Below are 288,358 nucleotides of genomic sequence, written 5' to 3' on the forward strand. Positions count from 1 at the left end.
ATGCCGGCTTAAGTGCAAGAAGAGTGAGACTTTTTAGAGTCTGTGCTTTGATCCTTTCCTGTGACACCAGTATTAGTTTCCGATACACCACTGCAGGTTCAATGTATTCCTTGGACCTTCACATTGCCGATGAAAAACAGAAATCGCATCGGAATTAAATACAAAAGGCACAATGCCCCCATAAGTACAAGAATAGAGACACTTCTTACAGTCGGTGTTTTGAGCACTCCCTGTGAGACCAGTATTAGTTTGCGATACACCACTGCAGGTTCAATGTATTCCTTGGAGATACACATTGACGATGAAACACTGAAATTAGATCGGAATTAAATAAAAAAGGCTCAATGCCACCTTAAGTGCAAGAAGAGTGAGACTTCATAGAGTCTGTGCTTTGATCCTTTCCTGTGAGACCAGTATTAGTTTCCGATACACCACTGCAGTTTCAATGTATTCCTTCGACCTTCACATTGACGATGAAACACAGAAATCGCGTCGGAATTAAATACAAAAGGCACAATGCCGACTTAAGTGCAAGAAGAGTGAGACTTTTTAGAGTCTGTGAATTGATCCTTTCCTGTGAGACCAGTATTAGTTTACTATACACCACTGCAGGTTCTATGTATTCCTTGGACCTTCACATTGACGATGAAACACAGAAATCGCATCGGAATTAAATACAAAAGGCACAATGCCTCCATAAGTACAAGAATAGAGACTCTTCTTACAGTCGGTGTTTTGAGCACTCCCTGTGAGACCAGTATTAGTTTGCGATACACCACTGCTGGTTCAATGTATTCCTTGGACATACACATTGCCGATGAAACACAGAAATCGCATCGGAATTAAATAGAAAAGCCTCAATGCCGCCCTAAGTGCAAGAAGAGTGTGACTTCTTAGAGTCTGTGTTTTGATCCTTTCCTGTGAGACCAGTATTAGTTTCCGATACACCACTGCAGGTTCAATACATTCCTTGGACCTTCACATTGACGATGAAACACAGAAATCGCATAGGCATTAAATACAAAAGGCACATTGCCTCCATAAGTACAAGAATAGGGACTCTTCTTACGGTCGGTGTTTTGAGCACTCCCTGTGAGACCAGTATTAGTTTGCGATACACCACTGCAGGTTCTATGTATTCCTTGGACCTACACATTGACGATGACACACAGAAATCGAATCGGAATTAAATACAAAAGGCACAATGCCGCCATAAGTACAAGAATAGAGACTCTTCTTACAGTCGGTGTTTTGAGCACTTCCTGTGAGACCAGTATTAGTTTGCGATACACCACTGCAGGCTCAATGTATTCCTTGGACATAAACATTGACGATGAAACACTGAAATTTGATCGGAATTAAATACAAAAGGCACAATGCCGACTTAAGTGCAAGAAGTGTGAGACTTTTTAGAGTCTGTGCATTGATCCTTTCCTGTGAGACCAGTAATAGTTTCCGATACACCACTGCAGGTTCTATGTACTCCTTGGACCTTCACATTGACGATGAAACACAGAAATCGCATCGGAGTTAAATACAAAAGGCACAATGCCGATTTAAGTGCAAGAAGAGTGAGACATTTTAGAGTCTGTCTTTGAACCTTTCCTGTGAGACCAGTATTGGTTTCCGATACACCACTGCAGGTTCAATGTATTCCTTGGACCTTCACATTGACGATGAAACACAGAAATCGCATCGGAATTAAATACAAAAGGCACAATGCCGACTTAAGTGCAAGAAGAGTGAGCCTTTTTAGAGTCTGTGCATTGATCCTTTCCTGTGAGACCAGTATTAGTTTCCGATACACCACTGCAGGTTCTATGTACTCCTTGGACCTTCACATTGACGATGAAACACAGAAATCGCATCGGAATTAAATACAAAAGGCACAATGCCTCCATAAGTACAAGAATAGAGACTCTTCTTACAGTCGGTGTTTTGAGCACTCCCGGTGAGGCCAGTATTAGTTTGCGATACACCACTGCAGGTTCAATGTATTCCTTGGACATACACATTGACGATGAAACACTGAAATTCGATCGGAATTAAATAAAATGGGCTCAATGCCGCCTTAAGTGCAAGAAGAGTGAGACTTCTTAGAGTCTGTGCTTTGATCCTTTCCTGTGAGACCAGTATTAGTTTCCGATACACCACTGCAGATTCAATGCATTCCTTGGACCTTCACATTGACGATGAAACACAGAAACCGCATCGGAATTAAATACAAAAGGCACAATGCCGACTTAAGTGCAAGAAGAGTGAGACTTTTTAGAGTCTGTGCTTTGATCCTTTCCTGTGACACCAGTATTAGTTTCCGATACACCACTGCAGGTTCAATGTATTCCTTGGACCTTCACATTGCCGATGTAACACAGAAATCGCATCGGAATTAAATACAAAAGGCACAATGCCCCCATAAGTACAAGAATAGAGACACTTCTTACAGTCGGTATTTTGAGCACTCCCTGTGAGACCAGTATTAGTTTGCGATACACCACTGCAGGTTCAATGTATTCCTTGGACATACACATTGACGATGAAACACTGAAATTAGATCGGAATTAAATAAAAAAGGCTCAATGCCACCTTAAGTGCAAGAAGAGTGAGACTTCTTAGAGTCTGTGCTTTGATCCTTTCCTGTGAGACCAGTATTAGTTTCCGATACACCACTGCAGTTTCAATGTATTCCTTCGACCTTCACATTGACGATGAAACAGAGAAATCGCGTCGGAATTAAATACAAAAGGCACAATGCCGACTTAAGTGCAAGAAGAGTGAGACTTTTTAGAGTCTGTGAATTGATCCTTTCCTGTGAGACCAGTATTAGTTTACTATACACCACTGCAGGTTCTATGTATTCCTTGGACCTTCACATTGACGATGAAACACAGAAATCGCATCGGAATTAAATACAAAAGGCACAATGCCTCCATATGTACAAGAATAGAGACTCTTCTTACAGTCGGTGTTTTGAGCACTCCCTGTGAGACCAGTATTAGTTTGCGATACACCACTGCTGGTTCAATGTATTCCTTGGACATACACATTGCCGATTAAACACAGAAATCGCATCGGAATTAAATAGAAAAGGCTCAATGCCGCCTTAAGTGCAAGAAGAGTGAGACTTCTTAGAGTCTGTGCTTTGATCCTTTCCTGTGAGACCAGTATTAGTTTCCGATACACCACTGCAGGTTCAATACATTCCTTGGACCTTCACATTGACGATGAAACACAGAAATCGCATAGGAATTAAATACAAAAGGCACATTACCTCCATAAGTACAAGAATAGAGACTCTTCTTACAGTCGGTGATTTGAGCACTCCCTGTGAGACCAGTATTAGTTTGCGATACACCACTGCAGGTTCTATGTATTCCTTAGACCTAAACATTGACGATGACACACAGAAATCGAATCGGAATTAAATACAAAAGGCACAATGCCTCCATAAGTACAAGAATAGAGACCCTTCTTACAGTCGGTGTTTTGAGCACTTCCTGTGAGACCAGTATTAGTTTGCGATACACCACTGCAGGCTCAATGTATTCCTTGGACATAAACATTGACGATGAAACACTGAAATTTGATCGGAATTAAATACAAAAGGCACAATGCCGACTTAAGTGCAAGAAGAGTGAGACTTTTTAGAGTCTGTGCATTGATCCTTTCCTGTGAGACCAGTAATAGTTTCCGATACACCACTGCAGGTTCTATGTACTCCTTGGACCTTCACATTGACGATGAAACACAGAAATCGCATCGGAGTTAAATACAAAAGGCACAATGCCGATTTAAGTGCAAGAAGTGTGAGACATTTTAGAGTCTGTCATTGAACCTTTCCTGTGAGACCAGTTTTGGTTTCCGATACACCTCTGCAGGTTCAATGTATTCCTTGGACCTTCACATTGACGATGAAACACAGAAATCGCATCGGAATTAAATACAAAAGGCACAATGCCGACTTAAGTGCAAGAAGAGTGAGACTTTTTAGAGTCTGTGGTTCAAAATGGCTCTGAGCACTATGGGACTCAACTGCTGTGGTTATAAGTCCCCTAGAACTTAGAACTACTTAAACCTAACTAACCTAAAGACAGCACACAACACCCAGCCATCACGAGGCAGAGAAAATCCCTGACCCCGCCGGGAATCGAACCCGGGAACCCGGGCGTGGGAAGCGAGAACGCTACCGCACGACCACGAGATGCGGGCTAGAGTCTGTGCATTGATCCTTTCCTGTGAGACCAGTATTAGTTTCCGATACACCACTGCAGGTTCTATGTACTCCTTGGACCTTCACATTGACGATGATACACAGAAATCGCATCGGAATTAAATACAAAAGGCACAATGCCTCCATAGGTACAAGAATAGAGACTCTTCTTACAGTCGGTGTTTTGAGCACTCCCTGTGAGGCCAGTATTAGTTTGCGATACACCACTGCAGGTTCAATGTATTCCTTGGACATACACATTGACGATGAAACACTGAAATTCGATCGGAATTAAATAAAATGGGCTCAATGCCGCCTTAAGTGCAAGAAGAGTGAGACTTCTTAGAGTCTGTGCTTTGATCCTTTTCTGTGAGACCAGTATTAGTTTCCGATACACCACTGCAGATTCAATGCATTCCTTGGACCTTCACATTGACGATGAAACACAGAAACCGCATCGGAATTAAATACAAAAGGCACAATGCCGACTTAAGTGCAAGAAGAGTGAGACTTTTTAGAGTCTGTGCTTTGATCCTTTCCTGTGACACCAGTATTAGTTTCCGATACACCACTGCAGGTTCAATGTATTCCTTGGACCTTCACATTGTCGATGAAACACAGAAATCGCATCGGAATTAAATACAAAAGGCACAATGCCCCCATAAGTACAAGAATAGAGACACTTCTTACAGTCGGTGTTTTGAGCACTCCCTGTGAGACCAGTATTAGTTTGCGATACACCACAGCAGGTTCAATGTATTCCTTGGACATACACATTGACGATGAAACACTGAAATTTGATTGGAATTAAATAAAAAAGGCTCAATGCCGCCTTAAGTGCAAGAAGAGTGAGACTTCTTAGAGTCTGTGCTTTGATCCTTTCCTGTGAGACCAGTATTGGTTTCCGATACACCACTGCAGGTTCAATGTATTCCTTGGACCTTCACATTTACGATGAAACACAGATATCACATCGGAGATAAATACAACAGGCACAATGCCGCCATAAGTGCCAGAAGAGTGGGACTTCTTAGAGTCTGTGCATTGATCCTTTCCTGTGAGACCAGTATTAGTTTCCGATACACAACTGCAGGTTCTATGTATTCCATGCACCTTCACATTGACGATGAAACACAGAAATCGCATCGGAATTAAATACAAAAGGCACAATGCCTCCATAAGTACAAGAATAGAGACTCTTCTTACAGTCGGTGTTTTGAGCACTCCCTGTGAGACCAGTATTAGTTTGCGATACACCACAGCAGGTTCAATGTATTCCTTGGACATACACATTGACGATGAAACACTGAAATTAGATCGGAATTAAATAAAAAAGGCTCAAAGCCGCCTTAAGTGCAAGAAGAGTGAGAATTCTTAGAGTCTGTGGTTTGATCCTTTCCTGTGAGATCAGTATTAGTTTCCGATACACCACTGCAGGTTCAATGTATTCCTTGGGCCTTCACATTGAAGATGAAACACAGAAATCGCATCGGAATTAAATACAAAAGGCACATTGCCTCCATAAGTACAAGAATAGAGACTCTTCTTACAGTCGGTGTTTTGAGCACTCCCTGTGAGACCAGTATAAGTTTGCGATACACCACTGCAGGTTCAATGTATTCCATGGACATACACATTGACGATGAAACACTGAAATTAGATCGGAGTTAAATAAAAAAGGCTCAATGCCGCCTTAGGTGCAAGAAGAGTGAGACTTCATAGAGTCTGTGCTTTGATCCTTTCCTGTGAGACCAGTATTAGTTTCCGATACACCACTGCAGGTTCAATGTATTCCTTGGACCTTCACATTGACGATGAAACACAGAAATCACATCGGAGATAAATACAACAGGCACAATGCCGCCATAAGTGCAAGAAGAGTGAGACTGCTTAGAGTCTGTGCATTGATCCTTTCCTGTGAGACCAGTATTAGTTTCCGATACACCACTGCAGGTTCTATGTATTCCTTGGACCTTCACATTGACGATGAAACACAAAAATCGCATCGGAATTAAATACTAAAGGCACAATGCATCCATAAGTACAAGAATAGATTCTCTTCTTACAATCGGTGTTTTGAGCACTCCCTGTGAGACCAGTATTAGTTTGTGATACACCACTGCAGGTTCAATGTATTCCTTGGACATACACATTGACGATGAAACACTGAAATTAGATCGGAATTAAATAAAAAGGGCTCAATGCCGCCTTAAGTGCAAGAAGAGTGAGACTTCTTAAAGTCTGTGTTTGATCCTTTCCTGTGAGACCAGTATTAGTTTCCGATACACCACTGCAGGTTCAATGTATTCCTTGGACCTTCAGATTGACGATCAAACACAGAAAACACATCGGAGATAAATACAACAGGCACAATGCCGCCATAAGTGCCATAAGAGTGAGACTTCTTAGAGTCTGTGCATTGATCCTTTCCTGTGAGACCAGTATTAGTTTCCGATATACCACTGCAGGTTCTATGTATTCCTTGGACCTTCACATTGAAGATGAAACACAGAAATCGCATCGGAATTAAATACAAAAGGCACATTGCCTCCATAAGTATAAGAATAGAGACTCTTCTTACAGTCGGTGTTTTGAGCACTCCCTGTGAGACCAGTATAAGTTTGCGATACACCACTTCAGGTTCAATGTATTCCTTGGACATACACATTGACGATGAAATACTGAAATTAGATCGGAGTTAAATAAAAAAGGCTCAATGCCGCCTTAAGTGCAAGAAGAGTGAGACTTCTTAGAGTCTGTGCTTTGATCCTTTCCTGTGAGACCAGTATTAGTTTCCGATACACCACTGCAGGTTCAATGTATTCCTTGGACCTTTACATTGACGATGAAACTCAGAAATCACATCGGAGATGAATACAACAGGCACAATGCCGCCATAAGTGCAAGAAGAGTGAGACTTCTTAGAGTCTGTGCATTGATCCTTTCCTGTGAGACCAGTATTAGTTTCCGATACACCACTGCAGGTTCTATGTATTCCTAGGACCTTCACATTGACGATGAAACACATAAATCGCATCGGAAATAAATACAAAAGGCACAATGCCCCCATAAGTACTAGAATAGAGACACTTCTTACAGTCGGTGTTTTGAGCACTCCCTGTGAGACCAGTATTAGTTTGCGATTCACCACTGCAGCTTCAATGTTTTCCTTGGACAAACACATTGACGATGAAACACTGAAATTGTGGTGTCACCGCCAGACACCACACTTGCTAGGTGGTAGCTTAAATCGGCCGCGGTCCATTTAGTACATGTCGGACCCGCATGTCGCCACTGTGTAATCGCAGACCTAGCGCCACCACCAAGGCAGGTCTCGTGATACGAGAGAGCACTCGCCCCAGTTGTACGAGAACCTAGCTACCGACCAGATGTACGAAGCCTTTCTCTCTCATTAGCCGAGAGACAGAATAGCCATCAGCTAAGTTAATGGCTACGAACTAGCAAGGCGCCATTAGCCCTACAGTGATTGTACTTAAAGTCTCCTGTGTATCGTCAAGATCGATGTACCACAATGATATTAAAGTTAAGTATTAAACCTGCTCCGTACTTTTCTTCCTAACTTTAATTTCGTATCCTGTTCCAGTACTTCACGCCGTCTGCTTTAGTCTAGCGTGCATTTTCAGCCATCTCAACTTCACGGTGTCGGCCCAGCTACCGACACAACATTGGCGACGATTTAAAGTGTTCTTTCTGATTGCTTACATTTAATTGTGTCATGGCTTCGCCACATTCTCCAGATGTACTGTCCGAATTTTATCGCTTGCAGAATCAGCAGACGCAGGCGTTACTGGATGCCCTTGGACAGCTCGTCCAGGGTCAACGTACCATTCAAACCGATGCGGCCGCCGCCGCTTCTTCGCTACCGCTGCCACTAAACGCTGTTGCACCTCCCTTTCGACCATACGTGGCAGCCGATGAGACCTGGCACGAGTGGTCTCGCCAGTTCAACTTTCATCTAGCAGCCTACAGAATTCAAGGTAAAGAGCGGCAGCCGTTTCTGCTTTCTTGTGTAGGTGTGTCCACATACCGTGTGATAGTGAAATTGTTTCCCCGACGCGACGTAGCAACTCTGTCCTACGAGGAAATTTTGTCTGCATTAGATGCCTATTTCAAAGAAACAGTTAATGTGGTTGCAAAACGGTATACGTTCTTTCGTACAAAACGTACGGCCGGTCAAACTAATAGGGAGTGGGTAGCAACATTGCAAGGACTTACTAGGGACTGTGCCTTTGAATGTGACTGTGGTCTTTCTTATTCAGATACAATGGTGCGTGATGCAATAGCACAGAACGTTTCTGATGTTCGCATACGGGAGCAAATTTTGAAACTAGTTAATCCCTCCCTTCAACAAGTGATAGACATATTGGATAGACAGGACACACTTGACTGTGCTCAGGTATCTTTTGAAACTTCGCCAGCCGTGTGTAACATTAACCGGCCCGCTGGACGCGCTGCGCGGCCCGGTAACCGGGCCTCGCGCACGTCCGCACAACTGCCATCGCACAAACAAACGCAGCTGCCGCCGCGTGCTAAGCCAGGTGTGCCGCGCCAGCCCACAAATGCAGTGAAATCATGCCCGCGGTGTGCTACTAGACATTCGCGTGAACATTGCCCGTCACGCCAAGCTATTTGCTTTTTCTGCAATAAGAAAGGACATGTTCAAAGTGTTTGCCAGAAAAAGCTCAGATCAGACAATCACAATCATTCCAGGCCCTTTGCTTCGCGCCGGAATCGAACCAAGGACACTCAGGCTCGTGGACCTTCGCCTATGGACATTCATGTCGTTAATTCCGCTTCGTCCAGTGACACTTTCTCTAACAGTAACTGTGTTCGTCCCACAAAAACTGTGCGTCGACGTCGCCGGAAATCACGTCAATTAGCAGGTGATTCTGTACCAGTGTCTGTTCAAATTGCACAAAACAGTCGCTCTTGTCGTCAGCAGGACAATAAACTTTTTGTGGACTTAGACTTTGAAGGCAAAGTGATACCACTCCAGCTCGATACCGGAGCTGCAGTTTCATTGCTCAATCATGCCACGTACAAACAACTGGGCAAACCTCCGTTGCGTTCCGCAAATGTTAAGCTAACTACATATTCCGGACAGACAATTCCTGTGTTAGGACAGTGCAGCCTTCTTGCAACATACAAGGGACAAACAAAACTTGTGTCATTTTACGTTCTTCGTTCTTCTTCTGCAGTGAACTTGTTTGGTCTAGATTTATTTCAGTTGTTTAACATGTCTATTGTAAATCAGGTCCTATCAGTGAATCAGACTGTGCCTACAGACAGTGTTTCTCGGCTGTGTGACGAATTTGCAGACATTTTTGCACCGGGCTTAGGTTGCGCTAAAAACTATGAAGCACATTTAGAACTGAAGGTAAACGCGCAACCGAAATTTTTCAGGGCGCGCAATGTTCCCCACGCATTGCGTGATGAGGTCGCAAGAACGTTACACGATCTCGAATCACAGGGTGTAATTGAACGTGCGCAAGCTTCTCTCTGGGCCTCACCCTTAGTAATTTTGCCAAAACCTTCCGGAAAATTGAGACTTTGCGTGGACTTCACGGCCACAGTGAATCCACAGCTAGTGACTGCTACTTTTCCTTTGCCCCGCCCGGAAGATCTTTTTGCTAAACTGTGCCCGGGAAAATATTTTTCAAAGTTGGACCTAGCCGATGCGTACTTGCAAATACCGGTGGACGACGAATCCCAGCGCGTATTGGTGGTTAACACGCATCTTGGATTGTACCGCTTCAAAAGACTGCCTTTCGGGTGTGCATCCGCCCCTGCCTTGTTTCAGCAATATTTACAAACTATTTGTGCGTCGGTCCCTACTGCAGCAAACTATCTGGACGATATAGTGATCTCCGGACAGACAGAAGAAGATCATCTTGCGAACTTACGAACATTATTTCAGGTCTTGCGGCAAAATGGTCTTCGCTTGAGGAAGGACAAATGTGTGTTTTTTGCTCGTGACTTACCATACCTGGGACATGTCATTAAAGCCCAAGGCATACATCCGAGTCCAGAGCACCTCCGTGCCATAGAAGAATTGCCTTCCCCTCAAAATGTGAAACAGCTACAGAGTGTGTTGGGTAAAATTAATTATTACAATAAATTTGTGCGCAATGCCTCTTCCCTTTCAGCTCCGCTTCATCGCTTACGCCGTAAAGGTGTTCCGTTCGTCTGGACGACGGAATGTGAACGCGCCTTTCGCCAGTTGAAATCGGCGTTGCTTTCTAATACTTGCCTTACGCCATTCGATCCCCAGAAACCCCTTTTGTTGATGGTAGATGCCTCGGATTTCGGGATCGGTGCTGTGCTTGCGCACAAAGTTGGCTCCCATGATCGCCCTATTGCCTTTGCGTCCAAATTGCTCTCGTTTGCGCAAAGAAATTATTCACAGATAGAGAAAGAAGCTTTGGCTCTCGTGTTTGGTGTTACTAAGTTCCATGATTTCTTGTATGGTCGTCACTTTACCATCATCACAGACCACAAACCTTTGACATCGCTTTTTCATCCGACCAAGCCTGTACCTCCACGTACAGCGCAGAAATTCATTCGCTGGTCTATTTTCCTCTCGCAGTACCGCTACGATATCTTGTATCGGTCCACTGCTAAGCACGGAAACGCCGATGCGTTGTCCCGTTTGCCTATTGCTGAGGATACAGCATTCGATTCTTCCGAACTTGCTTGCATGTTCATTGATTCGGAAACCGATGAAGTGGTCGAATCGTTTCCGATTGATTTTCGTCGTGTCGCTACAGCCACAGCTGCTGACCCTGTCCTTGCTACTGTTTTACGTTTTGTTGCTACGCAATGGCCTTTGTCAAAGTCTCGGATCGAGGATCCGTTGGTTCGCCGATTTTTTGCTCACAAGGAGAGACTTTTTGTTCGACGTGGTGTTTTGTTGTTGCGTTCTGATAATGATCAGTCCCGAGTCGTGGTCCCACGTTCGTTACAGTCCTCTGTTTTACGGCTTCTTCACCAAGGACATTGGGGTACAGTGCGAACGAAACAACTTGCTCGTCAGCACTGTACTTGGTTCGGAATCGATGCTGCGATTACGAATATGTGTTCTTCGTGCCCGGCGTGTGCCGAACAACAGTCCGCACCGCCGCGGAAAGTCTTTGCGTGGCCAAAAGCCACTTCCCCTTGGCAACGCTTGCACATTGATTTTGCTGGTCCATTCTGGAATGCTCGATGGTTGGTTCTGGTCGACGCCTTCAGTAATTTTCCTCTTGTTGTCCGGATGTCTTCCACGACGTCCTCCGCCACCATCCAAGCGTTGTCTGCTATCTTTTGCATTGAAGGTCTTCCGCAGACTATTGTTTCCGACAATGGCCCACAATTCATGTCCGCAGAATTTCAGTCATTCTGCCAGGCCAATGGTATTCACCATCTGACATCCGCGCCGTTTTCGCCTCAGTCCAACGGTGCCGCTGAACGATTGGTCCGGACTTTCAAGTCACAGATGTTGAAATTGAAAGAGTCGCATTCTCGGGAGGACGCATTGTTGCTCTTTTTGTCTTCGTATCGCTCTCAGCCCCGAGATGGTCGCTCGCCGGCTGAGTTGCTCCACGGTCGTCCTCATCGCACCTTGATGTCTTTGCTGCATCCGCCGCATCAGGTTCCTGTGCAGCGGCAGACTCCTGCTTTTGCTCCAGGCGACGTTGTATTTTATCGCAACTTTCGAGGTTCACCGCGTTGGCTCGCAGGGCGCATTCTTCGCTGCCTCGGCCGCGCGATGTATTTGGTTTTGGGGGCCTCTGGTGAGGTGCGTCGGCATCTCAAACAGCTGCGCCTCTGTCGTCGCTCGGGTTCTGCCGCTCCCCGTCTGCTTTCAGCGACGGTGCCGTCCAGTCAGCGCCCTTGGGGACCCATCTACTGGCTCGCCTCATCCCCAGGTGTTACCGACGATGCCTTCCATTTTGCCCCATGGCGACGCGCCGCCGCCGCCGCAGCAGCAGCAGCCGCCGCCGCCGCCGCCTGTTCTCCCGCCGGCGCCGCCCGCATTCGACGCTTCGTTGAAGCCGCCAAGCGCCTCCCAGGGTCACGCGCCGCCGATCGTTTCCCGTGACCAGCTGTCCTCCGCCATGGAACTCCCGCCCGCTCCGGACCACATGACGTCATCGCGCGTCGGCTACCCCGACGCAATGGAGGTTGATCCTTCGGTCCCTCCTGTCTCTTTACGGGCGCATACACCGCATGTTGACGTGCACCCTGGACTAGTTTTTCAGGCGTTTCCTAGCTCCCCTCGGACCGAATGGCCGGGTGCGGGTGGCACAGCCTCGCCTGTTGTTAGGCTCCCCACCTCATCGCATACGTCAACATGTGGTCCTCCCCACGGCGGGCGGAAGCCTTATCACACGACCGTTCGCCGATTTGCGGGGGAGGAATTTGGTGTCACCGCCAGACACCACACTTGCTAGGTGGTAGCTTAAATCGGCCGCGGTACATTTGGTACATGTCGGACCCGCGTGTCGCCACTGTGTAATCGCAGACCTAGCGCCACCACCAAGGCAGGTCTCCTGATACGAGAGAGCACTCGCCCCAGTTGTACGAGAACCTAGCTACCGACCAGATGTACGAAGCCTTTCTCTCTCATTAGCCGAGAGACAGAATAGCCATCAGCTAAGTTAATGGCTACGAACTAGCAAGGCGCCATTAGCCCTACAGTGATTGTACTTAAAGTCTCCTGTGTATCGTCAAGATCGATGTACCACAATGATATTAAAGTTAAGTATTAAACCTGCTCCGTACTTTAGTTCCTAACATTAATTTCGTATCCTGTTCCAGTACTTCACGCCGTCTGCTTTAGTCTAGCGTGCATTTTCAGCCATCTCAACTTCACGGTGTCGGCCCAGCTACCGACACAACAGAAATTATATCAGAATTAAATATAAAAGGCTCAATGCCGCCTTAAGTGCAAGAAGAGTGAGACTTCTTAGAGTCTGTTCTTTGATCCTTTCCTGTGAGACCAGTATTAGTTTCCGATACACCACTGCAGGTTCTATGTATTCCTTGGACCCTCACATTGACGATGAAACACAGAAATCGCATCGGAATTAAATACAAAAGGCACAATGCCTCCATAAGTACAAGAATAGAGACTCTTCCTACAGTCGGTGTTTTGAGCACTCCCTGTGAGACCAGTATTAGTTTGCGATACACCACTGCAGGTTCAATGTATTCCTTGGACATACACATTGACGATGAAACACTGAAATTAGATCGGAATTTAATAAAGAAGGCTCAATGCCGCCTTAAGTGCAAGAAAAGTGAGACTTCATAGAGTCTGTGCTGTGATCCTTTCCTGTGAGACCAGTATTAGTTTCCGATACACCACTGCAGTGTCTATGTATTCCTTGGAACTTCACATTGACAATGAAACACAGAAATCGCATCGGAATTAAATATAAAAGGCACAATGCCTCAATAAGTACAAGTAATGAGACTCTTCTTACAGTCGGTGTTTTGAGCACTCCCTGTGAGACCAGTATTAGTTTGCGATACACCACTGCAGGATCAATGGATTCCTTGGACATACACATTGACGATGAAACACTGAAATTAGATCGGAATTAAATAAAAAGGGCTCAATGCCGCCTTAAGTGCAAGAAGAGTGAGACTTCTTAGAGTCTGTGCTTAGATCCTTTCCTGTGAGACCAGTATTAGTTTCCGATACACCACTGCAGGTGCAATGTATTCCTTGGACCTTCACATTGACGATGAAACACAGAAATCACATCGGAGATAAATACAACAGGCACAATGCCGCCATAAGTGCAAGAAGAGTGAGACTTCTTCGAGTCTGTGCATTAATCCTTTCCTGTGAGACCAGTATTAGTTTCCGATACACCACTGCAGGTTCAATGTATTCCTTGGACCTTCACATTGACGATGAAACACTGAAATCGCATCGGAATTCAATTCAAAATGCACAATGATGCCTTAATTGCAAGAAGACTGAGACATCTTTGAGTCTGTGCTTTGATCCTTTCCTGTGAGACCAGTATTAGTTTCCGTTACACCACTGCAGGATCTATGTATTCCTTGTACCTTCACGTTGACGATGAAACATAGAAATCCCATCGGAATTAAGTACAAAAAGCTCAATGCCGCATTAAGTGCAAGAAGAGTGACACTTCTTAGAGTCTGTGATTTGATCCTTTCCTGTAAGAGCAGTATTATTTTCCGACGCACCACTGCAGGTTCAATGTATTCCTTGGCCCTTCACATTGACGATAAAACACAGAAATCACATCGGAATTAAATACAAAAGGCACAATGCCGCCTTAAGTGCAAGAGGAGTGAGACTTCTTAGAGTCTGTGCTCTGATCGTTTCCTGTGAGACCAGTATTAGTTTCCGATGCTCCACTGCAGGTTCAATGTGTTCCGTGTACCTTCAACATTGATGATGAGTCACAGAAATCGCATCGGAATTAAATACAAAAGGCACAATGCCACCTGAAGTACAAGAATAGAGACTCTTCTTACAGTTGGTGCTTTGAGCATTCCCTATGAGACCAGTATTAGTTTCCGACACACCACTGCAGTTTCAATGTATTCCTTATACCTTCGCATTTACGATTAAACTCAGAAATCGAGGCGGAATTAAATACAAAAGGCACAATGCAGCCTTAAGTCCAAGAATAGAGACTCTTCTTACAGTTGGTGTTTTAAGCATTCCCTGTGAGATCAGTATTAGTTTCCGATACACCACTGCAGGTTCAATGTATTAGTTGGACATACACATTGACGATGAAACACTGAAATTAGATCGGAATTAAGTACGAAAGGCACAATGCCACCATAAGTGCAAGAAGAGTGAGACTTCTTAGAGTCTGTGCTTTGATCCTTTCCTGTGTGTCAAATATTAGTTTCCGATACACCACTGCAGGTTCAATGTTTTCCTTGGACCTCCACATTGACGATGAAACACAGAAATCGCATCGGAATTAAATACAAAAGGCACAATGCTGCCTTAAGTGCAAGAAGAGTGAGACTTCTTACAGTCTGTGCATTGATCCTTTCCTGTGAGACCAGTATTAGTTTCCGATACACCACTGCAGGTTCAATGTATTCCTTGGACCTTCACATTGACGATGAAACACAGAAATCGCATCGGAATTAAATACAAAGGTCACAATGACGCCTTACATAAAAAAATAGAGACTCTTCTTACAGTCTGTGTTTTGAGCATTCCCTGTGATACCAGTATTAGTTTGCGATACACCACTGCAGTTTCAATGTATTCCTTGGACCTTCAAATTGACGACGAAACTCAGAAATCGCGTCGGAATTAAATACAAAAGGCACAATGCCACCATTAGTACAAGAACAGAGACTCTTCTTACAGTCGGTGTTTTGAGCATTCCCTGAGAGCCCAGCATTAGTTTCCGATACACAGCTGCCGGTTAAATGTATTCCTTGGACCTTCACATTGACGATGAAACTCAGAAATCGCTTCGGAATTAAATACAAAAGGCACAATGCAGCCTTAAGTACAAGAGTAGAGCCTCTTCTTGCAGTCGGTGTTTTGAGCATTCCCTGTGAGACCAGTATTAGTTTCCGATACACCACTGCAGGTTCAATGTATTCCTTGGTCATACACGTTGACGATGAAACACTGAAATTAGATCGGAATTAAATACAAAAGGCACAATGCCGCCTTAAGTGCAAGAAGGGTGAGACTTCTTAGAGTCTGTGGTTTGATCCGTCCCTGTGAGACCAGTATTAGTTTCCAATACACCACTGCCGGTTCAATGTGTTCCTTGGAACTTCACATTGACGATGAAACACAGAAATCGCATCGGAATGAAATACAAAAGGCACAATGCCGCCTTAAGTGTGAGAAGGGTGAGACTTCTTAGAGTCTGTGCATTGATCCTTTCCTGTGAGCCTGTGAGACCAGTTTTAGTTTCCGATACTCCACTGCAGGTTCAATGTATTCCTTGGACCTCCACATTGACGATGAAACACAGAAATCGCATCGGAATTAAATGCAAAATGCACAATGCCGCCTTAAGTGCAAGAGGAGTGAGACTTCTTAGAGTCTATGCTTTGATCCTTTCCTGTGAGACCAGTATTACTTTCCGATACACCACTGCAGGTTCAATGAATTCCTTGGACACTCACATTGACTTTGAAACACAGAAATCGCATCGGAATTAAATACAAAAGGCACAATGCCGCCTTAAGTGCAAGAAGAGTGTGACACCTTAGTGTCTGTGCTTTGATCCTTTCCTGTGAGACCAGTATTAGTTTCCGATATACCACTGCAGGTTCAATGTATTCCTTGGACCTTCACATTGACGATGAAACACAGAAATCGCATTGGAATTAAATACAAAAGGCACAATGCCTCCATAAGTACAAGAATAGAGACTCTTCTTACAGTCGGAGTTTTGAGCACTCCCTGTGAGACCAGTATTAGTTTGCGATACACCACTGCAGGTTCAATGTATTCCTTGGACATACACATTTACGATGAAACACTGAAATTTGATCGGAATTAATTAAAAAGGGCTCAATGCCGCCTTAAGTGCAAGAAGAGTGAGACTTCTTAGAGTCTGTGCTTTGATCCTTTCCTGTGAGACCAGTATTAGTTTCCGATACACCACTGCAGGTGCAATGTATTCCTTGGACCTTCAGATTGACGATGAAACACAGAAATCACATCGGAGATAAATACAACAGGCACAATGCCGCCATAAGTGCAAGAAGAGTGAGACTTCTTCGTGTCTGTGCATTGATCCTTTCCTGTGAGACCAGTATTAGTTTCCGATACACCACTGCAGGTTCAATGTATTACTTGGATATACACATTGACGATGAAACACTGGAATTAGATCGGAATTAAATACGAAAGGCACAATGCCGCCTTAAGTGCAAGAAGAGTGAGACTTCTTAGAGTCTGTGCTGTGATCCTTTCCTGTGTGACCAATATTACTTTGCGATACACCACTGCAGGTTCAATGTTTTCCTTGGACCGTCACATTGACGATGAAACACAGAAATCGCATCGGAATTAAATACAAAAGGCACAATGCTGCCTTAAGTGCAAGAAGAGTGAGACTTCTTCGAGTCTGTGCATTGATCCTTTCCTGTGAGACCAGTATTAGTTTCCGATACACCACAGCAGGTTCAATGTATTCCTTGGACCTTCACATTGACGATGAAACACAGAAATCGCATCGGAATTAAATACAAAAGGCACAATGCCGCCTTACGTACAAGAATAGAGACTCTTCTTACAGTCTGTGCTTTGAGCATTCCCTGTGATACCAGTATTAGTTTGCGATACTCCACTGCAGGTTCAATGTATTCCTTGGACATACCCATTGACGATGAAACACATATATCGCATCGGAATTAAATACAAAAGGCACAATGCCGCCTTACATACAAGAATAGAGACTCTTCTTACAGTCGGTGTTTTGAGCATTCCCTGTGAGACCAGTATTAGTTTGCGATACACCACTGCAGGTTCAATGTATTCCTTGGACCTTCAAATTGACGACGAAACTCTGAATTCGCTTCGGAATTAAATACAAAAGGCACAATGCCACCTTTAGTACAAGAACAGAGACTCTTCTTACTGACGGTGCTTTGAGCATTCCCTGAGAGCCCAGTATTAGTTTCCGACACAGCACTGCCGGTTAAATATATTCCTTGGGCCATCACATTGACGATGAAACTCATAAATGGCTTCGGAATTAAATACAAAAGGCACAATGCAGCCTTAAGTACAAGAGTAGAGCCTCTACTTGCAGTCGGTGTTTTGAGCATTCCCTGTGAGACCAGTATTAGTTTCCGATACACCACTGCAGGTTCAATGTATTCCTTGGTCATACACATTGACGGTGAAACACTGAAATTAGATCGGAATTAAATACAAATGGCACAATGCCGCCTTAAGTGCAAGAAGAGTGAGACTTCTTACAGTCTATGCTTTGATCCTTTCCTGTGAGACCAGTATTAGTTTTCGATACACCACTGCAGGTTCAATGCATTCCTTGGACACTCACATTGACGATGAAAAAGAGAAATCGCATCGGAATTACATACAAAAGGCACAATACCGCCTTAAGTGCAAGATGAGTGTGACTCCTTAGAGTCTGTGCTTTGATCCTTTCCTGTGAGACCAGTATTAGTTTCCGATATACCACTGCAGGTTCAATGTATTCCTTGGACCTTCACATTGTCGATGAAACACAGAAATCGCATCGGAATTAAATACAAAAGGCACAATGCCACCTGAAGTGCAAGAAGAGTGAGACCTCTTAGAGTCTGTGTATTGATCCAATCCTGTGAGACCAGAATTAGTTTCCGATACTCCACTTCAGGTTCAATGCATTCCTTGTACCTTCACATTGACCATGAAACACAGAAAACGCATCGGAATTAAATACACAAGGCACAATGCAACCTTAAGTACAAGAACATAGACTCTTCTTACAGTCGGTGCTTTGAACATTCCCTGTGAGACCAGTATTAGTTTCCGACACACCACTGCAGGTTCAATGTATGCTTGGACCTTCACATTGACGATGAATCTCAGAAATCGCGTCGGAATTAAATACTAAATGCACAATGCAGCCTTAAGTACAAGAATAGAGACCCTTCTTACAGTCGGTGTTTTGAGCATTCCCTGTGAGACCAGTATTAGTTTCCGATACACCACTGCTGGTTCAATGTATTCGATGGTCATACACTTTGACGATGAAACACTGAAATTAGATCGGAATTAAATACTAAAGGCACAATGCCGCCTTAAGTGCAACAAGAGTGAGACTTCTTAGAGGCAGTGCTTTGATCCCTTCCTGTGAGAGCAGTATTAGTTTCCGATACACCACTGCAGGTTCAATGTATTCCTTGGACCTTCACATTGACGATGGAACACAGAAATCGCATCGGAATTAAATTCAAAATACACAATGCCGCCTTAAGTGCAAGAAGAGTGAGACTTCTTAGAGTCTGTGCATTCATCCTTTCCTGTTAGACCAGTATTAGTTTCCGATACTCCACTTTAGATTCAATGTATTCCTTGGACCTTCACATTGACGATGAAACACAGAAATCGCATCGGAATTAAATACAAAAGGCATAATGCCGCCTTAAGTGCAACAAGAGTGAGACTTCTTAGAGTCTGTGTTTTGATCCTTTCCTGCGAGACCAGTATTAGTTTCCGATACACCACTGCAGGTTCATTGTATTCCTTGGACATTCACATTAGACATTCAAATTAGATCGGAATTAAATACGAAAGGCACAATGCCGCCTTAAGTGCAAGAAGAGTGAGACTTCTTAGAGTCTGTGCTTTGATCCTTTCCTGTGTGACCAATATTAGTTTCCGATACACCACTGCAGGTTCAATGTTTTCCTTGGACCTTCACATTGACGATGAAACACAGAAATCGCATCGGAATTAAATACAAAAGGCACAATGCCGCCTTAAGTGTGAGAAGGGTGAGACTTCTTAGAGTCTATGCTTTGATCCTTCCCTGTGAGACCAGTATTAGTTTCCGATACACCACTGCAGGTTCAATGTATTCCTTGGACTCTCACATTGACGATGTAACACAGAAATCGCATCGGAATTAAATACAAAAGGCACAATGCCGCCTTAAGTGCAAGAAAAGTGTGGCTCCTTAGAGTCTATGCTTTGATCCTTTCCTGTGAGACCAGTATTAGTTTCCGATATACCACTGCAGGTTCAAAGTATTCCTTGGACCTGCACATTGACGATGAAACACAGAAATCGCATCGGAATTAAATACAAAAGGCAAAATGCCTCCATAAGTACAAGAATAGAGACTCTTCTTACAGTCGGCGTTTTGAGCACTCCCTGTGAGACCAGTATTAGTTTGCGATAGACCACTGCCGGTTCAATGTATTCCTTGGACATACACATTGACGATGAAACACTGAAATTAGATCGGAATTAAATAAAAAAAGCTCAATGCCGCCTTAAGTGCAAGAAGAGTGAGACTTCTTAGAGTCTGTGCTTTAATCCTTTCCTGTGAGACCTGTATTAGTTTCCGATACACCACTGCAGGTGCAATGTATTCCTTGGACCTTCACATTGACGATGAATCACAGATATCACATCGGAGATAAATACAACAGGCACAATGCCGCCAAAAGTGCATGAAGAGTGAGACTTCTTCGAGTCTGTGCATTGATCCTTTCCTGTGAGACCAGTATTAGTTTCCGATACACCATTGCAGGTTCTATGTATTCCTTGGACCTTCACAATGACGATGAAACACAGAAATCGCATCGGAATTAAATAGAAAAGGCACAATGCCTCCATAAGTACAAGGATAGAGACTCTTCTTACAGTCGGTGTTTTGAGCACTCCCTGTGAGACCAGCATTAGTTTGCGATACACTACTGCTGGTTCAATGTATTCCTTGGACGTACACATTGACGATGAAACACTGAAATTAGATCGGAATTAAATAAAAAAGGCTCAATGCCGCCTTAGGTGCAAGAAGAGTGAGACTTCTTATAGCCTGTGCTTTGATCCTTTCCTGTGAGACCAGTATTAGATTCCGATACACCACTACAATTTCAATGCATTCCTTGGACCTTCACATTGACGATGAAACACAGAAATCGCATCGGAATTAAATACAAAAGGCTCAATGCCTCCATAAGTACAAGAATAGAGACTCTTCTTGCAGTCGGTGTTTTGAGCACTCCCTGTGAGACCAGTATTAGTGTGCGATACACCACTGCAAGTTCAATGCATTCCTTGCTCCTTCAGATTGACGATGAAACACAGAAATCGCATCGGAATTAAATACAAAGGGCTCAATGCCGACTTAAGTGCAAGAAGGGTGAGAGTTCTTATAGTCTGTGCTTTGATCCTTTCCTGTGGGACCAGTATTAGTTTCCGATACACCACTGCAGGTTCAATGAATTCCTTGGACCTTCACATTGACGATGAAACACTGAAATGGCATCGGAATTAAATTCAAAAGTCACAATGATGCCTTAAGTGCAAGAAGACTGAGACTTCTTAGACTCTGTGCTTTGATCCTTTCCTGTGAGACCAGTATTAGTTTCCGTTACACCACTGCAGGATCTATGTATTCCTTGTACCTTCACGTTGACGATGAAACATAGAAATCGCATCGGAATTAAGTACAAAAGGCACAATGCCGCCTTAAGTGCAAGAAGAGTGACACTTCTTAGAGTCTGAGATTTGATCCTTTCCTGTGAGACCAGTATTATTTTCCGATGCACCACTGCAGGTTCAATGTATTCCTTGGACCTTCACATTGACGATAAAACACAGAAATCGCATCGGAATTAAATACAAAAGGCACAATGCCGCCTTAAGTGCAAGAAGAGTGAGATTTCTTAGAGTCTGTGCTTTGATCCTTTCCTTTGGGACCAGTATTAGTTTCCGATACACCACTGCAGGTTCAATGTATTCCTTGGACCTTCACATTGACGATGAAACATAGAAAATGCATCGGAATTAAATACAAAAGGCACAATGCCACCTGAAGTACGAGAACAGAGACTCTTCTTACAGTCGGTGCTTTGAGCATTCCCTGTGAGACCAGTATTAGTTTCCGACACACCACTGCAGGTTCAATGTATTCCTTATACATTCGCATTTACAAGGAAACTCAAAAATCGTGTCGGAATTAAATAAAAAAGGTACAATGCAGCCTTAAGTACAAGAATAGAGACTCTTCTTACAGTCGATGTTTTGAGCATTCCCTGTGAGACCAGTATTAGTTTCCGATACACCACTGCAGGTTCAATGTATTACTTGGACATACACATTGACGATGAAACACTGAAATTAGATCGGAATTAAATACGAAAGGCACAATGCCGCCTTAAGTGCAAGAAGAGTGAGACTTCTTAGAGTCTGTGCTGTGATCCTATCCTGTGTGACCAATATTAGTTTGCGATACACCACTGCAGGTTCAATGTTTTCCTTGGACCTTCACATTGACGATGAAACACAGAAATCGCATCGGAATTAAATACACAAGGCACAATGCTGCCTTAAGTACAAAAATAGAGACTCTTCTTACAGTCTGTGCTTTGAGCATTCCCTGTGATACCAGTATTAGTTTGCGATACACCACTGCAGGTTCAATGTATTCCTTGGACATACCCATTGACGATGAAACACAGAATTCGCATCGGAATTAAATACAAAAGGCACAATGCCGCCTTACGTACAAGAATAGAGACTCTTCTTGCAGTCGGTGTTTTGAGCATTCCCTGTGAGACCAGTATTAGTTTGCTATACACCACTGCTGGTTCAATGTATTCCTTGGACCTTCAAATTGACGACGTCACTCAGAATTCGCGTCGGAATTAAATACAAATGTCACTATGCCACCTTTAGTACAAGACCAGAGACTCTTCTTACAGACGGTGCTTTGAACATTCCCTGTGATACCAGTATTAGTTTGCGATACACCACTGCAGGTTCAATGTATTCCTTGGACCTTCACATTGACGATGAAACACAGAAATCGCATCGGAATTAAATACAAAAGGCACAATGCCGCCTTAAGTGCAAGAAGGGCGAGACTTCTTAGAGTCTGTGCATTGATCCTTTCCTGTGAGCCTGTGAGACCAGTATTAGTTTCCGATACTCCACTGCAGGTTCAATGTATTCCTTGGACCTTCACATTAACGATGAAACACAGAAATCGCATCGGAATTAAATGCAAAATGCACAATGCCGCCTTAAGTGCAAGAAGAGTGAGACTTCTTAGAGTCTATGCTTTGATCCTTTCCTGTGAGACCAGTATTAGTTTCCGATACACCACTGCAGGTTCAATGTATTCCTTGGACACTCACATTGACGATGGAACATAGAAATCGCATCGGAATTAAATACAAAAAGCACAATGCCGCCTTAAGTGCAAGAAGAGTGTGACTCCTTAGAGTCTGTGCTTTGATCCTTTCCTGTGAGAAGTATTAGTTTCCGATATACCACTGCAGGTTCAATGTATTCCTTGGACCTTCACATTGACGATGAAACACAGAAATCGCATCGGAAAAAATACAAAAGGCACATTGCCGCCTTAAGTGCAAGAAAAGTGAGACTTCTTAGAGTCTGTGTATTGATCCTATCCTGTGAGACCAGTATTAGTTTCCGATACTCCACTGCAGGTTCAATTTATTCCTTGGACCTTCACATTGACGATGAAACACAGAAATCGCATCGGAATGAAATACAAAAGGCACAATGCCGCCTTAAGTGCAACAAGAGTGAGACTTCTTAGAGTCTGTGTTTTGATCCTTTCCTGCGAGACCAGTATTAGTTTCCGATACACCACTGCAGGTTCATTGTATTCCTTGGACATTCACATTGACGATGAAACACAGAAATCGCTTCGGGATTTATTACAAAAGCCAGAATGCGGCCTTAAGTGCACGAAGAGTGTGACTTCTTCGAGTCTGTGCATTGATCCTTTCCTGTGAGACCAGTATTAGTTTCCGATATACCACTGCAGGTTCCATGTATTCCTTGAAACTTCACATTGACGATGAAACACAGAAATCGCATCGGAATTAAATACAAACGGCACAATACCGCCTTAAGTGCAAGAAGAGTGAGACTTCTTAGAGTCTCTACATTGATCCTTTCCTGTGAGACCAGTATTAGTTTCCGATACACCACTGCAGGTTCTATGTATTCCTTGGACCTTCACATTGAAGATGAAACACAGAAATCGCATCGGAATTAAATACAAAAGGCACAATGCCTTCATAAGTACAAGAATAGAGACTCTTCTTACAGTCGGTGTTTTGAGCACTCCCTGTGAGACCAGTATTAGTTTGCGATACACCACTGCAGGTTCAATGTATTCCTTGGACCTTCACATTGACGATGAAACACAGAAATCACATCGGAGATAAATACAAAAGGCACAATGCCTCCATAAGTACAAGAATAGAGACTCTTCTTACAGTCGGTGTTTTGAGCACTCCCTGTGAGACCAGTATTAGTTTGCGATACACCACTGCAGGTTCAATGTATTCCTTGGACATACACATTGACGATGAAACACTGAAATTAGATCGGAATTAAATAAAAAAGGCTCAATGCCACCTTAAGTGCAAGAAGAGTGAGACTTCATAGAGTCTGTGCTTTGATCCTTTCCTGTGAGACCAGTATTAGTTTCCGATACACCACTGCAGAGTCTATGTATTCCTTGGACCTTCACATTGACAATGAAACACAGAAATCGCATTGGAATTAAATATAAAAGGCACAATGCCTCAATAAGTACAAGAATAGAGACTCTTCTTACAGTCGGTGTTTTGAGCACTCCCTGTGAGACCATTATTAGTTTGCGATACACCACTGCCGGTTCAATGTATTCCTTGGACATACACATTGACGATGAAACACTGAAATTAAATCGGAATGAAATAAAAAAGGCTCAATGCCGCCTTAAGTGCAAGAAGAGTGAGACTTCTTAGAGTCTGTGCTTTGATCCATTCCTGTGAGACCAGTATTAGTTTCCGATACACCACTGCAGGTGCAATGTATTCCTTGGACCTTCACACTGACGATGAAACACAGAAATCACATCGGAGATAAATACAACAGGCACAATGCCGCCATAAGTGCAAGAAGAGTGAGACTTCTTCGAGTCTGTGCATTGATCCTTTCCTGTGAGACAAGTATTAGTATCCGATACACCACTGCAGGTTCTATGTATTCCCTGGAGCTTCACATTGATGATGAAACACAGAAATCGCATTGGAATTAAATACAAAAGGCACAATGCCTCCATAAGTACAAGAATAGAGACTTTTCTTACAGTCGGTGTTTTGAGCACTCCCTGTGAGACCAGTATTAGTTTGCGATACACCACTGCAGGTTCAATGTATTCCTTGGACAAATACATTGACGATGAAAGACTGAAATTAGATCGGAATTAAATACAAAAGGCTCAATGCCGCCTTAAGTGCAAGAAGAGTGAGACTTCTTATAGTCTGTGCTTTGATCCTTTCCTGTTAGACCAGTATTTGTTTCCGATTAACCACTACAATTTCAATGTATTCCTTGGACCTTCACATTGACGATGAAACACAGAAATCGCATCGGAATTAAATACAAAAGGCACAATGCCTCCATAAGTTCAAGAATAGAGACTCTTCTTACAGTCGGTGTTTTGAGCACTCCCTGTGGGACCAGTATTAGTTTGCGATACACAACTGCAAGTTCAATGCATTCCTTGGACCTTCATATTGCCGATGAAACACAGAAATCGCATCGGAATTAAATACAAAAGGCTCAATGCCGACTTAAGTGCAAGAAGACTGAGACTTCTTAGAGTCTGTGATTTGATCCTTTCCTGTAAGACCAGTATTATTTTCCGATGCACCACTGCTGGTTCAATGTATTCCTTGGACCTTCACACTGACGATAAAACACAGAAATCGCATCGGAATTAAATACAAAAGGCACAATGCCGCCTTAAGTGCAAGAGGAGTGAGACTTCTTAGAGTCTATGCTTTGATCCTTTCCTGTGAGACCAGTATTAGTTTCCGATACTCCACTGCAGGTTCAATGTATTCCGTGTACCTTCATATTGACGATGAAACTCAGAAATCGCATCGGAATTAAGTACAAAAGGCACAATGCCGCCTGAAGTACAAGAACAGAGACTCTTCTTACAGTCGGTGCTTTGAGCATTCCCTGTGTGACCAGTATTAGTTTCCGACACACCACTGCAAATTCAATGTATTCCTTATACCTTCGCATTTCCGATGAAACTCAGAAAGCGCGTCGGAATTAAATACAAAAGGCACAATGCAGCCTTACGTACAAGAATAGAGACTCTTCTTACAGTCGGTGTTTTGAGCATTCCCAGTGAGACCAGTATTAGTTTCCGATACACCACTGCAGGTTCAATGTATTACTTGGACATACACATTGACGATGAAACACTGAAATTAGATCGGAATTAAATACGAAAGGCACAATGCCGCCTTAAGTGCAAGAAGAGTGAGACTTCTTACAGTCTGTGCTTTGATCCTTTCCTGTGTGACCAATATTAGTTTCCGATACACCACTGCAGGTTCAATGTTTTCCTTGGACCTTCACATTGACGATGAAACACAGATATCGCATCGGAATTAAATACAAAAGGCACAATGCTGCCTTAAGTGCAAGAAGAGTGAGACTTCTTAGAGTCTGTGCATTGATCCTTTCCTGTGAGACCAGTATTAGTTTCCGATACAACACTGCAGGTTCAATGTATTCCTTGGAACTTCACATTGACGATGAAACACAGAAATCGCATCGGAACTAAATACAAAAGGCACAATGCCGCCTTACGTACAAGAATAGAGACTCTTCTTACAGTCGGTGTTTTGAGCATTCCCTGTGAGACCAGTATTAGTTTGCGATACACCACTGCATGTTCAATGTATTCTTTGGACCTTCAAATTGACGACGTAACTCAGAAATCGCGTCGGAATTAAATACAAAAGGCACAATGCCACCTTTAGTACAAGAACAGAGACTCTTCTTACAGTCGGTGCTTTGAGCATTTCCTGAGAGCCCAGTATTAGTTTCCGACATTCCACTGCCGGTTAAATGTATTCTTTGGACCTTCACATTGACGATGAAACTCAGAAATCGCATCAGAATTAAGTACAAAAGGCACAATGCCGCCTTAAGTGTGAGAAGAGTGAGACTTCTTAGTGTCTGTGCATTGATCCTTTCCTGTGAGCCTGTGAGACCAGTATTAGTTTCCGATACTCCACTGCAGGTTCAATGTATTCCTTGGACCTTCACATTGACGATGAAACACAGAAATCGCATCGGAATTAAATACAAAAGGCTCAATGCCGACTTAAGTGCAAGAAGGGTGAGACTTCTTATAGTCTGTGCTTTGATCCTTTCCTGTGGGACCAGTATTAGTTTCCGATACACCACTGCAGGTTCAATGTATTCCTTGGACCTTCACAATGACGATGAAACACTGAAATCGCATTGTAATTAAATTCAAAAGGCACAATGATGCCTTAAGTGCAAGAAGACTGAGACTTCTTGGAGTCTGTGCTTTGATCCTTTCCTGTGAGACCAGTATTAGTTTCCGTTACACCACTGCAGGATCTATGTATTCCTTGTACCTTCACGTTGACGATGAAACATAGAAATCGCATCGGAATTAAGTACAAAAGGCACAATGCCGCCTTAAGTGCAAGAAGAGTGACACTTCTTAGAGGCTGTGATTTGATCCTTTCCTGTAAGACCAGTATTATTTTCTGATGCACCACTGCAGGTTCAATGTATTCCTTGGACCTTCACATTGACGATGAAACACAGAAATCACATCGGAGTTAAATACAACAGGCACAATGCCGCCATAAGTGCAAGAAGAGTGAGACTTCTTCGAGTCTGTGCATTGATCCTTTCCTGTGAGACCAGTATTAGTTTCCGATACACCACTGCAGGTTCTATGTATTCCTTGGACCTTCACATTGACGATGAAACACAGAAATCGCATCGGAATTAAATAGAAAAGGCACAATGCCTCCATAAGTACAAGAATAGAGACTCTTCTTACAGTCGGTGTTTTGAGCACTCCCTGTGAGACCAGTATTAGTTTGCGATACACCACTGCAAGTACAATGCATTCCTTGGACCTTCACATTGACGATGAAACACAGAAATCGCATCGGAATTAAATACAAAAGGCTCAATGCCCACTTAAGTGCAAGAAGGGTGAGACTTCTTATAGTCTGTGCTTTGATCCTTACCTGTGGGACCAGTATTAGTTTCCGATACACCACTGCAGGTTCAATGTATTCCTTGGACCTTCACATTGACGATGAAACACTGAAATCGCTTCGGAATTAAATTCAAAAGACACAATGATGCATTAAGTGCAAGAAGACTGAGACTTCTCAGAGTCTGTGCTTTGATCCTTTCCTGTGAGACCAGTATTAGTTTCCGTTACACCACTGCAGGGCCTATGTATTCCTTGTACCTTCACGTTGACGATGAAACATAGAAATCACATCGGAATTAAATACAAAAGTCACAATGCCGCCTTACGTACAAGAATAGACACTCTTCCTACAGTCTGTGCTTTGAGCATTCCCTGTGTTACCAGTATTAGTTTGCGATACACCACTGCAGGTTCAATGTATTCCTTGGACATACCCATGACGATGAAACACAGAAATCGCATCGGAATTAAATACAAAAGGCACAATGCCGCCTTACGTACAAGAATAGAGACTCTTCTTACAGTAGGTGTTTTGAGCACTCCCTGTGAGACCAGTATTAGTTTGCGATACACCACTGCAAGTACAATGCATTCCTTGGACCTTCACATTGACGATGAAACACAGAAATCGCATCGGAATTAAATACAAAAGGCACAATGCCGCCTTAAGTGCAAGAGGAGTGACACTTCTTAGAGTCTGTGATTTGATCCTTTCCTGTAAGACCAGTATTAGTTTCCGATACACCACTGCAGGTTCAATGTATTCCTTCGACCTTCACATTGACGATGAAACATACACTCCTGGAAATTGAAATAAGAACACCGTGAATTCATTGTCCCAGGAAGGGGAAACTTTATTGACACATTCATGGGGTCAGGTACATCACATGATCACACTGACAGAACCACAGGCACATAGACACAGGCAACAGAGCATGCACAATGTCGGCACTAGTACAGTGTATATCCACCTTTCGCAGCAATGCAGGCTGCTATTCTCCCATGGAGACGATTGTAGAGATGCTGGATGTAGTCCTGTGGAACGGCTTGCCATGCCATTTCCACCTGGCGCCTCAGTTGGACCAGCGTTCGTGCTGGACGTACAGACCGCGTGAGACGACGCTTCATCCAGTCCCAAACATGCTCAATGGGGGACAGATCCGGAGATCTTGCTGGCCAGGGTAGTTGACTTACACCTTCTAGAGCACGTTGGGTGGCACGGGATACATGCGGACGTGCATTGTCCTGTTGGAACAGCAAGTTCCCTTGCCGGTCTAGGAATGGTAGAACGATGGGTTCGATGACGGTTTGGATGTACCGTGCACTATTCAGTGTCCCCTCGACGATCACCAGTGGTGTACGGCCAGTGTAGGAGATCGCTCCCCACACCATGATGCCGGGTGTTGGCCCTGTGTGCCTCGGTCGTATGCAGTCTTGATTGTGGCGCTCACCTGCACGGCGCCAAACACGCATACGACCATCATTGGCACCAAGGCAGAAGCGACTCTCATCGCTGAAGACGACACGTCTCCATTCGTCCCTCCATTCACGCCTGTCGCGACACCACTGGAGGCGGGCTGCACGATGTTGGGGCGTGAGCGGAAGACGGCCTAACGGTGTGCGGGACCGTAGCCCAGCTTCATGGAGACGGTTGCGAATGGTCCTCGCCGATACCCCAGGAGCAACAGTGTCCCTAATTTGCTGGGAAGTGGCGGTGCGGTCCCCTACGGCACTGCGTAGGATCCTACGGTCTTGGCGTGCATCCGTGCGTCGCTGCGGTCCGGTCCCAGGTCTACGGGCACGTGCACCTTCCGCCGACCACTGGCGACAACATCGATGTACTGTGGAGACCTCACGCCCCACGTGTTGAGCAATTCGGCGGTACGTCCACCCGGCCTCCCGCGTGCCCACTATACGCCCTCGCTCAAAGTCCGTCAACTGCACATACGGTTCACGTCCACGCTGTCGCGGCATGCTACCAGTGTTGTAGACTGCGATGGAGCTCCGTATGCCACGGCAAACTGGCTGACACTGACGGCGGCGGTGCACAAATGCTGCGCAGCTAGCGCCATTCGACGGCCAACACCGCGGTTCCTGGTGTGTCCGCTGTGCCGTGCGTGTGATCATTGCTTGTACAGCCCTCTCGCAGTGTCCGGAGCAAGTATGGTGGGTCTGACACACCGGTGTCAATGTGTTCTTTTTTCCATTTCCAGGAGTGTAGAAATCGCATCGGAATTAAATACAAAAGTCACAATGCCGCCTTACGTACAAGAATAGACACTCTTCCTACAGTCTGTGCTTTGAGCATTCCCTGTGTTACCAGTATTAGTTTGCGATACACCACTGCAGGTTCAATGTATTCCTTGGACATACCCATGACGATGAAACACAGAAATCGCATCGGAATTAAATACAAAAGGCACAATGCCGCCTTACGTACAAGAATAGAGACTCTTCTTACAGTAGGTGTTTTGAGCACTCCCGGTGAGACCAGTATTAGTTTGCGATACACCACTGCAAGTACAATGCATTCCTTGGACCTTCACATAGACGATGAAACACAGAAATCGCATCGTAATTAAATTCAAAAGGCACAATGCCGCCTTAAGTGCAAGAAGGGTGAGACTTCTTAGAGTCTGTGCTTTGATCCGTCCCTGCTAGACCAGTATTAGTTACCGATACACAACTGCCGGTTCAATGTGTTCCTTGGAACTTCACATTGACGATGAAACACAGAAATCGCATCAGAATTAAATACAAAAGGCACAATGCCGCCTTAAGTGTGAGAAGGGTGAGTCTTCTTAGAGTCTGTGCATTGATCTTTTCCTGTGAACCTGTGAGGCCAGTATTAGTTTCCGATACTCCACTGCAGGTTCAATGTATTCCTTGGACCTTCACATTGACGATGAAACACAGAAATCGCATCCGAATTAAATGCAAAATGCACAATGCCGCCTTATGTGCAAGAAGAGTGAGACTTCTTATAGTCTATGCTTTGATCCCTTCCTGTGAGACCAGTATTAGTTTCCGATTCACCACTGCAGGTTCAATGTATTCCTTGGACACTCACATTGACGATGAAACACAGAAATCGCATCGGAATTAAATACAAAAGGCACAATGCCGCCTTAAGTGCAAAAGGAGTGTGACTCCTTAGAGTCTGTGCTTTGATCCTTTCCTGTGAGACCAGTATTAGTTTCCGATATACCACTGCAGGTTCAATGTATCCCTTGGACCTTCACATTGACGATGAAACACAGAAATCGCATCGGAATTAAATACAAAAAGCACAATGCCTCCATAAGTACAAGAATAGAGACTCTTCTTACAGTCGGTGTTTTGAGCACTCCGTGTGAGACCAGTATTAGTTTGCGATACACCACTGCAGGTTCAATGTATTCCTTGGACATACACATTGACGATGAAACACTGAAATTAGATCGGAATTAAATAAAAAAGGCTCAATGCCGCCTTAAGTGCAAGAAGAGTGCGACTTCTTAGAGGCTGTGCTTTGATCCTTTCCTGTGAGACCAGTATTAGTTTCCGATTCACCACTGCAGGTTCTATGTATTTCTTGGACCTTCACAATGACGATGAAACACAGAAATCGCATCGGAATTAAATAGAAAAGGCACAATGCCTCCATAAGTACAAGAATAGAGACTCTTCTTACAGTCGGTGTTTTGAGCACTCCCTGTGAGACCAGTATTAGTTTGCGATACACCACTGTAAGTTCAATGCATTCCTTGGACCTTCACATTGACGATGAAACACAGAAATCGCATCGGAATTAAATACAAAAGGCTCAATGCCGACTTAAGTGCAAGAAGGGTGAGACTTCTTATAGTCTGTGCTTTGATCCTTTCCTGTGGGACCAGTATTAGTTTCCGATACACCACTGCAGGTTCAATGTATTCCTTGGACCTTAACAATGACGATGAAACACTGAAATCGCATTGTAATTAAATTCAAATGGCACAATGATGCCTTAAGTGCAAGAAGACTGAGACTTCTTGGAGTCTGTGCTTTGATCCTTTCCTGTGAGACCAGTATTAGTTTCCGTTACACCACTGCAGGATCTATGTATTCCTTGTACCTTCACGTTGACGATGAAACATAGAAATCGCATCGGAATTAAGTACAAAAGGCACAATGCCGCCTTAAGTGCAAGAAGAGTGACACTTCTTAGAGTCTGTGATTTGATCCTTTCCTGTAAGACCAGTATTATTTTCCGATGCACCACTGCAGGTTCAATGTATTCCTTGGACCTTCACATTGACGATGAAACACAGAAATCACATCGGAGATAAATACAACAGGCACAATGCCGCCATAAGTGCAAGAAGAGTGAGACTTCTTCGAGTCTGTGCATTGATCCTTTCCTGTGAGACCAGTATTAGTTTCCGATACACCACTGCAGGTTCTATGTATTCCTTGGACCTTCACATTGACGATGAAACACAGAAATCGCATCGGAATTAAATAGAAAAGGCACAATGCCTCCATAAGTACAAGAATAGAGACTCTTCTTACAGTCGGTGTTTTGAGCACTCTCTGTGAGACCAGTATTAGTTTGCGATACACCACTGCAAGTACAATGCATTCCTTGGACCTTCACATTGACGATGAAACACAGAAATCGCATCGGAATTAAATACAAAAGGCTCAATGCCGACTTAAGTGCAAGAAGGGTGAGACTTCTTATAGTCTGTGCTTTGATCCTTTCCTGTGGGACCAGGATTAGTTTCCGATACACCACTGCAGGTTCAATGTATTCCTTGGACCTTCACATTGACGATGAAACACTGAAATCGCATCGGAATTAAATTCAAAAGGCACAATGATGCATTAAGTGCAAGAAGACTGAGACTTCTCAGAGACTGTGCTTTGATCCTTTCCTGTGAGACCAGTATTAGTTTCCGTTACACCATTGCAGGGTCTATGTATTCCTTGTACCTTCACGTTGACGATGAAACATAGAAATCACATCGGAATTAAATACAAAAGGCACAATGCCGCCTTACGTACAAGAATAGAGACTCTTCTTACAGTCGGTGTTTTGAGCATTCCCTGTGGGACCAGTATTAGTGTGCGATACACCACTGCAGGTTCAATGTATTCCCTGGACCTTCAAATTGACGATGAAACTCAGAATTCGCGTCGGAATCAAATACAAAAGGCACAATGTCACCTTTAGTACAAGAACAGAGACTCTTCTTACAGACGGTGCTTTGAGCGTTCTCTGAGAGCCCAGTATTAGTTTCCGACACACCTCTGCAGGTTAAATGTATTCCTTGGACCGTCACATTGACGATGAAACTTAGAAATCGCGTCGGAATTAAATACAAAAGGCACAATGCAGCCATAAGTACAAGAGTAGAGCCTCTTCTTGCAGTCGGTGATTTGAGCATTCCCTGTGAGACCAGTATTAGTTTCCGATACACCACTGCAGGTTGAATGTATTCCTTGGTCATACACATTGACGATGAAACACTGAAATTAGATCGGAATTAAATACAAAAGGCACAACGCCGCCATAAGTGCAAGAAGGGTGAGACTTCTTAGAGTCTGTGCTTTGATCCGTCCCTGTGAGACCAGTATTAGTTTCCGATACACCACTGTCGGTTCAATGTGCTCCTTGGAACTTCACACTGACGATGAAACACAGAAATCGCATCGGAATTAAATACAAAATGCACAATGCCGCCTTAAGTGTGAGAAGGGTGAGACTTCTTAGAGTCTGTGCATTGATCCTTTCCTGTGAGCCTGTGAGACCAGTATTAGTTTCCGATACTACACTTCAGGTTCAATGTATTCCTTGAACCTTCACATTGACGATGAAACACAGAAATCGCATCGGAATTAAATGCAAAATGCACAATGCCGCCTTAAGTGCAAGAAGAGTGAGACTTCTTAGAGTCTATGCTTTGATCCTTTCCTGTGAGACCAGTATTAGATTCCGATACACCACTGCAGGTTCAATGTATTCCTTGGACACTCACATAGACGATGAAACACAGAAATCGCATAGGAAATAAATACAAAAGGCACAATGCCGCCTTAAGTGCAAGAAGAGTGTGACTCCTTAGAGTCTGTGCTTTGTTCCTTTCCTGTGAGACCAGTATTAGTTTCCGATATACCACTGCAGGTTCAATGTATTCCTTGGACCTTCACATTGACGATGAAACACAGAAATCGCATTGGAATTAAATACAAAAGGCACAATGCCGCCTTAAGTGCAAGAAGAGTGAGACTTCTTAGAATCTGAGTATTGATCCTATCCTGTGAGACCAGTATTAGTTTCCGATACTCCACTGCAGGTTCAATGTATTCCTTGGACCTTCATATTGACGATGAAACACAGAAATCGAATCGGAATTAAATACAAAAGGCACAATGCCGCCTTAAGTGCAACAAGAGTGGGACTTCTTAGAGTCTGTGTTTTGGTCCTTTCCTGCGAGACCACTATTAGTTTCAGATACACCACTGCAGGTTCATTGTATTCCTTGAACATTCACATTGACGATGAAACACAGAAATCGCTTCGGAATTTATTACAAAAGCCAGAATGCCGCCTTAAGTGCAAGAAGAGTGTGACTTCTTCGAGTCTGTGCATTGATCCTTTCCTGTGAGACCAGTATTAGTTTCCGATATACCACTGCAGGTTCAATGTATTCCTTGGACCTTCACATTGACGATGAAACACAGAAATCGCATTGGAATTAAATACAAAAGGCACAATGCCGCCTTAGGGGCAAGAAGAGTGAGACTTCTTAGAGTCTCTGTATTGATCCTATCCTGTGAGACCAGTATTAGTTTCCGATACTCCACTTCAGGTTCAATGTATTCCTTGTACCTTCACATTGACCATGAAACATAGAAATCGCATCGGAATTAAATACACGAGGCACAATGCTACCTTAAGTTCAAGAACATAGACTCTTCTTACAGTCGGTGCTTTGAGCATTCCCTGTGAGACCAGTATTAGTTTCCGACACACCACTGCAGGTTCAATGTATCCTTGGACCTCCACATTGACGATGAAACTCAGAAATCGCGACGGAATTAAATACTAAAGGCACAATGCAGCCTTAAGTACAAGAATAGAGACTCTTCTTACAGTCGGTGTTTTGAGCGTTCCCTGTGAGACCAGTATCAGTTTCCGATACACCACTGGTGGTTCAATGTATTCCATGGACATACACTTTGACGATGAAACACTGAAATTAGATCGGAATTAAATAAAAAAGGCACAATGCCGCCTTAAGTGCAACAAGAGTGAGACTTCTTAGAGTCAGTGCTTTGATCCTTTCCTGTGAGAGCAGTATTAGTTTCCGATTCACCACTGCAGGTTCTATGTATTTCTTGGACCTTCACAATGACGATGAAACACAGAAATCGCATCGGAATTAAATAGAAAAGGCACAATGCCTCCATAAGTACAAGAATAGAGACTCTTCTTACAGTCGGTGTTTTGAGCACTCCCTGTGAGACCAGTATTAGTTTGCGATACACCACTGTAAGTTCAATGCATTCCTTGGACCTTCACATTGACGATGAAACACAGAAATCGCATCGGAATTAAATACAAAAGGCTCAATGCCGACTTAAGTGCAAGAAGGGTGAGACTTCTTATAGTCTGTGCTTTGATCCTTTCCTGTGGGACCAGTATTAGTGTCCGATACATCACTGCAGGTTCAATGTATTCCTTGGACCTTAACAATGACGATGAAGCACTGAAATCGCATTGTAATTAAATTCAAATGGCACAATGATGCCTTAAGTGCAAGAAGACTGAGACTTCTTGGAGTCTGTGCTTTGATCCTTTCCTGTGAGACCAGTATTAGTTTCCGTTACACCACTGCAGGATCTATGTATTCCTTGTACCTTCACGTTGACGATGAAACATAGAAATCGCATCGGAATTAAGTACAAAAGGCACAATGCCGCCTTAAGTGCAAGAAGAGTGACACTTCTTAGAGTCTGTGATTTGATCCTTTCCTGTAAGACCAGTATTATTTTCCGATGCACCACTGCAGGTTCAATGTATTCCTTGGACCTTCACATTGACGATGAAACACAGAAATCACATCGCAGATAAATACAACAGGCACAATGCCGCCATAAGTGCAAGAAGAGTGAGACTTCTTCGAGTCTGTGCATTGATCCTTTCCTGTGAGACCAGTATTAGATTCCGATACACCACTGTAGGTTCTATGTATTCCTTGGACCTTCACATTGACGATGAAACACAGAAATCGCATCGGAATTAAATAGAAAAGGCACAATGCCTCCATAAGTACAAGAATATAGACTCTTCTTACAGTCGGTGTTTTGAGCACTCCCTGTGAGACCAGTATTAGTTTGCGATACACCACTGCAAGTACAATGCATTCCTTGGACCTTCACATTGACGATGAAACACAGAAATCGCATCGGAATTAAATACAAAAGGCTCAATGCCGACTTAAGTGCAAGAAGGGTGAGACTTCTTATAGTCTGTGCTTTGATCCTTTCCTGTGGGACCAGTATTAGTTTCCGATACACCACTGCAGGTTCAATGTATTCCTTGGACCTTCACATTGACGATGAAACACTGAAATCGCATCGGAATTAAATTCAAAAGGCACAATGATGCATTAAGTGCAAGAAGACTGAGACTTCTCAGAGTCTGTGCTTTGATCCTTTCCTGTGAGACCAGTATTAGTTTCCGTTACACCACTGCAGGGTCTATGTATTCCTTGTACCTTCACGTTGACGATGAAACTCAGAAATCACATCGGAATTAAATACAAAAGGCACAATGCCGCCTTACGTACAAGAATAGAGACTCTTCTTACAGTCGGTGTTTTGAGCATTCCCTGTGGGACCAGTATTAGTGTGCGATACACCACTGCAGGTTCAATGTATTCCCTGGACCTTCAAATTGACGATGAAACTCAGAATTCGCGTCGGAATCAAATACAAAAGGCACAATGCCACCTTTAGTACAAGAACAGAGACTCTTCTTACAGACGGTGCTTTGAGCGTTCTCTGAGAGCCCAGTATTAGTTTCCGACACACCACTGCAGGTTAAATGTATTCCTTGGACCGTCACATTGACGATGAAACTCAGAAATCGCGTCGGAATTAAATACAAAAGGCACAATGCAGCCATAAGTACAAGAGTAGAGCCTCTTCTTGCAGTCGGTGATTTGAGCATTCCCTGTGAGACCAGTATTAGTTTCCGATACACCACTGCAGGTTGAATGTATTCCTTGGTCATACACATTGACGATGAAACACTGAAATTAGATCGGAATTAAATACAAAAGGCACAACGCCGCCTTAAGTGCAAGAAGGGTGAGACTTCTTAGAGTCTGTGCTTTGATCCGTCCCTGTGAGACCAGTATTAGTTTCCGATACACCACTGTCGGTTCAATGTGCTCCTTGGAACTTCACACTGACGATGAAACACAGAAATCGCATCGGAATTAAATACAAAATGCACAATGCTGCCTTAAGTGTGAGAAGGGTGAGACTTCTTAGAGTCTATGCTTTGATCCTTTCCTGTGAGACCAGTATTAGATTCCGATACACCACTGCAGGTTCAATGTATTCCTTGGACACTCACATTGACGATGAAACATAGAAATCGCATCGGAATTAAATACAAAAGGCACAATGCCGCCTTAAGTGCAAGAAGAGTGTGACTCCTTAGAGTCTGTGCTTTGTTCCTTTCCTGTGAGCCTGTGAGACCAGTATTAGTTTCCGATACTACACTTCAGGTTCAATGTATTCCTTGAACCTTCACATTGACGATGAAACACAGAAATCGCATCGGAATTAAATGCAAAATGCACAATGCCGCCTTAAGTGCAAGAAGAGTGAGACTTCTTAGAGTCTATGCTTTGATCCTTTCCTGTGAGACCAGTATTAGATTCCGATACACCACTGCAGGTTCAATGTATTCCTTGGACACTCTCATTGACGATGAAACATAGAAATCGCATCGGAATTAAATACAAAAGGCACAATGCCGCCTTAAGTGCAAGAAGAGTGTGACTCCTTAGAGTCTGTGCTTTGTTCCTTTCCTGTGAGACCAGTATTAGTTTCCGATATACCACTGCAGGTTCAATGTATTCCTTGGACCTTCACATTGACGATGAAACACAGAAATCGCATTGGAATTAAATACAAAAGGCACAATGCCGCCTTAAGTGCAAGAAGAGTGAGACTTCTTAGAGTCTGAGTACTGATCCTATCCTGTGAGACCAGTATTAGTTTCCGATACTCCACTGCAGGTTCAATGTATTCCTTGGACCTTCATATTGACGATGAAACACAGAAATCGAATCGGAATTAAATACAAAAGGCACAATGCCGCCTTAAGTGCAACAAGAGTGGGACTTCTTAGAGTCTGTGTTTTGGTCCTTTCCTGCGAGACCACTATTAGTTTCAGATACACCACTGCAGGTTCATTGTATTCCTTGAACATTCACATTGACGATGAAACACAGAAATCGCTTCGGAATTTATTACAAAAGCCAGAAAGCCGCCTTAAGTGCTAGAAGAGTGTGACTTCTTCGAGTCTGTGCATTGATCCTTTCCTGTGAGACCAGTATTAGTTTCCGATATACCACTGCAGGTTCAATGTATTCCTTGGACCTTCACATTGACGATGAAACACAGAAATCGCATTGGAATTAAATACAAAAGGCACAATGCCGCCTTAGGTGCAAGAAGAGTGAGACTTCTTAGAGTCTCTGTATTGATCCTATCCTGTGAGACCAGTATTAGTTTCCGATACTCCACTTCAGGTTCAATGTATTCCTTGTACCTTCACATTGACCATGAAACATAGCAATCGCATCGGAATTAAATACACGAGGCACAATGCTACCTTAAGTTCAAGAACATAGACTCTTCTTACAGTCGGTGCTTTGAGCATTCCCTGTGAGACCAGTATTAGTTTCCGACACACCACTGCAGGTTCAATGTATCCTTGGACCTCCACATTGACGATGAAACTCAGAAATCGCGACGGAATTAAATACTAAAGGCACAATGCAGCCTTAAGTACAAGAATAGAGACTCTTCTTACAGTCGGTGTTTTGAGCATTCCCTGTGAGACCAGTATCAGTTTCCGATACACCACTGCTGGTTCAATGTATTCCATGGACATACACTTTGACGATGAAACACTGAAATTAGATCGGAATTATATGCAAAAGGCACAATGCCGCCTTAAGTGCAACAAGAGTGAGACTTCTTAGAGTCAGTGCTTTGATCCTTTCCTGTGAGAGCAGTATTAGTTTCCGATACACCACTGCAGGTTCAATGTATTCCTTGGACCTTCACATTGACGATGGAACACAGAAATCGCATCGGAATTAAATACAAAATACACAATGCCGCCTTAAGTGCAAGAAGAATGAGACTTTTTAGAGTCTGTGCATTGATCCTTTCCTGTGAGACCAGTATTAGTTTCCGATACTCCACTGCAGGTTCAAGGTATTCCTTGGACCTTCACATTGACGATGAAACACAGAAATCGCATCGGAATTAAATACAAAAGGCACAATGCCGCCTTAAGTACAAGAATACAGACTCTTCTTACAGTAGGTGCTTTGAACTTTCCCTGTGAGACCAGTATTAGTTTCAGATACTCCACTGCAGGTTCAATGTATTCCTTGTACCTTCACATTGACGATGAAACACAGAAATCGCATCGGAATTAAATACAAAAGGCACAATGCCGCCTTAAGTGCAAGAAGAGTGAGACTTCTTAGAGTTTGTGTATTGATCCTATCCTGTGAGACCAGTATTAGTTTCCGATTCTCCACTGCAGGTTCAATGTATTCCTTGTACCTTCACATTGACGATGAAACACAGAAATCGCGTCGGAATTAAATACAAAAGGCACAATGCCGCCTTAAGTATAAGAATAGAGACTCTTCTTACAGTCGGTGTTTTGAGCATTCCCTATGAGACCAGTATTAGTTTCTGACACACCACTGCAGGTTCAATGTATTCCTTGGACATACACATTGACGATGAAACACTGAAATTAAATCGGAATTGAATACAAAACTCACAATGCCGCCTTAAGTGCAAGAAGAGTGAGACTTCTTAGAGTCTGTGCTTTGATTCTTTCCATTGAGACCAGTATTAGTTTCCGATACACCACTGCAGGTTCAATGTATTCCTTGGACATACACATTGACGATGAAACACAGAAATGGCATCGGAATTAAATACAAAAGCCACAATGCCGCCTTAAGTGCAAGATTAGTGAGACTTCTTAGAGTCTGTGTTTGTTCCTTTCCTGTGAGACAAGTATTAGTTTCCGATACACCACTGCAGGTCCAATGTATTCCTTGGACCTTCACATTGATGATGAAACACAGAAATCGCATCGCAATTAAATACAAAAGGCACAATGCCGCCATAAGTACAGGAATAGAGACTCTTCTTACAGTCGCTGCTTTGAGCATTCGCTGTGAGACCAGTATTAGTTTCCGATACACCACTACAGTTTCAATGTATTCCTTGGACATACACGTTGACGATGAAACACTGAAAGTAGATCGGAATTAAACACAAAAGGCACAATACGACTTAAGTGCAAGAAGAGTGAGACTTCTTAGAGTCTGTGCTTTGATCCTTTCCTGTGAGACCAGTATTAGTTTCCGATTCCCCACTGCAGGTTCAATGTATTCCTTAGACCTTCACACTGATGATGAAACACAGAAATCGCATCGCAATTAAATACAAAAGGCACAATGCCGCCTTAAGTACAGGAATAGAGACTCTTCTTACAGTCGCTGCTTTGAACATTCCCTGTGAGACCAGTATTAGTTTCCGATACACCACTACAGTTTCAATGTATTCCTTGGACATACACGTTGACGATGAAACATAGAAATCGCATCGGAATTAAATACAAAAGTCACAATGCCGCATTACGTACAAGAATAGACACTCTTCCTACAGTCGGTGTTTTGAGCACTCCCTGTGAGACCAGTATTAGTTTGCGATACACCACTGCAAGTTCAATGCATTCCTTGGACCTTCACATTGACCATGAAACACAGAAATCGCATCGGAATTAAATACAAAAGACTCAATGCCGACTTAAGTGCAAGAAGGGTGAGACTTCTTATAGTCTGTGCTTTGATCCATTCCTGTGGGACCAGTATTAGTTTCCGATACACCACTGCAGGTTCAATGTATTCCTTGGACCTTCACAATGACGATGAAACACTGAAATCGCATTGTAATTAAATTCAAAAGGCACAATGATGCCTTAAGTGCAAGAAGACTGAGACTTCTTGGAGGCTGTGCTTTGATCCTTTCCTGTGAGACCAGTATTAGTTTCCGTTACACCACTGCAGGATCTATGTATTCCTTGTACCTTCACGTTCACGATGAAACATAGAAATCGCATCGGAATTAAGTACAAAAGGCACAATGCCGCCTTAAGTGCAAGAAGAGTGACACTTCTTAGAGTCTGTGATTTGATCCTTTCCTGTAAGACCAGTATTATTTTCCGATGCACCACTGCAGGTTCAATGTATTCCTTGGACCTTCACATTGACGATGAAACACAGAAATCACATCGGAGATAAATACAACAGGCACAATGCCGCCGTAAGTGCAAGAAGAGTGAGACTTCTTCGAGTCTGTGCATTGATCCTTTCCTGTGAGACCAGTATTAGTTTCCGATACACCACTGCAGGTTCTATGTATTCCTTGGACCTTCACATTGACGATGAAACACAGAAATCGCATCGGAATTAAATAGAAAAGGCACAATGCCTCCATAAGTACAAGAATAGAGACTCTTCTTACAGTCGGTGTTTTGAGCACTCCCTGTGAGACCAGTATTAGTTTGCGATACACCACTGCAAGTACAATGCATTCCTTGGACCTTCACATTGACGATGAAACACAGAAATCGCATCGGAATTAAATACAAAAGGCTCAATGCCGACTTAAGTGCAAGAAGGGTGAGACTTCTTATAGTCTGTGCTTTGATCCTTTCCTGTGGGACCAGTATTAGTTTCCGATACACCACTGCAGGTTCAATGTATTCCTTGGACCTTCACATTGACGATGAAACACTGATATCGCATCGGAATTAAATTCAAAAGGCACAATGATGCATTAAGTGCAAGAAGACTGAGACTTCTCAGAGTCTGTGCTTTGATCCTTTCCTGTGAGACCAGTATTAGTTACCGTTACACCATTGCAGGGTCTATGTATTCCTTGTACCTTCACGTTGACGATGAAACATAGAAATCACATCGGAATTAAGTACAAAAGGCACAATATCGCCTTAAGTGCAAGAGGAGTGACACTTCTTAGAGTCTGTGATTTGATCCTTTCCTGTAAGACCAGTATTAGTTTCCGATACACCACCGCAGGTTCAATGTATTCCTTGGACCTTCACATTGACGATGAAACATAGAAATCGCATCGGAATTAAATACAAAAGTCACAATGCCGCCTTACGTACAAGAATAGACACTCTTCCTACAGTCTGTGCTTTGAGCATTCCCTGTGATACCAGTATTAGTTTGCGATACACCACTGCAGGTTCAATGTATTCCTTGGACATACCCATGACGATGAAACACAGAAATCGCATCGGAATTAAATACAAAAGGCACAATGCCGCCTTACGTACAAGAATAGAGACTCTTCTTACAGTCGGTGTTTTGAGCATTCCCTGTGAGACCAGTATTAGTGTGCGATACACCACTGCAGGTTCAATGTGTTCCTTGGACCTTCAAATTGACGATGAAACTCAGAATTCGCGTCGGAATCAAATACAAAAGGCACAATGCCACCTTTAGTACAAGAACAGAGACTCTTCTTACAGACGGTGCTTTGAGCGTTCCCTGAGAGCCCAGTATTAGTTTCCGACACACCACTGCAAGTTAAATGTATTCCTTGGACCGTCACATTGACGATAAAACTCAGAAATCGCGTCGGAATTAAATACAAAAGGCACAATGCAGCCATAAGTACAAGAGTAGAGCCTCTTCTTGCAGTCGGTGATTTGAGCATTCCCTGTGAGACCAGTATTAGTTTCCGATACACCACTGCAGGTTGAATGTATTCCTTGGTCATACACATTGACGATGAAACACTGAAATTAGATCGGAATTAAATACAAAAGGCACAACGCCGCCTTAAGTGCAAGAAGGGTGAGACTTCTTAGAGTCTGTGCTTTGATCCGTCCCTGTGAGACCAGTATTAGTTTCCGATACACCACTGTCGGTTCAATGTGCTCCTTGGAACTTCACATTGACGATGAAACACAGAAATCGCATCGGAATTAAATACAAAAGGCACAATGCCGCCTTAAGTGTGAGAAGGGTGAGACTACTTAGAGTCTGTGCATTGATCCTTTCCTGTGAGCCTGTGAGACCAGTATTAGTTTCCGATACTCCACTGCAGGTTCAATGTATTCCTTGAACCTTCACATTGACGATGAAACACAGAAATCGCATCGGAATTAAATGCAAAATGCACAATGCCGCCTTAAGTGCAAGAAGAGTGAGACTTCTTAGGGTCTATGCTTTGATCCTTTCCTGTGAGACCAGTATTAGTTTCCGATATACCACTACAGGTTCAATGTATTCCTTGGACCTTCACATTGACCATGAAACACAGAAATCGCATCGGAATTAAATACAAAAGACTCAATGCCGACTTAAGTGCAAGAAGGGTGAGACTTCTTATAGTCTGTGCTTTGATCCTTTCCTGTGGGACCAGTATTAGTTTCCGATACACCACTGCAGGTTCAATGTATTCCTTGGACCTTCACAATGACGATGAAACACTGAAATCGCATTGTAATTAAATTCAAAAGGCACAATGATGCCTTAAGTGCAAGAAGACTGAGACTTCTTGGAGTCTGTGCTTTGATCCTTTCCTGTGAGACCAGTATTTGTTTCCGTTACACCACTGCAGGATCTATGTATTCCTTGTACCTTCACGTTCACGATGAAACATAGAAATCGCATCGGAATTAAGTACAAAAGGCACAATGCCGCCTTAAGTGCAAGAAGAGTGACACTTCTTAGAGTCTGTGATTTGATCCTTTCCTGTATGACCAGTATTATTTTCCGATGCACCACTGCAGGTTCAATGTATTCCTTGGACCTTCACATTGACGATGAAACACAGAAATCACATCGGAGATAAATACAACAGGCACAATGCCGCCGTAAGTGCAAGAAGAGTGAGACTTCTTCGAGTCTGTGCATTGATCCTTTCCTGTGAGACCAGTATTAGTTTCCGATACACCACTTCAGGTTCAATGTATTCCTTGGACCTTCACATTGACGATGAAACACTGAAATCGCATCGGAATTAAATTCAAAAGGCACAATGATGCATTAAGTGCAAGAAGACTGAGACTTCTCAGAGTCTGTGCTTTGATCCTTTCCTGTGAGACCAGTATTAGTTTCCGTTACACCACTGCAGGGTCTATGTATTCCTTGTACCTTCACGTTGACGATGAAACATAGAAATCACATCGGAATTAAGTACAAAAGGCACAATATCGCCTTAAGTGCAAGAGGAGTGACACTTCTTAGAGTCTGTGATTTGATCCTTTCCTGTAAGACCAGTATTAGTTTCCGATACACCACTGCAGGTTCAATGTATTCCTTGGACCTTCACATTGACGATGAAACATAGAAATCGCATCGGAATTAAATACAAAAGTCACAATGCCGCCTTACGTACAAGAATAGACACTCTTCCTACAGTCTGTGCTTTGAGCATTCCCTGTGATACCAGTATTAGTTTGCGATACACCACTGCAGGTTCAATGTATTCCTTGTACATACCCATGATGATGAAACACAGAAATCGCATCGGAATTAAATACAAAAGGCACAATGCCGCCTTACGTACAAGAAAAGATACTCTTCTTACAGTCGGTGTTTTGAGCATTCCCTGTGAGACCAGTATTAGTGTGCGATACACCACTGCAGGTTCAATGTGTTCCTTGGACCTTCAAATTGACGATGAAACTCAGAATTCGCGTCGGAATCAAATACAAAAGGCACAATGCCACCTTTAGTACAAGAACAGAGACTCTTCTTACAGACGGTGCTTTGAGCGTTCCCTGAGAGCCCAGTATTAGTTTCCGACACACCACTGCAAGTTAAATGTATTCCTTGGACCGTCACATTGACGATGAAACTCAGAAATCGCGTCGGAATTAAATACAAAAGGCACAATGCAGCCATAAGTACAAGAGTAGAGCCTCTTCTTGCAGTCGGTGATTTGAGCATTCCCTGTGAGACCAGTATTAGTTTCCGATACACCACTGCAGGTTGAATGTATTCCTTGGTCATACACATTGACGATGAAACACTGAAATTAGATCGGAATTAAATACAAAAGGCACAACGCCGCCTTAAGTGCAAGAAGGGTGAGACTTCTTAGAGTCTGTGCTTTGATCCGTCCCTGTGAGACCAGTATTAGTTTCCGATACACCACTGTCGGTTCAATGTGCTCCTTGGAACTTCACATTGACGATGAAACACAGAAATCGCATCGGAATTAAATACAAAAGGCACAATGCCGCCTTAAGTGTGAGAAGGGTGAGACTTCTTAGAGTCTGTGCATTGATCCTTTCCTGTGAGCCTGTGAGAACAGTATTAGTTTCCGATACTCCACTGCAGGTTCAATGTATTCCTTGAACCTTCACATTGACGATGAAACACAGAAATCGCATCGGAATTAAATGCAAAATGCACAATGCCGCCTTAAGTGCAAGAAGAGTGAGACTTCTTAGAGTCTATGCTTTGATCCTTTCCTGTGAGACCAGTATTAGTTTCCGATATACCACTACAGGTTCAATGTATTCCTTGGACCTTCACATTGACCATGAAACACAGAAATCGCATCGGAATTAAATACAAAAGACTCAATGCCGACTTAAGTGCAAGAAGGGTGAGACTTCTTATAGTCTGTGCTTTGATCCTTTCCTGTGGGACCAGTATTAGTTTCCGATACACCACTGCAGGTTCAATGTATTCCTTGGACCTTCACAATGACGATGAAACACTGAAATCGCATTGTAATTAAATTCAAAAGGCACAATGATGCCTTAAGTGCAAGAAGACTGAGACTTCTTGGAGTCTGTGCTTTGATCCTTTCCTGTGAGACCAGTATTAGTTTCCGTTACACCACTGCAGGATCTATGTATTCCTTGTACCTTCACGTTCACGATGAAACATAGAAATCGCATCGGAATTAAGTACAAAAGGCACAATGCCGCCTTAAGTGCAAGAAGAGTGACACTTCTTAGAGTCTGTGATTTGATCCTTTCCTGTAAGACCAGTATTATTTTCCGATGCACCACTGCAGGTTCAATGTATTCCTTGGACCTTCACATTGACGATGAAACACAGAAATCACATCGGAGATAAATACAACAGGCACAATGCCGCCGTAAGTGCAAGAAGAGTGAGACTTCTTCGAGTCTGTGCATTGATCCTTTCCTGTGAGACCAGTATTAGTTTCCGATACACCACTGCAGGTTCTATGTATTCCTTGGACCTTCACATTGACGATGAAACACAGAAATCGCATCGGAATTAAATAGAAAAGGCACAATGCCTCCATAAGTACAAGAATAGAGACTCTTCTTACAGTCGGTGTTTTGAGCACTCCCTGTGAGACCAGTATTAGTTTGCGATACACCACTGCAAGTACAATGCATTCCTTGGACTTCACATTGACGATGAAACACAGAAATCGCATCGGAATTAAATACAAAAGGCTCAATGCCGACTTAAGTGCAAGAAGGGTGAGACTTCTTATAGTCTGTTCTTTGATCCTTTCCTGTGGGACCAGTATTAGTTTCCGATACACCACTGCAGGTTCAATGTATTCCTTGGACCTTCACATTGACGATGAAACACTGAAATCGCATCGGAATTAAATTCAAAAGGCACAATGATGCATTAAGTGCAAGAAGACTGAGACTTCTCAGAGTCTATGCTTTGATCCTTTCCTGTGAGACCAGTATTAGTTTCCGTTACACCACTGCAGGGTCTATGTATTCCTTGTACCTTCACGTTGACGATGAAACATAGAAATCACATCGGAATTAAGTACAAAAGGCACAATGCCGCCTTAAGTGCAAGAGGAGTGACACTTCTTAGAGTCTGTGATTTGATCCTTTCCTGTAAGACCAGTATTAGTTTCCGATACACCACTGCAGGTTCAATGTATTCCTTGGACCTTCACATTGACGATGAAACATAGAAATCGCATCGGAATTAAATACAAAAGTCACAATGCCGCCTTACGTACAAGAATAGACACTCTTCCTACAGTCTGTGCTTTGAGCATTCCCTGTGATACCAGTATTAGTTTGCGATACACCACTGCAGGTTCAATGTATTCCTTGGACATACCCATGACGATGAAACACAGAAATCGCATCGGAATTAAATACAAAAGGCACAATGCCGCCTTACGTACAAGAATAGAGACTCTTCTTACAGTCGGTATTTTGAGCATTCCCTGTGAGACCAGTATTAGTGTGCGATACACCACTGCAGGTTCAATGTATTCCTTGGACCTTCAAATTGACGATGAAACTCAGAATTCGCGTCGGAATCAAATACAAAAGGCACAATGCCACCTTTTGTACAAGAACAGAGACTCTTCTTACAGACGGTGCTTTGAGCGTTCCCTGAGAGCCCAGTATTAGTTTCCGACACACCACTGCAGGTTAAATGTATTCCTTGGACCGTCACATTGACGATGAAACTCAGAAATCGCGTCGGAATTAAATACAAAAGGCACAATGCAGCCATAAGTACAAGAGTAGAGCCTCTTCTTGCAGTCGGTGATTTGAGCATTCCCTGTGAGACCAGTATTAGTTTCCGATACACCACTGCAGGTTGAATGTATTCCTTGGTCATACACATTGACGATGAAACACTGAAATTAGATCGGAATTAAATACAAAAGGCACAACGCCGCCTTAAGTGCAAGAAGGGTGAGACTTCTTAGAGTCTGTGCTTTGATCCGTCCCTGTGAGACCAGTATTAGTTTCCGATACACCACTGTCGGTTCAATGTGCTCCTTGGAACTTCACATTGACGATGAAACACAGAAATCGCATCGGAATTAAATACAAAAGGCACAATGCCGCCTTAAGTGTGAGAAGGGTGAGACTTCTTAGAGTCTGTGCATTGATCCTTTCCTGTGAGCCTGTGAGACCAGTATTAGTTTCCGATACTCCACTGCAGGTTCAATGTATTCCTTGAACCTTCACATTGACGATGAAACACAGAAATCGCATCGGAATTAAATGCAAAATGCACAATGCCGCCTTAAGTGCAAGAAGAGTGTGACTTCTTAGAGTCTATGCTTTGATCCTTTCCTGTGAGACCAGTATTAGATTCCGATACACCACTGCAGGTTCAATGTATTCCTTGGACACTCAAATTGACGATGAAACACAGAAATCGCATCGGAATTAAATACAAAAGGCACAATGCCGCCTTAAGTGCAAGAAGAGTGTGACTCCTTAGAGTCTGTGCTTTGATCCTTTCCTGTGAGACCAGTATTAGTTTCCGATATACCACTGCAGGTTCAATGTATTCCTTGGACCTTCACATTGACGATGAAACACAGAAATCGCATTGGAATTAAATACAAAAGGCACAATGCCGCCTTAAGTGCAAGAAGAGTGAGACTTCTTAGAGTCTGAGTATTGATCCTATCCTGTGAGACCAGTATTAGTTTCCGATACTCCACTGCAGGTTCAATGTATTCCTTGGACCTTCATATTGACGATGAAACACAGAAATCGAATCGGAATTAAATACAAGAGGCACAATGCCGCCTTAAGTGCAACAAGAGTGGGACTTCTTAGAGTCTGTGTTTTGATCCTTTCCTGCGAGACCACTATTAGTTTCAGATACACCACTGCAGGTTCATTGTATTCCTTGAACATTCACATTGACGATGAAACACAGAAATCGCTTCGGAATTTATTACAAAAGCCAGAATGCCGCCTTAAGTGCAAGAAGAGTGTGACTTCTTCGAGTCTGTGCATTGATCCTTTCCTGAGAGACCAGTATTTGTTTCCGATATACAACTGCAGGTTCAAAGTATTCCTTGGACCTTCACATTGACGATGAAACACAGAAATCGCATTGGAATTAAATACAAAAGGCACAATGCCGCCTTAAGTGCAAGAAGAGTGAGACTTCTTAGAGTCTCTGTATTGATCCTATCCTGTGAGACCAGTATTAGTTTCCGATACTCCACTTCAGGTTCAATGTATTCCTTGTACCTTCACATTGACCATGAAACATAGAAATCGCATCGGAATTAAATACACGAGGCACAATGCTACCTTAAGTTCAAGAACATAGACTCTTCTTACAGTCGGTGCTTTGAGCTTTCCCTGTGAGACCAGTATTAGTTTCCGACACACCACTGCAGGTTCAATGTATCCTTGGACCTTCACATTGACGATGAAACTCAGAAATCGCGTCGGAATTAAATACTAAAGGCACAATGCAGCCTTAAGTACAAGAATAGAGACTCTTCTTACAGTCGGTGTTTTGAGCATTGCCTGTGAGACCAGTATCAGTTTCCGATACACCACTGCTGGTTCAATGTATTCCATGGACATACACTTTGACGATGAAACACTGAAATTAGATCGGAATTAAATACAAAAGGCACAATGCAGCCTTAAGTGCAACAAGAGTGAGACTTCTTAGAGTCAGTGCTTTGATCCTTTCCTGTGAGAGCAGTTTTAGTTTCCGATACACCACTGCAGGTTCAATGTATTCCTTGGACCTTCACATTGACGATGGAACACAGAAATCGCATCGGAATTAAATACAAAATACACAATGCCGCCTTAAGTGCAAGAAGAATGAGACTTTTTAGAGTCTGTGCATTGATCCTTTCCTGTGAGACCAGTATTAGTTTCCGATACTCCACTGCAGGTTCAAGGTATTCCTTGGACCTTCACATTGACGATGAAACACAGAAATCGCATCGGAATTAAATACAAAAGGCACAATGCCGCCTTAAGTGCAACAAGAGTGAGACTTCTTAGAGTCTGTGTTTTGATCCTTTCCTGCGAGACCAGTATTAGTTTCCGATACACCACAGCAGGTTCATTGTATTCCTTGGACATTCACATTGACGATGAAACACAGAAATCGCATCGGAATTATATACAAAAGGCACAATGCCGCCTTAAGTGCAAGAAGAGTGAGACTTCTTAGAGTTTGTGTATTGATCCTATCCTGTGAGACCAGTATTAGTTTCCGATACTCCACTGCAAGTTCAATGTATTCCTTGTACCTTCACATTGACGATGAAACACAGAAATGGCATCGAAATTAAATACAAAAGGCACAATGCTACCTTAAGTACAAGAACATAGACTCTTCTTACAGTCGGTGCTATGAGCATTCCCTGTGAGACCAGTATTAGTTTCCGACACACCACAGCAGGTTCAATGTATTCCTTTGACCTTCACATTGACGATGAAACTCAGAAATCGCGTCGGAATTAAATACAAAAGCCACAATGCCGCCTTAAGTATAAGAATAGAGACTCATCTTACAGTCGGTGTTTTGAGCATTCCCTGTGAGACCAGTATTAGTTTCTGACACACCACTGCAGGTTCAATGTATTCCTTGGACACACACATTGACGATGAAACACTGAAATTAAATCGGAATTGAATACAAAACACACAATGCCGCCTTAAGTGCAACAAGAGTGAGACTTCTTAGAGTCTGTGCTTTGATTCTTTCCTGTGAGAGCAGTATTAGTTTCCGATACACCACTGCAGGTTCAATGTATTCCTTGGACATTCACATTGACGATGAAACACAGAAATCGCATCGGAATTAAATACAAAAGGCACAATGCCGCCTTAAGTGCAAGAAGAGTGAGACTTCTTAGAGTCTGTGCATTGATCTTTTCCTGTGAGACCAGTATTAGTTTCCGATACTCCACTGCAGGTTCAATGTATTCCTTGGACCTTCACATTGACGATGAAACACAGAAATCGCATCGGAATTAAATACAAATGGCACAATGCCGCCTTAAGTGCAACAAGAGTGAGACTTCTTAGAGTCTGTGCTTTGATCCTTTACTGTGAGACCAGTATTAGTTTCCGATACTCCACTACAGGTTCAATGTATTCATTGGCCCTTCACATTGACGATGAAACACAGAAATCGCGTCGGAATTAAATACAAAAGGCACAATGCCGCCTTAAGTATAAGAATAGAGACTCTTCTTACAGTCGGTGTTTTGAGCATTCCCTGTGAGACCAGTATTAGTTTCTGACACACCACTGCAGGTTCAATGTATTCCTTGGACATACACATTGACGATGAAACACTGAAATTAAATCGGAATTGAATACAAAACTCACAATGCCGCCTTAAGTGCAAGAAGAGTGAGACTTCTTAGAGTCTGTGCTTTGATTCTTTCCATTGAGACCAGTATTAGTTTCCGATACACCACTGCAGGTTCAATGTATTCCTTGGACATACACATTGACGATGAAACACAGAAATGGCATCGGAATTAAATACAAAAGCCACAATGCCGCCTTAAGTGCAAGAATTGTGAGACTTCTTAGAGTCTGTGTTTGTTCCTTTCCTGTGAGACAAGTATTAGTTTCCGATACACCACTGCAGGTCCAATGTATTCCTTGGACCTTCACATTGATGATGAAACACAGAAATCGCATCGCAATTAAATACAAAAGGCACAATGCCGCCTTAAGTACAGGAATAGAGACTCTTCTTACAGTCGCTGCTTTGAGCATTCCCTGTGAGACCAGTATTAGTTTCCGATACACCACTACAGTTTCAATGTATTCCTTGGACATACACGTTGACGATGAATCACTGAAAGTAGATCGGAATTAAATACAAAAGGCACATTACGACTTAAGTGCAAGAAGAGTGAGACTTCTTAGAGTCTGTGCTTTGATCCTTTCCTGTGAGACCAGTATTAGAGTCCGATTCCCCACTGCAGGTTCAATGTATTCCTTAGACCTTCACACTGATGATGAAACACAGAAATCGCATCGCAATTAAATACAAAAGGCACAATGCCGCCTTAAGTACAGGAATAGAGACTCTTCTTACAGTCGCTGCTTTGAACATTCCCTGTGAGACCAGTATTAGTTTCCGATACACCACTACAGTTTCAATGTATTCCTTGGACATACACGTTGACGATGAAACACTGAAATTAGATCGGAATTAAATACAAAAGGCACAATACGACTTAAGTGCAAGAAGTGTGGGACTTCTTATAGTCAGTGCTTTGATCCTTTCCTGTGAACCAGTATTAGTTTCCGATGCACCACTGCAGGTTCAATGTATTCCTTGGACCTTCACATTGATGATGAAACACAGAAATCGCATCGCAATTAAATACAAAAGGCACAATGCCGCCTTAAGTACAGGAATAGAGACTCTTCTTACAGTCGCTGCTTTGAGCATTCCCTGTTAGACCAGTATTAGTTTCCGATACACCACTACAGTTTCAATGTATTCCTTGGACATACACGTTGACGATGAAACACTGAAATTAGATCGGAATTAAATACAAAAGGCACATTACGACTTAAGTGCAAGGAGAGTGAGACTTCTTAGAGTCTGTGCTTTGATCCTTTCCTGTGAGACCAGTATTAGTTTCCGATTCCCCACTGCAGGTTCAATGTATTCCTCGGACATACACGTTGACGATGAAACACTGAAATTAGATCTGAATTAAATACAAATGGCACAATGCGACTTAAGTGCAAGAAGAGTGAGACTTCTTAGAGTCTGTGCTTTGATCCGTTACTGTGAGACCAGTATTAGTTTCCGATACACCACTGCAGGTTCAATGTATTCCTTGGACATTCACATTGAGGATGAAACACAGAAATCGCATCGGTATTAAATACAAAAGGCACAATGCCGCCTTAAGTGCAAGATGAGTGTGACATCTTAGAGTCTGTGCTTTGATCCTTTTCAGTGAGACCAGTATTAGTTTCCGACACACCACTGCAGGTTCAATGTACTCCTTGGACCTTAACAATGACGATGAAACACAGAAATCGCATCGGAATTAAATACAAATGGCACAATGCCGCCTTAAGTGCAACAAGAGTGAGACTTCTTAGAGTCTGTGCTTTGATCCTTTACTGTGAGACCAGTATTAGTTTCCGATACTCCACTACAGGTTCAATGTATTCATTGGACCTTCACATTGACGATGAAACACAGAAATCACGTCGGAATTAAATACAAAAGGCACAATGCCGCCTTAAGTATAAGAATAGAGACTCTTCTTACAGTCGGTGTTTTGAGCATTCCCTGTGAGACCAGTATTAGTTTCTGACACACCACTGCAGGTTCAATGTATTCCTTGGACATACACATTGACGATGAAACACTGAAATTAAATCGGAATTGAATACAAAACTCACAATGCCGCCTTAAGTGCAAGAAGAGTGAGACTTCTTAGAGTCTGTGCTTTGATTCTTTCCATTGAGACCAGTATTAGTTTCCGATACACCACTGCAGGTTCAATGTATTCCTTGGACATACACATTGACGATGAAACACAGAAATGGCATCGGAATTAAATACAAAAGCCACAATGCCGCCTTAAGTGCAAGAATTGTGAGACTTCTTAGAGTCTGTGTTTGTTCCTTTCCTGTGAGACAAGTATTAGTTTCCGATACACCACTGCAGGTCCAATGTATTCCTTGGACCTTCACATTGATGATGAAACACAGAAATCGCATCGCAATTAAATACAAAAGGCACAATGCCGCCTTAAGTACAGGAATAGAGACTCTTCTTACAGTCGCTGCTTTGAGCATTCCCTGTGAGACCAGTATTAGTTTCCGATACACCACTACAGTTTCAATGTATTCCTTGGACATACACGTTGACGATGAATCACTGAAAGTAGATCGGAATTAAATACAAAAGGCACATTACGACTTAAGTGCAAGAAGAGTGAGACTTCTTAGAGTCTGTGCTTTGATCCTTTCCTGTGAGACCAGTATTAGAGTCCGATTCCCCACTGCAGGTTCAATGTATTCCTTAGACCTTCACACTGATGATGAAACACAGAAATCGCATCGCAATTAAATACAAAAGGCACAATGCCGCCTTAAGTACAGGAATAGAGACTCTTCTTACAGTCGCTGCTTTGAACATTCCCTGTGAGACCAGTATTAGTTTCCGATACACCACTACAGTTTCTATGTATTCCTTGGACATACACGTTGACGATGAAACACTGAAATTAGATCGGAATTAAATACAAAAGGCACAATACGACTTAAGTGCAAGAAGTGTGGGACTTCTTATAGTCAGTGCTTTGATCCTTTCCTGTGAACCAGTATTAGTTTCCGATGCACCACTGCAGGTTCAATGTATTCCTTGGACCTTCACATTGATGATGAAACACAGAAATCGCATCGGAATTAAATACAAAAGGCACAATGCCGCCTTAAGTATAAGAATAGAGACTCTTCTTACAGTCGGCGTTTTGAGCATTCCCTATGAGACCAGTATTAGTTTCTGACACACCACTGCAGGTTCAATGTATTCCTAGGACACACACATTGACGATAAACCACTGAAATTACATCGGAATTATATACAAAAAGCGCAGTGCCGCCTTAAGTGCAAGAAGAGTGGGAATTCTTAGAGTCTGTGCTTTGATCCATTCCTGTGAGACCAGTATTAGTTTCCGATACTCCACTGCAGGGTCAATGTATTCCTTAGACCTTCACATTGACGATGAAACACAGAAATCGCATCGTAATTAAATACAAAAGGCACAATGCCGCATTAAGTGCAAGAAGAGTGACACTTCTAAGAGTCTGTGCTTTGATCCTTTCCTGTGAGACCAGTATTAGTTTCCGATAAACCACTGCAGGTTCAATGTATTCCTTTGACCTTCATATTGGCGATGAAACACAGAAATCACATCGCAGATAAATCCAAAGGCACAATGCCGCCTTAAGTGCAAGAAGAGTGAGATTTCTTAGAGTCTGTGCTTTGATCCTTTCCTGTGAGACCAGTATTAGTTTCCGATACACCACTGCAGATTCAATGTATTCCTTGGACATACACATTGACGATGAAACACAGAAATTAAGTCGGAATTGAATACAAACCTTACAATGCCGCCTTAAGTGCAAGAAGAGTGAGACTTCTTAGAGTCTGTGCTTTGATTCTTTCCATTGAGACCAGTATTAGTTTCCGATACACCACTGCAGGTTCAATGTATTCCTAGGACACACACATTGACGATGAAACACTGAAATTAAATCGGAATTGAATACAAAACTGACAATGCCGCCTTAAGTGCAAGAAGAGAGAGACTTCTTAGAGTCTGTGATTTGATCCTTTCCTGTGAGACCAGTATTAGTTTCCGATACACCACTGCAGGTTCAATGTATTCCTTGGACCTTCACACTGACGATGAAACACAGAAATCGCATCGGAACTATATTCATAAGGCACAATGCCGCCATAAGTGCAAGAAGAGTGAGACTTCTAAGAGTCTGTGCATTGATCCTTTCCTGTGAGACCAGTATTAGTTACTGATACTCCACTGCAGGTTCAGTGTATTCATTGGACCTTCACATTGACGATGAAACACAGAAATCGCATCGGAATTAAATACAAAAAGTACAATGCTCCCTTAAGTACAAGAAAAGAGACGCTTCTTACACCCGGTGCTTTGAGCATTCCCTGTGAGACCAGTATTAGTTTCCGATACACCACTGCAGGTTCAATGTATTCCTTGGACCTTCACATTGACGATGAAACACAGAAATCGCATCGGAATTAAATACAAAAGGCACAATGCCTCCTTATGTACAAGAAGAGTGAGACTTCTTAGAGTCTGTGCTTTGATCGTTTCCTGTGAGACCGGTATTAGTTTCTGATACACCACTGCAGGTCCAATGTATTCCTTGGACCTTCACATTGACGATGAAACACAGAGATCGCTATCGGAATTAAATACAAAAGTCATAATAACGCCTTAAGTGCAAGAAGAGTGAGACTTCTTAGAGACTGTGCATTGATCCTCTTCTGTCAGACCAGTATTAGTTTCCGATACTCCACTGCAGGTTCAATGTATTCCTTATACCTTCGCATTGACGATGAAACACAGAAATCGCATCGGAATTAAATACAAAAGGCACAATGCCGCCTTAAGTGCAACAAGAGTGACACTTCTCAGAGTCTGTGCTATGATCCTTTCTTGCGAGACCAGTATTAGTTTGCGATACACCACTGAGGTACAATGTATTCCTTGGACATTCACATTGACGATGAAACACAGATATCGCATCGGAATTGAATACAAAAGGCAGAATGCCGCCTTAAGTGCAAGAAGAGTGTGACTTCTTCGAGTGTGTGCTTTGTTCCTTTCCTGTGAGACCAGCATTATATTCTGATATACCACTGCAGGTTCAATGTATTCCTTGAACCTTCACATTGACGATGAAACACAGAAATCGCAACGGAATGAAATACAAAATGCACAATGCCACCTTAAGTGCAAGAGGAGTGAGACTTCTTAGGGTCTGTGCTTTGATCCTTTCCTGTGAGACCAGTATTAGTTTCCGATACTCCACTGCAGGTTCAATGTATTCCTTGGACATTCACATTGAGGATGAAACACAGAAATCACATCGGTATTAAATACAAAAAGCACAATGCCGCCTTAAGTGCAAGATGAGTGTGACTTCTTAGAGTCTGTGCTTTGATCCTTTTCTGTGAGACCAGTATTAGTTTCCGACACACCACTGCAGGTTCAATGTAGTCCTTGGACCTTCACAATGACGATGAAACACAGAAATCGCGTCGGGATTTAATACAAAAGGCACAATGCCGCCTTAAGTATAAGAATAGAGACTCTTCTTACAGTCGGTGTTTTGAGCATTCCCTATGAGACCAGTATTAGTTTCTGATACACCACTGCAGGTTCAATGTATTCCTTGGACCTTCACATTGACGATGAAACACAGAGATCGCTATCGGAATTAAATACAAAAGGCATAATAACGCCTTAAGTGCAAGAAGAGTGAGACTACTTAGAGACTGTGCATTGATCCTTTACTGTGAGACCAGTATTAGTTTCCGATACTCCACTGCAGGTTCAATGTATTCCTTGGACCTTCGCATTGACGATGAAACACAGAAATCGCATCGGAATTAATTACAAAAGGCACAATGCCGCCTTTAGTATAAGAATAGAGACTCTTCTTACAGTCGGCGTTTTGAGCATTCCCTATGAGACCAGTATTAGTTTCTGACACACCACTGCAGGTTCAATGTATTCCTAGGACACACACATTGACGATAAACCACTGAAATTACATCGGAATTATATACAAAAAGCGCAGTGCCGCCTTAAGTGCAAGAAGAGTGGGAATTCTTAGAGTCTGTGCTTTGATCCATTCCTGTGAGACCAGTATTAGTTTCCGATACTCCACTGCAGGGTCAATGTATTCCTTAGACCTTCACATTGACGATGAAACACAGAAATCGCATCGTAATTAAATACAAAAGGCACAATGCCGCATTAAGTGCAAGAAGAGTGACACTTCTAAGAGTCTGTGCTTTGATCCTTTCCTGTGAGACCAGTATTAGTTTCCGATAAACCACTGCAGGTTCAATGTATTCCTTTGACCTTCATATTGGCGATGAAACACAGAAATCACATCGCAGATAAATCCAAAGGCACAATGCCGCCTTAAGTGCAAGAAGAGTGAGATTTCTTAGAGTCTGTGCTTTGATCCTTTCCTGTGAGACCAGTATTAGTTTCCGATACACCACTGCAGATTCAATGTATTCCTTGGACATACACATTGACGATGAAACACAGAAATTAAGTCGGAATTGAATACAAACCTTACAATGCCGCCTTAAGTGCAAGAAGAGTGAGACTTCTTAGAGTCTGTGCTTTGATTCTTTCCATTGAGACCAGTATTAGTTTCCGATACACCACTGCAGGTTCAATGTATTCCTAGGACACACACATTGACGATGAAACACTGAAATTAAATCGGAATTGAATACAAAACTGACAATGCCGCCTTAAGTGCAAGAAGAGAGAGACTTCTTAGAGTCTGTGATTTGATCCTTTCCTGTGAGACCAGTATTAGTTTCCGATACACCACTGCAGGTTCAATGTATTCCTTGGACCTTCACACTGACGATGAAACACAGAAATCGCATCGGAACTATATTCATAAGGCACAATGCCGCCATAAGTGCAAGAAGAGTGAGACTTCTAAGAGTCTGTGCATTGATCCTTTCCTGTGAGACCAGTATTAGTTACTGATACTCCACTGCAGGTTCAGTGTATTCATTGGACCTTCACATTGACGATGAAACACAGAAATCGCATCGGAATTAAATACAAAAAGTACAATGCTCCCTTAAGTACAAGAAAAGAGACGCTTCTTACACCCGGTGCTTTGAGCATTCCCTGTGAGACCAGTATTAGTTTCCGATACACCACTGCAGGTTCAATGTATTCCTTGGACCTTCACATTGACGATGAAACACAGAAATCGCATCGGAATTAAATACAAAAGGCACAATGCCTCCTTATGTACAAGAAGAGTGAGACTTCTTAGAGTCTGTGCTTTGATCGTTTCCTGTGAGACCGGTATTAGTTTCTGATACACCACTGCAGGTCCAATGTATTCCTTGGACCTTCACATTGACGATGAAACACAGAGATCGCTATCGGAATTAAATACAAAAGTCATAATAACGCCTTAAGTGCAAGAAGAGTGAGACTTCTTAGAGACTGTGCATTGATCCTCTTCTGTCAGACCAGTATTAGTTTCCGATACTCCACTGCAGGTTCAATGTATTCCTTATACCTTCGCATTGACGATGAAACACAGAAATCGCATCGGAATTAAATACAAAAGGCACAATGCCGCCTTAAGTGCAACAAGAGTGACACTTCTCAGAGTCTGTGCTATGATCCTTTCTTGCGAGACCAGTATTAGTTTGCGATACACCACTGAGGTACAATGTATTCCTTGGACATTCACATTGACGATGAAACACAGATATCGCATCGGAATTGAATACAAAAGGCAGAATGCCGCCTTAAGTGCAAGAAGAGTGTGACTTCTTCGAGTGTGTGCTTTGTTCCTTTCCTGTGAGACCAGCATTATATTCTGATATACCACTGCAGGTTCAATGTATTCCTTGAACCTTCACATTGACGATGAAACACAGAAATCGCAACGGAATGAAATACAAAATGCACAATGCCACCTTAAGTGCAAGAGGAGTGAGACTTCTTAGGGTTTGTGCTTTGATCCTTTCCTGTGAGACCAGTATTAGTTTCCGATACTCCACTGCAGGTTCAATGTATTCCTTGGACATTCACATTGAGGATGAAACACAGAAATCACATCGGTATTAAATACAAAAAGCACAATGCCGCCTTAAGTGCAAGATGAGTGTGACTTCTTAGAGTCTGTGCTTTGATCCTTTTCTGTGAGACCAGTATTAGTTTCCGACACACCACTGCAGGTTCAATGAAGTCCTTGGACCTTCACAATGACGATGAAACACAGAAATCGCGTCGGGATTTAATACAAAAGGCACAATGCCGCCTTAAGTATAAGAATAGAGACTCTTCTTACAGTCGGTGTTTTGAGCATTCCCTATGAGACCAGTATTAGTTTCTGATACACCACTGCAGGTTCAATGTATTCCTCGGACCTTCACATTGACGATGAAACACAGAGATCGCTATCGGAATTAAATACAAAAGGCATAATAACGCCTTAAGTGCAAGAAGAGTGAGACTACTTAGAGACTGTGCATTGATCCTTAACTGTGAGACCAGTATTAGTTTCCGATACTCCACTGCAGGTTCAATGTATTCCTTGGACCTTCGCATTGACGATGAAACACAGAAATCGCATCGGAATTAAATACAAAAGGCACAATGCCGCCTTTAGTATAAGAATAGAGACTCTTCTTACAGTCGGCGTTTTGAGCATTCCCTATGAGACCAGTATTAGTTTCTGACACACCACTGCCGGTTCAATGTATTCCTAGGACACACACATTGACGATAAACCACTGAAATTACATCGGAATTATATACAAAAGGCGCAGTGCCGCCATAAGTGCAAGAAGAGTATGAATTCTTAGAGTCTGTGCTTTGATCCTTTCCTGTGAGACCAGTATTAGTTTCCGATAAACACTGCAGGTTCATTGTATTCCTTGGACCTTCATATTGACGATGAAACACAGAAATTAAGTCGGAATTGAATACAAAACTTACAATGCCGCCTTAAGTGCAAGAAGAGTGAGACTTCTTAGAGTCTGTGCTTTGATTCTTTCCATTGAGACCAGTATTAGTTTCCGATACACCACTGCAGGTTCAATGTATTCCTAGGACACACACATTGACGATGAAACACTGAAATTAAATCGGAAGTGAATACAAAACTCACAATGCCGCCTTAAGTGCAAGAAGAGAGAGACTTCTTAGAGTCTGTGATTTGATCCTTTCCTGTGAGACCAGTATTAGTTTCCGATACACCACTGCAGGTTCAATGTATTCCTTGGACCTTCACACTGACGATGAAACACAGAAATCGCAACGGAACTATATTCATAAGGCACAATGCCGCCATAAGTGCAAGAAGAGTGAGACTTCTAAGAGTCTGTGCATTGATCCTTTCCTATGAGACCAGTATTAGTTTCCTATACTCCACTGCAGGTTCAGTGTATTCATTGGACCTTCACATTGACGCTGAAACACAGAAATCGCATCGGAATTAAATACAAAAAGTACAATGCCGCCTTAAGTACAAGAAAAGAGACGCTTCTTACACCCGGTGCTTTGAGCATTCCCTGTGAGACCAGTATTAGTTTCCGATACACCACTGCAGGTTCAATGTATTCCTTGGACCTTCACATTGACGATGAAACACAGAAATCGCATCGGAATTAAATACAAAAGGCACAATGCCTCCTTATGTACAAGAAGAGTGAGACTTCTTAGAGTCTGTGCTTTGATCCTTTCCTGTGAGACCGGTATTAGTTTCTGATACACCACTGCAGGTCCAATGTATTCCTTGGACCTTCACATTGACGATGAAACACAGATATCGCATCGGAATTAAATACAAAAGGCAGAATGCCGCCTTAAGTGCAAGAAGAGTGTGACTTCTTCGAGTGTGTGCTTTGTTCCTTTCCTGTGAGACCAGCATTAGATTCTGATATACCACTGCAGGTTCAATGTATTCCTTGAACCTTCACATTGACGATGAAACACAGAAATCGCATCGGAATGAAATACAAAAGGCACAATGCCACCTTAAGTGCAGGAGGAGTGAGACTTCTTAGGGTCTGTGCTTTGATCCTTTCCTGTGAGACCAGTATTAGTTTCCGATACTCCACTGCAGGTTCAATGTATTCCTTGGACATTCACATTGAGGATGAAACACAGAAATCACATCGGTATTAAAAACAAAAGGCACAATGCCGCCTTAAGTGCAACAAGAGTAAGACTTCTCAGAGTCTGTGCTATGATCCTTTCCTGCGAGACCAGTATTAGTTTGCGATACACAACTGAGGTTCAATGTATTCCTTGGACATTCACATTGAAGATGAAACACAGATATCGCATCGGAATTAAATACAAAAGGCAGAATGCCGCCTTAAGTGCAAGAAGAGTGTGACTTCATCGAGTGTGTGCTTTGTTCCTTTCCTGTGAGACCAGCATTAGTTTCTGATATACCACTGCAGGTTCAATGTATTCCTTGGACATACACGTTGACGATGAAACACTGAAATTAGATCGGAATTAATTACAAAAGGCACAATACGACTTAAGTGCAAGAAGAGTGAGACTTCTTAGAGTCTGTGCTTTGATCCTTTACTGTGAGACCAGTATTAGTTTCCGATACACCACTGCAGGTTCAATGTATGCCTTGGACATTCACATTGAGGATAAAACACAGAAATCGCATCGGTATTAAATATAAAAGGCACAATGCCGCCTTAAGTGCAAGAAGAGTGTGTCTTCTTAGAGTCTATGCTTTGATCCTTTTCTGTGAGACCAGTATTAGTTTCCGACACACCACTGCAGGTTCAATGTACTCCTTGGACCTTCACATTGACGATGAAACACAGAAATCGCGTCGCAATTAAATACAAAAGGCACAATGCCGCCTTAAGTATAAGAATAGAGACTCTTCTTACAGTCGGTGATTTGAGCATTCATTATGAGAGCAGTATTATTTTCTGACACACCACTGCAGGTTCAATGTGTTCCTTGGACATACACATTGACGATGAAACACTGAAATTAAATCGGAATTGAATACAAAATTCACAATGCCGCCTTAAGTGCAAGAAGAGTGAGACTTCTTAGAGCGTGTGCTTTGATTCTTTCCATTGAGACCAGTATTAGTTTCCGATACACCACTGCAGGTTCAATGTATTCCTAGGACACACACATTGACGATTAACCACTGAAATTACATCGGAATTAAATACAAAAGGCGCAGTGCCGCCTTAAGTGCAAGAAGAGTGGGACTTCTTAGACTCTGTGTTTTGATCCATTCCTGTGAGACCAGTATTAGTTTCCGATACTCCACTGCTAGGTCAATGTATTCGTTAGACCTTCACACTGACGATGAAACACAGAAATCGCATCGGAATTAAATACAAAAGGCACAATGCCGCATTAAGTGCAAGAAGGGTGACACTTCTTAGAGTCTGTGCTTTGATCCTTTCCTGTGAGCCCAGTATTAGTTTCCGATAAACCACTGCAGGTTCAATTTATTCCTTGGACCTTCATATTGACGATGAAACACAGAAATCACATCGCAGATAAATCCAAAGGCACAATGCCGCCTTAAGTGCAAGAAGAGTGAGACTGCTTAGAATCTGTGCTTTGATCCTTTCCTGTGAGACCAGTATTAGTTTCCGATACACCACTGCAGGTCCAATGCATTCCTTGGACCTTCACATTGACGATGAAACACAGAAATCGCATTGGAATTAAATACAAAAGGCACAATGCCGCCTTAAGTACAAGAATACAGACTCTTCTTACAGTCGGTGCTTTGAGCTTTCCCTGTGAGACCAGTATTAGTTTCCGATACACCACTGCAGGTTCAATGTATTCCTTGGACATACACACTGACGATGAACTACTGAAATTAGATCGGAATTAAATACAAAATGCAAAATGCCGCCTTAAGTGCAAGAAGAGTGAGACTTCTTAGAGTCTGTGCTTTGATCCTTTACTGTGAGACCAGTATTAGTTTCCGATACACCACTGCAGGTTCAATGTATTCCTTGGACATTCACATTGAGGATGAAACACAGAAATCGCATCGGTATTAAATACAAAAGGCACAATGCCGCCTTAAGTGCAAGAAGAGTGTGACTTCTTAGAGTCTGTGCTTTGATCCTTTTCTGTGAGACCAGTATTAGTTTCCGACACACCACTGCAGGTTCAATGTTTTCCTTGGACCTTCACATTGGCGATGAAACACAGAAATCGCGTCGGAATTAAATACAAAACGCACAATGCCGCTTTAAGTATAAGAATAGAGACTCTTCTTACAGTCGGTGTTTTGAGCATTCTCTATGAGACCAGTATTACTTTCCGACACACCACTGCAGGTTCAATGTTTTCCTTGGACCTTCACATTGACGATGAAACACAGAGATCGCTATCGGAATTAAATACAAAAGGCATAATAACGCCTTAAGTGCAAGAAGAGTGAGACTACTTAGAGACTGTGCATTGATCCTTTCCTGTGAGACCAGTATTAGTTACCGATACTCCACTGCAGGATCAATGTATTCCTTGGACCTTCGCATTGACGATGAAACACAGACATCGCATCGGAATTAAATACAAAAGGCACAATGCCGCCTTAAGTGCAACAAGAGTGAGACTTCTCAGAGTCTGTGCTATGATCCTTTCCTGCGAGACCAGTATTAGTTTGCGATACACCACTGAGGTTCAATGTATTCCTTGGACATTCACATTGACGATGAAACACAGATATCGCATCGGAATTAAATACAAAAGGCAGAATACCGCCTTAAGTGCAAGAAGAGTGTGACTTCTTCGAGTGTGTGCTTTGTTCCTTTCCTGTGAGACCAGCATTAGTTTCTGATATACCACTGCAGGTTCAATGTATTCCTTGAACCTTCACATTGACGATGAAACACAGAAATCGCATCGGAATGAAATACAAAAGGCACAATGCCGCCTTAAGTGCAAGAGGAGTGAGACTTCTTAGGGTCAGTGCTTTGATCCTTTCCTGTGAGACCAGTATTAGTTTCCGATACACCACTGCAGGTTCAATGTATTCCTTGGACATACACGTTGACGATGAAACACTGAAATTAGATCGGAATTAAATAAAAATGGCACAATGCGACTTAAGTGCAATAAGAGTCAGACTTCTTAGAGTCTGTGCTTTGATCCTTTACTGTGAGACCAGTATTACTTTCCGATACATCACTCAGGTTCAATGTATTCCTTGGACATTCGCATTGACGATGAAACACACATATCGCATCGGACTTAAATACAGAAGCCACAATGCCGCCTTAAGTGCAAGAAGAATATGACTTCTTAGAGTCTGTGCTTTGATCCTATCCTGTGAGACCAGTATTAGTTTCCGATACACCACTGCAGTTTCAATGTATTCCTTGGACCTTCACATTGACTATAAAACACAGAAATCGCATCGGAATTAAATACAACAGGCACACTCCGCCTTAAGTACAGGAATAGAGACTCTTCTTACAGTCGGTGCTTTGAGCATTCCCTGTTAGACCAGTATTAGTTTCCGATAAACCACTACAGGTTCAATGTATTCCTTGGACATACACGTTACGATGAAACACTGAAATTAGATCGGAATTAAATACAAAAGGCACAATACGACTTAAGTGCAAGAAGAGTGAGACTTCTTAGAGTCTGTTCTTTGATCCTTTACTGTGAGACCAGTATTAGTTTCCGATACACCACTGCAGGTTCAATGTATCCCTTGGACATTCACATTGAGGATAAAACACAGAAATCGCATCGGTATTAAATATAAAAGGCACAATGCGGCCTTAAGTGCAAGAAGAGTGTGACTTCTTAGAGTCTGTGCTTTGATCCTTTTCTGTGAGACCAGTATTAGTTTCCGACACACCACTGCAGGGTCAATGTACTCCTTGGACCTTCACATTGACGATGAAACTCAGAAATAGCGTCGGAATTAAATACAAAAGGCACAATGCCGCCTTAAGTATAAGAATAGAGACTCTTCTTACAGTCGGTGTTTTGAGCATTCATTATGAGACCAGTATTATTTTCTGACACACCACTGCAGGTTCAATGTGTTCCTTGGACATACACATTGACGATAAAACACTGAAATTAAATCGGAATTCAATACAAAACTCACAATGCCGCCTTAAGTGCAAGAAGAGTGAGACTTCTTAGAGCCTGTGCTTTGATTCTTTCCATTGAGACCAGTATTAGTTTCCGATACACCACTGCCGGTTCAATGTATTCCCTGGACATACACATGGACGATGAAACACAGAAATCGCATCGGAATTAAATACAAAAGCCACAATGCCGCCTTAAATGCAAGAAGAGTGAGACTTCTTAGAGTCTGTGTTTTTTCCTTTCCTGTGAGACCAGTATTAGTTTCCGATACACCACTGCAGGTCCAATGCATTCCTTGGACCTTCACATTGACGATGAAACACAGAAATCACATCGGAATTAAATACAAAAGGCACAATGCCGCCTTAAGTACAAGAATACAGACTCTTCTTACAGTCGATGCTTTGAGCTTTCCCTGTGAGACCAGTATTAGTTTCCGATACACCACTGCAGGTTCAATGTATTCCTTGGACATACACACTGACGATGAACTACTGAAATTAGATCGGAATTAAATACAAAAGGCAAAATGCCGCCTTAAGTGCAAGAAGAGTGGGACTTCTTATAGTCTGTGCTTTGATCCTTTCCTGTGAACCAGTATTAGTTTCCGACGCACCACTGCAGGTTCAATGTATTCCTGGCACCTTCACATTGATGATGAAACACAGAAATCGCATCGCAATTAAATACAAAAGGCACTATGTCGCCTTAAGTACAGGAATAGAGACTCTTCTTACAGTCGGTGCTTTGAGCATTGCCTGTGAGACCAGTATTAGTTTCCGATACACCACTACAGGTTCAATGTATTCCTTGGACATACACGTTGACGATGCAACACTGAAATTAGATCGGAATTAAATACAAAAGGCACCATACGACTTAAGTGCAAGAAGAGTGAGACTTCTTAGAGTCTGTGCTTTGATCCTTCCCTGTGAGACCAGTATTAGTTTCCGATTCCCCACTGCAGGTTCAATGTATTCCTCGGACATACACGTTGACGATGAAACACTGAAATTAGATCTGAATTAAATGCAAAAGGCACAATGCGCCTTAAGTGCAAGAAGAGTGAGACTTCTTAGAGTCTGTGCTTTGATCCTTTACTGTGAGACCAGTATTAGTTTCCGATACACCACTGCAGGTTCAATGTATTCCTTGGACATTCACATTGAGGATGAAACACAGAAATCGCATCGGTATTAAATACAAAAGGCACAATGCCGCCTTAAGTGCAAGAAGAGTGTGAATTCTTAGAGTCTGTGTTTTGATCCTATTCTGTGAGACCAGTATTAGTTTCCGACACACCACTGCAGGTTCAATGTTTTCCTTGGACCTTCACATTGACGATGAAACACAGAAATCGCGTCGGAATTAAATACAAAAGGCACAATGCCGCTTTAAGTATAAGAATACAGACTCTTCTTACAGTCGGTGATTTGAGCATTCTCTATGAGACCAGTACTAGTTACTGACACACCACTGCAGGTTCAATGTATTCCTTGGACATACACATTGACGATGAAACACTGAAATTAAATCGGAATTGAATACAAAATTCAGAATGCCGCCTTAAGTGCAAGAAGAGTGAGACTTCTTAGAGTCTGTGCTTTGATTCTTTCCATTGAGACCAGTATTAGTTTCCGATACACCACTGCAGGTTCAATGTATTCCTAGGACACACACATTGACGATGAAACACTGTAATTTAATCGGAATTGAATACAAAACTCACAATGCCGCCTTAAGTGCAAGAAGAGTGAGACTTTTTAGAGTCTGTGCTTTGATCCTTTCCTGTGAGACCAGTATTAGTTTCCGATACACCACTGCAGGTTCAATGTATGCCTTGGACATTCACATTGAGGATAAAACACAGAAATCGCATCGGTATTAAATATAAAAGGCACAATGCCGCCTTAAGTGCAAGAAGAGTGAGACTTCTTAGAGTCTGTGCTTTGATTCTTTCCATTGAGACCAGTATTAGTTTCCGATACACCACTGCAGGTTCAATGTATTCCTAGGACACACACATTGACGATGAAACACTGTAATTTAATCGGAATTGAATACAAAACTCACAATGCCGCCTTAAGTGCAAGAAGAGTGAGACTTCTTAGAGTCTGTGCTTTGATCCTTTCCTGTGAGACCAGTATTAGTTTCCGACACACCACTGCAGGTTCAATGTACTCCTTGGACCTTCACAGTGACGATGAAACAGAAAAATCGCGTCGGAATTAAATACATAAGGCACAATGCCGCCTTAAGTATAAGAATAGAGACTCTTCTTACAGTCGGTGTTTTGAGCATTCATTATGAGAGCAGTATTATTTTCTGACACACCACTGCAGGTTCAATGTGTTCCTTGGACATACACATTGACGATGAAACACTGAAATTAAATCGCAATTGAATACAAAACTCACAATGCCGCCTTAAGTGCGAGAAGAGTGAGACTTCTTAGAGCGTGTGCTTTGATTCTTTCCATTGAGACCAGTATTAGTTTCCGATTCCCCACTGCAGGTTCAATGTATTCCTCGGACATACACGTTGACGATGAAACACTGAAATTAGATCTGAATTAAATACAAAAGGCACAATGCGCCTTATGTGCAAGAAGAGGGAGACTTCTTAGAGTCTGTGCTTTGATCCTTCACTGTGAGACCAGTATTAGTTTCCGATACACCACTGCAGGTTCAATGTATTCCTTGGACATTCACATTGAGGATGAAACACAGAAATCGCATCGGTATTAAATACAAAAGGCACAATGCCGCCTTAAGTGCAAGAAGAGTGTGACTTCTTAGAGTCTGTGCTTTGATCCTTTTCTGTGAGACCAGTATTGGTTTCCGACACACCACTGCAGGTTCAATGTTTTCCTTGGACCTTCACACTGACGATGAAACACAGAAATCGCGTCGGAATTAAATACAAAAGGCACAATGCCGCTTTAAGTATAAGAATAGAGACTCTTCTTACAGTCGGTGTTTTGAGCATTCATTATGAGACCAGTATTATTTTCTGACACACCACTGCAGGTTCAATGTGTTCCTTGGACATACACATTGACGATAAAACACTGAAATTAAATCGGAATTCAATACAAAACTCACAATGCCGCCTTAAGTGCAAGAAGAGTGAGACTTCTTAGGGCCTGTGCTTTGATTCTTTCCATTGAGACCAGTTTTAGTTTCCGATACACCACTGCCGGTTCAATGTATTCCCTGGACATACACATGGACGATGAAACACAGAAATCGCATCGGAATTAAATACAAAAGCCACAATGCCGCCTTAAATGCAAGAAGAGTGAGACTTCTTAGAGTCTGTGTTTTTTCCTTTCCTGTGAGACCAGTATTAGTTTCCGATACACCACTGCAGGTCCAATGCATTCCTTGGACCTTCACATTGACGATGAAACACAGAAATCACATCGGAATTAAATACAAAAGGCACAATGCCGCCTTAAGTACAAGAATACAGACTCTTCTTACAGTCGATGCTTTGAGCTTTCCCTGTGAGACCAGTATTAGTTTCCGATACACCACTGCAGGTTCAATGTATTCCTTGGACATACACACTGACGATGAACTACTGAAATTAGATCGGAATTAAATACAAAAGGCAAAATGCCGCCTTAAGTGCAAGAAGAGTGGGACTTCTTATAGTCTGTGCTTTGATCCATTCCTGTGAACCAGTATTAGTTTCCGATGCACCACTGCAGGTTCAATGTATTCCTGGCACCTTCACATTGATGATGAAACACAGAAATCGCATCGCAATTAAATACAAAAGGCACTATGTCGCCTTAAGTACAGGAATAGAGACTCTTCTTACAGTCGGTGCTTTGAGCATTGCCTGTGAGACCAGTATTAGTTTCCGATACACCACTACAGGTTCAATGTATTCCTTGGACATACACGTTGACGATGCAACACTGAAATTAGATCGGAATTAAATACAAAAGGCACAATACGACTTAAGTGCAAGAAGAGTGAGACTTCTTAGAGTCTGTGCTTTGATCCTTCCCTGTGAGACCAGTATTAGTTTCCGATTCCCCACTGCAGGTTCAATGTATTCCTCGGACATACACGTTGACGATGAAACACTGAAATTAGATCTGAATTAAATGCAAAAGGCACAATGCGCCTTAAGTGCAAGAAGAGTGAGACTTCTTAGAGTCTGTGCTTTGATCCTTTACTGTGAGACCAGTATTAGTTTCCGATACACCACTGCAGGTTCAATGTATTCCTTGGACATTCACATTGAGGATGAAACACAGAAATCGCATCGGTATTAAATACAAAAGGCACAATGCCGCCTTAAGTGCAAGAAGAGTGTGAATTCTTAGAGTCTGTGTTTTGATCCTATTCTGTGAGACCAGTATTAGTTTCCGACACACCACTGCAGGTTCAATGTTTTCCTTGGACCTTCACATTGACGATGAAACACAGAAATCGCGTCGGAATTAAATACAAAAGGCACAATGCCGCTTTAAGTATAAGAATACAGACTCTTCTTACAGTCGGTGATTTGAGCATTCTCTATGAGACCAGTACTAGTTACTGACACACCACTGCAGGTTCAATGTATTCCTTGGACATACACATTGACGATGAAACACTGAAATTAAATCGGAATTGAATACAAAATTCAGAATGCCGCCTTAAGTGCAAGAAGAGTGAGACTTCTTAGAGTCTGTGCTTTGATTCTTTCCATTGAGACCAGTATTAGTTTCCGATACACCACTGCAGGTTCAATGTATTCCTAGGACACACACATTGACGATGAAACACTGTAATTTAATCGGAATTGAATACAATACTCACAATGCCGCCTTAAGTGCAAGAAGAGTGAGACTTCTTAGAGTCTGTGCTTTGATCCTTTCCTGTGAGACCAGTATTAGTTTCCGATACACCACTGCAGGTTCAATGTATGCCTTGGACATTCACATTGAGGATAAAACACAGATATCGCATCGGTATTAAATATAAAAGGCACAATGCCGCCTTAAGTGCAAGAATAGTGAGACTTCTTAGAGTCTGTGCTTTGATTCTTTCCATTGAGACCAGTATTAGTTTCCGATACACCACTGCAGGTTCAATGTATTCCTAGGACACACACATTGACGATGAAACACTGTAATTTAATCGGAATTGAATACAAAACTCACAATGCCGCCTTAAGTGCAAGAAGAGTGAGACTTCTTAGAGTCTGTGCTTTGATCCTTTCCTGTGAGACCAGTATTAGTTTCCGACACACCACTGCAGGTTCAATGTACTCCTTGGACCTTCACAGTGACGATGAAACAGAAAAATCGCGTCGGAATTAAATACAAAAGGCACAATGCCGCCTTAAGTATAAGAATAGAGACTCTTCTTACAGTCGGTGTTTTGAGCATTCATTATGAGAGCAGTATTATTTTCTGACACACCACTGCAGGTTCAATGTGTTCCTTGGACATACACATTGACGATGAAACACTGAAATTAAATCGCAATTGAATACAAAACTCACAATGCCGCCTTAAGTGCGAGAAGAGTGAGACTTCTTAGAGCGTGTGCTTTGATTCTTTCCATTGAGACCAGTATTAGTTTCCGATTCCCCACTGCAGGTTCAATGTATTCCTCGGACATACACGTTGACGATGAAACACTGAAATTAGATCTGAATTAAATACAAAAGGCACAATGCGCCTTATGTGCAAGAAGAGGGAGACTTCTTAGAGTCTGTGCTTTGATCCTTCACTGTGAGACCAGTATTAGTTTCCGATACACCACTGCAGGTTCAATGTATTCCTTGGACATTCACATTGAGGATAAAACACAGAAATCGCATCGGTATTAAATACAAAAGGCACAATGCCGCCTTAAGTGCAAGAAGAGTGTGACTTCTTAGAGTCTGTGCTTTGATCCTTTTCTGTGAGACCAGTATTGGTTTCCGACACACCACTGCAGGTTCAATGTTTTCCTTGGACCTTCACACTGACGATGAAACACAGAAATCGCGTCGGAATTAAATACAAAAGGCACAATGCCGCTTTAAGTATAAGAATAGAGACTCTTCTTACAGTCGGTGTTTTGAGCATTCTCTATGAGACCAGTATTAGTTTCCGATATACCACTGCAGGTTCAATGTTTTCCTTGGACCTTCACATTGACGATGAAACACAGAGATCGCTATCGGAATTAAATACCAAAGGCATAATAACGCCTTAAGTGCAAGAAGAGTGAGACTACTTAGAGACTGTGCATTGATCCTTTCCTGTGAGACCAGTATTAGTTACCGATACTCCACTGCAGGTTCAATGTTTTCCTTGGACCTTCGCATTGGCGATGAAACACAGACATCGCATCGGAATTAAATACAAAAGGCACAATGCCGCCTTAAGTGCAACAAGAGTGAGACTTCTCAGAGTCTGTGCTATGATCCTTTCCAGCGAGACCAGTATTAGTTTGCGATACACCACTGAGGTTCAATGTATTCCTTGGACATTCACATTGACGATGAAACACAGATATCGCATCGGAATTAAATACAAAAGGCAGAATGCCGCCTTAAGTGCAAGAAGAGTGTGACTTCTTCGAGTGTGTGCTTTGTTCCTTTCCTGTGAGACCAGCATTAGTTTCTGATATACCACTGCAGGTTCAATGTATTCCTTGAACCTTCACATTGACGATGAAACACAGAAATCGCATCGGAATGAAATACAAAAGGTACAATGCCGCCTTAAGTGCAAGAGGAGTGAGACTTCTTAGGGTCTGTGCTTTGATCCTTTCCTGTGAGACCAGTATTAGTTTCCGATACACCACTGCAGGTTCAATGTATTCCTTGGACATACACGTTGACGATGAAACACTGAAATTAGATCGGAATTAAATAAAAATGGCACAATGCGACTTAAGTGCAATAAGAGTCAGACTTCTTTGAGTCTGTGCTTTGATCCTTTACTGTGAGACCAGTATTACTTTCCGATACACCACTCAGGTTCAATGTATTCCTTGGACATTCACATTGACGATGAAACACACATATCGCATTGGAATTAAATACAACAGGCACACTCCGCCTTAAGTACAGGAATAGAGACTCTTCTTACAGTCGGTGCTTTGAGCATTCCCTGTTAGACCAGTATTAGTTTCCGATAAACCACTACAGGTTCAATGTATTCCTTGGACATACACGTTGACGATGAAACACTGAAATTAGATCGGAATTAAATACAAAAGGCACAATACGACTTAAGTGCAAGAAGAGTGAGACTTCTTAGAGTCTGTGCTTTGATCCTTTACTGTGAGACCAGTAATAGTTTCCGATACACCACTGCAGGTTCAATGTATTCCTTGGACATACACATTGACGATGGAACACTGAAATTAAATCGGAATTCAATACAAAACTCACAATGCCGCCTTAAGTGCAAGAACAGTGAGACTTCTTAGAGCCTGTGCTTTGATTCTTTCCATTGAGACCAGTATTAGTTTCCGATACACCACTGCAGGTTCAATGTATTCCTAGGACACACACATTGACGATTAACCACTGAAATTACATCGGAATTAAATACAAAACGCGCAGTGCCGCCTTAAGTGCAAGAAGAGTGAGACTTCTTAGAGTCTGTGTTTTGATCCATTCCTGTGAGACCAGTATTAGTTTCCGATACTCCACTGCTGGGTCAATGTATTCCTTAGACCTTCACACTGACGATGAAACACAGAAATCGCATCGGAATTAAATACAAAAGGCACAATGCCGCATTAAGTGCAAGAAGAGTGACACTTCTTAGAGTCTGTGCTTTGATCCTTTCCTGTGAGACCAGTATTAGTTTCCGATAAACCACTGCAGGTTCAATTTATGCCTTGGACCTTCATATTGACTATGAAACACAGAAATCACATCGAAGATAAATCCAAAGGCACAATGCCGCCTTAAGTGCAAGAAGAGTGAGACTTCTTAGAATCTGTGCTTTGATCCTTTCCTGTGAGACCAGTATTAGTTTCCGATACACCACTGCAGGTTCAATGTATTCCCTGGACATACACATAGACGATGAAACACAGAAATCGCATCGGAATTAAATACAAAAGCCACAATGCCGCCATAAATGCAAGAAGAGTGAGACTTCTTAGAGTCTGTGTTTTTTCCTTTCCTGTGAGACCAGTATTAGTTTCCGATACACCACTGCAGGTCCAATGCATTCCTTGGACCTTCACATTGACGATGAAACACAGAAATCACATCGGAATTAAATACAAAAGGCACAATGCCGCCTTAAGTACAAGAACACAGACTCTTCTTACAGTCGGTGGTTTGAGCTTTCCCTGTGAGACCAGTATTAGTTTCCGATACACCACTGCAGGTTCAATGTATTCCTTGGACATACACACTGACGATGAACTACTGAAATTAGATCGGAATTAAATACAAAAGGCAAAATGCCGCCTTAAGTGCAAGAAGAGTGGGACTTCTTATAGTCTGTGCTTTGATCCTTTCCTGTGAACCAGTATTAGTTTCCGATGCACCACTGCAGGTTCAATGTATTCCTGGGACCTTCACATTGATGATGAAACACAGAAATCGCATCGCAATTAAATACAAAAGGCACAATGTCGCCTTAAGTACAGGAATAGAAACTCTTCTTACAGTCGGTGCTTTGAGCATTCCCTGTGAGACCAGTATTAGTTTCCGATACACCACTACAGGTTCAATGTATTCCTAGGACACACACATTGACGATGAAACACTGAAATTAAATCGGAATTGAATACAAAATTCACAATGCCGCCTTAAGTGCAAGAAGAGTGAGACTTCTCAGAGTCTGTGCTTTGATTCTTTCCATTGAGACCAGTATTAGTTTCCGATACACCACTGCAGGTTCAATGTATTCCTAGGACACACACATTGACGATGAAACACTGTAATTTAATCGGAATTGAATACAAAACTCACAATGCCGCCTTAAGTGCAAGAAGAGTGAGACTTCTTAGAGTCTGTGCTTTGATCCTTTCCTGTGAGACCAGTATTAGTTTCCGATACACCACTGCAGGTTCAATGTATTCCTAGGACACACACATTGACGATGAAACACTGAAATTAAATCGGAATTGAATACAAAACTCACAATGCCGCCTTAAGTACAAGAATAGAGACTCTTCTTACAGTCGGTGATTGAGCTTTCCCTGTGAGACCAGTATTAGTTTCCGACACACCACTGCAGGTTCAATGTATTCCTTGGACATACACACTGACGACGAACTACTGAAATTAGATCGGAATTAAATACAAAAGGCACAATGCCCCCTTAAGTGCAAGAAGAGTGGGACTTCTTATAGTCTGTACTTTGATCCATTCCTGTGAATCAGTATTAGATTCCGATGCACCACTAAAGGTTCAATGTATTCCTTGGACCTTCACATTGATGGTGAAACTCAGAAATCGTATCGGATTTAAATACAAAAGGCACAATGCCGCCTTAAGTACAAGAACAGAGACGCTTCTTACACCCGGTGCTTTGAGCATTCCCAGTGAGACCAGTATTAGTTTCCGATACACCACTGCAGGTTCAATGTATTCCTTGGACCTTCGCATTGACGATGAAACACAGAAATGGCTTCGGAATTAAATACAAAAGACACATTGCCGCCTTAAGTACAAGACGGGTGAGACTTCTTAGAGTCTGTGCTTTAATCCTTTCCTGTGTGACCAGTATTAGTTTCCGATACACCACTGCAGGTTCAATGTATTCCTTGGACCTTCACATAGACGATGAAACACAGAAATCGCATCGGAATTAAATACAAAATGCACAATGCCGCCTTAAGTGAAACAAGAGTGAGACTTCTTAGAGTCTGTGCTTTGATCCTTTCCTGCGAGACCAGTATTAGTTTCCGATACACCACTATGGTTCAATGTATTCCTTGGACATTCACATTGACGATGAAACACAGATATCGCATCGGATTTAAATACAAAAGGCAGAATGCCGCCTTAAGTGCAATAAGAGTTTGACTTCTTCGAGTGTGTGCTTTGTTCCTTTCCTGTGAGACCAGCATTAGTTTCCGATATACCACTGCAGGTTCAATGTACTCCTTGAACATTCACATTGACGATGAAATACAGAAATCGCATTGGAATGAAATACAAATGGCACAATGCCGCCATAAGTGCAAGGAGAGTTAGGCTTCTTAGGGTCTGTGCTTTGATCCTTTCCTGTGAGACCAGTATTAGTTTCCGATACACAACTGCAGGTTCAATGTATTCCTTGGACATACACGTTGACGATGAAACACTGAAATAAGATCGGAATTAAATGCAAAAGGCACAATGCGACTTAAGTGCAAGAAGAGTCAGACTTCTTAGAGTCTGTGCTTTGATCCTTTACTGTGAGACCAGTATTAATTTCCGATACACCACTCAGGTTCAATGTAATCCTTGGACTTTCACATTGACGATGAAACACAGAAATCGCATCGGAATTAAATACAAAAGGCACAATGCCGCCTTAAGTACAAGAATAGAGACTCTTCTTACAATCGGTGATTGAGCTTTCCCTGTGAGACCAGTATTAGTTTCCGACACACCACTGCTGGTTCAATGTATTCCTTGGACATACACACTGACGACGAACTACTGAAATTAGATCGGAATTAAATACAAAAGGCACAATGCCCCCTTAAGTGCAAGAAGAGTGGGACTTCTTATAGTCTGTACTTTGATCCATTCCTGTGAATCAGTATTAGATTCCGATGCACCACTAAAGGTTCAGTGTATTCCTTGGACCTTCACATTGATGGTGAAACACAGAAATCGCATCGCAATTAAATACAAGATTCACAATGCCGCCTTAAGTACAGGAATAGAGTCTCTTCTTACAGTCGGTGCTTTGAGCATTCCCTGTGAGACCAGTATTAGTTTCCGATACACCAATGCAGGCTCAATGTATTCCTTGGAAATACACGTTGACGATGAAACACTGAAATTAGATCGGAATTAAATACTAAAAGCACAATACGACTTAAGTGCAAGAAGAGTGAGACTTCTTAGAGTCTGTGCTTTGATCTTTTCCTGTAGCCAGTATTAGTTTCCGATACACCACGCAGGTTCAATGTATTCCTTGGACATACACGTTGACGATGAAACACTGAAATTAGATCGGAATTAAATACAAAAGGCACAATGCGACTTAAGTGCAAGAAGAGTCAGACTTCTTAGAGTCTGTGCTTTGATCCTTTACTGTGAGACCAGTATTAGTTTCCGATACACCACTCAGGTTCAATGTATTCCTTGGACATTCACATTGACGATGAAACACAGATATCGCATCGGAATTAAATACAAAAGCCACAATGCCGCCATAAGTGCAAGAAGAATGAGACTTCTTAGAGTCTGTGCGTTGATCCTCTAATGTGAGACCAGTATTAGTTTCCGATACACCACTGTAGGTTTAATGTATTCCTTGGACCGTCACTTTGACGATAAAACACAGAAATCGCATCGGAATTAAATACAAAAAGCACAATGCCTCATTTAGTATAAGAATACTCTTCTTACAGTCGGTGTTTTGAGCATTCCCTGTGAGACCAGTATTAGTTTCTGACACACCACTGCAGGTTCAATGTATTCCTTAGACATTCACATTGACGATGAAACACTGAAATTAAATCGGAATTTAATACAAAACTCACAATGCCGCCTTAAGCGCAAGTAGAGTGAGACTTCTCAGAGTCTGTGATTTGATCCTTTCCAGTGAGACCAGTATTAGTTTCCGATACACAACTGCAGGTTCAATGTATTCCTTGGACCTTCACATTGACGATGAAACACAGATATCGCATCGGAATTAAATACAAAAGCCTCAATACCGCCTTACGTGCAAGAAGAATGAGACTTCTTAGAGTCTGTGCTTTGATCCTCTCCTGTGAGACCAGTATTAGTTTCCGATACACCACTACAGGTTCAATGTATTCCTTGGACCTTCACATTGACGATAAAACACAGAAATCGCATCGGTATTAAATACAATAGGCACAATGCCGCCTTAAGTGCAAGAAGAGTGTGACTTCTTACAGTCTGTGCTTTGATCCTTTCCTGTGAGACCAGTATTAGTTTCCGATACACCACTGCAGGTTCAATGGACTCCTTGGACCTTCACATTGACGATGAAACATAGAAATCGCGTCGGAATTAAATACAAAAGGCACAATGCCGCCTTAAGTATAAGAATAGAGACTCTTCTTACAGTCGGTGATTTGAGCATTCCCTGTGAGACCATTAATTGTTTCTGACACACCACTGCTGGTACAGTGTTCTCCTTGGACATACACATTGACGATGTAACACTGAAATCGCATCGGAATTAAACACAAAAGGCACATTGCCGCCTTAAGTGCAACAAGAGTGAGACTTCTTGGAGACTGTGCTTTGATCCTTTCCTGCGAGACCAGTATTAGTTTCCGATACACCACTGCAGGTTCAATGTATTTCTTGGACATTCACATTGACGATGAAACACAGAAATCGCATCGGAATTAAATACAAAAGGCACAATGCCGCCTTAAGTGCAAGAGGTGTGGGACTTCTTAGAATCTGTGCTTTGATCCTTTCCTGTGAGACGAGTATCAGTTTCCGACTTACCACTGCAGATTCAATGTATTCCTTGGACCTTCACATTGACGATGAAACACAGAAATCGCATCGGAATTAAATACAAAAGGCACAATGCCGCCTTAAGTGCAAGAGGTGTGGGACTTCTTAGAATCTGTGCTTTGATCCTTTCCTGTGAGACGAGTATCAGTTTCCGACTTACCACTGCAGATTCAATGTATTCCTTGGACCTTCACATTGACGATGAAACACAAAAATCGCATCGGAATTAAATGCAAAAGGCACAATGCCGCCTTAAGTGCAAAAAGAGTGAGTTTTCATAAAGTCTGTGCTTTGGTCCGATCCTGTGAGGCCAGTATTTTTTTCCATTACACCCCTGCAGGTTCAATGTATTCCTTGGACCTTCACTTTGACGATGAAACACAGAAATCGCATCGGAATTAAATGCAAAAGGCACAATGCAGCCTGAAGTACAGGAATAGAGACTCTTCTTAAAGTCGGTGCTTTGGTCCTTTACTGTGAGACCAGTATTAGCTTCCGACACACCACTGCAGGATCAATGTACACCTTGGACCTTCACATTGACGATGAAACACAGAAATCGCGTCGGAATTAAATACAAAAGCCACAATGCTGCCTTAAATATAAGAATAGAGACTCCTCTTACAGTCGGTGTTTTGAGCATTCCCTGTGAGACCAGTATTAGTTTCTGACACACCACTGCAAGTTCAATGTATTCCATGGACATACACATTGACGATGAAACACTGAAATTAGATCGGAATTACATACAAAAGGCACAATGCCGCCTTATATGCAAGAAGAGTGGGACTTCTTATAGTCTGTGCTTTGATCTTTTCCTATGAACCAGTATTAGTTTCCGATGCACCACTGCAGGTTCAATGTATTCCTTGGACCTTCACATTCACGATGAAACACAGAAATCGCATCGGAATTAAATACAAAAGGCACAATGCCGCATGAAGTACAAGGATACAGACTCTTCTTACAGTCGGTGCTTTGAGCTTTGCCTGTGAGACCAGTATTAGTTTCCGATACACCACTGCAGGTTCAATGAATTCCTTGGACATACACACTGACGATGAAACACTGAAATTAGATGGGAATTAAATACAAAAGGCACAATGCAGCCTTAAGTGCAAGATGAGTGAGCCTTCTTAGGGTCTGTGCTTTGATCCTTTCCTGTGTGACCAGTATTAGTTTCCGATGCACCACTGCAGGATCAATGTATGCCTTGGTCATACACATTGAAGATGAAGCAAAGAAATCGCGTCGGAATTATGCACAAAAGGCAAAATACAGCCTTAAGTACAAGAATAGAGACTCTTCTTACAGTCGGTGTTTTGAGCATTCCCCGTGAGACCAGTATTAGTTTCTGATACACCACTGCAGGTTCAATGTATTCCATGGACATACACATTGACGATGAAACACTGAAATTAGATCGGAATTAAATACAAAAGGCACAATGCCGCCTCAAATGCATGAAGAGTGAGACTTCTTAGAGTCAGTGCTTTGATCCTTTCCTGTGAGAGCAGTATTAGTTTCCGATACACCACTGCAGGTTCAATGTATTCCATGGACATACACATTGACGATGAAACACTGAAATTAGATCGGAATTAAATACAAAAGGCACAATGCCGCCTCAAGTGCATGAAGAGTGAGACTTCTTAGAGTCAGTGCTTTGATCCTTTCCTCTGAGAGCAGTATTAGTTTCCGATACACCACTGCAGGTTCAATGTATTCCTTGGATCTTCACATTGACGATGAAACACTGAAATTAGATCGGAATTAAATACAATAGGCACAATGCAACATGAGTGCAAGAAGAGTGAGACCTCTTAGAGTCTGTGCTTTGATCCTTTCCTGGGAGACCAGTATTAGTTTCCGATACACCACTGCGATATCAATGTATTCCTTGGACATTCCCATTGACGATGAAACACAGATATCGCATCGGTATTAAATACAAAAGGCACAATGCCGCCTTAAGTGCAAGAAGTGTGTGACATCTTAGAGTCCGTGCTTTGATCCTTTCCTGTGAGACCAGTATTACTTTCTGATACACCACTGCAGGTTCAATGTACTTTTTGGACCTTCACATTGACGATGAAACACAGAAATCGCGTCGGAATTAAATACAAAAGGCACAATGCCGCCTTAAGTATAAGAATAGAGACACTTCTTACAGTCGGTGTTTTGAGCATCCCTGTGAGACCAGTATAAGTTTCTGACACACCACTGCAGGTACAATGTACTCCTTGGACATACACATTGACGATGAAACACTGAAATTATATCGGAATTGAATACAAAATTCACAATGGCGCCTTAAGTGCAAGAAGAGTGAGGCTTCTTAGAGTCTGTGCATTGATCCTTTGCTGTGAGACCAGTATTAGTTTCCGATACTCCACTGCAGGTTCAATGAATTCCTTGGACCCTCACATTGACGATGAAACACAGAAATCGCATCGGAATTAAATACAAATGGCACAATGCTGCCTTAAGTGCAACAAGAGTGAGACATCATAGAGTCTGTGTTTTGATCCGTTCGTGCGATACCAGTATTAGTTTCCGATACACCACTGCAGGTTCAATGTATTCCTTGGACCTTCATATTGACGATGAAACACAGAAATCGCATCGGAATTAAATACAAAAGGCACAATGCCGCCTTAAGTGCGAGAAGAGTGAGACTACTTAGAGTCTGTGCCTTGATCCTTTCCTGTGAGGCCAGTATTAGTATCCGATACACCACTGCAGGTTCAGTGTATTCCTTGGACCTTCACATTGACGATGAATCACAGAAATTGCATCGGATTTAAATGCAAAAGGCACAATGCCGCCTTAAGTACAAGAATAGAGACTCTTCTTACAGTCGGTGTTTTGAGCATTCCCCGTGAGACCATTATTAGTTTCCGATACACCACTGCAGGTTCAATGAATTCCATGGACATGCACTTTGACGATGAAACACTGAAATTAGATCGGAATTAAATACAAAAGGCACAATGCCGCCTCAAGTGCATGAAGAGTGAGACTTCTTTGAGTCAGTGCTTTGATCCTTTCCTGTGAGAGCAGTATTAGTTTCCGATACACCACTGCCGGTTCAATGTATTCCATGGACATACACATTGACGATGAAACACTGAAATTAGATCGGAATTGAATACAAAATTCACAATGCCGCCTTAAGTGCAAGAAGAGTGAGGCTTCTTAGAGTCTGTGCATTGATCCTTTGCTGTGAGACCAGTATTAGTTTCCGATACTTCACTGCAGGTTCAATGTATTCCTTGGACCTTCACATTTACGATGAAACTCAGAAATCGCATCGGAATTAAATACAAAAGGCACAATGCTGCCTTAAGTGCAACATGAGTGAGACATCTTAGAGTCTGTGCTTTGATCCTTTCCTTGAGACCAGCATTAGTTTCCAATACACCACTGCAGGTTCAATGAATTCCTTGGACATACACATTGACGATGAAACACAGAAATCGCATCGGAATTAAATACAAAAGCCACAATGCCACCTTATGTGCAAGAAGAATGAGACATCTTAGAGTCTGTGCTTTGATCTTCTCCTGTGAGACCAGAAATAGTTTCCGATACACCACTGCAGGTTCAAAGTATTCCTTGGACCTTCACATTGACGATGAAACACAGAAATCGCATCGGAATTAAATACAAAAGGCACAATGCCGCGCTTAAGTACAAGAACAGAGACTTTTCTTACACCCGGTGCTTTGAGCATTCCCTGCGAGACCAATATTAGTTTCCGATACACCGCTGCAGGTTCAATGTATTCCTTGGACATGCACGTTGACGATGAAACACTGAAATTAGATCGGAATTAAATACAAAAGGCACAATGCGACATGAGTGCAAGAAGAGTGAGACTTCTTAGAGTCTGTGCTTTGATCCTTTCCTGTGAGACCAGTATTAGTTTCCGATACACCACTGCAAGTTCAATGTATTCCTTGGACATCCACATTGACGATGAAACACAGAAATCGCATCGGTATTAAATGCAAAAGGCACAATGCCGCCTTAAGTGCAAGAAGAGTGTGACTTCTTAGAGTCTGTGCTTTGATCCTTTCCTGTGAGACCAGTATTAGTTTCCGATACATCACTGCAGGTTAAATGTACTTCTTGGACCTTCACATTGACGATGAAACACAGAAATCGAGTCGGAATTAAACACAAAAGGCACAATGCCGCCTTAAGTATATGTATAGAGACTCTTCTTACAGTCGGTGTTTTGAGCATTCCCTGTGAGACCAGTATTAGTTTCTGACACACCACTGCAGGTACAATGTACTCCTTGGACATACACATTGACGATGAAACACTGAAATTAGATCGGAATTGAATACAAAACTCACAATGCCGCCTTACGTGCAAGAAAAGTGAGGCTTCTTAGAGTCTGTGCATTGATCCTTTCCTGTGAGATCAGTATTAGTTGCCGATACTCCACTGCAGGTTCAATGTATTCCTTGGACCTTTACTTTGACGATGAAACACAGAAATCGCATCGGAATTCAATACAAAACGCACAATGCCGACTTAAGTGCAACAAGAGTTAGGCTTCTTAGGGTCTGTGCTTTGATCCTTTCCTGTGAGACCAGTATTAGTTTCCGATACACCACTGCAGGTTCAATGTATTCCTAGGACATACACATTGACGATAAACCACTGAAATTACATCGGAATTAAATACAAAAGGCGCAGTGCCACCTTAAGAGCAAGAAGAGTGAGACTTCTTAGAGTCTGTGCTTTGTTCCTTTCCTGTGAGACCAGTATTAGTTTCCGATACTCCACTGCAGGGTCAATGTATTCCTTGGACCTTCACATTGACGATGAAACACAGAAATCGCATCGGAATTAAATACAAAAGGCACAATGCCTCATTAAGTGCAAGAAGAATGACACTTCATAGAGTCTGTGCTTTGATCCTTTCCTGTGTGACCAGTATTAGTTTCCGATACACCACAGCAGGTTCAATGTATTCCTTGGACATACACGTTGACGATGAATCACTGAAATTAGATCGGAATTAAATACAAAAGGCACAATGCGACTTAAGTGCAAGAAGAGTGAGACTTCTTAGAGTCCTTGCTTTTAACCTTTCCTGTGAGACCAGTTTTAGTTTCCGATACACCACTGCAGGTTCAATGTATTCCTTCGACATTATCATTGACGATGAAACACAGATATCTCATCGGTATTAAATACGAAAGGCACAATGCCGCTTTAAGTGCAAGAAGAGTGTGACTTCTTAGAGTCTGTGCTTTGGTCCTTTCCTGTGAGACCAGTATTAGTTTCCGACACACCACTGCAGGTTCAATGTACTCCTAGGACCTTCACATTGACGATGAAACACAGAGTTCGCGTCGGAATTAAATACAAAAGGCACAATGCCCCCTTAAATATAAGAATAGAGACTCCTCTTTCAGTCGGTGTTTTGAGTAATCCCTGTGAGACCAGTATTAGTTTCTGACACACCACTGCAGGTTCAATGTATTCCTTGGACATATTAATTGACGATGAAACACTGAAATTAAATCGGAATTGAATACAAAACACACAATGCAACCATAAGTGCAAGAAGAGTGAGACTTCTGAGAGTCTGTGCTTTGATCCTTTCCTGTGAGACCAGTATTAGTTTCCGATACACCACTGCAGGTTCAATGTATTCCTAGGACATACACATTGACGATAAACCACTGAAATTACATAGGAATTAAATACAAAAGGCGCAGTGCCACCTTAAGTGCAGGAAGAGTGAGAACTCTAAGAGTCTGTGATTTGATCCTCTCCTGTGAGACCAGTATCAGTTTCCGATATACCACTGCAGATTCAATGTATTCCTTGGACCCTCACATTGTCGATGAATCACAGAAATCGCATCGGAATTAAATACAAAAGGCACAATGCCGCATTAAGTGCGAGAAGGGTGAGACTTCTTAGAGTCTGTGCTTTGATCCTTTCCTGTGAGGCCAGTATTAGTTTCCGATACACCACTGCAGGTTCAATGTATTCCTTGGACCTTCACATTGACGATGAGACACAGAAATCGCATCGGAACTTAATGCAAAAGGCACAATGCCGCCTTACATATAAGAATAGAGACTCCTCTTACAGTCGGTGTTTTGAGCATTCCCTGTGAGACCAGTATTAGTTTCTGACACACCACTGCAGGTTCAATGTATTCCTTGGACAAACACATTGACAATGAAACACTGAAATTAAATCGGAATTGAATACAAAACTCACAATGCCGCCTTAAGTGCAAGAAGAGTGAGACTTCTTAGAGTCTGTGCTTTGATCCTTTCCTGTGAGACCAGTATTTGTTTCCGATACACCACTGCAGGTTCAATGTATTCCTAGGACATACACATTGACGATAAAACACTGAAATTACATCGGAATTAAATACAAAAGGCGCAGTGCCACCTTAAGTGCAAGAAGAGTGAGACTTCTTAGAGTCTGTGCTTTGATCCTTTCCTGTGAGACCAGTATTAGTTTCCGATACAACACTGCAGGTTCAATGTATTCCTTATACCTTCACATAGACGATGTAACACAGAAATCGCATCGGAATTAAAACAAAAGGCACAATGCCGCCTTAACTGCCAGAAGAGTGAGACTTCTTAGAGTCTGTACATTGATCCTTTCCTGTGAGACCAGTATTAGTTTCCGATACTCCACTGCAGGTTCAATGTATTCCTTGGACCTTCACATTGACGATGAAACACAGAAATCGCTTCGGAATTAAATACAAAAGGCACAATGCCGCCTTAAGTGCAAGAAGAGTGAGTCTTCTTAGAGTCTGTGCTTTTGATCGTCTCCTGTGAGACCAGAATTAGTTTCCGATACACCTCTGCAAGTTCAATGTATTCCTTGGACCTTCACATTGATGATGAAACACAGAAATCGCATCGCAATAAAATACAAAAGGCACAATGCCGTCTTAAGTACAAGAATAGACACTCTTCTTACAGACGGTGTTTTGAGCATTCTCTGTGAGACCAGTATTAGCTTCCGATACACCACTGCAGGTTCCATGTATTCCTTGGACGTACACCTTAATGATGAGACACTGAAATTAGATCGGAATTAAATACAAAAGGCACAATGCCGCCTTATGTACAAGAATAGAGACTCTTCTTACAGCCGGTGCTTTGAGTATTCCCTGTGAGACAAGTCTTAGTTTCCGATACACCACTGAAGGTTCAATGTATTCCTAGGACATACACGTTGCCGATGAACCACTGAAATTACATCGGAATTAAATACAAAAGGTGAAATGCCCCCTTAAATGCAAGAAGAGTGGGACTTCTTAGAGTCTGTGCTTTGATCCTTTCCTGTGAGACCAGTATTAGTTTCCGATACACCACTGCAGGGTCAATGTGTGCCTTGGACCTTCACATTGACGATGAAACTAAGATATCGCATCGCAATTAAATAGAAAAGGCACAATGCCGCCTTAAGTACAAGAATAGAGACTCTTCTTACAGACGGTGTTTTGAGCAGTCTCTGTGAGACCAGTATTAGCTTCCGATACACCATTGCAGGTTCCATGTATTCCTTGGACGTACACGTTAATGATGAAACACTGAAATTAGATTGGAATTAAATACAAAAGGCACAATGCCGACTTAAGTGCAAGAAGAATGAGACTTCTTAGAGTCTGTGCTTTGATCTTTCCCTGTGAGACCAGTATTAGTTTCCGATACACCACTGCAGGTTTAATGTATTCCTTGGACCTTCACATTGACGATGAAACATAGAAATCGCATCGGAATTAAATACAAAAGGCACAATGCGACTTAAGTGCAAGAAGTGTGAGACTTCTTAGAGTCTGTGCTTTGATCCTTTCCTGTGAGACCAATATCAGTTTCCGATACACCACTGCAGGTTCAATGTATTCCTTGGACACTAACATTGACGATGAAACACAGATATCTCATCGGTATTAAATACAAAAGGCACAATGCCGCTTTAAGTGCAAGAAGAGTGTGACCTCTTAGAGTCTGTGCTTTGGTCCTTTCCTGTGAGACCAGTATTAGTTTCCGACACACCACTGCAGGTTCAATGTACTCCTTGGACCTTCACATTGACGATAAACCATTGAAGTTACATCGGAATTAAATACAAAAGGCGCAGTGCCACCTTAAGAGCAAGAAGAGTGAGACTTCTTAGAGTCTGTGCTTTGTTCCTTTCCTGTGAGACCAGTATTAGTTTCCGATACTTCACTGCAGGGTCAATGTATTCCTTGGACCTTCACATTGACGATGAAACACAGAAATCGCATCGGAATTAAATACAAAAGGCACAATGCCTCATTAAGTACAAGAAGAGTGACACTTCATAGAGTCTGTGCTTTGATCCTTTCCTGTGAGACCAGTATTAGTTTCCGATAAACCACTGCAGGTTCAATGTATTCCGTGGACCTTCACATTGAAGATGAAACACAGAAATCACATCGGAGATAAATCCAATGGCACAATGCCGCCTTAAGTGCAAGAAGAGTGAGACTTCTTAGAGTCTGTGCTTTGATCCTTCCCTGTGACACCAGTATTAGTTTCCGATACTCCACTGCTGGTTCAATCTATTCCTTTTACCTACACATTGACAATGAAACACAGAAATCGCATAGGAATGAAATACAAAAGGCACAATGCCGCACTAAGTGCAAGAAGAGTGAGACTTCTTAGAGTCTGTGCATTGATCATTTCCTCTGAGACCAGTATTAGTTTCCGATGCTCCACTGCAGGTTCAATGTATTCCTTGGACCTTTACATCGACGATGAAACACTGAAATCGCATCGGAATGAAATACAAAAGGCACAATGCCGCCTTAAGTGCAAGAAGAGTGAGACTTCTTAGAGTCTGTGCTTTGATCCTCTCCTGTGAGACCAGTATTAGTTTCCGATACACCACTGCAGGTTCAATGTATTCCTTGGACCTTCACATAGATGATGAGACATAGAAATCGCATCGTAATTAAATACAAAAGGCACAATGCCGCCTTAAGTACAAGAATAGAGACTCTTCTTACAGTCGGTGTTTGAGCATTCCCTGTGAGACAAGTATTAGTTTCCTATACACCACTGCAGGTTCAATGTATTCCTTGGACACACACGTTGACGATGAAACACTGGAATTAGATAGGAATTAAATACAAAAGGCACAATGCAACTTAAGTGCAAGAAGAATGAGACTTCTTAGAGTCTGTGCTTTGATCCTTTCCTCTGAACCAGTATTAGTTTCCGATACACCACTGCAGGTTCAATGTATTCATTGGACCTTCACATTGATGATGAAACACAGAAATCGCATCGCAATTAAATACAAAAGGCACAATGCCGCCTTAAGTACAAGAATAGAGACTCTTCTTACAGTCGGTGCTTTGATCCTTTCCTATGAGACCAATATTAGTTTCCGATACATCACTGCAGGTTCAATGTATTCCTTTGACCTTCACATTGACGATGAAACACAGAAATCGCATCGGAAATAATAACAAAAGTCAAAATGCCGCCTTAAGTACAACAATAGAGACTCTTCTTAAAGTTGGTGCTTTGAGTATTCCCTGTGAGACCAGTCTTAGTTTCAAATCCACCACTGCAGGTTCAATGTATTCCTAGGACATACACGTTGCCGAGGAACCACTGAAATTACATTGGAATTAAATACAAAAGGCACAATGCCGCCTTAAGTGCAAGAAGAGTGAGACTTCTTGGAGTCTGTGCTTTGATCCTTTCCTGTGAGACCAGTATTAGTTTCCGATACACCACTGCAGGTTCAATGTACTCCTAGGACATACACATTGACGTTAAACCACTGAAATTACATCGGAATTAAATACAAAAGGCGCAGTGCCACCTTAAGTGCAAGAAGAGTGAAACTTCTTAGAGGCTGTGCTTTGATCCTTTAGTGTGAGACCAGTATTAGTTTCCGATACTCCACTGCAGGGTCAATGTATTCCTTGGACCCTCACATTGACGATGAAACACAGAAATCTCAACGGAATTAAATACAAAAGGCACAATGCCGCATTAAGTGCAAGAAGAGTGACACTTCTTAGAGTCTGTGCTTTGATCCTTACCTGTGAGACCAGAGTTAATTTTCGATAAACCAATGCAGGTTCAATGTATTCCTTGGACCTTCACATTGCCGATGAAACACAGAAATCGCATCAGAATTAAATACAAAAGGCACAATGCCGCATTAAGTGCAAGAAGAGTGACACTCCTTAGAGTCTGTGCTTTGATCCATTCCTGTGAGACCAGTATTAGTTTCCGATAAACCACTGCAGGTTCATTGTATTCCTTGGACCTTCACATTGACGATGAAACACAGAAATCACATCGGAGGTAAATCCAAAGGCACAATGCCGCCTTAAGTGCAAGAAGAGTGAGACTTCTTAGAGTCTGTGCTTTGATCCTTTCCTGTGAGACCAGTATTAGTTTCCGATACTCATTAGCAATTTCAATGTATTCCTTGGACCTTCACATTGACGATGAAACACAGAAATCGCATCGGAATTAAATACAAAAGGCACATTGCCGCCTTAAGTGCAAGAAGAGTGAGACTTCTTAGAGTCTGTGTTTTGATCCTTTCCTGTGAGACCAGTATTAGTTTCCAATACACCACTGCAGGTTCAATGAATTCCTTGGACGTACACGTTGATGATGAAACACTGAAATTAGATCGGAATTAAATACAAAAGGCACAATGCCGCCTTAAGTGCAAGAAGAATGAGACTTCTTAGAGTCTGTGCTTTGATCCTTTCCTGTGAGACCAGTATTAGTTTCCGATACACCACTGCAGGTTCAATGTATTCCTTGGACCTTCACATTGTCGATGAAACATAGAAATCGCATCGGAATTAAATACAAAAGGCACAATGCGACTTAAGTGCAAGAAGAGTGAGACTTCTTAGAGTCTGTGCTTTGTACCTTTCCTGTGAGACCAGTATTAGTGTCCGATACACCACTGCAGGTTCAATGTATTCCGTGGACATTAACATTGACGATGAAACACAGATATCTCATCGGTATTAAATACAAAAGGCACAATGCCGCTTTAAGTGCAAGAAGAGTGTGACTTCTTAGAGTCTGTGCTTTGATCCTTTCCTGTGAGACCAGTATTAGTTTCCGATACACCACTGCTGGTTCAATGTATTCCTTGGACATACACATTGACGATGAAACACTGAAATTAAATCGGAATCGAATAGAAAACTCACAATGCCGCCTTAAGTGCAAGAAGAGTGAGACTTCTTAGGGTCTGTGCTTTGATCCTTTCCTGTGAGACCGGTATTAGATTCCGATACACCACTGCAGGTTCAATGAATTCCTAGGACATACACATTGACGATAAACCACTGAAATTACATCGTAATTAAATACAAAAGGCGCAGTGCCACCATAAGTGCAAGAAGAGTGAGACTTCTTAGAGTCTGTGCTTTGATCCTTTCCTGTGAGACCAGTATTAGTCTCCGATACTCCACTGCAGGGTCAATGTATTCCTTGGACCTTCACATTGACGATGAAACATAGAAATCGCATCGGATTTAAATACAAAAGGCACAATGCCTCATTAAGTGCAAGAAGAGTGACACTTCATAGAGTCTGTGCTTTGATCCTTTCCTGTGAGACCAGTATTAGTTTCCGATAAACCACTGCAGGTTCAATGTATTCCGTGGACCTTCACATTGACGATGAAACACAGAAATCACATCGGATATAAATCCAAAGGCACAATGCCGCCTTAAGTGCACGAAGAGTGAGACGTCTTAGAATCTGTGCTTTGATCCTTTTCTGTGACACCAGTATTAGTTTCCGATACACCACTGCTGGTTCAATCTATTCCTTTTACCTTCACATTGACGAAGAAACACAGAAATCGCATCGTAATTAAATACAAAAGGCACTATGCAGCCTTAAGTACAAAAATAGAGACTCTTCTTACAGTCGGTGATTTGAGGATTCCCTGTGAGACCAGTATTAGTTTCCGATACACCACTGCAGGTTCAATGTATTCCTTGGACAAATACACTGACGATGAACTACTGTAAGTAGATCGGAATTAAATACAAAAGGCACAATGCCGCCTTAAGTACACGAATAGAGACTCTTCTTACAGTCGGTGTTTTGAGCATTCCCTGTGAGACCAGTATTAGTTTCCGATACACCACTGCAGGTTCAATCTATTCCTTGGACAAACACATTGACGATGAAACACAGAAGTCGATTCGGAATTAAATACGAAAGGCACAATCCCGCCTAAAGTGCAAGAAGAGTGTGACTTCTTAGAGTCTGTGCTTTGATCCTCTCCTGTGAGACCAGTACTAGTTTCCGATACACCACTGCAAGTTCAATGTATTCCTTGGACCTTCACATTGATGATGAAACACAGAAATCGCATCGCAATAAAATACAAAAGGCACAATGCCGCCGTAAGTACAAGAATAGAGACTCTTCTTACAGACGGTGTTTTGAGCATTCTCTGTGAGACCAGTATTAGCTTCCGATACACCACTGCAGGTTCCATGTATTCCTTGGACGTACACGTTAATGATGAAACACTGAAATTAGATCGGAATTAAATACAAAAGGCACAATGCCGCCTTAAGTACAAGAATAGAGACTCTTCTTACAGTCGGTGCTTTGAGCATTCCCTGTGAGACAAGTCTTAGTTTCCGATACACCACTGAAGGTTCAATGTATTCCTAGGACATACACGTTGCCGATGAACCACTGAAATTACATCGGAATTAAATACAAAAGGCGAAATGCCCCCTTAAATGCAAGAAGAGTGGGACTTCTTAGAGTCTGTGCTTTGATCCTTTCCTGTGAGACCAGTATTAGTTTCCGATACACCACTGCAGGGTCAATGTGTGCCTTGGACCTTCACATTGACGATGAAACAAAGATATCGCATCGCAATTAAATACAAAAGGCACAATGCCACCTTAAGTACAAGAATAGAGACTCTTCTTACAGACGGTGTTTTGAGCATTCTCTGTGAGACCAGTATTAGCTTCCGATACACCACTGCAGGTTCCATGTATTCCTTGGACGTACACGTTAATGATGAAACACTGAAATTAGATCGAAATTAAATACAAAAGGCACAATGCCGCCTTAAGTGCAAGAAGAATGAGACTTCTTAGAGTCTGTGCTTTGATCTTTCCCTGTGAGACCAGTATTAATTTCCGATACACCACTGCAGGTTCAATGTATTCCTTGGACCTTCACATTGACGATGAAACATAGAAATCGCATCGGAATTAAATACAAAAGGCACAATGCGACTTAAGTGCAAGAAGTGTGAGACTTCTTAGAGTCTGTGCTTTGATCCTTTCCTGTGAGACCAATATCAGTTTCCGATACACCACTGCAGGTTCAATGTATTCCTTGGACACTAACATTGACGATGAAACACAGATATCTCATCGGTATTAAATACAAAAGGCACAATGCCGCTTTAAGTGCAAGAAGAGTGTGACCTCTTAGAGTCTGTGCTTTGGTCCTTTCCTGTGAGACCAGTATTAGTTTCCGACACACCACTGCAGGTTCAATGTACTCCTTGGACCTTCACATTGACAATGAAACACAGATATCGCGTCGGAATTAAATACAAAATGCACAATGCCGCCTTAAATATAAGAATAGAGACTCCTCGTACAGTCGTTATTTTGAGCATTCCCTGTGAGACCAGTATTAGTTTCTGACACACCACTGCAGGTTCAATGTATTCCTTGGCCATACACATTGACGATGAAACACTGAAATTAAATCGGAATCGAATAGAAAACTCACAATGCCGCCTTAAGTGCAAGAAGAGTGAGACTTCTTAGGGTCTGTGCTTTGATCCTTTCCTGTGAGACCAGTATTAGTTTCCGATACACCACTGCAGGTTCAATGTATTCCTAGGACATACACATTGACGATAAACCATTGAAATTACATCGGAATTAAATACAAAAGGCGCAGTGCCACCTTAAGAGCAAGAAGAGTGAGACTTCTTAGAGTCTGTGCTTTGTTCCTTTCCTGTGAGACCAGTATTAGTTTCCGATACTTCACTGCAGGGTCAATGTATTCCTTGGACCTTCACATTGACGATGAAACACAGATATCGCATCGGAATTAAATACAAAAGGCACAATGCCTCATTAAGTACAAGAAGAGTGACACTTCATAGAGTCTGTGCTTTGATCCTTTCCTGTGAGACCAGTATTAGTTTCCGATAAACCACTGCAGGTTCAATGTATTCCGTGGACCTTCACATTGAAGATGAAACACAGAAATCACTTCGGAGATAAAGCCAAAGGCACTATGCCGCCTTAAGTGCAAGAAGAGTGAGACTTCTTAGAGTCTGTGCTTTGATCCTTCCCTGTGACACCAGTATTTGTTTCCAATACTCCACTGCTGGTTAAATCTATTCCTTTTACCTACACATTGACGATGAAACACAGAAATCGCATAGGAATGAAATACAAAAGGCACAATGCCGCCTTAAGTGCAAGAAGAGTGAGACTTCTTAGAGTCTGTGCATTGATCATTTCCTCTGAGACCAGTATTAGTTTCCGATGCTTCACTGCAGGTTCAATGTATTCCTTGGACCTTCACATCGACGATGAAACACTGAAATCGCATCGGAATGTAATACAAAAGGCACAATGCCGCCTTAAGTGCAAGAAGAGTGAGACTTCTTAGAGTCTGTGCTTTGATCCTCTCCTGTGAGACCAGTATTAGTTTCCGATACACCACTGCAGGTTCAATGTATTCATTGGACCTTCACATTGATGATGAAACACAGAAATCGCATCGCAATTAAATACAAAAGGCACAATGCCGCCTTAAGTACAAGAATAGAGACTCTTCTTACAGTCGGTGCTTTGATCCTTTCCTATGAGACCAATATTAGTTTCCGATACATCACTGCAGGTTCAATGTATTCCTTCGACCTTCACATTTACGATGAAACACAGAAATCGCATCGGAATTAAATACAAAAGTCAAAATGCCGCCTTAAGTACAAGAATAGAGACTCTTCTTAAAGTCGGTGCTTTGAGTATTCCCTGTGAGACCAGTCTTAGTTTCAAATCCACCACTGCAGGTTCAATGTATTCCTAGGACATAGACGTAGCCGAGGAACCACTGAAATTACATCGGAATTAAATACAAAAGGCACAATGCCGCCTTAAGTGCAAGAAAAGTGAGGCTTCTTAGAGTCTGTGCTTTGATCCTTTCCTGTGAGACCAGTATTAGTTTCCGATACACCACTGCAGGTTCAATGTACTCCTAGGACATACACACTGACGTTAAAGCACTGAAATTACATCGTAATTAAATACAAAGGGCGCAGTGCCACCTTAAGTGCAAGAAGAGTGAAACTTCTTAGAGTCTGTGATTTGATCCTTTAGTGTGAGACCAGTATTAGTTTCCGATACTCCACTGGAGGGTCAATGTATTCCTTGGACCCTCACATTGACGATGAAACACAGAAATCTCATCGGAATTAAATACAAAAGGCACAATGCCGCATTAAGTGCAAGAAGAGTGACACTTCTTAGAGTCTGTGCTTTGATCCTTACCTGTGCGACCAGAGTTAATTTCCGATAAACCAATGCAGGTTCAATGTATTCCTTGGACCTTCGCATTGCCGATGAAACACAGAAATCGCACCGGAATTAAATACAAAAAGCACAATGCCGCATTAAGTGCAATAAGAGTGACACTCCTTAGAGTCTGTGCTTTGATCCTTTCCTGTGAGACCAGTATTAGTTTCCGATAAACCACTGCAGGTTCATTGTATTCCTTGGACCCTCACATTGACGATGAAACACAGAAATCACATCGGAGGTAAATCCAAAGGCACAATGCCGCCTTAAGTGCAAGAAGAGTGAGACTTCTTAGAGTCTGTGCTTTAATCCTTTCCTGTGAGACCAGTATTAGTTTCCGATACTCATTAGCAATTTCAATGTATTCCTTGGACCTTCACATTGACGATGAAACACAGAAATCGCATCGGAATTAAATACAAAAGGCACAATGCCGTCTTAAGTGCAAGAAGAGTGAGACTTCTTAGAGTCTGTGTTTTGATCCTTTCCTGTGAGACCAGTATTAGTTTCCGATACACCACTGCAGGTTCCATGTATTCCTTGGACGTACACGTTGATGATGAAACACTGAAATTAGATCGGAATTAAATACAAAAGGCACAATGCCGCCTTAAGTGCAAGAAGAATGAGACTTCTTAGAGTCTGTGCTTTGATCCTTTCCTGTGAGACTAGTATTAGTTTCCGATACACCACTGCAGGTTCAATGTATTCCTTGGACCTTCACATTGTCGATGAAACATAGAAATCGCATCGGAATTAAATACAAAAGGCACAATGCGACTTAAGTGCAGGAAGAGTGAGACTTCTTAGAGTCTGTGCTTTGATCCATTCCTGTGAGACCAGTATTAGTGTCCGATACACCACTGCAGGTTCAATGTATTCCTTGGACATTAACATTGACGATGAAACACAGATATCTCATCGGTATTAAATACAAAAGGCACAATGCCGCTTTAAGTGCAAGAAGAGTGTGACTTCTTAGAGTCTGTGCTATGGTCCTTTCCTGTGAGACCAGTATTAGTTTCCGACACACCACTGCAGGTTCGATGTACTCCTTGGACCTTCACATTGACGATGAAACACAGAAATCGCTTCGGAATTAAATACAAAATGCACAATGCCACCTTAAATATAAGAATAGAGACTCCTCTTACAGTCGCTGTTTTGAGCATTCGCTGTGGGACCAGTATTAGTTTCTGACACACCACTGCAGGTTCAATGTATTCCTTGGACATACACATTGACGATGAAACACTGAAATTAAATCGGAATCGAATACAAAACTCACAATGCCGCCTTAAGTGCAAGAAGAGTGAGACTTCTTAGGGTCTGTGCTTTGATCCTTTCCTGTGAGACTGGTATTAGATTCCGATACACCACTGCAGGTTCAATGTATTCCTAGGACATACACATTGACGATAAACCACTGAAATTACATCGGAATGAAATACAAAAGGCGCAGTGCCACCTTAAGTGCAAGAAGAGTGAGACTTCTTAGAGTCTGTGCTTTGATCCTTTCCTGTGAGACCAGTATTAGTCTCCGATACTCCACTGCAGGGTCAATGTATTCCTTTGACCTTCACATTGACGATGAAACATAGAAATCGCATCGGATTTAAATACAAAAGGCACAATGCCTCATTAAGTGCAAGAAGAGTGACACTTCATAGAGTCTGTGCTTTGATCCTTTCCTGTGAGACCAGTATTAGTTTCCGATAAACCACTGCAGGTTCAGTGTATTCCGTGGACCTTCATATTGACGATGAAACACAGAAATCACATCGGAGATAAATCCAAAGGCACAATGCCGCCTTAAGTGCAAGAAGAGTGAGACATCTTAGAATCTGTGCTTTGATCCTTTCCTGTGACACCAGTATTAGTTTCCGATACACCACTGCTGGTTCAATCTATTCCTTTTACCTTCACATTGACGAAGAAACACAGAAATCGCATCGTAATTAAATACAAAAGGCACAATGCAGCCTTAAGTACAAAAATAGAGACTCTTCTTACAGTCGGTGCTTTGAGGATTCCCTGTGAGACCAGTATTAGCTTCCGATACACCACTGCAGGTTCAATGTATTCCTTGGACAAATACACTGACGATGAACTACTGTAAGTAGATCGGAATTAAATACGAAAGGCACAATGCCGCTTTAAGTACACGAATAGAGACTCTTCTTACAGTCGGTGTTTTGAGCAATCCCTGTGAGGCCAGTATTAGTTTCCGATACACCACTGCAGGTTCAATGTATTCCTTGGACAAACACATTGACGATGAAACACAGAAGTCGATTCGGAATTAAATACGAAAGGCAAAATCCCGCCTAAAGTGCAAGAAGAGTGTGACTTCTTAGAGTCTGTGCTTTGATCCTTTCCTGTGAGACGAGTATTAGTTTCCGATACACCACTGCAGGTTCAATGTATTCCTTGGACCTTCACATTGACGATGAAACACAGAAATCGCATCGGAATTAAATACAAAAGGCACAATGCTGCCTTAAGTGCAAGAAGAGTGAGACTTCTTAGGGTCTGTACTTTGATCCATTCTTGTGAGACCAGTATTAGTTTCCGATACACCACTGCAGGTTCAATGTATTCCTTGGACTTTCAAATTGAAGATGAAACTCCGAATTCGTATCGGAATTAAATACAAAAGGCACAATGTCGCCTTAAGTACTAGAATAGAGACTCTTCTTACAGTCGGTGCTTTGAGCTTTCCCTGTGAGACCAGTATTAGTTTCCGATACACCACTGCAGGTTCAATGTATTCCTTGGACAAACACACTGACGATGAACTACTGTAAGTAGATCGAATTAAATACAAAAGGCACAATGCTGCCTTAAGTGCAAGAAGAGTGGGACTTCTTATAGTCTGTGGTTTGATCCTTTCCTGTGAACCAGTATTAGTTTTCGATACACCACTGCAGGTTCAATGTATTCCTTGGACCTTCACATTGATGATGAAACACAGAAATCGCATCGCAATGAAATACAAAAGGCAAAATGCCGCCTTAAGTACACGAATAGAGACTATTCTTACAGTCGGTGCTTTGAGCATTCCCTGTGAGACCAGTATTAGTTTACGATACACCACTGCAGGTTCAATGTATTCCTTGGACACAATCGTTGACGATGAAACACTGAAATTAGATCGGAATTAAATACAAAAGGCACAATGTAACTTAAGTGCAAGAAGAGTGAGACTTCTAAGAGGCTGTGCTTTGATCCTTTCCTGTGAGGCCAGTATTAGTTTCCGATACACCACTGCAGGTTCAATGTATTCCTTGGACCTTCACAATGACGATGAAACACAGAAATCGCATCGGAATTAAATACAAAAGGCACAATGCCGCCCTAAGTACAAGAATAGATACTCTTCTTACAGTCGGTGATTTGAGCTTTCCCTGTGAGACCAGTATTAGTTTCCGATACACCACTGCAGGTTCAATGTATTCCTTGGACATTCCCATTGACGATGAAACACAGATATCGCAACGGAATTAAATACAAAAAGGCAAAATGCCGCTTTAAGTACAAGAATAGAGACTCTTCTTACAGTCGGTGCTTTGACCGTTCCCTGTGAGACCAGTATTAGTTTCCGATACACCACTGCTGGTTCAATGTATTCCTTTGGCATACACATTGACGATGAACCACTGAAATTACATCGGAATTTAATATAAAAGCCACAATGCCGCCTTAAGTGCAAGAAGAGTGAGACTTCTTAGAGTCTGTCATTTGATCCTTTCCTGTGTGACCAGTATTAGTTTCCGATTAACCACTGCCGGTTCAATGTATTCCTTGGACATACACATTGACGATGAAACACTGAAATTACATCGAAATTAAATACAAAAGGCACAATGCCGCCTTAAGTACATGAATAGAGACTCTTCTTACAGTCGGTGCTTTGAGCATTCCCTGTGAGACCGGTATTAGTTTCCGATACACCACTGCAGGTTCAATGTATTCCTTGGCCCTTAACATTGACGATGATACATAGAAATCGCATCGGAATTAAATACAAAAGGCACAAGGCCGTCTTAAGTACAAGAACAGAGACTCTTCTTACAGTTGGTGCTTTTAGCATTCCCTGTGAGTCCAGTATTAGTTTCCGATACACCACTGCAGATTCAATGTATTCCTTGGACCTTCACATTGACGATGAAACACAGAAATCGCATCGGAATTAAATTCAAAAATCTCAATGCAACCTGAAGTGCAAGAAGAGTGAGACGTCTTAGAGTCTGGGCTTTGATTAATTCCTGTGAGAGCAGTATTAGTTTCCGATGCACCACTGCAGGTTCAATGTATTCCTTGGACATACACATTGACGATGAAACACAGAAATCGCATCGTAATTAAATACAAAAGGCACAATGCCGCCTTAGGTGCAAGAAGAGTGAGACTTCTTAGAGTCTGTGATTTGATACTTTCCTGTGAGACCAGTATTAGTTTCCGATACACCACTGCAGGTTCAATGTATACCTTGGACCATCACATTGACGATGAAACACAGAAATCGCATCGGAATTAAATACCAAAGGCACAATGCCGCCTTAAGTACAAGAATAGAGACTCTTCTAACAGTCGGTGCTTTGAGCATTCCCTGTGAGACCTGTATTAGTTTCCGATTCACCAGAGCCGGTTCAATGTATTCCTTGGACCTTCACATTGACGATGATACATAGGAATCGCATCGGAATTAAATACAAAAGGCACAATGCCGCCTTAAGTACAAGAATAGAGACTCTTCTTACAGTCGGTGTTTTGAGCATTCCGTGTGAGACCAGTATTAGGTTACGATGCACCACTGCAGGTTCAATGAATTCCTTGGACATACACATTGACGATGAAACACAGATATCGCATCGGAATTAAATACAAAAGGCACAATGCCGCCCTAAGTACAAGAATAGAGACTCTTCTTACAGTCGGTGCTTTGAGCATTCCCTGTGAGACCAGTATTAGTTTCCGATACACCTCTGCAGATTCAATGTATTCCTTCGACCTTCACATTGACGATGAAACACAGAAATCGCATCGGAATTACATACAAAAGGCACAATGCCGCCTTAAGTACAAGAATAGAGACTCTTCTTACAGTCGGTGCTTTGAGCATTCCCTGTGAGACAAGTATTAGTTTCCTATGCACCACTGCTGGTTCAATGTATTCCTTGGACACACACGTTGACGATGAAACACTGGAATTAGATAGGAATTAAATACAAAAGGCACAATGCAACTTAAGTGCAAGAAGAGTGAGACTTCTTAGAGTCTGTGCTTTGATCCTTTCCTGTGAACCAGTATTAGTTTCCGATACACCACTGCAGGTTCAATGTATTCATTGGACCTTCACATTGATGATGAAACACAGAAATCGCATCGCAATTAAATACAAAAGGCACAATGCCGCCTTAAGTACAAGAATAGAGACTCTTCTTCCAGTCGGTGCTTTGAGCATTCCCTGTGAGACCAGTATTAGTTTCCGATAAACCACTGCAGGTTCAGTGTATTCCGTGGACCTTCACATTGAAGATGAAACACAGGAATCACATCGGAGATAAAGCCAAAGGCACAATGCCGCCTTAAGTGCAAGAAGAGTGAGACTTCTTAGAGTCTGTGCTTTGATCCTTCCCTGTGACACCAGTATTAGTTTCCGATACTCCACTGCTGGTTCAATCTATTCCTTTTACCTACACATTGACGATGAAACACAGAAATCGCATAGGAATGAATTACAAAAGGCACAATGCCGCCTTAAGTGCAAGAAGGGTGAGACTTCTTAGAGTCTGTGCATTGATCATTTCCTCTGAGACCAGTATTAGTTTCCGATGCTCCACTGCAGGTTCAATGTATTCCTTGGACCTTCACATCGACGATGAAACACTGAAATCGCATCGGAATGAAATACAAAAGGCACAATGCCGCCTTAAGTGCAAGAAGAGTGAAACTTCTTAGAGTCTGTGCTTTGATCCTCTCCTGTGAGACCAGTATTAGTTTCCGATACACCACTGCAGGTTCAATGTATTCCTTGGACCCTCACATAGATGATGAGACATAGAAATCGCATCGTAATTAAATACAAAAGGCACAATGCCGCCTTAAGTACAAGAATAGAGACTCTTCTTACAGTCGGTGCTTTGAGCATTCCCTGTGAGACAAGTATTAGTTTCCTATACACCACTGCAGGTTCAATGTATTCCTTGGACACACACGTTGACGATGAAACACTGGAATTAGATAGGAATTAAATACAAAAGGCACAATGCAACTTATGTGCAAGAAGAGTGAGACTTCTTAGAGTCTGTGCTTTGATCCTTTCCTGTGAACCAGTATTAGTTTCCGATACACCACTGCAGGTTCAATGTATTCATTGGACCTTCACATTGATGATGAAACACAGAAATCGCATCGCAATTAAATACAAAAGGCACAATGCCGCCTTAAGTACAAGAATAGAGACTCTTCTTACAGTCGGTGCTTTGATCCTTTCCTATGAGACCAATATTAGTTTCCGATACATCACTGCTGGTTCAATGTATTCCTTCGACCTTCACATTGACGATGAAACACAGAAATCGCATCGGAATTAAATACAAAAGTCAAAATGCCGCCTTAAGTACAAGAATAGAGACTCTTCTTAAAGTCGGTGCTTTGAGTTTTCCCTGTGAGGCCAGTCTTAGTTTCAAATCCACCACTGCAGGTTCAATGTATCCTAGGACTTAGACGTAGCCGAGGAACCACTGAAATTACATCAGAATTAAATACAAAAGGCACAATGCCGCCTTAAGTGCAAGAAGAGTGAGGCTTCTTAGAGTCTGTGCTTTGATCCTTTCCTGTGAGACCAGTATTAGTTTCCGATACACCACTGCAGGTTCAATGTACTCCTAGGACATACACACTGACGTTAAACCACTGAAATTACATCGGAATTAAATACAAAAGGCGCAGTGCCACCTTAAGTGCAAGAAGAGTGAAACTTCTTAGAGTCTGTGCTTTGATCCTTTAGTGTGAGACCAGTATTAGTTTCCGATACTCCACTGGAGGGTCAATGTATTCCTTGGACCCTCACATTGACGATGAAACACAGAAATCTCATCGGAATTAAATACAAAAGGCACAATGCCGCATTAAGTGCAAGAAGAGCGACACTTCTTAGAGTCTGTGCTTTGATCCTTGCCTGTGAGACCAGAGTTAATTTCCGATAAACCAATGCAGGTTCAATGTATTCCTTGGACCTTCACATTGCCGATGAAACACAGAAATCGCATCGGAATTAAATACAAAAGGCACAATGCCGCATTAAGTGCAAGAAGAGTGTCACTCCTTAGAGTCTGTGCTTTGATCCTTTCCTGTGAGACCAGTATTAGTTTCCGATAAACCACTGCAGGTTCATTGTATTCCTTGGACCTTCACATTGACGATGAAACACAGAAATCACATCGGAGGTAAATCCAAAGGCACAATGCCGCCTTAAGTGCAAGAAGAGTGAGACTTCTTAGAGTCTGTGCTTTGATCCTTTCCTGTGAGACCAGTATTAGTTTCCGATACTCATTAGCAATTTCAATGTATTCCTTGGACATTCACATTGACGATGAAACACAGAAATCGCATCGGAATTAAATACAAAAGGCACAATGCCGCCTTAAGTGCAAGAAGAGTGAGACTTCTTAGAGTCTGTGTTTTGATCCTTTCCTGTGAGGCCAGTATTAGTTTCCGATACACCACTGCAGGTTCCATGTATTCCTTGGACGTACACGTTGATGATGAGACACTGAAATTAGATCGGAATTAAATACAAAAGGGACAATGCCGCCTTAAGTGCAAGAAGAATGAGACTTCTTAGAGTCTGTGCTTTGATCCTTTCCTGTGAGACCAGTATTAGTTTCCGATACACCACTGCAGGTTCAATGTATTCCTTGGACCTTCACATTGTCGATGAAACATAGAAATCGCATCGGAATTAAATACAAAAGGCACAATGCGACTTAAGTCCAAGAAGAGTGAGACTTCTTAGAGTCTGTGCTTTGATCCTTTCCTGTGAGACCAGTATTAGTGTCCGATACACCACTGCAGGTTCAATGTATTCCTTGGACATTAACATTGACGATGAAACACAGATATCTCATCGGTATTATATACAAAAGGCACAATGCCGCTTTAAGTGCAAGAAGAGTGTGACTTCTTAGAGTCTGTGCTATGGTCCTTTCCTGTGAGACCAGTATTAGTTTCCGACACACCACTGCAGGTTCGATGTACTCCTAGGACCTTCACATTGACGATGAAACACAGAAATCGCGTCGGAATTAAATACAAAATGCACAATGCCGCCTTAAATATAAGAATAAAGACTCCTCTTACAGGCGCTGTTTTGAGCATTCGCTGTGGGACCAGTATTAGTTTCTGACACACCACTGCAGGTTCAATGTATTCCTTGGACATACACATTGACGATGAAACACTGAAATTAAATCGGAATCGAAACAAAACTCACAATGCCGCCTTAAGTGCAAGAAGAGTGAGACTTCTTAGGGTCTGTGCTTTGATCCTTTCCTGTGAGACCGGTATTAGATTCCGATACACCACTGCTGGTTCAATGTATTCCTAGGACATACACATTGACGATAAACCACTGAAATTACATCGGAATTAAATACAAAAGGCGCAGTGCCACCTTAAGTGCAAGAAGAGTGAGACTTCTTAGAGTCTGTGCTTTGATCCTTTCCTGTGAGACCAGTATTAGTCTCCGATACTCCACTGCAGGGTCAATGTATTCCTTGGACCTTCACATTGACGATGAAACATAGAAATCGCATCGGATATAAATACAAAAGGCACAATGCCTCATTAAGTGCAAGAAGAGTGACACTTCATAGAGTCTGTGCTTTGATCCTTTCCTGTGAGACCAGTATTAGTTTCCGATAAACCACTGCAGGTTCAATGTATTCCGTGGACCTTCACATTGACGATGAAACACAGAAATCACATCGGAGATAAATCCAAAGGCACAATGCCGCCTTAAGTGCAAGAAGAGTGAGACATCTTAGAATCTGTGCTTTGATCCTTTCCTGTGACACCAGTATTAGTTTCCGATACACCACTGCTGGTTCAATCTATTCCTTTTACCTTCACATTGACGAAGAAACACAGTAATCGCATCGTAATTAAATACAAAAGGCACAATGCAGCCTTAAGTACAAAAATAGAGACTCTTCTTACAGTCGCTGCTTTGAGGATTCCCTGTGAGACCAGTATTAGTTTCCGATACACCACTGCAGGTTCAATGTATTCCTTGGACTTTCAAATTGAAGATGAAACTCCGAATTCGCATCGGAATTAAATACAAAAGGCACAATGTCGCCTTAAGTACAAGAATACAGACTCTTCTTACAGTCGGTGCTTTGAGCTTTCCCTGTGAGACCAGTATTAGTTTCCGATCCACCACTGCAGGTTCAATGTATTCCTTGGACAAACACACTGACGATGAACTACTGTAAGTAGATCGAATTAAATACAAAAGGCACAATGCCGCCTTAAGTGCAAGAAGAGTGGGACTTCTTATAGTCTGTGGTTTGATCCTTTCCTGTGAACCAGTATTAGTTTTCGATACACCACTGCAGGTTCAATGTATTCCTTGGACCTTCACATTGATGATGAAACACAGAAATCGCATCGCAGTTAAATACAAAAGGCACAATGCCGCCTTAAGTACACGAATAGAGACTATTCTTACAGTCGGTGCTTTGAGCATTCCCTGTGCGACCAGTATTAGTTTCCGATACACCACTGCAGGTTCAATGTATTCCTTGGACACAATCGTTGACGATGAAACACTGAAATTAGATCGGAATTAAATACAAAAGGCACAATGTAACTTAAGTGCAAGAAGAGTGAGACTTCTAAGAGGCTGTGCTTTGATCCTTTCCTGTGAGGCCGGTATTAGTTTCCGATACACCACTGCAGGTTCAATGTATTCCTTGGACATTCACACTGACGATGAAACACAGATATCGCAACGGAATTAAATACAAAAAGGCTAAATGCCGCTTTAAGTACAAGAATTGAGACTCTTCTTACAGCCGGTGCTTTGTCCGTTCCCTGTGAGACCAGTATTAGTTTCCGATACACCACTGCAGGTTCAATGTATTCCTTGGACGTACAAGTTGGTGATGAAAAACTGAAATTAGGTCGGAATTAAATAAAAAAGGCACAATGCCGCCTTAAGTGCAAGAAGAGTAAGACTTCTGAGAGTCCGTGATTTGATCCTTTCCTGTGAGACAAGTACTAGTTTCCGATACATCACTGTAGGTTCAATGAATTCCTTGGACCTTCACATTGACGATGAAACACAGAAATCGCATCGTAATTAAATACAAAAGGCACAATGCCGCCTTAGGTGCAAGAAGAGTGAGACTTCTTAGAGTCTGTGCTTTGATACTTTCCTGTGAGACCAGTATTAGTTTCCGATACACCACTGCAGGTTCAATGTATACCTTGGACCTTCACATTGACGATGAAACACAGAAATCGCATCGGAATTAAATACCAAAGGCACAATGCCGCCTTAAGTACAAGAATAGAGACTCTTCTAACAGTCGGTGCTTTGAGCATTCCCTGTGAGACCTGTATTAGTTTCCGATTCAACAGTGCCGGTTCAATGTATTCCTTGGACCTTCACATTGACGATGATACATAGGAATCGCATCGGAATTAAATACAAAAGGCACAATGCCGCCTTAAGTACAAGAATAGAGACTCTTCTTTCAGTCGGTGTTTTGAGCATTCCGTGTGAGACCAGTATTAGGTTACGATGCACCACTGCAGGTTCAATAAAATCCTTGGACATACACATTGACGATGAAACACAGATATCGCTTCGGAATTAAATACAAAAGGCACAATGCCGCCCTAAGTACAAGAATAGAGACTCTTCTTACAGTCGGTGCTTTGAGCATTCCCTGTGAGACCAGTATTAGTTTCCGATACACCTCTGCAGATTCAATGTATTCCTTCGACCTTCACATTGACGATGAAACACAGAAATCGCATCGGAATTAAATACAAAAGGCACAATGCCGCCTTAAGTACAAGAATAGAGACTCTTCTTACAGTCGGTGTTTTGAGCATTCCCTGTGAGACCAGTATTAGTTTCCGATACACCACTGCAGGTTCAATGTATTCCGTGGACCTACACATTGACGAAGAAACACAGATATCGCTTCGGAATAAAATACAAAATTCTCAATGCAACCTGAAGTGCAAGAAGAGTGAGACGTCTTAGAGTCTGGGCTTTGAGCCTTTCCTGTGAGACCAGTATTTGATTCCGATGCACCACTGCAGGTTCAATGTATTCCTTGGCCCTTCACATTGACGATGATACATAGAAATCGCATCGGAATTAAATACAAAATGCACAATGCCGCATTAAGTGCAAGAAGAGTGAGACTTCTTAGAGTCTGTGTTTTGATCCTTTCCTGTGAGACCAGTATTAGTTTCCGATACACCACTGCAGGTTCCATGTATTCCTTGGACGTACACGTTGATGATGAAACACTGAAATTAGATCGGAATTAAATACAAAAGGCACAATGCCGCCTTAAGTGCAAGAAGAATGAGACTTCTTAGAGTCTGTGCTTTGATCCTTTCTTGTGAGACCAGTATTAGTTTCCGATACACCACTGCAGGTTCAATGTATTCCTTGGACATTAACATTGACGATGAAACACAGATATCTCATCGGTATTAAATACAAAAGGCACAATGCCGCTTTAAGTGCAAGAAGAGTGTGACTTCTTACAGTCTGTGCTTTGGTCCTTTCCTGTGAGACCAGTATTAGTTTCCGACACACCACTGCAGGTTCGATGTACTCCTTGGACCTTCACATTGACGATGAAACACAGAAATCGCGTCGGAATTAAATACAAAATGCACAATGCCGCCTTAAATATAAGAATAGAGACTCCTCTTACAGTCGCTGTTTTGAGCATTCGCTGTGGGACCAGTAATAGTTTCTGACACACCACTGCAGGTTCAATGTATTCCTTGGACATACACATTGACGATGAAACACTGAAATTAAATCGGAATCGGATACAAAACTCACAATGCCGCCTTAAGTGCAAGAAGAGTGAGACTTCTTAGAGTCTGTGCTTTGATCCTTTCCCGTGAGACCAGTATTAGTCTCCGATACTCCACTGCAGGGTCAATGTATTCCTTTGACCTTCACATTGACGATGAAGCATAGAAATCGCATCGGATTTAAATACAAAAGGCACAATGCCTCATTAAGTGCAAGAAGAGTGACACTTCATAGAGTCTGTGCTTTGATCCTTTCCTGTGTGACCAGTATTAGTTTCCGATTAACCACTGCAGGTTCAATGTATTCCGTGGACCTTCACATTGACGATGAAACACAGAATTCACATCGGAGATAAATCCAAAGGCACAATGCCGCCTTAAGTGCAAGAAGAGTGAGACATCTTAGAGTCTGTGCTTTGATCCTTTCCTGTAACACCAGTATTAGTTTCCGATACACCACTGCTGGTTCAATCTATTCCTTTTACCTTCACATTGACGAAGAAACACAGAAATGGCATCGTAATTCAATACAAAAGGCACAATGCAGCCTTAAGTACAAAAATAGAGACTCTTCTTCCAGTCGGTGCTTTGAGGATTCCCTGTGAGACCAGTATTAGTTTCCGATACTCCACTGCAGGTTCAATGTATTCCTTGGACAAATACGCCGACGATGAACTACTGTAAGTAGATCGGAATTAAATACAAAAGGCACAATGCCGCCTTAAGTACACGAATAGAGACTCTTCTTACAGTCGGTGTTTTGAGCATTCCCTGTGAGACCAGTATTAGTTTCCGATACACCACTGCAGGTTCAATGTATTCCTTGGACAAACACATTGACGATGAAACACAGAATTCGATTCGGAATTAAATACGAAAGGCACAATCCCGCCTAAAGTGCAAGAAGAGTGTGACTTCCTAGAGTCTGTGCTTTGATCCTTTCCTGTGAGACGAGTATTAGTTTCCGATACACCACTGCAGGTTCAATGTATTCCTTGGACCTTCACATTGACGGTGAAACACAGAAATCGCATCGGAATTAAATACAAAAGGCACAATGCTGCCTTAAGTGCAAGAAGAGTGAGACTTCTTAGAGTCTGTGCTTTGATCCATTCCTGTGAGACCAGTATTAGTTTCCGATACACCACTGCCGGTTCAATGTATTCCTTGGACTTTCAAATTGACGATGAAACTCAGAATTCGCATCGGAATTAAATACAATAGGCACAATGTCGCCTTAAGTACAAGAATAGAGACTCTTCTTACAGTCGTTGCTTGAGCTTTCCCTGTGAGACCAGTATTAGTTTCCGATACACCACTGCAGGTTCAATGTATTCCTTGGACAAACACACTGACGATGAACTACTGTAAGTAGATCGAAATTAAATACAAAAGGCACAATGCCGCCTTAAGTGCAAGAAGAGTGGGACTTCTTATAGTCTGTGGTTTGATCCTTTCCTGTGAACCAGTATTAGTTTTCGATACACCACTGCAGTTTCAATGTATTCCTTGGACCTTCACATTGATGATGAAACACAGAAATCGCATCGCAATTAAATACAAAAGGCACAATGCCGCCTTATGTACACGAATAGAGACTATCCTTACAGTCGGTGCTTTGAGCATTCCCTGTGAGACCAGTATTTGTTTCCGATACACCACTGCAGGTTCAATGTATTCCTTGGCCACAATCGCTGACGATGAAACACTGAAATTAGATCGGAATTAAATACAAAAGGCACAATGTAACTTAAGTGCAAGAAGAGTGAGACTTCTAAGAGGCTGTGCTTTGATCCTTTCCTGTGAACCAGTATTAGTTTCCGATACATCACTGCAGGTTCAATGTATTCCTTGGAGCTTCACATTGACGATGAAACACAGAAATCGCATCGTAATTAAATACAAAAGGCACAATGCTGCCTTAAGTGCAAGATAAGTGAGACTTCATAGAGTCTGTGCTTTGATCCTTTCCTGTGAGGCCGGTATTAGTTTCCGATACACCACTGCAGGTTCAATGAATTCCTTGGACCATCACAATGACGATGAAACACAGAAATCGCATCGGAATTAAATACAAAAGGCACAATGCCGCCCTAAGTACAAGAAGAGATACTCTTCTTACAGTCGGTGATTTGAGCTTTCCCTGTGAGACCAGTATTAGTTTCCGATACACCACTGCAGGTTCAATGTATTCCTTGGACATTCACTTTAACGATGATACATAGAAATCGCATCGGAATTAAATACAAAAGGCACAATGCCGCCTTAAGTACAAGAATAGAGACTCTTCTTACAGTTGGTGCTTTTAGCATTCCCTGTGAGTCCAGTATTAGTTTCCGATACACCACTGCAGATTCAATGTATTCCTTGGACCTTCACATTGACGATGAAACACAGAAATCGCATGGGAATTAAATACAAAAATCTCAATGCAACCTGAAGTGCAAGAAGAGTGAGACATCTTAGAGTCTGGTCTTTGATCCATTCCTGTGAGAGCAGTATTAGTTTCCGATGCACCACTGCAGGTTCAATGTATTCCTTGGACATACACATTGACGATGAAACACAGAAATCGCATCAGAATTAAATACAAAAGGCACAATGCCGTCTTAAGGACAAGAATAGAGACTCTTCTTACAGTCGGTGTTTTGAGCATTCTCAGTGAGACCAGTATTAGTTTCCGATACACCACTGCAGGTTCAATGTATTCCTTGGACGTACAAGTTGGTGATGAAAAACTGAAATTAGATCGGAATTAAATAGAAAAGGCACAATGCCGCCTTAAGTCAAGAAAAGTAAGACTTCTGAGAGTCCGTGATTTGATCCTTTCCTGTGAGACAAGTACTAGTTTCCGATACACCACTGTAGGTTCAATGAATTCCTTGGACCTTCACATTGACGATGAAACACAGAAATCGCATCGTAATTAGATACAAAAGGCACAATGCCGCCTTAGGTGGAAGAAGAGTGAGACTTCTTAGAGTCTGTGCTTTGATACTTTCCTGTGAGACCAGTATTAGTTTCCGATACACCACTACAGGTTCAATGTATACCTTGGACCTTCACATTGACGATGAAACACAGAAATCGCATCGGAATTAAATACCAAAGGCAAGAAGCCGCCTTAAGTACAAGAATAGAGACTCTTCTAACAGTCGGTGCTTTGAGCATTCCCTGTGAGACCTGTATTAGTTTCCGATTCACCAGTGCCGGATCAATGTATTCCTTGGACCTTCACATTGACGATGATACATAGGAATCGCATCGGAATTAAATACAAAAGGCACAATGCCGCCTTAAGTGCAAGAAGAGTGAGACTTCTTAGAGTGTGTGCTTTGATCCTTTCCTGTGAGACCGTTATTAGTTTCCGATACACCACTGCAGGTTCAATGTATTCCTTGGACCTTCACATTGACGATGAAACACAGAAATCGCATCGGAGTTAAATACAAAAGGCTCAATGCCGCCTTAAGTACAAGAATAGAGACTCATCTTACAGTCGGTGCTTTGAGCGTTCCCTTTGAGACCAGTATTAGTTTGCGATACACCACTGTTTGTTCAATGTATTCCTTGGACATACACATTGGTGATGAAACACTGAAATTGCATCAGAATTAAATACAAAAACCACAATGCCGCCTTAAGAGCAAGAAGAGTGAGACTTTTTAGAGTATGGCCTTTGATCCTTTCCTGTGAGACCAGTATTAGTTTGCGATACACCACTGCAGGTTTAATGTATTCATTGTATCTTCACATTGACGATGAAACACAGAAATCGCATCGCAATTAAATAAATAGGGCTCAATGCCGACTTAAGTGCATGTAGAGTGAGACTTCTTAGAGTCTGTGCTTTGATCCTTTCCGGTGAGACCAGTATTAGTTTCCGATACACCACTGCAGGTTCAATGTATTCCTTGGACCTTCACATTGAAGATGAAACACAGAAATCGCATCGGAATTAAATACAAAAGGCTCATTGCAACCTTAAGTGCAAGAAGAGTGAGACGTCTTTGAGTCTGTGCTTTGATCCTTTCCTGTGAGACCAGTATTAGTTTCCGATGCACCCCTGCAGGTTCAATGTATTCCTTGTACATACACATTGACGATGAAACACAGATATCGCATCGGAATTAAATACAAAAGGCACAATGCCGCCCTAAGTACAAGAATAGAGACTCTTCTTACAGTCGGTGCTTTGAGCATTCCCTGTGAGACCAGTATTAGTTTCCGATACACCTCTGCAGATTCAATGTATTCCTTCGACCTTCACATTGACGATGAAACACAGAAATCGCATCGGAATTAAATACAAATGGCACAATGCCGCCTTAAGTACAAGAATAGAGACTCTTCTTACAGTCGGTGCTTTGAGCATTCCCTGTGAGACCAGTATTAGTTTCCGATACACCACTGCAGGTTCAATGTATTCCGTGGACCTACACATTGACGATGAAACACAGATATCGCATCGGAATAATATACAAAATTCTCAATGCAACCTGAAGTGCAAGAAGAGTGAGACGTCTTAGAGTCTGGGCTTTGATCCTTTCCTGTGAGACCAGTATTTGTTTCCGGTGCACCACTGCAGGTTCAATGTATTCCTTGGCCCTTCAAATTGACGATGATACATAGAAATCGCATCGGAATTAAATACAAAAGGCACAATGCCGCCTTAAGTACAAGAATAGGGACTCTTCTTACAGTCGGTCCTATGAGCATTCCCTGTGGGACCTGTATTAGGTTCCGATGCACCACTGCAGGTTCAATGTTTTCCTTGAACCTTCACATTGACGATGAAACACAGAAATCTTCTTACAGTCGGTGTTTTGAGCGTTCCCTGTGAGACCAGTATTATTTTCCGATGCACCACTGCAGGTTCAATGTATTCCTTGGACATACACATTGACGATGAAACACAGAAATCGCATCGCAATTAAATACGAAAGGCACAATGCCGCCCTAAGTACAAGAATAGAGACTCTTCTTACAGTCGGTGCTTTGAGCATTCCCTGTGAGACCGGTATTAGTTTCCGATTCACCACTGCAGGTTTAATGTATTCCTTGGACCTTCACATTGACGATGAAACACTGAAATCGCATCGGAATTAAATACAAAAGGCACAATGCCGCCTTAAGTGCAAGAAGAGTGAGACTTCTTAGAGTGTGTGCTTTGATCCTTTCGTGTGAGACCGGTATTAGTTTCCGATACACCACTGCAGGTTCAATGTATTCCTTGGACCTTCACATTGACGATGAAACACAGAAATCGCATCGGAATTAAATACAAAAGGCTCATTGCAACCCTAAGTGCAAGAAGAGTGAGACGTCTTAGAGTCTGTGCTTTGATCCTTTCCTGTGAGAGCAGTATTAGTTTCCGATACACCCCTGCAGGTTCAATGTATTCCTTGTACATACACATTGACGATGAAACACAGAAATCGTTTCGGAATAAAATACAAAAGCCACAATGCCGCCTTAAGTACAAGAATTGAGACTCTCCCTACAGTCGGTGATTAGAGCATTCCCTGTGATACCAGTATTAGCTTCCGATACACCACTGCAGGTTCAATGTTTTCCTTGGACATACACATTGACGATGAAACACAGAAGTCGCATCGGCATTAAATAAAAGAGGCTCAATGCCGCCTTAAGTGCAAGTAGAGTGAGACTTCTTAGAGTCTGTGCTTAGATCCTCTCCTGTGAGACCAGTATTAGTTTCCGATACACCACTGCAGGTTCAATGTATTCCTTGGACCTTCACATTGACGATGAAACACAGAAATCGCATCGAAATTAAATACAAAAGGCTCATTGCAACCCTAAGTGCAAGAAGAGTGAGACGTCTTAGAGTCTGTGCTTTGATCCTTTCCTGTGAGAGCAGTATTAGTTTCCGATGCACCACTGCAGGATCAATGTATTCCTTGGACATACACATTGACGATAAAACACAGAAATCGCATCGTAAGTAAATACAAAAGGCACAATGCCGCCTTAACTGCAAGAAGAGTGAGGCTTCTTAGAGTCTGTATTTTGATACTTTCCTGTGAGACCAGTATTAGTTTCCGATACACCACTGCAGGTTCAATGTATTCCTTGGACCTTCACATTGACGATGAAACACAGAAATGGCATCGATATTAAATACCAAAGGCACAATGCCGCCTTAAGTACAAGAATAGAGACTCTTCTAACAGTCGGTGCTTTGAGCATTCCCTGTGAGACCTGTATTAGTTTCCGATACACCACTGCCGGTTCAATGTATTCCTTGGACCTTCACATTGACGATGATACATAGAAATCGCATCGGAATTAAATACAAATGGCACAAAGCCGCCTTAAGTACAAGAATAGAGACTCCTCTTATAGTCGGTGCTTTGAGCATTCCCTGTGGGACCTGTATTAGATTCCGATGCACCACTGCAGGTTCAATGAATTCCTTGAACCTTCACATTGACGATGAAACACAGAATTCTTCTTACAGTCGGCGTTTTGAGCATTCCCTGTGAGACCAGTATTAGTTTCCGATACACCACTGCAGGTTCAATGTATTCCTTGGACATACACATTGACGATGAAACAACGAAATCGCATCGGAATTAAATACAAAAGGCACAATGCCGCCTTAAGTACATGAATAGAGACTCCTCTTACAGTCGGTGCTTTGAGCGTTCCCTGTGAGACCAGTATTAGTTTCCGATATACCACTGCTGGTTCAATGTATTCCTTGGACATACACATTGATAATGAAACACTGAAATTACATCGGAATTAAATACAAAAGCCACAATGCCGCCTTAAGTGCATGTAGAGTGAGACATCTTAGAGGCTGTGCTTTGATCCTTTCCTGTGAGACCAGTATTAGTTTCCGATACACCACTGCAGGTTCAATGTATTCCTTGGACCTTCACATTGAAGATGAAACACAGAAATCGCATCGGAATTAAATACAAAATGTTCATTGCAACCTTAAGTGCAAGAAGAGTGAGACGTCTTTGAGTTTGAGCTTTGATGCTTTCCTGTCAGACCAGTGTTAGTTTCCGATGCACCACTGCAGGTTCAATGTATTCCTTGTACATACACATTGACGATGAAACACAGAAATCGCATCGGAATTAAATACAAAAGGCACAATGCCGCCTTAAGTACATGAATAGAGACTCTTCTTACAGTCGGTGTTTTGAGCCTTCCCTGTGAGACCAGTATTAGTTTCCGATACACCACTGCAGGTTCAATGTATTCCTTTTACCTTCACATTGACGATGAAACACAGAAATCGCATCGGAATTAAATACAAAAGGCACAATGCCGCCCTAAGTACAAGAATAGAGACTCTTCTTACAGTCGGTGCTTTGAGCATTCTCTGTGAGACCAGTATTAGTTTCCGATACACCTCTGCAGGTTCAGTGTATTCCTTGGACATACACATTGACGATGAAACACTGAAATCGCATCGGAATTAAATACAGAAGGCACAATACCGCCTCAAGTACAAGATTAGTGACTCTTCTTACAGTCGGTGCTTTGAGCATTCCATTTGAGACCAGTATTAGTTTCCGATACACCATTGCAGGTTCAATGTATTCCTTGAACCTTAACATTGATGATGATACATAGAAATCTCATCAGAATAAATACAAAAGGCACAATGCCGCCTTAAGTACAAGAATAGAGACTCTTCTGACAGTCGGTGTTTGAGCATTCCCTGTGAGACCAGTATTAGGTTCCGATGCACCACTGCTGGTTCAATGTATTCTTTGGACGTACACAATGACGATGAAACACAGAAATCGCATCGGAATTAAATACAAAACGCACAATGCCGCCCTAAGTACAAGAATAGAGACTCTTCTTACAGTCGGTGCTTTGAGCATTCCCTGTGAGACAAGTATTAGTTTCCGATACACCACTGCAGGTTCAATGTATTACTTGGACATACACATTGACGATGATACACAGAAATCGCATCGGAATTAAATACAAAAGGCAAAATGCCGCCTCTAGTACAAGAATAGAGACTCCTCCTACAGTCGGTGCTTAGAGCATTCCCTGTGAGACCAGTATTACCTTCCGATACACCACTGCAAGATTCAATGTTTTCCTTGGACATACACATTGACGATGAAACACAGAAATCGCATCGGAATTAAATAAAAAGTCTCAATGCCGCCTTAAGGGCAAGTAGAGTGAGACTTCTAAGAGTCTGTGCTTTGATCCTTTCCTGTGAGACCAGTATTAGTTTCCGATACACCACTGCAGGTTCAATGTATTCCTTGGACCTTCACATTGACGATGAAACACAGAAATCGATTTGGAATTAATTACAATAGGCACAATGCCGCCTTAAGTACAAGAAGAGTGAGACTTCTTAGAGTCTGTGCTTTGATCCTTTCCTGTGAGACCAGTATTAGTTTCCGATACACCACTGCAGGTTCAATGTATTCCTTGGACCGTCACATTGACGATGAAACACAGAAATCGTATCGGAATTAAATACAAAAGGCACAATGCCGCATTAAGTACAAGAATAGAGACTCGTCTTACAGGCGGTGCTATGAGCTTTCCCTGTTGAGACCAGAATTAGTTTCCGATACACCACTGCAGGTTTAATGTATTCCTTGGACCTTCACATTGACGATGAATCACAGAAATCGCATCGTAATTAAATATGAAAGGCACAATGCCGCCTTTAGTGCATGAAGAGTGAGACTTCTAAGAGTCTGTGCTTTGTTCCTTTCCTGTGAGACCAGTATTAGTTTCCGATACACCACTGCAGGTTCAATGTATTCCTTGGACATTCACATTGACGATGATACACAGATATCGCAACGGAATTAAATACAAAGGGCACAATGCCGCCTTAAGTGCAAGGAGAGTGAGACTTCTTAGAGTCTGTGCGTTGATCCTTTCCTGTGAGTCCAGTATTAGTTTCCGATACAACACTGCAGGTTCAATGTATTCCTTGTTCCTTCACATTGACGATGAAACACAGAAATCGCATCGGAATTAAATACCAAAGGCACAATGCCGACTTAAGTACAAGAATAGAGACTCTTCTTACAGTCGGTGCTTTGAGCATTCCCTGTGAGACCTGTATTAGTTTCCGATACACCACTGCAGGTTCAATGGATTCCTTAGACCTTCACATTGACGATGATACATAGAAATCGCATCGGAATTAAATACAAAAGGCACAATGCCGCCTTAAGTACAAGAATAGAGACTCTTCTTACAGTCGGTGTTTTGAGCATTCGCTGTGAGACCAGTATAAGGTTCCGATGCACCACTGCAGGTTCAATGTATTCCTTGGACATACACATTGACATTGAAACACAGAAATCGCATCGGAATTAAATACAAAAGCACAATGCCGCCCTAAGTACAAGAATAGTGACTCCATTTACAGTCGGTGCTTTAAGCAATCCCTGTGAGACCAGTATTAGTTTCCGATTCACCACTGCAGGTTCAATGTATTCCTTGGACATACACATTGACGATGAAACACAGAAATCGCATCGGAATTAAATACAAAATGCACAATGCCGCCTTAAGTACAGGAATAGAGTCTCTTCTTACAGTCGGTGTTTTGAGCATTCCCTGTGGGACCAGTATTAGTTTCCGATACACCACTGCCGGTTTAATGTATTCCTTGGAGCTTCACATTGACGATGAAACACAGAAATCGCATCGGAATTAAATACAAAAGGCACAATGCCACCTTAAGTACAAGAATAGAGACTCTTCTTACAGTCGATGCTTTGAGCTTTCCCTGTGAGACCAGTATTAGTTTCCGATACACCACTGCCGGTTCAATGTATTCCTTGGACATTCACATTGACGATGAAACACGGAATTAAATACAAGAGGCACAATGCCGCCCTAAGTGCAAGAAGAGTGTGACTTCTTAGAGTCTGAGCTTTGATCCTTCACTGTGAGACCAGTATTAGTTTCCGATACACCACTGCAGGTTTAATGTATTCCTTGGACCTTCACATTGACGATGAAACACAGACATCGCATCGGAATTAAATACCAAAGGCACAATGCCGCGTTAAGTACAAGAATAGAGACTCTTCTTACAGTCGGAGTTTTGACCATTCCCTGTGAGACCTGTATTAGTTTCCGATACACCACTGCAGGTTCATTGGATTCCTTGGACCTTCACCTTGACGATGATACATAGAAATCGCGTCGGAATTAAATACAAAAGGCACAATGCCGCCTTAAGTACAAGAATAGAGACTCTCCTTACAGTAGGTGCTTTGAGCATTCCCTGTGAGACCAGTATTAGTTTCCGATACACCTCTGCAGGTTCAATGTATTCCTTGGACATACACATTGACGATGAAACACTGAAATCGCATCGGAATTAAATACAGAAGGCACAATACCGCCCTAAGTACAAGAATAGAGACTCTTCTTACAGTGGGTGCTTTGAGCATTCCCTGCGAGACCAGTATTAGTTTCCGATACACCACTGCAGGTTCAAAGTATTCCTTGGACCTTCAGATTGACGATGAAACACTGCAATCGCATCGGAAATAAATACAGAAGGCACAATACCGCCCTAAGTACAAGAATAGAGACTCTTCTTACAGTGGGTGCTTTGAGCATTCCCTGCGAGACCAGAATTAGTTTCCGATACACCACTGCCGGTTCAATGTATTTCTTGGACATACACATTGACGATGAAACGCAGAAATCGCAACGGAATTAAATAGAAAAGGAACAATGCCGCCTCATGTACAAGAATAGAGACTCTTCCTACAGTCGGTGCTTAGAGCATTCCCTGTGAGACCAGTATTAGCCTCCGATACACCACTGCAGGTTCAATGTACTCCTTGGACATACACATTGACGATGAAACACAGAAATCGCATCGGAATTAAATAAAAAAGGCACAATGCCGCCTTAAGTGGAAGAAGAGTGAGACTTCTTCGAGTCTGTGATTTGATCCCTTCCTGTGAGACCAGTATTAGTTTTCGATACACCACTGCAGGTCCAATGTATTCCTTGGACCTTCACATTAACGATGAAACACAGAAATCGCATCGTAATTAAATACAAAAGGCACACTGCCGCCTTGAGTGCAAGAAGAGTGAGATTTCTTAGAGTCTGTGCTTTGATTCTTTCCTGTGAGACCAGTATTAGTTTCCGATACACCACTGCAGGTTCAATGTATTCCTTGGACATTCACATTGACGATGAAACACAGATATCGCAACGGAATTAAATACAAAAGGCACAATGCCGCCTCGAGTGCAAGAAGAGTGTGACTTCTTAGAGTCTGTGCTTTGATCCTTTCCTGTGAGACCAGTAATTAGTTTCCGATACACCACTGAAGGTTCAATGTATTCCGTGGACCTTCACATTGACGATGAAACACAGAAATCGCATCGGAATTAAATACAAAAGGCACAATGCCGCCTTAAGTGCAAGAAGAGTGAGACTTCTTAGAGTCTGTACTTTGATCCTTTGCTGTGAGACCAGTATTAGTTTCCAATACACCACTGCAGGTTCAATGTATTCCTAGGACCCTCACATTGACGATGAAACACAGAAATCGCATCGGAATTAAGTACCAAAGGCACAATGCCGCCTTAAGTACAAAAATAGAGACTCATCTTACAGTCGGTGCTTTGAACATTCCCTGTGAGACCTGTATTAGTTTCCGATACACCACTGCAGGATCAATGTATTCCTTGGACCTTCACATTGACGATGATACATAGAAATCGCAACGGAATTAAATACAAAAGGCACAATGCCGCCTTAAGTACAAGAATAGACTCTTCGTACAGTCGGTGTTTTGAGCATTCCCTGTGAGACCAGTATTAGGTTCCGATGCACCACTGCAGGTTCAATGTATTCCTTGGACATACACATTGACGATGAAACACAGAAATCGCATCGGAATTAAATACAAAGGGCACAATGCCGTCGTAAGTACAAGAATAGAGACTCTTCTTACAGTCGGTGCTTTGAGCATTCCCTGTGAGACCAGTATTAGTTTCCGATACACCACTGCAGGTTCAATGTATTCCTTGGATATTCACATTGACGATGAAACACAGAAATCGCATCGGAATTAAATACAATAGGCTCATTGCAACCTTAATTGCAAGAAGAGTGAGACGTCTTAGAGTCTGGTCTTTTATCCTTTCCTGTGAGACCAGTATTAGATTCCGATGCACCACTGCAGGTTCAATGTATTCCTTGGACATACACATTGACGATGAAACTCAGATATCGCATCGGAATTAAATACAAAAGGCACAATGCCGCCTTAAGTACAAGAATAGAGACTCTTCTTCAAGTCGGTGTTTTGAGCACTCTCTGTGAGACCAGTATTAGTTTCCGATACACCACTGCAGGTTCAATGTATTCCTTGGACATTCACATTGACGATGAAACACAGATATCGCAACGGAATTAAATACAAAAGGCACAATGCCGCCTTAAGTGCAAGAAGAGTGAGACTTCTTAGAGTCTGTGCTTTGATCCTTTCCTGTGAGACCAGTATTAGTTTCCGAAACACCACTGCAGGTTCAATGTATTCCTTGGACCTTCACATTGACGATGAAACATAGAAATCGCATCGGAATTAAATACAAAAGGCACAATGCCGCCTTATGTACAAGAATAGAGACTCTTCTTACAGTCGATGCTTTGAGCTTTCTCTGTGAGACCAGTATTAGTTTCCGATACACCACTGCAGGTTCAATGTATTCCTTGGACCTTCACATTGACGATGAAACACAGAAATCGCATCGTAATTATATACAAATGGAACAATGCCGCCTTGAGTGCAAGAAGAGTGAGATTTCTTAGAGTCTGTGCTTTGATTCTTTCCTGTGAGACCAGTATTAGTTTCCGATACACCACTGCAGGTTCAATGTATTCCTTGGACATTCACATTGACGATGAAACACAGATATCGCAACGGAATTAAATACAAAAGGCACAATGACGCCTTAAGTGCAAGAAGAGTGAGACTTCTTAGAGTCTGTACTTTGATCCTTTCCTGTGAGACCAGTATTAGTTTCCGATACACCACTGCAGGTTCAATGTATTCCTTGGACCCTCACATTGACGATGAAACACAGAAATCGCATCGGAATTAAATACCAAAGGCACAATGCCGCCTTAAGTACATGAGTAGAGACTCATCTTACAGTCGGTGCTTTGAGCATTCCCTGTGAGACCTGTATTAGTTTGCGATACACCGCTGCAGGTTCAATGTATTCCTTGGACCTTGACATTGACGGTGATACATAGAAATCGCATCGGAATTAAATACAAAAGGCACAATGCCGCCTTAAGTGCATGAATAGAGACTCTTCTTACAGTCGGTGTTTTGAGCATTCCCTGTGAGACCAGTATTAGGTTCCGATGCACCACTGCAGGTTCAATGTATTCCTTGGACATACACATTGACGATGAAACACAGAAATCGCATCAGAATTAAATACCAAAGGCACAATGCCGCCGTAAGTACAAGAATAGAGACTCTTCCTACAGTCGGTGCTTTGAGCATTCCCTGTGAGACCAGTATTAGTTTCTGATACACCACTGCAGGTTCAATGTATTCCTTGGACCTTCAGATTGACGATGAAACACTGTAATCGCAACGGAATTAAATACAGAAGGCACAATACCGCCCTAAGTACAAGAATAGAGACTCTTCTTACAGTGGGTGCTTTGAGCATTCCCTGCGAGACCAGTATTAGTCTCCGATGCACCCCATGCCGGTTCAATGTATTTCTTGGACATACACATTGACGATGAAACGCAGAAATCGCAACGGAATTAAATACAAAAGGCACAATGCCGCCTCAAGTACAAGAATAGAGACTCTTCCTACAGTCGGTGCTTAGAGCATTCCCTCTGAGACCAGTATTAGCTTCCGATACACCACTGCAGGTTCAATGTACTCCTTGGACATACACATTGACGATGAAATACAGAAATCGCATCGGAATTAAATAAAAAAGGCACAATGCCGCCTTAAGTGCAAGAAGAGTGAGACTTCTTAGAGTCTGTGCTTTGATCCTTGCCTGTGAGACCGGTATTTGTTTCCGATACACCACTGCATGTTCAGTGTATTCCTTGGATCTTCACAATGACTATGAAACACAGAAATCGCATCGGAATTAAATACAAAAGGCACAATGCCGTCTTAAGTACAAGAATACAGACTCTTCTGACAGTCGATGCTATGAGCATTCCCTGTGAGACCTGTATTAGTTTCCGATACACCACTGCAGGTTCAATGTATTCCTTGGACATTCACATGGACGATGAAACACAGATATCGCAACGGAATTAAATACAAAAGGCACAATGCTGCCTTAAGTGCAAGAAGAGTGTGACTTCTTAGAGTCTGAGCTTTGATCCTTTTCTGTGAGACCAGTATTAGTTTCCGATACACCACTGCAGGTCCAATGTGTTTCTTGGACCTCACATTGACGATGAAACACAGATATTACATCGGAATTAAATACAAAAAGCACAATGCCGCTTTAGGTACAAGAATAGAGACTCTTCTTACAGTCGGTGCTTTGAGCGTTCCCTGTGAGACCAGTATTAGTTTCTGATACACCACTGCTGGTTCAATGTATTCCGTGGACATACACATTGACGATGACACACAGAAGTTACATCGGAATTAAATACAAAAGCCACAATGCCGCCTTAAGTGCAAGAAGAGTGAGACTTCTTAGAGTCTGTCATTTGATCCTTTCCTGTGAGACCAGTATTAGTTTCCGATACACCACTGCAGGTTCAATGTATTCCTAGGATATACCCATTGTGATGAACCACTGAAATTATATTGGAATTAAATACAAAAATCGAAATGCAGCCTTATGTGCAGGAAGAGAGACAATTCTTCGAGTCTGTGCTTTGATCTTTTCCTGTGAGACCAGTATTAGTTTCCGATACACCACTGCAGGTTCAATGTGTTCCTTGGACCTCACATTGACGATGAAACACAGATATCACATCGGAATTAAATACAAAAAGCACAATGCCGCTTTAGGTAGAAGAATAGAGACTCTTCTTACAGTCGGTGCTTTGAGCGTTCCCTGTGAGACCAGTATTAGTTTCTGATACACCACTGCTGGTTCAATGTATTCGGTGGACATACACATTGACGATGACACACAGAAATTACATCGGAATTAAATACAAAAGCCATAATGCCGCCTTAAGTGCAAGAAGAGTGAGACTTCTTAGAGTCTGTCATTTGATCCTTTCCTGTGAGACCAGTATTAGTTTCCGTTACACCACTGCAGATTCAATGTATTCCTTGGACGTACACGTTGGTGATGAAAAACTGATATTAGATCGGAATTAAATACAAAAGGCATAATGCCGCCTTAAGTGCAAGAAGAGTGAGACATCTTAGAGTCTGTGATTTGATCCTTTCCTGTGAGACCAGTATTAGTTTCCGATACACCACTGCAGGTTCAATGTATTCCTTGGACCTTCACATTGACAATGAAACACAGAAATCGCATCGTAATTAAATACAAAAGGCACAATGCCGTCGTAAGTACAAGAATAGAGACTCTTCTAACAGTCGGTACTTTGAGCATTCCCTGAGAGACCAGTATTAGTTTCCGATACACCACTGCAGGTTCAATGTATTCCTTGGACCTTCACATTGACGATGAAACACAGAAATCGCATCGTAATTATATACAAATGGAACAATGCCGCCTTGAGTGCAAGAAGAGTGAGATTTCTTGGAGTCTGTGCTTTGATTCTTTCCTGTGAGACCAGTATTATTTTCCGATACACCACTGCAGGTTCAATGTATTCCTTGGACCTTCACATTGACAATGAAACACAGAAATCGCATCGTAATTAAATACAAAAGGCACAATGCTGCCTTGAGTGCAAGAAGAGTGAGATTTCTTGGAGTCTGTGCTTTGATTCTTTCCTGTGAGACCAGTATTATTTTCCGATACACCACTGCAGGTTCAATGTATTCCTTGGACATTCACGTTGACGATGAAACACAGATATCGCAACAGAATTAAATACAAAAGGCACAATGCCGCCTTAATTTCAAGAAGAGTGTAACTTCTTAGAGTCTGTGTTTTGATCTTTTCCTGTGAGACCAGTATTAGTTTCCGATACACCACTGCAGGTTCAATGTATACCATGGACCTTCACATTGACGATGATACATAGAAATCGCATCGGAATTAATTACAAAAGGCACAATGCCGCCTTAAGTACAAGAACAGAGACTCTTCTTACAGTCGGTGTTTTGAGCATTCCCTGTGAGACCAGTATTAGGTTCCGATGCACCACTGCAGGTTCAATGTATTCCTTGGACATACACATTGACGATGAAACACAGAAATCACATCGGAATTAAATACAAAAGGCACAATGCCGTCGTAAGTACAAGAATAGAGACTCTTCTAACAGTCGGTACTTTGAGCATTCCCTGAGAGACCAGTATTAGTTTCCGATACACCACTGCAGGTTCAATGTATTCCTTGGATATACACATTGACGATGAAACACAGAAATCGCATCGGAATTAAATACAAAAGGCTCATTGCAACCTAAATTGCAAGAAGAGTGAGACGTCTTAGAGTCTGGTCTATGATCCTTTCCTGTGAGACCACTATTAGTTTCCGATGCACCACTGCAGGTTCAATGTATTCCTTGGAAATACACATTGACGATGAAACTCAGAAATCGCATCGCAATTAAATACAAAAGGCACAATGCCGCCTTAAGTACAAGAATAGAGACTCTTCATACAGTCGATGTTTTGAGCACTCTCTGTGAGACCAGTATTAGTTTCCGATACACCCCTGCAGGTTCAATGTATTCCTTGGACGTACATGTTGGTGATGAAAAACAGAAATTGGATCGGAATTAAATGCAAAAGGCACAATGCCGCCTTAAGTGCAAGAAGAGTGAGACTTCTTAGAGTCTGTGATTTGATCCTTTCCTGTGAGACCAGTATTAGTTTCCGATACACCACTGCAGGTTCAATGTATTCCTTGGACCTTCACATTGACGATGAAACACAGAAATCGCATCGGAATTAAATACAAAAGGCACAATGCCGCCTTATGTACAAGAATAGAGACTCTTCATACAGTCGATGCTTTGAGCTTTCCCTGTGAGACCAGTATTAGTTTCCGATACACCACTGCAGGTTCAATGTATTCCTTGGACATTCACATTGACGATGAAACACAGATATCGCAACGGAATTAAATACAAAAGGCACAATGCCGCCTTAAGTGCAAGAAGAGTGTGACTTCTTAGAGTCTGAGCTTTGATCCTTTCCTGTGAGACCAGTATTAATTTCCGATACACCACCATAGGTTTAAAGTATTCCTTGGACCTTCACATTGACGATGAAACACAGAAATCACATCGGAATTAAATACAAAAGGCACCTTGCCGCCTTAAGTGCAAGAAGAGTGAGACTTCTTAGAGTCTGTGCTTTAATCCTTTCCTGTGAGACCAGTATTATTTTCCGATACACCACTGCTGGTTCAATGTATTCCTTGGACCTTCACATTGACGATGAAACACAGAAATCGCATCGGAATTAAATACAAAATGCTTATAGCAACCTTAAGTGCAAGAAGAGTAAGACGTCTTAGAGTCTGAGCTTTGATCCTTTCCTGTGAGACCAGTATTAGTTTCCGATGCACCACTGCAGGTTCAATGTATTCCTAGGACTTACACATTGTGATGAACCACTGAAATTATATTGGAATTAAATACAAAAGGCGAAATGCAGCCTTAAGTGCAGGAAGAGTGGCATTTCTTCGAGTCTGTGCTTTGATCTTTTCCTGTGAGACCAGTATTAGTTTCCGATACACCACTGCAGGTTCAATGTGTTCCTTGGACCTCACATTGACGATGACACACAGATATCACATCGGAATTAAATACAAAAAGCACAATGCCGCTTTAAGTACAAGAATAGAGACTCTTCTTACAGTCGGTGCTTTGAGCGTTCCCTGTGAGACCAATATTAGTTTCCGATACACCACTGCAGGTTCAATGTATTTCTTGGACGTACACGTTGGTGATGAAAAACTGAAATTAAATCGGAAGTAAATACAAAAGGCACAGTGCCGCCTTAAGTGCAAGAAGAGTGAGACTTCTTAGGGTCTGTGCTTTGATCATTTCCTGTGAGACCAGTATTAGTTTCCGATACACCACTGCAGGTTCAATGTATTCCTTGGACCTTCACATTGACGATGAAACACAGAAATAGCATCGTAATTATATACAAATGGCACAATGCCGCGTTGAGTGCAAGAAGTGTGAGATTTCTTAGAGTCTGTGATTTGATTCTTTCCTGTAAGACCAGTATTAGTTTCCGATACACCACTGCAGGTTCAATGTATTCCTTGGACATTCACATTGACGATGAAACACAGATATCGCAACGGAATTAAATACAAAAGGCACAATGCCGCCTTAAGTGCAAGAAGAGTGTGACTTCTTAGAGTCTGAGCTTTGATCCTTTCCTGTGAGACCAGTATTAGTTTCCGATACACCACTGCAGGTTTAATGTATTCCTTGGACCTTCACATTGACGATGAAACACAGAAATCGCATCGGAATTAAATACAAAAAGCACCTTGCCGCCTTAAGTGCAAGAAGAGTGAGACTTCTTAGAGTCTGTGCTTTGATCCTTTCCTGTGAGACCAGTATTATTTTCCGATACACCACTGCAGGTTCAATGTATTCCTTGGACCTTCACATTGACGATGAAACAGAGAAATCGCATCGGAATTAAATACAAAATGCTTATAGCAACCTTAAGTGCAAGAAGAGTAAGACGTCTTAGAGTCTGAGCTTTGATCCTTTCCTGTGAGACCAGTATTAGTTTCCGATGCACCACTGCAGGTTCAATGTTTTCCTAGGACTTACACATTCTGATGAACCACAGAAATTATATTGGAATTAAACACAAAAGGCGAAATGCAGCCTTAAGTGCAGGAAGAGTGACATTTCTTCGAGTCTGTGCTTTGATCTTTCCCTGTGAGACCAGTATTAGTTTCCGATACACCACTGCAGGTTCAATGTGTTCCTTGGACCTCACATTGACGATGAAACACAGATATCACATCGGAATTAAATACAAAAAGCACAATGCCGCTTTAAGTACAAGAATAGAGACTCTTCTTACAGTCGGTGCTTTGAGCGTTCCCTGTGATACCAGTATTAGTTTCCGATACACCACTGCAGGTTCAATGTATTTCTTGGACGTACACGTTGGTGATGAAAAACTGAAATTAAATCGGAATTAAATTCAAAAGGCACAGTGCCGCCTTAAGTGCAAGAAGAGTGAGACTTCTTAGGGTCTGTGCTTTGATCATTTCCTGTGAGACCAGTATTAGTTTCCGATACACCACTGCAGGTTCAATGTATTCCTTGGACCTTCACATTGACGATGAAACACAGAAATAGCATCGTAATTATATACAAATGGCACAATGCCGCCTTCAGTGCAAGAAGAGAGAGATTTCTTAGAGTCTGTGCTTTGATTCTTTCCTGTGAGACCAGTATTAGTTTCCGATACACCACTGCAGGTTCAATGTATTCCTTGGACATTCACATTGACGATGAAACACAGATATGGCAACGGAATTAAATACAAAAGGCATAATGCCGACTTAAGTGCAAGAAGAGTGTGACTTCTTAGAGTCTGTGTTTTGATCCTTTCCTGTGAGACCAGTATTAGTTTCCGATACACCACTGCAGGTTCAATGTATTCCATGGACCTTCACATTGACGATGAAGCATAGAAATCGCATCGGAATTAAATACAAAAGGCACAATGCCGCCTTAAGTGGAAGAAGAGTAAGACTTCTTAGAGTCTGTACTTTGATCCTTTCCTGTGAGACCAGTATTAGTTTCCGATACACCACTGCAGGTTCAATGTATTCCTTGGACCCTCACATTGACGATGAAACACAGAAATCGCATCGGAATTAAATACCAAAGGCACAATGCCGCCTTAAGTACAAGAATAGAGACTCATCTTACAGTCGGTGATTTGAGCATTCCCTGTGAGATCTGTATTAGTTTCCGATACACCACTGCAGGTTCAATGTATTCCTTGGACCTTCACATTGACGATGATACATAGAAATCGCATCGGAATTAAATACAAAAGGCACAATGCCGCCTTAAGTACATGAATAGAGACTCTTCTTACAGTCGGTGCTTTGAGCATTCCCTGTGAGACCAGAATTAGGTTCCGATGCACCACTGCAGGTTCAATGTATTCCTTGGACATACACATTGACGATGAAACATAGAAATCGCATCAGAATTAAATACAAAAGGCACAATGCCGCCGTAAGTACAAGAATAGAGACTCTTCTTACAGTCGGTGCTTTGAGCATTCCCTGTGAGTCCAGTATTAGTTTCTGATACACCACTGCAGGTTCAATGTATTCCTTGGATATACACATTGACGATGAAACACAGAAATCGCATCGGAATTAAATACAAAAGGCACAATGCCGTCTTAAGTACAAGAATAGAGACTCTTCTTACAGTCGGTGCTTTGAGCATTCCCTGTGAGACCAGTATTAGTTTCCGATACACCACTGCAGGTTCAATGTATTCCTTGGACCTTCACATTGACGATGAAACACAGAAATCGCATCGGAATTAAATGCAAAAGGCACAATGCCGCCCTAAGTACAAGAATAGAGACTCATCTTACAGACAGTGCTTTGAGCATTCCCTGTGAGACCAGTATTAGTTTCCGATACACCACTGCAGGTTCAATGTATTCCTTGGACATACACATTGACGATGAAACACAGAAGTCGCATCGGAATTAAATTCAAATGGCACAATGCCGCCTTCAGTACAAGAATAGAGACTCTTCTTACAGTCGGTGCTTTGAGCATTCCCTGTGAGACCAGTATTACTTTCCGATACACCACTGCAGGTTCAATGTATTCCTTGGACCTTCACATTGACGATGAAACACAGAAATCGCATCGGAATTAAATACAAAAGGCTCAATGCAACCTGAAGTGCAAGAAGAGTGAGATGTTTTAGAGTCTGGGCGTTGATCCTTTCCTGTGTGACCAGTATTAGTTTCCGATGCACCACTGCAGGTTCAGTGTATTCCTTGGACATACACATTGACGATGAAACACAGAAATCGCAACGGAATTAAATACAAAACGCACAATGCCGCCTTAAGTGGAAGAGGAGTGTGACTTCTTAGAGTCTGTGCTATGATGGTTTCCTGTGAGACCAGTATTAGTTTCCGATACACCACTGCAGGTTCAATGTATTCCTTGGACCTTCACATTGACGATGAAACACAGAAATCGCATCGCAATTAAATACAAAAGGCACAATGCCGCCTTACGTGCAAGAAGAGTGAGACTTCTTAGAGTCTGTGCTTTGATCCTTTCCTGTGAGACCGGTATTAGTATCCGATACACCACTGCAGGAACAATGTATTCCTTGGACTTTCACAATGACGATAAATCACAGAAATCGCATCGGAATTAAATACAAAATTCACAATGCCGCGTAAAGTACAAGAATAGAGACTCTTCTTACAGTCGGTGCTTTGAGCGTTCCCTGTCAGACCAGTATTAGTTTCAGATACACCACTGCTGGTTCAATGTATTCCTTGGACATACACATTGATGATGAAACACTCAAATTACATCGGAATTAAATACAAAAGCCACAATGCCGCCTTAAGTGCAAGAAGAGTGAGACTTTTTAGAGTCTGCCCTTTGATCCTTTCCTGTGAGACCAGTATTAGTTTGCGATACACCACTGCAGGTTCAATGATTTCCTTGGACATACACATTGACGATCAAACACTGAAATTTCATCGAAATTAAATACAAAAGGCACAATTCCGCCTTAAGTGCAAGAAGAGTGAGACTTCTTAGAGTCTGTGCTTTGATCCTTTCCTGTGAGAACAGTATTAGTTTCCGATCCACCACTGCAGGTTCAATGTATTCCTTAGACCATCACATTGACGATGAAACACAGAAATCGCATCGGAATTAAATACAAAAGGCACAATGCCGCCTTAAGTACAAGAATAGAGACTCTTCTTACAGTCGGTGCTTTGAGCATTCCCTGCGAGACCAGTATTAGTTTCCGATACACCACTGCAGGTTCAATGTATCCCTTGGACCTTCAGATTGACGATGATACACAGAAATTGCATCGGAATTAAATAGAAAACGCACAATGCCGCCTTAAGTACAAGAATAGAGACTCTTCTTACAGTCGGTGTTTTGAGCATTCTCTGTGAGACCAGTATTAGATTCCGATACACCACTGCAGGTTCAATGTACTCCTTGGACGTACACGTTGGTGATGAAAAACTGAAATTAGATCGGAATTAAATACAAAAGGCACAATACCGCCTTAACTGCAAGAAGAGTGAGACTTATTAGAGTCTTTGCTTTCATCCTTTCCTGTGAGACCAGTATTAGTTTCCGATACACCACTGCAGGTTCAATGAATTCCTTGGCCCTTCACGTTGAAGATGAAACACAGAAATCACATCGTAATTAAATACAAATGGCACAATGCCGCCTTAATTGCAAGAAGTGTGAGAATTCTTACAGTCTGTGCTTTGATCCTTTACTGTGAGACCAGTATTAGTTTCCGATACAATGTATTCCATGGACCTTCACATTGACGATGAAACACAGAAATCGCATCGGAATTAAATACAAAAGGCACAATGCTGCATTAAGTACAAGAATAGAGACTCTTCTTAGAGTCGGTGCTTTGAGCATTCCCTGTGAGACCAGTATTAGTTTCCGATACACCACTGCAGGTTAAAAGTATTCCTTGGACTTTCAAATTGACGATGAAACACAGAAATCGCATCGGAATTAAATACAGAAGGCACAATGCCGTCTTAAGTACAAGAATAGAGACTCTTCTTAGAGTCGGTGCTTTGAGCATTCCCTGTGAGACCAGTATTAGTTTCCGATACACCACTGCAGTTTCAATGTATTCCTAGGCCATACACATTGACGATGAACCACTGAAACTACATTGGAATTAAATACAAAAGGCGCAATGCCGCCTTAAGTGCAGGAAGAGTGAGACTTCTTCGAGTCTGTGCTTTGATTTTTTCCTGTGAGACCAGTATTAGTTTCCGATACACCACTGCAGGTTCAATGTGTTCGTCGGACCTCTCATTGACGATGAAACACATATATCACATCGGAACTAAATACAAAAGGCACAATGCCGCTTTAAGTACAACAATAGAGACTCTTCTTACAGTCGTTGCTTTGAGCGTTCCCTGTGAGACCAGTATTAGTTTCCGATACACCACTGCTGGTTCAATGTATTCCTTGGACATATACATTGACGATGAAAAACTGAAATTACATCGAAATTAAATACAAAAGGCACAATGCCGACTTAAGTGCAGGAAGAGTGAGACTTCTTAGAGTCTGTGCTTTGATCCTTTCCTGTGAGACCAGTATTAGTTTCCGATACACCACAGCAGGTTCAATGTATTCCTTGGACATTCACATTGATGTGAAACACAGATATCGCAACGGAATTAAATACAAAAGGCACAATGCCGCCTTAAGTGCAAGAAGAGTGTGACTTCTTAGAGTCTGAGCTTTGATCCTTTCCTGTGAGACCAGTATTAGTTTCCGATACACCACTGCAGGTTTAATGTATTCCTTGGACCTTCACATTGACGATGAAACACAGAAATCGCATCGGAATAAAATACAAAAGCACCTTGCCGCCTTAAGTGCAAGAAGAGTGAGACTTCTTAGAGTCTGTTCTTTGATCCTTTCCTGTGAGACCAGTGTTATTTTCCGATACACCACTGCGGGTTCAATGTATTCCTTGGACCTTCACATTGACGATGAAACACAGAAATCGCATCGGAATTAAATACAAAATGCTTATAGCAACCTTAAGTGCAAGAAGAGTAAGACGTCTTAGAGTCTGAGCTTTGATCCTTTCCTGTGAGACCAGTATTAGTTTCCGATGCACCACTGCAGGTTCTATGTATTCCTAGGACTTACACATTGTGATGAACCACAGAAATTATATTGGAATTAAATTCAAAAGGCGAAATGCAGCCTTAAGTGCAGGAAGAGTGACATTTCTTCGAGTCTGTGCTTTGATCTTTTCCTGTGAGACCAGTATTAGTTTCCGATACACCACTGCAGGTTCAATGTGTTCCTTGGACCTCACATTGACGATGAAACACAGATATCACATCGGAATTAAATACAAAAAGCACAATGCCGCTTTAAGTACAAGAATAGAGACTCTTCTTACAGTCGGTGCTTTGAGCGTTCCCTGTGATACCAGTATTAGTTTCCGATACACCACTGCAGGTTCAATGTATTTCTTGGACGTACACGTTGGTGATGAAAAACTGAAATTAAATCGGAATTAAATACAAAAGGCACAGTGCCGCCTTAAGTGCAAGAAGAGTGAGACTTCTTAGGGTCTGTGCTTTGATCATTTCCTGTGAGACCAGTATTAGTTTCCGATACACCACTGCAGGTTCAATGTATTCCTTGGACCTTCACACTGACGATGAAACACAGAAATAGCATCGTAATTATATAGAAATGGCACAATGCCGCCTTGAGTGTAAGAAGAGAGAGATTTCTTAGAGTCTGTGCTTTGATTCTTTCCTGTGAGACCAGTATTAGTTTCCGTTACACCACTGCAGGTTCAATGTATTCCTTGGACATTCACATTGACGATGAAACACAGATATGGCAACGGAATTAAATACAAAAGGCATAATGCCGCCTTAAGTGCAAGAAGAGTGTGACTTCTTAGAGTCTGTGTTTTGATCCTTTCCTGTGAGACCAGTATTAGTTTCCGATACACCACTGCAGGTTCAATGTATTCCATGGACCTTCACATTGACGATGAAGCACAGAAATCGCATCGGAATTAAATACAAAAGGCACTATGCCGCCTTAAGTGCAAGAAGAGTGAGACTTCTTAGAGTCTGTACTTTGATCCTTTCCTGTGAGACCGGTATTAGTTTGCGATACACCACTGCAGGTTCAATGTATTCCTTGGACCCTCACATTGACGATGAAACACAGAAATCGCATCGGAATTAAATACCAAAGGCACAATGCCGCCTTAAGTACAAGAATAGAGACTCATCTTACAGTCGGTGCTTTGAGCATTCCCTGTGAGACCTGTATTAGTTTCCGATACACCACTGCAGGTTCAATGTATTCCTTGGACCTTCACATTGACGATGATACATAGAAATCGCATCAGAATTAAATACAAAAGGCACAATGCCGCCGTAAGTACAAGAATAGAGACTCTTCTTACAGTCGGTGCTTTGAGCATTCCCTGTGAGTCCAGTATTAGTTTCTGATACACCACTGCAGGTTCAATGTATTCCTTGGATACACACATTGACGATGAAACACAGAAATCGCATCGGAATTAAATACAAAAGGCACAATGCCGTCTTAAGTACAAGAATAGAGACTCTTCTTACAGTCGGTGCTTTGAGCATTCCCTGTGAGACAAGTATTAGTTTTTGATACACCACTGCAGGTTCAATGTATTCCTTGGACCTTCACATTGACGATGAAACACAGAAATCGCATCGGAATTAAATGCAAAAGGCACAATGCCTACCTAAGTACAAGAATAGAGACTCATCTTACAGACGGTGCTTTGAGCATTCCCTGTGAGACCAGTATTAGTTTCCGATACACCACTGCAGGTTCAATGTATTCCTTGGACATACACATTGACGATGAAACACAGTAGTCGCATCGGAATTAAATACAAATGGCACAATGCCGCCTTAAGTACAAGAATAGAGACTCTTCTTACAGTCGGTGCTTTGAGCATTCCCTGTGAGACCAGTATTACTTTCCGATACACCACTGCAGGTTCAATGTATTCCTTGGACCTTCACATTGACGATGAATCACAGATATCGCATCGGAATTAAATACAAAAGGCTCAATGCAACCTGAAGTGCAAGAAGAGTGAGATGTTTTAGAGTCTGGGCGTTGATCCTTTGCTGTGAGACCAGTATTAGTTTCCGATGCACCACTTCAGGTTCAATGTATTCCTTGGACATACACATTGACGATGAAACACAGAAATCGCAACGGAATTAAATACAAAAGGCACAATGCCGCCTTAAGTGGAAGAGGAGTGTGACTTCTTAGAGTCTGTGCTATGATGGTTTCCTGTGAGACCAGTATTAGTTTCCGATACACCACTGCAGGTTCAATGTATTCCTTGGACGTACACGTTGGTGATGAAAAACTGAAATTAGATCGGTATTAAATACAAAAGGCACAATACTGCCTTAACTGCAAGAAGAGTGAGACTTCTTAGAGTCTGTGCTTTGATTCTTTCCTGTGAGACCAGTATTAGTTTCCGATACACCACTGCAGGTTCAATATATTCCTTGGACTTCACATTGACGATGAAACACAGAAATCGCATCGTAATTAAATACAAATTGCCCAATGCCGCCTTAAGTGCAAGAAGAGTGAGACTTCTTACAGTCTGTGCTTTGATCCTTTCCTGTGAGACCAGTATTAGTTTCCGATACACCACTGCAGGTTTAATGTATTCCTTGGACATTCACTTTGACGATGAAACACAGATATCGCAACGGAATTAAATACAAAAGGCACAATGCCCCCTTAAGTGCAAGAAGAGTGCGACTTCTTAGAGTCTGTGCTTTGTTCCTTTCCTGTGAGACCAGTATTAGTTTCCGATACACCACTGCAGGTTCAATGTATTCCTTGGACCTTCACATTGAAGATGAAGCACAGAAGTCGCATGGGAATTAAATACAAAAGGCACAATTCCGCATTAAGTACAAGAATAGAGACGCTTCTTACAGGCGGTGCTTTGAGCTGTCCCTGTGAGACCAGTATTAGTTTACGATACACCACTGCAGGTTAAATGTATTCCTTGGACCTTCACATTGACGATGAAACACAGAAATCGCATCGGAATTAAATACAGAAGGCACAATGCCGTCTTAAGTACAAGAATAGAGACTCTTCTTAGAGTCGATGCTTTGAGAATTCCCTGTGAGACCAGTATTAGTTTCCGATACATCACTGCAGGTTCAATGTATTCCTAGGACATACACATTGACGATGAACAACTGAAATTACATTGGAATAAAATACAATAGGCGCAATGCGGCCTTAAGTGCAGGAAGAGTGAGACTTCTTCGAGTCTGTGCTTTGATCTTTTCCTGTGAGACCAGTATTAGTTTCCGATACACCACTGCGGGTTCAATGTGTTCCTTGGACCTCTCATTGACGATGAAACACGTATATCACATCAGAATTAAATACAAAAGGCACAATGCCGCTTTAAGTACAACAATAGAGACTCTTCTTACAGTCGGTGCTTTGAGCGTTCCCTGTGAGACGAGTATTAGTTTCCGATACACCACTGCTGGTTCAATGTATTCCTTGGACATACACATTGACGATGAAACACTCAAATTACATCGGAATTAAATACAAAAGCCACAATGCCGCCTTAAGTGCAAGAAGAGTGAGACTTCTTAGAGTCAGTATTTTGATCCTTTCCTGTGAGACTAGTATTAGTTTCCGATACACCACTGCAGGTTCAATGTATTCCTTGGACATACACATTGACGATGAAACACTGAAATTACATCGAAATTAAATACAAAAGGCACAATGTCGACTTAAGTGCAAGAAGAGTGAGACTTCTTAGAGTCTGTGTTTTGATCCTTTCCTGTGAGACCAGTATTAGTTTCCGATTCACCACAGCGGGTTCAATGTATTCCTTGGACCTTCACATTGACGATGAAACACAGAAATCGCATGGGAATTAAATACAAAAGACACAATGCCGCCTTAAGTGCAAGAAGAGTGAGACTTCTTAGAGTCTGTGCTTTGATCCTTTCCTGTGAGACCAGTATTAGTTTCCGATACACCACAGCAGGTTCAACGTATTCCTTGGACATTCACATTGACGTGAAACACAGATATCGCCACGGAATTAAATACAAAAGGCACAATGCCGCCTTAAGTGCAAGATGAGTGTGACTTCTTAGAGTCTTTTCCTTGATCCTTTCCTGTGAGACCAGTATTAGTTTTCGATACACCACTGCAGGTTCAATGTATTCCTTGGACCTTCACATTGACGATGATACACACAAATAGCGTCGGAATTAAATACAAAATTCACAATGCCGCCTTAAGTACAAGAATAGAGACTCTTCTTACAGTCGGTGTTTTGAGCGTTCCCTGTGAGACCAGTATTAGTTTCCGATACACCACTGCTGGTTCAATGTATTCCTTGGACATACACATTGATGATGAAACACTGAAATTACATCGGAATTAAATACAAAAGCCCCAATGCCGCTTTAAGTGCAAGAAAAGTGAGACTTTTTAGAGTCTGTCCTTTGATCCTTTCCTGTGGGACCAGTATTAGTTTCCGATAGCCCACTGCAGGTTCAATGTATTCCTTGGACATACACATTGACGATGAAACACTAAAATCGCATCGGAATTAATTACAAAAGCACAATACCGCCTTAAGTACAAGAATAGAGACTCTTCTTACGGTAGGTGCTTTGAGCATTCCCTGTAAGACCAGTATTATATTCCGATACACCACTGCAGGTTCAATGTATTCCTTTGACATACACATTGACGATGAAACACAGAAATCGCATCGGAATTAAATACAAAAGGCACAATGCCGTCTGAAGTACAAGAATAGAGACTCTTCTTACAGTTGGTGCTTTGAGCATTCCCTGTGAGACCAGTATTAGTTTCCGATACACCACTGCAGGTTCAATGTATTCCTTGGACATACACATTGACGATGAAACACAGATATCGCATCGGAATTAAATACCAAAGGCACAATGCCGCCTTAAGTACAAGAGTAGAGACTCTTCTTACAGTTGGTGCTTTGAGCATTCCCTGTGAGACCAGTATTAGTTTCCGATACACCACTGCAGGTTCAATGTATTCCTTGGACATACACATTGACGATGAAACACAGAAATCGCATCGGAATTAAATACATAAGGCACAATGCCGCCTTAAGTACAAGAATGGAGACTCTTCTTACAGTCGGTGTATTGAGCATTCTCTGTGAGACCAGTATTAGTTTCCGATACACCACTGCAGGTTCAAAGTATTCCTTGGACGTACACGTTGGTGATGAATAACTGAAATTAGATCGGAATTAAATACAAAAGGCACAATGCCGCCTTATCTGCAAGAAGAGTGAGACTTCTTACAGTCTGTGCTTTGATCCTTTCCTGTGAGACCAGTATTAGTTTCCGATACACCACTGCAGGTTCAATGTATTCCTTGGACATTCACATTGACGATGAAACACAGATATCGCAACGGAATTAAATACAATAGGCACAATGCCTCCTTAAGTGCAAGAAGAGTGAGACTTCTTAGTGTCTGTGCTTTGATCCTTTCCTGTGATGTCAGTATTAGTTTCCGATACACCACTGCAGGTTCAATGTATTCCTTGGACTTTCACATTGACGATGAAGCACAGAAATCGCATCGGAATTAAATACAAATGGCACAATGCCGCTTTAAGTACAAGAATAGAGACTCTTCTTACAGGCGGTGCTTTGAGCTTTCCCTGTGAGACCAGTATTAGTTTCCGATACACCACTGCAGGTTAAATGTATTCCTTGGACCTTCACATTGACGATGAAACACAGAAATCGCATCGGAATTAAATACAGATGGCACAATGCCGTCTTAAGTACAAGAATAGAGACTCTTCTTAGAGTGGGTGCTTTGAGCATTCCCTGTCAGACCAGTATTAGTTTCCGATACACCACTGCAGGTTCAATCTATTCCTAGGACATACACATTGACGATGAACCACTGACATTACATTGGAATTAAATACAAAAGGCGCAATGGGGCCTTAAGTGCAGGAAGAGTGAGACTTCATCGAGTCTGTGCTTTGATCTTTTCCTGTGAGACCAGTATTAGTTTCCGATACACCACTGCATTTTCAATGTATTCCTTGGACCATCACATTGACGATGAAACACAGAAATCGCATGGGAATTAAATACAAAAGACACAATGCCGTCTTAAGTGCAAGAAGAGTGAGACTTCTTAGGGTCTGTGCTTTGATCCTTTCCTGTGAGACCAGTATTAGTTTCCGATACACCACAGCAGGTTCAATGTATTCCTTGGACATTCACATTGACGTGAAACACAGATATCGCAACGGAATTAAATACAAAAGGCACAATGCCACATTAAGTGCAAGAAGAGTGATGCTTCTTAGAGTCTGTGCTGTGATCCTTTCCTGTAAAACCAGAATTAGTTTCCGATACACCACTGCAGGTTCAATGTATTCCTAGGACATTCACATTGACGATGAAACACAGAAATGGCATCGGCATTAAATACAAATGGCACAATGCCGCATTAAGTACAAGAATAGAGACTCTTCTTACAGACGGTGTTTTGAGCTTTCCCTGTGAGACCAGTATTAGTTTCCGATACACCACTGAAGGTTCAATGTATTCCTAGGACATACACATTGACGATGAACCACTGAAATTACATCGGAATTAAATACAAAAGCCACAATGCCGCCTTAAGTGCAAGAAGAGTGCGATTGTTTAGAGTCTGACCTTTGATCCTTTCCTGTGAGACCAGTTTTAGTTTGCGATACACCACTGCAGGTTCAATGTATTCCTTGGACATACACATTGACGATGAAACACTGAAATTACATCGAAATTAAATACAAAAGGCACAATGCCGCCTTAAGTGCAAGAAGAGTGAGACTTCTTAGAGTCTGTACTTTGATCCTTTCCTGTGAGACCAGTATAAGTTTCCGATCCAACACTGCAGGTTTAATGTATTCCTTGGACCTTCACATTGACGATGAAACACAGAAATCGGATCGGAATTAAATACAAAATGCTTAATGCCACCTTAAGTACAAGAATAGAGACTCTTCTTACGGTCGGTGCTTTGAGCAATCCCTGTGAGACCAGTATCATATTCCGATACACAACTGCAGGTTCAATGTATTCCATTGACATACACATTGACGATGAAACACAGAAATCGCATCGCAATTAATTACGAAAGGCACAATGCCGCCTTAAGTACAAGAATAGAGACTCTTCTTACAGTCGGTGCTTTGAGCATTCCCTGCGAGACCAGTATTAGTTTCTGATACACCACTGCAGGTTCAATGTATCCCTTGGACATACACATTGACGATGAAACACAGAAATCGCATCGTAATTAAATACAAATGGCACAATGCCGCCTTAAGTGCAACAAGAGTGAGACTTCTTACAGTCTGTGCTTTGATCCTTTCCTGTGAGACCAGTATTAGTTTCCGATACACCACTGCAGGTTCAATGTATTCCTTGGACATTCACATTGACCATGAAACACAGATATCGCAACGGAATTAAATACAAAAGGTACAATGCCTCCTTAAGTGCAAGAAGAGTGCGACTTCTTAGAGTCTGTGCTTTGATCCTTTCCTGTGAGACCAGAATTAGTTTCCGATACACCACTGCAGGTTCAATGTATTCCTTGGACCTTCACATTGAGGATGAAACACTAAAATCGCATCGGAATTAAATACAAAAGGCACAATGCCGCATTAAGTACAAGAATAGAGACTCTTCTTACAGGCGGTGCTTTGAGCTTTCGCTGTGAGACCAGTATTAGTTTCCGATACACCACTGCAGGTTAAATGTATTCCTTGGACCTTCACATTGACGATGAAACACAGAAATCGCATCGGAATTAAATACAGAAGGCACAATGCCGCCTTAAGTACAAGAATAGAGACTTTTCTTAGAGTCGGTGCTTTGAACATTCCCTGTTAGACCAGTATTAGTTTCCGATACACCACTGCTGGTTCAATGTATTCATTGGACACACACATTGACGATGAAACACTCAAATTACATCGGAATTAAATACAAAAGCCACAATGCCGCCTTAAGTGCAAGAAGAGTGAGACTTCTTAGGGTCTGTCTTTTGATCCTTTCCTGTGAGACCAGTATTAGTTTCCGATACACCACTGCAGGTTCAATGTATTCCTTGGACATACACATTGACGATGAAACACTGAAATTACATCGAAATTAAATACAAAAGGCAAAATGCCGACTTAAGTGCAAGAAGAGTGAGACTTCTTAGAGTCTGTGCTTTGATCCTTTCCTGTGAGATCAGTATTAGTTTCCGATACACCACAGCAGGTTCAATGTATTCCTTGGACATTCACATTGACGTGAACACAGATATCGCAACGGAATTAAATACAAAAGGCACAATGCCGCCTTAAGTGCAAGAAGAGTGTGACTTCTTAGAGTCTGTTCCTTGATCCTTTCCTGTGAGACCAGTATTAGTTTCCGATACACCACTGCAGGGTCAATGTATTCCTTGGACCTTCGCATTGACGATGATACACAGAAATCGCATCGGAATTAAATACAAAAGGCACAATGCCACCTTAAGTGCAAGAAGAGTGATGCTTCTTAGAGTCTGTGCTGTGATCCTTTCCTGTAAGACCAGTATTAGTATCCGATACACCACTGCAGGTTCAATGTATTCCCTGGACCTTCACATTGACCATGAAACACAAAAAATGGCATCGGCATTAAATACAAAAGGCACAATGCCGCATTAAGTACAAGAATAGAGACTCTTCTTACAGGCGGTGCTTTGAGCTTTCCCTGTGAGACCAGTATTAGTTTCCGATACACCATTGCAGGTTCAATGTATTCCTTGGACCTTCACATTGACGATGAAACACAGATATCGCATCGGAATTAAATACAAAAGGCACAATACCGCCTTCAGTACAAGAATAGAGACTCTTCTTAGAGTCGGTGCTTTGAGCATTCCCTGTCAGACCAGTGTTAGTTTCCGATACACCACTGCAGGTTCAATGTATTCCTAGGACACACACATTGACGAAGAACCACTGAAATTACATTGGAATTAAATACAAAAGGCGCAATGCCGCCTTAAGTGCAGGAAGAGTGTGACTTCTTCGAGTCTGTGCTTTGATCTTTTCCTGTGAGACCAGTATTAGTTTCCGATACACCACTGCAGGTTCAATGTGTTCCTTGGATTTCTCATTGACGATTAAACACATATATCACATCGGAATTAAATACAAAATAGCAATACCGCTTTAAGTACAACAATAGAGACTCTTCTTACAGTCGGTGCTTTGAGCGTTACCTGTGAGACCAGTATTAGTTTCCGATACACCACTGCTAGTTCAATGTATTCCTTGGACATACACTTTGACGATGAAACACTCCAATTACATCGGAATTAAATACAACAGCCACAATGCCGCCTTAAGTGCATGAAGAGTGAGACTTCTTAGAGTCTGTCTTTTGATCCTTTCCTGTGAGACCAGTTTTAGTTTCCTATACACCACAGCAGGTTCAACGTATTCCTTGGTCCTTCACATTGACGATGAAACACAGAAATCGCATGGGAATTAAATGCAAAAGACACAATGAGGCCTTAAGTGCAAGAAGAGTGAAACTTCTTAGAGTCTGTGCTTTGATCCTTTCCTGTGAGACCAGAATTAGTTTCCGATACACCACAGCAGGTTCAATGTATTCCTTGGACATTCACATTGACGTGAAACACAGATATCGCAACGGAATTAAAAACTAAATGCACAATGCCGCCTTAAGTGCTAGAAGAGTGTGACTTCTTAGAGTCTGTTCCTTGATCCTTTCCTGTGAGACCAGTATTAGTTTCCGATACACCACTGCAGGTTCAATGTATTCCTTGGACCTTCACATTGACGATGATACACAGAAATCGCGTCGGAATCAAATACAAAATTCACAATACCGCCTTAAGTACAAGAATAGAGTCTCTTCTTACAGTCGGTGCTTTGAGCGTTACCTGTGAGACCAGTATTAGTTTCCGATACACCACTGATGGTTCAATGTATTCCTTGGACATACACATTGATGATGAAACACTGATATTACATCGGAATTAAATACAAAAGCCACAATGCCGCCTTAAGTGCAAGAAGAGTGAGACTATTTAGAGTCTGTCCTTTGATCCTTTCCTGTGAGACCAGTATTAGTTTGCAATACACTACTGCAGGTTCAATGTATTCCTTGGACATACACATTGACGATGAAACACTGAAATTACATCGAAATTAAATACAAAAGGCACAATGCCGCCTTAAGTGCGAGAAGAGTGATACTTCTTAGAGTCTGTGCTTTGATCATTTCCTGTGAGACCAGTATTAGTTTCTGATCCACCACTGCAGGTTCAATGTATTACTTGGACCTTCACATTGACGATGAAACACAGAAATCGCATCGGAATTAAATACAAAAGACACAATGCCACCTTAAGTACAAGTATAGGGACTCTTCTTACAGTCGGTGCTTTTAGCATTCCCTGTGAGACCAGTATTAGTTTCCGATAGTCCACTGCAGGTTCAATGTATTCCTTGGACATACACATTGACGATGAAACACAGAAATCGCATCGGAATTAATTACAAAAGGCACAATGCCGCCTTAAGTACAAGAATAGAGACTCTTCTTACGGTCGGTGCTTTGAGCATTCCCTGTGAGACCAGGATTATATTCCGATACACCACTGCAGGTTCAATGTATTCCTTTGACATACACATTGACGATGAAACACAGAAATAGCATCGGAATTAAATACAAAAGGCACAATGCCGCCTTAAGTACTAGAATAGAGACTCTTCTTACAGTCGGTGCTTTGAGCATTCCCTGCGAGACCAGTATTAATTTCCGATACACCACTGCAGGTTCAATGTATTCCTTGGACCTTCAGATTGTCGATGATACACAGAAATTGCATCGGAAATAAATACAAAAAGCACAATGCCGCCTTAAGTACAAGAATAGAGACTCTTCCTACAGTCGGTGCTTTGAGCATTGCCTGTGAGACCAGTATTAGTTTCCGATACACCACTGCAGGTCCTATGTATTCCTTGGACATACAAATTGACGATGAAACACAGAAATCGCATCGGAATTAAATACCAAAGGCACAATGCCGCCTTTAGTACAAGAATACAGACTCTTCTTACAGTCGGTGTTATGAGCATTCTCTGTGAGACCAGTATTAGTTTCCGATACACCACTGCAGGTTCAATGTATTCCTCAGCCCTTCACATTGACGATGAAACACAGAAATTGCATCGTAATTAAATACAAATGACACAATACCTCTTTAAGTGCAAGAAGAGTGTGACTTCTTAGAGTCTGTCTTTTGATCCTTTCCTGTGAGACCAGTATTAGTTTCCGATACACCACTGCAGATTCAATGTATTCCTTGGCCGTACATGTTGGCGATGAAAAACTGAAATTAGATCGGATTTAAATACAAAAGGCACAATTCCGCCTAAACTGCAAGAAGAGTGAGACTTCTTAGAGTCTGTGTTTTGATCCGTTCCTGTGAGACCAGTATTAGTTTCCGATACACCACAGCAGGTTCAATGTATTCCCTGGACCTTCACATTGACAATGAAACACAGAAATCGCATGGGAATTAAATACAAAAGACACAATGCCGCCTTAAGTGCAAGAAGAGTGAGACTTCTTAGAGTCTGTGCTTTGATCCTATCCTGTGAGACCAGTATTAGTTTCCGATACACCACAGCAGGTTCAATGTATTCCTTGGACATTCACATTGACGTGAAACACAGATATCGCCACGGAATTAAATACAAAAGGCACAATGCCACCTTAAGTGCAAGAAGAGTGTGACTTCTTAGAGTCTGTTCCTTGATTCGTTCCTGTGAGACCAGTATTAGTTTCCGATACACCACAGCAGGTTCAATGTAATCCTTGGACCTTCGCATTGACGATGATACACAGATATCGCATCGGAATTAAATACAAAAGGCACAATGCCACCTTAAGTGCAAGAAGAGTGATGCTTCTTAGAGTCTGTGCTTTGATCCTTTCCTGTAAGACCAGTATTAGTTTCCGATACACCACTGCAGGTTCAATGTATTCATTGGACCTTCGCATTGACGATGAAACACAGAAATGGCATCGGCATTACATACAAAAGGCACAATGCCGCATTAAGTACAAGAATAGAGACTCTTCTTACAGGCGGTGCTTTGAGCTTTCCCTGTGAGACCAATATTAGTTTCCGAAACACCACTGCAGGTTCAATGTATTCCTTGGACCTTCGCATTGACGATGAAACACAGATATCGCATCGGAATTAAATACAAGAGGCACAATGCCGCCTTAATTACAAGAATAGAGACTCTTCTTAGAGTCGGTGCTTTGAGCATTCCCTGTGAGACCAGTATTAGTTTCCGATACACCACTGCAGGTTCAATGTATTCCTAGGACATACACACTGACGAAGAACCACTGAAATTACATTGGAATAAAATACAAAAGGCGCAATGCCGCCTTAAGTGCAGGAAGAGTGAGACTTCTTCGAGTCTGTGCGTTGATCTTTTCCTGTGAGACCAGTATTAGTTTCCGATACACCACTGCAGGTTCAATGTGTTCCTTGGACCTTCACATTGACGATGAAACACAGGTATCACATCGGAATTAAATACAAAAGGCACAATGCCGCTTTAAGTACAAGAATAGAGACTCTTCTTACAGTCGGTGCTTTGAGCGTTCCCTGCGAGATCAGTATTACTTTCCGATACACCACTGCTGGTTCAATGTATTCCTTGGACATACACATTGACGATGAAACACTGAAATTACATCGGAATTAAATACAAAAGCCACAACGCCGCCTTAAGTGCAAGAAGAGTGAGACTTATTAGAGTCTGTCGCATGATCCTTTCCTGTGAGGCCAGTATTAGATTCCGATACACCACTGCAGGTTCAATGTATTACTTGGACATTCACATTGTCGATCAAACAATGCAGTTACATCGAAATTAAATACAAAAGGCACAATGCCGACTTAAGTGCAAGAAGAGTGAGACTTCTTAGAGTCTGTGCTTTTATCCTTTCCTGTGTGACCAGTATTAGTTTCCGATAGACCACTACAGGTTCAATGTATTCCTTGGACCTTCGCATTGACGATGAAACACAGAAATCGCATCGGAATTAAATACAAAAGACACAATGCCTCCTTAAGTACAAGAATAGAGACTCTTCTTACAGTCGGTGCTTTGAGCATTCCCTGTGAGACCAGTATTAGTTACCGATACACCTCTGCAGGTTCAATGTATTCCTCGGACATACACATTGACGATGAAACACTGAAATCGCATCGGAATTAAATACAAAAGGAACAATACCGCCTTAAGTACAAGAATAGTGACTCTTCTTACAGTCGGTGCTTTGAGCATTCCCTGTGAGACCAGTATTAGTTTCCGATACCCCACTGCAGGTTCAATGTATCCTTGGACATACACATTGACGATGAAACACAGAAATCGCATCGGAACTAAATACAAAAGGCACAATGCCGCCTTATGTACAAGATTAGAGACTCTTCTTACGGTCGGTGCTTTGAGCATTCCCTGTGAGACCAGTATTAGTTTCCGATACACCACTGCAGGTTCAATGTATTTCTTGGACCTTCAGATTCACGATGATACACAGAAATCGCATCGGAATTGAATACAAAATGCACGATGCCGCCTTAAGTACAAGAATAGATACTCTTCTTACAGTCGGTGCTTTGATCATTCCCTGTGAGACCAGTATTAGTTTCCGATACACCACTGCAGGTTCAATGTATTCCTTGGACATACACATTGACGATGAAACACAGAAATCGCATCGGAATTAAATACAAAAGGCACAATGCCGCCTTAAGTACAAGAATAGAAACTCTTCTCACAGTCGGTGCTTTGAGCATTCCCTGTGAGACCAGTATTAGATTCCGATACACCTCTGCAGGTTCAATGTATTCCTCGGACATTCACATTGACGATGAAACACTGAAATCGTATCGGAAATAAATACAAAAGGCACAATACCGCCTTAACTACAAGAATAGATACTCTTCTTACAGTCGGTGCTTTGTGCATTCCCTGTGAGACCAGTATTAGTTTCCGATACACCACTGCAAGTTCAATGTATTCCTTGGACATACACATTGACGATGATACACAGAAATCGCATGGGAATTAAGTACAAAAGCTCAATGCCGAATTAGTACAAGAATAGAGACTCTTCTTACAGTCGGTGCTTTGAGCATTCCCTGTGAGACCAGTATTAGTTTCTGATAGACCACTGCTGGTTCAATGTATTCCTTGGACATACACATTGACGACGAAACACAGAAATCGCATCGGAATTAAATACAAAATGCACAATGCCGACTTAAATACAAGAATAGAGACTATTCTTACAGTCGGTGCATTGAGCATTCCCTGTGAAACCAGTATTAGTTTCCGATACACCACTGCAGGTTCAATGAATTCCTTGGAACTTCACATTGACGAAGATACATAGAAATCGCATCGGAATTAAATACAAAGGGCACAATGCCGCCTTAAGTACAAGAACAGAGACTCTTCTTACAGTCGGTGTTTTGAACATTCCCTGTGACACCAGTATTTGTTTCCGATGCGCCACTGCAGGTTCAACGTATTCCTTGGACATACACATTGACGAAGAAACACAGAAATCGCATCGGAATTAAATACAAAAGACACAATGCCGCCTTAAGTACAAGAATAGAGACTTTTCTTTCAGTCGGTGCTTTGCGCATTCCCTGTGAGACCAGTATTAGTTTCCGATTCACCACTGCTGGTTCAGTGTATTCCTTGGACAGACACCTTGACGATGAAACACAGAAATCGCATCGGAATTAAATGCAAAATGCTCAATGACGCCTTAAGTGCAAGAAGAGTGAGACTACTTAGAGTCTGTGCTTTGATCCTTTCCTGTGAGACCAGTATTAGTTTCTGATACACCACTGCAAGTTCAATGTATTTCGTGGACCTTCACATTGACGATGAAACACAGAAATCGCATCGGAATTACATACAAAAGGCACAATGCCGCCTTAAGTGCACGAAGAGTGAGATTTCTTAGAGTCTGTTATATGATCCTTTTCTGTGAGACCAGTATTAGTTTCCGATACACCACTGCACGTTCAATGTATTCCTTGGACCTTCACATGGACGACTAAACACAGATATCTCATCGGTTAAATACAAAAGGCACAATGCCGCCTTAAGTTCAATAAAAGAGACTCTTCTTACAGTCTGTGCTTTGATCCTTTCCTGTGAGACCAGGATTAGTTTCCGATAGCCCACTGCAGGTTCAATGTATTCCTTGGACATACACATTGACGATGAAACGCAGAACTCACAACGGAATTAAATACAAAAGGGACAATGCCGCCTTAAGTACAAGAATAGAGACTCTTCGTACAGTCGGTGCTTAGAGCATTCCCTGTGAGACCAGTATTAGCTTGCGATACACCACTGCAGGTTCAATGTATTCCTTGGACACACACATTGACGATGAAACACAGAAATCGCAACGGAATTAAATACAAAAGGCACAATGCCGCCTTAAGTGCACGAAGAGTGAGATTTCTTAGAGTCTGTTATATGATCCTTTCCTGTGAGACCAGTAATGGTTTCCGATACACCACTGCAGTTTCAATGTATTCCTTGGACATACACATTGACGATAAAACACAGAAATCCAATTGGAGTTAAATACAAAACGCACAATACCGCCTTAAGCAAAAGAATAGAGACTCTTCTTACTGTCGGTGTTTTGTTCATTCCCTGTGAGACTAGTATTAGTTTCCGATACACCACTACTGGTTCAATGTATTCCTTGGACAGACACATTGACGATGAAACATAGAAATCTCATCGGAATTAAATGCAAAAGGCACAATGACGCCTTAAGTGCAAGAAGAGTGAGACTACTTAGAGTCTGTGCATTGATCCTTTCGTGTGAGACCAGTATTAGTTTCCGATACACCACTGCAGGTTCAATGTATTCCGTGGACCTTCACACTGACGATTAAACACAGAAATCGCATCGGAATTAAACACAAATGGCACAATGCCGCCTTAAGTGCACGGAGAGTGAGATTTCTTAGTGTCTGTGATATGATCCTTTTCTGTGAGACCAGTATTAGTTTCCGATACACCACTGCACGTTCAGTGTATTCCTTGGACCTTCACATGGACGACGAAACACAGAAATCGAATCGGAATTAAATACAAAAGGCACAATGCCGCCTTAAGTACAAGAAAAGAGACTCTTCTTACACTCTGTGCTTTGATCCTTTCCTGTGAGACAAGGATTAGTTTCCGATAGCCCACTGCAGTTTCAATGTATTCCTTGGACCTTCACATTGACGATGAAACACAGAAATCGCATCGGAATTAAATACAAAAGGCACAATGCCGCCTTAAGTACAAGAAATGAAACTCTTCTTACAGTCGGTGTTTTGAGCATTCCCTGTGAGACCAGTATTAGTTTCCGATACACCACTGCAGGTTCAATGTATTCCTTGGACCTTCACATTGACGATGAAACACAGAAATCGCATCGAAATTAAATTCAAAGGCACTATGCCGTCTTAAGTACAAGAATAGAGACTCTTCTTACAGTCGGAGTTTTGAGCATTCCCTGCGAGATCAGTATTACTTTCCGATACACCACTGCTGGTTCAATGTATTCCTTGGTCATACACATTGACGATGAAAAACTGAAATTACATCGGAATTAAATACAAAAGCCACAACGCCGCCTTAAGTGCAAGAAGAGTGAGACTTATTAGAGTCTGTCGCTTGATCCTTTCCTGTGAGACCAGTATTAGATTCCGATACACCACTGCAGGTTCATTGTATTCCTTGGACCTTCTCATTGACGATGAAACACAGAAATCGCATCGGAATTAGATACAAAAGGCGAAATGCCGCCTGAAATACAAGAATAGAGACTCTTCTTACAGTCGGTGCTCTGAGCATTCCCTGTGAGACCAGTATTACTTTCTGATACACCACTGCGGGTTCAATGTATTCCTTGGACCTTCACATTGACGATGAAACACAGAAATCGCATCGGAATTAAATATAAAAGGCCCAATGCCGCCTTAGGTACAAGAATAGAAAATCTTCTTACAGTCGGTGTTTTGAGCATTCCCTGTGAGACCAGTATAAGTTTCCGATACACCACTGCAGGTTCAATGTATTCCTTCGACCTTCACATTGACAATGAAACTAAGAAATCGCATCGGAATTAAACTCAAAAGGCACTATGCCGTCTTAAGTACAAGAATAGAGACTCTTCTTACAGACTGTGCTTTGAGCATTCCCTGTGAGACCAGTATTAGTTTCCGATACACCACTGCAGGTTCAATGTATTCCTTGGACATTGACATTGACGATGAAACACAGAAATCGCATCGGTATTTAATACAAAAGGCACAATGCCGCCTTAAGTACAAGAATAGAGACACTTCTTACAGTCGGTGCTTTGAGCATTCCCTGTGAGACCAGTATTAGTTTCCGATACACCACTGCATGTTCAATGTATTCCTTGGACCTTCACATTGACGATGAAACACAGATATCGCATCGGAATTAATTACAAAAGGCGCAATGCCACCTTAATGTCAAGATTAGAGACTCTTCCTACTGTCGGTGCTTTGAGCATTCCCTGTGAGACCAGTATTAGTTTCTGATACACCACTGCAGGTTCAATGTATTCCTTGGACCTTCACATTGACTATGAAACACAGAAATCGCTTCGGAGTTAAATACAAAGGGCACAATGCCGCCTTAAGTACAAGAATAAAGACTCTTCTTACTGTCGGTGCTTTGAGCATTCCCTGTGAGACTAGTGTTAGTTTCCGATACACCACTGCAGGTTCAATGTATTCCTTGGACCTTCACATTGACGATGAAACACAGAAATCGGATCGGGATGAATAACAAAAGGCGCAATGCCGCCTTAAGTACAAGAATAGTGACTCTTCTTACAGTCGGTGCTTTGAGCATTCCCTCTGAGACCAGTATTAATTTCTGATACACCACTGCAGGTTCAATGTATTCCGTGGACCTTCACATTGACGATGAAACACGGAAATCGCATCGGAGTTAAATTCAAAAGGCACAATGCCGCCTTAAGTGCAGGTTCAATGTATTCCTTGGACCTTCACATTGACGATGAAACACAGAAATCGCATCGAAATTAAATACACAAGGCACAATGCCGTCATAAGTACAAGAATAGAGACTCTTCTTACAGTCGGTGTTTTGAGCATTCCCTGTGAGACCAGTATTAGTTTCCGATACCCCACTGCAGGTTCAATGTATCCCTTGGACCTGAACATTGACGATGAAACACAGAAATCTCATCGGAATTAAATACAAAAGGCACAATGCCGTCTTAAGTACAAGAATAGTGACTCTTCTTACAGTCGGTGCTATGAGCATTCCCTGTGAGGCCAGTATTAGTTTCCGATACACCACTGCAGGTTCAAAGAATTCCTTGGACCTTCACATTGACGAAGAAACACAGAAATCGCATCGGAATTAAATACAAAAGGCGCAATGCCTCCTTAAGTACAAGAATAGAGACTCTTCTTACAGTCGGAGCTTTGAGCATTCCCTGTGAGACCAGTATAAGGTTCTGATACACCACTGTAGGTTCAATGTATTCCTTGGACCTTCACATTGACGATGAAACACTGAAATCGCATCGGAGTTAAATACAAAAGGCACAATGGTGCCTGAGGTACAAGAATAGAGCCTCTTCTTCCTGTCAGTGCTTTGAGCATTCCCAGTGAGACCAGTATTAGTTTCTGATACACCACTGCAGGTTAAATGTACTCCTTGGACCTTCACATTGACGTTGAAACACAGAAATCGCATCGCAATTAAATACAAAACTCGCAATGCCGTCTTAAGTACAAGAACAGAGACTCTTATTACAGTCGGTGCTTTGAGCATTCCCTGAGAGACCAGTTTTAGTTTCTGGTACACCACCGCAGGTTCAATGTATTCCTTGGACCTTCACATTGACGATGAAACACAGAAATCGCATCGGAATTAATTACAAAAAGCACAATGCCGTCATAAGTACTAGAATAGAGACTATCTTACAGTCGGTGCTTTAAGCATTCCCTGTGAGACCGGTATTATTTTCCGATACACCACTGCAAGTTCAATATATTCCTTGGACCGTCACATTGACGATGAAACACAGAAATCGCATCGGAATTAAATACAAAAGGCGCAATGCCGCCTTAAGTGCACGAAGAGTGAGATTTCTTAGAGTCTGTGATATGATTCTTTTCTGTGAGACCAGTATTAGTTTCCGATACACCACTGCACGTTCAATGTATTCCTTGGACCTTCACATGGAGGATGAAACACAGAAATCGCATCGGAATTAAATACAAAAGGCACAATGCCGCCTTAAGGTCAAGAAAAGAGACTCTTCTTACAGTCTGTGCTTTGATCCTTTCCTGTGAGACCAGGATTAGTTTCCGATACACCACTGCAGGTTCAATGTATTCCTTCGACCTTGACATTGACGATGAAACACAGAAATCGCATCGAAATTAAATACAAAAGGCACAATGCCGCCTTAAGTACAAGAATAGAGACTCTTCTTACAGTCGGTGCTTTGAGCATTCCCTGTGATACCAGTATTAGTTTCCGATACACCACTGCAGGTTCAATGTATTCCTTGGACCTTCACATTGACGATGAAACACAGAAATCGCATCGGAATTAAATACAAAAGGCAAAATGCCGTCATAAGTACATGAATTGAGACTCTTCTTACAGTCGGTGCTTTGAGCATTCCCTCTGAGACCAGTATTAGTTTCTGATACACCACTGCAGGTTCAATGTATTCCTTGGACCTTCACATTGACGATGAAACACAGAAATCGCATCGGAGTTAAATACAAAAGGCACAATGCCGCCTTAAGTGCAGGTTCAATGTATTCCTTGGACCTTCACATTGACGATGAAACACAGAAATCGCATCGAAATTAAATACACAAGGCACAATGCCGTCATAAGTACAAGAATAGAGACTCTTCTTACAGTCGGTGTTTTGAGCATTCCCTGTGAGACCAGTATTAGTTTCCGATACACCACTGCAGGTTCAATGTATCCCTTGGACCTGAACATTGACGATGAAACACAGAAATCGCATCGGTATTAAATACAAAAGGCACAATGCCGTCTTAAATACAAGAATAGTGACTCTTCTTACAGTCGGTGCTATGAGCATTCCCTGTGAGACCAGTATTAGTTTCCTATACACCACTGCAGGTTCAATGAATTCCTGAGACCTTCACATTGACGAAGAAACACAGAAATCGCATCGGAATTAAATACAAACGGCACAATGCCGCCTTAAGTACAAAAATAGAAAATCTTCTTACAGTCGGTGTTTTGAGCATTCCCTGTGAGACCAGTATAAGTTTCCGATACACCACTGCAGGTTCAATGTATTCCTTCGAACTTCACATTGACAATGAAACTAAGAAATCGCATCGGAATTAAATTCAAAAGGCACTATGCCGTCTTAAGTACAAGAATAGAGACTCTTCTTACAGACTGTGCTTTGAGCATTCCCTGTGAGACCAGTATTAGTTTCCGATACACCACTGCAGGTTCAATGTATTCCTTGGACCTTGACATTGACGATGAAACACAGAAATCGCATCGGTATTTAATACAAAAGGCACAATGCCGCCTTAAGTACAAGAATAGAGACACTTCTTACAGTCGGTGCTTTGAGCATTCCCTGTGAGACCAGTATTAGTTTCCGATACACCACTGCATGTTCAATGTATTCCTTGGACCTTCACATTGACGATGAAACACAGATATCGCATCGGAATTAATTACAAAAGGCGCAATGCCACCTTAATGTCAAGATTAGAGACTCTTCCTACTGTCGGTGCTTTGAGCATTCCCTGTGAGACCAGTATTAGTTTCTGATACACCACTGCAGGTTCAATGTATTCCTTGGACCTTCACATTGACTATGAAACACAGAAATCGCATCGGAGTTAAATACAAAAGGCACAATGCCGCCTTAAGTACAAGATTAATGACTCTTCTTACTGTCGGTGCTTTGAGCACTCCCTGTGAGACCAGTGTTAGTTTCCAATACACCACTGCAGGTTCAATGTATTCCTTGGACCTTCACATTGACGATGAAACACAGAAATCGTATCGGGATGAAATACAAAAGGCGCAATGCCGCCTTAAGTACAAGAATAGTGACTCTTCTTACTGTCGGTGCTTTGAGCATTCCCTCTGAGACCAGTATTAGTTTCTGATACACCACTGCAAGTTCAATGTATTCCTTGGAACTTCACATTGACGATGAAACACAGAAATCGCATCGGAGTTAAATTCAAAAGGCACAATGCCGCCTTAAGTGCAGGTTCAATGTATTCCTTGGACCTTCACATTGACGATGAAACACAGAAATCGCATCGAAATTAAATACACAAGGCACAATGCCGTCATAACTACAAGCATTGAGACTCGTCTTACAGTCGGTGTTTTGAGCATTCCCTGTGAGACCAGTATTAGTTTCCGATACGCCACTGCAGGTTCAATGTATCCCTTGGACCTGAACATTGACGATGAAACACAGAAATCTCATCGGAATTAAATACAAAAGGCACAATGCCGTCTTAAGTACAAGAATAGTGACTCTTCTTACAGTCGGTGCTATGAGCATTCCCTGTGAGACCAGTATTAGTTTCCGATACACCACTGCAGGTTCAAAGAATTCCTTGGACCTTCACATTGACGAAGAAACACAGAAATCGCATCGGAATTAAATACAAAAGGCGCAATGCCTACTTAAGTACAAGAATAGAGACTCTTCTTACAGTCGGTGCTTTGAGCATTCCCTGTGTGACCAGTATAAGGTTCTGACACACCACTGTAGGTTCAATGTAGTCCTTGGACCTTCACATTGACGATGAAACACAGAAATCGCATCGGAGTTAAATACAAAAGGCACAATGGTGCCTGAGGTACAAGAATAGAGACTCTTCTTCCTGTCGGTGCTTTGAGCATTCCCAGTGAGACGAGTATTAGTTTCTGATACACCACTGCAGGTTCAATGTACTCCTTGGACCTTCACATTGACGTTGAAACACAGAAATCGCATCGTAATTAAATACAAAACTCGCAATGCCGCCTTAAGTACAAGAACAGAGACTCTTATTACAGTCGGTGCTTTGAGCATTCCCTGTGAGACCAGTTTTAGTTTCTGGCACACCACTGCAGGTTCAATGTATTCCTTGGACCTTCACATTGACGATGAAACACAGAAATCGCATCGGAATTAATTACAAAAGGCACAATGCCGTCATAAGTACAAGAATAGAGACTATCTTACAGTCGGTGCTTTAAGCATTCCCTGTGAGACCGGTATTATTTTCCGATACACCACTGCAGGTTCAATATATTCCTTGGACCGTCACATTGACGATAAAACACAGAAATCGCATCGGAATTAAATACAAAAGGCGCAATGCCGCCTTAAGTGCACGAAGAGTGAGATTTCTTAGAGTCTGTGATATGATCCTTTTCTGTGAGACCAGTATTAGTTTCCGATACACCACTGCACGTTCAATGTATTCCTTGGACCTTCACATGGACGACGAAACACAGAAATCGCATCGGAATTAAATACAAAAGGCACAATTCTGCCTTAAGTTCAAGAAAAGAGACTCTTCTTACAGTCTGTGCTTTGATCCTTTCCTGTGAGACCAGGATTAGTGTCCGATACACCACTGCAGGTTCAATGTATTCCTTCGACCTTGACATTGACGATGAAACACAGAAATCGCATCGAAATTAAATACAAAAGGCACAATGCCGCCTTAAGTACAAGAATAGAGACTCTTCTTACAGTCGGTGCTTTGAGCATTCCCTGTGATACCAGTATTAGTTTCCGATACACCACTGCAGGTTCAATGTATTCCTTGGACCTTCACATTGACGATGAAACATAGAAATCGCATCGGAATTAAATACAAAAGGCAAAATGCCGTCATAAGTACATGAATAGAGACTCTTCTTACAGTCGGTGCTTTGAGCATTCCCTCTGAGACCAGTATTAGTTTCTGATACACCACTGCAGGTTCAATGTATTCCTTGGACCTTCACATTGACGATGAAACACAGAAATCGCATCGGAGTTAAATACAAAAGGCACAATGCCGCCTTACGTGCAGGTTCAATGTATTCCTTGGACCTTCACATTGACGATGAAACACAGAAATCGCATCGAAATTAAATACACAAGGCACAATGCCGTCTTAAGTACAAGAATAGAGACTCTTCTTACAGTCGGTGTTTTGAGCATTCCCTGTGAGACCAGTATTAGTTTCCGATACACCACTGCAGGTTCAATGTATCCCTTGGACCTGAACATTGACGATGAAACACAGAAATCGCATCGGTATTAAATACAAAAGGCACAATGCCGTTTTAAGTACAAGAATAGTGACTCTTCTTACAGTCGGTGCTATGAGCATTCCCTGTGAGACCAGTATTAATTTCCGATACACCACTGCAGGTTCATTGAATTCCTTGGACCTTCACATTGACGAAGAAACACAGAAAACGCATCGGAATTAGATACAAAAGGCGCAATGCCGCCTTAAGTACAAGAATAGAGACTCTTCTTACAGTCGGTGCTTTGAGCATTCCCTGTGAGACCAGTATTAGGTTCTGATACACCACTGCAGGTTCAATGTATTCCTTGGACCTTCACATTGTCGATGAAACACAGAAATCGCATCGGAGTTAAATACAAAAGGCACAATGGTGCCTGAGGTACAAGAATAGAGACTCTTCTTACTGTCGGTGTTTTGAGCATTCCCAGTGAGACCAGTATTAGTTTCCGATACACCACTGCAGGTTCAATGTATTCCTGGGACCTTCACATTGACGTTGAAACACAGATATCGCATCGTAATTAAATACAAAACTCGCAATGCCGCCTTAAGTACAAGAACAGAGACTCTTATTACAGTCGGTGCCTTGAGCATTCCCAGTGAGACCAGTTTTAGTTCCTGGTACACCACTGCTGGTTCAATGTATTCCTTGGACCTTCACATTGACGATGAAACACAGAAATCGCATCGGAATTAATTACAAATGGCACAATGCTGTCATAAGTACAAGAATAGAGACTATCTTACAGTCGGTGCTTTAAGCATTCCCTGTGAGACCGGTATTAGTTTCCGATACACCACTGCCGGTTCAATGTATTCCTTGGACCTTCACATTGACGATGAAACACAGAAATTGCATCGGAATTAAATACAAAAGGCAAAATGCCGTCATTAGTACATGAATAGAGACTCTTCTAACAATCGGTGCTTTGAGCAATCCCAGTGAGACCAGTATTAGTTTCCGATACACCACTGCAGGTTCAATGTATTCCTTGGACCTTCACATTGATGATGAAACACAGAAATCGCATCGAAATTAAATACACAAGGCACAATGCCGTCATAAATACAAAAATTGAGACTCGTCTTACAGTCGGTGTTTTGAGCATTCCCTGTGAGACCAGTATTAGTTTCCGATACCCCACTGCAGGTTCAATGTATCCCTTGGACCTGAACATTGTCGATGAAACACAGATATCTCATCGGAATTAAATACAAAAGGCACAATGCCGTCTTAAGTACAAGAATAGTGACTCTTCTTACAGTCGGTGCTATGAGCATTCCCTGTGAGACCAGTATTAGTTTCCGATACACCACTGCAGGTTCAAAGAATTCCTTGGACCTTCACATTGACGAAGAAACACAGAAATCGCATCGGAATTAAATACAAAAGGCGCAATGCCTACTTAAGTACAAGAATAGAGACTCTTCTTACAGTCGGTGCTTTGAGCATTCCCTGTGAGACCAGTATAAGGTTCTGACACACCACTGTAGGTTCAATGTATTCCTTGGACCTTCACATTGACGATGAAACACAGATATCGCATCGGAGTTAAATACAAAAGGCACAATGGTGCCTGAGGTACAAGAATAGAGACTCTTCTTCCTGTCGGTGCTTTGAGCATTCCCAGTGAGACCAGTATTAGTTTCTGATACACCACTGCAGGTTCAATGTACTCCTTGGACCTTCACATTGACGTTGAAACACAGAAATCGCATCGTAATTAAATACAAAACTCGCAATGCCGCCTTAAGTACAAGAACAGAGACTCTTATTACAGTCGGTGCTTTGAGCATTCCCTGTGAGACCAGTTTTAGTTTCTGGTACACCACTGCAGGTTCAATGTATTCCTTGGACCTTCACATTGACGATGAAACACAGAAATCGCATCGGAATTAATTACAAAAGGCACAATGCCGTCATAAGTACAAGAATAGAGACTATCTTACAGTCGGTGCTTTAAGCATTCCCTGTGAGACCGGTATTATTTTCCGATACACCACTGCAGGTTCAATATATTCCTTGGACCGTCACATTGACGATGAAACACAGAAATCGCATCGGAATTAAATACAAAGGGCGCAATGCCGCCTTAAGTGCACGAAGAGTGAGATTTCTTAGAGTCTGTGATATGATCCTTTTCTGTGAGACCAGTATTAGTTTCCGATACACCACTGCACGTTCAATGTATTCCTTGGACCTTCACATGGACGACGAAACACAGAAATCGCATCGGAATTAAATACAAAAGGCACAATTCTGCCTTAAGTTCAAGAAAAGAGACTCTTCTTACAGTCTGTGCTTAGATCCTTTCCTGTGAGACCAGTATTAGTTTCCGATACACCACTGCAGGTTCTATGTATTCCTTGGACATACACATTGACGATGAAACACAGAAATCGCATCGGTATTAAATACAAAAGGCTCAATGCAACCTTAAGTGCAAGAAGAGTGAGCCGTCTTAGAGTCTGTGCTTTAATCCTTTCTTGTGAAACCAGTATTAGTTTCCGATGCAGCACTGCAGGTTCAATGTATTCCTTAGACATACACATTGACGATGAAACACAGAACTCGCAACGGAAATAAATACAAAAGGCGCAATGCCGCCTTAAGTACAAGAATAGAGACTCTTCGTACAGTCGGTGCTTAGAGCATTCCCTGTGAGACCAGTATTAGCTCCGATACACCACTGCAGGTTCAATGTATTCCTTGGACATACACATTGACGATGAAACACAGAAATCGCATCGGAATTAAATAAAAAAGGCTCATTGCAACTTTAAGTGCAAGAAGAGTGAGACGTCTTAGAGTCTGTGCTTTGTTCCTTTCCTGTGACACCAGTGTTAGTTTCCGATACACCACTCCAAATTCAATGTATTCCTTGGACCTTCACATTGACGATGAAACATAGAAATCGCATCGGAATTAATTACAAAAAGCCCAATGCCGCCTTAAGTACAAGAATAGAGACTCTTCTTACAGTCGGTGCTTTGAGCATTCCCTGTGAGACCAGTATTAGTTTCTGATACACCACTGCAGGTTCAATGTATTCCTTGGACCTTCACATTGACGATGAAACACAGAAATCGCATCGAAGTTAAATACAAAAGGCACAATGCCGCCTTAAGTACAAGAATTGAGACTCTTCTTACTGTCGGTGCTTTGAGCATTCCCTGTGAGACCAGTATTAGTTTCCGATACACCACTGCAGGTTCTATGTATTCCTTGGACCTTCACATTGACGATGAAACACAGAAATCGCATCGGAGTTAAATACAAAAGGCACAATGCCGCCTTATGTACAAGAATTATACTCTTCTTACTGTCGGTACTTTGAGCATTCCCTGTGAGACCAGTATTAGTTTCCGATACACCACTGCAGGTTCAATGTATTCCTAGGACCTTCACATTTACGATGAAACACAGAAATCGCATCGGAATTAAATACAAAAGGCGCAATGCCGCCATAAGTACAAGAATAGAGACTTTTCTTTCAGTCGGTGCTTTGAGCATTCCCTGTGAGACCAGTATTAGTTTCTGATACACCACTGCAGGATCAATGTATTCCTTGGACCTTCACTTTGACGATGAAACACAGAAATCGCATCCGAATTAAATATAAAAGGCCCAATGCCGCCTTAAGTACAAGAATAGAAACTCATCTTACAGTCGGTGCTTTGAGCATTCCCTGTGAGACCAGTATTACTTTCTGATACACCACTGCAGGTTCAATGTATCCCTTGGACCTTCACATTGACGATGAAACACAGAAATCGCATCGGAATTAAATTCAAAAGGCACAATGCCGTCTTAATTACAAGAATAGAGACTCTTTTTACAGTCGGTGCTTTGAGCAAATACCAGTGAGACCAGTATTAGTTTCCTATACACCACTGCGTGTTCAATTTACTCCTAGGACATTCACATTGACGATGAAACACAGAAATCGCATCTGAATTCAATACAAAATGCGCAATGCCGCCTTAAGTACAATAATAGAGACTCTTCTTACAGTCGATGCTTTGAGCATTCCCTGTGAGGCCAGTGTTAGTTTCCGATACACCACTGCTGGTTCAATGTATTCCTTGGACCTTCACATTGACGATGAAACACAGAAATCGCATCGGAATTAAATACAAAAGGCGCAATGCCGCTTAAAGTACAAGAATAGAGACTCTTCTTACAGTCGGTGCTTTGAGCATTCCCTGTGAGACCAGTATTAGTTTCTGATACACCACTGCAGGTTCAATGAATTCCTAGGACCTTCACATTTACGATGAAACACAGAAATCGCATCGGAATTAAATACAAAAGGCGCAATGCCGCCTTAAGTACAAGAATAGAGACTCTTCTTTCAGTCGGTGCTTTGAGCATTCCCTGTGAGACCAGTATTAGTTTCTGATACACTACTGCAGGTTCAATGTATTCCTTGGACCTTCACATTGACGTTGAAACACAGAAATCGCATCGTAATTAAATACAAAACTCGCAATGCCGCCTTAAGTACAAGAACAGAGGCTCTTATTACAGTCGGTGCTTTGAGCATTCCCTGTGAGACCAGTTTTAGTTTCTGGTACACCACTGCAGGTTCAATGTATTCCTTGGACCTTCACATTGATGTTGAAACACAGAAATCGCATCGTAATTAAATACAAAACTCGCAATGCCGCCTTAAGTACAAGAACAGAGACTCTTATTACAGTCGGTGCCTTGAGCATTCCCAGTGAGACCAGTTTTAGTTTCTGGTTCACCACTGCTGGTTCAATGTATTCCTTGGACCTTCACATTGACGATGAAACACAGAAATCGCATCGGAGTTAAATTCAATAGGCACAATGCCGCCTTAAGTGCAGGTTCAATGTATACCTTGGACCTTCACATTGACGATGAAACACAGAAATCGCATCGAAATTAAATACACAAGGCACAATGCCGTCATAAGTACAAGAATAGAGACTCTTCTTACAGTCGGTGTTTTGAGCATTCCCTGTGAGACCAGTATTAGTTTCCGATACCCCACTGCAGGTTCAATGTATCCCTTGGACCTGAACATTGACGATGAAACACAGAAATCTCATCGGAATTAAATACAAAAGGCACAATGCCGTCTTAAGTACAAGAACAGTGACTCTTCTTACAGTCGGTGCTATGAGCATTCCCTGTGAGACCAGTATTAGTTTCCGATACACCACTGCAGGTTTAAAGAATTCCTTGGACCTTCACATTGACGAAGAAACACAGAAATCGCATCGGAATTAAATACAAAAGGCGCAATGCCTCCTTAAATACAAGAAGAGAGACTCTTCTTACAGTCGGTGCTTTGAGCATTCCCTGTGAGACCAGTATAAGGTTCTGATACACCACTGTAGGTTCAATGTATTCCTTGGACCTTCACATTGACGATGAAACACAGAAATCGCATCGGAGTTAAATACAAAAGGCACAATGGTGCCTGAGGTACAAGAATAGAGACTCTTCTTCCTGTCGGTGCTTTGAGCATTCCCAGTGAGACCAGTATTAGTTTCTGATACACCACTGCAGGTTCAATGTACTCCTTGGACCTTCACATTGATGTTGAAACACAGAAATCGCATCGTAATTAAATACAAAACCCGCAATGCCGCCTTAAGTACAAGAACAGAGACTCTTATTACAGTCGGTGCTTTGAGCATTCCCTGTGAGACCAGTTTTAGTTTCTGGTACACCACTGCAGGTTCAATGTTTTCCTTGGACCTTCACATTGACGATGAAACACAGAAATCGAATCGGAATTAATTACAAAAGGCACAATGCCGTCATAAGTACAAGAATAGAGACTATCTTACAGTCGGTGCTTTAAGCATTCCCTGTGAGACCGGTATTATTTTCCGATACACCACTGCAGGTTCAATATATTCCTTGGACCGTCACATTGACGATGAAACACAGAAATCGCATCGGAATTAAATACAAAAGGCGCAATGCCGCCTTAAGTGCACGAAGAGTGAGATTTCTTAGAGTCTGTGATATGATCCTTTTCTGTGGGACCAGTATTAGTTTCCGATACACCACTGCACGTTCAATGTATTCCTTGGACCTTCACATGGACGACGAAACACAGAAAACGCATCGGAATTAAATACAAAAGGCACAATGCCGCCTTAAGTTCAAGAAAAGAGACTCTTCTTACAGTCTGTGCTTTGATCCTTTCCTGTGAGACCAGGATTAGTTTCCGATACACCACTGCAGGTTCAATGTATTCCTTCGACAATGACATTGACGATGAAACACAGAAATCGCATCGAAATTAAATACAAAATGCACAATGCCGCCTTAAGTACAAGAATAGAGACTCTTCTTACAGTCGGTGCTTTGAGCATTCCCTGTGATACCAGTATTAGTTTCCGAAACACCACTGCAGGTTCAATGTATTCCTTGGACCTTCACATTGACGATGAAACATAGAAATCGCATCGGAATTAAATACAAAAGGCAAAATGCCGTCATAAGTACATGAATAGAGACTCTTCTTACGGTCGGTGCTTTGAGCATTCCCTCTGAGACCAGTATTAGTTTCTGATACACCACTGCAGGTTCAATGTATTCCTTGGACCTTCACATTGACGATGAAACACAGAAATCGCATCGGAGTTAAATACAAAAGGCACAATGCCGCCTTAAGTGCAGGTTCAATGTATTCCTTGGACCTTCACATTGACGATGAAACACAGAAATCGCATCGAAATTAAATACACAAGGCACAATGCCGTCATAAGCACAAGAATAGAGACTCTTCTTACAGTCGGTGTTTTGAGCATTCCCTGTGAGATCAGTATTAGTTTCCGATACACCACTGCAGGTTCAATGTATCCCTTGGACCTGAACATTGACGATGAAACACAGAAATCGCATCGGAGTTAAATACAAAAGGCACAATGCCGCCTTAAGTGCAGGTTCAATGTATTCCTTGGACCTTCACATTGACGATGAAACACAGAAATCGCATCGAAATTAAATACACAAGGCACAATGCCGTCATAAGTACAAGAATAGAGACTCTTCTTACAGTCGGTGTTTTGAGCATTCCCTGTGAGACCAGTATTAGTTTCCGATACACCACTGCAGGTTCAATGTATCCCTTGGACCTGAACATTGACGATGAAACACAGAAATCGCATCGGTATTAAATACAAAAGGCACAATGCCGTCTTAAGTACAAGAATAGTGACTCTTCTTACAGTCGGTGCTATGAGCATTCCCTGTGAGACCAGTATTAATTTCCGATACACCACTGCAGGTTCAATGAATTCCTTGGACCTTCACATTGACGAAGAAACACAGAAAACGCATCGGAATTAGATACAAAAGGCGCAATGCCGCCTTAAGTACACGAATAGAGACTCTTCTTACAGTCGGTGCTTTGAGCATTCCCTGTGAGACCAGTATTAGGTTCTGATACACCACTGCAGGTTCAATGTATTCCTTGGACCTTCACATTGTCGATGAAACACAGAAATCGCATCGGAGTTAAATACAAAAGGCACAATGGTGCCTGAGGTACAAGAATAGAGACTCTTCTTACTGTCGGTGTTTTGAGCATTCCCAGTGAGACCAGTATTAGTTTCCGATACACCACTGCAGGTTCAATGTATTCCTTGGACCTTCACATTGACGTTGAAACACAGAAATCGCATCGTAATTAAATACAAAACTCGCAATGCCGCCTTAAGTACAAGAACAGAGACTCTTATTACAGTCGGTGCCTTGAGCATTCCCAGTGAGACCAGTCTTAGTTTCTGGTACACCACTGCTGGTTCAATGTATTCCTTGGACCTTCACATTGACGATGAAACACAGAAATCGCATCGGAATTAATTACAAAAGGCACAAAGCTGTCATAAGTACAAGAATAGAGACTATCTTACAGTCGGTGCTTTAAGCATTCCCTGTGAGACCGGTATTAGTTTCCGATACACCACTGCCGGTTCAATGTATTCCTTGGACATTCACATTGACGATGAAACACAGAAATTGCATCGGAATTAAATACAAAAGGCAAAATGCCGTCATAAGTACATGACTAGAGACTCTTCTAACAATCGGTGCTTTGAGCAATCCCAGTGAGACCAGTATTAGTTTCCGAGACACCAATGCAGGTTCAATGTATTCCTTGGACATTCACATTGACGATGAAACACAGAAATTGCATCTGAATTAAATAAAAAAGGCGCAATGCCGCCGTAAGTACAATAATAGAAACTCTTCTTACAGTCGTTGCTTTGAGCATTCCCTGTGAGACCAGTATTAGTTTCCGATACACCACTGCAGGTTCTATGTATTCCTTGGACATACACATTGACGATGAAATACAGAAATCGCATCGGTATTAAATACAAAAGGCTCAATGCAACCTTAAGTGCAAGAAGAGTGAGCCGTCTTAGAGTCTGTGCTTTAATCCTTTCTTGTGAAACCAGTATTAGTTTCCGATGCAGCACTGCAGGTTCAATGTATTCCTTAGACATACACATTGACGATGAAACACAGAACTCGCAACGGAATTAAATACAGAAGGGACAATGCCGCCTTAAGTACAAGAATAGAGACTCTTCGTACAGTCGGTGCTTAGAGCATTCCCTGTGAGACCAGTATTAGCTTCCGATACACCACTGCAGGTTCAATGTATTCCTTGGACATACACATTGACGATGAAACACAGAAATCGCATCGGAATTAAATAAAAAAGGCTCATTGCAACTTTAAGTGCAAGAAGAGTGAGACGTCTTAGAGTCTGTGCTTTGTTCCTTTCCTGTGACACCAGTGTTAGTTTCCGATACACCACTCCAAATTCAATGTATTCCTTGGACCTTCACATTGACGATGAAACATAGAAATCGCATCGGAATTAATTACAAAAAGCTCAATGCCGCCTTAAGTACAAGAATAGAGACTCTTCTTACAGTCGGTGCTTTGAGCATTCCCTGTGAGACCAGTATTAGTTTCTGATACACCACTGCAGGTTCAATGTATTCCTTGGACCTTCACATTGACGATGAAACACAGAAATCGCATCGGAATTAAATACAAAAGGCGCAATGCCGCCTTAAGTACAAGAATAGAGACTTTTCTTTCAGTCGGTGCTTTGAGCATTCCCTGTGAGACCAGTATTAGTTTCTGATACACCACTGCAGGATCAATGTATTCCTTGGACCTTCACTTTGACGATGAAACACAGAAATAGCATCCGAATTAAATATAAAAGGCCCAATGCCGCCTTAAGTACAAGAATAGAAACTCTTCTTACAGTCGGTGCTTTGAGCATTCCCTGTGAGACCAGTATTACTTTCTGATACACCACTGCAGGTTCAATGTATCCCTTGGACCTTCACATTGACGATGAAACACAGAAATCGCATCGGAATTAAATTCAAAAGGCACAATGCCGTCTTAAATACAAGAATAGAGACTCTTTTTACAGTCGGTGCTTTGAGCAAATACCAGTGAGACCAGTATTAGTTTCCTATACACCACTGCGTGTTCAATTTATTCCTAGGACATTCACATTGACCATGAAACACAGAAATCGCATCTGAATTAAATACAAAATGCGCAATGCCGCCTTAAGTACAATAATAGAGACTCTTCTTACAGTCGATGCTTTGAGCATTCCCTGTGAGGCCAGTGTTAGTTTCCGATACACCACTGCAGGTTCAATGTATTCCTTGGACCTTCACATTGACGATGAAACACAGAAATCGCATCGGAATTAAATACAAAAGGCGCAATGCCGCTTAAAGTACAAGAATAGAGACTCTTCTTACAGTCGGTGCTTTGAGCATTCCCTGTGAGACCAGTATTAGTTTCTGATACACCACTGCAGGTTCAATGTATTCCTTGGACCTTCACATTGACGATGAAACACAGAAATCGCATCGGAATAAATTACAAAAGGCACAATGCCGTCATAAGAACAAGAATAGAGACTCTTCTTTCAGTCGGTGCTTTGAGCAAATACCAGTGAGACCAGTATTAGTTTCCTATACACCACTGAGTGTTCAATTTATTCCTAGGACATTCACATTGACGATGAAACACAGAAATCGCATCTGAATTAAATACAAAAGGCGCAATGCCGCCTTAAGTTCAATAATAGAGACTCTTCTAACAGTCGATGCTTTGAGCATTCCCTGTGAGGCCAGTGTTAGTTTCCGATACACCACTGCAGGTTCAATGTATTCCTTGGACCTTCACATTGACGATGAAACACAGAAATCGCATCGGAATTAAATACAAAAGGCGCAATGCCGCCTTAGGTACAAGAATAGAGACTCTTCTTTCAGTCGGTGTTTTGAGCATTCCCTGTGAGACCAGTATTAGTTTCTGATACACCACTGCAGGTTCAATGTATTCCTTGGACCTTCACATTGACGTTGAAACACAGTAATCGCATCGTAATTAAATACAAAACTCGCAATGCCGCCTTAAGTACAAGCACAGAGACTCTTATTACAGTCGGTGCTTTGAGCATTCCCTGTGAGACCAGTTTTAGTTTCTGGTACACCACTGCAGGTTCAATGTATTCCTTGGACCTTCACATTGACGATGAAAAACAGAAATCGCATCGGAATTAATTACAAAAGGCACAATGCCGTCATAAGTACAAGAATAGAGACTATCTTAAAGTCGATGTTTTAAGCATTCCCTGTGAGACCGGTATTATTTTCCGATACACCACTGCAGGTTCGATATATTCCTTGGACCGTCACATTGACGATGAAAAACAAAATCGCATCGGAATTAAATACAAAAGGCGCAATGCCGCCTTAAGTGCACGAAGAGTGAGATTTCTTAGAGACTGTGATATGATCCTTTTCTGTGAGACCAGTATTAGTTTCCGATACACCACTGCACGTTCAATGTATTCCTTGGACCTTCACATGGACGACGAAACACAGAAATCGCATCGGAATTAAATACAAAAGGCACAATGCCGCCTTAAGTTCAAGAAAAGAGACTATTCTTACAGTCTGTGCTTTGATCCTTTCCTGTGAGACCAGTATTAGTTTCCGATACACCACTGCAGGTTCAATGTATCCCTTGGACCTGAACATTGACGATGAAACACAGAAATCGCAACGGTATTAAATACAAAAGACACAATGCCGCCTTAAGTACAAGAATAGTGACTCTTCTTACAGTCGGTGCTATGAGCATTCCCTGTGAGACCAGTATTAGTTTCCGATACACCACTGGAGGTTCAATGAATTCCTTGGACCTTCACATTGACGAAGAAACACAGAAATCGCATCGGAATTAGATACAAAAGGCGCAATGCCGCCTTAAGTACAAGAATAGAGACTCTTCTTACAGTCGGTGCTTTGAGCATTCCCTGTGAGACCAGTATTAGGTTCTGATACACCACTGCAGGTTCAATGTATTCCTTGGACCTTCACATTGACGATGAAACACAGAAATCGCATCGGAGTTAAATACAAAGGGCACAATGGTGCCTGAGGTACAAGAATAGAGACTCTTCTTACTGTCGGTGATTTGAGCATTCCCAGTGAGACCAGTATTAGTTTCCGAAACACCACTGCAGGTTCAATGTATTCCTTGGACCTTCACATTGACGTTGAAACACAGAAATCGCATCGTAATTAAATACAAAACTCGCAATGCCGCCTTAAGTACAAGAACAGAGACTCTTATTACAGTCGGTGCTTTGAGCATTCCCTGTGAGACCAGTTTTAGTTTCCGATACACCACTGCAGGTTCGATATATTCCTTGGACCGTCACATTGACGATGAAAAACAGAAATCGCATCGGAATAAAATACAAAATTCGCAATGCCGCCTTAAGTGCACGAAGAGTGAGATTTCTTAGAGACTGTGATATGATCCTTTTCTGTGAGACCAGTATTAGTTTCCGATACACCACAGCACGTTCAATGTATTCCTTGGACCTTCACATGGACGACGAAACACAGAAATCGCATCGGAATTAAATACAAAAGGCACAATGCCGCCTTAAGTTCAAGAAAAGAGACTCTTCTTACAGTCTGTGCTTTGATCCTTTCCTGTGAGACCAGGATTAGTTTCCGATACACCACTGCAGGTTCAATGTATTCCTTCGACCTTGACATTGACGATGAAACACAGAAATCGCATCGAAATTAAATACAAAAGGCACAATGCCGCCTTAAGTACAAGAATAGAGACTCTTCTTACAGTCGGTGCTTTGAGCATTCCCTCTGAGAGAAGTATTAGTTTCTGATACACCACTGCAGGTTCAATGTATTCCTTGGACCTTCACATTGACGATGAAACACAGAAGTCGCATCGGAGTTAAATACAAAAGGCACAATGCCGCCTTAAGTGCAGGTTCAATGTATTCCTTGGACCTTCACATTGACGATGAATCACAGAAATCGCATCGAAATTAAATACACAAGGCACAATGCCGTCAAAAGTACAAGAATAGTGACTCTTCTTACAGTCGGTGTTTTGAGCATTCCCTGTGAGACCAGTATTAGTTTCCGATACACGACTGTAGGTTCAATGTATCCCTTGGACCTGAAAATTGACGATGAAACACAGAAATCGCATCGGTATTAAATACAAAAGGCACAATGCCGTCTTAAGTACAAGAATAGTGACTCTTCTTACAGTCGGTGCTATGAGCATTCCCTGTGAGACCGGTATTAGTTTCCGATACACCACTGCTGGTTCAATGTATTCCTTGGACCTTCACATTGACGATGAAACACAGAAATCGCATCGGAATTATTTACAAAAGGCACAATGCCGTCTTAAGTACAAGAATAGAGACTATCTTACAGTCGGTGCTATGAGCATTCCCTGTGAGACCAGTATTAGTTTCCGATACACCACTGCAGGTTCAATGTATTCCTTGGACCTTCACATTGACGATGAAAAACAGAAATCGCATCGGAATAAAATACAAAAGGCGCAATGCCGCCTTAAGTGCACGAAGAGTGAGATTTCTTAGAGACTGTGATATGATCCTTTTCTGTGAGACCAGTATTAGTTTCCGATACACCACAGCACGTTCAATGTATTCCTTGGACATACACATTGACGATGAAACACAGATATCGCATCGGAATTAAATACAAAAGGCAAAATGCCGTCTTAAGTACATGAATAGAGACTCTTCTGACAGTCGGTGCTTTGAGCATTCCCAGTGAGACCAGTATTAGTTTCCGATACACCAATGCAGGTTCAATGTATTCCTTGGACATTCAGATTGACGATGAAACACAGAAATTGCATCTGAATTAAATACAAAAGGCGCAATGCCGCCGTATGTACAATAATAGAAACTCTTCTTACAGTCGTTGCTTTGAGCATTCCCTGTGAGACCAGTATTAGTTTCCGATACACCACTGCAGGTTCTATGTATTCCTTGGACATACACATTGACGATGAAACACAGAAATCGCATCGGTATTAAATACAAAAGGCTCAATGCAACCTTAAGTGCAAGAAGAGTGAGCCGTCTTAGAGTCTGTGCTTTGATCCTTTCCTGTGAAACCAGGTTTAGTTTCCGATGCAGCACTGCAGGTTCAATGTATTCCTTAGACATACACATTGACGATGAAACACAGAACTCGCAACGGAATTAAATACAAAAGGGACAATGCCGCCTTAAGTACAAGAATAGAGACTCTTCGTACAGTCGGTGCTTAGAGCATTCCCTCTGAGACCAGTATTAGCTTCCGATACACCACTGCAGGTTCAATGTATTCCTTGGACATACACATTGACGATGAAACACAGAAATCGCATCGGAATTAAATACAAAAGGCACAATGCCGCCTTAAGTTCAAGAAAAGAGACTCTTATTACAGTCTGTGCTTTGATCCTTTCCTGTGAGACCAGGATTAGTTTCCGATACACCACTGCAGGTTCAATGTATTCCTTCGACCTTGACATTGACGATGAAACACAGAAATCGCATCGAAATTAAATACAAAAGTCACAATGCCGCCTTAAGTACAAGAATAGAGACTCTTCTTACAGTCGGTGCTTTGAGCATTCCCTGTGATACCAGTATTAGTTTCCGATACACTACTGCAGGTTCAATGTATTCCTTGGACCTTCACATTGACGATGAAACACAGAAATCGCATCGGAATTAAATACAAAAGGCAAAATGCCGTCATAAGTACATGAATAGAGACTCTTCTTGCAGTCGGTGCTTTGAGCATTCCCTCTGAGAGCAGTATTAGTTTCTGATACACCACTGCAGGTTCAATGTATTCCTTGGACCTTCACATTGACGATGAAACACAGAAGTCGCATCGGAGTTAAATACAAAAGGCACAATGCCGCCTTAAGTGCAGGTTCAATGTATTCCTTGGACCTACACATTGACGATGAAACACAGAAATCGCATCGAAATTAAATAAACAAGGCACAATGCCGTCAAAAGTACAAGAATAGTGACTCTTCTTACAGTCGGTGCTTTGAGCATTCCCTGTGAGACCAGTATTAGGTTCTGATACACCACTGCAGGTTCAATGTATTCCTTGGACCTTCACATTGACGATGAAACACAGAAATCGCATCGGAGTTAAATACAAAAGGCACAATGGTGCCTGAGATACAAGAATAGAGACTCTTCTTACTGTCGGTGTTTTGAGCATTCCCTGTGAGACCAGTATTAGTTTCCGATACACCACTGCAGGTTCTATGTATTCCTTGGACATACACATTGACGATGAAACACGAAAATCGCATCGGTATTAAATACAAAAGGCTCAATGCAACCTTAAGTGCAAGAAGAGTGAGCCGTCTTAGAGTCTGTGCTTTGATCCTTTCCTGTGAAACCAGTTTTAGTTTCCGATGCAGCACTGCAGGTACAATGTATTCCTTAGACATACACATTGACGATGAAACACAGAACTCGCATCGGAGTTAAATACAAATGGCACAATGGTGCCTGAGGTACAAGAATAGAGACTCTTCTTACTGTCGGTGTTTTGAGCATTCCCAGTGAGACCAGTATTAGTTTCCGATGCACCACTGCAGGTTCAATGTATTCCTTGGACCTTCACATTGACGTTGAAACACAGAAATCGCATCGTAATTAAATACAAAACTCGCAATGCCGCCTTAAGTACAAGAACAGAGACTCTTATTACAGTCGGTGCCTTGAGCATTCCCAGTGAGACCAGTTTTAGTTTCTGGTACACCACTGCTGGTTCAATGTATTCCTTGGACCTTCACATTGACGATGAAACACAGAAATCGCATCGGAATTAATTACAAAAGGCACAATGCCGTCTTAAGTACGAGAATAGAGACTATCTTACAGTCGGTGCTTTGAGCATTCCCTGTGAGACCAGTATTAGGTTCTGATACACCACTGCAGGTTCAATGTATTCCTTGGACCTTCACAATGACGATGAAACACAGAAATCGCATCGAAGTTAAATTCAAAAGGCACAATGCCGCCTTAAGCACAAGAATTGAGACTCTTCTTACTGTCGGTGCTTTGAGCATTCCCTGTGAGACCAGTATTAGTTTCCGATACACCACTGCAGGTTCAATGTATTCCTTGGACCTTCACATTGACGATGAAACACAGAAATCGCATCCGAATTAAATATAAAAGGCCCAATGCCGCCTTAAGTACAAGAATAGAAACTCTTCTTACAGTCGGTGCTTTGAGCATTCCCTGTGAGACCATTATTACTTTCTGATACACCACTGCAGGTTCAATGTATCCCTTGGACCTTCACAATGACGATGAAACACAGAAATCGCATCCGAATTAAATATAAAAGGCCCAATGCCGCCTTAAGTACAATAATAGAGACTCTTCTTACAGTCGATGCTTTGAGCATTCCCTGTGAGGCCAGTGTTAGTTTCCGATACACCACTGCAGGTTCAATGTATTCCTTGGACCTTCACATTGACGATGAAACACAGAAATCGCATCGGAATTAAATACAAAAGGCGCAATGCCGCTTAAAGTACAAGAATAGAGACTCTTCTTACAGTCGGTGCTTTGAGCATTCCCTGTGAGACCAGTATTAGTTTCTGATACACCACTGCAGGTTCAATGTATTCCTTGGACCTTCACATTGACGATGAGACACAGAAATCGCATCGGAATTAAATAGAAAAGGCACAATGCTGTCTTAAGTACAAGAATAGAGACTCTTTTTACAGTCTGTGCCATGAGCATTCCCTGTGAGACCAATATTAGTTTCCGATACACCACTGCAGGATCAATGTATTCCTTGGACGTTCACATTGACGATGAAACACAGAAATCGCATCGGAATTAAATATAAAAGGCCCAATGCCGCCTTAGGTACAAGAATAGAGACTCTTCTTACAGTCGGTGCTTTGAGCATTCTCTGTGAGACCAGTATTAGTTTCTGATTCACCACTGCAGGTTCAATGTATTCCTTGGACCTTCACATTGACGATGAAACACAGAAATCGCATCGGAGTTAAATACAAACGGCACAATGCCGCCTTAAGTACAAGAATAGAGACTCTTCTTACTGTCGGTGCTTTGAGCATTCCCTGTGAGACCAGTATTAGTTTCCGATACACCACTGCAGGTTCAATGTTTCCTTGGACCTTGACATTGACGATGAAACACAGAAATCGCATCGGTATTAAATACAAAAGGCACAATGCCGCCTTAAGTACAAGAATAGAGACACTTCTTACAGTCGATGCTTTGAGCATTCCCTGTGAGACCTGTATTAGTTTCCGATACACCACTGCAGGTTCAATATATTCCTTGGACCTTCACATTAACGATGAAACACAGATATCGCATCGGAATTAATTACAAAAGGCGCAATGCCATCTTAAGTACAAGAATAGAGACTCTTCTTACTGTCGGTGCTTTGAGCATTCCCTGTGAGACCAGTATTAGTTTCTGATACACCACTGCAGGTTCAATGTATTCCTTGGACCTTCACATTGACGATGAAACACAGAAATCGCATCGGAGTTAAATACAAAAGGCACAATGCCGCCTTAAGTGCAGGTTCAATATATTCCTTGGACCTTCACATTGACGATGAAACACAGAAATCGCATCGGAATTAAATACAAAATGCACAATGCCGTCATAAGTACAAGAATAGAGACTCTTCCTACACTCGGTGTTTTGAGCATTCCCTGTGAGACCAGTATTAGTTTCCGATACACTACTGCAGGTTCAATGTATTCCTTGGACCTGCACATTGACGATGAAACACAGAAATCGCATCGGAATTAAATACAAAATGCACAATGCCGTCTTAAGTACAAGAATTGCGACTCTTCTTACAGTCGGTGCTATGAGCATTCCCTGTGAGACCAGTATTAGTTTCCGATACACCACTGCAGGTTCAATGAATTCCTTGGACCTTCACATTGACGATGAAACACAGAATTCGCATCGGAATTAAATACAAAAGGCGCAATGCCGCGTTAAGTACAAGAATAGAGACTCTTCTTACAGTCGGTGCTTTGAGCATTCCCTGTGGTTAGGTTCTGATACACCACTGCTGGTTCAATGTATTCCTTGGACCTTCACATTGACGTTGAAACACAGTAATCGCATCGTAATTAAATACAAAAGGCGGAATGCCGCCTTAAGTACAAGAACTGAGACTCTTATTACAGTCGGTGCGTTGAGAACTCCCTGTGACAACAGTTTTAGTTTCTGGTACACCACTGCAGGTTCAATGTATTCCTTGGACCTTCACATTGAGGATGAAACACAGAAATCGCATCGATAATAATTACAAAAAGCACAATGCCGTCATAAGTACAAGAGTAGAGACTATCTTAGAGTCGGTGCTTTAAGCATTCCCTGTGAGACCGGTATAAGTTTCCGATACACCACTGCAGGTTCAATCTATTCCTTGGACCTTCACACTGACGATGAAACACAGAAATCGCATCGGAATTAAATACAAAAGGCGCAATGCCGCCTTAAGTGCACGAAGAGTGAGATTTCATAGAATCTGTGATATGATCCTTTTCTGTGAGACCAGTATTGGTTTCCGATACACCACTGCACGTTCAATGTATTCCTTGGACCTACACATGGACGACGAAACACAGATATCGCATCGGAATTAAATACAAAAGGCACAATGCCGCCTTAAGTTCAAGAAAATGGACTCTTCTTACAGTATGTGCTTTGATCCTTTCCTGTGAGACCAGGATTTGTTTCCGATAGCCCACTGCAGGTTCAATGAATTCCTTGGACCTTCACATTGACGATGAAACACAGAAATCGCATCGGAATTAAATAGAAAAGGCACAATGCTGTCTTAAGTACAAGAATAGAGACTCTATTTACAGTCGGTGCCATGAGCATTCCCTGTGAGACCAGTATTAGTTTCCGATACACCACTGCAGGATCAATGTATTCCTTGGACCTTCACATTGACGATGAAACACAGAAATCGCATCGGTATTAAATATAAAAGGCCCAATGCCGCCTTAGGTACAAGAATAGAGACTCTTCTTACAGTCGGTGCTTTGAGCATTCCCTGTGAGACCAGTATTAGTTTCTGATTCACCACTGCAGGTTCAATGTATTCCATGGACCCTCACATTGACGATGAAACACAGAAATCGCATCGGAGTTAAATACAAAAGGCACAATGCCGCCTTAAGTACAAGAATAGAGACTATTCTTACTGTCGGTGCTTTGAGCATTCCCTGTGAGACCAGTATTAGTTTCCGATACACCACTGCAGGTTCAATGTATTCCTTGGACCTTGACATTGACGATGAAACACAGAAATCGCATCGGTATTAAATACAAAAGGCACAATGCCGCCTTAAGTACAAGAATAGAGACACTTCTTACAGTCGATGCTTTGAGCATTCCCTGTGAGACCAGTATTAGTTTCCGATACACCACTGCAGGTTCAATATATTCCTTGGACCTTCACATTAACGATGAAACACAGATATCGCATCGGAATTAATTACAAAAGGCGCAATGCCATCTTAAGTACAAGAATAGAGACTCTTCTTACTGTCGGTGCTTTGAGCATTCCCTGTGAGACCAGTATTAGTTTCTGATACACCACTGCAGGTTCAATGTATTCCTTGGATCTTGACATTGTCTATGAAACACAGAAATCGCATCGGAGTTAAATACAAAAAGCACAATGCCGCCTTAAGTACAAGAATAATGATTCTTCTTACCGTCGGTGCTTTTAGCATTCCCTGTCAGACTAGTATTACTTTCCGATACACCACTGCAGGTTCAATGTATTCCTTGGACCTTCACACTGACGATGAAACACAGAAATCGCATCGGAATGAAATACAAAAAGCGCAATGCCGCCTTAAGTACAAGAATAGAGACTCTTCTTACAGTCGGTGCTTTGAGCATTCCCTGTGAGACCAGAATTAGTTTCTGATACACCACTGCAGGTTCAATGTATTCCTTGGACCTTCACATTGACGATGAAACACAGAAATCGCATCGGAGTTAAATACAAAAGGCACAATGCCGCCTTAAGTGCAGGTTCAATATATTCCTTGGACCTTCACATTGACGATGAAACACAGAAATCGCATCGGAGTTAAATACAAAAGGCACAATGCCACCTTAAGTACAAGAATAGAGACTCTTCTTACTGTCGGTGCTTTGAGCATTCTCTGTGAGACCAGTATTAGAATCTGATACACCACTGCAGGTTCAATGTATTCCTTCTACCTTCACATTGATGATGAAACACAGAAATCGCATCGAAATTAAATACACAAGGCACAATGCCGTCATAAGTACAAGAATAGAGACTCTTCCTACACTCGGTGTTTTGAGCATTCCCTGTGAGACCAGTATTAGTTTCCGATACACTACTGCAGGTTCAATGTATTCCTTGGACCTGCACATTGACGATGAAACACAGAAATCGCATCGGAATTAAATACAAAATGCACAATGCCGTCTTAAGTACAAGAATTGCGACTCTTCTTACAGTCGGTGCTATGAGCATTCCCTGTGAGACCAGTATTAGTTTCCGATACACCACTGCAGGTTCAATGAATTCCTTGGACCTTCACATTGACGATGAAACACAGAATTCGCATCGGAATTAAATACAAAAGGCGCAATGCCGCGTTAAGTACAAGAATAGAGACTCTTCTTACAGTTGGTGCTTTGAGCATTCCCTGTGGTTAGGTTCTGATACACCACTGCTGGTTCAATGTATTCCTTGGACCTTCACATTGACGTTGAAACACAGTAATCGCATCGTAATTAAATACAAAAGGCGGAATGCCGCCTTAAGTACAAGAACTGACACTCTTATTACAGTCGGTGCTTTGAGAACTCCCTGTGAGACCAGTTTTAGTTTCTGGTACACCACTGCAGGTTCAATGTATTCCTTGGACCTTCACATTGAGGATGAAACACAGAAATCGCATCGAAATTAATTACAAAAAGCACAATGCCGTCAAAAGTACAAGAGTAGAGACCATCTTAGAGTCGGTGCTCTAAGCATTCCCTGTGAGACCGGTATTAGTTTCCGATACACCACTGCAGGTTCAATCTATTCCTTGGACCTTCACATTGACGATGAAACACAGAAATCGCAGCGGAATTAAATACAAAAGGCGCAATGCCGCCTTAAGTGCACGAAGAGTGAGATTTCCAAGAATCTGTGATATGATCCTTTTCTGTGAGACCAGTATTGGTTTCCGATACACCACTGCACGTTCAATGTATTCCTTGGACCTACACATGGACGACGAAACACAGATATCGCATCGGAATTAAATACAAAAGGCACAATGCCGCCTTAAGTTCAAGAAAAGGGACTCTTCTTACAGTCTGTGCTTTGATCCTTTCCTGTGAGACCAGGATTTGTTTCCGATAGCCCACTGCAGGTTCAATGTATTCCTCGGACCTTCACATTGACGATGAAACACAGAAATCACATCGGAATTAAATACAAAAGGCACAATGCCGCCTAAAGTACAAGAATAGAAACACATCTTACAGTCGGTGTTTTGAGCATTCCCTATGAGACCAGTATTAGTTTCCGATACACCACTGCAGGTTCAATGTATTCCTTGGACCTTCACATTGACGATGAAACACAGAAATCGCATCGGAATTAAATTCAAAAGGCACTATGCCGTCTTAAGTACAAGAATAGAGACTCTTCTTACAGTCGGTGCTTTGAGCATTCCCTGTGAGACCAGTATTAGTTTCCGATACACCACTGCAAGTTCAATGAATTCCTTGGACCATGACATTGACGATGAAACACAGAAATCACATCGAAATTAAATACAAAAGGCACAATGCCGCCTCAAGTACAAGAATAGAGACTCTTCTTACAGTCGGTGCTCTGAGCATTCCCTGTGATACCAGTATTAGTTTCCGATACACCACTGCAGGTTCAATGTATTCCTTGGACCTTCACATTGACGATGAAACACAGACATCGCATCGGAATTAAATACAAAAGGCACAATGCCGTCGTAAGTACAAGAATAGAGACTCTTCTTACAGTCGGTGCTTTGAGCATCCCCAGTGAGACCAGTATTAGTTTCCGATACACCACTGCAGGTTCAATTTATTCTTGGACATTCACATTGACGATGAAACACAGAAATCGCATCTGAATTAAATACAAAAGGCGCAATGCCGCCTTAAGTACAGTAATAAAAACTCTTCTTACAGTCGTTGCTTTGAGCATTCCCTGTGAGACCAGTATTAGTTTCCGACACACCACTGCAGGTTCAATGTATTCCTTGGACCTTCACATTGACGATGAAACACAGAAATCGCATCGGAATTAAATACAAAAGGCTCAATGCAACCTTAAGTGCAAGAAGAGTGAGACGTCTTAGAGTCTGTGTTTTGATCCTTTCCTGTGAAACCAGTATTAGTTTCCGAAGCAGCACTGCAGGTTCAATGTATTCCTTGGACATACACATTGACGATGTAACACAGAACACGCAACGGAATTAAATACAAAAGGGACAATGCCGCCATAAGTACAAGAATAGAGAGTCTTCGTACAGTCGGAGATTAGAGCATTCCCTCGGAGACCAGTATTAGCTTCCGATACACCACTGCAGGTTCAATGTATTCCTTGGACCTTCACATTGACGATGAAACACAGAAATCGCATCGGAATTAAATACAAAACGCGCAAGGCCGCCTAAAGTACAAGAATAGGGACCCTTCTTACAGTCGGTGCTTTGAGCATTCCCTGTGAGACCAGTAGTACTTTCTGATACACCACTGCAGGTTCAATGTATTCCTTGGACCTTCACATTGACGATGAAACACAGAAATCGCATCGGAATTAAATACAAAAGGCTCAATGCAACCTTAAGTGCAAGAAGAGTGAGACGTCTTAGAGTCTGTGTTTTGATCCTTTCCTGTGAAACCAGTATTAGTTTCCGAAGCAGCACTGCAGGTTCAATGTATTCCTTGGACATACACATTGACGATGTAACACAGAACACGCAACGAAATTAAATACAAAAGGGACAATGCCGCCATAAGTACAAGAATAGAGAGTCTTCGTACAGTCGGAGATTAGAGCATTCCCTCGGAGACCAGTATTAGCTTCCGATACACCACTGCAGGTTCAATGTATTCCTTGGACCTTCACATTGACGATGAAACACAGAAATCGCATCGGAATTAAATCCAAAAGGCATAATGCCGTCATAAGTACAAGAAAAGAGACTCTTCTTACAGTCGATTCTTTGAGCATTCCCTGTGAGACCAGTATTAGTTTCTGATACACCATTGCAGGTTCAATGTATGCCATGGACCTTCTCATTGACGATGAAACACAGAAATCGCATCTGAATTAAATACCAAAGGCGCAATGCCGCCTTAAGTACGATAATAGAGACTCTTCTTACAGTCGATGCTTTGTGCATTCCCTGTGAGACCAGTATTAGTTTCCGATACACCACTGCCGGTTCATTGTATTCCTTGGACCTTCTCATTGACGATGAAACACAGAAATAGCATTGGAATTAAATTCAAAAGGCGAAATGCCGCCTTAAGTACAAGAATAGAGACTCTTCTTACAGTCGGTGTTTTTGAGCATTCCCTGTGAGACCAGTATTAGTTTCTGATACACCACTGCAGATTCAATGTATTCCTTGGACCTTCACATTGACGATGAAACACAGAAATCGCATCGGAAATAATTACAAACGGCAAAATGCCGCCTTAAGTACAAAAATAGAAAATCTTCTTACAGTCGTTGTTTTGAGCATTCCCTGTGAGACCAGTATTAGTTTCCGAAACACCACTGCAGGTTCAATGTATTCCTTGGACCTTGACATTAACGATGAAACACAGATATCGCATCGGTATTAAATACAAAAGTCACAATGCCGTCTTAAGTACAAGAATAGAGAATCTTCTTACAGTCGATGCTTTGAGCATTCCCTGTGAGACCAGTATTAGTTTCCGATACACCACTGCAGGTTCAATGTATTCCTTGGACCTTCACATTGACGATGAAACACAGAGATCGCATCGGAATTAAATATAAAAAGCTCAATTCTGTCTTAAGTACAAGAATATTGACTCTTTTTACAGTCGTTGCTATGAGCATTCCCTGTGACACCAGAATTAGTTTCCGATACCCCACTGCAGGTTCAATGAATTCCTTGGACCTTCACATTGACGATGAAACACCGAAATCGCATCGGAATCAATTACAAAAGGCACAATGCCGTCATAAGTACAAGATTAGAGACTCTTCTTACAGTCGGTGCTTTGAGCATTCCCTGTGAGACCAGTATTAGTTTCCGATACACCACTGCAGGTTCAATGTTTTCCTTGGACCTTCACATTGACGATGAAACACAAAAATCGCATCGGAATTAAATAAAAAAGGCACAATGCCGCCTTAAGTACAAGAAAAGAAACTCTTCTTACAGTCGGTGTTTTGAGCATTCCCTGTGAGACCAGTATTAGTTTCCGATACACCACTGCAGGTTCAATGTATTCCTTGGACCATCACATTGACGATGAAACACAGAAATCACATCGAAATTAAATTCAAACGGCACTATGCCCTCTTAAGTACAAGAATAGAGACTCTTCTTCCAGTCGGTGCTTTGAGCATTCCCTGTGAGACCAGTATTAGTTTCCGATACACAACTGCAGGTTCAATGTATTCCTTGGACCTTCACATTGACGATGAAACACAGAAATCGCATCGGAAATAATTACAAAAGGCGAAATGTCGCCTTAAGTACAAGAATAGAGACTCTTCTTACAGTCGGTGCTTTGAGCATTCCCTGTGAGACCAGTATTAGTTTCTGATACACCACTGCAGGTTCAATGTATTACTTGGACCTTCACATTGACGATGAAACACAGAAATCGCATTGGAGTTAAATACAAATGGCACAATGCCGCCTTAAGTACAAGAATTGAGACTCTTCTTACTGTCGGTGCTTTGAGCTTTCCCTGTGAGACCAGTATTAGATTCCGATACACCAGTGCAGGTTCAATGTATTCCTTGGACCTTCACATTGACGATGAAACACAGAAATCGCATCGGAATTAAATACAAAAGGCGCAATGCCGCCTTAAGTACAAGAATAGAGACTCTTCTTACAGTCGGTGCTTTTAGCATTCCCTGTGAGACCAGTATTACTTTCTTATACACCACTGCTGGTTCAATGTATTCCTTGGACCTTCACATTGACGATTAAACACTGAAATCGCATCGGAATTAAATTCAAAAGGCACAATGCCGTCATAAGTACAAGAATAGAGACTCTTCTTACAATCGGTACTTAGAGCATTCTAAGTGAGACCAGTATTAGTTTGCGATACACCACTGCGTGTTCAATTTATTCCTTGGTTATTCACATAGACGATGAAACACAGAAATCGAATGTGAATTAAATACAAAAGGCGCCATGCCGCCTTAAGTTCAATAATAGAGACTCTTCTTACAGTCGATGCTTTGAGCATTCCCTGTGAGACCAGTATTAGTTTCTGATACACCACTTCGGATCCAAAGTATTCCTTGGACCTTCACATTGACGATGAAACACAGAAATCGCATCGGAATTAAATACAAAAGGCACAATGCTGTCTTAAGTACAAGAATAGAGACTCTTCCTTCAGTCGGTGCCATGAATATTCCCTGTGAGACCTGTATTAGTTTCCGATACACCACTGCAGGATCAATGTATTCCTTGGACCTTCACATTGACGATGAAACACAGAAATCGCATCGGAGTTAAATATAAAAGCCCCAATGCCGCCTTAAGTACAAGAATAGAGACTCTTCTTACAGTCGGTGCTTTGAGCATTCCCTGTGAGACCAGTATTAGCTTCAGATACACCACTGCAGGTTCAATGTATTCCTTGGACCTTTACATTGACGATGAAACACAGAAATCGCATCGGAGTTAAATACAAAAGGCACAATGCCGCCTTAGGTACAAGAATAGAGACTCTTCTTACTGTCGGAGCTTTGAGCATTCCCTGTGAGACCAGTATTAGTTTCCGATACACCACTGCAGGTTCAATGTATTCCTTGGACCTTCACATTGACGATGAAACACAGAAATCGCATCGGAGTTTAATACAAAATTCACAATGCCGCCTTAAGTACAAGTATTGAGACTCTTCTTTCTGTCGGTGCTTTGAGCATTCCCTGTGAGACCAGTATTAGGTTCCGATACACCACTGCAGGTTCAATGAATTCCTTGGACCTTCACATTGACGATGAAACAAAGAAATCGCATCGGAATTAAATACAAAAGGCACAATGCCGCCTTATGTACAAGAATAGAGAATCATCTTACAGTCAGTGCTTTGAGCATTCCCTGTGAGACAAGTATTAGGTTCCGATACACCCCTGCAGGTTCAATGTATTCCTTGGACCTTCACATTGACGATGAAACACAGAAATCGCATCGGAATTAAATACAAAAGACGCAATGCCGCCTTAAGTACAAGAATAGAGACTCTTATTACAGTCGGTGCTTTGAGCATTCCCTGTGAGACCAGTTTTAGTTTCTGGTACACCACTGCAGGTTCAATGTATTCCTTGGACCTTCACATTGACGATGAACCGCCGAAATCGCATCGGAATTAATTACAAAAGGCACAATGCCGTCATAAGTACAAGAATAGAGACTCTTCTTACAGTCGGTGCTTTGAGCATTCCCTGTGAGACCAGTATTAGATTCTGATAAACCACTGCAGGTTCAATGTATTACTTGGACCTTCACATTGACGATGAAACACAGAAATCGCATCGGAATTAAATACAAAAGGCGCAATGCCGCCTTAAGTACAAGATTAGAGACTCTTCTTACAGTCGGTGCTTTGAGCATTCCCTGTGAGACCAGTATTAGTTTCCGATACACCACTGCAGGTTCAATGTATTCCTTGGACCTTCACATTGACGAAGAAATACAGTAATCGCATCGGAATTAATTAAAAAAGGCGAAATGCCGCCTTAAGTACAAGAATAGCGAATCTTCTTACAGTCGGTGCCTTGAGCATTCCCTGTGAGACCAGTATTAGTTTCTGATACACCACTGCAGGTCCAATGTATTCCTTGGACCTTCACATTGACGATGAAACACACAAATCGCATCGGAGTTAAATACAAAAGGCACAATGCCGCCTTAAGTACAAGAATTGAGACTCTTCTTACTGTCGGTGCTTTGAGCATTCCCTGTGAGACCAGTATTAGTTTCCGATACACCACTGCAGGTTCAATGTATTCCTTTGACCTTCACATTGTCGATGAAACACAGAAATCGCATCGGAATTAAATACAAAAGGCGCAATGCCGCCTTAAGTACAAGAATAGACACTCCTCTTACAGTCGGTGTTTTGAGCATTCCCTGTGAGACCAGTATTAGTTTCTGATACACCACTGCAGGTTCAATGTATTTCTTGGACCTTCACATTGACGATGAAACACGGAAATCGCATTTGAATGAAATACAAAAGGCTTAATGCCGCCTTAAGTACAATAATAGAGACTCTTATTACAGTCGATGCTTTGAGCATTCCCTGTGAGACCAGTATTAGTTTCCGATACACCACTGCAGGTTCAATGTATTCCTTGGACCTTCACATTGACGATGAAACACAGAAATCGCATCGGAATGAAATACAAAAGGCGCAAAGCCGCCTTAAGTACAAGAATAGAAACTCTTCTTAAGGTCGGTGCTTTGAGCATTCCCTGTGAGACCAGTATTAGTATCTGATACACCTCTGCAGGTTCAATGTATTCCTTGGACCTTCACATTGACGATGAAACACAGAAATCGCATCGGAATTAAATACAAAAGGCACATGCTGTGTTAAGTACAAGAATAGAGACTTTTTTTACGGTCGGTGACATGAGCATTCCCTGTGAGACCAGTATTAGTTTCCGATACACCACTGCAGGATCAATGTATTCCTTGGACCTTCACATTGACGATGAAACACAGAAATCGCATCGGAATTTAATATAAAAGGCCCAATGCCGCCTTAAGTACAAGAATAGAGACTCTTCTTACAGTCGGTGCTTTGAGCATTCCCTGTGAGACCAGTATTAGTTTCCGATACACCACTGCCGGTTCATTGTATTCCTCGGACCTTCTCATTGACGATGAAAAACAGAAATCGCATCGGAATTAAATACAAAAGGCGAAATGCTGCCTTAAGTACAAGAATAGAGACTCTTCTTACAGTCGGTGCTTTGAGCATTCCCTTTGAGACCAGTATTAGTTTATGATACACCACTGCAGGTTCAATGTATTCCTTGGACCGTCACATTGACGATGAAACACAGAAATCGCATCGGAATTAAATACAAACGGTACAATAACGCCTTAAGTACAAAAATAAAAAACTTCTTACATTCGGAGTTTTAAGCATTCCCTGTGAGACCAGTATTAGTTTTCGATACACCACTGCAGGTTCAATGTATTCCTTGGACCTTCACATTGACGATGAAACACAGAAATTGCATCGGAATTAATTACAAAAGGCGCAATGCCACCTTAAGTACAAGAATAGAGACTCTTCCTACTGTCGGTGATTTGAGCAATCCCTGTGAGACCAGTATTAGTTTCTGATACACCACTGCAGGTTTAATGTATTCCTTGGACCTTCACATTGACGATGAAACACAGAAATCGCATCGGAATGAAATACAAAAGGCGCAAAGCCGTCTTAAGTACAAGAATAGAAACTCTTCTTAAAGTCGGTGCTTTGAGCATTCCCTGTGAGACCAGTATTAGTTTCTGATACACCTCTGCAAGTTCAATGTATTCCTTTGAACTTCACATTGACGATGAAACACAGAAATCGCATCGGAATTAAATACAAAAGGCACAATGCTGTCTTAAGTACAAGAATAGAGACTTTTTTAACAGTCGGTGCCATGAGCATTCCCTGTGAGACCAGTATTAGTTTTCGATACACCACTGCAGGTTCAATGTATTCCTTGGACCTTCACATTGACGATGAAACACAGAAATTGCATCGGAATTAATTACAAAAGGCGCAATGCCACCTTAAGTACAAGAATAGAGACTCTTCCTACTGTCGGTGCTTTGAGCTTTCCCTGTGAGACCAGTATTAGTTTCTGATACACCACTGCAGGTTCAATGTATTCCTTGGACCTTCACATTGACTATGAAACACAGAAATCGCATCGGAGTTAAATACAAAAGGCACAATGCCGCCTTAAGTACAAGAATAAAGACTCCTCTTACTGTCGGTGCTTTGAGCATTCCCTGTGAGACCAGTATTAGTTTCCGATTCACCACTGCAGGTTCAATGTGTTCCTTGGACCTTCACATACGAGTTGAAACACAGAAATCGCATCCGAATGAAATACAAAATGCGCATTGCCGACGTAAGTAGAAGATTAGAGACTCTCCTTACAGTCGGTGCTTTGAGCATTCCCTGTGAGACCAGTATTAGTTTCTGATACACCACTGCAGGTTTAATGTATTCCTTGGACCTTCACATTGACGATGAAGCACAGAAATCGCATCGGAGTTAAATACAAAAGGCACAATGCCGCCTTAAGTGCAGGTTCAATGTATTCCTTGGACCTTCACATTGACGATGAAACACAGAAATCGCATCGGAGTTAAATACAAAAGGCACAATGCCGCCATAAGTACAAGAATAGAAACTCTTCTTACTGTCGGTGCTTTGAGCATTCCCTGTGAGACCAGTATTAGTTTCTGATACACCACAGCAGGTTCAATGTATTCCTTGGACCTTCACATTGACGATGAAACACAGAAATCGCATCTGAATTAAATACAAAAGGCACAATGCCGTCATAAGTACAAGAATAGAGACTCTTCTTACAGTCGGTGTTTTGAGCATTCCCTGTGAGATCAGTATTAGTTTCCAAAACACCACTGCGTGTTCAATTTATTCCTAGGACATTCACATTGACGCTGAAACACAGAAATCGCATCTGAATGAAATAAAAAAGGCTCAATGCCGCCTTAAGTACAATAATAGAGACTCTTATTACAGTCGATGCTTTGAGCATTCCCTGTGAGACCAGTATTAGTTTCCGATACACCACTGAAGGTTCAATGTATTCCTTGGACCTTCACATTGACGATGAAACACAGAAATCGCATCGGAATTAAATACAAAAGGCGCAAAGCCGCCTTAAGTACAAGAATAGAAACTCTTCTTACAGTCGGTGCTTTGAGCATTGCCTGTGAGACCAGTATCAGTTTCTGATACACCTCTGCAGATTCAATGTATTCCTTGGCCCTTCACATTGACGATGAAACACAGAAATCGCATCGGAATTAAATACAAAAGGCACAATGCTGTCTTAAGTACAAGAATAGAGACTCATTTTACAGTCGGTGCCATGAGCATTCCCTGTGAAACCAGTATTAATTTCCGATACACCACTGCAGGATCAATGCATTCCTTGGACCTTCTCATTGACGATGAAACACAGAAATCGCATCGGAATTTAATATAAAAGGCCCAATGCCGCCTTAAGTACAAGAATAGAGACTCTTCTTACAGTCGGTGTTTTAAGCATTCCCTGTGAGACCAGTATTAATTTTCGATACACCACTGCAGGTTCAATGTATTCCTTGGACCTTCACATTGACGATGAAACACAGAAATTGCATCGGAATTAATTACAAAAGGCGCAATGCCACCTTAAGTACAAGAATAGAGACTCTTCCTACTGTCGGTGCTTTGAGCTTTCCCTGTGAGACCAGTATTAGTTTCTGATACACCACTGCAGGTTCAATGTATTCCTTGGACCTTCACATTGACTATGAAACCCAGAAATCGCATCGGAGTTAAATACAAAAGGCACAATGCCGCCTTAAGTACAAGAATAAAGACTCCTCTTACTGTCGGTGCTTTGAGCATTCCCTGTGAGACCAGTATTAGTTTCCGATTCACCACTGCAGGTTCAATGTGTTCCTTGGACCTTCACATACGAGTTGAAACACAGAAATCGCATCCGAATGAAATACAAAATGCGCATTGCCGACGTAAGTAGAAGATTAGAGACTCTCCTTACAGTCGGTGCTTTGAGCATTCCCTGTGAGACCAGTATTAGTTTCTGATACACCACTGCAGGTTTAATGTATTCCTTGGACCTTCACATTGACGATGAAGCACAGAAATCGCATCGGAGTTAAATACAAAAGGCACAATGCCGCCTTAAGTGCAGGTTCAATGTATTCCTTGGACCTTCACATTGACGATGAAACACAGAAATCGCATCGGAGTTAAATACAAAAGGCACAATGCCGCCATAAGTACAAGAATAGAAACTCTTCTTACTGTCGGTGCTTTGAGCATTCCCTGTGAGACCAGTATTAGTTTCTGATACACCACAGCAGGTTCAATGTATTCCTTGGACCTTCACATTGACGATGAAACACAGAAATCGCATCTGAATTAAATACAAAAGGCACAATGCCGTCATAAGTACAAGAATAGAGACTCTTCTTACAGTCGGTGTTTTGAGCATTCCCTGTCAGACCAGTATTAGTTTCCAAAATACCACTGCGTGTTCAATTTATTCCTAGGACATTCACATTGACGATGAAACACAGAAATCGCATCTGAATGAAATAAAAAAGGCTCAATGCCGCCTTAAGTACAATAATAGAGACTCTTATTACAGTCGATGCTTTGAGCATTCCCTGTGAGACCAGTATTAGTTTCCGATACACCACTGCAGGTTCAATGTATTCCTTGGACCTTCACATTGACGATGAAACACAGAAATCGCATCGGAATTAAATACAAAAGGCGCTATGCCGCCTTAAGTACAAGAATAGAGACTCTTCTTACAGTCGGTGATATGAGCATTCGATGTGAGACCAGTATTAGGTTCCGATACACCACTGCAGGTTCAATGTATTCCTTGGACCTTCACATTGACGATGAAACACAGAAATCGCATCGGAATTAAATACAAAAGGCGCAATGCCGCCTTAAGTACAAGAATAGAGACTCTTCTTACTGTCGGTGGTTTGAGCATTCCCAGTGAGACCGGTATTAGTTTCTGATACACCACTGCGTGTTCAATTTATTCCTAGGACATTCACATTGACGATGAAACACAGAAATCGCATTTGAATGAAATACAAAAGGCTTAATGCCGCCTTAAGTACAATAATAGAGACTCTTATTACAGTCGATGCTTTGAGCATTCCCTGTGAGACCAGTATTAGTTTCAGATACACCACTGCAGGTTCAAAGTATTCCTTGGACCTTCACATTGACGATGAAACACAGAAATCGCATCGGAATGAAATACAAAAGGCGCAAAGCCGCCTTAAGTACAAGAATCGAAACTCTTCTTAAGGTCGGTGCTTTGAGCATTCCCTGTGAGACCAGTATTAGTATCTGATACACCTCTGCAGGTTCAATGTATTCCTTGGACCTTCACATTGACGATGAAACACAGAAATCGCATCGGAATTAAATACAAAAGGCACAATGCTGTGTTAAGTACAAGAATAGAGACTTTTTTTACGGTCGGTGCCATGAGCATTCCCTGTGAGACCAGTATTAGTTTCCGATACACCACTGCAGGATCAATGTATTCCTTGGACCTTCACATTGACGATGAAACACAGAAATCGCATCGGAATTTAATATAAAAGGCCCAATGCCGCCTTAAGTACAAGAATAGAGACTCTTCTTACAGTCGGTGCTTTGAGCATTCCCTGTGAGACCAGTATTAGTTTCCGATACACCACTGCCGGTTCATTGTATTCCTCGGACCTTCTCATTGACGATGAAAAACAGAAATCGCATCGGAATTAAATACAAAAGGCGAAATGCTGCCTTAAGTACAAGAATAGAGACTCTTCTTACAGTCGGTGCTTTGAGCATTCCCTGTGAGACCAGTATTAGTTTATGATACACCACTGCAGGTTCAATGTATTCCTTGGACCGTCACATTGACGATGAAACACAGAAATCGCATCGGAATTAAATACAAACGGTACAATAACGCCTTAAGTACAAAAATAGAAAACTTCTTACAGTCGGAGTTTTAAGCATTCCCTGTGAGACCAGTATTAGTTTTCGATACACCACTGCAGGTTCAATGTATTCCTTGGACCTTCACATTGACGATGAAACACAGAAATTGCATCGGAATTAATTACAAAAGGCGCAATGCCACCTTAAGTACAAGAATAGAGACTCTTCCTACTGTCGGTGATTTGAGCAATCCCTGTGAGACCAGTATTAGTTTCTGATACACCACTGCAGGTTTAATGTATTCCTCGGACCTTCACATTGACGATGAAACACAGAAATCGCATCGGAATTAAATACAAAAGGCACAATGCCGTCATAAGTACAAGAATAGAGACTCTTCTTACAGTCGGTGTTTTGAGCATTGCCTGTGAGACCAGTATTAGTTTCCGCTACACCACTGCGTGTTCAATTTAATCCTTGGACATTCACATTGACGATGAAACACAGAAATCGCATCGGAATGAAATACAAAAGGCGCAAAGCCGTCTTAAGTACAAGAATAGAAACTCTTCTTAAAGTCGGTGCTTTGAGCATTCCCTGTGAGACCAGTATTAGTTTCTGATACACCTCTGCAAGTTCAATGTATTCCTTGGAACTTCACATTGACGATGAAACACAGAAATCGCATCGGAATTAAATACAAAAGGCACAATGCTGTCTTAAGTACAAGAATAGAGACTTTTTTAACAGTCGGTGCCATGAGAATTCCCTGTGAGACCAGTATTAGTTTCCGATACACCACTGTAGGATCAATGTATTCCTTGGACCTTCACATTGACGATGAAACACAGAAATCGCATCGGAATTTAATATAAAAGGCCCAATGCCGCCTTAAGTACAAGAATAGAGACTCTTCTTACAGTCGGTGCTTTGAGCATTCCCTGTGAGACAAGTATTAGTTTCCGATACACCACTGCCGTTTCATTGTATTCCTCGGACCTTCTCATTGACGATGAAACACAGTAATCGCATCGGAATTAAATACAAAAGGGGAAAAACCGCCTTAAGTACAAGAATAGAGACTCTTCTTACAGTCGGTGCTTTGAGCATTCACTGTGAGACAAGTATAGGTTTCTGATACACCACTGCAGGTTCAATGTATTCCTTGGACCTTCACATTGACGATGAAACACAGAAATCGCATGGGAATTAAATACAAACGGCACAATGCCGCCTTAAGTACAAAAATAGAAAATCTTCTTACAGTCGGTGTTATAAGCATTCCCTGTGAGACCAGTATTAGTTTTCGATACACCACTGCAGGTTCAATGTATTCCTTGGACCTTCACATTGACGATGAAACACAGAAATTGCATCGGAATTAATTACAAAAGGCGCAATGCCACCTTAAGTACAAGAATAGAGACTCTTCCTACTGTCGGTGCTTTGAGCTTTCCCTGTGAGACCAGTATTAGTTTCTGATACACCACTGCAGGTTCAATGTATTCCTTGGACCTTCACATTGACTATGAAACACAGATATCGCATCGGAGTTAAATACAAAAGGCACAATGCCGCCTTAAGTGCAGGTTCAATGTATTCCTTGGACCTTCACATTGACGATGAAACACAGAAATCGCATCTGAATTAAATACAAAAGGCACAATGCCGTCATAAGTACAAGAATAGAGACTCTTCTTACAGTCGGTGTTTTGAGCATTCCCTGTGAGATCAGTATTAGTTTCCAAAACACCACTGCGTGTTCAATTTATTCCTAGGACATTCACATTGACGATGAAACACAGAAATCGCATCTGAATGAAATAAAAAAGGCTCAATGCCGCCTTAAGTACAATAATAGAGACTCTTATTACAGTCGATGCTTTGAGCAATCCCTGTGAGACCAGTATTAGTTTCCGATACACCACTGCAGGTTCAATGTATTCCTTGGACCTTCACATTGACGATGAAACACAGAAATCGCATCGGAATTAAATACAAAAGGCGCAAAGCCGCCTTAAGTACAAGAATAGAAACTCTTCTTACAGTCGGTGCTTTGAGCATTGCCTGTGAGACCAGTATCAGTTTCTGATACACCTCTGCAGATTCAATGTATTCCTTGGCCCTTCACATTGACGATGAAACACAGAAATCGCATCGGAATTAAATACAAAAGGCACAATGCTGTCTTAAGTACAAGAATAGAGACTCATTTTACAGTCGGTGCCATGAGCATTCCCTGTGAAACCAGTATTAATTTCCGATACACCACTGCAGGATCAATGCATTCCTTGGACCTTCTCATTGACGATGAAACACAGAAATCGCATCGGAATTTAATATAAAAGGCCCAATGCCGCCTTAAGTACAAGAATAGAGACTCTTCTTACAGTCGGTGTTTTAAGCATTCCCTGTGAGACCAGTATTAGTTTTCGATACACCACTGCAGGTTCAATGTATTCCTTGGACCTTCACATTGACGATGAAACACAGAAATTGCATCGGAATTAATTACAAAAGGCGCAATGCCACCTTAAGTACAAGAATAGAGACTCTTCCTACTGTCGGTGCTTTGAGCTTTCCCTGTGAGACCAGTATTAGTTTCTGATACACCACTGCAGGTTCAATGTATTCCTTGGACCTTCACATTGACTATGAAACACAGAAATCGCATCGGAGTTAAATACAAAAGGCACAATGCCGCCTTAAGTACAAGAATAAAGACTCCTCTTACTGTCGGTGCTTTGAGCATTCCCTGTGAGACCAGTATTAGTTTCCGATTCACCACTGCAGGTTCAATGTGTTCCTTGGACCTTCACATACGAGTTGAAACACAGAAATCGCATCCGAATGAAATACAAAATGCGCATTGCCGACGTAAGTAGAAGATTAGAGACTCTCCTTACAGTCGGTGCTTTGAGCATTCCCTGTGAGACCAGTATTAGTTTCTGATACACCACTGCAGGTTTAATGTATTCCTTGGACCTTCACATTGACGATGAAGCACAGAAATCGCATCGGAGTTAAATACAAAAGGCACAATGCCGCCATAAGTACAAGAATAGAAACTCTTCTTACTGTCGGTGCTTTGAGCATTCCCTGTGAGACCAGTATTAGTTTCTGATACACCACAGCAGGTTCAATGTATTCCTTGGACCTTCACATTGACGATGAAACACAGAAATCGCATCGGAATTAAATACAAAAGGCTCAATGCCGCCTTAAGTACAATAATAGAGACTCTTATTACAGTCGATGCTTTGAGCATTCCCTGTGAGACCAGTATTAGTTTCCGATACACCACTGCAGGTTCATTGTATTCCTTGGACCTTCACATTGACGATGAAACACAGAAATCGCATCGGAATTAAATACAAAAGGCGCAAAGCCGCCTTAAGTACAAGAATAGAAACTCTTCTTACAGTCGGTGCTTTGAGCATTGCCTGTGAGACCAGTATCAGTTTCTGATACACCTCTGCAGATTCAATGTATTCCTTGGCCCTTCACATTGACGATGAAACACAGAAATCGCATCAGAATTAAATACAAAAGGCACAATGCTGTCTTAAGTACAAGAATAGAGACTCATTTTACAGTCGGTGCCATGAGCATTCCCTGTGAAACCAGTATTAATTTCCGATACACCACTGCAGGATCAATGCATTCCTTGGACCTTCTCATTGACGATGAAACACAGAAATCGCATCGGAATTTAATATAAAAGGCCCAATGCCGCCTTAAGTACAAGAATAGAGACTCTTCTTACATTCGGTGCTTTGAGCATTCCCTGTGAGACCAGTATTAGTTTCTGATACACCACTGCAGGTTCAATGTATTCCTTGGACCTTCACATTGACGATGAAACACAGAAATCGCATCGGAGTTAAATACAAAGGGCACAATGCCGCCTTAAGTACAAGAATAGAGACTCTTCTTACTGTCGGTGCTTTGAGCATTCCCTGTGAGACCAGTATTAGTTTCCGATACACCACTGCCGGTTCATTGCATTCCTCGGACCTTCTCATTGACGATGAAACACAGAAATCGCATCGGAATTAAATACAAAAGGCGCAATGTCGCCTTAAGTACAAGAATAGAGACTCTTCTTACAGTCGGTGCTTTGAGCATCCTCTGTGAGACCAGTATTAGATTCTGATACACCACTGCAGGATCAATGCATTCCTTGGACCTTCACATTGACGATGAAACACAGAAATCGCATCGGAATTAAATACAAAAGGCACAATGCCTTCATAAGTACAAGAATAGAGACTCTTCTTAAAGTCGGTGTTTTGAGCATTCCCTGTGAGACCAGTATTAGTTTCCGATAAACCACTGCAGGTTCAATGTATTCCTTGGACCGTCACATTGACGATGAAACACAGAAATCGCATCGGAATTAAATACAAAAGGCACAATGCCTTCATTAGTACAAGAATAGAGACTCTTATTACAGTCGATGCTTTGAGCATTCCCTGTGAGACCAGTATTAGTTTCCGATACACCACTGCAGGTTCAATGTATTCCTTGGACCTTCACATTGACGATGAAACACAGAAATCGCATCGGAATTAAATACAAAAAGCGCAAAGGCGCCTTATGTACAAGAATAGAAACTCTTCTTACAGTCGGGCTTTGAGCATTCCCTGTGAGACCAGTATTAGTTTCTGATACACCTCTGCAGGTTCAATGTATTCCTTGGCCCTTCACATTGACGATGAAACACAGAAATCGCATCGGAATTAAATACAAAAGGCACAATGCTGTCTTAAGTACAAGAATAGAGACTCTTTTTACAGTCGGTGCCATGAGCATTCCCTGTGAGACCAGTATTAGTTTCCGATACACCACTGCAGGATCAATGTATTCCTTGGACCTTCACATTGACGATATAACACAGAAATCGAATCTGAATGAAATACAAAAGGCATAATGCCGCCTTAAGTACAATAATAGAGACACTTATTACAGTCGATGCTTTGAGCATTCCTTGTGAGACCAGTATTAGTTTCCGATACACCACTGCAGGTTCAATGTATTCCTTGGACCTTCACATTGACGATGAAACACAGAAATCGCATCGGAATGAAATACAAAAGGCGCAAAGCCGTCTTAAGTACAAGAATAGAAACTCTTCTTAAAGTCGGTGCTTTGAGCATTCCCTGTGAGACCAGTATTAGTTTCTGATACACCTCTGCAAGTTCAATGTATTCCTTGGAACTTCACATTGACGATGAAACACAGAAATAGCATCGGAATTAAATACAAAAGGCACAATGCTGTCTTAAGTACAAGAATAGAGACTTTTTTAACAGTCGGTGCCATGAGCATTCCCTGTGAGACCAGTATTAGTTTCCGATACACCACTGCAGGATCAATGTATTCCTTGGACCTTCACATTGACGATGAAACACAGAAATCGCATCGGAATTTAATATAAAAGGCCCAATGCCGCCTTAAGTACAAGAATAGAGACTCTTCTTACAGTCGGTGCTTTGAGCATTCCCTGTGAGACAAGTATTAGTTTCCGATACACCACTGCCGTTTCATTGTATTCCTCGGACCTTCTCATTGACGATGAAACACAGTAATCGCATCGGAATTAAATACAAAAGGGGAAAAACCGCCTTAAGTACAAGAATAGAGACTCTTCTTACAGTCGGTGCTTTGAGCATTCACTGTGAGACAAGTATAGGTTTCTGATACACCACTGCAGGTTCAATGTATTCCTTGGACCTTCACATTGACGATGAAACACAGAAATCGCATGGGAATTAAATACAAACGGCACAATGCCGCCTTAAGTACAAAAATAGAAAATCTTCTTACAGTCGGTGTTTTAAGCATTCCCTGTGAGACCAGTATTAGTTTTCGATACACCACTGCAGGTTCAATGTATTCCTTGGACCTTCACATTGACGATGAAACACAGAAATTGCATCGGAATTAATTACAAAAGGCGCAATGCCACCTTAAGTACAAGAATAGAGACACTTCCTACTGTCGGTGCTTTGAGCTTTCCCTGTGAGACCAGTATTAGTTTCTGATACACCACTGCAGGTTCAATGTATTCCTTGGACCTTCACATTGACTATGAAACACAGAAATCGCATCGGAGTTAAATACAAAAGGCACAATGCCGCCTTAAGTACAAGAATAAAGACTCCTCTTACTGTCGGTGCTTTGAGCATTCCCTGTGAGACCAGTATTAGTTTCCGATTCACCACTGCAGGTTCAATGTGTTCCTTGGACCTTCACAAACGAGTTGAAACACAGAAATCGCATCCGAATGAAATACAAAATGCGCATTGCCGACGTAAGTAGAAGATTAGAGACTCTCCTTACAGTCGGTGCTTTGAGCATTCCCTGTGAGACCAGTATTAGTTTCTGATACACCACTGCAGGTTTAATGTATTCCTTGGACCTTCACATTGACGATGAAGCACAGAAATCGCATCGGAGTTAAATACAAAAGGCACAATGCCGCCTTAAGTGCAGGTTCAATGTATTCCTTGGACCTTCATATTGACGATGAAACACAGAAATCGCATCGGAGTTAAATACAAAAGGCACAATGCCGCCATAAGTACAAGAATAGAAACTCTTCTTACTGTCGGTGCTTTGAGCAATCCCTGTGAGACCAGTATTAGTTTCTGATACACCACAGCAGGTTCAATGTATTCCTTGGACCTTCACATTGACGATGAAACACAGAAATCGCATCTGAATTAAATACAAAAGGCACAATGCCGTCATAAGTACAAGAATAGAGACTCTTCTTACAGTCGGTGTATTGAGCATTCCCTGTGAGACCAGTATTAGTTTCCAAAACACCACTGCGTGTTCAATTTATTCCTAGGACATTCACATTGACGATGAAACACAGAAATCGCATCTGAATGAAATAAAAAAGGCTCAATGCCGCCTTAAGTACAATAATAGAGACTCTTATTACAGTCGATGCTTTGAGCATTCCCTGTGAGACCAGTATTAGTTTCCGATACACCACTGCAGGTTCAATGTATTCCTTGGACCTTCACATTGACGATGAAACACAGAAATCGCATCGGAATTAAATACAAAAGGCGCAAAGCCGCCTTAAGTACAAGAATAGAAACTCTTCTTACAGTCGGTGCTTTGAGCATTGCCTGTGAGACCAGTATCAGTTTCTGATACACCTCTGCAGATTCAATGTATTCCTTGGCCCTTCACATTGACGATGAAACACAGAAGTCGCATCGGAATTAAATACAAAAGGCACAATGCTGTCTTAAGTACAAGAATAGAGACTCATTTTACAGTCGGTGCCATGAGCATTCCCTGTGATACCAGTATTAATTTCCGATACACCACTGCAGGATCAATGCATTCCTTGGACCTTCTCATTGACGATGAAACACAGAAATCGCATCGGAATTTAATATAAAAGGCCCAATGCCGCCTTAAGTACAAGAATAGAGACTCTTCTTACATTCGGTGCTTTGAGCATTCCCTGTGAGACCAGTATTAGTTTCTGATACACCACTGCAGGTTCAATGTATTCCTTGGACCTTCACATTGACGATGAAACACAGAAATCGCATCGGAGTTAAATACAAAGGGCACAATGTCGCCTTAAGTACAAGAATAGAGACTCTTCTTACTGTCGGTGCTTTGAGCATTCCCTGTGAGACCAGTATTAGTTTCCGATACACCACTGCCGGTTCATTGCATTCCTCGGACCTTCTCATTGACGATGAAACACAGAAATCGCATCGGAATTAAATACAAAAGGCGCAATGTCGCCTTAAGTACAAGAATAGAGACTCTTCTTACAGTCGGTGATTTGAGCATCCCCTGTGAGACAAGTATTAGTTTCTGATACACCACTGCAGGTTCAATGCATTCCTTGGACCTTCACATTGACGATGAAACACAGAAATCGCATCGGAATTAAATACAAAAGGCACAATGCCTTCATAAGTACAAGAATAGAGACTCTTCTTAAAGTCGGTGTTTTGAGCATTCCCTGTGAGGCCAGTATTAGTTTCCGATAAACCACTGCAGGTTCAATGTATTCCTTGGACCTTCACATTGACGATGAAACACAGAAATCGCATCGGAATTAAATACAAAAGGCGCAATGCCGCCTTAAGTACAAGAATAGAGACTCTTCTTACAGTCGGTGTTTTGAGCATTCCCTGTGAGACCAGTATTAGTTTCCGATACACCACGGCAGGTTCAATGTATACCTTGGACCTTCACATTGACGATGAAACACAGAAATCGCATCGGAATTAAATACAAAAGGCGCAATGCCGCCTTAAGTACAAGAATAGAGACTCTTCTTACAGTCGGTGCTATAAGCATTCCTTGTGAGACCAGTATTAGTTTCCGATACACCACTGCAGGTTCAATGAATTCCTTGGACCTTCACATTGACGATGAAACACAGAAATCGCATCGGAATTAAATACAAAATGCGCAATGCCGCCTTAAGTACAAGAATAGAGACTCTTCTTACAGTCGGTGCTTTGAGCATTCCCAGTGAGACCAGTATTAGGTTCTGATACACCACTGCAGGTTCTATGTATTCCTTGGACCTTCACATTGACGATGAAACACAGAAATCGCATCGGAGTTAAATACAAAAGGCACAATGTGCCTGAGGTACAAGAATAGAGACTCTTCTTACTGTCGGTGCTTTGAACATTCCCTGTGAGACCAGTATTAGTTTCCGATACACCACTGCAGGTTCAATGTATTCCTTGGACCTTCACATTGACGTTGAAACACAGAAATCGCATCGGAATTAAATACAAAAGGCGCAATGCCGCCTTAAGTACAAGAATAGAGACTCTTCTTACAGTCGGTGCTTTGAGCATTCACTGTGAGACCAGTATTAGTCTCCGATACACCACTGCAGGTTCAATGTATTCCTTGGACCTTCACATTGACGATGAAACACAGAAATCGCATTGGAATTAAATACAAAAGGCACAATGCCGTCTTAAGTACAAGAATGGAGACTCTTCTTACAGTCGGTGCTTTCAACATTCCCTGTGAGACCGGTATTAGTGTCCGATACACCACAGCAGGTTCAATGTATTCCTAGGACCTTCACATTGACGATGAAACACAGAAATCGCATCGGAATTAAATACATAAGGCACAAAGTCGCCTTAAGTACAAGAATAGAGACCCATTTTACAGTCGGTGCTTTGAGCATTCCCTGTGAGACCAGTATTAGTTTCCGATACACCACTGCAGGTTCAATGTATTCCTTGGACCTTCACATTGACGATGAAACACAGAAATCGCATCGGAATTAAATTCAAAAGGCACAATGCCGCCTTAAGTACAAGAATAGAGACCCTTTTTACTGTCGGGGCTTTGAGCAATCCCTGTGAGACCAGTATTAGTTTCCGACACACCACTGCAGTTTAAATGTATCCCTTGGACCTTCTCATTGAACCACTGCAGGTTCAATGTATTCCTTGGACCTTCACATTGACGATGAAACACAGAAATCGCACCGGAATTAAATACAAAAGGCTCAATGCCGCCTTAAGAAGAAGCATAGAGACTCTTCTCACTGTCGGTGCTTTGAGCATTCCCTGTGAGACCAGTATTAGGTTCCGATACACCACTAGAGGTTCAATGTATTCCTTGGACCTTCACATTGACGAGGAAACACAGAAATCGCATCGGAATTAAATACAAAAGGCGCAATGCCGCCTTAAGTACAAGAATAGAGACTCTTCTTACTGTCGGTGCTTTGAGCATTCCCAGTGAGACCGGAATTAGTTTCCGATACACCACTGCTTGTTCAATTTATTCCTAGGACATTCACATTGACGATGAAACACAGAAATCGCATCTGAATTAAATACAAAAGGCGCAATGCCGCCTTAAGTACAATAATAGAGACTCTTATTACAGTCGAAGCTTTGAGCATTCCCTGTGAGACCAGTATTAGTTTCCGATACACCATTGCAGGTTCAATGTATTCCTTGGACCTTCACATTGACGATGAAACGCAGAAATCGCATCGGAATTAAATACAAAAGGCGCAATGCCGCCTTAAGTACAAGAATAGAAACTCTTCTTACAGTCCGTGCTTTGAGCATTCCCTGTGAGACCAGTATTAGTTTCTGATACACCTCTGCAGGTTCAATCTATTCCTTGGACCTTCACATTGACGATGAAACACAGAAATCGCATCGGAATTAAATACAAAAGGCACAATGCTGTCTTAAGTACAAGAATAGAGACTCATTTTACAGTCGGTGCCATGAGCATTCCCTGTGAGACCAGTATTAGTTTCCGATACACCACTGCAGGATCAATGTATTCCTTGGACCTTCACATTGACGATGAAACACAGAAATCGCATCGGAATTTAATATAAACGGCCCAATGCCGCCTTAAGTAAAAGAATAGAGACTCTTCTTACTGTCGGTGCTTTGAGCATTCCCTGTGAGACCAGTATTAGTTTCTGATACACCACTGCAGGTTCAATGTATTCCTTGGACCTTCACATTGACGATGAAACACAGAAATCGCATCGGAATTAAATACAAACGGCACAATGCCGCTTTAAGTACAAAAATAGAAAATCTTCTTACAGTCGGTGTTTTAAGCATTCCCTGTGAGACCAGTATTAGTTTCCGATACACCACTGCAGGTTCAATGTATTCCTAGGACCTTCACATTGACGATGAAACACAGATATCGCATCGGAATTAATTACAAAAGGCGCAATGCCACCTTAAGTACAAGAATAGAGACTCTTCCTACTGTCGGTGCTTTGAGCATTCCCTGTGATACCAGTATTAGTTTCTGATACACCACTGCAGGTTCAATGTATTCCTTGGACCTTCACATTGACTATGAAACACAGAAATCGCATCGGAGTTAAATACAAAAGGCACAAAGCCGCCTTAAGTACAAGAATAAAGACTCTTCTTACTGTCGGTGCTTTGAGCATTCCCTGTGACACCAGTATTAGTTTCCGATAAACCACTGCAGGATCAATGTATTCCTTGGACCTTCACATTGACGATGAAACACAGAAATCGCATCGGAATTTAATATAAACGGCCCAATGCTGTCTTAAGTACAAGAATAGAGACTCATTTTACAGTCGGTGCCATGAGCATTCCCTGTGAGACCAGTATTAGTTTCCGATACACCACTGCAGGATCAATGTATTCCTTGGTCCTTCACATTGACGATGAAACACAGAAATCGCATCGGAATTTAATATAAACGGCCCAATGCCGCCTTAAGTACAAGAATAGAGACTCTTCTTACTGTCGGTGCTTTGAGCATTCCCTGTGAGACCAGTATTAGTTCCCGATACACCACTGCCGGTTCATTGTATTCCTTGGACCTTCTCATTGACGATGAAACACAGAAATCGCATCGGAATTAGATACAAAAGGCGAAATGCCGCCTTAAGTACAAGTATAGAGACCCTTTTTACAGTCGGTGCTTTGAGCATTCCCTGTGAGACCAGTTTTAGTTTCTGATACACCACTGCAGGTTCAATGTATTCCTTGGACCTTCACATTGACGATGAAACACAGAAATCGCATCGGAATTAAATACAAACGGCACAATGCCGCTTTAAGTACAAAAATAGAAAATCTTCTTACAGTCGGTGTTTTAAGCATTCCCTGTGAGACCAGTATTAGTTTCCGATACACCACTGCAGGTTCAATGTATTCCTAGGACCTTCACATTGACGATGAAACACAGATATCGCATCGGAATTAATTACAAAAGGCGCAATGCCACCTTAAGTACAAGAATAGAGACTCCTCCTACTGTCGGTGCTTTGAGCATTCCCTGTGAGACCAGTATTAGTTTCTGATACACCACTGCAGGTTCAATGTATTCCTTGGACCTTCACATTGACTATGAAACACAGAAATCGCATCGGAGTTAAATACAAAAGGCACAATGCCGTCTTAAGTACAAGAATAAAGACTCTTCTTACTGTCGGTGCTTTGAGCATTCCCTGTGACACCAGTATTCGTTTCCGATACACCACTGCAGGTTCAATGTATTCCTTGGACCTTCACATAGACGATGAAACACAGAAATCGCATCGGAATGAAATACAAAAGGCGCAATGCCGCCTTAAGTAGAAGAATAGAGACTCTTCTTACAGTCGGTGTTTTGAGCATTCCCTGTGAGACCAGTATTAGTTTCTGATACACCACTGCAGGTTCAATGTAATCCTTGGACCTTCACATTGACGATGAAGCACAGAAATCGCATAGGAGTTAAATACAAAAGGCACAATGCCGCCTTAAGTGCAGGTTCAATGTATTCCTTGGACCATCACATTGACGATGAAACAGAGAAATCGCATCGGTGTTAAATACAAAAGGCACAATGCCGCCATAAGTACAAGAATAGAGACTCTTCTTACTGTCGGTGCTTTGAGCATTCCCTGTGAGACCAGTATTAGTTTCTGATACACCACTGCAGGTTCAATGTATTCCTTCTACCATCACATTGACGATGAAACACAGAAATCGCATCGAAATTAAATACACAAGGCACAATGCCGTCATAAGTACACGATTAGAGACTCTTCTTACAGTCGGTGTTTTGAGCATTCCCTGTGAGACCAGTATTAGTTTCCGATACACCACTGCAGGTTCAATGTACTCCTTGGACCTTCACAAAGACGATGAAACACAGAAATCGAATCGGAATTAAATACAAAAGGCGCAATGCCGCCTTAAGTAAAAGAATAGAGACTCTTCTTACAGTCGGTGCTTTGAGCATTCCCAGTGAGACCAGTATTAGGTTCTGATACACCACTGCAGGCTAAATGTATTCCTTGGACCTTCACATTGACGATGCAACACAGAAATCGCATCGGAGTTAAATACAAAAGGCACAATGGTGCCTGAGGTACAAGAAGAGAGACTCTTCTTACTGTCGGTGCTTTGAGCATTCCCTGTGAGACCAGTATTAATTTCTGAAACACCACTGCTGGTTCAATGTATTCCTTGGACCTTAACATTGACGATGAAACACAGAAATCGCATCGGAATAAAATACAAAAGGCGCAATGCCGCCTTAAGTACTAGAATAGAGACTCTTTTTACAGTCGGTGCTTTCAGCATTCCCTGTGAGACCAGTATTAGTTTCCGATACACCTCAGCTGGTTCAATGTATTCCTAGGACCTTCACATTGACGATGAAACACAGAAATCGCATCGGAACTAAATACAAAACGCACAATGTCGCCTTAAGTTCAAGAATAGACACTCTTCTTACATTCGGTGCTTTGAGCATTCCCTGTGGGACCAGTATTAGTCTCCGATACACCACTGCAGGTTCGATGTATTCCTTGGACCTTCACATTGACGATGAAACACAGAAATCGCATCGGAATGAAATACAAAAGGCGCAATGCCGCCTTAAGTACAAGAATAGAGACACTTCTTACAGTCGGTGCTTTGAGCATTCCCTGTGAGACCAGTATTAGTTTCTGATACACCACTGCAGGTTCAATTTATTCCTTGGACCTTCACATTGACGATGAAACACCGAAATCGCATCGGAATTAAATACAAAAGGCGCAATGCCTCCTTAAGTACAAGATTAGAGACTCTTCTCACAGTCGGTGCTTTGAGCATTCCCTGTGAGACCAGTATCAGTTTCCGATACACCACTGCAGGTTCAATGTATTCCTTGGACCTTCACATTGACGATGAAACACAGAAATCGCATCGGAATTAAATACAAAAGGCGCAATGCCGCCTTACGTACAAGAATAGAGACCCTTCTTACAGTCGGTGCTTTGAGCATTCCCTGTGTGACCAGTATTAGTTTCTGATACACCACCGCTGGTTCACTGTATTCCTTGGACCTTCACATTGACGATGAAACACAGAAATCGCATCGGAATTAAATACAAAAGGCGCAATGCCGCCTTAAGTACAAGAATAGAGACTCTTCTTACAGTCGGTGCTTTGAGCATTCCCTGTGAGACCAGTATTAGTTTCCGATACACCACTGCAGGTTCAATATATTCCTTGGACCTTAACATTGACGATGAAACACAGATATCGCATCGGAATTAAATACAAAATGCAAATGCCGGCTTAAGTACAAGAATAGAGACTCTTCTTACAGTCGGTGCTTTCAGCATTCCCTGTGAGACCAGTATTAGTTTCCGATACACCTCAGCAGGTTCAATGTATTCCTAGGACCATCACATTGACGATGAAACACAGAAATCGCATCGGAACTAAATACAAAAGGCACACTGTCGCCTTAAGTACAAGAATAGAGACTCTTCTTACAGTCGGTACTTTGAGAAATCCCTGTGAGACCAGTATTTGTCTCCGATACACCACTGCAGGTTCAATGTATTCCTTGGCCCTTCACATTGACGATGAAACACAGAAATCGCATCGGAAATAAATTGAAAAGGCACAATGCCGCTTTAAGTACAAGTATAGAGTCCATTCTTACAGTCGGTGCTTTGAGCATTCCCTGTGAGACCTGTATTAGTTTCCGATACACCACTGCAGGATCAATGTATTCCTTGGACCTTCACATTGACGATGAAACACAGAAATCGCATCGGAATTTAATATAAACGGCCCAATGCCGCCTTAAGTAAAAGAATAGAGACTCTTCTTACTGTCGGTGTTTTAAGCATTCCCTGTGAGACCAGTATTAGTTTCCGATACACCACTGCAGGTTCAATGTATTCCTAGGACCTTCACATTGACGATGAAACACAGATATCGCATCGGAATTAATTACAAAAGGCGCAATGCCACCTTAAGTACAAGAATAGAGACTCTTCCTACTGTCGGTGCTTTGAGCATTCCCTGTGATACCAGTATTAGTTTCTGATACACCACTGCAGGTTCAATGTATTCCTTGGACCTTCACATTGACTATGAAACACAGAAATCGCATCGGAGTTAAATACAAAAGGCACAATGCCGCCTTAAGTACAAGAATAAAGACTCTTCTTACTGTCGGTGCTTTGAGCATTCCCTGTGACACCAGTATTAGTTTCCGATACACCACTGCAGGATCAATGTATTCCTTGGACCTTCACATTGACGATGAAACACAGAAATCGCATCGGAATTTAATATAAACGGCCCAATGCTGTCTTAAGTACAAGAATAGAGACTCATTTTACAGTCGGTGCCATGAGCATTCCCTGTGAGACCAGTATTAGTTTCCGATACACCACTGCAGGATCAATGTATTCCTTGGACCTTCACATTGACGATGAAACACAGAAATCGCATCGGAATTTAATATAAACGGCCCAATGCCGCCTTAAGTACAAGAATAGACACTCTTCTTACTGTCGGTGCTTTGAGCATTCCCTGTGAGACCAGTATTAGTTTCCGATACACCACTGCCGGTTCATTGTATTCCTTGGACCTTCTCATTGACGATGAAACACAGAAATCGCATCGGAATTAAATACAAAAGGCGAAATGCCGCCTTAAGTACAAGTATAGAGACCCTTTTTACAGTCGGTGCTTTGAGCATTCCCTGTGAGACCAGTATTAGTTTCTGATACACCACTGCAGGTTCAATGTATTCCTTGGACCTTCACATTGACGATGAAACACAGAAATCGCATCGGAATTAAATACAAACGGCACAATGCCGCTTTAAGTACAAAAATAGAAAATCTTCTTACAGTCGGTGTTTTAAGCATTCCCTGTGGGACTAGTATTAGTTTCCGATACACCACTGCAGGTTCAATGAATTCCTAGGACCTTCACATTGACGATGAAACACAGATATCGCATCGGAATTAATTACAAAAGGCGCAATGCCACCTTAAGTACAAGAATAGAGACTCTTCCTACTGTCGGTGCTTTGAGCATTCCCTGTGAGACCAGTATTAGTTTCTGATACACCACTGCAGGTTCAATGTATTCCTTGGACCTTCACATTGACTATGAAACACAGAAATCGCATCGGAGTTAAATACAAAAGGCACAATGCCGCCTTAAGTACAAGAATAAAGACTCTTCTTACTGTCGGTGCTTTGAGCATTCCCTGTGACACCAGTATTAGTTTCCGATACACCACTGCAGGTTCAATGTATTCCTTGGACCTTCACATAGACGATGAAACACAGAAATCGCATCGGAATGAAATACAAAAGGCGCAATGCCGCCTTAAGTAGAAGAATAGAGACTCTTCTTACAGTCGGTGCTTTGAGCATTCCCTGTGAGACCAGTATTAGTTTCTGATACACCACTGCAGGTTCAATGTATTCCTTGGACCTTCACATTGACGATGAAGCACAGAAATCGCATAGGAGTTAAATACAAAAGGCACAAGCCGCCTTAAGTGCAGGTTCAATGTATTCCTTGGACCATCACATTGACGATGAAACAGAGAAATCGCATCGGTGTTAAATACAAAAGGCACAATGCCGCCATAAGTACAATAATAGAGACTCTTCTTACTGTCGGTGCTTTGAGCATTCCCTGTGAGACCAGTATTAGATTCTGATACACCACTGCAGGTTCAACGTATTCCTTCTACCATCACATTGACGATGAAACACAGAAATCGCATCGAAATTAAATACACAAGGCACAATGCCGTCATAAGTACACGAATAGAGACTCTTCTTACAGTCGGTGTTTTGAGCATTCCCTGTGAGACCAGTATTAGATTCCGATACACCACTGCAGGTTCAATGTACTCCTTGGACCTTCACAAAGACGATGAAACACAGAAATCGAATCGGAATTAAATACAAAAGGCGCAATGCCGCCTTAAGTAAAAGAATAGAGACTCTTCTTACAGTCGGTGCTTTGAGCATTCCCAGTGAGACCAGTATTAGGTTCTGATACACCACTGCAGGTTCAATGTATTCCTTGGACCTTCACATTGACGATGCAACACAGAAATCGCATCGGAGTTAAATACAAAAGGCACAATGGTGCCTGAGGTACAAGAAGAGAGACTCTTCTTACTGTCGGTGCTTTGACCATTCCCTGAGAGACCAGTATTAATTTCTGATACACCACTGCTGGTTCAATGTATTCCTTGGACCTTCACATTGACGATGAAACACAGAAATCGCATCGGAATTAAATACAAAAGGCGCAATGCCGCCTTAAGTACAAGAATAGAGACTCATTTTACAGTCGGTGCTTTGAGCATTCCCTGTGAGACCAGTATTAGTTTCCGATACACCACTGTAGGTTCAATGTAATCCTTGGACCTTCACATTGACGATGAAACAAAGAAATCGCATCGGAATTAAATACAAAAGGCACAATGCCGGGTTAAGTACAAGAATAGAGACTGTTCTTACAGTCGGTGCTTTCAGCATTCCCTGTGAGACCAGTATTAGTTTCCGATACACCTCAGCTGGTTCAATGTATTCCTAGGACCTTCACATTGACGATGAAACACAGAAATCGCATCGGAACTAAATACAAAACGCACAATGTCGCCTTAAGTTCAAGAATAGACACTCTTCTTACATTCGCTGCTTTGAGCATTCCCTGTGGGACCAGTATTAGTCTCCGATACACCACTGCAGGTTCAATGTATTCCTTGGACCTTCACATTGACGATGAAACACAGAAATCGCATCGGAATGAAATACAAAAGCCGCAATGCCGAATTAAGTACAAGAATAGAGACACTTCTTACAGTCGGTGCTTTGAGCATTCCCTGTGAGACCAGTGTTAGTTTCTGATACACCACTGCAGCTTTAATGTATTCCTTGGACCTTCACATTGACGATGAAGCACAGAAATCGCATCGGAGTTAAATACAAAAGGCACAATGCCGCCTTAAGTGCAGGTTCAATGTATTTCTTGGACCTTCACATTGACGATGAAACACAGAAATCGCATCGGAGTTCAATACAAAAGGCACAATGCCGCCTTAAGTACAAGAATGGAGACTCTTCTTACAGTCAGTGTTTTGTGCATTCCCTGTGGGACCAGTATTAGAATCCGATACACCACTGCAGGTTCAATTTATTCCTTGGACCTTCACATTGACGATGAAACACAGAAATCGCATCGGAATTAAATACAAAAGGCGCAATGCCGCCTTACGTACAAGAATAGAGACCCTTCTTACAGTCGGTGCTTTGAGCATTCCCTGTGAGACCAGTATTAGTTTCAGATACACCACCGCTGGTTCACTGTATTCCTTGGACCTTCACATTGACGATGAAACACAGAAATCGCATCGGAATTAAATACAAAAGGCGCAATGCCGCCTTAAGTACAAGAATAGAGTCTCTTCTTACAGTCGGTGCTTTGAGCATTCCCTGTGAGACCAGTATTAGTTTCCGATACACCACTGCAGGTTCAATATATTCCTTGGACCTTAACATTGACGATGAAACACAGAAATCGCATCGGAATTAAATACAAAATGCAAATGCCGGCTTAAGTACAAGAATAGAGACTCTTCTTACAGTCGGTGCTTTCAGCATTCCCTGTGAGACCAGTATTAGTTTCCGATACACCTCAGCAGGTTCAATGTATTCCTAGGACCATCACATTGACGATGAAACACAGAAATCGCATCGGAACTAAATACAAAAGGCACACTGTCGCCTTAAGTACAAGAATAGAGACTCTTCTTACGGTCGGTGCTTTGAGAATTCCCTGTGAGACCAGTATTAGTCTCCGATACACCACTGCAGGTTCAATGTATTCCTTGGACCTTAACAATGACGATGAGACACAGAAATCGCATCGGAAATAGATTGAAAAGGCACAATGCCGCATTAAGTACAAGAATAGAGACCATTCTAACAGTCGGTGCTTTGAGCATTCCCTGTGAGACCAGTATTAGTTTCCGATACACCACTGCAGTTTCAATGTATTCCTTGGACATACACATTGTCGACGAAACACAGAAATTAAATCGGAATTAAATACAAAAGGCTCAATGCCGCCGTAAGTACAAGAGGAGTGAGACTTCTTAGAGTCTGTGTTTTTATCCTTTCCTGTGAGACCAGTATTAATTTCCGATACACCACTGCAAGTTCAATGTATTCCTTGGTCCTTCACATTGACGATGAAATACACAAATCGAATCGGAATTAAATACAAACGGCACAACGCCGCCTTAGGTACAAGAATATAGACTCTTCTTACTGTCGGTGCTTTGAGCATTCCCTGTGAGACCAGTATTAGTGTCCGATACACCACTGCAGGTTCAATATATTCCTTGGACCTTCACATTGACTATGAAACACAGAAATCGCATCGGAGTTAAATACAAAAGGCACAATGCCGCCTTAAGTACAAGAACAAAGACTCTTCTTACTGTCGCTGCTTTTAACATTCCCTGTGAGACCAGTATTAGTTTCCGATACACCACTGCAGGTTCAATGTATTCCTTGGACCTTCACATTGACGATGAAACACAGAAATCGCATCGGAATGAAATACAAAAGGTGCAATGCCGCATTAAGTACAAGAATAGAGACACTTCTTACAGTCGGTGCTTTGAGCATTCCCTGTGAGACCAGTATTAGTTTCTGATACACCACTGCAGTTTCATTGTATTCCTTGGACCATCACATTGACGATGAAGCACAGAAATCGCATCGGTGTTAAATACAAAAGGCACAATGCCGCCTTAAGTGCAGGTTCAATGTATTCCTTGGACCTTCACATTGACGATGAAACACAGAAATCGCATCGGAGTTAAATACAAAAGGCACAATACCGCATAAGTACAAGAATAGAGACTCTTCTTACAGTCGGTGCTTTGAGCATTCCCTGTGAGACCAGTATTAGTTTCTGATAGACCACTGCAGGTTCAATGTATTCCTAGAACCTTCACATTGACGAAGAAACACAGAAATCGCATCGGAATTGAATACAAAAGGCAAAATGCCGCCCTAAGTACAAGAATACAGACTCTTCTTACAGTCGGTGTTTTGCGCATTCCCTGTGAGACCAGTATTAGTTTCCGATACACCACTGCAGGTTTAATGTATTCCTTGGACCTTCACATTGACGATGAAACACAGAAATCTCATCGGAATTAAATACAAAAGGCGCAATGCCGCCTTAAGTACAAGAATAGTGACTCATCTTACAGTCGGTGTTTTGAGCATTCCCTGTGAGACCTGTATTAGTTTCCGATACACCACTGCAGGTTCAATGTATTCCTTGGACCTTCACATTGACGATGAAACACAGAAATCGCATCGGAATTAAATACAAAAGGCGCAATGCCGCCTTAAGTACAAGAATAGAGACTCTTCTTACAGTCGGTGCTTTGAGCATTCCCTTTGAGACCAGTATTAGTTTCTGATAGACCACTGCAGGTTCAATGTATTCCTAGGACCTTCACATTGACGAAAAACACAGAAATCGCATCGGAATTGAATACAAAAGGCAAAATGCCGCCCTAAGTACAAGAATACAGACTCTTCTTACAGTCGGTGTTTTGCGCATTCCCTGTGAGACCAGTATTAGTTTCCGATACACCACTGCAGGTTTAATGTATTCCTTGGACCTTCACATTGACGATGAAACACAAAAATGGCTTCAGAATGAAATACAAAAGGCACAATGCCACCATAAGTACAAGAATAGAGACTCTTCTTACAGTCGGTGCTTTGAGCATTCCCTGTGAGACCAGTATTAGTTTCCGATACACCACTGCAGGTTAAATGTATCCCTTGGACCTTCACATTGACGATGTAACAAAGAAATCGGATCGGAATTAAATTCAAAAGCCACAATGCCGCCTTAAGTACAAGAATAGAGACTCTTCTTACTGTCGGTGCCTTGAGCATTCCCTATGAGACCAGTATTAGTTTCCGATACACCACTGCAGGTTCAATGTATTATACGGAACTTCACATTGACGATGAAAGACAGAGATCGCATCGGAATTAAATACAATAGGCACAATGCCGCCTTAAATACAAGGATAGAGACTCTTCTTACAGTCGGTATTTTGAGCATTCCTTGAGAGACCAGTATTAGTTTCCGATACACCACTGCAATTTCAATGTATTCCATGGACATACACATTGACAATGAAACACTGAAATTACATCGGAATTAAATACAAAAGACTCAATGTTGCCTTAAGTACAAGAAGAGTGAGACATCTTAGAGTCTGTGTTTTTAACCTTTCCTGTGAGACCAGTATTAGTTTCCGATACACCACTGCAAATTCAATGTATTCCTTGGTCCTTCACATTGACGATGAAATACAGAAATCGAATCGGAATTAAATACAAAAGGCACAATGCCGCCTTAGGTACAAGAATATAGACTCTTCTTACAGTCTGTGCTTTGAGCATTCCCTGTGAGTCCAGTATTAGTTTTAGATACACCACTGCAGGTTCAATGTATTCCTTGGATCTTCACATTGACGATGAAACACAGAAATTGCATCGGAATTAAATACAAAAGGCACAATGTCGCCTCAAGTTCAAGAATAGTGACTCTTCGTACAGTCGGTGCTTTGAGCATTCCCTGTGAGACCAGTATTAGTTTCCGATACACCACTGCAGGTTCAATGTATTGACCGGACATACACATTGACGATGAAACACTGAATTTACATCGGAATTAAATATAAAAGGCACAATGGCGCCTTAAGTATAAGAATAGAGACTCTTCTTACAGTGGGTACTTTGAGCATTCCCTGTGAGACCAGAATTAGTTTCCAATACACAACTGCGGGATCAATGTATTCCTTGGACATACACATTGCCGATGAAAAACAGAAATTATATCGGAATTAAATACAAGAGGCACAATGCCGCCTTAAGTGCAAGAATAGAGACTCTTCTTACAGTCGGTGCTTTGAGCATTCCCTGTGAGACCAGTATTAGTTTCCGATTGACCACTGCAGGTTTAATGTATTCCTTGACCCTTCACATTGTCGATGAAACTCAGAAATCGCATCGGAATTAAATACAAAAGGCACAATGCCGCCTTAAGTACAAAAGAATAGAAACTCTTCTTGCAGTCGGTGTTTTGAGCATTCCCTGTGAGACCAGTTTTAGTTTCCGATACACCACTGCCGGTTCATTGTATTTCTTGGACCTTCACATTGACGATGAAAGACAGAAATCGCATCGGAATTAAATTTAAAAGGCGCAATGCCGCCTTAAGTACAAGAATAGGGACTTTTCTTACAGTCGGTGCTTTGAGCATTCCCTGTGAGACCAGTATTAGTTTCTGATACACCACTGCAGGTTCAATGTATTCGTTGGACCTTCACATTGACGATGGAACTCAGAAATCGCATCGGAATTAAATACAAAAGGCACAATGCCGCCTTAGGAACAAGAATAGGGACTCTTCTTACAGTCGGTGCTTTGAGCATTCAATGTGAGACCAGTATTAGTTTCCGATTGACCACTGCAGGTACAATGTATTCCTAGGACCTTCACATTGACGGAGAAACACAGAAATCGCATCGGAATTAAATACAAAAGGCACAATGCCGCCTTAAGTACAAGAATAGAAACTCTTCTTTCAGTCGGTGTTTTGAGCAATCCCTGTGAGACCAGATTTAGTTTCCGATACACCACTGCCGGTTCATTGTATTCCTTGGACCTTCACATTGACGATGAAACACAGAAATCGCATCGGAATTAAATACAAAAGGCGCAATGCCGCCTTAAGTACAAGTATACAGACTCTTCTTACAGTCGGTGCCTTGCGCATTCCCTGTGAGACCAGTATTAGTTTCCGATACACCACTGCAGGTTCAGTGTATTCGTTGGACATATACATTGACGATGAAACACTGAAATTACATCGGAATTAAATACAAAACGAGCAATTCCGGCATAAGTGCAAGAAGAGTAAGACTTCTTAGAGTCTGTGCTTTGATCCTTTCCTGTGAGACCAGTATTAGTTTCCGATACACCACTGCAGGTTCAATGTATTCCTTGGACCTTCACATTGACGATTAAACGCAGAAATCGCATTGGAATTAATTACAAAAGGCGCAATGCCACCTTAATTACAAGAATAGAGACTCTTCTTACTGTCGGTGTCTTGAGCATTCCCTATGAAACCAGTATTAGTTTCCGATACAACACTGCAGGTTCAATGTATTCCTTGGACCATCACATTGATGATGAAACATAGAAATCGCATCGGAATTAAATACAAAATGTGCAATGCCGCCTTAAGTACAAGAATAAAGACTCTTCTTACAGTCGGTGCTTTGAGCATTCCCTGTGAGACCAGTATTAGTTTCCGATACACCACTGAACGTTCAATGTAGTCCTTCGACCTTCACATTGACGATGAAACACAGAAATCGCATCTGAATTAAATATAAAAGGCACAATGCCGCCTTAAGTACACGAATAGAAACTCTTCTTAGAGTCGGTGCTTTGAGCATTTCCTGTGAGACCAGTATTAGTTTCCGATACACCACTGCAGGTTCAGTGTATTCTTTGGACATATACATTGACGATGAAACACTGAAATTGCAACGGAATTAAATACAAAACGAACAATTCCGCCATATGTGCAAGAAGAATGAGACTTCTTAGAGTCTGTGTTTTGATCCTTTCCAGTGAGACCAGTATTAGTTTCCGATACACCACTGCCGGTTCAATGTATTCCTTGGTCCTTCACATTGACGATGAAACACAGAAATCGCATCGGAATTAAATAAAAAACGCACAATGCTGCCTTAAGTACAAGAATACAGACTCTTCTTACAGTCAGTGATTTGAGCATTCCCTGCGAGACCAGTATTTGTTTCCGATACACCACTGCAGGTTCAATGTATTCCTTGGACCTTCACATTGACGATGAAACACAGAAATCGCATCGGAATTAAATACAATAGGCACAATGCCGCCTTAAGTACAAGAATTGTGACTCTTCTTCCAGTCGGTGCTTTGAGCATTCCCTGTGAGACCAGTATTAGTTTCCGATACACCACTGCAGGTTCAATGTATTCCTTCGACCTTCACATTGACGATGAAACACAGAAATCGCATCTGAATTAAATATAAAAGGCACAATGCCGCCTTAAGTACAAGAATAGAAACTCTTCTTACAGTCGGTGCTTTGAGAATTCCCTGTGAGACCAGTATTAGTTTCCGATACACCACTGCAGGTTCAATGTAATCCTAAGACCTTCAAATTGACGAAGAAACACAGAAATCGCATCGGAGTTAAATACAAAAGTCACAATGCCGTCTTAAGTACAAGAGTAGAGACTCTTCTTAGAGTCGGTGCCTTGAGCATTCCCTATGAGACCAGTATTAGTTTCCGATACACCACTGTGGGTTCAGTGTATTCCTTGGACCTCCTCATTGACGGTGAAACACAGAAATCGCATCGGAATTAAATACAAAAGGCGCAATGCCGCCTTAAGTACAAGAATAGCGATTCTTCTTACAGTCAGGGCTTTGAGCATTCCCTGTGAGACCAGTATTAGTTACCGATACACCACTGCAGGTTCAATGTATTCCTTGGACCTTCATATTGACGATGAAACACAGATATCGCATCGGAATTAAACTGAAAAGGCGCAATGCCGCCTTATGCACAAGAATAGAGACTCTTATTACAGTCGGTGCTTTGAGCATTCCCTGTGAGACCAGTATTACTTTCTGATACACCACTGCAGGATCAATGTATTCCTTGGACCTTCACATTGACGATGAAACACAGAAATCGCATCGGAGTTAAATACAAAAGGACCAATACCGCATAAGTACAAGAATAGAGACTCTTCTTAATGTCGGTGCTTTGAGCATTCCCTGTGAGACCAGTATTAGTTTCTGATAGACCACTGCAGGTTCAATGTATTCCTAGAACCTTCACATTGACGAAGAAACACAGAAATCGCATCGGAATTGAATACAAAAGGCAAAATGCCGCCCTAAGTACAAGAATACAGACTCTTCTTACAGTCGGTGTTTTGCGCATTCCCTGTGAGACCAGTATTAGTTTCCGATACACCACTGCAGGTTTAATGTATTCCTTGGACCTTCACATTGACGATGAAACACAGAAATCTCATCGGAATTAAATACAAAAGGCGCAATGCCGCCTTAAGTACAAGAATAGTGACTCATCTTACAGTCGGTGTTTTGAGCATTCCCTGTGAGACCTGTATTAGTTTCCGATACACCACTGCAGGTTCAATGTATTCCTTGGACCTTCACATTGACGATGAAACACAGAAATCGCATCGGAATTAAATACAAAAGGCGCAATGCCGCCTTAAGTACAAGAATAGAGACTCTTCTTACAGTCGGTGCTTTGAGCATTCCCTGTGAGACCAGTATTAGTTTCTGATAGACCACTGCAGGTTCAATGTATTCCTAGGACCTTCACATTGACGAAAAACACAGAAATCGCATCGGAATTGAATACAAAAGGCAAAATGCCGCCCTAAGTACAAGAATACAGACTCTTCTTACAGTCGGTGTTTTGCGCATTCCCTGTGAGACCAGTATTAGTTTCCGATACACCACTGCAGGTTTAATGTATTCCTTGGACCTTCACATTGACGATGAAACACAAAAATGGCTTCAGAATGAAATACAAAAGGCACAATGCCACCATAAGTACAAGAATAGAGACTCTTCTTACAGTCGGTGCTTTGAGCATTCCCTGTGAGACCAGTATTAGTTTCCGATACACCACTGCAGGATAAATGTATCCCTTGGACCTTCACATTGACGATGTAACAAAGAAATCGGATCGGAATTAAATTCAAAAGCCACAATGCCGCCTTAAGTACAAGAATAGAGACTCTTCTTACTGTCGGTGCCTTGAGCATTCCCTATGAGACCAGTATTAGTTTCCGATACACCACTGCAGGTTCAATGTATTATACGGAACTTCACATTGACGATGAAACACAGAGATCGCATCGGAATTAAATACAATAGGCACAATGCCGCCTTAAATACAAGGATAGAGACTCTTCTTACAGTCGGTATTTTGAGCATTCCTTGAGAGACCAGTATTAGTTTCCGATACACCACTGCAATTTCAATGTATTCCATGGACATACACATTGACAATGAAACACTGAAATTACATCGGAATTAAATACAAAAGACTCAATGTTGCCTTAAGTACAAGAAGAGTGAGACATCTTAGAGTCTGTGTTTTTAACCTTTCCTGTGAGACCAGTATTAGTTTCCGATACACCACTGCAAATTCAATGTATTCCTTGGTCCTTCACATTGACGATGAAATACAGAAATCGAATCGGAATTAAATACAAAAGGCACAATGCCGCCTTAGGTACAAGAATATAGACTCTTCTTACAGTCTGTGCTTTGAGCATTCCCTGTGAGTCCAGTATTAGTTTTAGATACACCACTGCAGGTTCAATGTATTCCTTGGATCTTCACATTGACGATGAAACACAGAAATTGCATCGGAATTAAATACAAAAGGCACAATGTCGCCTCAAGTTCAAGAATAGTGACTCTTCGTACAGTCGGTGCTTTGAGCATTCCCTGTGAGACCAGTATTAGTTTCCGATACACCACTGCAGGTTCAATGTATTGACCGGACATACACATTGACGATGAAACACTGAATTTACATCGGAATTAAATATAAAAGGCACAATGGCGCCTTAAGTATAAGAATAGAGACTCTTCTTACAGTGGGTACTTTCAGCATTCCCTGTGAGACCAGAATTAGTTTCCAATACACAACTGCGGGATCAATGTATTCCTTGGACATACACATTGCCGATGAAAAACAGAAATTATATCGGAATTAAATACAAGAGGCACAATGCCGCCTTAAGTGCAAGAATAGAGACTCGTCTTACAGTCGGTGCTTTGAGCATTCCCTGTGAGACCAGTATTAGTTTCCGATTGACCACTGCAGGTTTAATGTATTCCTTGACCCTTCACATTGTCGATGAAACTCAGAAATCGCATCGGAATTAAATACAAAAGGCACAATGCCGCCTTAAGTACAAAAGAATAGAAACTCTTCTTGCAGTCGGTGTTTTGAGCATTCCCTGTGAGACCAGTTTTAGTTTCCGATACACCACTGCCGGTTCATTGTATTTCTTGGACCTTCACATTGACGATGAAAGACAGAAATCGCATCGGAATTAAATTTAAAAGGCGCAATGCCGCCTTAAGTACAAGAATAGGGACTTTTCTTACAGTCGGTGCTTTGAGCATTCCCTGTGAGACCAGTATTAGTTTCTGATACACCACTGCAGGTTCAATGTATTCGTTGGACCTTCACATTGACGATGGAACTCAGAAATCGCTTCGGAATTAAATACAAAAGGCACAATGCCGCCTTAGGAACAAGAATAGGGACTCTTCTTACAGTCGGTGCTTTGAGCATTCAATGTGAGACCAGTATTAGTTTCCGATTGACCACTGCAGGTACAATGTATTCCTAGGACCTTCACATTGACGGAGAAACACAGAAATCGCATCGGAATTAAATACAAAAGGCACAATGCCGCCTTAAGTACAAGAATAGAAACTCTTCTTTCAGTCGGTGTTTTGAGCAATCCCTGTGAGACCAGATTTAGTTTCCGATACACCACTGCCGGTTCATTGTATTCCTTGGACCTTCACATTGACGATGAAACACAGAAATCGCATCGGAATTAAATACAAAAGGCGCAATGCCGCCTTAAGTACAAGTATACAGACTCTTCTTACAGTCGGTGCCTTGCGCATTCCCTGTGAGACCAGTATTAGTTTCCGATACACCACTGCAGGTTCAGTGTATTCGTTGGACATATACATTGACGATGAAACACTGAAATTACATGGGAATTAAATACAAAACGAGCAATTCCGGCATAAGTGCAAGAAGAGTAAGACTTCTTAGAGTCTGTGCTTTGATCCTTTCCTGTGAGACCAGTATTAGTTTCCGATACACCACTGCAGGTTCAATGTATTCCTTGGACCTTCACATTGACGATTAAACGCAGAAATCGCATTGGAATTAATTACAAAAGGCGCAATGCCACCTTAATTACAAGAATAGAGACTCTTCTTACTGTCGGTGTCTTGAGCATTCCCTATGAAACCTGTATTAGTTTCCGATACAACACTGCAGGTTCAATGTATTCCTTGGACCATCACATTGATGATGAAACATAGAAATCGCATCGGAATTAAATACAAAATGTGCAATGCCGCCTTAAGTACAAGAATAAAGACTCTTCTTACAGTCGGTGCTTTGAGCATTCCCTGTGAGACCAGTATTAGTTTCCGATACACCACTGAAGGTTCAATGTAGTCCTTCGACCTTCACATTGACGATGAAACACAGAAATCGCATCTGAATTAAATATAAAAGGCACAATGCCGCCTTAAGTACACGAATAGAAACTCTTCTTAGAGTCGGTGCTTTGAGCATTCCCTGTGAGACCAGTATTAGTTTCCGATACACCACTGCAGGTTCAGTGTATTCTTTGGACATATACATTGACGATGAAACACTGAAATTGCAACGGAATTAAATACAAAACGAACAATTCCGCCATATGTGCAAGAAGAATGAGACTTCTTAGAGTCTGTGTTTTGATCCTTTCCAGTGAGACCAGTATTAGTTTCCGATACACCACTGCCGGTTCAATGTATTCCTTGGTCCTTCACATTGACGATGAAACACAGAAATCGCATCGGAATTAAATAAAAAACGCAAAATGCTGCCTTAAGTACAAGAATACAGACTCTTCTTACAGTCAGTGATTTGAGCATTCCCTGCGAGACCAGTATTTGTTTCCGATACACCACTGCAGGTTCAATGTATTCCTTGGACCTTCACATTGACGATGAAACACAGAAATCGCATCGGAATTAAATACAAAAGGCACAATGCCGCCTTAAGTACAAGAATTGTGACTCTTCTTCCAGTCGGTGCTTTGAGCATTCCCTGTGAGACCAGTATTAGTTTCCGATACACCACTGCAGGTTCAATGTATTCCTTCGACCTTCACATTGACGATGAAACACAGAAATCGCATCTGAATTAAATATAAAAGGCACAATGCCGCCTTAAGTACAAGAATAGAAACTCTTCTTACAGTCGGTGCTTTGAGAATTCCCTGTGAGACCAGTATTAGTTTCCGATACACCACTGCAGGTTCAATGTAATCCTAAGACCTTCAAATTGACGAAGAAACACAGAAATCGCATCGGAGTTAAATACAAAAGTCACAATGCCGTCTTAAGTACAAGAGTAGAGACTCTTCTTAGAGTCGGTGCCTTGAGCATTCCCTATGAGACCAGTATTAGTTTCCGATACACCACTGTGGGTTCAGTGTATTCCTTGGACCTCCTCATTGACGGTGAAACACAGAAATCGCATCGGAATTAAATACAAATGGCGCAATGCCGCCTTAAGTACAAGAATAGAGATTCTTCTTACAGTCAGGGCTTTGAGCATTCCCTGTGAGACCAGTATTAGTTACCGATACACCACTGCAGGTTCAATGTATTCCTTGGACCTTCATATTGACGATGAAACACAGATATCGCATCGGAATTAAACTGAAAAGGCGCAATGCCGCCTTATGCACAAGAATAGAGACTCTTATTACAGTCGGTGCTTTGAGCATTCCCTGTGAGACCAGTATTACTTTCTGATACACCACTGCAGGATCAATGTATTCCTTGGACCTTCACATTGACGATGAAACACAGAAATCGCATCGGAATTAAGTACAAAAGGCACAATGCCGTCATCAGTACAGGAATAGAGACTCTTCTTACAGTCGGTGCTTTGAGAATTCCCTGTGAGATCAGTATTAGTTTCCGATACACCACTGCAGGTTCAATGTATTCCTTGGACATTCACATTGACGATGAAACCCATAAATCGCATCGGAATTAAATACAAAAGGCGCAATGCCTCCTTAAGTACAAGAATAGAGACTCTTCTTACAGTCGATGCTTTGGGCATTCCCTGTGAGACCAGTATTAGTTTCCGATACACCACTGCAGGTTCAATGTATTCCATGGACCTTTACATTGACGATGAATCACAGAAATCGCATCGGAATTAAATACAAAAGACGCAATGCCGCTTTAAGTACAAGAATAGAGACTCTTCTTACAGTTGGTGCTTTGGGCATTCCCTGTGAGGCCTGTATTAGTGTCTGATTCACCACTGCAGGTTCAATGTATTCCTTGGACCTACACATTGACGATGAAACACAGAAATCGCATCGGAATTAAAAACAAATGGCACAATGCCGCCTTAAGTACAAGAATAGAGACTCTTCTTACAGTGGGTGCCATGAGCATTCCCTGTGAGACCAGTATTAGTTTCCGATACACCACTGCGGGTTCAATGTATTCCTTGGACCTTCACATTGACGATGGAACACAGAAATCGCATCGGAAATAAATACAAAATGCTCAATGCCGCCTTCAGTACAAGAATAGAGACTCTTCTTACAGTCGGTGCTTTGATCCTTTCCTGTGAGACCAGTATTAGTTTCCGATACACCACTGCAGGTTCAATGTATTCCTTGGACGTACACAATCACGACGGAACACTGACATTACATCGGAATTAAATACAAAAGGCACAATGCCGCCTTGAGTGCAAGAATAGAGACTCTTCTTACAGTCGGTGATTTGAGCATTCCCTGCGAGACCAGTATTTGTTTCCGATACACCACTGCAGGTTCAATGGATTCCTTGGACCTTCACATTGACGATGAAACACAGAAATCGCATCGGAATTAAATACAAAAGGCACAATGCTGCCTTAAGTACAAGAATTGTGACTCTTCTTACAGTCGGTGCTTTGAGCATTCCCTGTGAGACCAGTATTAGTTTCCGATACACCAATGCAGGTTCAATGTATTCCATCGATCTTCACAATGACGATGAAACACAGAAATCGCATCTGAATTAAATACAAAAGGCACAATGCAGCCTTAAGTACAAGAATAGAAACTCTTCTTACTGTCGGTGTTTTGAGCATTCCCTGAGGGACCAGTATCAGTTTCCGATACACCACTGCAGCTTCAATGTATTCCTAAGACCTTCACATTGACGAAGAATCACAGAAATCGCATCGGAGTTAAATACAAAAGGCACAATGCCGTCTTAAGTACAAGAATAGAGACCCTTCATTCAGTGGGTGTCATGAGCAATCTCTGGTAGACCAGTATTAGTTTCCGATACACCACTGCAGGTTCAATGTATTCCTTGGACCTTCACATTGACGATGAAACACAGAAAACGCATAGGAATTAAATACAAAAGGCCCAATGCCGTCTTAAGTACAAGAATAGAGACTCTTCTTACAGTTGGTGTTTTGAGCATTCCCTGTGAGACCAGTGTTAGTTTCCGACACACCACTGCCGGTTCAATGTATTCCTTGGACCTTCACATTGACGATGAAACACAGAAATCGCATCGGAATTAAATTCAAAAGGCACTATGCCATCTTAAGTACAAGAATAGAGACTCTTCTTACAGTCGGTGCTTTGAACATTCCCTGTGAGACCAGTATTAGTTTCCGATACACCACTGCAGGTTCAATGTATTCCTTGGACATTCACATTGACGATGAAACCCAGAAATCGCATCGGAATTAAATACAAAAGGCGCAATGCCACCTTAAGTACAAGAATAGAGACTCTTCTTACAGTCGATTCTTTGAGCATTCCCTGTGAGACCAGTATTAGTTTCCGATACACCACTGCAGGTTCAATGTATTCCTTATACCTTCACATTGACGATGAAACACAGAAATCGCATCGGAATTAAACACAAAAGACGCAATGCCGCCTTAAGTACAAGAATAGAGACTCTTCTTACAGTCGGTGCTTTCAGCATTCCCTGTGAGGCCAGTATTAGTTTCTGATACACCACTGTAGGTTCAATGTATTCCTTGGACCTTCACATTGACGATGAAACACAGAAATCGCATCCGAATTTATTACAATTGGCACAATGCCGTCTTAAGTACAAGAATAGAGACTCCTCTTACAGTCGGTGCTATGAGCATTCCCTGTGAGACCAGTATTAGTTTCTGATACACCATTGCAGGTTCAATGTATTGCTTGGACCTTCACATTGACGATGAAACACAGAAATCGCATCGGAGTTAAATACAAAAGGCACAATGCCGCTTTAAGTACAAGAATAGAGACTCTTCTTACTGTCGGTGCTTTGAGCATTCCCTGTGAGACAAGTATTAGTTTCCTATACACCACTGCAGGTTCAATGTATTCCTTGGACCTTCACATTGACGATGAAACACAGAAATCGCATCGGAATTAATTACAAAAGCACAATGCCGTCATAAGTACAAGAATAGACACTCTTCATACAGTCGGTGCTTTGAGCATTCCCAATGAGACCAGTATTAGTTTTCGATACACCACTGCAGGTTCAATGTATTCCTTGGACCTTCACATTGACGATGAAACACAGAATTCGCATCGGAATTAAATACAAAAGGCGTAATGCCGCCTTATGTACAAGAATAGAGACTCTTCTTACAGTCGGTGCTTTGAGCATTCCTTGTGAGACCAGTATTTGATTCCGATACACCACTGCCGGCTCAATATATTCCTTGGACCTTCACATTGACGATGAAACACAGAAATCGCATCGGAATTAAATACAAAAGGCACAATGCCGTCTTAAGTACAAGAATAGAGACTCTTCTTACAGTCGGTGCTTTGAGCATTCCCTGTGAGACCAGTATTAGTTTCCGATACACCTCAGCAGGTTCAATGTATTCCTAGGACCTTCACTTTGACGATGAAACACAGAAATCGCATCGGAATTAATTACAAAAGGCACAATGTTGCCTTAAGTACAAGAATAGAGACTCTTCTTTCAGTCGGTGCTTTGAGCATTCCCTGTGAGACCAGTATTAGCGTCGTCTTCTCGCAACGTTTCGAAGGGTTTCGTACCCATCATCTTCGCTTGAAGATGATGGGTACGAAACCCTTCGAAACATTGCGAGAAGACGACGCCTTTACTCGGCTTTTCACCCGAGAAGATTTTACGAATGGAATACGCCGAGAAAGTCTCAAATCACATTTAGACCAGTATTAGTTTCCTATACACCACTGCAGGTTCAATGTATTCCTTGGACCTTCACATTGACGATGAAACACAGAAATCGCATCGGAATTAATTACAAAAGGCACAATGCCGTCATAAGTACAAGAATAGACACTCTTCATACAGTCGGTGCTTTGAGCATTCCCAATGAGACCAGTATTAGTTTCCGATACACCACTGCAGGTTCAATGTATTCCTTGGACCTTCACATTGACGATGAAACACAGAAATCGCATCGGAATTAATTACAAAAGGCACAATGCCGTCATAAGTACAAGAATAGACACTCTTCATACAGTCGGTGCTTTGAGCATTCCCAATGAGACCAGTATTAGTTTCCGATACACCACTGCAGGTTCAATGTATTCCTTGGACCTTCACATTGACGATGAAACACAGAATTCGCATCGGAATTAAATACAAAAGGCGTAATGCCGCCTTATGTACAAGAATAGAGACTCTTCTTACAGTCGGTGCTTTGAGCATTCCCTGTGAGGCCAGTATTAGTTTCTGATACACCACTGCAGGTTCAATGTCTTCGTTGGACCTTCACATTGACGATGGAACTCAGAAATCGCATCGGAATTAAATACAAAAGGCACAATGCCGCCTTAGGAACAAGAATAGAGACTCTTCTTACAGTCGGTGTTTTGAGCATTCCCTGTGAGACCAGTATTAGTTTCCGATTGACCACTGCAGGTACAATGTATTCCTAGGACCTTCACATTGACGGAGAAACACAGAAATCGCATCGGATTTAAATACAAAAGGCACAATGCCGCCTTAAGTACAAGAATAGAAACTCTTCTTACAGTCGGTGTTTTGAGCATTCCCTGTGAGACCAGTTTTAGTTTCCGATACACCACTGCCGGTTCATTGTATTCCTTGGACCTTCACATTGACGATGAAACACAGAAATCGCATCGGAATTAAATACAAAAGGCGCACTGCCGCCTTAAGTACAAGTATACAGACTCTTCTTAAAGTCGGTGCCTTGCGCATTCCCTGTGAGACCAGTATTAGTTTCCGATACACCACTGCAGGTTTAATGTATTCCTTGGACCTTCACATTGACGATGAAACACCGTAATCGCATCGGAATTAAAAACAAATGGCACAATGCCGCCTTAAGTACAAGAATAGAGACTCTTCTTACAGTGGGTGCCATGAGCATTCCCTGTGAGACCAGTATTAGTTTCCGATACACCACTGCAGGTTCAATGTATTCCTTGGACCTTCACATTGACGATGAAACACAGAAATCGCGTCGGAAATAAATACAAAATGCTCAATGCCGCCTTCAGTACAAGAATAGAGACTCTTCTTACAGTCGGTGCTTTGATCCTTTCCTGTGAGACCAGTATTAGTTTCCGATACACCACTGCCGGTTCAATGTATTCCTTGGTCCTTCACATTGACGATGAAACACAGAAATCGCATCGGAATTAAATAAAAAAGGCACAATGCCGTCTTAAGTACAAGAATAGAGTCTCTTCTTACTGTCGGTGCCATGAGCATTCCCTGTGAGACCAGTATAAGTTTCCGATACAGCACTGCAGCTTCAATGTATTCCTTGGACCTTCACGTTGACGATGAAACACAGAAAACGCATCGGAATTAAATACAAAAGGCCCAATGCCGCCTTAAGTACTAGAATAGAGACTCTTCTTACAGTCGGTGTTTTGAGCATTCCCTGTGAGACCAGTGTTAGTTTCCGATACACCACTGCAGGTTCAATGTATTCCTTGGACCTTCACATTGACGATGAAACACAGAAATCGCATCGGAATTAAATTCAAATGGCTCTATGCCATCTTAAGTACAAGAATAGAGACTCTTCTTACAGTCGGTGCTTTGAGCATTCCCTGTGAGACCAGTATTAGTTCCCGATACACCACTGAAGGTTCAATGTATTCCTTGGACCTTGACATTGACGATGAAACACAGAAATCGCATCGGAATTAAATACAAAAGGCACAATGCCGCCTTAAGTACAAGAATAGAGACTCTTCTTACAGTCGGTGCTTTGAGCATTCCCTGTGAGTCCAGGATTAGTTTCCGATACACCACTGCAGGTTCAATGTATTCCTTGGACGTACACATTGACGACGGAACACTGACATTACATCGGAATTAAATACGAAAGGCACAATGCCGCCTTGAGTGCAAGAATAGAGACTCTTCTTACAGTCGGTGATTTGAGCATTCCCTGCGAGACCAGTATTTGTATCCGATACACCACTGCAGGTTCAATGTATTCCTTGGACCTTCACATTGACGATGAAACACAGAAATCGCATCGGAATTAAATACAAAAGGCACAACGGTGCCTCAAGTACAAGAATTGTGACTCTTCTTACAGTCGGTGTTTTGAGCATTCCCTGTGAGACCAGTATTAGTTTCCGATACACCAATGCAGGTTCAATGTATTCCATCGATCTTCACAATGACGATGAAACACAGAAATCGCATCTGAATTAAATACAAAAGGCACAATGCAGCCTTAAGTACAAGAATAGAAACTCTTCTTACTGTCGGTGTTTTGAGCATTCCCTGAGGGACCAGTATCAGTTTCCGATACACCACTGCAGCTTCAATGTATTCCTAAGACCTTCACATTGACGAAGAAACACAGAAATCGCATCGGAGTTAAATACAAAAGGTACAATGCCGTCTTAAGTACAAGAATAGAGACCCTTCATTCAGTGGGTGTCATGAGCATTCTCTGTGAGACCAGTATTAGTTTCCGATACACCACTGCAGGTTCAATGTATTCCTTGGACCTTCACATTGACGATGAAACACAGAAAACGCATAGGAATTAAATACAAAAGGCCCAATGCCGCATTACGTACAAGAATAGAGACTCTTCTTACAGTTGGTGTTTTGAGCATTCCCTGTGAGACCAGTGTTAGTTTCCGACACACCACTGCCGGTTCAATGTATTCCTTGGACCTTCACATTGACGATGAAACACAGAAATCGCATCGGAATTAAATTCAAAAGGCACTATGCCATCTTAAGTACAAGAATAGAGACTCTTCTTACAGTCGGTGTTTTGAACATTCCCTGTGAGACCAGTATTAGTTTCCGATACACCACTGCAGGTTCAATGTATTCCTTGGACATTCACATTGACGATGAAACCCAGAAATCGCATCGGAATTAAATACAAAAGGCGCAATGCCACCTTAAGTACAAGAATAGAGACTCTTCTTACAGTCGATGCTTTGACCATTCCCTGTGAGACCAGTATTAGTTTCCGATACACCACTGCAGGTTCAATGTATTCCTTATACCTTCACATTGACGATGAAACACAGAAATCGCATCGGAATTAAATACAAAAGACGCAATGCCGCCTTAAGTACAAGAATAGAGACTCTTCTTACAGTCGGTGCTTTCAGCATTCCCTGTGAGGCCAGTATTAGTTTCTGATACACCACTGTAGGTTCAATGTATTCCTTGGACCTTCACATTGACGATGAAACACAGAAATTGCATCCGAATTAAATACAATTGGCACAATGCCGTCTTAAGTACAAGAATAGAGACTCCTCTTACAGTCGGTGCGATGAGCATTCCCTGTGAGACCAGTATTAGTTTCTGATACACCACTGCAGGTTCAATGTATTGCTTGGACCTTCACATTGACGATGAAACACAGAAATCGCATCGGAATTAATTACAAAAGGCGCAATGCCGCCTTAAGTACAAGAATAGAGACTCTTCTTACAGTCGGTGCTTTGAGCAATCCCTGTGAGACCAGTATTAGCGTCGTCTTCTCGCAACGTTTCGAAGGGTTTCGTACCCATCATCTTCGCTTGACGATGATCGGTACGAAACCCTTCGAAACATTGCGAGAAGACGACGCCTTTACTCGGCATTTCACCCGAGAAGATTTTACGAATGGAATACGCCGAGAAAGTCTCAAATCACATTTAGACCAGTATTAGTTTCCTATACACCACTGCAGGTTCAATGTATTCCTTGGACCTTCACATTGACGATGAAACACAGAAATCGCATTGGAATTAATTACAAAAGGCACAATGCCGTCATAAGTACAAGAATAGACACTCTTCATACAGTCGGTACTTTGAGCATTCCCAATGAGACCAGTATTAGTTTCCGATACACCACTGCAGGTTCAATGTATTCCTTGGACCTTCACATTGACGATGAAACACAGAAATGGCTACGGAATTAAATACAATAGGCACAATGCCGTCTTAAGTACAAGAATAGAGACTCTTCTTACAGTCGGTGCTATGAGCATTCCCTGTGAGACCAGTATTATTTTCCGATACACCACTGCAGGTTCAATGTATTCCTTGGACCTTCACATTGACGATGAAACACAGAAATCGCATCGGAATTAAATACAAAAAGCGCAATGCCGCCTTAAGTACAAGAATAGAGACTCTTCTTACAGTCGGTGCTTTGAGCATTCCCTGTGAGACCAGTATTAGATTCCGATACACCACTGCAGGCTCAATGTATTCCTTGGAGCTTCACATTGACGAAGAAACACAGAAATCGCCTCGGAATTAAATACAAAAGGCACAATGCCGTCTTAAGTACAAGAATAGAGACTTTCTTACAGTCGGTGCTTTGAGCATTCCCTGTGAGACCACTATTAGTTTCCGATACACCTCAGCAGGTTCAATGTATTCCTAGGACCTTCACATTGACGATGAAACACAGAAATCGCATCGGAATTAATTACAAAAGGCACAATGTCGCCTTAAGTACAAGAATAGAGACTCTTCTTACAGTCGGTGCTTTGAGCATTCCCTGTGAGACCAGTATTAGATTCCGATACACCACTCCAGGTTCAATGTATTCCTTGGACCTTCACATTGACGATGAAACACAGAAATCGCATCGGAATGAAATACAAAAAGCAAACTGCCGCGTAAGTACAAGAATAGAGACTCTTCTTACAGTCGGTGCTTTCAGCATTTCCTGTGAGACCAGTATTAGTTTCCGATACACCTCAGCAGGTTCAATGTATTCCTAGAACCTTCACATTGACGATGAAACACAGAAATCGCATCGGAATTAAATACAAAAGGCACAATGTGGCCATAAGTACAAGAATAGAGACTCTTCTTACATTCGGTGCCTTGAGGATTCCATGTGATAAGACAATTAGTTTCCGATACACAACTCCAGGTTCAATGTATTCCTTGGACCTTCACATTGACAATGAAACACAGAAATCGCATCGGAATGAAATACAAAAGGCAAACTGCCGCGTAAGTACAAGAATAGAGACTCTTCTTACAGTCGGTGCTTTCAGCATTCCCTGTGAGACCAGTATCAGTTTCCGATACACCTCAGTAGGTTCAATGTATTCCTGGGACCTTCACTTTGACGACGAAACACAGAAATCGCATCGGAAATAGATACAAAAAGCGCAATGCCGCCTTAAGTACAAGAATAGAGACTCTTCATACAGTCGGTGCTTTGAGCATTCCCTGAGAGACCAGAATTAGTTTCCGATACACCACTACAGGTTCAATGTATTCCTTGCACATTCACATTGACGATGAAACACAGAAATCGCATCGGAATGAAACACAAAAGGCAAACTGCCGCGTAAGTACCAGAATAGAGACACTTCTTACAGTCGGTGCTTTCAGCATTCCCTGTGAGACCAGTATTAGTTTCCGATACACCTCAGCAGGTTCAGTGTATTCCTAGGACCTTCACATTGACGATGAAACACAGAAATCGCATCGGAATTAAATACAAAAGCACAATGCCGTCTTAAGTACAAGAATAGAGACTCTTCTTACAGTCGGTGGTTTCAGCATTCCCTGTGAGACCAGTATTAGTTTCCGATACACCTCAGCAGGTTCAATGTATTCCTAGGACCTTCACATTGATGATGAAACACAGAAATCGCATCGGAATTAAATACAAAAGGCACAATGCCGTCTTAAGTACAAGAATAGAGACTCTTCTTACAGTCGGTGATTTAAGCATTCCCTGTGAGACCAGAATTCGTTTCCGATACACCACTCCAGGTTCAATGTATTCCTTGGTCATTCACATTGTCGATGAAACACAGAATTCGCATCGGAATGAAATACAAAAGGCAAACTGACGCGTAAGTAGAAGAATAGAGACTCTTCTTACAGTCGGTTATTTGAGCATTCCCTGTGAGACCAGTATTAGTTTCCGATACACCACGCCAGGTTCAATGTTTTCCTTGGACATTCACATTGACGATGAAACACAGAAATCGCATCGGAATGAAATACAAAAGGCAAACTGTCGCGTAAGTACAATAATAGAGACTCTTCTTTCAGTCGGTGCTTTCAGCATTCCCTGTGAGACCAGTAATAGTTTCCGATACACCTCAGCAGGTTCAATGTATTCCTAGGACCTTATCATTGACGATGAAACACAGAAATCGCATCTGAATTAAATACAAAATGCACCATGTCGCCTTAAGTACAAGAATAGAGACTCTTCTTACAGTCGGTGCTTTGAGCATTCCCTGTGAGTCCAGTAATAGTTTCCGATACACCACTCCAGGTTCAATGTATTCCTTGGACATTCACATTGACGATGAAACACAGAAATCGCATCGGAATGAAATACAAAAGGCAAACTGCCGCGTAAGTACAAGAATACAGACCCTTCTCACAGTCGGTACTTTCAGCATTCCCTGTGAGACCTGTATAAATTTCCGATACACCTCAGCAGGTTCAGTGTATTCCTAGGACCTTCACAATGACGATGAATCACTGAAATCGCATCGGATTTAAATACAAAAGCCACAATGCCGTCTTAAGTACAAGAATAGAGACTCTTCTTTCAGTCGGTGCTTAGAGCAGTCCCTGTGAGACCAGAATTAGTTTCCGATACACCACTCCAGGTTCAATGTATTCCTTGGACCTTCACATTGACGATGAATCACAGATATCGCATCGGAATGAAATACAAAAGGCAAACTGCCGCGTAAGTACAAGAATAGAGACTCATCTTACAGTCGGTGCTTTCAGCATTCCCTGTGAGACCAGTATTAGTTTCCGATACACCTCAGCAGGTTCAATGTATTCCTAGAACCTTCACATTGACGATGAAACACAGAAATCGCATCGGAATTAAATACAAAAGGCACAATGCCGTCTTAAGTACAAGAATAGAGACTTTTCTTACAGTCGGTGCTTTGAGCATTCCCTGTGAGACCAGTATTAGTTTCCGATAAACCACTCCAAGTTCAATGTAATCCTTGGACATTCACATTGACGATGAAACACAGAAATCGCATCGGAATGAAATACAAAAGGCGAACTGCCGCGTAAGTACAAGAATAGGGACTCTTCTTACAGTCGGTGCTTTCAGCATACTCTGTGAGACCAGTATTAGTGTCCGATACACCTCAGCAGGTTCAATGTATTCCTAGGACCTTCACATTGACGATGAAACACAGAAATCGCATCGGAATTAAATACAAAAGGCACAATGTCGCCTTAAGTACAAGAATAGAGACTCTTCTTACAGTCGGTGCTTTCAGCATTCCCTGTGAGACCAGTATTAGTTTCCGATACACCACTGCAGGTTCAATGTATTCCTAAGACCATCACATTGACGATGAAACACAGATATCGCATCGGAATGAAATACAAAAGGCAAACTGCCGCGTAAGTACAAGAATAGAGACTCTTCTTACAGTCGGTTATTTCAGCATTCCCTGTGAGACCAGTATCAGTTTCCGATACACCTCAGTAGGTTCAATGTTTTCCTGGGACCTTCACTTTGACGACGAAACACAGAAATCGCATCGGAAATAAATACAAATAGCGCAAGGCCGCCTTAAGTACAAGAATAGAGACTCTTCATACAGTCGGTGCTTTGAGCATTCCCTGTGAGACCAGAATTAGTTTCCGATACACCACTACAGGTTCAATGTATTCCTTGGACATTCACATTGACGATGAAACACAGAAATCGCATCGGAATGAAACACAAAAGGCAAACTGCCGCGTAAGTACAAGAATAGAGACACTTCTTACAGTCGGTGCTCTCAGCATTCCCTGTGAGACCAGTATTAGTTTCCGATACACCTCAGCAGGTTCAGTGTATTCCTAGGACCTTCACATTGACGATGAAACACAGAAATCGCATCGGAATTAAATACAAAAGGCACAATGCCGTCTTAAGTACAAGAATAGAGACTCCTCTTACAGTCGGTGTTTTCAGCATTCCCTGTGAGACCAGTATTAGTTTCCGATACACCTCAGCAGGTTCAATGTATTCCTAGGACCTTCACATTGATGATGAAACACAGAAATCGCATCGGAATTAAATACAAAAGGCACAAGGCCGTCTTAAGTACAAGAATAGAGACTCTTGTTACAGTCGGTGATTTAAGCATTCCCTGTGAGACCAGAATTCGTTTCCGATACACCACTCCAGGCTCAATGTATTCCTTGGACATTCACATTGTCGATGAAACACAGAATTCGCATCGGAATGAAATACAAAAGGCAAACTGACGCGTAAGTACAAGAATAGAGACTCTTCTTACAGTCGGTTATTTGAGCATTCCCTGTGAGACCAGTATTAGTTTCCGATACACCACGCCAGGTTCAATGTTTTCCTTGGACATTCACATTGACGATGAAACACAGAAATCGCATCGGAATGAAATACAAAAGGCAAACTGTCGCGTAAGTACAAGAATAGAGACTCTTCTTACAGTCGGTGCTTTCAGCATTCCCTGGGAGACCAGTAATAGTTTCCGATACACCTCAGCAGGTTCAATGTATTCCTAGGACCTTATCATTGACGATGAAACACAGAAATCGCATCTGAATTAAATACAAAATGCACAATGTCGCCTTAAGTACAAGAATAGAGACTCTTCTTGCAGTCGGTGCTTTGAGCATTCTCTGTGAGTCCAGTATTAGTTTCCGATACACCACTCCAGGTTCAATGTATTCCTTGGACATTCACATTGTCGATGAAACACAGAAATCGCATCGGAATGAAATACAAAAGGCAAACTGCCGCGTAAGTACAAGAATAGAGACTCTTCTTACAGTCGGTACTTTCAGCATTCCCTGTGAGACCTGTATAAGTTTATGATACACCTCAGCAGGTTCAATGTATTCCTAGGACCTTCATATTGACGATGAATCACAGAAATCGCATCGGATTTAAATACAAATGCCACAATGCCGTCTTAAGTACAAGAATAGAGACTCTTCATTCAGTCGGTGCTTAGAGCAGTCCCTGTGAGACCAGAATTAGTTTCCGATACACCACTCCAGGTTCAATGTATTCCTTGGACCTTCACATTGACGATGAATCACAGATATCGCATCGGAATGATATACAAAAGGCAAACTGCCGCGTAAGTACAAGAATAGAGACTCATCTTACAGTCGGTGCTTTCAGCATTCCCTGTGAGACCAGTATTAGTTTCCGATACACCTCAGCAGGTTCAATGTATTCCTAGAACCTTCACATTGACGATGAAACACAGAAATCGCATCGGAATTAAATACAAAAGGCACAATGCCGTCTTATGTACAAGAATAGAGACTCTTCTTACAGTCGGTGCTTTCAGCATTCCCTGTGAGACCAGTATTACTTTCCGATACACCTCAGCAGGTTCAATGTTTTCCTAGGACCTTCACATTGACGATGAAACACAGAAATCGCATCGGAATTAAATACAAAAGGCGCAATGCCGCCTTAAGTACAAGAATAGAGACTCATCTTGCAGTCTATGCTTTGAGCATTCCCAGTGAGACCAGAATTAGTTTCCGATACACCACTCCAGGTTCAATGTATTCCTTGGACATTCACATTGTCGATGAAACAAAGAATTCGCATCGGAAAGAAATACAAAAGGCAAACTGCCGCGTAAGTACAAGAATAGAGACTCTTCTTACAGTCGGTTATTTGAGCATTCCCTATGAGACCAGTATTAGTTTCCGATACACCACTGCAGGTTCAATGTATTCCTTGGACCTTCACATTGACGATGAAACACAGAAATCGCATCGGAATTAAATACAAAAGGCACAATGACGCCTAAAGTACAAGAATAGAGACTCTTCTTACAGTCGGTGCTTTGAGCATTCCCTGTGAGACCAGTATTAGTTTCCGATAAACCACTCCAGGTTCAATGTAATCCTTGGACATTCACATTGACGGTGAAACACAGAAATCGCATCGGAATGAAATACAAAAGGCGAACTGCCGCGTAAGTACAAGAATAGAGACTCTTCTTACAGTCGGTGCTTTCAGCATACTCTGTGAGACCAGTATTAGTGTCCGATACACCTCAGCAGGTTCAATGTATTCCTAGGACCTTCACATTGACGATGAAACACAGAAATCGCATCGGAATTAAATACAAAAGGCACAATGTCGCCTTAAGTACAAGAATGGAGACTCTTCTTACAGTCGGTGCTTTCAGCATTCCCTGTGAGACCAGTATTAGTTTCCGATACACCACTGCAGGTTCAATGTATTCCTAAGACCTTCACATTGACGATGAAACACAGATATCGCATCGGAATGAAATACAAAAGGCAAACTGCCGCGTAAGTACAAGAATAGAGACTCTTCTTACAGTCGGTGCTTTCAGCATTCCCTGTGAGACCAGTATCAGTTTCCGATACACCTCAGTAGGTTCAATGTATTCCTGGGACCTTCACTTTGACGACGAAACACAGAAATCGCATCGGAAATAAATACAAATAGCGCAAGGCCGCCTTAAGTACAAGAATAGAGACTCTTCATACAGTCGGTGCTTTGAGCATTCCCTGTGAGACCAGAATTAGTTTCCGATACACCACTACAGGTTCAATGTATTCCTTGGACATTCACATTGACGATGAAACACAGAAATCGCATCGGAATGAAACACAAAAGGCAAACTGCCGCGTAAGTACAAGAATAGAGACACTTCTTACAGTCGGTGCTCTCAGCATTCCCTGTGAGACCAGTATTAGTTTCCGATACACCTCAGCAGGTTCAGTGTATTCCTAGGACCTTCACATTGACGATGAAACACAGAAATCGCATCGGAATTAAATACAAAAGGCACAATGCCGTCTTAAGTACAAGAATAGAGACTCCTCTTACAGTCGGTGCTTTCAGCATTCCCTGTGAGACCAGTATTAGTTTCCGATACACCTCAGCAGGTTCAATGTATTCCTAGGACCTTCACATTGATGATGAAACACAGAAATCGCATCGGAATTAAATACAAAAGGCACAAGGCCGTCTTAAGTACAAGAATAGAGACTCTTCTTACAGTCGGTGATTTAAGCATTCCCTGTGAGACCAGAATTCGTTTCCGATACACCACTCCAGGTTCAATGTATTCCTTGGACATTCACATTGTCGATGAAACACAGAATTCGCATCGGAATGAAATACAAAAGGCAAACTGACGCGTAAGTACAAGAATAGAGACTCTTCTTACAGTCGGTTATTTGAGCATTCCCTATGAGACCAGTATTAGTTTCCGATACACCACGCCAGGTTCAATGTTTTCCTTGGACATTCACATTGACGATGAAACACAGAAATCGCATCGGAATGAAATACAAAAGGCAAACTGTCGCGTAAGTACAAGAATAGAGACTCTTCTTACAGTCGGTGCTTTCAGCATTCCCTGTGAGACCAGTAATAGTTTCCGATACACCTCAGCAGGTTCAATGTATTCCTAGGACCTTATCATTGACGATGAAACACAGAAATCGCATCTGAATTAAATATAAAATGCACAATGTCGCCTTAAGTACAAGAATAGAGACTCTTCTTACAGTCGGTGCTTTGAGCATTCTCTGTGAGTCCAGTATTAGTTTCCGATACACCACTCCAGGTTCTATGTATTCCTTGGACATTCACATTGTCGATGAAACACAGAAATCGCATCGGAATGAAATACAAAAGGCAAACTGCCGCGTAAGTACAAGAATAGAGACTCTTCTTACAGTCGGTACTTTCAGCATTCCCTGTGAGACCTGTATAAGTTTATGATACACCTCAGCAGGTTCAATGTATTCCTAGGACCTTCACATTGACGATGAATCACAGAAATCGCATCGGATTTAAATACAAAAGCCACAATGCCGTCTTAAGTACAAGAATAGAGACTCTTCATTCAGTCGGTGCTTAGAGCAGTCCCTGTGAGACCAGAATTAGTTTCCGATACACCACTCCAGGTTCAATGTATTCCTTGGACCTTCACATTGACGATGAATCACAGATATCGCATCGGAATGAAATACAAAAGGCAAACTGCCGCGTAAGTACAAGAATAGAGACTCATCTTACAGTCGGTGCTTTCAGCATTCCCTGTGAGACCAGTATTAGTTTCCGAAACACCTCAGCAGGTTCAATGTATTCCTAGGACCTTCACATTGACGATGAAACACAGAATTCGCATCGGAATTAAATACAAAAGTCACAATGCCGTCTTAAGTACAAGAATAGAGACTCTTCTTACAGTCGGTGCTTTCAGCATTCCCTGTGAGACCATTATTAGTTTCCGATACACCACTCCAGGTTCAATGTATTCCTTGGACATTCACATTGACAATGAAACACAGAAATCGCATCGGAATAAAATACAAAAGGCAAACTGCCGCGTAAGTACAAGAATAGAGACTCTTCTTACAGTCGGTGCTTTCAGCATTCCCTGTGAGACCAGTATTAGTTTCCGATACACCTCAGCAGGTTCAATGTATTCCTAGGACCTTCACATTGACGATGAAACACAGAAATCGCATCTGAATCAAATACAAAAGGCACAATGTCGCCTTAAGCACAAGAAAAGAGACTCTTCTTACAGTCGGTGCTTTGAGCATTCCTTGTGAGACCAGTATTATTTTCCGATACACCACTCCAGGTTCAATGTATCCCTTGGACATTCACATTGACGATGAAACACAGAAATCGCATCGGAATGAAATACAAAAGGCAAACTGCCGCGTAAGTACAAGAATAGAGACTCTTCTTACAGTCGGTACTTTCAGCATTCCCTGTGAGACCAGTATTAGTTTCCGATACACCTCAGCAGGTTCATTGTATTCCTAGGACCTTCACATTGACGATGAAACACAGAAATCGCATCGGATTTAAATACAAAAGGTACAATGTCGCCTTAAGTACAAGAAATGAGGCTCTTCTTACAGTAGGTGCTTCGAGCATTCCCTGTGAGACCAGAATTAGTTTCCGATACACCACTCCAGGTTCAATGTATTCCTTGGACCTTCACATTGACGATGAAACACAGATATCGCATCTGAATGAAATACAAAAGGCAAACTGCCGCGTAAGTACAAGAATAGAGACTCTTCTTACAGTCGGTGCTTTCAGCATTCCCTGTGAGACCAGTATTAGTTTCCGATACACCTCAGCAGGTTCAATGTAATCCTAGGACCTTCACATTGACGATGAAACACAGAAATCGCATCGGAATTAAATACTAAAGGCACAATGCCGTCTTAAGTACAAGAATAGAGACTCTTCTTACTGTCGGTGCTTTCAGCATTCCCTGTGAGACCAGTTTTAGTTTCAGATACACCTCAGCAGGTTCAATGTATTCCTAGGACCTTCACATTGACGATGAAACACAGAAATCGCATCAGAATTAAATACAAAAGGCACAATGCCGTCTTAAGTACAAGAATAGAGACTCTTCTTACAGTCGGTGCTTTCAGCATTCCCTGTGAGACCAGTATTAGTTTCCGATACACCTCAGCAGGTTCAATGTATTCCTAGGACCTTCACATTGACGATGAAACACAGATATCGCATCTGAATTAAATACAAAAGGCACAATGTCGCCTTAAGTACAAGGATAGAGACTCTTCTTACAGTCGGTGCTTTGAGCATTCCCTGTGAGACCAGTATTAGTTTCCGATACACCACTCCAGGTTCAATATATTCCTTGGACATTCACATTGACGATTAAACACAGAAATCGCATCGGAATGAAATACAAAAGGCAAACTGCCGCGTAAGTACAAGAATAGGGACTCTTCTTACAGTCGGTACATTCAGCATTCCCTGTGAGACCAGTATTAGTTTCCGATTCACCTCAGCAGGTTCAATGTATTCCTAGGACCTTCACATTGACGATGAAACACAGATATCGCATCGGAATGAAATACAAAAGGCAAACTGCAGCGTAAGTACAAGAATAGTGACTCTTCTTACAGTCGGTGCTTTCAGCATTCCCTGTGAGACCAGTATTAGTTTCCGATACACCTCAGCAGGTTCAATGTATTCCTAGGACCTTCGCATTGACGATTAGACACAGAAATCGCATCGGAATTATATACAAAAGGCACAATGTCGCCTTAAGTACAAGAATAGAGACTCTTCTTACACTCGGTGCTTTGAGCATATCCTGTGAGACCAGTATTAGTTTCCGATACACAACTGCAGGTTCAATGTATTCCTTGGACCTTCACATTGACGATGAAACGCAGAAATCGCATCGGAATGAAATACAAAAGGCAAACTGCCGCATAAGTACAAGAATATAAACACTTCTTACAGTCGGTGCTTACAGCATTCCCTGTGAGACCAGTATTAGTTTCCGATACATCTCAGGAGGTTCAATGTAATCCTAGGACCTTCACATTGACGATGAAACACAGAAATCGCATCTGAATCAAATATAAAAGGCACAATGTCGCCTTAAGCACAAGAATAGAGACTCTTCTTCCAGTCGGTGCTTTCAGCATTCCCTGTGAGACCAGTATTAGTTTCCGATACACCTCAGCAGGTTCAATGTATTCCTAGGACCTTCACATTGACGATGAAACACAGAAATCGCATCAGAATTAAATACAAAAGGCACAATGCCGTCTTAAGTACAAGAATAGAGACTCTTCTTACAGTCGGTGCTTTCAGCATTCCCTGTGAGACCAGTATTAGTTTCCGATACACCTCAGCAGGTTCAATGTATTCCTAGGACCTTCACATTGACGATGTAACACATATATCGCATCTGAATTAAATACAAAAGGAACAATGTCGCCTTAAATACAAGGATTGAGACTCTTCTTACAGTCGGTGCTTTGAGCATTCCCTGTGAGACCAGTATTAGTTTCCGATACACCACTCCAGGTTCAATGTATTCCTTGGACATTCACATTGACGATGAAACACAGAAATCGCATCGGAATGAAATACAAAAGGCAAACTGCCGCTTAAGTACAGGAATACAGACTCTTCTTACAGTCGGTACATTCAGCATTCCCTGTGAGACCAGCATTAGTTTCCGATACACCTCAGCAGATTCAATGTATTCCTAGGACCTTCACATTGACGATGAAACACAGATATCGCATCGGATATAAATACAAAAGGCACAATGTCGCCTTAAGTACAAGAATAGAGACTCTTCTTACACTCGGTGCTTTGAGCATTCCCTGTGAGACCAGTATTAGTTTCCGATACACAACTGCAGGTTCAATGTATTCCTTGGACCTTCACATTGACGATGAAACGCAGAAATCGCATCGGAATGAAATACAAAAGGCAAACTGCCGCGTAAGTACAAGAATATAGACACTTCTTATAGTCGGTGCTTTTAGCATTCCCTGTGAGACCAGTATTAGTTTCCGATACACCTCAGGAGGTTCAATGTATTCCTAGGACCTTCACATTGACGATGAAACACAGAAATCGCATCGGAATTAAATAAAAAAGGCGCAATGCCGCCTTAAGTACAAGAATAGAGACTCTTCTTACAGTTGGTGCTTTCAGCATTCCCTGTGAGACCAGATTTGGTTTCCGATACACCACTCCAGGTTCAATGTATTCCTTGGACATTCACATTGTCGGTGAAACACAGAATTCGCATCGGAATGAAATACAAAAGGCAAACTGCCGCGTAAGTACAAGAATAGAGACTCTTCTTACAGTCGGTGCTTTCAGCATTCCCTGTGAGACCAGTATTAGTTTCCGATACACTTCAGCAGGTTCAGTGTATTCCTAGGACCTCCACATTGACGATGAAACACAGATATCGCATCTGAATTAAATACAAAAGGCACAATGTCGCCTTAAGTACAAGGATAGAGACTCTTCATACAGTCGGTGCTTTGAGCATTCCCTGTGAGACCAGTATTAGTTTCCGATACACCACTCCAGGTTCAATGTATTCCTTGGACATTCACATTGACGATGAAACACAGAAATCGCATCGGAATGAAATATAAAAGGCAAACTGCCGCGTAAGTACAAGAATAGAGACTCTTCTTACAGTCGGTACATTCAGCATTCCCTGTGAGACCAGTATTAGTTTCCGATACACCTCAGCAGGTTCAATGTAATCCTAGAACCTTCACATTGACGATGAAACACAGATTTCGCATCGGATTTAAATACAAAAGGCACAATGTCGCCTTAAGTACAAGAATAGAGACTCTTCTTACAGTCGGTGCTTAGAGCATTCCCTGTGAGACCAGAATTAGTTTCCGATACACCACTCCAGGTTCAATGTATTCCTTGGACCCTCACATTGACGATGAAACACAGATATCGCATCGGAATGAAATACAAAAGGCACAATGTCGCCTTAAGTACAAGAATAGAGACTCTTCTTACAGTCGGTGCTATGAGCATTCCCTGTGAGACCAGTATTAGTTCCCGATACACCACTGCAGGTTCAATGTATTCCTTGGACCTTCAAATTGAAGATGAAACACAGGAATCGCAGCGGAATTAAATACAAAAGGCGCAATGCCGCCTTAAGTACAAGAATAGAGACTCTTCTTACTGTCGGTGCTTTGAGAATTCCCTGTGAGACCAGTATTAGTTTCCGATACACCACTCCAGGTTCAATGTATTCCTAGGACCTTCACATTGACGATGAAACACAGAAATCGCATCGGAATTAAATACAAAAGGCACAATGTCGCCTTAAGTACAAGAAGAGAGACTCTTCTTACAGTCTGTGCTTTGAGCGTTCCCTGTGAGACCAGTATTAGTTTCCGATACACCACTGCAGGTTAAATGAATTCTTGGACTTTCACATAAACGATGAAACACAGAAATCGCATCGGAATTAAATACAAAAGGCACAATGCCGCATTAAGTACAAGAATATAGACTCTTCTTACTGTCGGTGCTTTCTGCATTCCCTGCGTGACCGGTATTAGTCTCCGATACACCTGACCAGGTTCAATGTATTCCTAGGACCTTCACATTGACGATTAAACACAGAAATTGCATCGGAATTAAATACAAAAGGCGCAATGCCGCCTTAAGTACAAGAATAGAGACTCTTCTTACAGTCGGTGCTTTGAGCATTCCCTGTGACACCAGAATTAGTTTCCGGTACACCACTCCAGGTTCAATGTATTCCTTGGACATTCACATTGACGATGAAACACAGAAATCGCATCGGAATGAAATACAAAAGGCAAACTGCCGCGTAAGTACCAGAATAGAGACTCTTCTTACAGTCGGTGCTTTCAGCATTCCCTGTGAGACAGGTATTAGTTTCCGATACACCCCAGCAGGTTCAATGTATTCCTAGGACCTTCACATTGACGATGAAACACAGAAATCGCATCTAAATTAAATACAAAAGGCACAAGGTCACCGTAAGTACAAGAATAGAATCTCTTCTTACAGTCGGTGCTTTCAGCATTCCCTGTGAGACCAGTATTAGTTTCCGATACACCACTCTAGGTTCAATGTATTCCTTGGACGTTCACATTGACGATGAAACACAGAAATCGCATCGGAATGAAATACAAAAGGCAAACTGCCGCGTAAGTACCAGAATAGAGACTCTTCTTACAGTCGGTGCTATCAGCATTCCCTGTGAGACCAGTATTAGTTTCCGATACACCTCAGCAGGTTCAATGTATTCCTAGGTCCTTCACATTGACGATGAAACACAGAAATCGCATCGGAATTAAATTCAAAAGTTTCAATGTCGCCTTAAGTACAAGAATAGAGACTCTTCTTTGTGTCGGTGCTTTGAGCATTCCCTGGGAGACGAGAATTAGTTTCCGATACACCACTCCAGGTTCAATGTATTCCTTGGACCTTCACATTGACGATGAAACACAGATATCGCATCGGAATGAAATACAAAAGGCAAACTGCCGCGTAAGTACAAGAATAGAGACTCTTCTTACAGTCGGTGCTTTCAGCATTCCCTGTGAGACCAGTATTAGTTTCCGATACACCTCAGCAGGTTCAATGTATTCCTAGGACCTTCACATTGACGATGAAACACAGAAATCGCATCTGAATTAAATACAAAAGGCACAATGTAGCCTTAAGTACAAGAATAGAGACTCTTCTTACACTCGGTGCTTCGAACATTCCCCTTTGAGACCAGTATTAGTTTCCGATACACACTGCAGGTTCAAATTATTCCTTGGCCTTCACATTGACGATGAAACACAGAAATCGCATCGGAATGAAATACAAAAGGCAAACTGACGCGTAAGTACAAGAATAGAGACTCTTCTTACAGTCGGTGCTTTCAGCATTCCCTGTGAGACCAGTATTAGTTTCCGATACACCTCAGGAGGTTCAATGTATTCCTAGGACCTTCACATTGACGATGAAACACAGAAATTGCATCGGAATTAAATACAAAAGGCGCAATGCCGCCTTAAGTACAAGAATAGAGACTCTTCTTACAGTCGGTGCTTTGAGCATTCCCTGTGACACCAGAATTAGTTTCCGGTACACCACTCCAGGTTCAATGTATTCCTTGGACATTCACATTGACGATGAAACACAGAAATCGCATCGGAATGAAATACAAAAGGCAAACTGCCGCGTAAGTACCAGAATAGAGACTCTTCTTACAGTCGGTGCTTTCAGCATTCCCTGTGAGACAGGTATTAGTTTCCGATACACCCCAGCAGGTTCAATGTATTCCTAGGACCTTCACATTGACGATGAAACACAGAAATCGCATCTAAATTAAATACAAACGGCACAAGGTCACCGTAAGCACAAGAATAGAATCTCTTCTTACAGTCGGTGCTTTCAGCATTCCCTGTGAGACCAGTATTAGTTTCCGATACACCACTCTAGGTTCAATGTATTCCTTGGACGTTCACATTGACGATGAAACACAGAAATCGCATCGGAATGAAATACAAAAGGCAAACTGCCGCGTAAGTACCAGAATAGAGACTCTTCTTACAGTCGGTGCTTTCAGCATTCCCTGTGAGACCAGTATTAGTTTCCGATACACCTCAGCAGGTTCAATGTATTCCTAGGTCCTTCACATTGACGATGAAACACAGAAATCGCATCGGAATTAAATTCAAAAGGTTCAATGTCGCCTTAAGTACAAGAATAGAGACTCTTCTTTGTGTCGGTGCTTTGAGCATTCCCTGGGAGACGAGAATTAGTTTCCGATACACCACTCCAGGTTCAATGTATTCCTTGGACCTTCACATTGACGATGAAACACAGATATCGCATCGGAATGAAATACAAAAGGCAAACTGCCGCGTAAGTACAAGAATAGAGACTCTTCTTACAGTCGGTGCTTTCAGCATTCCCTGTGAGACCAGTATTAGTTTCCGATACACCTCAGCAGGTTCAATGTATTCCTAGGTCCTTCACATTGACGTTGAAACACAGAAATCGCATCGGAATTAAATACAAAAGGCGCAATGCCGCCTTAAGTACAAGAATAGAGACTCTTCTTACAGTCGGTGCTTTGGGCATTCCCTGTGAGACCAGTATTAGTTTCTGATACACCACTGCAGGTTCAATGTATACCTTGGACCTTCACATTGACGATGAAACACAGAAATCGCAACGGAATTAATTACAAAAGGCACAATGCCGTCATAAGTACAAGAATAGAGTCTCTTCTTACAGTCGGTGCTTTGAGCATTCCCTGTGATACCAGTATTAGTTTCCGATACACCACTGCAGGTTCAATGTATTCCTTGGACCTTCACATTGACGATGAAACACAGAAATCGCATCGGAATTAAATACAAAAGGTTCAATGCCGCCTTAAGTACAAGAATAGAGACTCTTCCTACAGTCGGTGCTTTGAGCATTCCCTGTGAGACCAGTATTAAATTCCGATACACCACTGCAGGTTCAATGTATTCCTTGCAGATTCACATTGACGATGAAACATAGAAATCGCATCGGAATTAAATACAAAAGGCGCAATGCCGCCTTAAGTACAAGAATAGAGACTCCTCTTACAGTCGGTGCTTTGAGCATTCCCTGTGAGACCAGTATTAGTTTCCGATACACCACTGCAGGTTCAATGTATTCCTTGGACCTTCACATTGACGATGAAACACAGAAATCGCATCAGAATTAAATACAAAAGGTGCAATGCCGCCTTAAGTACAAGAATAGAGACTTTTCTTACAGTCGGTGCTTTGCGCATTCCCTGTGAGACCAGTATTAGTTTCCGATACACCACTGCAGGTTCAATGTATTCTTTGCATCTTCACATTGACGATGAAACACAGAAATCGCATCGGAATTAAATACAAAAGGCGCAATGCCGCCTTAAGTACATGAATAGAGACTCTTCTTACAGTCGGTGCTTTGAGCATTCCCTGTGAGACCAGAATTAGTTTCCGATACACCACTCCAGGTTCAATGTATTCCTTGGAAATTCACATTGACGAAGAAACACAGAAATCGCATTGGAATGAAATACAAAAGGCAAACTGCCGCGTAAGTACAAGAATAGAGACTCTTCTTACAGTCGGTAATTTCAGCATTACTGTGAGACCAGTATTAGTTTCCGATACACCTCATCAGGTTCAATGTATTCCTAGGACCTTCACATTGACGATGAAACACAGAAATCGCATCGGAATTAAAAACAAAAGGCACAATGCCGTCTTAAGTACAAGAAAAGAGACTCTTCTTACAGTCGGTGCTTTGAGCATTCCCTGTGAGACCAGTATTAGTTTCCGATACACCACTGCAGGTTCAATGTATTCCTTGGACCTCCACATTGACGATGAAATACAGAAATCGCATCGGGATTAAATACAAAAGGCACAATGCCGCATTATGTACTAGAATTGAGACTCTTCTAACAGTCGGTGTTTTGAGCATTCCCTGTGAGACCAGTATTAGTTACCGATACACCACTGCAGGTTCAATGTATTCCTTGGACCTTCACATTGACGTTGAAACACAGAAATCGCATCGGAATTAAATACAAAAGGCGCAATGCCGCCTTAAGTTCAAGAATAGAGACTCTTCTTACAGTCGGTGGTTTGGGCATTCCCTGTGAGACCAGTATTAGTTTCTGATACACCACTGCAGGTTCAATGTATACCTTGGACCTTCACATTGACGATGAAACACAGAAATCGCAACGGAATTAATTACAAAAGGCACAATGCCGTCATAAGTACAAGAATAGAGTCTCTTCTTACAGTCTGTGCTTTGAGCATTCCCTGTGAGACCAGTATAGGTTCCGATACACCACTGCAGGTTCAATGTATTCCTTGGACCTTCACATTGACGATGAAACACAGAAATCGCATCGGAATTAAATACAAAAGGTGCAATGCCGCCTTAAGTACAAGAATAGAGACTCTTCCTACAGTCGGTGCTTTGAGCATTCCCTGTGAGACCAGTATTAAATTCCGATACACCACTGCAGGTTCAATGTATTCCTTGCAGATTCACATTGACGATGAAACATAGAAATCGCATCGGAATTAAATACAAAAGGCGCAATGCCGCCTTAAGTACAAGAATAGAGACTCCTCTTACAGTCGGTGCTTTGAGCATTCCCTGTGAGACCAGTATTAGTTTCCGATACACCACTGCAGGTTCAATGTATTCCTTGGACCTTCACATTGACGATGAAACACAGAAATCGCATCAGAATTAAATACAAAAGGTGCAATGCCGCCTTAAGTACAAGAATAGAGACTTTTCTTACAGTCGGTGCTTTGCGCATTCCCTGTGAGACCAGTATTAGTTTCCGATACACCACTGCAGGTTCAATGTATTCCTCGCATCTTCACATTGACGATGAAACACAGAAATCGCATCGGAATTAAATACAAAAGGCGCAATGCCGCCTTAAGTACAAGAATAGAGACTCTTCTTACAGTCGGTGCTTTGAGCATTCCCTTTGAGACCGGTATTAGTTTCTGATACACCACTGCAGGTTCAATGTATTCCTTGGACCTTCACATTGAAGATGAAACACAGAAATCGCATCGGAATTAAATCCAAAATGCTCAATCTCGTCTTAAGTACAAGAATAGAGACACTTCTTACAGTCGGTGCTATGAGCATTCCCTGTGAGACCAGTATTAGTTTCCAATACACCACTGCAGGTTCAATGTATTCCTTGGACCTTCACATTGACGATGAAACACAGAAATCGCATCGGAATTAAATACAAAAGGCGCAATGCTGCCTTAAGTACAAGAATAGAGACTCTTCTTATCGTCGGTACTTTGAGCATTCCCTGTGAGACCAGTATTAGTTTCCGATACACCACTGCACGTTCAATGTATCCCTTGGACTTTCACATTGACAATGAAACACAGAAATCGCATCGGAATTAAATACAAAAGGCACAATGCCGTCTTAAGTACAAGAATAGAGACTCTTACTACAGTCGGTGCTTTCAGCATTCCCTGTGAGAACAGTATTAGTTTCCGATACACCTCAGCACGTTCAATGTATTCCTAGGCCCTTCACATTGACGATGAAACACAGAAATCGCATCGGAATTGATTAAAAAAGGCACAATGTCGCCTTAAGTACAAGAATAGAGACTCTTCTTACAGTCGGTGCTTTGAGCATTGCCTGTGAGACCAGTATTAGTTTTCGATACACCTCTGCAGGTCCAATGTATCCTTCGGCCTTCACATTAACGATGAAACACAGAAATCGCATCGGAGTTAAATATAAAAGGCACAATGCCGCATTAAGTACAAGAATAGAGACTCTTCTTACAGTCGGTGCTTTCAGCATTCCCTGTGAGACCAGTATTAGTTTCCGATACATCTCGGCAGGTTCAATGTATTCCTAGGACCATCACATTGACGATGAAACACAGAAATCGCATCGGAATTAAATACAAAAGGTGCAATGCCGCCTTAAGTACAAGAATAGAGACTCTTCCTACAGTCGGTGCTTTGAGCATTCCCTGTGAGACCAGTATTAAATTCCGATACACCACTGCAGGTTCAATGTATTCCTTGCAGATTCACATTGACGATGAAACATAGAAATCGCATCGGAATTAAATACAAAAGGCGCAATGCCGCCTTAAGTACAAGAATAGAGACTCCTCTTACAGTCGGTGCTTTGCGCATTCCCTGTGAGACCAGTATTAGTTTCCGATACACCACTGCAGGTTCAATGTATTCCTTGGACCTTCACATTGACGATGAAACACAGAAATCGCATCAGAATTAAATACAAAAGGTGCAATGCCGCCTTAAGTACAAGAATAGAGACTTTTCTTACAGTCGGTGCTTTGCGCATTCCCTGTGAGACCAGTATTAGTTTCCGATACACCACTGCAGGTACAATGTATTCCTTGCATCTTCACATTGATGATGAAACACAGAAATCGCATCGGAATTAATTACAAAAGGCACAATGCCGCCTTAAGTACAAGAATAGAGACTCTTCTTACAGTCGGTGCTTTGAGCATTCCCTTTGAGACCGGTATTAGTTTCTGATACACCACTGCAGGTTCAATGTATTCCTTTAACTTACACATTGACGATGAAACACAGAAATCACATCGGAATTAAATCCAAAATGCTCAATGCCGTCTTAAGTACAAGAATAGAGACACTTCTTACAGTCGGTGCTATGAGCATTCCCTGTGAGACCAGTATTAGTTTCCAATACACCACTGCAGGTTCAATGTATTCCTTGGACCTTCACATTGACGATGAAACACAGAAATCGCATCGGAATTAAATACAAAAGGCGCAATGCCGCCTTAAGTACAAGAATAGAGACTCTTCTTACCGTCGTTGCTTTGAGCATTCCCTGTGAGACCAGTCTTAGTTTCCGATACACCACTGCAGGTTCAATGTATTCCTTGGACTTTCACATTGACAATGAAACACAGAAATCGCATCGGAATTAAATACAAAAGGCACAATGCCGTCTTAAGTACAAGAACAGAGACTCTTACTACAGTCGGTGCTTTCAGCATTCCCTGTGAGACCAGTATTAGTTTCCGATACACCTCAGCACGTTCAATGTATTCCTAGGCCCTTCACATTGACGATGAAACACAGAAATCGCATCGGAATTAATTAAAAAAGGCACAATGTCGCCTTAAGTACAAGAATAGAGACTCTTCTTACAGTCGGTGCTTTGAGCATTGCCTGTGAGACCAATATTAGTTTTCGATACACCTCTGCAGGTCCAATGTATCCTTCGGCCTTCACATTAACGATGAAACACAGAAATCGCATCGGAATTAAATATAAAAGGCACAATGCAGCATTAAGTACAAGAATAGAGACTCTTCTTACAGTCGGTGCTTTCAGCATTCCCTGTGAGACCAGTATTAGTTTCCGACACACCTCAGCAGGTTCATTGTATTCCTAGGACCTTCACATTGACTATGAAACACAGAAATCGCATCGGAATTAAATATAAAACGCGCAATGCCGCCTTAAGTACAAGAATAGAGACTCTTCTTACAGTCGGTGCTTTGAGCATTCCCTGTGAGACCAGAATTAGTTTCCGATACACCACTCCAGGTTCAATGTATTCCTAGGACCATCACATTGACGTTGAAACACAGAAATCGCATCGGAATTAAATACAAAAGGCACATTGTCGCCTTAAGTACAAGAATAGAGACACTTCTTACAGTCGGTGCTTTGAGCATTCCCTGTGAGACCAGTATTAGTTTCCGAAACACCACTGCAGGTTCAATGTAATCCTAGGACCTTCACATTGACGATGAAACACAGAAATCGCATCGAAATTAAATACAAAAGGCACAATGTCGCCTTAAGTACAAAAATAGAGACTCTTCTTACAGTCGGTGCTTTGAGCATTCCCTGGGAGACCAGAATTAGTTTCCGATACACCACACCAGGTTCAATGTATTCCTTGGACATTCACATTGACGATGAAACACAGATATCGCATCGGAATGAAATACAAAAGGCAAACTGCCGCGTAAGTACCAGAATAGTGACTCTTCTTACAGTCGGTGCTTTCAGCATTCCCTGTGAGACAGGTATTAGTTTCCGATACACCCCAGCAGGTTCAATGTATTCCTAGGACCTTCACATTGACGGTGAAACACAGAAATCACATCTAAATTAAATACAAAAGGCACAAGGTCACCGTAAGTACAAGAATAGAATCTCTTCTTACAGTCGGAGTTTTCAGCATTCCCTGTGAGACCAGTATTAGTTTCCGATACACCACTCTAGGTTCAATGTATTCCTTGGACGTTCACATTGACGATGAAACACAGAAATCGCATCGGAATGAAATACAAAACGCAAACTGCCGCGTAAGTACCAGAATAGAGACTCTTCTTACAGTCGGTGCTTTCAGCATTCCCTGTGAGACCACTATTAGTTTCCGATACACCTCAGCAGGTTCAATGTATTCCTAGGTCCTTCACATTGACGATGAAACACAGAAATCGCATCGGAATTAAATTCAAAAGGTACAATGTCGCCTTACGTACAAGAATAGAGACTCTTCTTAAAGTCGGTGCTTTGAGCATTCCCTGGGAGACGAGAATTAGTTTCCGATACACCACTCCAGGTTCAATGTATTCCTTGGACCTTCACATTGACGATGAAACACAGAAATCGCATCGGAATGAAATACAAAAGGCAAACTGCCGCGTAATAACAAGAATAGAGACTCTTCTTGCAGTCGGTGGTTTCAGCATTCCCTGTGATACCAGTATTAGTTTCCGATACACCTCAGCAGGTTCAATGTATTCCTAGGACCTTCACATTGACGATGAAACACAGAAATCGCATCTGAATTAAATACAAAAGGCACAATGTCGCCTTAAGTACAAGAATAGAGACTCTTCTTACACTCGGTGCTTTGAACATTCCCTGTGAGACCAGTATTAGTTTCCGATACACACTGCAGGTTCAATGTATTCCTTGGCCTTCACATTGACGATGAAACACAGAAATCGCATCGGAATGAAACACAAAAGGCAAACTGACGCGTAAGTACAAGAATAGAGACTCTCCTAACTGTCGGTGCCTTCAGCATTTCCTGTGAGACCAGTATTAGTTTCCGATACACCTCAGGAGGTTCAATGTATTCCTAGGACCTTCACATTGACGATGAAACACAGAAATCGCATCGGAATTAAATACAAAAGGCGCAATGCCGCCTTAAGTACATGAATAGAGACTCTTCTTACAGTCGGTGCTTTGAGCATTCCCTCTGAGACGAGTCTTAGTTTCCGATACACCACTGCAGGTTCAATGTATTCCTTGGACTTTCACATTGACAATGAAACACAGAAATCGCATCGGAATTAAATACAAAAGGCACAATGCCGTCTTAAGTACAAGAACAGAGACTCTTACTACAGTCGGTGCTTTCAGCATTCCCTGTGAGACCAGTATTAGTTTCCGATACACCTCAGCACGTTCAATGTATTCCTAGGCCCTTCACATTGACGATGAAACACAGAAATCGCATCGGAATTAATTAAAAAAGGCACAATGTCGCCTTAAGTACAAGAATAGAGACTCTTCTTACAGTCTGTGCTTTGAGCATTGCCTGTGAGACCAATATTAGTTTTCGATACACCTCTGCAGATCCAATGTATCCTTCGGCCTTCACATTAACGATGAAACACAGAAATCGCATCGGAATTAAATATAAAAGGCACAATGCCGCATTAAGTGCAAGAATAGAGACTCTTCTTACAGTCGGTGCTTTCAGCATTCCCTGTGAGACCAGTATTAGTTTCCGACACACCTCAGCAGGTTCATTGTATTCCTAGGACCTTCACATTGACTATTAAACACAGAAATCGCATCGGAATTAAATATAAAACGCGCAATGCCGCCTTAAGTACAAGAATAGAGACTCTTCTTACAGTCGGTGCTTTGAGCATTCCCTGTGAGACCAGAATTAGTTTCCGATACACCACTCCAGGTTCAATGTATTCCTAGGACCATCACATTGACGTTGAAACACAGAAATCGCATCGGAATTAAATACAAAAGGCACATTGTCGCCTTAAGTACAAGAATAGAGACTCTTCTTACAGTCGGTGCTTTGAGCATTCCCTGTGAGAGCAGTATTAGTTTCCGAAACACCACTGCAGGTTCAATGTAATCCTAGGACCTTCACATTGACGATGAAACACAGAAATCGCATCGAAATTAAATACAAAAGGCACAATGTCGCCTTAAGTACAAAAATAGAGACTCTTCTTACAGTCGGTGCTTTGAGCATTCCCTGGGAGACCAGAATTAGTTTCCGATACACCACACCAGGTTCAATGTATTCCTTGGACATTCACATTGACGATGAAACACAGAAATCGCATCGGAATGAAATACAAAAGGCAAACTGCCGCGTAATAACAAGAATAGAGACTCTTCTTGCAGTCGGTGCTTTCAGCATTCCCTGTGATACCAGTATTAGTTTCCGATACACCTCAGCAGGTTCAATGTATTCCTAGGACCTTCACATTGACGATGAAACACAGAAATCGCATCTGAATTAAATACAAAAGGCACAATGTCGCCTTAAGTACAAGAATAGAGACTCTTCTTACACTCGGTGCTTTGAACATTCCCTGTGAGACCAGTATTAGTTTCCGATACACACTGCAGGTTCAATGTATTCCTTGGCCTTCACATTGACGATGAAACACAGAAATCGCATCGGAATGAAACACAAAAGGCAAACTGACGCGTAAGTACAAGAATAGAGACTCTCCTAACTGTCGGTGCCTTCAGCATTTCCTGTGAGACCAGTATTAGTTTCCGATACACCTCAGGAGGTTCAATGTATTCCTAGGACCTTCACATTGACGATGAAACACAGAAATCGCATCGGAATTAAATACAAAAGGCGCAATGCCGCCTTAAGTACATGAATAGAGACTCTTCTTACAGTCGGTGCTTTGAGCATTCCCTGTGAGACCAGAATTAGTTTCCGATACACCACTCCAGGTTCAATGTATTCCTTGGAAATTTGCATTGACGAAGAAACACAGAAATCGCATCGGAATGAAATACAAAAGGCAAACTGCCGCGTAAGTACAAGAATAGAGACTCTTCTTAAAGTCGGTAATTTCAGCATTCCTGTGAGACCAGTATTAGTTTCCGATACACCTCAGCAGGTTCAATGTATTCCTAGGACCTTCACATTGACGATGAAACACAGAAATCGCATCGGAATTAAATACAAAAGGCACAATGCCGCATTATGTACAAGAATTGAGTCTCTTCTAACAGTCGGTGTTTTGAGCATTCCCTGTGCGACCAGTATTAGTTACCGATACACCACTGCAGGTTCAATGTATTCCTTGGACCTTCACATTGACGTTGAAACACAGAAATCGCATCGGAATTAAATACAAAAGGCGCAATGCCGCCTTAAGTACAAGAATAGAGACTCTTCTTACAGTCGGTGCTTTGGGCATTCCCTGTGAGACCAGTATTAGTTTCTGATACACCCCTGCAGGTTCAATGTATTCCTTGGACCTTCACATTGACGATGAAACACAGAAATCGCAACGGAATTAATTACAAAAGGCACAATGCCGTCATAAGTACAAGAATAGAGACTCTTCTTACAGTCGGTGCTTTGAGCATTCCCTGTGAGACTAGTATTAGTTTCCGATACACCACTGCAGGTTCAATGTATTCCTTGGACCTTCACATTGACGATGAAACACAGAAATCGCATCGGAATTAAATAGAAAAGGTGCAATGCCGCCTTAAGTACAAGAATAGAGACTCTTCCTACAGTCGGTGCTTTGAGCATTCCCTGTGAGACCAGTATTAAATTCCGATACACCACTGCAGGTTCAATGTATTCCTTGCAGATTCACATTGACGATGAAACATACAAATCGCATCGGTATTAAATACAAAAGGCGCAATGCCGCCTTAAGTACAAGAATAGAGACTCTTCCTACAGTTGGGGCTTTGAGCATTCCCTTTGAGACCAGTATTAGTTTCTGATACACCACTGCAGGTTCAATGTATTCCTTGGACCTTCACATTGACGATGAAACACAGAAATCGCATCGGAATTAATTACAAAAGGCACAATGCCGTCATAAGTACAATAATAGAGACTCCTCTTACAGTCGGTGCTTTGAGCATTCCCTGTGTGACCAGTATTAGTTTCCGATACACCACTGCAGGTTCAATGTATTCCTTGGACCTTCACATTGACGATGAAACAAAGAAATCGCATCAGAATTAAATACAAAAGGTGCAATGCCGATTTAAGTACAAGTATAGAGAATTTTCTTACAGTCGGTGCTTTGCGCATTCCCTGTGAGACCAGTATTAGTTTCCGTTACACCACTGCAGGTTCAATGTATTCTTTGCATCTTCACATTGACGATGAAACACAGAAATCGCATCGGAATTAAATACAAAAAGCGCAATGCCGCCTTAAGTACAAGAATAGAGACTCTTCTTACAGTCGGTGCTTTGAGCATTCCCTTTGAGACCGGTATTAGTTTCTGATACACCACTGCAGGTTCAATGTATTCCTTGGACCTTCACATTGACGATGAAACACAGGAATCGTATCGGAATTAAATCCAAAATGCTCAATGCCGTCTTAAGTACAAGAATAGAGACATTTCTTACAGTCGGTGCTATGAGCATTCCCTGTGAGACCAGTATTAGTTTCCAATACACCACTGCAGGTTCAATGTATTCCTTTTACCTTCACATTGACGATGAAACACAGAAATCGCATCGGAATTAAATACAAAAGGCGCAATGCCGCCTTAAGTACAAGAATAGAGACTCTTCTTACCGTCGGTGCTTTGAGCATTCCCTGTGAGACCAGTATTAGTTTCCGATACACCACTGCAGGTTCAATGTATTCCTTGGACTTTCACATTGACAAAGAAACACAGAAATCGCATCGGAATTAAATACAAAAGGCACAATGCCGTCTTAAGTACAAGAATAGAGACTCTTACTACAGTCGGTGCTTTCAGCATTCCCTGTGAGACCAGTATTAGTTTCCGATACACCTCAGCACGTTCAATTTATTCCTAGGCCCTTCACATTGACGATGAAACACAGAAATCGCATCGGAATTAATTAAAAAAGGCACAATGTCGCCTTAAGTACAAGAATAGAGACTCTTCTTACAGTCGGTGCTTTGAGCAATGCCTGTGAGACCAGTATTAGTTTCCGATACACCTCTGCAGGTTCAATGTATCCTTGGGCCTTCACATTAACGATGAAACACAGAAATCGCATCGGAATTAAATATAAAAGGCACAATGCCGCATTAAGTACAAGAATGGAGACTCTTCTTACAGTCGGTGCTTTCAGCATTCCCTGTGAGACCAGTATTAGTTTCCGATACACCTCAGCAAGTTCAATGTATTCCTAGGTCCATCACATTGACGTTGAAACACAGACATCGCATCGGAATGAAATACAAAAGGCACATTGTCGCCTTAAGTAGAAGAATAGAGACTCTTCTTACAGTCGGTGCTTTGAGCATTCCCTGTGAGACCAGTATTAGATTCCGAAACACCACTGCAGGTTCAGTGTAATCCTAGGACCTTCACATTGACGCTGAAACACAGAAATCGCATCGAAATTAAATACAAAAGGCACAATGTCGCCTTAAGTACAAAAATAGAGACTCTTCTTGCAGTCGGTGCTTTGAGCATTCCCTGGGAGACCAGAATTAGTTTCCGATACACCACACCAGGTTCAATGTATTACATGGACCTTCACATTGACGATGAAACACAGAAATCGCATCGGAATGAAATACAAAAGGCAAACTGCCGCGTAAGTACAAGAATAGAGACTCTTCTTACAGTCCGTGATTCCAGCATTCCCTGTGACACCAGTATTAGTTTCCGATACACCTCAGCAGGTTCAATGTATTCCTAGGACCTTCACATTGACGATGAAACACAGAAATCGCATCGGAATTACATACAAAAGGCACAATGTCGCCTTAAGTACAAGAATAGAGACTCTTCTTACAGTCGGTGCTTTGAGCATTCCCTGAGAGACCAGAATTAGTTTCCGATACACCACTCCAGGTTCAATGTATTCCTTGGACATTCACATTGACGATGAAACACAGAAATCGCATCGGAATGAAATACAAAAGGCAAACTGCCGCGTAAGTACAAGAATAGAGACTCTTCTCACAGTCGGTGCTTTCAGCATTCCTGTGAGACCAGTATTAGTTTCCGATACACCTCAGCAGGTTCAATGTATTCCTAGGACCTTCACATCGACGATGAAACACAGAAATCGCATCGGAATTAAATACAAAAGGCACAATACCGCATTATGTACAAGAATTGAGACTCTTCTAACAGTCGGTGTTTTGAGCATTCCCTGTGAGACCAGTATTAGTTACCGATACACCACTGCAGGTTCAATGTATTCCTTGGACCTTCACATTGACGTTGAAACACAGAAATCGCATCGGAATTAAATACAAAAGGCGTCATGCCGCCTTAAGTACAAGAATAGAGACTCTTCTTACAGTCGGTGCTTTGAGCATTCCCTGTGAGACCAGTATTAGTTTCCGATACACCACTGCAGGTTCAATGTATTCCTTGGACCTTCACATTGACGATGAAACACAGAAATCGCATCGGAATTAAATAGAAAAGGTGCAATGCCGCCTTAAGTACAAGAATAGAGACTCTTCCTACAGCCGGTGCTTTGAGCATTCCCTGTGAGACCAGTATTAAATTCCGATACACCACTGCAGGTTCAATGTATTCCTTGCAGATTCACATTGACGATGAAACATAGAAATCGCATCGGAATTAAATACAAAAGGCGCAATGCCGCCTTAAGTACAAGAATAGAGACTCTTCTTACAGTCGGTGTTTTGAGCATTCCCTTTGAGACCAGTATTAGTTTCTGATACACCACTGCAGGTTCAATGTATTCCTTGGACCGTCACATTGACGATGAAACACAGAATTCGCATCGGAATGAAATACAAAAGGCAAACTGCCGCGTAAGTACAAGAATAGAGACTCTTCGTACAGTCGGTGCTTTCTGCATTCCCTGTGAGACCAGTATTAGTTTCCGATACATCTCAGCAGGTTCAATGTATTCCTAGGTCCATCACATTGACGTTGAAACACAGAAATCGCATCGGAATGAAATACAAAAGGCACATTGTCGCCTTAAGTACAAGAATAGAGACACTTCTTACAGTCGGTGCTTTGAGCATTCCCTGTGAGACCAGTTTTAGTTTCCGAAACACCACTGCAGGTTCAATGTAATCCTAGGACCTTCACATTGACGATGAAACACAGAAATCGCATCGAAATTAAATACAAAAGGCACAATGTCGCCTTAAGTACAAAAATAGAGACTCTTCTTACAGTCGGTGCTTTGAGCATTCCCTGGGAGACCAGAATTAGTTTCCGATACACCACACCAGGTTCAATGTATTCCATGGACCTTCACATTGACGATGAAACACAGAAATCGCATCGGAATGAAATGCAAAAGGCAAACTGCCGCGTAAGTACAAGAATAGAGACTCTTCTTACAGTCCGTGATTCCAGCATTCCCTGTGAGACCAGTATTAGTTTCCGATACACCTCAGCAGGTTCAATGTATACCTAGGACCTTCACATTGACGATGAAACACAGAAATCGCATCGGAATTAAATACAAAAGGCACAATGTCGCCTTAAGTACAAGAATAGAGACTCTTCTTACAGTCGGTGCTTTGAGCGTGCCCTGAGAGACCAGAATTAGTTTCCGATACACCACTCCAGGTTCAATGTATTCCTTGGACATTCACATTGCCGATGAAACACAGAAATCGCATCGGAATGAAATACAAAAGGCAAACTGCCGCGTAAGTACAAGAATAGAGACTCTTCTTACAGTCGGTGCTTTCAGCATTCCTGTGAGACCAGTATTAGTTTCCGATACACCTCAGCAGGTTCAATGTATTCCTAGGACCTTCACATTGACGATGAAACACATAAATCGCATCGGGATTAAATACAAAAGGCACAATGCCGTCTTAAGTACAAGAATAGAGACTCTTCTTGCAGTCGGTGCTTTCAGCATTCCCTGTTAGACCAGTATTAGTTTCCGATACACCACTGGAGGTTCAATGTATTCCTAGGACCTTCACATTGACGATGAAACACAGAAATCGCATCGGAATTAAATACAAAAGGCACAATGTCACTTTAAGTACAAGAATAGAGACTCTTCTTCCAGGCGGTGCTTTGAGCATTCCCTGTGAGACCAGTATTAGTTTCCGATACACCACTGCAGGTTCAATGTATTCCTAGGACCTTCACATTGACGATGAAACACAGAAATCACGTCGGAATTAAATCCAAAATGCTCAATGCCGTCTTAAGTACAAGAATAGAGACACTTCTTACAGTCGGTGCTATGAGCATTCCCTGTGAGACCAGTATTAGTTTCCAATACACCACTGCAGGTTCAATGTATTCCTTGGACCTTCACATTGACGATGAAACACAGAAATCGCATCGGAATTAAATACAAAAGGCGCAATGCCGCCTTAAGTACAAGAATAGAGACTCTTCTTACCGTCGTTGCTTTGAGCATTCCCTGTGAGACCAGTCTTAGTTTCCGATACACCACTGCAGGTTCAATGTATTCCTTGGACTTTCACATTGACAATGAAACACAGAAATCGCATCGGAATTAAATACAAAAGGCACAATGCCGTCTTAAGTACAAGAACAGAGACTCTTACTACAGTCGGTGCTTTCAGCATTCCCTGTGAGACCAGTATTAGTTTCCGATACACCTCAGCACGTTCAATGTATTCCTAGGCCCTTCACATTGACGATGAAACACAGAAATCGCATCGGAATTAATTAAAAAAGGCACAATGTCGCCTTAAGTACAAGAATAGAGACTCTTCTTACAGTCGGTGCTTTGAGCATTGCCTGTGAGACCAATATTAGTTTTCGATACACCTCTGCAGGTCCAATGTATCCTTCGGCCTTCACATTAACGATGAAACACAGAAATCGCATCGGAATTAAATGTAAAAGGCACAATGCCGCATTAAGTACAAGAATAGAGACTCTTCTTACAGTCGGTGCTTTCAGCATTCCCTGTGAGACCAGTATTAGTTTCCGACACACCTCAGCAGGTTCATTGTATTCCTAGGACCTTCACATTGACTATTAAACACAGATATCGCATCGGAATTAAATATAAAACGCGCAATGCCGCCTTAAGTACAAGAATAGAGACTCTTCTTACAGTCGGTGCTTTGAGCATTCCCTGTGAGACCAGAATTAGTTTCCGATACACCACTCAAGGTTCAATGTATTCCTAGGACCATCACATTGACGTTGAAACACAGAAATCGCATCGGAATTAAATACAAAAGGCACATTGTCGCCTTAAGTACAAGAATAGAGACTCTTCTTACAGTCGGTGCTTTGAGCATTCCCTGTGAGACCAGTATTAGTTTCCGATACACCACACCAGGTTCAATGTATTCCTTGGACATTCACATTGACGATGAAACACAGATATCGCATCGGAATGAAATACAAAAGGCAAACTGCCGCGTAAGTACCAGAATAGTGACTCTTCTTACAGTCGGTGCTTTCAGCATTCCCTGTGAGACAGGTATTAGTTTCCGATACACCCCAGCAGGTTCAATGTATTCCTAGGACCTTCACATTGACGATGAAACACAGAAATCGCATCGGAATTAAATACAAAAGGCACAAGGTCACCGTAAGTACAAGAATAGAATCTCTTCTTACAGTCGGTGTTTTCAGCATTCCCTGTGAGACCAGTATTAGTTTCCGATACAAAACTCGAGGTTCAATGTATTCCTTGGACGTTCACATTGACGATGAAACACAGAAATCGCATCGGAATGAAATACAAAAGGCAAACTGCCGCGTAAGTACCAGAATAGAGACTCTTCTTACAGTCGGTGCTTTCAGCATTCCCTGTGAGACCACTATTAGTTTCCGATACACCTCAGCAGGTTCAATGTATTCCTAGGTCCTTCACATTGACGATGAAACACAGAAATCGCATCGGAATTAAATTCAAAAGGTACAATGTCGCCTTACGTACAAGAATAGAGACTCTTCTTAAAGTCGGTGCTTTGAGCATTCCCTGGGAGACGAGAATTAGTTTCCGATACACCACTCCAGGTTCAATGTATTCCTTGGACCTTCACATTGACGATGAAACACAGAAATCGCATCGGAATGAAATACAAAAGGCAAACTGCCGCGTAATAACAAGAATAGAGACTCTTCTTGCAGTCGGTGCTTTCAGCATTCCCTGTGATACCAGTATTAGTTTCCGATACACCTCAGCAGGTTCAATGTATTCCTAGGACCTTCACATTGACGATGAAACACAGAAACCGCATCTGAATTAAATACAAAAGGCACAATGTCGCCTTAAGTACAAGAATAGAGACTCTTCTTACACTCGGTGCTTTGAACATTCCCTGTGAGACCAGTATTAGTTTCCGATACACACTGCAGGTTCAATGTATTCCTTGGCCTTCACATTGACGATGAAACACAGAAATCGCATCGGAATGAAACACAAAAGGCAAACTGACGCGTAAGTACAAGAATAGAGACTCTTCTAACTGTCGGTGCCTTCAGCATTTCCTGTGAGACCAGTATTAGTTTCCGATACACCTCAGGAGGTTCAATGTATTCCTAGGACCTTCACATTGACGATGAAACACAGAAATCGCATCGGAATTAAATACAAAAGGCGCAATGCCGCCTTAAGTACATGAATAGAGACACTTCTTACAGTCGGTGCTTTGAGCATTCCCTGTGAGACCAGAATTAGTTTCCGATACACCACTCCAGGTTCAATGTATTCCTTGGAAATTTACATTGACGAAGAAACACAGAAATCGCATCGGAATGAAATACAAAAGGCAAACTGCCGCGTAAGTACAAGAATAGAGACTCTTCTTAAAGTCGGTAATTTCAGCATTCCTGTGAGACCAGTATTAGTTTCCGATACACCTCAGCAGGTTCAATGTATTCCTAGGACCTTCACATTGACGATGAAACACAGAAATCGCATCGGAATTAAATACAAAAGGCACAATGCCGCATTATGTACAAGAATTGAGTCTCTTCTAACAGTCGGTGTTTTGAGCATTCCCTGTGCGACCAGTATTAGTTACCGATACACCACTGCAGGTTCAATGTATTCCTTGGACCTTCACATTGACGTTGAAACACAGAAATCGCATCGGAATTAAATACAAAAGGCGCAATGCCGCCTTAAGTACAAGAATAGAGACTCTTCTTACAGTCGGTGCTTTGGGCATTCCCTGTGAGACCAGTATTAGTTTCTGATACACCACTGCAGGTTCAATGTATTCCTTGGACCTTCACATTGACGATGAAACACAGAAATCGCTACAGAATTAATTACAAAAGGCACAATGCCGTCATAAGTACAAGAATAGAGACTCTTCCTACAGTCGGTGCTTTGAGCATTCCCTGTGAGACCAGTATTAGTTTCCGACACACCACTGCAGGTTCAATGTATTCCTTGGACCTTCACATTGACGATGAAACACAGAAATCGCATCGGAATTAAATAGAAAAGGTGCAATGCCGCCTTAAGTACAAGAATAGGGACTCTTCCTACAGTCGGTGCTTTGAGCATACCCTGTGAGACCAGTATTAAATTCCGATACACCACTGCAGGTTCAATGTATTCCTTGCAGATTCACATTGACGATGAAACATAGAAATCGCATCGGTATTAAATACAAAAGGCGCAATGCCGCCTTAAGTACAAGAATAGAGACTCTTCCTACAGTTGGTGCTTTGAGCATTCCCTTTGAGACCAGTATTAGTTTCTGATACACCACTGCAGGTTCAATGTATTCCTTGGACCGTCACATTGACGATGAAACACAGAAATCGCATCGGAATTAATTACAAAAGGCACAATGCCGTCATAAGTACAAGAATAGAGACTCCTCTTACAGTCGGTGCTTTGAGCATTCCCTGTGTGACCAGTATTAGTTTCCGATACACCACTGCAGGTTCAATGTATTCCTTGGACCTTCACATTGACGATGAAACACAGAAATCGCATCAGAATTAAATACAAAAGGTGCAATGCCGCCTTAAGTACAAGTATAGAGAATTTTCTTACAGTCGGTGCTTTGCGCATTCCCTGTGAGACCAGTATTAGTTTCCGTTACACCACTGCAGGTTCAATGTATTCCTTGCATCTTCACATTGACGATGAAACACAGAAATCGCATCGGAATTAAATACAAAAAGCGCAATGCCGCCTTAAGTACAAGAATAGGGACTCTGCTTACAGTCGGTGCTTTGAGCATTCCCTTTGAGACCGGTATTAGTTTCTGATACACCACTGCAGGTTCAATGTATTCCTTGGACCTTCACATTGACGATGAAACACAGGAATCGTATCGGAATTAAATCCAAAATGCTCAATGCCGTCTTAAGTACAAGAATAGAGACATTTCTTACAGTCGGTGCTATGAGCATTCCCTGTGAGACCAGTATTAGTTTCCAATACACCACTGCAGGTTCAATGTATTCCTTTTACCTTCACATTGACGATGAAACACAGAAATCGCTTCGGAATTAAATACAAAAGGCGCAATGCCGCCTTAAGTACAAGAATAGAGACTCTTCTTACCGTCGGTGCTTAGAGCATTCCCTGTGAGACCAGTATTAGTTTCCGATACACCACTGCAGGTTCAATGTATTCCTTGGACTTTCACATTGACAAAGAAACACAGAAATCGCATCGGAATTAAATACAAAAGGCACAATGCCGTCTTAAGTACAAGAATAGAGACTCTTACTACAGTCGGTGCTTTCAGCATTTCCTGTGAGACCAGTATTAGTTTCCCATACACCTCAGCACGTTCAATTTATTCCTAGGCCCTTCACATTGACGATGAAACACAGAAATCGCATCGGAATTAATTAAAAAAGGCACAATGTCGCCTTAAGTACAAGAATAGAGACTCTTCTTACAGTCGGTGCTTTGAGCAATGCCTGTGAGACCAGTATTAGTTTCCGATACACCTCTGCAGGTTCAATGTATCCTTGGGCCTTCACATTAACGATGAAACACAGAAATCGCATCGGAATTAAATATAATAGGCACAATGCCGCATTAAGTACAAGAATGGAGACTCTTCTTACAGTCGGTGCTTTCAGCATTCCCTGTGAGACCAGTATTAGTTTCCGATACACCTCAGCAAGTTCAATGTATTCCTAGGTCCATCACATTGACGTTGAAACACAGAAATCGCATCGGAATGAAATACAAAAGGCACATTGTCGCCTTAAGTAGAGGAATAGAGACACTTCTTACAGTCGGTGCTTTGAGCATTCCCTGTGAGACCAGTATTAGATTCCGAAACACCACTGCAGGTTCAGTGTAATCCTAGGACCTTCACATTGACGATGAAACACAGAAATCGCATCGAAATTAAATACAAAAGGCACAATGTCGCCTTAAGTACAAAAATAGAGACTCTTCTTGCAGTCGGTGCTTTGAGCATTCCCTGGGAGACCAGAATTAGTTTCCGATACACCACACCAGGTTCAATGTATTACATGGACCTTCACATTGACGATGAAACACAGAAATCGCATTGGAATGAAATACAAAAGGCAAACTGCCGCGTAAGTACAAGAATAGAGTCTCTTCTTACAGTCCGTGATTCCAGCATTCCCTGTGACACCAGTATTAGTTTCCGATACACCTCAGCAGGTTCAATGTATTCCTAGGACCTTCACATTGACGATGAAACACAGAAATCGCATCGGAATTAAATACAAAAGGCACAATGTCGCCTTAAGTACAAGAATAGAGACTCTTCTTACAGTCGGTGCTTTGAGCATTCCCTGAGAGACCAGAATTAGTTTCCGATACACCACTATAGGTTCAATGTATTCCTTGGACATTCACATTGACGATGAAACACAGAAATCGCATCGGAATGAAATACAAAAGGCAAACTGCCGCGTAAGTACAAGAATAGAGACTCTTCTTACAGTCGGTGCTTTCAGCATTCCTGTGAGACCAGTATTAGTTTCCGATACTCCTCAGCAGGTTCAATGTATTCCTAGGACCTTCACATCGACGATGAAACACAGAAATCGCATCGGAATTAAATACAAAAGGCACAATACCGCATTATGTACAAGAATTGAGACTCTTCTAACAGTCGGTGTTTTGAGCATTCCCTGTGAGACCAGTATTAGTTACCGATACACCACTGCAGGTTCAATGTATTCCTTGGACCTTCACATTGACGTTGAAACACAGAAATCGCATCGGAATTAAATATAAAAGGCGCCATGCCGCCTTAAGTACAAGAATAGAGACTCTTCTTACAGTCGGTGCTTTGAGCATTCCCTGTGAGACCAGTATTAGTTTCCGATACACCACTGCAGGTTCAATGTATTCCTTGGACCTGCACATTGACGATGAAACACAGAAATCGCATCGGAATTAAATAGAAAAGGTGCAATGCCGCCTTAAGTACAAGAATAGAGACTCTTCCTACAGTCGGTGCTTTGAGCATTCCCTGTGAGACCAGTATTAAATTCCGATACACCACTGCAGGTTCAATGTATTCCTTGCAGATTCACATTGACGATGAAACATAGAAATCGCATCGGAATTAAATACAAAAGGCGCAATGCCGCCTTAAGTACAAGAATAGAGACTCTTCTTACAGTCGGTGTTTTGAGCATTCCCTTTGAGACCAGTATTAGTTTCTGATACACCACTGCAGGTTCAATGTATTCCTTGGACCGTCACATTGACGATGAAACACAGAATTCGCATCGGAATGAAATACAAAAGGCAAACTGCCGCGTAAGTACAAGAATAGAGACTCTTCGTACAGTCGGTGCTTTCAGCATTCCCTGTGAGACCAGTATTAGTTTCCGATACATCTCAGCAGGTTCAATGTATTCCTAGGTCCATCACATTGACATTGAAACACAGAAATCGCATCGGAATGAAATACAAAAGGCACATTGTCGCCTTAAGTACAAGAATAGAGACACTTCTTACAGTCGGTGCTTTGAGCATTCCCTGTGAGACCAGTTTTAGTTTCCGAAACACCACTGCAGGTTCAATGTAATCCTAGGACCTTCACATTGACGATGAAACACAGAAATCGCATCGAAATTAAATACAAAAGGCACAATGTCGCCTTAAGTACAAAAATAGAGACTCTTCTTACAGTCGGTGCTTTGAGCATTCCCTGGGAGACCAGAATTAGTTTCCGATACACCACACCAGGTTCAATGTATTCCATGGACCTTCACATGGACGATGAAACACAGAAATCGCATCGGAATGAAATACAAAAGGCAAACTGCCGCGTAAGTACAAGAATAGAGACTCTTCTTACAGTCCGTGATTCCAGCATTCCCTGTGAGACCAGTATTAGTTTCCGATACACCTCAGCAGGTTCAATGTATACCTAGGACCTTCACATTGACGATGAAACACAGAAATCGCATCGGAATTAAATACAAAAGGCACAATGTCGCCTTAAGTACAAGAATAGAGACTCTTCTTACAGTCGGTGCTTTGAGCATGCCCTGAGAGACCAGAATTAGTTTCCGATACACCACTCCAGGTTCAATGTATTCCTTGGACATTCACATTGACGATGAAACACAGAAATCGCATCGGAATGAAATACAAAAGGCAAACTGCCGCGTAAGTACAAGAATAGAGACTCTTCTTACAGTCGGTGCTTTCAGCATTCCTGTGAGACCAGTATTAGTTTCCGATACACCTCAGCAGGTTCAATGTATTCCTAGGACCTTCACATTGACGATGAAACACATAAATCGCATCGGGATTAAATACAAAAGGCACAATGCCGTCTTAAGTACAAGAATAGAGACTCTTCTTGCAGTCGGTGCTTTCAGCATTCCCTGTTAGACCAGTATTAGTTTCCGATACACCACTGGAGGTTCAATGTATTCCTAGGACCTTCACATTGACGATGAAACACAGAAATCGCATCGGAGTTAAATACAAAAGGCACAATGTCGCTTTAAGTACAAGAATAGAGACTCTTCTTCCAGGCGGTGCTTTGAGCATTCCCTGTGAGACCAGTATTAGTTTCCGATACACCACTGCAGGTTCAATGTATTCCTAGGACCTTCACATTGACGATGAAACACAGAAATCACATCGGAATTAAATCCAAAATGCTCAATGCCGTCTTAAGTACAAGAATAGAGACACTTCTTACAGTCGGTGCTATGAGCATTCCCTGTGAGACCAGTATTAGTTTCCAATACACCACTGCAGGTTCAATGTATTCCTTGGACCTTCACATTGACGATGAAACACAGAAATCGCATCGGAATTAAATACAAAAGGCGCAATGCCGCCTTAAGTACAAGAATAGAGACTCTTCTTACCGTCGTTGCTTTGAGCATTCCCTGTGAGACCAGTCTTAGTTTCCGATACACCACTGCAGGTTCAATGTATTCCTTGGACTTTCACATTGACAATGAAACACAGAAATCGCATCGGAATTAAATACAAAAGGCACAATGCCGTCTTAAGTACAAGAACTGAGACTCTTACTACAGTCGGTGCTTTCAGCATTCCCTGTGAGACCAGTATTAGTTTCCGATACACCTCAGCACGTTCAATGTATTCCTAGGCCCTTCACATTGACGATGAAACACAGAAATCGCATCGGAATTAATTAAAAAAGGCACAATGTCGCCTTAAGTACAAGAATAGAGACTCTTCTTACAGTCGGTGCTTTGAGCATTGCCTGTGAGACCAATATTAGTTTTCGATACACCTCTGCAGGTCCAATGTATCCTTCGGCCTTCACATTAACGATGAAACACAGAAATCGCATCGGAATTAAATATAAAAGGCACAATGCCGCATTAAGTACAAGAATAGAGACTCTTCTTACAGTCGGTGCTTTCAGCATTCCCTGTGAGACCAGTATTAGTTTCCGACACACCTCAGCAGGTTCATTGTATTCCTAGGACCTTCACATTGACTATTAAACACAGAAATCGCATCGGAATTAAATATAAAACGCGCAATGCCGCCTTAAGTACAAGAATAGAGACTCTTCTTACAGTCGGTGCTTTGAGCATTCCCTGTGAGACCAGAATTAGTTTCCGATACACCACTCAAGGTTCAATGTATTCCTAGGACCATCACATTGACGTTGAAACACAGAAATCGCATCGGAATTAAATACAAAAGGCACATTGTCGCCTTAAGTACAAGAATAGAGACTCTTCTTACAGTCGGTGCTTTGAGCATTCCCTGTGAGACCAGTATTAGTTTCCGAAACAACACTGCAGGTTCAATGTAATCCTAGGACCTTCACATTGACGATGAAACACAGAAATCGCATCGAAATTAAATACAAAAGGCACAATGCCGCCTTAAGTACAAGAATAGAGACTCTTTATACAGTCGGTGCTTTGGGCATTCCCTGTGAGACCAGTATTAGTTTCTGATACACCACTGCAGGTTCAATGTATTCCTTGGACCTTCACATTGACGATGAAACACAGAAATCGCTACAGAATTAATTACAAAAGGCACAATGCCGTCATAAGTACAAGAATAGAGACTCTTCCTACAGTCGGTGCTTTGAGCATTCCCTGTGAGACCAGTATTAGTTTCCGACACACCACTGCAGGTTCAATGTATTCCTTGGACCTTCACATTGACGATGAAACACAGAAATCGCATCGGAATTAAATAGAAAAGGTGCAATGCCGCCTTAAGTACAAGAATAGGGACTCTTCCTACAGTTGGTGCTTTGAGCATTCCCTTTGAGACCAGTATTAGTTTCTGATACACCACTGCAGGTTCAATGCATTCCTTGCATCTTCACATTGACGATGAAACACAGAAATCGCATCGGAATTAATTACAAAAGGCACAATGCCGTCATAAGTACAAGAATAGAGACTCCTCTTACAGTCGGTGCTTTGAGCATTCCCTGTGTGACCAGTATTAGTTTCCGATACACCACTGCGGGTTCAATGTATTCCTTGGACCTTCACATTGACGATGAAACACAGAAATCGCATCAGAATTAAATACAAAAGGTGCAATGCCGCCTTAAGTACAAGTATAGAGAATTTTCTTACAGTCGGTGCTTTGCGCATTCCCTGTGAGACCAGTATTAGTTTCCGTTACACCACTGCAGGTTCAATGTATTCCTTGCATCTTCACATTGACGATGAAACACAGAAATCGCATCGGAATTAAATACAAAAAGCGCAATGCCGCCTTAAGTACAAGAATAGAGACTCTTCTTACAGTCGGTGCTTTGAGCATTCCCTTTGAGACCGGTATTAGTTTCTGATACCCCACTGCAGGTTCAATGTATTCCTTGGACCTTCACATTGACGATGAAACACAGGAATCGTATCGGAATTAAATCCAAAATGCTCAATGCCGTCTTAAGTACAAGAATAGAGACATTTCTTACAGTCGGTGCTATGAGCATTCCCTGTGAGACCAGTATTAGTTTCCAATACACCACTGCAGGTTCAATGTATTCCTTTTACCTTCACATTGACGATGAAACACAGAAATCGCATCGGAATTAAATACAAAAGGCGCAATGCCGCCTTAAGTACAAGAATTGAGACTCTTCTTACCGTCGGTGCTTAGAGTATTCCCTGTGAGACCAGTATTAGTTTCCGATACACCACTGCAGGTTCAATGTATTCCTTGGACTTTCACATTGACAAAGAAACACAGAAATCGCATCGGAATTAAATACAAAAGGCACAATGCCGTCTTAAGTACAAGAATAGAGACTCTTACTACAGTCGGTGCTTTCAGCATTCCCTGTGAGACCAGTATTAGTTTCCGATACACCTCAGCACGTTCAATTTATTCCTAGGCCCTTCACATTGACGATGAAACACAGAAATCGCATCGGAATTAATTAAAAAAGGCACAATGTCGCCTTAAGTACAAGAATAGAGACTCTTCTTACAGTCGGTGCTTTGAGCATTGCCTGTGAGACCAGTATTAGGTTCCGATACACCTCTGCAGGTTCAATGTATCCTTGGGCCTTCACATTAACGATGAAACACAGAAATCGCATCGGAATTAAATATAAAAGGCACAATGCCACATTAAGTACAAGAATGGAGACTCTTCTTACAGTCGGTGCTTTCAGCATTCCCTGTGAGACCAGTATTAGTTTCCGATACATCTCAGCAAGTTCAATGTATTCCTAGGTCCATCACATTGACGTTGAAACACAGAAATCGCATCGGAATTAAATACAAAAGGCACAATGTCGCCTTAAGTACAAGAATAGAGACTCTTCTTGCAGTCGGTGCTTTGAGCATTCCCTGGGAGACCAGAATTAGTTTCCGATACACCACACCAGGTTCAATGTATTACATGGACCTTCACATTGACGATGAAACACAGAAATCGCATCGGAATGAAATACAAAAGGCAAACTGCCGCGTAAGTACAAGAATAGAGACTCTTCTTACAGTCCGTGATTCCAGCATTCCCTGTGAGACCAGTATTAGTTTCCGATACACCTCAGCAGGTTCAATGTATTCCTAGGACCTTCACATTGACGATGAAACACAGAAATCGCATCGGAATTAAATACAAAAGGCACAATGTCGCCTTAAGTACAAGAATAGAGACTCTTCTTACAGTCGGTGCTTTGAGCATTCCCTGAGAGACCAGAATTAGTTTCCGATACACCACTCCAGGTTCAATGTATTCCTTGGACATTCACATTGACGATGAAACACAGAAATCGAATCGGAATGAAATACAAAAGGCAAACTGCCGCGTAAGTACAAGAATAGAGACTCTTCTTACAGTCGGTGCTTTCAGCATTCCTGTGAGACCAGTATTAGTTTCCGATACACCTCAGCAGGTTCAATGTATTCCTAGGACCTTCACATTGACGATGAAACACAGAAATCGCATCGGAATTAAATACAAAAGGCACAATACCGCATTATGTACAAGAATTGAGACTCTTCTAACAGTCGGTGTTTTGAGCATTCCCTGTGAGACCAGTATTAGTTACCGATACACCACTGCAGGTTCAATGTATTCCTTGGACCTTCACATTGACGTTGAAACACAGAAATCGCATCGGAATTAAATACAAAAGGCGCAATGCCGCCTTAAGTACAAGAATAGAGACTCTTCTTACAGTCGGTGCTTTGAGCATTCCCTGTGAGACCAGTATTAGTTTCCGATACACCACTGCAGGTTCAATGTATTCCTTGGACCTTCACATTGACGATGAAACACAGAAATCGCATCGGAATTAAATAGAAAAGGTGCAATGCCGCCTTAAGTACAAGAATAGAGACTCTTCCTACAGTCGGTGCTTAGAGCATTCCCTGTGAGACCAGTATTAAATTCCGATACACCACTGCAGGTTCAATGTATTCCTTGCAGATTCACATTGACGATGAAACATAGAAATCGCATCGGAATTAAATACAAAAGGCGCAATGCCGCCTTAAGTACAAGAATAGAGACTCTTCTTACAGTCGGTGTTTTGAGCATTCCCTTTGAGACCAGTATTAGTTTCTGATACACCACTGCAGGTTCAATGTATTCCTTGGACCGTCACATTGACGATGAAACACAGAATTCGCATCGGAGTGAAATACAAAAGGCAAACTGCCGCGTAAGTACAATAATAGAGACTCTTCGTACAGTCGGTGCTTTCAGCATTCCCTGTGAGACAAGTATTAGTTTCCGATACATCTCAGCAGGTTCAATGTATTCCTAGGTCCATCACATTGACGTTGAAACACAGAAATCGCATCGGAATGAAATACAAAAGGCACATTGTCGCCTTAAGTACAAGAATAGAGACACTTCTTACAGTCGGTGCTTTGAGCATTCCCTGTGAGACCAGTTTTAGTTTCCGAAACACCACTGCAGGTTCAATGTAATCCTAGGACCTTCACATTGACGATGAAACACAGAAATCGCATCGAAATTAAATACAAAAGGCACAATGTCGCCTTAAGTACAAAAATAGAGACTCTTCTTACAGTCGGTGCTTTGAGCATTCCCTGGGAGACCAGAATTAGTTTCCGATACACCACACCAGGTTCAATGTATTCCATGGACCTTCACATTGACGATGAAACACAGAAATCGCATCGGAATGAAATACAAAAGGCAAACTGCCGCGTAAGTACAAGAATAGAGACTCTTCTTACAGTCCGTGATTCCAGCATTCCCTGTGAGACCAGTATTAGTTTCCGATACACCTCAGCAGGTTCCATGTATACCTAGGACCTTCACATTGACGATGAAACACAGAAATCGCATCGGAATTAAATACAAAAGGCACAATGTCGCCTTAAGTACAAGAATAGAGACTCTTCTTACAGTCGGTGCTTTGAGCATGCCCTGAGAGACCAGAATTAGTTTCCGATACACCACTCCAGGTTCAATGTATTCCTTGGACATTCACATTGACGATGAAACACAGAAATCGCATCGGAATGAAATACAAAAGGCAAACTGCCGCGTAAGTACAAGAATAGAGACTCTTCTTACAGTCGGTGCTTTCAGCATTCCTGTGAGACCAGTATTAGTTTCCGATACACCTCAGCAGGTTCAATGTATTCCTAGGACCTTCACATTGACGATGAAACACAGAAATCGCATCGGGATTAAATACAAAAGGCACAATGCCGTCTTAAGTACAAGAATACAGACTCTTCTTGCAGTCGGTGCTTTCAGCATTCCCTGTTAGACCAGTATTAGTTTCCGATACACCACTGGAGGTTCAATGTATTCCTAGGACCTTCACATTGACGATGAAACACAGAAATCGCATCGGAATTAAATACAAAAGGCACAATGTCGCTTTAAGTACAAGAATAGAGACTCTTCTTCCAGGCGGTGTTTTGAGCATTCCCTGTGAGACCAGTATTAGTTTCCGATACACCACTTCAGGTTCAATGTATTCCTTGGACCTTCACATTGACGATGAAACACAGATATCGCATCGGAATTCAATACAAAAGGCACAATGCCGCATTAAGTACAAGTATAGAGACTCTTCTTACAGTCGGTGCTTTGAGCATTCCCTGTGAGACCAGTATTAGTTTCCGATACACCACTGCAGGTTCAATGTATTCCTTGGACCTTCACATTGACGATGAAACACAGAAATCGCATCGGAATTAAATACAAAAGGTGCAATGCCGCCTTAAGTACAAGAATAGAGACTTTTCTTACACTCGGTGATTTGAGCATTCCCTGTGGGACCAGTATTAGTTTCCGATATACCACTGCAGGTTCAATGTATTCCTTGCTCCTTCACATTGACGATGAAACACAGAAATCGCATCGGAATTAAATAGAAAAGGTGCAATGCCGCCTTAAGTACAAGAATAGAGACTCTTCCTACAGTCGGTGCTTAGAGCATTCCCTGTGAGACCAGTATTAAATTCCGATACACCACTGCAGGTTCAATGTATTCCTTGCAGATTCACATTGGCGATGAAACATAGAAATCGCATCGGAATTAAATACAAAAGGCGCAATGCCGCCTTAAGTACAAGAATAGAGACACTTCTTACAGTCGGTGTTTTGAGCATTCCCTTTGAGACCAGTATTAGTTTCTGATACACCACTGCAGGTTCAATGAATTCCTTGGACCGTCACATTGACGATGAAACACAGAATTCGCATCGGAATGAAATACAAAAGGCAAACTGCCGCGTAAGTACAAGAATAGAGACTCTTCGTACAGTCGGTGCTTTCAGCATTCCCTGTGAGACAAGTATTAGTTTCCGATACATCTCAGCAGGTTCAATGTATTCCTAGGTCCATCACATTGACGTTGAAACACAGAAATCGCATCGGAATGAAATACAAAAAGCACATTGTCGCCTTAAGTACAAGAATAGAGACACTTCTTACAGTCGGTGCTTTGAGCATTCCCTGTGAGACCAGTTTTAGTTTCCGAAACACCACTGCAGGTTCAATGTAATCCTAGGACCTTCACATTGACGATGAAACACAGAAATCGCATCGAAATTAAATACAAAAGGCACAATGTCGCCTTAAGTACAAAAATAGAGACTCTTCTTACAGTCGGTGCTTTGAGCATTCCCTGGGAGACCAGAATTAGTTTCCAATACACCACACCAGGTTCAATGTATTCCATGGACCTTCACATTGACGATGAAACACAGAAATCGCATCGGAATGAAATACAAAAGGCAAACTGCCGCGTAAGTACAAGAATAGAGACTCTTCTTACAGTCCGTGATTCCAGCATTCCCTGTGAGACCAGTATTAGTTTCCGATACACCTCAGCAGGTTCAATGTATACCTAGGACCTTCACATTGACGATGAAACACAGAAATCGCATCGGAATTAAATACAAAAGGCACAATGTCGCCTTAAGTACAAGAATAGAGACTCTTCTTACAGTCGGTGCTTTGAGCATGCCCTGAGAGACCAGAATTAGTTTCCGATACACCACTCCAGGTTCAATGTATTCCTTGGACATTCACATTGACGATGAAACACAGAAATCGCATCCGAATGAAATACAAAAGGCAAACTGCCGCGTAAGTACAAGAATAGAGACTCTTCTTACAGTCGGTGCTTTCAGCATTCCTGTGAGACCAGTATTAGTTTCCGATACACCTCAGCAGGTTCAATGTATTCCTAGGACCTTCACATTGACGATGAAACACATAAATCGCATCGGGATTAAATACAAAAGGCACAATGCCGTCTTAAGTACAAGAATAGAGACTCTTCTTGCAGTCGGTGCTTTCAGCATTCCCTGTTAGACCAGTATTAGTTTCCGATACACCACTGGAGGTTCAATGTATTCCTAGGACCTTCACATTGACGATGAAACACAGAAATCGCATCGGAATTAAATACAAAAGGCACAATGTCGCTTTAAGTACAAGAATAGAGACTCTTCTTCCAGGCGGTGCTTTGAGCATTCCCTGTGAGACCAGTATTAGTTTCCGATACACCACTGCAGGTTCAATGTATTCCTTGGACCTTCACATTGACGATGAAACACAGAAATCGCATCGGAATTCAATACAAAAGGCACAATGCCGCATTAAGTACAAGTATAGAGACTCTTCTTACAGTCGGTGCTTTGAGCATTCCCTGTGAGACCAGTATTAGTTTCCGATACACCACTGCAGGTTCAATGTATTCCTTGGACCTCCACATTGACGATGAAACACAGAAATCGCATCGGAATTAAATACAAAAGGTGCAATGCCGCCTTAAGTACAAGAATAGAGACTTTTCTTACACTCGGTGATTTGAGCATTCCCTGTGGGACCAGTATTAGTTTCCGATATACCACTGCAGGTTCAATGTATTCCTTGCTCCTTCGCATTGACGATGAAACACAGAAATCGCATCCGAATTAAATACAAAAGCCGCAATGCCGCCTTAAGTACAAGAATAGAGACTCTTCTTACTGTCGGTGCTTTGAGCATTCCCTTTGAGACCGGTATTAGTTTCTGATACACCACTGTAGGTTCAATGTATTCCTTGGACCTTCACATTGACGACGAAACACAGAAATCGCATCGGAATTAACTACAAAAGGCACAATGCCGTCATAAGTACAAGAATAGAGACTCTTCTTACAGTCGGTTCTTTGAGCATTCCCTGTGAGACCAGTATAACTTTCCGATACACCACTGCAGGTTCAATGTATTCCTTGGACCTTCACATTGACGATGAAACACAGAAATCGCATCGGAATTAAATACAAAAGGTGCAATGCCGCCTTAAGTACAAGAATAGAGACTTTTCTTACAGTCGGTGCTTTGAGCATTCCCTGTGAGACCAGTATTAGTTTCCGATATACCACTGCAGGTATAATGTATTCCTTCCTACTTCACATTGACGATGAAACACAGAAATCGCATCGGAATTAAATACAAAAGGTGCAATGCCGCCTTAAGTACAAGAATAGAGACTCTTCTTACAGTCGGTGCTTTGAGCATTCCCTTTGAGACCGGTATTAGTTTCTGATACACCACTGTAGGTTCAATGTATTCCTTAGACCTTCACATTGACGATGAAACACAGAAATCGCATTGGAACTAAATACAAAATGCTCAATGCCGTCTTAAGTACAAGAATAGAGACTCTTCTTACAGTCGGTGCTATGAGCATTCCCTGTGAGACCAGTATTAGTTTCCGATACACCACTGTAGGTTCAATGTATTCCTTGGACCTTCACATTGACGATGAAACACAGAAATCCCATCGGAATTAAATACAAAAGGCACAATGCCGTGTTAAGTACAAGAATAGAGACTCTTCCTACAGTTGGTGCTTTCAGCATTCCCTGTGAGACCAGTATTAGTTTCTGATACACCTCAGCAGGTTCAATGTATTCCTAGGACCTTCACATTGACGATGAAACACAGAAATCGCATCGGAATTAAATACAAAAGGCACAATGTCGCCTTAAGTACAAGAATAGAGACTCTTCTTACAGTCGGTGCTTTCACCATTCCCTGTGAGACCAGTATTAGTTTCCGATACATTACTGGAGGTTCAATGTATTCCTTGGACCTTCACATTGACGATGAAACACAGAAATCGCATCGGAATTAAATACAAAAGGCAAACTGCGGCGTAAGTACAAGAATAGAGACTCTTCTTACAGTCGGTGCTTTCAGCATTCCCTGTGAGACCAGTATTAGTTTCCGATACACCCCAGCAGGTTCAATGTATTCCTAGGACCTTCACATTGACGATGATACACAGAAATCGCATCGGAATTAAATACAAAGGGCACAATGTCGCTTTAAGTACAAGAATAGAGACTCTTCTTACAGTCGGTGCTTTGAGCATTCCCTGTGAGACCAGTATTAGTTTCCGATACACCACTCCAGGTTCAATGTATTCCTTGGACATTCACGTTGACAATGAAACACAGAAATCGCATCGGAATGAAATACAAAAGGCAAACTGCCGCGTAAGTACGAGAATAGAGACTCTTCTTACACTCGGTGTTTTCAGCATTCCCTGTGAGACCAGTATTGGTCTCTGATACACCTCAGCAGGTTCAATGCATTCCTAGGACCTTCACATTGACGATGAAGCACAGAAATCGCATCGGAATTAAATACAAAAAGCACAATGTCGCCTTTAGTACAAGAATAGAGACTCTTCTTACTGTCGGTGCTTTGAGCATTCCCTGTGAGACCAGTTTAAGATTCCGATACACCACTGCAGGCACAATGTATTCCTTGGACCTTCACATTGACGATGAAACACAGAAATCGCAACGGAATTAAATTCAAAAGGCAAACTGCCGCGTAAGTACAAGAATAGAGACTCTTCTTACAGTCGGTGCTTTCAGCATTCCCTGTGAGACCAGTATTAGTTTCCGATACACCGCAGCAGGTTCAATGTATTCCTAGGTCCATCACATTGACATTGAAACACAGAAATCGCATCGGAATTAAATACAAAAGGCGCAAAGCCGCCTTAAGTACAAGAATAGAGACTCTTCTTACCGTCGGTGCTTTGAGCATTCCCTGTGAGACCAGTATTAGTTTCCGATACACCACTGCAGGTTCAATGTATTCCTTGGACTTTCACATTGACAATGAAACACAGAAATCGCATCGGAATTAAATACAAAATTCACAATGCCGTCTTAAGTACAAGAATAGAGACTCTTACTACAGTCGGTGCTTTCAGCATTCCCTGTGAGACCAGTATTAGTTTCCGCTACATCTCAGCAGGTTCAATGTATTCCTAGGTCCATCACATTGACGTTGAAACACAGAAATCGCATCGGAATGAAATACAAAAGGCACATTGTCGCCTTAAGTACAAGAATAGAGACTCTTCTTACAGTCGGTGCTTTGAGCATTCCCTGGGAGACCAGAATTAGTTTCCGATACACCACACCAGGTTCAATGTATTCCATGGACCTTCACATTGACGATGAAACACAGAAATCGCATCGGAATGAAATACAAAAGGCAAACTGCCGCGTAAGTACAAGAATAGAGACTCTTCTTACAGTCCGTGATTCCAGCATTCCCTGTGAGACCAGTATTAGTTTCCGATACAAGTCAGCAGGTTCAATGTATTCCTAGGACCTTCACATTGACGATGAAACACAGAAATCGCATCGGAATTAAATACAAAAGGCACAATGTCGCCTTAAGTACAAGAATAGGGACTCTTCTTACAGTCGGTGCTTTGAGCATGCCCTGAGAGACCAGAATTAGTTTCCGATACACCACTCCAGGTTCAATGTATTCCGTGGACATTCACATTGACGATGAAACACAGAAATCGCATCGGAATGAAATACAAAAGGCAAACTGTCGCGTAAGTACAAGAATAGAGACTCTTCTTACAGTCGGTGCTTTCAGCATTCCTGTGAGACCAGTATTAGTTTCCGATACACCTCAGCAGGTTCAATGTATTCCTAGGACCTTCACATTGACGATGAAACACATAAATCGCATCGGGATTAAATACAAAAGGCACAATGCCGTCTTAAGTACAAGAATAGAGACTCTTCTTGCAGTCGGTGCTTTCAGCATTCCCTGTTAGACCAGTATTAGTTTCCGATACACCACTGGAGGTTCAATGTATTCCTAGGACCTTCACATTGACGATGAAACACAGAAATCGCATCGGAATTAAATACAAAAGGCACAATGTCGCTTTAAGTACAAGAATAGAGACTCTTCTTCCAGGCGGTGCTTTGAGCATTCCCTGTGAGACCAGTATTAGTTTCCGATACACCACTGCAGGTTCAATGTATTCCTAGGACCTTCACATTGACGATGAAACACAGAAATCGCATCGGAATTCAATACAAAAGGCACAATGCCGCATTAAGTACAAGTATAGAGACTCTTCTTACAGTCGGTGCTTTGAGCATTCCCTGTGAGACCAGTATTAGGTTCTGATACACCACTGCTGGTTCAATGTATTCCTTGGACCTTCACATTGACGATGAAACACAGAAATCGCATCGGAATTAAATACAAAAGGTGCAATGCCGCCTTAAGTACAAGAATAGAGACTTTTCTTACAGTCGGTGCTTTGAGCATTCCCTGTGAGACCAGTATTAGTTTCCGATATACCACTGCAGGTTCAATGTATTCCTTCCTACTACACATTGACGATGAAACACAGAAATCGCATCGGAATTAAATACAAAAGGCGCAATGCCGCCTTAAGTACAAGAATAGAGACTCTTCTTACAGTCAGTGCTTTGAGCATTCCCTTTGAGACCGGTATTAGTTTCTGATACACCACTGTAGGTTCAATGTATTCCTTAGACCTTCACATTGACGATGAAACACAGAAATCGCATTGGAATTAAATACAAAATGCTCAATGCCGTCTTAAGTACAAGAATAAGGACTCTTCTTACAGTCGGTGCTATGAGCATTCCCTGTGAGACCAGTATTAGTTTCCGATACACCACTGCAGGTTCAATGTATTCCTTGGACCTTCACATTGACGATGAAACACAGAAATCCCATCGGAATTAAATACAAAAGGCACAATGCCGTCTTAAGTACAAGAATAGAGACTCTTCCTACAGTTGGTGCTTTCAGCATTCCCTGTGAGACCAGTATTAGTTTCTGATACACCTCAGCAGGTTCAATGTATTCCTTGGACCTTCACATTGACGACGAAACACAGAAATCGCATCGGAATTAAATACAAAAGGCACAATGTCGCCTTAAGTACAAGAATAGAGACTCTTCTTACAGTCGGTGCTTTCAGCATTCCCTGTGAGACCAGTATTAGTTTCCGATACATTACTGGAGGTTCAATGTATTCCTTGGACCTTCACATTGACGATGAAACACAGAAATCGCATCGGAATTAAATACAAAAAGCAAACTGCGGCGTAAGTACAAGAATAGAGACTCTTCTTACAGTCGGTGCTTTGAGCATTCCCTGTGAGACCAGAATTAGTTTCCGATACACCACTCCAGGTTCAATGTATTCCTTGGACAGTCACATTGACGATGAAACACAGAATTCGCATCGGAATGAAATACAAAAGGCAAACTGCCGCGTAAGTACAAGAATAGAGACTCTTCGTACAGTCGGTGCTTTCAGCATTCCCTGTGAGACCAGTATTAGTTTCCGATACATCTCAGCAGGTTCAATGTATTCCTAGGTCCATCACATTGACGTTGAAACACAGAAATCGCATCGGAATGAAATACAAAAGGCACATTGTCGCCTTAAGTACAAGAATAGAGACTCTTCTTACAGTCGGTGCTTTGAGAATTCCCTGTGAGACCAGTATTAGTTTGCGAAACACCGCTGCAGGTTCAATGTAATCCTAGGACCTTCAAATTGACGATGAAACACAGAAATCGCATCGAAATTAAATACAAAAGGCACAATGTCGCCTTAAGTACAAAAATAGAGACTCTTCTTACAGTCGGTGCTTTGAGCATTGGTTCAAATGGCTCTGAGCACTATGGGACTCAACTGCTGTGGTCATAAGTCCCCTAGAACTTAGAACTACTTAAACCTAACTAACCTAAGGACAGCACACAACACCCAGCCATCACGAGGCAGAGAAAATCCCTGACCCCGCCGGGAATCGAACCCGGGAACCCGGGCGCGGGAAGCGAGAACGCTACCGCACGACCACGAGATGCGGGCTTTGAGCATTCCCCGGGGGACCAGAATTAGTTTCCGATACACCACACCAGGTTCAATGTATTCCATGGACCTTCACATTGACGATGAAACACAGAAATCGCATCGGAATGAAATACAAAAGGCAAACTGCCGAGTAAGTACAAGAATAGAGACTCTTCTTACAGTCCGTGATTCCAGCATTCCCTGTGAGACCAGTATTAATTTCCGATACACGTCAGCAGGTTCAATGTATTCCTAGGACCTTCACATTGACGATGAAACACAGAAATCGCATCGGAATTAAATACAAAAGGCACATGTCGCCTTAAGTACAAGAATAGAGACTCTTCTTACAGTCGGTGCTTTGAGCATGCCCTGAGAGACCAGAATTAGTTTCCGATACACCACTCCAGGTTCAATGTATTCCTTGGACATTCACATTGACGATGAAACACAGAAATCGCATCGGAATGAAATACAAAAGGCAAACTGCCGCGTAAGTACAAGAATAGAGACTCTTCTTACAGTCGGTGCTTTCAGCATTCCTGTGAGACCAGTATTAGTTTCCGATACACCTCAGCAGGTTCAATGTATTCCTAGGACCTTCACATTGACGATGAAACACATAAATTGCATCGGGATTAAATACAATAGGCACAATGCCGTCTTAAGTACAAGAATAGAGACTCTTCTTGCAGTCGGTGCTTTCAGCATTCCCTGTTAGACCAGTATTAGTTTCCGATACACCACTGGAGGTTCAATGTAATCCTAGGACCTTCACATTGACGATGAAACACAGAAATCGCATCGGAATTAAATACAAAAGGCACAATGTCGCTTTAAGTACAAGAATAGAGACTCTTCTTCCAGGCGGTGCTCTGAGCATTCCCTGTGAGACCAGTATTAGTTTCCGATACATCACTGCAGGTTCAATGTGTTCCTTGGACCTTCACATTGACGATGAAACACAGAAATCGCATCGGAATTCAATACAAAAGGCACAATGCCGCATTAAGTACAAGTATAGATACTCTTCTTACTGTCGGTGCTTTGAGCATTCCCTGTGAGACCAGTATTAGTTTCCGATACACCACTGCAGGTTCAATGTATTCCTTCGACCTTCACATTGACGATGAAACACAGTAATCGCATCGGAATTAAATACAAAAGGTGCAATGCCGCCTTAAGTACAAGAATAGAGACTTTACTTACTCTCGGTGATTTGAGCATTCCCTGTGGGACCAGTATTAGTTTCCGATATACCACTGCAGGTTCAATGTATTCCTTGCTCCTTCACATTGACGCTGAAACACAGAAATCGCATCCGATTTAAATACAAAAGGCGCAATGCCGCCTTAAGTACAAGAATAGAGACTCTTCTTACTGTCGGTGCTTTGAGCATTCCCTTTGAGACCGGTATTAGTTTCTGATAAACCACTGTAGGTTCAATGTATTCCTTGGACCTTCACATTGACGATGAAACACAGAAATCGCATCGGAATTAACTACAAAAGGCACAATGCCGTCATAAGTACAAGAATAGAGACTCTTCTTACAGTCGGTGCTTTGAGCATTCCCTGTGAGACCAGTATTACTTTCCGATACACCACTGCAGGTTCAATGTATTCCTTGGACCTTCACATTGACAATGAAACACAGAAATCGCATCGGAATTAAATACAAAAGGTGCAATGCCGCCTTAAGTACAAGAATAGAGACTTTTCTTACAGTCGGTGCTTTGAGCATTCCCTGTGAGACCAGTATTAGTTTCCGATATACCACTGCAGATTCAATGTATTCCTTCCTACTTCACATTGACGATGAAACACAGAAATCGCATCGGATTTTAATACAAAAGGCGCAATGCCGCCTTAAGTACAAGAATAGAGACCCTTCTTACAGTCGGTGCTTTGATCATTCCCTTTGAGACCGGTATTAGTTTCTTATACACCACTGTAGGTTCAATGTATTCCTTAGACCTTCACATTGACGATGAAACACAGAAATCGCATTGGAATTAAATACAAAATGCTCAATGCCGTCTTAAGTACAAGAATAGAGACTCTTCTTTCAGACGGTGCTATGAGCATTCCCTGTGAGACCAGTATTAGTTTCCGATACACCACTGCAGGTTCAATGTATTCCTTTGACCTTCACATTGACGATGAAACATAGAAATCCCATCGGAATTAAATACAAAAGGCACAATGCCGTCTTAAGTACAAGAATAGAGACTCTTCCTACAGTTGGTGCTTTCAGCACTCCCTGTGAGACCAGTATTAGTTTCTGATACACCTCAGCAGGTTCACTGTATTCCTAGGACCTTCACATTGACGATGAAACACAGAAATCGCATCGGAATTAAATACAAAAGGCACAATGTCGCCTTAAGTACAAGAATAGAGACTCTTCTTACAGTCGGTGCTTTGAGCATTCCCTGTGAGACCAGTATTAGTTTCCGATACATTACTGGAGGTTCAATGTATTCCTTGGACCTTCACATTGACGATGAAACACAGAAATCGCATCGGAATTAAATACAAAAGGCAAACTGCTTCGTAAGTACAAGAATAGAGACTCTTCTTACAGTCGGTGCTTTCAGCATTCCCTGTGAGACCAGTATTAGTTTCCGATACACCCCAGCAGGTTCAATGTATTCCTAGGACCTTCGCATTGACGATGATACACAGAAATCGCATCGGAATTAAATACAAAAGGCGCAATGCCGCCTTAAGTACAAGAATAGAGACCCATCTTACAGTCGGTGCTTTGAGCATTCCCTGTGAGACCATAATTAGTTTCCGGTACACCACTCTTGGTTCAATGTATTCCTTGGCCATTCACATTGCCGATGAAACACAGAAATCGCATCGGAATTAAATTAAAAAGGCACAATGCCGCCCTAAGTACAAGAATAGAGACCCTTCTTCCAGTCGGTGCTATGAGCATTCCCTGTGAGACCAGTATTAGTTTCCGATACACCACTGCAGGTTAAATGTATTCCTTGGTCCTTCACATTGACGTTGAAACACAGAAATCCAATCGGAATAAAATACGAAAGGCGCAATGCCGCCTTAAGTACAAGAATAGAGACTCTTCTTACAGTCGGTGCTTGGAGCATTCCCTGTGAGACCAGTATTAGTTTGTGATACACCACTGCCGTTTCAATTTATTCCTTGGACCTTCACATTGACGATGAAACACAGAAATCGCATCGGAATTAAATACAAAAGGCGCAATGCCGCCTTAAGTACAAGAATAGAGACTCTTCTTACAGTCGGTGCTTTGAGCATTCCCTGTGAGACCAGAATTAGTTTCCGGTACACCACTCCAGGTTCAATGTATTCCTTGGACATTCACATTGACGACGAAACACAGATATCGCATCGGAATGAAATACAAAAGGCAAACTGCCGCGTAAGTACAAGAATAGAGACTCTTCTTACAGTCGGTGCTTTCAGCATTTCCTGTGAGACCATTATTAGTTTAAGATACACCTCAGCAGGTTCAATGTATACCTAGGATCTTCACATTGACGGTTAAACACAGAAATCGCATCGGAATTAAACACGAAAGGCACAATGTCGCCTTAAGTACAAGAATAGAGTCTCTTCTTACAGTCGGTGCTTTGAGCATTCCCTGTGAGACCAGTATTAGTTTCCGATACACCACTCCAGGTTCAATGTATTCCTTGGACATTCACATTGACGATGAAACACAGAAATCGCATCGGAATGAAATACACATGGCAAACTGCCACGTAAGTACAAGAATAGAGACTCTTCTTACTGTCGGTGCTTTCAGCATTCCCTGTGAGACCAGTATTAGTTTCCGATACACCTCAGCAGATTCAATGTATTCCTAGGACCTTCACATTGATGATGAAACACAGAAATCGCATCGGAATTAAATACGAAAGGCACAATGTCGCCTTAAGTACAAGAATAGAGTCTCTTCTTACAGTCGGTGCTTTGAGCATTCCCTGTGAGACTAGTTTCAGTTTCCGATACACCACTGCAGGCACAATGTATTCCTTGGACCTTCACATTGACGATGAAACACAGAAATGGCATCGGAATTAAATTTCTAAAGGCACAATGCCGCCTTAAGTACAAGAATAGACACCCTTCTTACAGTCGGTGCTATGAGCATTCCCTGTGAGACCAGTATTAGTTTCCGATACACCACTGCAGGTTAAACGTATTCCTTGGACCTTCACATTGACGTTGAAACACAGAAATCGCATCGGAATTAAATACAAAAGGCGCAATGCCGCCTTAAGTACAATGTGGTGTCACCGCCAGACACCACACTTGCTAGGTGGTAGCTTAAATCGGCCGCGGTCCATTTAGTACATGTCGGACCCGCGTGTCGCCACTGTGTAATCGCAGACCTAGCGCCACCAACAAGGCAGGTCTCGTGATATGAGAGAGCACTCGCCCCAGTTGTACGAGAACCTAGCTACCGACCAGATGTACGAAGCCTTTCTCTCTCATTAGCCGAGAGACAGAATAGCCATCAGCGAAGTTAATGGCTACGAACTAGCAAGGCGCCATTAGCCATACAGTGATTGTACTTAAAGTCTCCTGTGTATCGTCAAGATCGATGTACCACAATGATATTAAAGATAAGTATTAATCCTGCTCCGTACTTTTCTTCCTAACATTAATTACGTATCCTGTTCCAGTACTTCACGCCCGTCTGCGTTAGTCTAGCGTGCATTTTCAGCCATCTCAACTTCACGGTGTCGGCCCAGCTACCGACACAAAATTGGCTACGAGATAAAAGAGTTCTTTCTGATTGCTTACATTTAATTGTGTCATGGCTTCGCCACATTCTCCAGATGTACTGTCCGAATTTTATCGCTTGCAGAATCAGCAGACGCAGGCGTTACTGGATGCCCTTGGACAGCTCGTCCAGGGTCAACGTACCATTCAAACCGATGCGGCCGCCGCCGCTTCTTCGCTACCGCTGCCACTAAACGCTGTTGCACCTCCCTTTCGACCATACGTGGCAGCCGATGAGACCTGGCACGAGTGGTCGCGCCAGTTCAACTTTCACCTCGCTGCCTACAGAATTCAAGGTAAAGAGCGGCAGCCGTTTTTGCTTTCTTGTGTCGGTGTGTCCACATACCGTGTGCTAGTGAAATTGTTTCCCCGACGCGACGTAGCAACTCTGTCCTACGAGGAAATTTTGTCTGCATTAGATGCCTATTTCAAAGAAACAGTTAATGTGGTTGCAAAACGGTATACGTTCTTTCGTACAAAACGTACGGCCGGTCAAACTAATAGGGAGTGGGTCGCAACATTGCAAGGACTTACTAGGGACTGTGCCTTTGAATGTGACTGTGGTCTTTCTTATTCAGATACAATGGTGCGTGATGCAATTGCACAGAACGTTTCTGATGTTCGCATACGGGAGCAAATTTTGAAACTAGTTAATCCCTCCCTTCCACAAGTGATAGACATATTGGATAGACAGGACACACTTGACTGTGCTCAGGAATCTTTTGAAACTTCGCCAGCCGTGTGTAACATTAACCGGCCCGCTGGACGCGCTGCGCGGCCCGGTAACCGGGCCTCGCGCCCGTCCGCACTGCTGCCGCCGCGCGCTAAGCCACGTGTGCCGCGCCAGCCCACAAATGTAGTGAAATCGTGCCCGCGGTGTGCTACTAGACATTCGCGTGAACATTGCCCGTCACGCCAAGCTATTTGCTTTTTCTGCAATAAGAAAGGACATGTTCAAAGTGTTTGCCAGATAAAGCTCAGATCAGACAATCGCAATCATTCCAGGCCCTTTGCTTCGCGCCGGAATCGAACCAAGGACACTCAGGCTCGTGGACCTTCGCCTATGGACATTCATGTCGTTAATTCCGCTTCGTCCAGTGACACTTTCTCTAACAGTGACTGTGATCGTCCCACAAAAACTGTGCGTCGACGTCGCCGGAAATCACGTCAATTAGCAAGTGATTCTGTACCAGTGTCTGTTCCAATTGCACAAAACAGTCGCTCTTGTCGTCAGCAGAACAATAAACTTTTTGTGGACTTAGACTTTGAAGGCAAAGTGATACCATTCCAGCTCGATACCGGAGCTGCAGTTTCATTGCTCAATCACGACACGTACAAACAACTGGGCAAACCTCCGTTGCGTTCCGCAAATGTTAAGCTAACTACATATTCCGGACAGACAATTCCTGTGTTAGGACAGTGCAGCCTTCTTGCAACATACAAGGGACAAACAAAACTTGTGTCATTTTACGTTCTTCGTTCTTCTTCTGCAGTGAACTGTGTGGTCTAGATTTGTTTCAGTTGTTTAACATGTCTATTGTAAATCAGGTGCTATCAGTGAATCAGACTGTGCCTACAGACGGTGTTTCTCGCTTATGTGACGAATTTGCAGATATTTTTGCACCGGGCTTAGGTTGCGCTAACAACTATGAAGCACGTTTGGAACTGGAAGGAAACGCGCAACCGCAATTTTTCAGAGCGCGCAATGTTCCCCGCGCATTGCGTCAGGAGGTCGCAAGAACATTGAACAATGTAGAATCACAAGGTGTGAGTGAATGTGTGCAATGCCTCTTTCATTTCAGCTCCGCTTCATCGCTTACGCCGTACAGGTGTTCCGTTTCTCTGGACGACGGAATGCGAACGCGCCTTTCGCCAGTTGAAATCGGCGTTGCTTTCTAATACTTGCCTTACGCCATTCGATCCCCAGAAACCCCTTTTGTTGATGGTAGATGCATCGGATTTCGGGATCGGTGCTGTGCTTGCGCACAAAGTTGGCTCCCATGATCGCCCTATTGCCTTTGCGTCCAAATTGCTCTCGTCTGTGCAAAGAAATTATTCACAGATAGAGAAAGAAGCTTTGTCTCTCGTGTTTGGTGTTACTACGTTCCATGATTTCTTGTATGGTCGTCACTTTACCATCATCACAGACCACAAACCTTTGACATCGCTTTTTCATCCGACCAAGCCTGTACCTCCACGTACAGCGCAGAAATTCATTCGCTGGTCTATTTTCCTCTCGCAGTACCGCTACGATATCTTGTATCGGTCCACTGCTAAGCACGGAAACGCCGATGCGTTGTCCCGTTTGCCTGTTGCTGAGGATAAAGCATTCGATTCTTCCGAACTTGCTTGCATGTTCATTGATTCGGAAACCGATGAAGTGGTCGAATCGTTTCCGATTGATTTTCGTCGTGTCGCTACAGCCACAGCTGCTGACCCTGTCCTTGCTACTGTTTTACGTTTTGTTGCTACGCAATGGCCTTTGTCAACGTCTCGGATCGAGGATCCGTTGGTTCGCCGATTTTTTGCTCACAAGGAGAGACTTTTTGTTCGCCGTGGTGTTTTGTTGTTGCGTTCTGATAATGATCAGTCCAGAGTCGTGGTCCCACGTTCGTTACAGTCCTCTGTTTTACGGCTTCTTCACCAAGGACATTGGGGTATAGTGCGAACGAAACCACTTGCTCGTCAGCACTGTACTTGGTTCGGAATCGATGCTGCGATTACGAATATGTGTTCTTCGTGCCCGGCGTGTGCCGAACAACAGTCCGCACCGCCGCGGAAAGTCTTTGCGTGGCCAAAAGCCACTTCCCCTTGGCAACGCTTGCACATTGATTTTGCTGGTCCATTCTGGAATGCTCGATGGTTGGTTCTGGTCGACGCCTTCAGTAATTTTCCTTTTGTTGTCCGGATGTCTTCCACGACGTCCTCCGCCACCATCCAAGCGTTGTCTGCTATCTTTTGCATTGAAGGTCTTCCGCAGACTATTGTTTCCGACAATGGCCCACAATTCATGTCCGCAGAATTTCAGTCATTCTGCCAGGCCAATGGTATTCAACATCTGACAACCGCGCCGTTTTCGCCTCAGTCCAACGGTGCCGCTGAACGATTGGTCCGGACTTTCAAGTCACAGATGTTGAAATTGAAAGAGTCGCATTCTAGGGAGGACGCATTGTTGCTCTTTTTGTCTTCGTATCGCTCTCAGCCCCGAGATGGTCGCTCGCCGGCTGAGTTGCTCCACGGTGGTCCTCATCGCACCTTGATGTCTTTGCTGCATCCGCCGCATCAGGTTCCTGTGCAGCGGCAGACTCCTGCTTTTGCTCCAGGCGCGTTGTATTTTATCGCAACTATCGAGGTTCACGGCGTTGGCTCGCAGGGCGCATTCTTCGCTGCCTCGGCCGCGCGATGTCTTTGGTTTTGGGGGCCTCTGGTGAGGTGCGTCGGCATCTCAATCAGCTGCGCCTCTGTCGTCGCTCGGGTTCTGCCGCTGCCCGTCTGCTTTCAGCGACGGTGCCGTCCGGTCAGCGCCCTGGGGACCCATCTACTGGCTCGCCTCATCCCCAGGTGTTACCGACGATGCCTTCCATTTTGCCCCATGGCGACGCGCCGCCGCCGCCGCAGCAGCAGCAGCCGCCGCCGCCGCCGCTTGTTCTCCCGCCGGCGCCGCCCGCATTCGACGCTTCGTTGCAGCCGCCAAGCGCCTCCCAGGGTCACGCGCCGCCGATCGCTTCCCGTGACCAGCTGTCCTCCGCCATGGAACTCCCGCCCGCTCCGGACCACATGACGTCATCGCGCGTCGGCTACCCCGACGCAATGGAGGTTGATCCTTCGGTCCCTCCTGTCTCTTTACGGGCGCATACACCGCATGTTGACGTGCACCCTGGACTAGTTTTTCAGGCGTTTCCTAGCTCCCCTCGGACCGAATGGCCGGGTGCGGGTGGCACAGCCTCGCCTGTTGTTAGGCTCCCCACCTCATCGCATACGTCAACATGTGGTCCTCCCCACGGCGGGCGGAAGCCTTATCACACGACCGTTCGCCGATTTGCGGGGGAGGAATGTGGTGTCACCGCCAGACACCACACTTGCTAGGTGGTAGCTTAAATCGGCCGCGGTCCATTTAGTACATGTCGGACCCGCGTGTCGCCACTGTGTAATCGCAGACCTAGCGCCACCAACAAGGCAGGTCTCGTGATACGAGAGAGCACTCGCCCAGTTGTACGAGAACCTAGCTACCGACCAGATGTACGAAGTCTTTCTCTCTCATTAGCCGAGAGACAGAATAGCCATCAGCTAAGTTAATGGCTACGAACTAGCAAGGCGCCATTAGCCATACAGTGATTGTACTTAAAGTCTCCTGTGTATCATCAAGATCGATGTACCACAATGATATTAAAGATAAGTATTAATCCTGCTCCGTACTTTTCTTCCTAACATTAATTACGTATCCTGTTCCAGTACTTCACGCCCGTCTGCGTTAGTCTAGCGTGCATTTTCAGCCATCTCAACTTCACGGTGTCGGCCCAGCTACCGACACAACATACAAGAATAGAGACTCTTCTTACAGTCGGTGCTTTGAGCATTCCCTGTGAGACCAGTATTAGTTTCTGATACACCACTGCAGGTTCAATGTATTCCTTGGACCTTCACAGTGACGATGAAACACAGAAATTGCATCGGAGTTAATTACAAAAGGCACAATGCCGTCATAAGTACAAGAATAGAGACTCTTCTTACAGTCGGTGCTTTTAGCATTCCCTGTGAGACCAGTATTAGTTTCCGATACACCACTGCAGGTTCAATGTATTCCTTGGACCTTCACATTGACGATGAATCACAGAAATCGCATCGGAATTAAATACAAAAGGTGCAATGCCGCCTTAAGTACAAGAATAGAGACTCTTCTTACAGTCGGTGCTTTCAGCATTCCCTGTGAGACCAGTATTAGTTTCCGATACACCACTGCAGGTTCAATGTATACCTTGCACCTTCACAATGACGATGACACACAGAAATCGCATCGGAATTAAATACAAAAGGCGCAATACCGCCTTAAGTACAAGAATAGAGACTCTTCTTACAGTCGGTGCTTTGAGCATTCCCTTTGAGACCAGTATTAGTTTCTGATACACCACTGCAGGTTCAATGTATTCCTTGGACCTTCACATTGACGATGAATCACAGAAATCGCATCGGAATTTAATTCAAAAGGCTCTATGCCGTCTTAAGTACAAGATTAGACACTCTTTTTACAGTCGGTGCTATGAGCATTCCCTGTGAGACAAGTATTAGTTTCTGATACACCACTGCAGGTTCAATGAATTCCTTGGACCTTCACATTGACGATGAACACAGATATCGCATCGGAATTAAATACAAAAGACGCAATGCCGCCATAAGTACACGAATACAGACTCTTCTTACAGTCGGTGCTTTGAGCATTCCCTGTGAGACCAGTATTAGTTTCCATTACACCACTGCAGGTTCAATGTATTCCCTGCACATTCACATTGACGATGAAACACAGAAATCGCATCGGAAGTAAATACAAAAGGCGCAATGCCGCCTTAAGTACAAGAATAGAGACTCTTCTTACAGTCGATGTTTTGAGCATTCCCTTTGAGACCAGTATTAGCTTCTGATACACCACTGCAGGTTCAATGTATTCCTTGCCCTTCACATAGACGATGAAACACAGAAATCGCATCGGAATTAAATACAAAAGGCTCAATGCCGTCTTAAGTACAAGAATTGAGACTCTTCTTACTGTCGGTGCTATGATCATTCCCTTTGAGATGAGTATTAGTTTCCGATACATCACTGCAGGTTCAATGTATTCCTCGGACCTTCACATTGACAATGAAACACAGAAATCGCATCGGAATTAAATACAAAAGGCGCAATGCCGACTTAAGTACAAGAATAGAGACTCTTCTTACAGTCGGTGCTTTGAGCATTCCCTGTGAGACCAGTATTAGTTTCCGATACACCACTGCAGGTTCAATGTATTCCTTGGACCTTCACATTGACGATGAAACACAGAAATCGCATCGGAATGAAATACAAAAGGCAAACTACCGCGTAAGTACAAGAATAGAGACTCTTCTTACAGTCGGTGCTTTCAGCTTTCCCTGTGAGACCAGTATTAGTTTCCGATACACCTCAGCAGGTTCAATGTATTCCTAGGACCCTCACATTGACGATGAAACACAGAAATCGCATCGGAATTAAATACAAAAAGCACAATGTCGCCTTAAGTACAACAATACAGACTCTTCTTACAGTCGGGGCTTTGCGTTTTCCCTGTGAGACCAGTATTAGTTTCCGATACACCACTGCAGGTTTAATGTATTCCTTGGACTTTCACATTGACGATGAAACACAGAATTCGCATCGGAATTAAATACAAAAGGCACAAAGCCGCCATAAGTACAAGAATAGAGACTCTTCTTACAGTCGGTGCTTTGAGCATTCCCTGTGAGACCAGTGTTAGTTTCCGATACACCACTGCAGGTTCAATGTATTCCTTGGACATACACATTGACGATGAAACACTGGAATTACATCGGAATAAAATACAAAAGACTCAATGCCGCCTTAAGTACAAGAAGAGTGAGACTTCTTAGAGGCTGTGTTTTTATCCTTTCCTGTGAGACCAGTATTAGTTTCCGATACACCACTGCAGGTTCAATGTATTCCTTGGTCCTTCACATTGACGGTGAAACACAGAAATCGCATCGGAATGAAATACAAAAGGCAAACTGCCGCGTAACTACAAGAATAGAGATACGTCTTACAGTCGGTGTTTTGAGCATCCCCTGTGAGACCAGAATTAGTTTCCGATACACCACTGCAGGTTCAATGAATTGCTTGGACCTTCACATTGACGATGAAACACAGAAATCGCATCGGAATGAAATACAAAAGGCAAACTGCCGCGTAAGTACAAGAATATAGACTCTTCTTACTGTCGGTGCTTTCAGCATTCCCTGTGAGACCAGTATTAGTTTCCGATACACCTCAGCAGGTTCAATGTATTCCTAGGACTTTCACATTGACGATTAAACACAGAAATCGCATCGGAAGTAAATAAAAGAGGCACAATGTCGCCTTAAGTACAAGAATAGAGACTCTTCTTACAGTCGGTGCTCTGAGCATTCCCTGTGAGACCAGTATTAGTTTCCGATATACCACTGCAGGTTCAATGTATTCCTTGGACCTTCACATTGACGATGAAACACAGAAATCGCATCGGAATGAAATACAAAAGGCAAACTGCCGCGTAAGTACAAGAATAGAGACTCTTCTAACAGTCGGTGCTTTCAGCATTCCCTGTGAGACCAGTATTAGTTTCCGATACACCTCAGCAGGTTCAATGTATTCCTAGGACCTTCACATTGACGATGAAACACAGAAATCGCATAGCAATTAAATTCAAAAGGCACAATGCCGCCTTAAGTACAAGAATAGAGACACTTCTTACAGTCGGTGTTATGAGCATTCCCTGTGAGACCAGTATTAGTTTCCGATACACCACTGCAGGTTAAATGTATTCCTTGGACCTTCACATTGACGTTGAAACACAGAAATCGCATCGGAATTAAATACAAAAGGCGCAATGCCGCCTTAAGTACAAGAATAGAGACTCTTCTTACAGTCGGTGCTTTGAGCATTCCCTGTGAGACCAGTATTAGTTTCTGATACACCACTGCAGGTTCATTGTATTCCTTGGACCTTCACATTGACGATGAAACACAGAAATCGAATCGGAATTAATTACAAAAGGCACAATGCCGTCATAAGTACAAGAATAGAGACTCTTCTTACAGTCGGTGCTTTGAGCATTCCCTTTGAGACCAGTATTAGTTTCTGATACACCACTGCAGGTTCAATGTATTCCTTGGACCTTCACATTGACGATGAAACACAGAAATCGCATCGGAATTAAATTCAAAAGGCTCTATGCCGTCTTAAGTACAAGAATAGAGACTCTTTTTACAAACGGTGCTATGAGCATTCCCTGTGAGACAAGTATTAGTTTCTGATACACCACTGCAGGTTCAATGAATTCCTTGGACCTTCACATTGACGATGAACACAGATATCGCATCGGAATTAAATACAAAAGACGCAATGCCGCCATAAGTACACGAATACAGACTCTTCTTACAGTCGGTGCTTTGAGCATTCCCTGTGAGACCAGTATTAGTTTCCGATACACCACTGCAGGTTCAATGTATTCCCTGCACATTCACATTGACGATGAAACACAGAAATCGCATCGGAATTAAATACAAAAGGCGCAATGCCGCCTTAAGTACAAGAATAGAGACTCTTCTTACAGTCGGTGCTTTGAGCATTCCCTTTGAGACCAGTATTAGTTTCTGATACACCACTGCAGGTTCAATGTATTCCTTGCCCTTCACATAGACGATGAAACACAGAAATCGCATCGGAATTAAATACAAAAGGCTCAATGCCGTCTTAAGTACAAGAATTGAGACTCTTCTTACAGTCGGTGCTATGATCATTCCCTTTGAGATGAGTATTAGTTTCCGATACATCACTGCAGGTTCAATGTATTCCTCGGACCTTCGCATTGACAATGAAACACAGAAATCGCATCGGAATTAAATACAAAAGGCGCAATGCCGACTTAAGTACAAGAATAGAGACTCTTCTTACAGTCGGTGCTTTGAGCATTCCCTGTGAGACCAGTATTAGTTTCCGATACACCACTGCAGGTTCAATGTATTCCTTGGACCTTCACATTGACGATGAAACACAGAAATCGCATCGGAATGAAATACAAAAGGCAAACTATCGCGTAAGTACAAGAATAGAGACTCTTCTATCAGTCGGTGCTTTCAGCTTTCCCTGTGAGACCAGTATTAGTTTCCGATACACCTCAGCAGGTTCAATGTATTGCTAGGACCCTCACATTGACGATGAAACACAGAAATCGCATCGGAATTAAATACAAAAAGCACAATGTCGCCTTAAGTACAAGAATACAGACTCTTCTTACAGTCGGGGCTTTGCGTTTTCCCTATGAGACCAGTATTAGTTTCCGATACACCACTGCAGGTTTAATGTATTCCTTGGACCTTCACATTGTCGATGAAACACAGCATTCGCATCGGAATTAAATACAAAAGGCGCAAAGCCGCCTTAAGTACAAGATTAGAAACTTTTCTTACAGTCGGTGCTTTGAGCATTCCCTGTGGGACCAGTATTAGTTTCCGATACACCACAGCAGGTACAGTGTATTCCTTGGACCTTCACCTTGACGATGAAACACAGAAATCGCATCGGAATTAAATACGAAAGGCACAATGCCACCATAAGTACAAGAATAGAGACTCTTCTTACAGTGGGTGCTTGGAGCATTCCCTGTGAGACCAGTGTTAGTTTCCGATACACCACTGCAGGTTCAATGTATTCCTTGGACATACACATTGACGATGAAACACTGGAATTACATCGGAATAAAATACAAAAGACTCAATGCCGCCTTAAGTACAAGAAGAGTGAGACTTCTTAGAGGCTGTGTTTTTATCCTTTCCTGTGAGACCAGTATTAGTTTCCGATACACCACTGCAGGTTCAATGTATTCCTTGGTCCTTCACATTGACTGTGAAACACAGAAAACGCATCGGATTGAAATACAAAAGGCAAACTGCCGCGTAACTACAAGAATAGAGACACGTCTTACAGTCGGTGTTTTGAGCATCCCCTGTGAGACCAGAATTAGTTTCCGATACACCACTGCAGGTTCAATGTATTCC

The sequence above is a fragment of the Schistocerca serialis genome, chromosome 3, assembly GCF_023864345.2.
Source record: "Schistocerca serialis cubense isolate TAMUIC-IGC-003099 chromosome 3, iqSchSeri2.2, whole genome shotgun sequence".
NCBI classification, from domain to species: domain Eukaryota; kingdom Metazoa; phylum Arthropoda; class Insecta; order Orthoptera; family Acrididae; genus Schistocerca; species Schistocerca serialis.